Source organism: Oncorhynchus nerka, linkage group LG26, assembly GCF_034236695.1.
Source record: "Oncorhynchus nerka isolate Pitt River linkage group LG26, Oner_Uvic_2.0, whole genome shotgun sequence".
Lineage (NCBI taxonomy): Eukaryota > Metazoa > Chordata > Actinopteri > Salmoniformes > Salmonidae > Oncorhynchus > Oncorhynchus nerka.
In genome coordinates, this window is record NC_088421.1 from 5,767,521 (window position 1) to 6,055,878 (window position 288,358).

The following is a 288,358-nucleotide window of genomic DNA, read 5'->3' on the forward strand; positions in this document are numbered from 1 at the left end:
ATGTAACAGTATAGACTTTAGTCCGTCGCCTCGCCCGTCCCGGGCGTGAACCAGGGACGCTCTTCACATGTCAACAGTCACCCTCGAAGCATCGCTACCCATCGCTCCACAAAAGCCGCGGCTTCAAGGTCTCAGAGCAAGTGACGTCACCGATTGAAACGCTGTTAGCGCGCACCACTGCTAACTAGCTAGTCATTTCACATCCGTTACATTTGGACACTGTGTTAACAAATCTCCAAACAAGCTTCAATGCCATACAACACTCCTTCTGTGACCTCAAACTGCTCTTAAATGCTAGTAAAACTAAACGCATGCTCTTCAACCGATCGCTGCCCACATCCGCCCGCCCGACTAGCATCACTATTCTGGAAGGTTCTGACTTAGAATATGTGGACACCTAAATACCTAGGTGTCTGGCTAGACTGTACACTCTCCTTCCAGACTCGTATTAAGCATCTCCAATCCAAAATGAAATGTAGAATTGGCTTCCTATTTTGCAACAAAGCATCCATCACTCATGCTGCAAAACATATCCTTGACTTCGGCAATGTCATTTACAAAATAGCCTCCAACACTCTACTCAGCAAATTAGATGCAGTCTAAAATCAAATCAAATCAAATCAAATGTATTTGTCACATACACATGGTTAGCAGATGTTAATGCGAGTGTAGCGAAATGCTTGTGCTTCTAGTTCCGACAATGCAGTAATAACCAACGAGTAATCTAACCTAACAATTCAAAAACTACTACCTTATACACACAAGTGTAAAGGGATAAAGAATATGTACATAAAGATATATGAATGAGTGATGGTACAGAACGGCATAGACAAGATGCAGTAGATGGTATCGAGTACAGTATATACATATGAGTTGAGTAATGTAGGGTATGTAAACAAAGTGGCATAGTTTAAAGTGGCTAGTGATACATGTATTACATAAAGATGCAGTAGATGATATAGGGTACAGTATATACATATACATATGAGATGAGTAATGTAGGGTATGTAAACCTTATTATAAGTAGCACTGTTTAAAGTGGCTAGTGATATATTTTACATCAATTTCCATCAATTCCCATTATTAAAGTGGCTGGAGTTGAGTCAGTGTGGGCAGCAGCCTGTTCACCCATCGCAGTCATGGGTGAACAGGGAGTACAGGAGAGGGCTCAGAACGCACCCTTGTGGGGCTCCAGTGTTGAGGATCAGCGGGGTGGAGATGTTGTTACCTACCCTCACCACCTGGGGGGCGGCCCGTCAGGGAGTCCAGTACCCAGTTGCGCTGGGCGGGGTTGAGACCCAGGGTCTCGAGCTTGATGACGAGTTTGGAGGGTACTATGGTGTTAAATGCTGTGCTGTAGTCGATGAACAGCATTATCACATAGGTATTCCTCTTGTCCAGATGGGTTAGGGCAGTGTGCAGTGTGGTTGAGATTGCATCGTCTGTGGACCTATTTGGGCCATAAGCAAATTGGAGTGGGTCTCTAGGGTGTCAGGTAGGGTGGAGGTGATATGGTCCTTGACTAGTCTCTCAAAGCACTTCATGATGACGGAAGTGAGTGCTACTGGGCGGTAGTCGTTTAGCTCAGTTACCTTAGCTTTCTTGGGAACAGGGACAATGGTGGCCCTCTTGAAGCATGTGGGAACAGCAGACTGGGATAGGGATTGATTGAATATGTCCGTAAACACACCAGCCAGCTGGTCTGCGCATGCTCTGAGGATGCGGCAGGGGATGCAGTCTGGGCCTGCAGCCTTGCGAGGGTTAACACGTTTAAATGTTTTCCTCGCGTCGACTGCAGTGAAGGAGAGTCCACAGGTTTTAGTTGCAGGCCGTGTTAGTGGCACTGTATTGTCCTCAAAGCGGGCAAAAAAGTTATTTAGTCTGCCTGGGAGCAAGACTTCCTGGTCCGTGACGGGGCTGGTTTTCTTTTTGTAATCCGTGATTGACTGTAGACCCTGCCACATACCTCTTGTGTCTGAGCCGTTGAATTGTGACTCTACTTCGTCTTTATACTGACGCTTAGCTTGTTTGATTGCCTTGCGGAGGGAATAGCTACACTGTTTGTATTCGGTCATGTTTCCGGTCACCTTTCCCTGGTTAAAAGCAGTGGTTTAGTTTCGCTATTAGTTTCACACTAATGCTGCCATCAATCCACGGTTTCTGGTTTGGGAATGTTTTAATCGTTGCTATGGGAATGACATCATCAATGCACTTTCTAATGAACTTGCTCACAGTGCCTCACCAAAGCCCTATATACTACCCACAACTGCGACCTGTATGCTTTCGTTGGCTGGTCCTCGCTACATATTCGTGTTACGTTTTCCCCTGCCTTAGTTTTTACGGGGGTAAAAACTGTCGGCATTGCAGAAGGCATACTCGGTGCATTGTCTTCTACTTCAACGTTCTCAAAAATGGAAGTAGCCAAATCCACCACATCTCCTAGCTTGTCCTAGCTCGTTAACACACAAGCAGGAAAAACATGTGGAAATGCTTGAACCAATTTCTCATCTGTAGTTCTGATTTCTGGATTGACTACTACCTCTAACACAGAAGTGACATTACCACCAGCAATATCATTCCCTAGTAGCAATTTGACTCCTTTTACTGGCAGTGTAGACACTACACCAACACGGAAACGTTCTGATACCAAGTCTGACACTAAGTGGACCCAGTGTAATGGTACAGGTACGGTTTTTGTCTCTATCCCCTGTAATATGACATGCGAGCCACAATACGTTTCAGGAGACCAGGGTAAAGCATCAGTAACGATTACTGACTGCGCCGCCCCGGTATCTCGTAGGATTTGGATAGGCTTTTGATCAGCTCGTTCTCCTGTTAAGGAAACATAACCGGCAGAGATAAACGGAGCATAGACAGGATCCGGTTTCTCAAATGCTGAATCAACAACTTGATCCAATGGACGAGCCAAAGACTTGACTAAACCCAAACTTTTCATTTTTGGGGACGGTGACAGGGACTGTTTCGGTTTATTTTTCAAAACTGGGCAGTCCGCAATCACGTGACCCTTTTGGTGACAGTAAAAACATTCACGGATTTCATGAAAAGGCTTAGGGTTGTCAGCGGTAAAGCGACCTGAACGAGGAACTGATGACGTAATCGTCCGGCCTTCAAAACGAGGTGCACCAAAGACAGTCTTGTGTGTCAAAGCGTACTCATCTGCCAACACTGCTGCTTGGGCCAATGTCACCACTTTCTGTTCATTTAAATGAACTACAATTCTATCTGGGAGGTTGCTTTTAATGTCCTCCAACAGCATCAACTCCCGAATATCAGCAAAGGTGTTAGCTTTGCTGGCTGAACACCAGCGACTAAACAGAGACTCTTTGTCCCTTGCAAATTCAACAAATGTACGGTGAGATGTTTTTTTTGTGGTTCCTGAAGCGCTGCCTATAAGCTTCAGGCACCAACTCATAAGCCCGCAACACTGTAGTTTTAACTGTATTGTAGTGTAAACTGTCTTCCAGGGAGAGAGCAGCTACTACTTCCTGGGCTTTCCCAGACAATTTACATTGTAACAGGAGCGGCCAAACCTCAAGTGGCCAATGCAGCGCAGCGGCCACACGCTCAAACGCAGAGAAATAAGAATCAACTTCCGACTCTCGGAATGGAGGGACTAAAGCTATGTTTTTACTCACATCGAAGTGGGCTTGATGATGAGCTGCTTGTGGAGTTGCACTGGAGGCAGCGTTTAGTTCCAGTTGTCGGATCCTCACCTCCTTGTCAGCTTCTATTTTCCTAATTTCAAGTTCAAAATTCATCTGTCTCTCTTTATCTTTTTTCTCCATTTCTAACCGAGCCAGCCTCACCTTCAGCCTAGCAGTCCCATCTGAACGACCCGAAGCAGAAGATAAAGGATCGAATCGGGGCAATGTAAAAGAGGTACGAGGAACCCCTTCCTCCGCCCTGTAAATAGACCATCCAACTACCTACAGTTGAAGTCGGAAGTTTACATACACTTAGGTTCGAGTCATTAAAACTAATTTGTCAACCACTCCACAAATTTCCTGTTGACAAACTATAGTTTTGGCAAGTCGGTTAGGACATTTACTTTGTGCATGACACAATTGATTTTTCCAACAATTGTTTACAGTGTCACGATCGTACGAACTGGAAATATACTCAGACCAACGTGCAGCGTGATTTTGGTTCCACATGTTTAATAAAGGAAACTCACAAAACAATAAACAGAAAATGAAACGTGTAGTAAATGCAGTGCTCCCAGGCAACTACACAAAAACAAGATACCACAAAACACAGTGGGGTAAATGGCTGCCTAAATATGATCCCCAATCAGAGACAACGATAAACAGCTGCCTCTGATTCGGAACCTTACCAGGCCAACATAGTCATACAACAACCTAGATAACCCATCCTAGTCACACCCCGACCTAACCAACATAGAGAATAAAAGGCTCTCTATGGTCAGAGCATTACATACAGACAGATTATTTCACTTATAATTCACTGTATCACAATTCCAATGGGTCATAAGTTTACATACACTAAGTTGACAGTGCCTTTAAACAGCTTATACAATTCCAGAAAATGATCTCATAGCTTTAGAAGCTTCTGATAGGCTAATTAACATAATTTGAGTCAATTGGATGTGTACCTGTGGATGTATTTCAAGGCCGACCTTAAAATTCAGTGCATCTTTGCTTGACATCATTGGAAAATCAAAAGAAATTAGCCAATACCTCAGAAAAAATATCGTAGACCTCCACAAGTCTGGTTCATCCTTGGGAGCAATTTTCAAATGCCCGAAGGTACCATCTGTACAAACAATAGTACGCAAGTCTAAACACCATGGGACCACGCAGCTATCATACCACTCAGGAAGGAGACGCCTTCTGGCTCCTAGAGGTGAAAGTGCGAAAAGTGCAAATCAATCCCAGAACAACAACAAAGGACCTTGTGATGATGCTGGATGATTCCGGTACAGAAGTATCTATATCCACAGTAAAACAGTATATCAACATAACCTGAAAGGCCGCTCAGCAAGGAAGAGGCCACTGCTCTAAAACCGCCATAAAAAAGCCAGACTACGGTTTGCAACTGCACATATGGACAAAGATCGTACTTTCTGGAGAAATGTCCTCTAGTCTGATAAAACAAGGGGGGGGGGGGGAGTTTGCAAGCCGAAGAACACCATCCCAACCGTGAAGCATGGGGGTGGCAGCATCATGTTGTGGGGGTATTTTGCTGCAGGAGGGACAGGTGCACTTCACAAAATAGATGGCATATGTATATATTGAAGCAACATTTCAAGACATCAGTCAGGAAGTTAAAGCTTGGGCGCAAATGGGTCTTCCAAATGGACAATGACCCCAAGCATACTTCCAAAGTTGTGGCAAAATGGCTTAAGGACAACAAAGTCAAGATATTGGAATGGCCATCACAAAGCCCTGACCACAATCCTATAGAACATTAGTGGGGCAGAACTGAAAAAGTGTGTTCGAGCAAGGAGGCCTACCAACCTGACTCAGTTACACCAGCTCTGTCAGGAGGAATTGGCCAAAATTCACCCAACAGCTTGTGGAAGGCCACCCGAAACGTCTGACCCACTGGGGATGTGGTGAAAGAAATAAAAGCTGAAAGAAATAATTCTCTCAACTGTTATTCTGACATTACGCATTCTTAAAATAAAGTGGTGATCCTAACTGACCTAGGACAGGGAATTTTTTACGAGGATTAAATTTCAGGAATTGTGAAAACTGAGTTCAAATGTATTTGGCTACGGTGTATGTAAACTTCCGACTTCAACTGTAGCTAAGTCTGACTGTCCTTTAGCCATGTCGTTATGTTTTTTTTGTGAGTGTGCGATAGGTGGTGCAGTTATGTGTGTCTGATGGCAGTGGTTTCCAGACACGGGAAGCTCCCACAGTGAAGGCAGTCTGACTAAATGTGTTTTTCCTTAATTACGGGAATTATTCATTCACTTCTCATGGCAGTCTAGTCAAGCAGTATTTTAAGTAAGGCTATCATAGCATTTAAGTACAGTTTGGCTGCCTCTGTAGTCAAACAATTTCATATGTATCGGAAATTAGCTTGGTTCAATTTGGATATTTTAGTTACCTTCTTCAGCTGCTTTTGTTTCTGGGGGTACTTTTACCACCTTTTTCTCCCCAATTGGTAGTTACAGTCTTGTCCCATTGTCCCAGAGCCATGCGTCCATCCGAAACACGACCCCGCCAGGCCGCACTGCTTCTTGACACACTGCTCGCTTAACCCGGAAGCCAGCCGCACCAATGTGTCGAGGGAGACACCGTACTGTACAGCTGTTGACCAAAGTCAGCATGCATGCACCCGGCCACCACAAGGAGTTGCTAGAGTGGGACAAGGACATCCCTGTCAGCCAAGCGCTCCCCTAACCCGGATGACGCTGGGTCAATTGTGCGCTGCCTCATGGGTCTCCCGGTTGGCAACGTCACAACTCAGGATCGAACCCGGATCTGTAGTGACGCCTCCAGCACTGCGATGCAGTACCTTAGACCGCTACGCCAATCGGGAGGCCCTTTCACCTTCTTTTTGAAAGAGAGGTTGGAATCAAGTATGATGTCAAGGTACTTAAAAACGGATACCACCTGGAGCTTCTCCCTTGACACAGACCTCTGGCTCAGTAGCATCATTTGCCCTCTTTGTGAAGAACATGCTAACTGTTGTTCTATTTCTCACATTTAAATGCAAACTTGAGTCACTGAGCCACTTTGTAACATGGACCATTGAAGTGGTGAGTTCTTCTGCAGCCTGTTGTTTGCTCTTTGCATGCACACCATTTTATGATTGACAGGGGGGTCATTTCAAACTGTAACCCATTGAGCAACAGGTTATTACTTTGGGATATCAGGGGATATTGGACAAGAGAAGGCTACTCGTAGGTAAACATACATTCATTGTCCGAGATATGAAACAGAAACAAATCTTTGTATCTCAGCAAAAGTCTTTCTCAAGTTTGATGAATGCCACAACCATATGAACTACTGCATTGATGTCCATGTTTCAGTAGACACTCCAAAGAACAAACACACAGACATAAGATCAAATAACGTTTTCCACCTCATAAAAAGGAATGAGTTCTGACTGGTGGAACACTGACTATGTCCCAAATGGCACCCTATTCCATATATAGTGCACTACATTTGGGATGCAGCCCCTACCTTCTGGTTATTGGTGGGCAATTCAGTTGAGCAGAGACAAGGAACGAGTATAGAGAGGGTTATGGAGGTTCTTATGAGATGAGAAAATGAGAGGTCAACTAGGGGTTAGTGGTTAAGGCCTAGGTGTTTCAGAACAAACGGTATAAAGGTCAATGATATGACTGAAGAGGCTCATGCTGAAGATTTTCATTTGCAATCTCACCATCCCCAAATATAAATAATTTATTGTACATCTGGTGTTTTTGTATTATTTATTCTTGTAGGCCTGGAATAAATCCGTATAGTCAATGAAACAAAAATAATATTGAGGTAGTTTAAAACATGGTTTGATATGTGATTGATCAGTTATCCTCCCTTCAACACATTACATTTGTGGAACAATTATGTTTTCACAGCTGAATGTCTTTGGAAAGTTGCAGTTTCCTCTATTAAGATTAGGAGTAGTGTTGACAAAGAAAGATACAGAGAAAGAGATGGTGATGGTTGAGTAGCTTGCAGTTGAAAGGTCAATCAATAGTCTGAATGAAAGCATATAGAGCTACAAATAATATTTGTCTTTAAAATTTTGATTTTTCTTGGCACTTAAAAATTGAAAGAGGGAAAGAAAGAGGGGCAGACGACATGTGAAGCATGAGCCTTCCTTCCTTCCTTCCTTCCTTCCTTCCTTCCTTCCTTCCTTCCTTCCTTCCTTCCTTCCTAGATAGACATACCGGTACTATAGACACTGGTAGTTCAAGGGAGGACAGTCAATGTCTTAGAGTCAATAAAACCTGGGTCAGATGTGTCCGTTAATGGCATGGAGATGGAAGGAGAAAAACACCCTTGACATAATTACATAACAGTCTGTGGAGTCTCTTTCAATCCTGGACCCCTAGGCGGTAATGCACTCCAGATGTGTAACACGTGTACACCAATCTGAAAGCAACTTCCGCTCTCACAGCAATGAAAATGACAGTTCATCCAAAAACTTGCGGAAGGTAAATAAAAATAGGCCTATTCATTCTCACTGTGTAGTGCAGGTAGACCGTTGTGCCAACATGGTTATGTTGTATCTGCACCAACAGGGATGGTAAGAAAGTGTAAAAGACCCATTTCACGTGCCTGTATAAATGTCTGTGTCTATTCTAATTGCCTTCAAAAATGACAATCCTAAATGTGGTCTACGTTTCAGTGAGTCAGACATTCCATTTAAAAACAGTAGTCCCAAGGGAACATGGAACAACATCTGTCTGATTCAGCTAACTAAAACCATTGGGCCCCATAAATAGTCAAACATATACTGTCTCTGCTAAAAGTTCATCTCTGTGTGCGCGTGTGTGTGTGTACGTGCCTGCCTGCCTGCACATGGGCATGTGTGTGTTACTGTCCCTCTCCGAAGGTTTCTGCCACCAATTTCTCCCCAGCTCCATGGTCCTCCCTTCCAATCCTTTCCTTCCCTCAAGCTAGCCTACCTCTCCCCTCTGCCCCCCTCACCTCCCGTCTCCACCCCAACAATAACACTACCCCACCCTGTCTGTCCCTGACTCCATGTGTAAAACCCTGTGCCCCCTTTCTCCTCAGAGTGCTAGCTCCCCTCCAGGCCCTCCACATACTAACATCTGCCTCCTCCTCTCCTTTGTGGCTTGAGCTTTCACAGATGTGAAGCAGCAGAAAAAAGAGCAGGGGGAAGGAATTCACCACAGCAGAAATACAGGACTGGACTGGAAGGATGGCAGACAGTACTTGCAAAGGCAATGGGGTTTGTTCTCTTGAGTCTCCCACAACTATTATACAGATGTAGGCAATGTAGTGTAGGGTTTGGGTAGGGTAGTGTGTGTGTGCGTGTGCGTGTGTGTGTGTGTGTGCGTGCGTGTGTGTCCACTGTTTGATTGTTTTTTGGGTATCAATAAAAGGTTCCTGTATCTGTTCTAATTAATTTATTTAACAGAATGTAATAAATGAGTGTTCTTAACCAAACAAAGATGTTCGATAATGAATCCTACAAATGAGGGTCTGGTATAAATAGTGGAACTCAACAAAGGGAAAGAAAAATGATCTGACAACATTTAGCCTATTTGTTTGAATTTAATGTGATGCTAATAAAACTATTATTACTGCTCTTGATTGAGAAATACAAAAATAGTGTTGTGTTTATATATATATATATATATATATATATGTTTGAACATATGATAAAGCCTAACAAATCTTTAGACATTCAGGATGAATGTCTAAAGATTTGTTAGGCTTTATCATATGTTCAAACAGAACCTCCAAGACATAGACAATACATTCCATCCGCTCTGTTATTGTCAGAGCCCTTAAACATTCCCATCTCTTTTCATGAGTTATCGACGTTGAATGATTACGGTCATGTCATAGCCTTACTTCTCACAAGCTATGCATGTCATTTTACATTGCATTGGAAAGACATTCATGGAGTAACAGCAGTCATTCAGACAGAGTAAACAACGTGAATATGGGCAAAGTAGCCTTCTTACTGGAACGGTTGAGAGTCAATGTTGCTATTGTGTCCAAAAGAGAGAGAGAGAGAGAGAGAGAGAGAGACCTTCCATAACAAAGACATCCCCTACAGAGAGGTGAACCTGGAGAAGAGTCCCCTAAGCAAGCTGGTCCTGGGGCTATGTTCACAAACAGACCCCACAGAGCCCCAGCACAGCAACACAATTAGACCCAATTGTAACAATAATTACTTGACGCATGGGAAAGAATTAACAAAACAAACAGAGCAAACTAGTATGCTATTTGCCCCTAAACAGAGAGGACACCGTGGCAGAATACCTGACCACTGTGATTGACCAAAACATAAGGAAAGCTTTGACTACTGTATGTACAGACTCAATGAGCATAGCCTTGCTATTGAGCCGTAGGCAGACCTGGCTCTCAAGAGAAGACAGGCACACTGCCCACAAAATGAGGTGGAAACTGAGTTGCACTTCATAACATCCTGCCAAATGTATGACCATATTAGAGACACATATTTCCCTCAGATTACACAGACCTACAAAGAATTTAAAAAGAAACCCAATTTTTATAAACTCCCATATGTATTGGGTGAAATACCACAGTGTGCCATCACAGCAGCAAGATTTGTGACCTGTTGCTACAAGAAAAGGGCAACCAGTGAAGAACAAACACCAATGTAAATACAGAACATATTTATGTTTATTAATTTTCCTTCTTGTACTTTAACTATTTGCACAACATGACATTTGAAATGTCTTTTTTCTTTTGGAACTTTTGTGAGTGCAATGTTTAATGTTCATTTTTAAAAATTGTTTTTCACTTTTGTCTCTTATCTATTTCACTTGCTTAGGCAATGTAAAAATATGTTTCCCATGCCAATAAAGCCCCTTAAATTGAATTGAATTAAATTAAATTGAGAGAGCGAGAAAGAGAGTCATTTTCAATTTTCTTTGTGGAATTAGATTCTGGATATTTATTTGTTTTATTTGTTATACTGTACATACGGCTATAGGATCTTAGTTTGATCACTCTTTTGCTTCTGAGAATATGCAAACTTGAGGTGTATTTGAGTTTTAAAAAGGCTTCTAAAGTTTGTAATTTCCACTTTGAAATGTAAGACTTGATTTGCATCAACGAGAAATGTATCAGCCCCTACATAAATGTCCATTCATTACAATCCACATAATAATTCACATTTCCAGGTGCTGCATGATTATTTTCGTGCTGTAACAAACTGGCTCAAATTAAGATCGGTTTACCAGTTTTTGATTAGTAGCTATTCTTATTGTTGTCGATGTTGTTTTCATTGTTTTATGTGTATCACTTTGCTTTGGCAACATTGCATTTGAATTTTAGAGAGAGAGAGGCTGACTCAGGATTTTCCCCCTCCCCTTTCCTCCCCTCTCTCTCTCTCCTTTCTCTCCTCTCTCTCCTCAGCTGATCAACACCACTTGAAGAGACTTCTACAAGAGGTAAGTTACTGCATGCTTTACTATCAATCACATGATCTGTCATTCTGCGGTAGCTTCTGCACAATGCCAAGAGTGCACGTCTCACGCAGTTCCGCATCTTTAATTTGGCTACATTAAATGTAATGTCTAACTGATGGGCGTCGTCAGAACTTGCAGAGAGGAGGATAGAGCAGCACCAGAGGGCTGGTGAAGTTGCATATCAGCAGCCGCAGCTAGTTTCAATAGTTGGCTGCCTCTCAACAGGACCATACAGGCATGGCCGTAATTACACATGAGGACACGGTGTTGCTGACTGTTTTTTCAGGATCTCAAATTCTGGTGAGAGTTAGAATAGTGAATGGACAAGGTACAATTTCGAAACTTAGTCGTGCATCAGCAGTTTTCCTCTTGCTATATGTCACTCACTGACAGTCACTCAATTAGCCCGTCATAAAACATTTTTGGATTAGTCTAGGGTATAATTACAATCTCAATTGCATACTCCTTGCATCTTCTCTCCTCGCCTCCTTCTCAAAACCCATTGGAGGAGAAGGTCAGAGAGGAGGTATCTCTGCCTTTCTCAGTCAATGGGTTTCGGGAAGGAGAGAGGACGCGAGGAGTGTGCAATTGAGAATCTACCTAGTTAGTCTAGCTATCTATCTAAATTTGTAGTAATCGAGGCCGAATTACTGACAGGTAACGCTGGGCACGAGCCCAGGGGCCCTGACCTCCAATTGGCCCCCATTGATTTTGTTTGTCACTCTCACTCAGATATCATATTAACATGACATAAGTCATGGCAAAATAGGTAGAATTGCATGGAATTAGCTTTAAAAAGGCAAAAATGTATCCCACCCCATGGTAAAACATGTAGAATACCACCGTCTGTATGTATTAAACTATAGTTTGTTATCCAGGTGCTGAGTTAATGTGTAGCGGCTAATTGTATAGCTAATAGGCTATGTGTTTGTAGGTCAACTGAGGTACATGAAGCTACAGGATGGTTGGGGTCCTTTTTGCTTGTTTTTGCTGTTTTCTAAATAGCATTTTAGACTTTTTAAATAGTATAGAAATGCAGTAAATGAGCTTCAACGGCTTAATATTTTCAAAATTTCACAGTATTTTTCCAACAGCATTATATATATATAAAAAACTAAAAAAATGCACTTATGCAGAAACCGCTCCGCCATTTCCTGGTTGCTAAAATTTGAATAGTTCGCCTAATTTCAGTTTATGTGACAAAACAAGCAAGTATAGAGTAGAGAATCATTGTACCATTTAAACCACTGTGAAATACACTATATACACAAAAGTATGTGGACATCCCTTCAAATTAGTGGTTTCGGCTATATCAGCCACACCCGTTAATGACAGGTGTATAAAATTGAGCACACAGCCATGCAATCTTCATAGACAAACATTTGCAGTAGAATGGCTTTACTGAAGAGCTCAGTGACTTTCAACATGGCACCATCATAGGATGCCACCTTTCCAAACAAGTTCCAAACTGCGTCTGGAAGCAATGTCAGCACAAGAACTGTTCGACGGGAGCTTCATGAAATGGGTTTCCATGTCCTAGCAGTATCACACAAGCCTAAGATCACCATGCGTAATGCCATGCATCAGCTGGAGTGATGTAAAGATCGCCGCCATTGGACTCTGGAGCAGCGGAAACGTGTTCTCTGGAGTGACGAATCACGCTTCACCATCTGGCAGTCCGACAGACAAATCTGGGTTTGGCGGATGCCAGGAAAAGTCTTCCTACCCCAATGCATGGTGCCAACTGTAAAGTTTGGTGGAGGAGGAATAATGGTCTGGGGGTGTTGTTCATGGTTCGGGCTAGGCCCCTTCGTTCCAATGAAGGGAAATATTAACGCTACAGCATACAATGACATTCTAGATGATTCTGTGCTTCCAACTTTGTGGCAACAGTTTGGGGAAGGCCCTTTCCTGTTTCAGCCTGACAATGCCCCCGTGCACAAAGCGAAGTCCATACAGAAATGGTTTGTCGAGATTGGTGTGGAAGAATTTCACAGGCCTGCAAAGAACCCTGAACTCAACCCCATTGACCACCTTTGGGATGAATTGGAACTCCAACTGCGAGCCAGGCCTAATCGCCCAACATCAGTGCCCGATCAGACTAATGCTCTTGTGGCTGAATGGAAGCAAGTCCCTGCAGCAATGTTCCAACATCTAGTGGAAAACCTTCCCAGAAGAGTGGAGGCTGTTATAGCAGCAAAGGGGATACCAACTCCATATTAATGCCCATGATTTTGGAATGAGATATCCAATTAATTTAGGTAATGTAAGGTAAGGCCATATATGGCCATATTACTTTTCCGTATGGGGCATCTTGCTCCGAGATGCTAATGTACATGATTTATCTAATGCAGATTTGTCTACTGATGCATTCCATTGGCTTTATTAACATGTTCTCAAGTCTAGCACACCACCAGATCATATAGCTTTAAACCCAGACTGTACCATGTCATATGTCAAGTCAAACTTGATTAACCATGCTTGTGTTACCATCCCCTTGGTCCAGGACTGCAGGCCAGCTTTGCTGTAGTGTATGGATATTAACTCAAACAATGTGTGCTGGATCAGCTGAATCCTGATTCATGAAGTCAGCCTTTACGCTCTGTTTGCTCTAGAGCTCTACCCAGTGTGCATCCCAAATGGCACCCTTTTCCCATAGAGCACAACTTTTTTGACCAGGGCCGGAAGCACTGCACTATGTACGGTATAGGGTGCAATTTGGGATGGCGTCCAAATGTCTATCTTCTAAACTGTACAATTTAACTCTGTGGCACAACTGTCAAATAAAGAGGCTGAACGATTTAAAGCACTCCTTACTATCAAATTAATGTAGTTATTTCTTACCCTTCGGTAGTAACAAAACCTTTGGCACATATAATCCATATGTATAATCCAAAAATGATCAAGATACTTGTAACGCTTGTCTTCTGGGGAAGGAGAGGAGGACCAAGGTGCAGCTTGGTAAGTGTTCATATTTTAAATATTTTAATGAACACTGAAAACAAAACAATACACAACCAACGAACAGTCCTGTAAGATGCACCACAACACTAAACAGAAAATAACCACCCACAAAACACAATGGAAAACAGGCTACCTAAATATGGTTCTCAATCAGGGACAACGATTGACAGCTGCCTCTGATTGAGAACCATACCAGGCCAAACACAGAAATAGAAAATCATAGAAAAACTAACATAGACAACCCACCCAACTCACGCCCTGACCATACTAAAACAAAAGACAAAACAAAGGAACTAAGGTCAGAGCGTGACAATACTGTACCTCGTTACACTTCACAAGTTTACATGGTTCACATATTTTGCAGAGATGAAGCATTCCTTTCTACAGACAACTATGCTGTATCCCGTGCATATGACACTCAACTTTGATTCGATTTGGAATTGACAATCCCAGAAAAAGACCTTCAAGATCCCTCAGATGTCTGCAGATCATGGACATTTATTCCAGGGACATTATGGAAGAAGATATAGCATTGCTATACTTTTGGTTTGTGGATGAGAGCCACACTAGTGTTTCTTCTGTGGATTTTCATTGGGCCAATGTTCTGTCACTGCAATGAGCTATGGATCTAAAATGGCACCTTAGTATAACAGCTGTGTTGCACTGTCTGTCTGAGACTAAAGGGCTGGCATCATTGAAAATGACCAATAATGGTCATGGTTTGAAACGAAGCTCCTGACAACAACAGTGGTTGCTGTCTCATGGATAGTTCATAGCTGGCTCGTGTTCACCATTCCTAAACTTTCCCTGCTCCCCTGCTCCCCCCTGCTTTCCCTGCTCCCCTGCTCCCCCCAGCTTTCCCTGCTCCCCTATGCAAATATATGGTATGTTTTCTCTGGATCCAAAATCCTCTTTTTCCCACTCTCCTGGAACAGCAGTGGGACACGTAATAATTCAGTTACTAAGCAGACTGATATTTCAGGAATGTTTCCCCCCATCTTATTCATGTGGATATTCATTAAACCACTATAGCAGGGGGTTTCCCAAACTTTTTTTTGGCCCACGACCACATTTTGATATCTGAAAATGATTGCTACCCCAAACATGTGAAAAAAAAATGCATGTAATTAACAGCCGATGATCACTTTGTTAATTGGGGCTATGGCAGTCCATTGTAAAACATTCTAACTGTATTTCTGATTGTGTTCTCAAATCACCATCACATACTTTTAATGTGGGGCTATGAAAGTCAATTGCAAATTAGTCTGACATAATTACTCTTATCTCACCACCCCTAATTAGATGGGTGTGCTTGATCCATGTCGTGTCGGAGCTTCTCAAAGTCAGGGGGTGTGGTGTGCTGTGCGCACCTCATCTCTCCTGTCACGTCCAACCTGGATCAAATGTATTTTCTTCTAATACAGAGGAGAGCAGTTTTAATATTCGGAGTGAGACGGCACAGTATTCCCTTTGAGTCATAAACCAAAACTCCTCCATAGTGACCCGTGAATGCCTTGTCTTCAGCATTCAGTCACATGGCATGTCAACTAAGCCAGGGTCACAGTCAAATCAGCTAAATCGGATTGGTCACTCATCTGTAGAAATGTTTTGTATTTCCCCTTCATGCTTGCGTTCAGTTCGTTCAGTTTCACTAATATGTCTGTTACATAGGCAAGGAGAGAAATTTTATTTTCATTACACAGAAAGATTGACTTCCATTGCGAATGACAACAGTTCCTCTCTCAATTCCAATAATCTTTCCAACACTCCCCCTCGATAACCAACAAGCCTCGTTGTGAAATAGAACCTTGTCATGCTCTGATCCCATATCTCCACAAAGTTTTGCAAACAGGCGTGTGCAATGTAGTTTGCACCTGAAGTTACCTGCTGCTTAAATCTCAGAGTTCTGCGCTCAGCTCTTTTGCCACAAGTTGCTCTCGGTGTACCCATTATAGCCCAGTGGGTGTATCATACAATGCATCCATATGGCAGAGGGAGAAACATGTATAACTAGAGTGCAGAGGCCTGCCCACCATCCCGTGATAGATGGAGCCCCATCTGTGCAAAAATCCCACTATTCAATCCCATGGAATCTCTTTTTTTTGTCAATATAGCCACGCAGCACACTCATCATCCCCTCTGCCGTTTCATGCTCGGGAATACTGAGACAGAACAATATGTCCTCATGAAAAGCATCCGAACAAAAGTCGAATGGGCATCTCGGCCCTCACAGTTAACATCCATTTGGAGAGGATAAAGTTGTTCAGTCAGTTTGCTTTTGATTGCTAGCTATAGCGTCAATTCTTAGTTTCACTGTGTTATCTGACAAAGGTATTGTTTTCACCATATCAATTGAGGCCGGCAATGTCAAAGTCTCTGCAATAGTGTGTGGTTTCACAGGTTAGCAGGCTTAGCCAATGATTCAAGTGCAATGGATGGTCAAGTGTGGCCTTTTCCCACAATCTAAGGGCGCTCTCTGGTTGACTTGTAACTTTTAGATTTGAATCATTTTCATTTAGATTTTTAAGGTTAACCCCATTACAATGATTTTGAGAGACAAAAACTATATAATATATTTACAGTACCAGTCAAAAGTTTGGACATACATACTCATTCAAGGGTTTTTCTATATTTTTACTATTTTCTCCATTGTAAAATAATAGTGAAGACATCAAAACTATTAAATAACACATATGGCATCATGTAGGAACCAAAAAAGTGTTGAATACATTCAAATATTTTTAATATTTGAGATTCTTCAAAGTAGCCACCCTTTGCCTTGATGACAGCTTTGCACACTCTTGACATTCAACCAGCTTCATGAGGTAGTCACCTGGAATGCATTTAAATTAAAAGGTGTCTGTTGTTAAAAGTTCATTTGTGGAATTTCTTTCCTTCTTAATGTGTTTGAGCCAATCAGTGATGTTGTGACAAGGTAGGGATGGTTTACAGAAGATAGCCCTATTTGGTAACAGACCAAGTCCATATTATGGCAAGAACAGCTCAAATAAGCAAAGCAAAATGACAGTCCATCATTACTTTAAGACATGAAGGTCAGTCAATCTGGAAAATTTCAAGATCTTTGAAACTTTCTTCAAGTGCAGAAGCAAAAACCATCAAGCGCTATGATGAAACTGGCTCTCATGAGGACCGCCACAGGAACGGAAGACCCAGAGTTACCTCTGCTGCAGAGGATACGTTCATTAGAGTTACTCAGAAATTGCAGCCCAAATAAACGCTTCACAGAGTTCAAGTAGCAGACACATCTCAAAATCAACTGTTCAGAGGAGACTGCGTGAATCAGGCCTTCATGGTCGAATTGCTGCAAAGAAACCACTACTAAAGGACACCAATAATAAGAGACTTGTTTGAGCCAAGAAACACGAGTAACGGACATTAGACCTGTGGAAATCTGTCCTTTGGTCTGATGAGTCCATAGTTGAGATTTGGAGTTCCAACCGCCGTGTCTTTGTGAGACACAGAGTAGGTGAAAGGATCATCTCTGCATGTGTGGTTCCCACCATGAAGGTGGAGCTACAAAGTATTAACTTAAGGGGGCTGAATAATTTTGCACGCCCAATTTTTCAGTTTTTGATTTGTTAAAGAAGTTTGAAATATCCAATAAATGTCGTTCCACTTCATGATTGTGTCCCACTTGTTGTTGATTCTTCACAAAAAAATACAGTTTTATATCTTTATGTTTGAAGCCTGAAATGTGGCAAAAGGTCGCAAAGTTCAAGGGGGCCGAATACTTTCGCAAGGCACTGTATATATATTTTTTTACCAGATTTTGGAGATTCTCCCTTGACCCCATGCTCATATTAGGCGACCACACATGGGGTCGTTACCCCTAGTTTGGGAACAGCTGCATTATAGTATAATTTACCCTACTCATAGGATAACATAAATACCTCTTTGTCTTACTTGTTTTTTCTTCATGCTCGAGTCAATCTGTATCGCCAAAGTTCAGCACTATAGCCTGAATTACATTTAAAAGTCGTTTCCGATTGAGCCCAGATATGCAGTGTTTACGTGCTGCAGTCTCCACTCATGTGGGAACATTGCTTTTAAGTTTCTATTGCGTTACGCATTGAATCAAGCCTTTACTATTTGAGTTATGTAACAGACAACGATGTAGAATCTCATATGATACTGGAATGAAATGGTATTTCTCTCCTCTACGAGTGCTTTATTTATTCTGTCAGCAGGACCAATTTACAACTGTACCTTCATGTTTATAATAGCAAACACCACTGTCAATTGGACTTCAGTATAAGCCCATCTTGGATATAATACCCTCAAATAACTCTCCTTGTTCAAAGATTTACAGCATTTACAGCACAAAGGTTGTGTCTAAATCTGCCTGTTGTCCTTCCTTGTCCTCTCAGGTGCAGCAACCATGTTTGACCACCTCCTCCTCCTGAGCCCCATCCTCCTGTTCCTCCCTCTGGTCATCACTGTCCCGTCCCCCGGAGGTGCCCCTCCTACCCCCTGCCGCCGCTGCTGTGACGACCTGGAGCTACAGAAGGGCCCCCCAGCCCCTCAGACGGGGGACCAAAAGAGTGGCCTGAACCAGATGCCTGAAGTCCGCACCTACATCAACATGACTATCCTCAAAGGTGCGCCTGGATTGTGCCTTTACACCTGCAATACACATAGCTTGATCCCAGGTCTCTTTGTGTTGTTTTGCCAACTCCTATGGTGGTTGTCATTCCAAAGACTAAACAGTTTGCCAAACATCACAAAAAGATCCGGGACCAGGCTATACTGTACCCACTGACTGAATTCAATTTGATTGGATTATGATTATGTGTATTCCAATCCAAGGCTTCCTTTCATTGAAGGAATGCTGTAAAAAATGTTCTCCAGTCAGTGGACTAGAGGCTAAAATGTCTGCTGCTATTTCAGAACATTAACCTGGCACTGAACTTGCTTATGTGGCTGAAAACATGTCCAAAAACGTAACAGTTTGTGTGTGTGTGTGTGTGTGTGCTCACCAGAGAGTATGACCTGGCTTGGAAAAACATACTGTGGCCTTCCAAAAATAAAGTAGCAGAAAAAAACATCCTGTGAAAGATATAACTCCGGAACCCTAAATTCTCATATACTGAATGGGCTACAATTATGAGAAGTCTGGAGTGACTCTAAGTTTACGTAACATTGCTATCTGGAGAAAATCATAAACAATCTATCTACACATAGTCTTCTATGATCCATGTTGTACTGACTTTAATCTCAACATTACCCCATTTGGACCTTTAGTCTACATTACTGTGTCATAGCTCTCTAAGGACTCATGTGCTGTATATTTTCCATCTTGCCTCACAGGGGACAAGGGAAACCGCGGGGACAGGGGGACACCTGGGAAGTCTGGTGAGGAAGGCGCTACTGGATCCCAAGGGCCAATGGGCCCCAAAGGAACCAAGGGCCAGGTGGGCCCCCCAGGGGACCCCTGCAAGACCCAGGAAGCAGCCTTCTCGGTGGGGCGTCGCAAATCCCTCCACAGTGTGGACTACTACCAGGCCCTGGTGTTCGACACAGAGTTCGTCAACCTCCACGGCCACTTCGACATGTTCAAAGGAAAGTTCAACTGCTATGTCCCTGGGATCTACTTCTTCAATGTCAACATCCACACCTGGAACTTTAAGGAGACCTACCTGCACATAATGAGGAATGACAAGGAGCAGGCCATCGTGTACGCCCAGCCCAGCGAGAGGTCCATCATGCAGAGCCAGAGCCTTATGTTGCCCCTTGAGCTCAATGACGAGGTGTGGGTCCGGCTGTACAAGAGGGAGAGGGAGAACGCTGTGTATAGTGACGATGTGGATGTCTACATCACCTTCAACGGATACCTCATCAAGCCCACCCTGGAGTGAGATGACCTGCTGGGTCGTGTTCAGTAGGCACAAAACAGGAAGAAAACGCTCTAAGCAGTGCCAAACGGGGAGGTATTATATGGACTTGTCCAAGAAGAAATGCTTGTTTTCTTTTCCCGTTACAAAATGTTTACAATGTTTTGGTACGGTGTGCCCTAATGAACACGATCCCCAACTGACACGAAGGGAGGGGGCTAGAGGTCAGAGTTCAGGAGGTTCCGATTGGAAGAGGGGCCTCTTTATGCAGGGTTACTCATTGATGCACACACCTACGTTTAAGTGCCTTTATACGCTGCAAAGGGATACTGGGGGCTTGTAAGGTAATGACTCCATGTACATATCCATAGACTCCTTGTCCCCTGTATTGAAAAATAAATATTATTAGATGTATATGCTCACAAGGATGCTGGGAGGGAAAAGACCTATGACACAAGGAAAGAGATGTCCCCTTAAAGACACAAACCCCTTTATAAACATCTGGCTGTAATGGATTTCACTGTTGGTTGTTAGCTTTATTAGGAGTTGTCACAGTGAACTGACACACATTGAAGTGCTTTGAAACCATTAGTGATGCAAGAAAGCCTGGTTGTCTTCCCAAACTCCCAGATTGGTGCTATGCCTTAATACTGTCATTTGTCTCAGATGTTTTGTCTGGACACTATTCTAGTTTGTATGCTGTTTTTTTTGTGTTCAGTTTCTAAGCTCTTGATCAATTTTGTCTGGTAAATCTGTTCATAAGGTCCTGATATGTTCCAGCTGGATATCAGTTGCACAGTGGGTATAAATGAAAAAGACTACAGTAGTCATTACAGTAGGCAAATTTGATCTCACAAGTCCAAATAAGAATAATATGATAATAGTTCAACAGGGATCCCTTGGTAACAGGATACAGAAATGTTATTTACAGTTTGGTGCTGTTTTTGTTTGGTCTTATCAGAACCTGATGTGGCAAACTAACAGTGCCAGCTGGAATAGGGTACCATTGCACCATTCAAATAGGGTTGACATGGATCAAGTATTCAATTGCACAAAGAAGTCCTCTGAAGTAGAAAGATGAATTGATTGATTCCAACAGTTCTCTTGGCAGTATTTCCTTCAATGACAGCAGCTAGGATAAGTCTTGTGAGATTTGGCGCCTTGCCAAATTCGCCTTGCTGAATTTGAATTTTACGGAAATATCAGAGGTTCCTTGTGTGATACTATTTTGCCAGGTACTCTGAAAAGTGTTGGCGTGAAACCCAGTAAGACTCCAACAGTAACATTTCTTCAGGAAATTTCTGAGGCTAAAGTCAACATACCGATCCTGTTGCCAGGAGTAGCCTTTTGCTGAAATAACCTACATAATACACGGTGCTAAAACATCCTTCAGTCGTTTTAAAATCACACTGTAATGTGTGGTTATACTGCAGGTTGATGAATGTCTGTGTGAGAGTTGGAGTTGGGCTTTACAGGTATGCAAAAATCTTTTTGTAAAGATTCAAAACAGGATGTCAGAGGGTGCAGGTGAGTTTCCTCTAGTCAGTCATCCAGACACAGCTCAACCCTCATATCACATGCAGAAGGGAGTCCAGAGATCAAACAAAGATAAACGGTTGATCAAAGGGCTGATTAAGTGCAAAGACACAGAGAGTGAATGAAGGACTAAGCAAGACTTTTATATTTGGAACTGAATTGCAAATATAATTCTACATGTGTTTAATGGTGTGACAGACGGTTGCTTTTCAATGGAATGGAAAAAAAGTGCAAGCTATCCAAAACCCTTCCAAGTTCTTACAGTACTGTGGCCCTCATAAACCAATTCCTGACCATGCAGGTCAACGCTTTTAACAACAGGTGGCATCCTTCAGCCAAGTTCAAACCTCTTCTCACAGCACTTCGTTGAATGTTGTTTTTGTGTCAGAATGGGGAATGATTTGATAGGAAGTTAGCTTTGAGAAGCTGGCCATTCAGGGGTGAACTTTTCATTTAGAAAGTTAGCTAGTAGACACAGGTGTAGAGATGTCACAATTCGAGAACTATTCTTCCTTTATTCATGACAAAATGCTCCAATGAATTCAACGCTGTTTTGCTGTTCAAGTTACTTGATTGTTTGTTTCCTTATGGTGCTAAATAATGTACAAAAAGGTGCTACATTATATTTAGTTTTATAATTCAAATAAATGTACATATTCTGCTTGAACATGGATGACATATGACCAATACATATTTCACATGAACTTTGCAAACCTTTGTTAATAAAGATATTGACACATCTTTGTCTCAACCTCAAGCTTGATTGTTCCACAGATCTGTCAAACAGTTGCAGTCGAGCAAGGAAAGGTACACAAGAGAAGAGGTCAACGCCCACTGTACATATCTTCATAATTCAACAACCTCCATTGTTATATGACCTATCATCTGTTCTTATGAGTGTTGAGGGATTATTGTATCCTTCTGCCAAAGGCAATAAAAATATCATGGTTGGATGGTCCGGTTAGTACGCTAGAGTGGAGTTCATGTCGGCAACCTCCCAAATCTCTATGTCACAAGAACGCCCTTGAAATAACTAGGGCTTCCTTTGGACATAGACAACACAGCAATAACAACATATTTCATGATAGTTTTGATGACGCATTATGGAGCATTCCTATCCTTCTCTATAGTTGAGTTGACTGAGACATTAGTGGTTGAAATGACACCCGACCACACTGGGCAGGCGTTCCCTCTTTGGTCTGGTTTTCTATGTGTTGTCCCAAGGGGCATATACTTTCCTCTTGCCTTAATACAAGTCTTCCACCACACCACAACACTCACTCAGCCAAGACACACACAATAAGCATTTCAGGGGTTTTTCTGCAGTGGTTCAATCTGCAGTGGTGGCCAGCTACACCCTGTCCTCAAACCACAGCCCATTCCACTGCTGTTGTAATGGGGGCTATAAATTTGCCTAATATGTACAAACTCACTGCTTGGCAATGGCATGCTATGGTGTCCATCTGCCACACAGACTCCTCTCAAGCAGGACTCCACCTGACTTGATCTGCTGTAGTATAGTTGGTAGAGCATGGTGTTTGCAATGCCAGGATAGCGGGTTTGATTCCCGGGACCACATACTTGAAAGGTCTTGGCCATAGTACTGTAATCTAAGTGCATGTGATAGTCAAATGTATGCTGTAAATCCCGTGTCTACGGTAACCACAAGTAGGGCTCATAAACGGGTGCCAGACAGCAATTGTAGTAAGGCGACATCCCAAATGGCAGTGGTGTAATGTACTTAAGTAAAAATACTTTAAAGTAGTTTTTGGGGGTATCTGTACTGTACTTTACTATTGACATATTTTTAAATAATAATAATAATTAGAGTTTACACTACCTGGTATTCCCAGGCGGTCTCGCATCCAAGTACTAACTAGGCCCGACGGTACAGTCACAAGCGTATTATTTTTTCCACCATTTTCTCCCCAAATTACAAGCTTGGCTCATCGCTGCAACTCCCCAATCGGCTCGGGATAGGCGAAAGTTGAGTCATACAACTGGCGGCGCTACATCTTGTCACACTGCTCGCTTCACCCGGAAGTAAGCCGCAACAAATGTGTTGGAGGACTGAGGTCAGCTTGCAGGAACCTGGCCCTGCCACAAGGAGTCGCTAGAGTGCAATGAGCCAAAGAAAGCCCCCCGGTCAAACCCTCCCCTAACCCAGATGGCACTTGTCCAGTTGTGCACTGTCCCACAGGGTTCCCAGTCTGACCGGCTGTGACACAGCCTGGGAATGAACTGCTGCGCTACTCAGGATCCTACTTTACTATCTAGATTGACAACTTTTACTTCACTACATTCCTAATGAGAATATGTACTTTCCCTGACACCCAAAAGGAGTTGTTACATTTTGAACGCTCAAGCAGGACAGCAATATGCTCCGATTCATACACCTATTAATATAACGCTGGGGTTCACAAAATGTTTTGGCCCACGACCACATTTTGATATCTGAACATTTGTGCGACCCCAACCATGCGGGAAAAAACGATGTAATTAACATCCAATGTGTATTTTTTAATGTGGGGCTATGACAGTCAATTGAAAATGAGTCTGAAATCATTTCTCTTATCTCACCAACACTAATGAGATGGGTGTGCTTGATGCATGTTGCATCAGAGCTTCTCAAAGTCAGGAGGCATGGTCGACAGTGCACACCTCATCTCTCCTGTCACATCCAACCTGGATTGATATTTGTTTTTATTGCAGACAAGAGTACTGAATCAGCCTACCATGAGTTTCAATGCTCGGAGGGAGACAGCACAGTATTTCCTTTGAGTCATAAACCAAAACTCCTCCATAGTGACCCATGAATGCGTTGTCTTCAGCATTCGGTCACATGACAGCTCAATCAGCTGTTTGATTTCACTTACCGGCATGTCAATTGAGCCAGGATCACAGTGAAACGGATTTCGCTGATTCAGTCACTCATTTGTAGATGTTTTTCAGTATTTCACCTTCATGCTTGCTTTCCATTTTCTCAGTCTCCCAAAATATGTCTTTTACTTAGGTAAGGAGACACATTTTCTTTTCATCACACAGAAAGTCAAGTCTCAATTCAAAAAAATCTTTCCAACACTCGCCTTCCATAACCAACAAGCCTCGTTGTGAAATAAAACATTGTTATGCTTTGATCCCATATCTCCACATAGTTTTACGAACAGGCATGTCGAATGTAGTTTACAATCGAAGTTACCTGCTGCATATCTCAGAGTTCTGCGTTCAGCTCTTTTGCTGCTAGTTGCTCTCGGTGTACCCAATACAAACATTGCCAGTAGGATGGCTTTATTGACGAGCTCAGTAACTTTCAATGTGGCACCGTCATAAGATACCACCTTTCCAACAAGTCGGTTCGGCATATTTCTGCCCTGCTATAGCTTCCCCGGTGAACTGTAAGTGCTGTTATTGTGAAGTGGGACCTTTAGGAGCAACAACGGGTTAAGGGATACAGCGCTAAGGGATACAGCCTGGATTCTAACCAAAGTGTCTGTAGTGATGTCTCTAGCACTGAGATGCAGTGCCTTAGACTACTGTGCCACTCGGGAGCCCCAACGTGTGTGTAGAGTGTGTGTCTTATGTGTATATCTGTCTGTGCCTGTGGGTGTCTCTTCACAGTCCCAGTTGTTCCGTAAGGTGTATTTTTTATGTGTTTCTTTAAAAAAATATTTTTTAATCCGATGCTACTGCTTGCTTCAGTTACCTGACGTGGAATAGATTTCCATGTAGCCATGGCTCTATGTTTTTATTTCACCTTTATTTAACCAGGTAGGCTAGTTGAGAACAAGTTGTCATTTACAACTGCGACCTGGCCAAGATAAAGCATAGCAGTTCGACACATACAGCAACACAGAGTTACACATGGTATAAACAAAACATACAGTCAATAATACAGTAGAAAAAAAGGAAACAAAATGTCTATATACAGTGAGTGCAAATGAGGTAAGACAAGGGAGGTAAGGCAATAAATAGGCCATGGTGGCGAAGTAAATTGCAATATAGCAATTAAACACTGGAATGGTAGATGTGCAGAAGATGAATGTGCAAGTAGAGATACTGGGGTGCAAAGGAGCAAGATAAATCAATATATACAGTATGGGGATGAGGTAGTTGGATGGGCTGTTTACAGATGGGCTATGTATAGGTGCAGTGATCTGTGAGCTGCTATGACAGCTGGTGCTTAAAGCTAGTGAGGGAGATATGAATCTCCAGCTTCAGTGATTTTTGCAGTTCGTTCCAATCATTGGCAGCAGAGAACTGGAAGGAAAGGCGGCCAAAGGAGGAATTGGCTTTGGGGGTGACCATTGAGATATACCTGCTGGAGCGCGTGCTACGAGTGGGTGCTGTTATGGTGACCAGTGAGCTGAGATAAGGTGGGGCTTTACCTAGCAGAGACTTGTAGATGACTTGGAGCCAATGGGTCGGCGACGAGTATGAAGAGAGGGCCAGCCACCAAAAGTGTACAGGTCACAGTGGTGGGTACAATATGGGGCTTTGGTGACAAAACGGATGGCACTGTGATAGACTGCATCCAATTTGTTGAGTAGAGTGTTGGAGGCTATTTTATAAATGACATCGCCGAAGTCGAGGATCGGTAGGATGGTCAGTTTTACGAGGGTATGTTTGGCAGCATTCTTTGTGGTGAAATAGGAAGCCGATTATAGATTTAATTTTGGATTGGAGATGCTTAATGTGAGTCTGGAAGGAGAGTTTACAATCTAACCAGACACCTAGGTATTTGTAGCTGTACACATACTCTAAGTCAGAACCCTCCAGAGTAGTGATGCTGGATGGGTGGGCAGGTGCGGGCAGTGATCGGTTGAAGAGCAGGGATTTCGTTTTACTTGCATTTAAGAGCAGTTGGAGGCCACAGAAGGAGAGTTGTATGGCATTGAAACTCCTCTGGAGGTTTGTTAACACAGTGTCCAAAGAAGGGCCAGAGGTATACAGAATGGTGTCGTCTGCGTAGAGGTGGATCGGAGAATCCCCAGCAGCAAGAGCGACATCATTGATGTATACAGAGAAGAGAGTCGGCCCGAGAATTGAACCCTGTGGCACCCCCATAGAGACTGCCAGAGGTCCGGACAACAGAGAAGTAGTTGGTGAACCAGGCGAGTCAATCATTTGAGAAACCAAGTCTGTTGAGTCTGCCAATACGAATGTGGTGATTGACGGAGTCGGAAGCCTTGGCCAGGTCGATGAATATGGCTGCACAGTAATGTCTCTTATCAATGGCGGTTATGATATCGTTTAGAACCTTGAGCGTGGCTGAGGTACTTTGCACTTCCCATAGTCTGTTCTTGACTTGGAGATTGTGAAGAGATCTTTGGTGGCATGTCTTGTGGGGTATGTATGGGTGTCCAAGCTGTGTGCTCGTAGTTTAAACAGACACTTCGGTGCATTTAGCATGTCAACACTTCTTACAAAATGATGAAGTCAATCTCTCCTCCACTTTGAGCCGTGAGAGAGTTACATGCATATTACTAATGCTAGCTCTCCGTGCACATTTTAAGGAAAGCCGTGCTGCGCTGTTCTGAACCAATTGTAAGGTTGGGGTCCCCCGCAACAAAACTAGAGCCTGTAGGACCTACCTTGTTGATAATTTTGTTAAAAAGGCAGGGTAGTGCTTTAGGATGGACAGACTTCTCCCAATCTTAGCTACCATTGTATCCATATATTTTGACCATGACACTTTACAATTCAGGGTTACTTCAAGCAGTTTAGTCACCTCAACTTGCTCAATATCCACATGATTTATTACAAGATTTTGTTGAGGTTTATGGTTTAGTGAACGAATTGTCCCAAATACAATGCTTTTAGTTTTTGAAATATTTAGGACTAACTTATTCCTTGCTACCCATTAAGAAACTAACTTCAGCTCTTTGTTAAGTCTTACAGTGATTTCATTCACTGTGGTAGCTGATGTGTATAGTGTTGAGTCAAGGCTATACACGTCAAGGCCAGTGGCACGTCATTAGTAAAGATTGAAAAAAGTAAGGAGCCTAAACTGCTGCCCTGGGGAAATCCTGAATCTACCTGGATTATGTTGGAGATGATTCCATTAAAGAACACCCTTTGTGTTCTGTTAGACAGGTAACTCTTTATCCACAATATAGCAGGGGATGCAAAGCATAACACGTACGTTTTTCCATCAGCAGACTATGATCGATAATGTCAAAAGCAGCACTGAAGTCTAACAAAACAACCCCCACAATCTTTTTATCATGAATTTCTCTCAGCCAATCATAAGTCATTTGTGCAAGTGCTGTGCTTGTTGAATGTCCTTCCCTATAAGTGTGCTGAAAGTCTGTTGTCAATTTCTTTACAGTAAAACAGCACTGTATCTGGTCAAACACAATTTTTCTCAAAAAGTCTACTACAGGTTGGTAACATTCTGATTGGTCAGCTATTTGAGCCAGTAAAGGGGGCTTTACTAGTCTTAGGTAGGTGAATTACTTTTGCTTCCTTCGAAGCCTTAGGGCACACACTTTCTAGTAGGCTTAGATTGAAGATATGGCAAATTGGAGTGGCAATATCGTCCACTATTATCCTCAGTAATTTTCCATCCAAGTTGTCAGAACCCGGTGGCTTATCATTTTTGATAGACAACAATCATTTTTTCACTTCTTCCATACTAACTTTACGGAATTCAAAATGACAATACTTTGATCAGTTATTCTTGGATGTGTAGTGTCAGCGTTTGTTGCTGGCATGTCATGCCTAAGTTTGCTAATTTTGCCAATGGTAAAAATATTGAAGTAGTTGGCAATATCAGTGGGTTTTGTGATGAATGTTTTGAATTTTGAATCTGATTCAATGAATGATGGAGCTGAGTTTGCCTTTTTGGCCGAAATTTCATTTAAGGTGCTCCAAAGCTTTTTACTGTCATTCTTTATGTCTTTTACCTTTGTTTCATAGTAGTTTCTTCTTCTTTTTATTCTGTTTAGTCACATGATTTCTCAATTTGCAGTATGTTTGCCAATCGGTTATGCAGCCAGACTTATTTGCCATTCCTTTTGCATCATCCCTCTCAACCATAAAATGTTTAAATACCCCATCAATCCACGGGGATGTAACAGTTTGTCAATGGGTGCATGTTTTTTACAAACTGTGATAAGTAATTTCATAAATGTGTCAAGTGCAGCGTCTGGTTGCTCCTCAGTACACAGCGCAGACCAACAAATAGTCTTTATCAAGTATTTCACACATGTTATCCAGATACATACTGTTAGCACTTGGTTGTCAATAGCAGCTTCTCATCAGAATGGGCTTTAGGTGAGGCAGATTAACCTATAGCCATATTACTTCAACAGTATTTAACATGAGATCCCCTCTAAGCTTTACAGGAATGTGGTTCTCAACATAAATGGCAACACGTCCACCTTTGGCATTTCTGTATTTTATGTAGATGTTATAGCCATGTATTGCTACCACTGTTCATCAAAGCTATTATCTAAGTGAGTTTTCAGAAATTGTCAGAATATAAATGTCATATGTTACTAGCAAATGATTGATTTCATGATCCTTGTTTCCTAAGTTACAATTGTTAACGTGGGCTATTTTTAGCACTTTTCTGTGATGCTTGATTGTTTTCATTGTTTTTACTGGGAAGCTTAGCAGAAGTAGACATGCTCATGTTAGTTATGTAAGTGCAGGGTGAGCTACACACAGTGGACTTTCTACTAGGGCACACCGCCTCAGCACTAACAGTATAATTCTGGTTCATAGGCACTTGATTACTGCATACAATAGCTGTGGGGTCAGCAGAGGCATTCAGGACAGTAAGAGGGACATACATTAGGTTACTTACATTGTGTCTTCCAGCGCCCCTGGGATAATGTACATGTGCTTTGGCATTATGACAACTCAGCAACACAATGGTAGGGATTAACTGAGCTGGGATTGGGTCATTGATAAATCATTGTCTTAACGCAGCCTTACATTCCCTGTGAAAGGATCCAGGAACCAAAATGACTTGGCTGCATCCCATCCTCCTTAAAAAAAACAAGCTTTGTTTCCAGGAGGTATCAACATTGTCAATAAATGTTACACCCACAGAGTTGCAATAGTCTCGTAGACAGTTAGAGGGATAAAAGTCTGCTGAAACATTCAATACCACGATTTAGGGAGTGTTTGAGGGGTGTTTGTGCTACAGAATAAATACCTCCTCACCATAAATCAACAATGACACACATAATTGAAAAGTTTCACCGAAGACCTATAAGACATCAAATGTTTTGTTCAAACAGAAAAGACTGTACAGTAAATGGGATAAGGCTATGAGTAACTTGTTTTTTCTTCATTATTTTATTGTTCATCCTTTGTTAGGAATAATGGAGTATCAATTCAGGGTGCTTTGGATATTGGGTCTTATGCAATTGATACTCCATTATTCCTAACAAAGGATGAACAATAAAAATAAGACCCAATATCCAAAGCACCCTGATAGAAATGGCATTTTAAGAATTAACATTTGTCTTTCTTCCTCAAATAATCCACCAGAAGTATTTCTTCAAATTCAGATTTTGCTTCTAGACTGCCATCTAGAGTTCAGGCATGGTATCCAGTCTTGCTCTACAATATTTTATTAAAGAAAGACCTAACCTAAAGTCACTGGCAGCGTGGTATTTCTGTCTAGACTCTAAATGTAACTTAATAATGCCTTTCCTGATAATCACTTGTTGACGTGAAACAAGTTGATGAAACAGAAAGTGTCATTCATTAATACCTGTGTCTTTACATGGTCGTTAGGCAGGCACAGTTATAGTGTAGTGAAAAAAAGTGCATTGAAATGTGTTGTTTTACAGGGTCAGCCATAACAGTACGACACCCCCGGAGAAAATTGGTGTTAAGTGCATTGCGGCAGTTACCTCTATATATCAACATGTTTTACATAGTGGCAGTTACCTCTATATATCAACATGTTTTACATAGTGGCAGTAATGTCTACTATCAACAACATGTTTTACATAGCGGCAGTTACCTCTATATATCAACATGTTTTACATAGTGGCAGTTACCTCTACTATCAACATGTTTTACATAGTGGCAGTTACCTCTATATATCAACATGACAGATTCTTCAGTGGTCAGCTCTGGTATTCAAACCAGCAACCTGTAAAGACTGATGCTGGAGATGAGAAGCAGGTACTAGGAGTCAACATTTATTCAGGAACAGACAGGTAACAAAACAGGAACAGCGTCAGCACACCGGTAAACAACAAACGACAATGCTGAAGCGGGGAACAGAGTGGGGCAACAGACAGATATAGGGGAGGTAATGACAGAGGTGATTGAGTCCAGGTGATTCCAATAATCGATGTTGTGTGCGACGGGGGGAAGGCAGGTGTGCGTAATGATGGTTGCAGGAGTGCGTAATGCTGGGGAGCCTGGTGCCCTCGAGTGCCAGGGGGGGGGGGGGGGGGGGGGGAAGAGCGAGAGCAGGCGCGACACAACCTTTCTGTTACTGGCCCAACAATCTAACATCCAGGCTATCTGCCACTCTAGTAGGTAGGTAATAAACACATTCACTTTCATTATGGCTGTTAATCGACTAATTTTTTTCAGTCAACTGTACAGCTATTTCTTACAATAAAATATGTAGCGGAATGATTGATAAAGGAAGAGGAAAGATTCAAAATGAAGTCACCTTAGTTCTTGATTTATTTAAACAATCTGTTAATGAAGTTAGAACACAGGAGCTATACCTCATAGTTGCACAAAAATTATTGGACACCATCCAGAAATGATAAATGACAAAAGACCATGCAGATGTCTAAATCCCCCTAAAAACATAAAGTCAACAACATCCAAGGCTTTTTTTTGTTAATGTGAACATGCTGACTCATTAAACAGTTCAGATGCCATTCTTTAAGATTCCTGAGATTCTGGTCTTTAAAATGTAGACACGGTGGCAGAGAATGTGTGCAAACTGCAAGTCAGAGCATCAATTCACAAGTATCAGATTCCCAAGAGAAACATTGTCAATACACCAATCAATTATTATTATCTCCTTATTCCCAAAGTCATTCTCCCAAGACAAGGAAGTGCTAAAGCTAATTTTGAACAAAGGTGTCCAAATCAAATCAAATCAAATGTATTTATATAGCCCTTCGTACATCAGCTGATATCTCAAAGTGCTGTACAGAAACCCAGCCTAAAACCCCAAACAGCAAGCAATGCAGGTGTAGAAGCACATCCACATTGACATGACATGATTTAACAACAGTAAACAGCAGTCTTAAACTTATTAATATTGTATATTTATCTGGGGATAAATAGATAGTACTTGACTTTAACTGAAATAGGTTCCAGTACTCATTTTGGGTGCTGGCACTGTTTGTATTCAGGTGCAGGAGCTTCACAATACTTTTGAGCTAATATTCTATCAAAGGAATAGGAGCTCAAGCAGTAGAACATTTGAGGTGCCAGTACTCAGCTCAGCTGAGCTCCTGCCCAAGCCAAGCACGGTAAATAGAGGCATGATTAAAAAATAAATACATTTAATAAATGACCAAAAATGTAACTAAAAATATACTAATAATTATGTAATAAAAGTAATAAATAACGTGTGCACTTTTGTCTGTCTTTATGTCGTCCTGTTACTGTTTTTACTGCCAATAGGTTTGGATTCATGTACTGTAGCTATTCAACAAAACAATGTCTACAGTGCAAAACAAGAATGAACTAAGACATTCATTGCATCACTCATTTGTGTTTGTTTTGTTGATCACCAATTTCCACTGAATAGGCCTCTCAGTGTACTCTATTGTTATTCAGGCCGAAACCAATGACTTGCAGTCTATCAAAGGTTGATCTGATTGATGGCACAATGCGATAAACTCTGTTACATTCATCGGTGTCATTGGTATACATCCTATTCACAGTGGACATGTCCCTATGAGCTGTAGGAATAGTATTCTCATGGTGAAGGGTTTTAAATTGGGAAGAATTGCAATGCATTTTTAAGGACAAAACCAAGGAAACCATTATGTTTACTTATAAATGTAAAGCTGACTGTCTAGAACAGATTGAAATACCAGACGTGATGTGAATCACTAGACCATAGCAGAAGAACGATTTTGTTTCTCAAGAAATGTCTCTCTCGATGAACAATGCATACAGATGACAAAAATGCCTAAAAGCATTGTGACAACTGTTTGGCAGGATCACATGGTTCTAATTGCATATGCTTTTTGGCCTCAAATTCATTCATCTGTACACCATAAATGATCTGTTTACAAGAAGGCTATGAGATAGTTATGTAGTCAAGCAAGTGACGGCTAAGATAAACCCATAGTGCATTAGTGAGGGATACCAGAGTTTGTATTTAACAATATAAAACTGACTTTCCCTTTCTCGCTATATTTCCCTGTGTTGTTCGAACAACCATTTCAGCACAGTAACACAGTTTTACTACCACAGAAAGGTGCACGGATCGTTTTTCAGGTCTCTTTCTTCACAAAGGTCTCTGGAAACTCAGAACTGGTGGCACTAGAAGCACATTGTTGATCTGACTGAGGGAAAACTACAGTATCACTGGCCATCATCAGATAGACTTTCTATACATATATACCTGTCTGCCATCACGTCTACAGTTAGGAGCTGTACAAAAGTCAACCGTCATCATGTCCCAACTGGAATCCAGTCTTTGAATGATCTGGAGCAGAAGAGGCCTTTGTCTTTGAGGAATGTTTAACTACTAATATTGTGATCGAAAAGGGACAGAGTTGAATAGAATGAGTCTAATAAAATACGTGCAAAAACCCCCCACAAGATCAACAGCAGTTAAATTACCCTCAGATGTCCTTCATCATCCCTCCTCTCGCCTGCTAGTTACTTCATCTTTAGACAGGAAGTAGACAGCCTGAACCTTCAATTAGAGGGGAAGGTGGGGGTTTCATAGATCCAAATTCAGAGAGATGTTGTGTTCAGGAAACATCCCTTGAAATTAAAAATCCTTCCATTGAAATCAACAATGAGAATATAAATCCTCACCAGTTTTCTACAAGATTCAGGCATATGGGTTATCAAGTATGTAACGATACAGCGGAAAGTACTTTAATAGATATTTGGGTGCGTACATAGGCTCTTTAGGGTCTGTGGGTGGGTACTCCCCCACCGAGCCATCGAACCATCCCCCAGTCCGGATCAAGCCCTTGATGTAATTCAGGTCTCGTTTTTCCACGTAGTCACCCCAGCGGGGGAAGTCTCCATTCTGGGCAGAGATGAGCTTTTGGGAGATTCCCTCTGGTCTGAAGCACCAGGAACAGTGCCAGCCTGCGTAGTGGACAGGGCTCCCAATGGACCACTGCACCAGGATGTGTCCACTCTCCCTCTGATAGTTCCGGAAACCCGGCATGGAGTAGTATTCCCTGCGTCTCAGTAATATCCCGTCTCCATTGTAGACAGTGAAGAGCATGGCGACGGTGCAGACGGAGAGGACTTCCAGTGTCCCAGGCTGCCTCCAGAAGAAACCATAAAGGGACTTTCTCATGTGGATGGACACCGGTTCCGTCCAGCCGTCGTAGAGTTTGAGGAAGAGGATGCCCTCGCGGGCAGGGATCTCGTCTGCATCGTTGATGAGGAAGACATCATCTGGCCTGGCGCCTTGCACCCTGGACATCCCGTCACGGCTTAGAAATGTTCGCAGGTAGTCGTCAGCAATCCACCCGTTCTGCTGGCCACCTTTAGGGAAGTGATCGAGGAATACATAGAGGATCTTGTGGTGCACATAGTTGTAGGTTCCGTTAAGCAGAAGGCGCAGGAAGTGCAGTGGCTTGGAATTTCCATAGGCCGTGAAGTTTGACTCACACACCAGGAAGAGGTCAACAGTGTCGGCCAGCTCGTGAAAGCGGGCGTGGAGGAGGTCAAACTCGTGGTTGATATTAATGGCATTGATGACCCTTCGAGGAACCTTTCTCAGTGTCAGACGAGCCTTAGTGGGCAGGTTGGAGTGTTGCACCGTGGTGGGGATGCCACAGTGAGGGCCGTGCCAACCTGGGCGACACATACACTTCACCAGCCTTTTCCCCCAGGCTGTTTTCTCCTGGGCTGACTTGGGTTCCTCTTGGTGTGCATGCAGGATCTTGCGCTGGCCCTCTCCGGGTTCCTGGACCTTTTGTCCTAAATGGTCTTTGAGATAAGTCATTTCCGTCCCCTCTCTGAAGCAGTATGCTCCAGACTTGGTGCGCACAAAGAACTGGGTGGGGTCATCGCTAAGATGGAAGCTCCGTTTGTGAAGTTCCCCCAATGGTCCTTTGGGGTCTGGGAGAGTCACCGTCATTCTGTTTACATTCCCTGAGTCAGGCTGCTCCTTCCGCCACGGCTCCTGAGTGGGAGAACAATAGGAGTCAAATTAAATATAATGACAATGTCATACAACACCCAAAACAATGTATGGGGAAAGTCATGTCATCTGCCACCTCACCGCCACATTCAATCTTTCTCCCCACCTCTGCGTTTCCCTGGTCCTCCCGGTATGCCTCTGGTTCCCACAGGCCAGTGTCGGAGGGTACAGGCCCAGGCAGAGGCCTCCTCTCTGGGTGAGCATTGTTTGAAGGGTTCCCCTTCCCTCTCCAGAGGAAGCTCAGGGCATTGACAGAGGAGGCATACAGCTCACTCAGTATAGGCATGTGGTGGAGAGGCTTGTAGTTGTGAAGCTGGGAGAAGACACACAGAGCCAATGCGCAGAAGAAAAAAAACTTGTGCCTTTGCATCTTCATCCTGAAAAACAAACACGCACATATACAACTCTTTACCTAAACTGAAGTTTACCAACTCCTTACTTAACTGTAACTCAGGCATGTGCACATATATGGTTCTATCTGTGCCCCTTACAGTCTCCAAAGTTCCCTTTTAGGCGGTGGTATAATTTCCCACCAAAATATATTTTTTTGTATACATTTTATGTCATTGTTATTCGCCACCCCTCAACCCATCCGTTGGTTCCCTGTTCTTTGTAGCTATCTACCTTGCCAGAAGATTCTACCGTTACACTTGTTTAAACTGAGCTGCACTGGGGTCAGAACGCAATCATTTTTACATTAACCCTTTCTAACCCATAGCGGCCATCAACGGCCTTTCTTTAAATTACTATAGCTGACGCGAATGGCCTTGTTTTTCTAACAATAATATGTGTCAATGTCGCAAAATTAACTTGTTAAACACCTGTTGTTGACAACAACCAGGAACCAGAAATAGGATATGCTGTCATTTTACTTTTCAAAGTTTTTTTAAACTTCATTACTCAAAATGACAGTGTCGAAGCAGACATTACTTTTAACTGTGAAAGAGGCTTTATCTATTTTGGTTGCAGATACGGATGTGATACGGATTTGCACATGTCCTTGCACTTGATGCGATGATGTTGAGGTGAGTGAAATAAGTAAACAGCAGATATATGTTTGATGTTGTCGATGTTTGATGCTGTGAAATTTGGGGAATAGCTCACAGATTAGCAAGTCATGTCATGATACTTGGTTGGTACAGGCAAGCACATCAGCGGTGGAGCGCGAGTGATTGGCTAGAGTGATTGGCTAGAGTAATTTCTGTTTATGTTTGGGCTTAGGTTATGGTTTGTCGTGTTTGCTAGGTTTGACAGCTTAGTTGTCCTGTTTGGGTAGTAGATGCCCGCGCAGAGGAGTGCAAATGGTTAGTTGGATATTTGTTTACATAGCAAGATGGCGCAAGATGGCGCCGACAAACATGACAGCTCTTCTTCTAGCCCCTAAGCAACTTTGCAGTATTTGGTTATTTTCTATGTTATTTCTTACATTAATAGCCCAGAATGTTTGTGTTATTACATACAGCCAGAAATAACTTTTGGATATCAGAGCAGTGGTAACTCACCAGCATTATGACCAGGAATATGACTTTCCCAAATTGGATCCTTTGTTTGCACCCCCACGGCAATTGAACTTATCCCAAAGGCTGTTTTAAAACTCAGGAGGCGGAGAAGAGGTACTTGCAGTGGACTTTTAGTCAGACTCAGGAGGCGAGCACACCATCCACCGCTTCTGAGTATATTACTCACAAATGTTCAGTCTCTGGACAATAAAGTAGACGAGCTCAGGGCGAGGGTCTCCTCCCAGAGAGACATCAGGGACTGTAACACATCATGGCTCTCTCCAGATATACTGTCCCCGTCTGTACAGCCAGCTGTACCACTATTATTCTTTTTCACTTTTAGGATAACACAGTGCCATCAAAGCGACCCACTATCCAGGACTGTGGGCTCTCATCTACTTCCGGGTTGGAGCGAGCGGTCGCATTCGCACTTCGGTCCGCAGGAGACACTGCTAGCTAGCCAACAGCTAGCCAACGTCTACCGAATAGAACTTCCTCACTCAACAACCCGGTCGCATTCCGCTTCGCTCCACAGGTAGTATCACATTTTCATTTCATTTCATTACAGTACAACGGTTTGATTTGTTTGATCGTAGCTAGCTACATAGCTAGCTACATAGCAGTCTTTGTATCAAAGATAATTGTGTAGTCTAGAGCGATTTTCTAGGTTAGCTAGCCAGCTATTGTCGTTCTTTTAACGCAACGTAACGTAATCAACACTGCTAGCTAGCCAGCTAGCCCCCGAATAGCAGCAGTGTAGAAACTATCACACTCAACGGAACGACTTGATTAGTGTAGTGTCAACAACGCAGCCACTGCCAGCTAGCCTACAAAGTCAACAATGCAGCCACTGCCAGCTAGCCTACTTCAGCAGTACTGTATCATTTTAATCATTTTAGTCAATAAGATTCTTGCTACGTAAGCCTAACTTTCTGAACATTCGAGACGTGTAGTCCACTTGTCATTCCAATCTCCTTTGCATTAGCGTAGCCTCTTCTGTAGCCTGTCAACTATGTGTCTGTCTATCCCTGTTCTCTCCTCTCTGCACAGACCATACAAACGCTCCACACCGCGTGGCCGCGGCCACCCTAATCTGGTGGTCCCAGCGCGCACGACCCACGTGGAGTTCCAGGTCTCCGGTAGCCTCTGGAACTGCCGATCTGCAGCCAACAAGGCAGAGTTCATCTCAGCCTATGCCTCCCTCCAGTCCCTCGACTTCTTGGCACTGACGGAAACATGGATCACCACAGATAACACTGCTACTCCTACTGCTCTCTCTTCGTCCGCCCACGTGTTCTCACACACCCCGAGAGCTTCTGGTCAGCGGGGTGGTGGCACCGGGATCCTCATCTCTCCCAAGTGGTCATTCTCTCTTTCTCCCCTTACCCATCTGTCTATTGCCTCCTTTGAATTCCATGCTGTCACAGTTACCAGCCCTTTCAAGCTTAACATCCTTATCATTTATCGCCCTCCAGGTTCCCTCGGAGAGTTCATCAATGAGCTTGATGCCTTGATAAGCTCCTTTCCTGAGGACGGCTCACCTCTCACAGTTCTGGGCGACTTTAACCTCCCCACGTCTACCTTTGACTCATTCCTCTCTGCCTCCTTTCCACTCCTCTCCTCTTTTGACCTCACCCTCTCACCTTCCCCCCCTACTCACAAGGCAGGCAATACGCTCGACCTCATCTTTACTAGATGCTGTTCTTCCACTAACCTCATTGCAACTCCCCTCCAAGTCTCCGACCACTACCTTGTATCCTTTTCCCTCTCGCTCTCATCCAACACTTCCCACACTGCCCCTACTCGGATGGTATCGCGCCGTCCCAACCTTCGCTCTCTCTCCCCGCTACTCTCTCCTCTTCCATCCTATCATCTCTTCCCTCTGCTCAAACCTTCTCCAACCTATCTCCTGATTCTGCCTCCTCAACCCTCCTCTCCTCCCTTTCTGCATCCTTTGACTCTCTATGTCCCCTATCCTCCAGGCCGGCTCGGTCCTCCCCTCCCGCTCCGTGGCTCGACGACTCATTGCGAGCTCACAGAACAGGGCTCCGGGCAGCCGAGCGGAAATGGAGGAAAACTCGCCTCCCTGCGGACCTGGCATCCTTTCACTCCCTCCTCTCTACATTTTCCTCTTCTGTCTCTGCTGCTAAAGCCACTTTCTACCACTCTAAATTCCAAGCATCTGCCTCTAACCCTAGGAAGCTCTTTGCCACCTTCTCCTCCCTCCTGAATCCTCCTCCCCCTCCCCCTCCCTCTCTGCAGATGACTTCGTCAACCATTTTGAAAAGAAGGTCGACGACATCCGATCCTCGTTTGCTAAGTCAAACGACACCGCTGGTTCTGCTCACACTGCCCTACCCTGTGCTCTGACCTCTTTCTCCCCTCTCTCCAGATGAAATCTCGCGTCTTGTGACGGCCGGCCGCCCAACAACCTGCCCGCTTGACCCTATCCCCTCCTCTCTTCTCCAGACCATTTCCGGAGACCTTCTCCCTTAACTCACCTCGCTCATCAACTCATCCCTGACCGCTGGCTACGTCCCTTCCGTCTTCAAGAGAGCGAGAGTTGCACCCCTTCTGAAAAAACCTACACTCGATCCCTCCGATGTCAACAACTACAGACCAGTATCCCTTCTTTCTTTTCTCTCCAAAACTCTTGAACGTGCCGTCCTTGGCCAGCTCTCCCGCTATCTCTCTCAGAATGACCTTCTTGATCCAAATCAGTCAGGTTTCAAGACTAGTCATTCAACTGAGACTGCTCTTCTCTGTATCACGGAGGCGCTCCGCACTGCTAAAGCTAACTCTCTCTCCTCTGCTCTCATCCTTCTAGACCTATCGGCTGCCTTCGATACTGTGAACCATCAGATCCTCCTCTCCACCCTCTCCGAGTTGGGCATCTCCGGCGCGGCCCACGCTTGGATTGCGTCCTACCTGACAGGTCGCTCCTACCAGGTGGCGTGGCGAGAATCTGTCTCCTCACCACGCGCTCTCACCACTGGCGTCCCCCAGGGCTCTGTTCTAGGCCCTCTCCTATTCTCGCTATACACCAAGTCACTTGGCTCTGTCATAACCTCACATGGTCTCTCCTATCATTGCTATGCAGACGACACACAATTAATCTTCTCCTTTCCCCCTTCTGATGACCAGGTGGCGAATCGCATCTCTGCATGTCTGGCAGACATATGAGTGTGGATGACGGATCACCACCTCAAGCTGAACCTCGGCAAGACGGAACTGCTCTTCCTCCCGGGGAAGGACTGCCCGTTCCATGATCTCGCCATCACGGTTGACAACTCCATTGTGTCCTCCTCCCAGAGCGCTAAGAACCTTGGCGTGATCCTGGACAACACCCTGTCGTTCTCAACTAACATCAAGGCGGTGGCCCGTTCCTGTAGGTTCATGCTCTACAACATCCGCAGAGTACGACCCTGCCTCACACAGGAAGCGGCGCAGGTCCTAATCCAGGCACTTGTCATCTCCCGTCTGGATTACTGCAACTCACTGTTGGCTGGGCTCCCTGTCTGTGCCATTAAACCCCTACAACTCATCCAGAACGCCGCAGCCCGTCTGGTGTTCAACCTTCCCAAGTTCTCTCACGTCACCCCGCTCCTCCGCTCCCTCCACTGGCTTCCAGTTGAAGCTCGCATCCGCTACAAGACCATGGTGCTTGCCTACGGAGCTGTGAGGGGAACGGCACCTCAGTACCTCCAGGCTCTGATCAGGCCCTACACCCAAACAAGGGCACTGCGTTCATCCACCTCTGGCCTGCTCGCCTCCCTACCACTGAGGAAGTACAGTTCCCGCTCAGCCCAGTCAAAACTGTTCGCTGCTCTGGCCCCCCCAATGGTGGAACAAACTCCCTCACGACGCATGGACAGCGGAGTCAATCACCACCTTCCGGAGACACCTGAAACCCCACCTCTTTAAGGAATACCTAGGATAGGATAAAGTAATCCTTCTCACCCCCTTAAAAGATTTAGATGACTATTGTAAAGTGGCTGTTCCACTGGATGTCATAAGGTGAACGCACCAATTTGTAAGTCGCTCTGGATAAGAGCGTCTGCTAAATGACTTAAATGTAATATAAATGTCATTCTCTGTGGCCGAAGTAAGTAAGACATTAAAGATGTTGTCATTGTAACCCCCCAAACTGTGCCCCCTGAGCTTTGTATGACCACATACAGTACCAGTCAAATGTTTGGACACACCTACTCATTTCAGGGTTTTATAGAATAGTGAATATGTCAAAACTATGAAGTAACACATATGGAATCATGTAGTAACCAAACTGTGTTAAACAAATAAAAATATATTATATATTTGAGATTCCTCAAAGTAGCCACCCTTTGGCTCGATGACAACTTTGCACACTCTTGGCACTCTCTCAACCAGCTTCATGAAGTAGTCACCTGGAATACATTTCAATTAACAGGTGTGCATTGTTAAAAGTTAATTTGTGGAATTTCCTTCCTTAATACATTTGAGCCAATCAGTTGTGTTGTGACAAATAGCCCTATTTGGTAAAAGACAAAGTCCATATTATGGCAAGAACAGCTCTAGGACAGGTTAACAACATTCCACTGAAAAGGCAGCGCGGGAAATTGAAAGATATTTTTCAGAAATATTTAACTTTCACACATTAACAAGTCCAATACAGCAAATGAAAGATAAACATCTTGTTAATCTACCCATCGTGTCAGATTTCTAAAATGTTTTACAGTGAAAACAACATACAGTGGGGCAAAAAAGTATTTAGTCAGCCACCAATTGTGCAAGTTCTCCCACTTAAAAAGATGAGAGAGGCCTGTAATTTTCATCATAGGTACACTTCAACTATGACAGACAAAATGCATCTTTTGTGAGATGCAGAGAAGGTGAACGGATGATCTCCGCATGTGTGTTTCCTACCGTGAAGCATGGAGGAGGAGGTGTGATGCTGTGGGGGTGCTTTGCTGGTGACACAGTCAGGGATTTATTTAAAATTCATGGCACACTTAACCAGCATGGTCATCTGGTTTGCGCTTAGTGGGACTGTAATTTGTTTTTCAACAGGACAATAACCCAACACACCTCCAGGCTGTGTACGGGCTATTTGACCAAGAAGGAGAGTGATGGAGTGCTGCATCAGATGACCTGGCCTCCACAATCACCCGACCTCAACCTAATTGAGATGGTTTGGGATGAGTTGGAACGCAGAGTGAAGGAAAAGCAGCCAACAAGTGCTCAATGTGGGAACTCCGTCATTCCAGGTGAAGCTAGCTGAGAGGCTGCCAAGAGTGTGCAAAGCTGTCAAGGCAAAGGGTGGCTATACTTTGAAAAATCTCAAATCTTTTCACACTTTTCTGTTTACTACATGATTTTATTTATATTATTTCATAGTTATTCTACAATGTAGAATATAGTAAAAATAAAGAAAAACCCTTGAATGAGTAGGTGTGTCCAAACATTTTACTTTTACTGTATACTCATAACGAACCAAATTCATAAACTCATAATGAACTCCGTAATTAAGCATCAGAAGAAAAACAAATCAATAGAAGTAAAACCGGTTACAACCTTTAAAAACCTACCTAGATTTGAATTTAGTTCAACTACCATCAAGCTACTGAAAAATGTTGTAGTTCATATAGTTCCCAACTTCCCAACACTGGTACTCTTCCTGCATCGTGAATACATTTTGAAGTTCATAACTGTGCACTCTCCTCAAACAATAGAATCGCATTCTTTCACTGTAGTACCTACTGTAAATTGGACAGTGCAGTTAGATTAACAAGAATTTAAGCTTTCTGCCCATATCAGATATGTCTATGTCCTGGCAAATTGTCTTGATACTTAGAACCTTGTGCTAATCACATTAGTGCACGTAAGCTCAACCGTCGTGTGTGTGTGTGGGGGGGAGGGGGGGGGTACACCGATCCCGTAGAGGTTTGAATGGTGTGTGGTTGGAGGTGCCAGGCTCACCGCTTTGAATGTGTCAAGAACTGCAACGCTGCTGGGTTTTTGACGCTCAAAAGTTTGTGTGTATTAAGAATGGTCCACTCAGTGTATACTGTACACAGCATGTAAACGGTCATGGATATCAGTGCAATGTATCACTCTCACAAACTCTTCTTGGGGTAGCATGCGTATACTGTCACATACATTTGTTGACCCATTCCACCGTTATTGGCCTGGTTCCATTTCTGCCTTCCATGGAAACTTCTGTTGTTGACAGTTGCTGTTAGACAAATACCTAAGAACATGTCAGAGCAAATTGACTTATTTCCATTGCTCAACACTGAAACCTCTAATGTTTTGTGTGTATGTGGGTGGAGATGATATCAATTAAGATAGTTTCTCAGACACAATACGAGCACTGTGGGACTGCGGAGATAGCCTATCCCTACATAAGAATTTGTTCTTAACTGACTTGCCTAGTTAAATAAAGGTAAAATAAAACAAATAAAAAATAAAAACTTTATAATGAAGCAGGGTGGCAGGTAGCCTAGCGGTTAGAGCATTGGGCCAGTAACTGAAAGGCAGATTGTTCAAATCCCCAAGCCAACAAAGTAAACATGTGTCAGTCAGCAAGGCACTTAACCCAAATTGCTTCAGGGTTGCTGTTGATAATGGCTGATCATGGCCATGATCCCACTCTCCTAGGGTGTCTTTGGGATATGCAAAAAAAACATTTCCAATTAATACACACTTGTACATGTGTGAAATAGGACAAATAAATATAGACAAATAAATATAGACACCCACTTAACCCACTGTGCACACTTTGCAACTTCCTACCTTTTATTTATAGCTTATAAGAAATCATGCTATGCCTTCCAATGAACCATCAAACAAGCAGAGCGTCAATACAGGACTAAGACGCTCATCGGATGTGTCAGGGCCTGCAAACCATTAGACTACAAAGGGAAGCACAGCCGAGAGCTACCCAGTGGCACGAGCCTACCGACAAGCTAAACTACTTCTATGCACTCTTCGAGGCAAATAACAATGAAACAGGCATGAGAGCACCAGTTGTACCGTAAGACTGTGTAATCACGCTCTCCGTAGCCGTCGTGAGTAAGACCTTTAGAAAGGTCAACATTCACAAGGTCGCAGGGCCAGACAGATTACCAGGATGTGTACTGCGAGCATGCACTGACCAACTAGCAAGTGTCATCTGACATTTTCAACCTCTCTCTGTCCGAGTCTGTAATATCAACATGTTTTAAACAGACCACCACCGTGCCCAAGAACACTAAGGGCCTTCCTAAATGACTACCGACCCGTAGCACTCACGTCTGTAGCCATGAAGTCCTTCGAAAGGCTGGTATTGGCTCACATCAACACCATCATCCCAGAAACCCTAGACACACTCCACTTTGCATACTGCCCCAACAAATCCACAGATGATACAGTCTCTATTGCACTCCACACTACCCTTTCCCACCTGGACAAAAGGAACACCAATGTGAGAATGCTATTCTTTGATTACAGCTCAGCGTTCAACACCATAGTGCCATCAAAGCTCGTCAATAAGCTAAGGACCCTGGGACTAAACACCTCCCTCTGCAACTGGATCCTGGACTTCCTGATGGGCCGCCCCCAGGTGGTAAGGGTAGGTAACAACAACACGCTGACAACTACCTCTCCCTCAAAGTGATCAAGACAAAGGAGACGATTGTGGACTACAGGAAAAAGAGGACAGAGCATGCTCCCATTCTCATCGAAGGGGCTGCAGTGGAGCAGTTTGAGAGCTTCAAGTTCCTTGGTGTCCACATCACCAACAAACTAACATGATCCAAGCACACCATGACAGTCATGAAGCGGGCACGACAAAACCTATTCCCCCTTGAGACTGAAAATATTTGGCATGGGTCCTCAGACCCTCAAAAGATTCTACAGCTGCACCATCGAGAGCATCCTGCCTGACTGGTTGAGTCACTGCCTGGAATGGCAACTGCTCAGCCTCCGTCCGCAAGGCACTACAGAGGGTAGTGCGAACGGCCCAATACATCCCTGGGGCCAAGCTTCCTGCCCTCCAGGACCTCTATACCAGGCGGTGTCAAGAGGAAGGCCCTAAAAATGGTCAAATTTTTACCCTAGTCATAGACTGTTCTCCCTGCTACCACAGGGTAAGCGGTACCGGAGCACCAAGTCTAGGTCCAAGAGGCTTCTAAACAGCTTCTACCCCCAAGCCATAAGACCCCTGAACATCTGGTCAAATGGCTACCCAGACTATTCGCATTGCACCCCCCCCTCTCCCCTCCTTACCACTGCTCTCTGTTTTTTCTATGCATAGTCACTTTAATTAACTCTACCTACCTGTACATACTACCTAAACTAACCGGTGCCCTCACACATTGACTCTGTACTGGCACCCCTTTGTAGATATATATATTTTTTTACCTCTGCTCTTTAATTACTTGTTACTTTTATCTCTTATTCTTATCCATATTTTATTAACTACATTGTCGGTTAGGGGCTCGTAAGTATGCATTTCACTGTAAGGTCTGTTGTATTTGGTGCAAGTGACTAATACAATTTGATTTACTACCTACGAACACACGTCTTATCTAAAACCTGAAAGCATGATCTGACAGTTTACATTGTAGTAGTGTTAGGTTTAACAGTACCTATAACCATTCTGGAATTTTATTTGACCATATAAAGAGAAAAAGAACTATTGCAAGTTATTGCAAGTTCAACTCAATTGCAACTGAATGTTTTGTAAACAAACGGAGAAAACATGTAGGCAAAACTGGTCCATGCGATTACAGAATGGAAGAACAGCGTGATAAGTTGGGTTGGCACCCCCCCTTGGGCGGAAATCTTTGTGGGCTATACTCTGCCTTTTCTCAGGATGGTAAGTTGGTGGTTGAAGATATCCCTCTAGTGGTGTGGGGGCTGTGCTTTGGCAAAGTGGGTGGGGTTATATCCTTCCTGTTTGGCCCTGTCCGGGGGATGTCATCGGATGGGGCCACAGTGTCTCCTGACCCCTCCTGTCTCAGCCTCCAGTATTTATGCTGCAGTAGTTTGTGTCGGGGGGCTAGGGTCATTTTGTTATATCTGGAGTACTTCTCCTGTCCGGTGTCCTGTGTGAATTTAAGTATGCTCTCTAATTCTCTCTCTCGGAGGACCTGAGCCCTAGGACCATGCCTCAGGACTACCTGACATGATGACTCCTTGCTGTCCCCAGTCCACCTGGCCGTGCTGCTGCTCCAGTTTCAACTGTTCTGCCTGTGATTATTATTATTTGACCATGCTGGTCATTTATGAACATTTGAACATCTTGGCCATGTTCTGTTATAATCTCCACCCGGCACAGCCAGAAGACGACTGCCACCCCACATAGCCTGGTTCCTCTCTAGGTTTCTTGCTAGGTTTTGGCCTTTCTAGGGAGTTTTTCCTAGCCACCGTGCTTCTACACCTGCATTGCTTGCTGTTTGGGGTTTTAGGCTGTGTTTCTGTACAGCACTTTGAGATATCAGCTGATGTACGAAGGGCTATATAAATAAATGTGATTTGATTTGATGATAAGTTGACCTGAAGAAACCTTTAGCCCTGCTGCATGGGAGCCCTTACTAGAGAAGGGCAGGCAGAACTGCGTACACACAATTGATCCTCCGGTGAGCTGCTTTGTTAAAACGGGTGGGGACAGGCTACTTCTGCAGTCTCACAGTGCTCATATTGTGTCTGAGAAAAACTATCATTGAAGACATCCACAACCACACGCAGAGGCTGCAGTGTGTTGAGCAATGGAAATAAGTCAGTTTGCTCTGACACGTTCTTAGGTTTTTAGGAACAAAAGGTTCGGTGGAAATCAGAAATGCAACCATGCCAATTATGGTGGAACGTTACCAAAGGGAACAGACTTCATATGGGCCCTGGTCAAAAGTAGAGCACTATAAAGGGAATAAGGTGCCATTTGGGATGCAACCTTAAAGGAAGGTCACAGCTACATAGTTCACATAAAAACAGATCATGAACCCCACCTCCTAGTCCACAATATACTGTGAGACTGAATGACCCGCAGTATCAGTTCACGGACCATGTTCATTTCCTGACCAATGGCTTTTTGCTCTCGTCAATACACCTGCCGTAAGCAACATGATCCTAAATATCCCCATGACAAATCCAAATCAGAAATCATGGTCTCACAGTATAATGGGAATTTTCATGTGGACCAAAAGGAGAGCAGTTGTTGATAATATCCAAGTATATTACAAGAATTCAGCAAGAACACCTCCAGAGCAGAAGCAAAGAACATTTGTAACGAGGCCGCCCTTGTACATTAATCACACAGCATATTCAATGTTCTGTAAACATCAACCCGAGAGCCTTGTAGGAAGTCACAACATCAGCTGCTACATAATCACAGTGTCATAGATAAACTATCAGTGTGTCCTCGAATCCAGTCTGGCGTCAAGCCTTAACCATAACATTCATCACTGTCACACTTTGATACTGACAGTTAAACAGGTAAGAAAATCAGTACTCAGTTACAACAGAAAACTAACAAGTGACAACTACTGAATTAAATATGGTACTTAAGCATATATGGTTAACCCCTGTTTCCCTTCCCCCCAAGGGAATATGTATCTGTCTGTGTCTTCACATGTTTTTCTTTTACATATCAATTCATAAACACAGTAAATCAAATATAGGAAAAATACGAATCAAATAATGTCCTACTGCCCACAGCCTTTGAGTAATTGCGACAGATGAAATGTGGAAATGTGACAATGCCTATTCAGGGGTTGACATTAAGGGTTGCCCTAATACCCAGAGCAAGGGAACGGAAGTTGAACTCAGCAGTCAGGCAAGTTGAGTTCTCTGTGGGTGACATTTTTGTCTGAAAACAACTGCAGAAAATAACAGAAGCCTAAAACTGAAAAAATGAAAATAGTATTTTTGCGTGTAAATAGATTCATAATTTCGAGGAAAGTTATTTTAATATTCCAGCAACCACAAAATACTCCTGACTTTCCTGATTGGCAAGTGCATTTCTATCCCTGCCTATGAACATGAAATATAGATGTTATAACAGAGGAATTGACTGAAAAGTTGACTCACTTATATCTTAAGTATACTACGTACCAATATCAAACTTCCCCACAACACTTCCCCATGATACTGTAATAGCTGTCATCATTGACTCTATAGAATGAGTGCCAGTCTGTTTGTGCCACCATGCCAACTCATTGTCACACATTGTCATGACAAATGTGTAAGTAAGTGAACTATGTAGCTTGCGGAAGGCTACCCGAAACGTTTGACCCAAGTTAAACCATTTAAAGGCAATGCTACCAAATACTAATTCAGTGTATGTAAACTTCTGACCCATTGGGAATGTGATGAAAGAAATAAAAGCTGAAATAAATCATTCTGTCTACTATTATTGTGACATTTCACATTCTTAAAATAAAGTGGTGATCTTAACTGACCTAAGACAGGGAATTTTTACTTGAATTAAATGTCAGGAAATGTGAAAAATGAAGTTTAAATGTATTTGGCAAAGGTGTATGCAAACGTCCGACTTCAACTGTAAGTACATGAAAGTGAAATTGAATTGCAACAAATCTAGAGAGGTATCTTATTAATAATTAACTCCAGACAGAACAAAATCCATTGAAACGTTCCCAAATACTGTAAAAAGAGAGAGGGAGAAAAAAAAACACTAAAGGTGATTAAACATACCTCCCATGCAGGAAAAGTCTAGCCATGCTGGTTTGTTGGCAAGTGGAGCCCAATTGTTATTTCAGATTTCTTTTACGTTGTACGGTAGGTATCCAAAACTTCCTTAGTTACTCTATTTGAACTAGTCGGTAGAGCTTCCATGCAGCAACATGTGGTAGGTGGCATCATTCATTCAGGCCATCAAACTGGATTTACAACAGCGCAGAGAAAGAAAGAAAGCGTGAAATAGAAAAGCAGGGTGGAGCCCATTGTGGAACAGTTACACAGCTTTCCTGTACTCTGCCTCTGGGGTCTTCATGTCCGTCACAAGTAAGTGCACGCACATGCACAGTACTCACACAAACAAGGGCACACACACCTACACTCACACAAAAACACACAGGTACGTGTGCACACACACACAGATGCAGGCACGCAAGCATAGAAACACAAGCATGCACACAAAAAAACACGCACACACAGGTGGCCATTCCAAAACAAATAAGGAACAGCTTTACATATCACTCCACATTCACTCTTACCAATCTGCAGCACAATGAATGAAGACTGTCTGTTCACTGTGCTGCATAAGATTTGTGAGAATGGGGAAATATGACAAGAATGCAATGGGCTGACAAAGTATCCAGGCTTCATTCCACCATACATGCATGTGGTAATGTTGTGCAACACTAAATAAGGAACAATTAACTTATGAATAACCTACTCTACACTTCCTCTCCTCTTACCTTCTACTAGATGTTCTCAGGAGTGCTTGGCAGTTACCAGGGCAGAACCAGAGGACCATGTAAGCATAGGCCCATCGGACTGAAGGGGCATCTGTAATCTCCTCAATGCCCACTGAGCAAATATGTTAGCTGGGATTTGTTAGGAATGAACTAGGTTGGAACCTCACACACACACACACACACGCAAGCACAGACACACAAGCTTCCACACAAACACGCACGTACACACACATGCTCAACTTCTCCCTCATGCAGCCTACCTTGTGCTCTGCAGTATTCTAACTGTGGTAGAGAAAGCGGACGGGAACACAGATGGATATGAAAGCACACATTTTGTACCTCCACATGTAACACGCATGGACATCAGTGGAAGCTGGTGGGAGGAGCTATGGGAGGATGGGCTCATTGGAATGGTTGAAAAGGAATTAATGGAACGGTGTCAAACACATACATCATATGGAAACCACATATGTTTGACTCAATCTCCTTTTATTCCATTCCAGCCATTACAATGAGCCCATCCTCCTATAGCTCCACCCACCAGCCTCCACTGATGAACATGCATCAAGCCAAACTCTGGATTAAAAAATATATCCCAAGTGTTTTAATTATTTGATAATCCTATGAAAAACACCAACAATAAAGCCTGTAATACTAGTGTACTACTACTACTACTACATTATAAACCAATTATTTAATAATGGGAGAGAAATGCATGTTTGACACCCATGCTTGACACTGCTGAGTTGCCTGAGTGACTTCATTGATAAGTAACAATTGCCAAAATGTAGATATTCTCTTCAGAGCACAAGCACTCATGGCATGTGTCGCCACTTCCCAGGGCAATTACAATTAAAACAATTAGCCCTTCAGAAAATATATGCACAAAAGACCATGCATTACTATCGACCTCCAGTGACTGCTCCTTGTTCTTGTAAGGAGATGTGATACAGTATTTAAAAAATAAAGTGATAACCATGTTAGTCTGTAACAGGAATTTCCAGCAGAACGAAAGGAGAGCAGTCGTTGATCATATGAATCAAAGATGAATTCTTGTATTAAACTGTATTGAACGATACACCTCCAGAACAGAGACATAGAAAATGTCTAACATGCGTCACAGGACCTTTAGTCAGATAGAGAACATAGGGTACTAATCATCAGCCAGAGAGGGTTGCATGAAGTCAAAACAAAATACAGTGAATTTGCCAGCTGCTACAGAACCACACAGTGTTTATAATGTCATCGACAGGTACAATGTCAATTGGTAAAAATCTTGTAAGCATACACTTACACAATCTTAAAACAAATACCAACACAACAGCATGTGTAAAATAAGGAATATTAAGTTACAAATGCACATAATAAAACTGCACATTAAAGTCTTGGACAACAGCAGTGCGTGGGTAAAATGAAAAGCCAAGCCAGAAATAAAAGACATATTACAAGCTATGTGTTGTGATATTTTCATTGTTTGCTCTATAACCTGTTCGTTAATATGCCTTGACAACGTGATATAAAGGCCTAAGGCTGAGACAAAAAGACACAGTGGCAGAATAAATTCAACCACACCTTTGTTTCATCACAAAACCGGAGAGTCCACAAAAGATATTGCAAGTAACAAACAGTTAGATAAACCTACAGCCTGGTCAAGCAAGTTAATGTTTCCGACATTTTCAGACTTATAAACAACTATTGATTTAGGACCACGGAGAGTTAAAGTAAGTCGCAAAGAAAACAGACCCTGCTTAGTCAGACAAATGTTCTCTAAACATCAGCCAGAGAGGGTTGTAGAAGTCAAAACAAAATACAGTGAATTTGACAGCTGCTACAGAATCACACAATGTTCATAATTTGTTTTATTCAACTAGGCAAGTCAGTTATAAACAAATTCTTCTTTACAATGACAGCCTAGGAACAATGGGTTCAGAGGCAGAACGACAGATTTACCTTGTCAGCTCAGAGATTTTGATCTAGCACTCTAACCACTAGGCTACAATAATAATTAGTGTGTCCTTTGGTGAAAATCATGTAAGCATGAACTTACAACAAATACCAATACAACAACATATGTAACATATTAAGTTAAAAAAATTCACATAATAAAACTGCACACTCAAGTCTATTCCGGAGCGGGGAAGCCAAGCCAGGGAAAAAACAAACATAACAATCGATGTGTTGTGGTATTTGCATTGTTTGCTCTATAACCTGTGAGTTCGGAGAAAGGCAGCGAAAGAGAGGCCGGAGGGAGGGCTGCCTTTTGAGGAGTCGGAGGCGATCGAATAAACCCCCACTCCTTCAATTCTGCTAGCAAACATGCAATCTTTGGACAATAAAATGGACACGGTATTGGGAAGTTTAAACTACCAATGTGACATTAAACACTAACATCTTAGGCTTCACTGAGTCGTGGCTGAACGACGACAATATCAACATACTGCTGGCTGGTTTATACGATGAACCGGCAGGATAGAACTGCGGCGCCTGGTAAGACAAGTGGTGGCGGTCTATGTATTTTTGTAAACAACAGCTGGTGCACGATATCTAAGGAAGTCTCGAGCTATTGCTCGCCTGAGGTAGAGTTTCTCATGGTAAGCCGCAGACCACATTACCTATCGAGAGAGTTTTCATCTATATTCTTTGTAGCTGTTTACATAGACACCACAGTCAGAGGCTGGCACTAAGATACCATTGAATGAGCTGTATTCCGCCATAAGTAAACAAGAAAATGCTAACCCAGAGGTGGCGCTCCTAGTAGCCGGGGACTTTAATGCAGGGAAACTTAATCAGTTTTGCCAAATTTCTATCAGCATGTTAAATGTGCAACCAGAGGGAAAAGAACTCTGGAACACCTACACTCCACACACAGAGATGCATACAAAGCTCTACCTCGCCCTCCATTTGGCAAATCTGACCATAATTCCATCCTCCTGATTTCAGCAAAACTTAAAGCAGGAAGCACCAGTGACTAGATCAATAAAAAAGTCAGATTAAGTAGATGCTAAGCTACAGAAATGTTTTGCTAGCACAGACTGGAATATGTTCTGGGATTCCTCCGATGGCATTGAGGAGTACACCACATCTGTCCTTGGCTTCATCAATAAGTGCATCGATGACGTCGTCCCCACAGTGACCGTACATACCCCAACCAGAAGCCATGGATTACAGGCAGCATCCGCACAGAGCTAAAGGCTAGTTGCCGCTTTCAAGGAGCGGGACTCTAACCCGGAAGTTTATTAGAAATCCCGCTATGCCCCCGACGAACCATCAAACAGGTAAAGTGTCAATACAGGACTAAGATAGTCATACTTCACTGGCTCTGACGCTTGTCGGATATGACAGAGCCTGCAAACCATTACAGACTACAAAGGGAAGCACAGCTGAAAGCTGCCCAGTGACGAGCTAAACTACTTCTACAGTGGTTCCTCCTTTAAAAATTGTGTCATATTGCAGCACACCCTGAGTGCTGCTGCAGCATTCTGTGGCACGTCATTTAATTCTCAGCCATTTATTCTGTTACTGCAAGTTATTGCTAGTTTGACCACCAGAGGCATCTTTGAGAAGCATTTGATAGTATTCCGTATTGGCATTACCAGAGAATTTAAAACCTTTTTTGTAATAACATAGTACAAGGGATAGATTTGAGAAAATTTGTGTTAATTAATTTGATTAATATTATGGTGTTATTATTCAGAGAAAAATTGTCCGTAGGTAAATTCAGACCGTTTCGCTCTCGGAGTGCACACTGGACTTTCCGGCGAGGAGTAGGGTTGGCTAGCTACGTCCAGACACAATTGAGACCCCGCTGACCATTTTATTCTCCCTAGCAGAGCTGGTAAGGCAGTTTTAGTGTTAACCAGAGAGTTGGTGACTGTAAATGTGCTGCTGGAAACAATTTAATTACGCTTTTTTTTACCAACGTTTACTGACACCGGCCATATTCAAAGGGTGTTGAGCGCTAGTAAAGAAATTATTTTGCACTCAGACGAGCGTGCTCTGAAATCCGTGTAGATATTAGGCTTTTGTGGAGCGATGGGTAATGATGCTTCGAGGGTGTCTGTTGTCTGTTTTCAGAGGGTTCGATGAAAGCCTGGGCAGCGAGCTCGTTTGTCATCAATCGCTAGACCAGAAATAGTCTAAGTTTAAAAGAAATCCCCACTTTTCCATTACGCAGACATAAGCACAGTTGACACCATCGAGGTGCGGATATTTACTTTCTACACAAGTAGTTTTTTCCAGTTTCGTCCGACGAACAGATTGTAGTGGTAAAATAAAAAGATATACACTTTATGGAATTCTAAGCATCACTGCAGTCAAAACAGGCTTTGCGAACGTTCGATTCCATTAATTTGCTATGAGCACTTGCTAGTGTTCCAGTTTAGCCAACGTTCTTAAGCTGTTTTTCAGCCTTGGGGTGAATTTTGACTTGTTCTATTGTCCAGACTGTAGATAGCCAGAGTGAATTTACGAAAGCACCCGAATGTCCATTGAGAAATCGCAGCGACTATACCATTTAGCTAAGCTAAGAATGACCAGAATAATAAATAATGGGTAGTTAGATAGCCTATAGTTAATATACTGGCAAGTTTGATGTATAATAGGGTAGCACTGTAATTCATTAATCATATACTGTCTCAAATCAAATAAAATGTATTTGTCACATGCGATGAATACAACAGGTGAACAGATGAATACAACCTTACAGTGAAATGCTTACTTACAGGCTCTAACCAATAGTGCAAAAAAAGTTTAGGTGAACAATAGGTAGGTAAAGAAATAAAGCAAAGGTAAAAAGACAGGCTATATACAGTAGCGAGGCTATAGAAGTAGCGAGGCTGATTGAGGTAGTATGTACATGTAGATATGGTTAAAGTGACTGCTGTTGTTCTTACCCCACCTCGTCTTTCTTCCTCGTTTTATAATGCACACCATATGTGCATTGAAGTACAGATTGAACTTGTATTTATAATATTACAATTATTGTAACAATGTGCTGGGTTCGCTGTCTGAGTCAGGCGCAGGACACAGGTTTGAGGAAAAACACAAAAGTCTTTACTCAAAATCTTAGTACAAAAAAAACGGAATATCTCCAACAAGGAAACATCACATAATGAGAAAACCCTCCAACAGACACACCCAAAACAATCACGGACAAAACAGAAAGGTAGACGAGAGGTTAAATAAGGAGCATAATAAGGGAATAGAAATCAGGTGTGCGTAATCAAGACAAAACAAAAGGAAAAAGGAAACATGGATCGGTGATGACTAGAAAGCCGGTGACTTGACCTCCGAACGCCGCCCGAACAAGGAGAGGAGCCGACCTCAGCCGTGACAATTATCATATTTATAATGCATTTATGTATTTATAACACCTGGATAATGAACTTCTTTCAATAAAGCGTTTCACATTCTCCACCGGTTGAAATTTAGTATATCATTGAAATACTATCCTGTGTCCTCAGATTAATGCAGATGAAGGGAGTTAGATATGCATAGTTTTGTTCTGTATATATGAATTACAAATAAATAATGTTTCTAGTCTATTGCATAGCTACAATGTGTAATCACTGATGTCCCAGGAGCAGGAGTGGTAAACACTGTTGAAGTGTCTAACTGTAATACATACATGCAGACACAGCATCATTCACATAATGAAGATTGATATGACTGAAAAAGAATGTCTCAGAGATTCATACCTGAACCCCACTTTTATTTGCCAAGGAAGAGTACATGATCTCCTCTCCACACCACTGCCACTCTCTGTTGTTATTTATGCTAGTCACTTTAACTCTACCTACATGTACATACTACCTCAACTAACCGGTGCCCCCGCACATTGACTCTATACTGACACCCCCCTGTATATATTGTTATTTTTTTTACCTCTGCTCTTTAATTACTTGTTACTTTTATCCTTATCCATATTTTTTGAAAATGCACTGTCGGTTAGGGGCTCGTAAGTCAGCATTTCACTGTAAGGTCTATACCTGTTGTATTTGGCGCAAGTGACGAATAAAATTAGATTTGATTTGATATGCCTTGACACTGTGATATATAGGCCTAAGGCTGAGACAATAAGAAGACACAGTGGCAGAATAAATTCAACCACACCTTTGTTTCATCCCAAAACTGGAGAGCAACATCTGTCCGGTGAAGTCCACAAACTATGTCGCATGGAACAAACAGTTACATAACCTACCCCATGATCAAGTTTCCGACATTTTCGGACTACTAAATAACCACTGATTTAGAACCACGGACTGTTACTGTAAGTCACAAAGAAAACAGATGCTGCCTCCAGCTTCAAAATTTCAACATCATCTAATCTCCTATGTTTAGTCTAATACATTGACAATTAAAAGATACCAAAAATGATTTAGTCCAATCAACGTAAGCTAAATAGGATCTGGCTATTACATGTTGAACTTTCATCCTCTCAGGCTAGGGATACAATATATTAATTTGTGGTTGGATCAGAATCGCCATTTTAATCATTGGCCAGTACGGAGAAATATGTCCAAATCCCTATCCCCATGGCTAATTTAGGAAAGGGACCATTTTAGCTAGCTAGCCACCGGAGGACAACGATACAACGAAATGTAACAATTCAAGTTGTTTTTGTCGATGACATTTAGCTTCTTAAGTGATGTTATTGGTGTGAAGCCAAATCCAAACAGGCTTCCCTTGACACTTTTTTTGGTGCTCCAGGACCATTCACAGCTGAGCTCACTTAGTTTAGGTCAATGCTGATTGGCTATTATTTTATAACAATCAATGCTATGGGCGGCAACAAAGTCATACTCTTTTTGACCAGACATCTATACTGAGAAGCAATGTTCCCTCTAAACTCAGAGAAGCATGAGATTGTACTTCAAACAACTTTCTAGAGTTTTACCCGTTAGTTAACACTATCAACGTTTCCCTTTTCTGTGGGCATTGTGATCGAATCAATGCAATAGTAGTCACTTTCAATGCAACATACTGAAACAAAGCTAACCATACAAGAGATTTTGTTGAAGACAGAACGCATTGGAGTAGGATTCTACTGCATCGACAGGCACATGCTCTACATGTTCTCACATAACCAATCAGAGCTGCTATATGCAAATAGACCATTGCCATATACGGATCTGTGCCATTCACTTTGAACTGGACTGTTTTTACAGCATCAGCAGTTGTGGGTAAATGTGCTTGTTTTGAGATCAAGAGAACTACATGTAGCGACGTGTGCACATTTGTACATTTGTTCATATCCTTTGCTAGTTAGTGGGTTATTAGCCCAGTTATATATAATTTGTAGTCAGCAATGATGATTGTGATTGCTTCCTACAAGAGCACAAAACGTGTACATTTCTAGACATCTTTGAAAAGCGAGTCAGGTAAAGAGTTTTTTTTTTGTCTTACAGGGGCAGTGATGTATTTTGAGACAGGCTTGAATAAGCTGTTTGCACTCAGCAGACCTGAAATTTGCTCAGTGATGAAAAACATTACAGGGAACATTGCTGAGAAGGCATCATCGAATGCGCAATCACGCTTGTTCCCCACCATGAATGGAACTTAAGGATTTTGGGCACTGGCTAGTCGGGCTAGTCGACCATCATTTTTTACTAGCCCAGCTGCCCTGGTGTAAAATCTGTGCCCTGAGATATTAGAAAATACGAAATGTCACTAGCACGCGGGCTAGTTGGGCCCATTTTCAACTAGCCCGGCCTGAACAGGACTAGCCACTAGCTTAATTTCAATCTCTGTTCCCCACGATTCGTTCATTTTTGTAGAGAACGTCACCTGTTTTCGAACAAACGTGGTTTTGAACAAATGTTTCTCTTCTTCAATAGTTTGCAAGGAATTCTGCTAGAAATTAGTATGACATTCGGGCATTAAAAGTCTTGATTTTCCTAATGTCACATACTATATAACTACATTTTTTTTGCCTACTTAAAAGGCCTCCTATTTCGGACACAAGTATGGGTATTCGAACATGGCCTGTATGTTGGGTCAACTATATGCCCAAATGTTAAGCCAATTTACAATCCTATTGCGCTGATTGCCTTACAATTGTATGTTGATTCAACAAACTCTCCTCGAAGGGAGCTGAATTCAAACAAACTTGTTGAGTCAAATTACAAATGTATGTTTGTTGAAAAGCACTCCCATCATCGTAATATTTCCCAGCATGCTCTATTTCAGAATATTTATTTTGCAATATGTTTTTACATGTACATTGATTGGTTGATTCCACACAAACATAAATAACATACATTTTTCTAAACTATTCCAACCTGTTAGGAGTTGAACTTTTTGAGATGGCTGTTCCAGTTTATATAATTTAGGAAGTCTCAAAAATAATTATTACTACCATGGCAGTCATTCTCAAAGTTTCAATTGTTGGTTTCCCCACTCTTGGTGGATTCCAATAGGAAACGTACACTTCCCTTTGCAAGCAGTGAGGTTGATTCAATGTACAATTTTAAGGCAACCAGCTGCAATAGGATTGTGAGTTTGCTCAACAAAATGGCATTGAGGTTGATTCGACGTACAAATAAAAGGCAGCCAGCTGCAATAGCATTCTTCCAAAGGCTTTGAGGAGTACGCCACATAAGTCAGGGGCTTCATCAATAATTGCATCAATAACATATCCCAACCTGCCACTTTCAAGGAGCGGGACTCTAAGTTTAGCTTATAAGAAATCCTGCTATGGCCTCCGACTAACCATCAAACAGGCAAAGCGTCAATATAGGATTAAGATTGAATCATAGTACACCGTGCTCTAATGCTCATCGGATGTGGCAGGGCTTGCAAACTATTACAGACTACCCCCAAGCCATAAGACTCCTGAATGGCTAATCAAATGTCTACCCAGACTATTTGCATTGTCCTGTTGCCCCCCACCCCACCCCCAACAAAAATAGTTGTTTAACGAAAGTTGAGCAAACTTACAGCCCGCTGCAATAGGATTGTGAGTTTGCTAAAAATTTGATTAACAAAAGTTGAGCAAACTCACAATCCTATTGCAGTTTGGTTGCCTTACAATTGTACGTTGAAATCATATCTTTTCAAAAAGAAATTACAGCGCAGGTAATTCAAATGAAGTCAAATAAATTCAAATTGTTATTCAAAACAGTCAGCAGAAGTAGGCCTACCACTGTGCAATTTTGTGTGTGTGTGTTTGCTCGCAAACTGTAACACAGAAAATATTTATATCTATTTTTTTTACGCTGAATTATGTAATTATTCAGATTGGCAGAACTTGTGATTTCAGTGTAGTCTGTACGCCACTGGAAAATTCACCTCAAAGCTCTGCTACCATCTAGTAGAGATAAGGGAATATTTCTGTTGTGAATCATCAGAAACTAAACTGAGAAACCGTGAAGATTTTGTGACTTTAAGGCAAGGCTGCCCAACCCTCTTCCTGGAGATCTACCCTCCTGTGGGTTTTCAGTCCAATCCTAATTTAAACACACCCGATTCTACTAATTAGCTGCTCAACAAGACCTTAGCTAGCTGAATCAGATACGCTAAATTAGGGTTGGACCTACAGGACAGTAGATCTCCAGGAAGAGGGTTGGGCAGCCCTGCTTTAAGGTGATTGATTTCCCTAATGGGTTCACACCTTCTTATTATAGCTCATTGTCTGTGTTATGGCGAGCAGTCTAAACATAACATCAATGCAAACGTACAGGACCAACACTTAGGTTTTGAATATTGAAGTCACAAAGGCAATATCGCCATATAAATAGAATTCTAGATCGAGTGACATGAACTGCATTCTTATAGGTTTATCAATCCATTTTCTCACATCCGCATATTTTGTTTTCTGTTGTGGTTTCATATATTTTAAGTACCTTTTTTAAAGGTGGATTTCACCCTGGGGGAATCTGTGCTTGTTTTCATCATGTCCAAGGCATTCCTAGGACAGTGACGTGTTTCACGCATAATTGCCCAGGAGGAAGGCAGGTCAGGCTTTTGTGCTAAATGATACACCCTGCTTCCTTTTCTTGTTCTTCTTTGGAGTTTAATGGCGGTTGGCATCCAATATGTTGCATTATCAACTGGACTATAATATATATCCATTATACTTGATACAAAATGGGAAAAAGGGAAAAAGAAAAACTACAAAAATAAAAAACGGAACCCCCCCCCAAAATATACAAAAAAACACGCTTGCAACTAACCCTACACCCATTAAAAACCCAATAAACCATTCCACTACTTTGACCCTATCTGCTCCTACACCATGCTTTAGTGGAAAACTCAATCCAAAAAATAGGCAGAGACTAATTTAAAGTATAATAGTGATAGGAAATGTTATACCCACTGTGACTATTAAAACCTACCCTAACCAGAAACCGTGGATAGATGGCGGCATTCGCACAAAACTGACTGCGCGAACCATCGCATTTAACCATGGAAAGATGACCGGGATTATGGCAGAATACAAACAGTGTAGTTATTCCCTCCACAAGGCAACAAAACAAGCGAAATGTCAGTATGGTGGTGAAGGTAGGAAACAACATCTCCACTTCACTGATCCTCAACACTCGGGCCCCACAAGGGTGCATGCTCAGCCCCCTCCTGTACTCCCTGTTCACCCATGACTGCGTGGCCAGGCGCAATAGCGCCTTCTTGTCTATGCCGCTCAGTCACTGCTCATCCGTATATTTATATTCCATCCCTTTACTTAGATTTGTGTGTATTAGGTAGTTGTTGTGGAATTGTTAGATTAGTTGTTGATATTGCTGCACTGTCAGAACTAGATGCTAGATGCTAACCATGTGTATGTGACCAATACAATTAGATTTGATTTGATTTGAAGAGTAAATGATTATATGTCCCTTATATAGTGGGAGGTGATATTACAATCATATTGTTTACGCAACAGTTATTATATACAAGCAAAAGTTCCAGAACAGAATGGCCTTGTGTTAGGGTGCAGACATAACATCTAGTCTACGAAATGCATAGCATCACAGTTCAATACAGAACAGAGCATAAACCTTGAGCAGCTTCAACAGTTCAGGACGGGACACTACCACTCAATACACCCTTTCATTCTTCCAAAGTCAAATCTCATACACCCAAATATTTCTCTGCAGCTGCCACCACAACATTTATTGTCAGTGATTTATGTCCCATTTCTGAGGTACAGTTGATGACCATTGCTATGAACGCTAAGAAGCCAAACTTACTGAAGCATATATCACTCTTTGGCCTATGCCTCTGTGCTGAAACAGAATTACTACTCACAGGGATCCTCACCCTTGACCCATCCTCCTCTACTTCCTTTACTGCCTCAGCATACGACACCTTCTGCACTACTCTGACTCTAGCCACCTCAACCTGTCTTTCTTACACCTGACACTTCCGATCCCCAGATAAATGGTCACCCCTACAGTTTACACACATCTTTATTCACCGAATCTACACAAATCGCATCCTGCACATTTACCACATATTGGAATCTCCCTCCTACAAACTGCTGCAACATGACCATAAACGTTGCACCTGAAACAGGGGAGTTTATTCGGCACAAAAGCTCTAACAGGATGACCTAACATGGCTTCATCTGGAAAAGACTCCAAACTCAAAATGACTGACAGTGGCTCCTCTGTTTCACCACGCTCAACCACCGGGTCTGCGTCTCACCAAACGGCAGGCATCGCAAACACCAAGAATCTTCAACTTCAATTTCTCCACACTTAACGCTACACCCAAAAATCCCTACTTTCAATGGTGCCCTGTTCCTAAGAGCAAAGCAAGAAACAGATCTTGACCCAAGTTGCATGACACGGAGCACTCGCTCCCTCTGGTCAGAAGAAACACAAACAAATATCAACAAGTCCACTACAGGTTACCTTCACTGATTCAATTGCACCCAACTCCTGAATTACTTCATGGAGCAAAAAAAAGTGTTTATTTTAATAAAGGACAAAAATTCTGCTAAAATCTTTGGGTAAATCACATTATCTGGTGAAATAATCTGTAGTTACAGTTCTCTGTACGTGTGTGTCTCTACACTTGAGACACAATTGGACACACTGAACTGTACTACACTGTTCATACAATTTTTTGGTATGTTACTTTTACCATATAACATTATTGTTGAATACCCAGTTCTCTATTTTGAGTTAGCATTAAATAGTGTACACTCCTCTGTATTTTAGATTTTGACAAATAAACATTTGTTGTACATATCTGAATGTCTAGCATCTGTATGAAGCTAGAGATCCCTGTACAGGTTATATAAATATCTTCTGTGAATCCATAAAGGCAGACAATTTTAGAAGATTGATAGAAAATATCAGTATTTATGTTATGGTGGTTCTACATGGTCTTATTCAGATATTTTTTCTAGTAATTGCTTTTAATCACATCAGATATTTTCATACCAGATATTTTGCAGAACCAATTAGTGAAAAAAAGACTAGAATTGGACTGCCTGTGTAAACGCAGCCATAGTCCTTTATCCGGCTTCGGTACACTGGTAATGGTGTTCGGCATGGTGGGCTGGGGAAGCTGAAACTCTTTGTGCCTATGGTGAATGGTCTTGTTCTCTCTGCGGTGAACGGCCAGCTAAATTAGACTCTGACAAAAGTGTGGTAGGGCTTCTTAACCAGCAACTGTTTGGTCCTCTTGCAGAAGATTTGTTGGTACTGCACATGTCCTGGAAAGACATGGTTGTGGTGTTAGCATTTTACACTTTTTGTGGAAGGGACTTAGGGCAACATACCTTTGTTGGTAAAGATGTCCACTGTATGGGAACGGCTAGCATATTGTTTAGGGACAATGAGGGACACTGGGAGCTGCTTTTGAGAGGAAAGATCAGTCAACAAAGTGAATGGGCTGGAGGGCTAAAGAAGATGTGAAAAGTCTTAGGAGGACCGTTCTTACACAGTAGGAATGAGTTTGTATGGGAGATTAAAGAGAAATGGGACCTCTTAATCACTCTCATACTCAACAATACATTTACTGTCTCTAAGCACAACCCTGCACAACCAAAACTCCCTTCCTCATCTCAAAGATCTGTCTGTAAACCTCCCCCATCCCCTTTGTCTTTGACAGATCATTCTTGTCAATAGTAGACCTTTGCAGGGGATTTTGCATTTAGTTTTACTTGCATTTAAGAGCAGTTGGAGGCCACGGAAGGGGAGATGTATGACATTGAAGCTCATCTGGAGTTTAGTTAGCACAGTGTGCTGTTGAGTCTGCCGATAAGAATGTGGTGATTGACAGAGTCAAAAGCCTTGGCCAGGTTGATGAAGACGGCTGCACAGTACTATTAGGCCTATTTATTGCCTTACCTCCCTAATCTTACTACATCTTATTACATTTGCACACACTGTGCATATATTTTTCTATTATGTTATTGACTGTATGTTTGTTTATCCTACGTGTAACTCTGTGTTGTTGTTTTTGTCGACTGCTTTGCTTTATCTTGGCCAGGTCCCAGTTGTAAATGAGAGCTTGTTCTCAACTGGCCTACCTGGGTAAATAAAGGTGAAATAAAAATAAATAAATAAAAATGTGTAGGATGCCATTTTATGGATGGGACATTAAATGGTTGTCCAGACTCTATGGTCACTGAAGATCCCATGGCACTTACTGTAAGAGTAGAGGTGTTAACCCCGGTGTCCTGGCAAAATTCCCAATCTGGCCCTCATACCATCATGGCCACCTAATCATCCCCAGCTTCCAATTGGCTCATTCACCCCCCTCCCCTCCCCCTGTAACTATTACCCAGGTTGTTGCTGTGAGTGAGAATGTGTTCTCGGTCAATTTACCAAGTAAAATTAGGGTTCATTAAATAAAATTGTATTGAATAAAAAGTCCCATGTTACAGTAAAGAGAGCCCTGTCAATTCTGCCGCAATAATCTCCCAGAATTATTTCCTTCAAATTCATATTTTTCTTATAGACGGCCATCTAGAGTTCAGGCATGGAGAAGGCATCTAGTCTCGTTATACATTGCTTTAGGAAAGACAGACCTAACCGGAGTCACTGGCAGTGTGGTATTCCTGTCTAGACTCAAGAGGTCGTGCCATAATGCGTTTTCTGATAATCACTTTTGGATTTGAAACAAGTTGGTGAAACAAAACGTGTCCTTATTAATTAATACCTGTGTCTTTACATGGTCGTTGGGCTGGCATCAGTGTAATTACAGTGTAGTATAGTATGTAGGTAATGCTAGGTAATAAACAGATTCACTTTGACTCTTGTCAACTGAACAGCTATTTCTGAAAAATGTACCACATTGGGACGTACTACTTCAATACAAATATATAGTGGAATGATTGATGAAGGAAAAGATTCAGGACTTGCACAAGATTCAAAATAAGTCACATAAGATTAGTTATTGATTTTTACTTCAACAAATTAATTTTTTTAGTTAGAACACAGGAGTAGTACCTCATAGTTGTACAAAGAAATATTGGACACCATCCAGAAATTACAAAATAAATCCCCCTAAAAAAGCAAAGTCAACAACATCGAAGGCATTTTTTTGCTGTAAACATGCTGTGGACCTTAAACAACAGTGCAGTTTGTATAGTTGCCATTCATGCCATTCACATGCCATTCTCTAATATTCCTGAGATTCTGGCCTTTAAATGTAGCCACTGTGGAAGTCCCACTTTTCATCATGTGGACTCCAGATAGAAAGATATTGAAAAGTGGCACCTTACAAATAATTTCTAACAAGATAGATAAAATACATATTCACACAGACATGCACGCACACGCACGCACACACACACACGCACGCACACACGCACGCACGCACACAATAAGGCAGAGGGAGTTTAAAAGTTGAGTGCACGAATAATCAAAACATGGATTGAGGAACGAGAGGTGTTGAGAAACAAGAGGTGTATCAGAGTTCAGAGTAAGTCGTTTTAAAGGCTGTGAGAGAATGTGTGCAAACTGCAAGTCAGAGCATCAATTGACGAAGCATCAGATTCCCAAGAGAAACATTGTCAATACACCAATCAATTATTATTATCTCCTTATTCCCAAAGTCATTCTCCCAAGACAAGGAAGTGCTAAAGCTAATTCTGAACAAAAGTGTCCACATTGACATGACAACAGTAAACAGCAGTCTTAACCTTCCTAACATTGTAAGTTTATCTGGAAATAAAGGTGCATGATTAAGTAATACATGTAATAAATGACTCAAAATTTAAGTTAAAGTATACTAATAAATGACTCCTTTTGATGCACTTTTGTCTGTATTCATGTCATCCTGTTACTGTTTTTACTGCCAGTAGGTTTGGGTTCATATAGCTACTCAACAAAACATAGTCTGCAGTGCGAAACAAGAACAAACTAAGATATTCACAACATAAACATTTTGCTTTTGTTTTGTTGACGCACTGGTTTCTGTTGAATAGGCCTCTCAGTGACTCTATTGTAATTCAGGTAGGAACAAATGGCTTGCAGCGTATCGAAGGCTGATCCGATTGATGGCAGACAGTCTGTTGTTTCTTAACTAAGCATGAATACATGAATAATTGTCATTGCTATGCATCCTATTCACAGGGGATATGTCCCTAAGATCTGTAGGAATATTATTATCACGTTCGTTATTTGGTTGTTGAAGAATTGGAATCCATTTTTTTAAGGACGAAACCAAGGAAACCATTGCGTTGGCTTATATACATGCCAAATTGAGTGTCTAGAACAGATTGAATTACCAGACGTGATGTGAATCACGAGACCATAGCAGAAGAAATTGATTTTGTTTCTCAAGAATTTTCTCTCTCAATGAACAATGAACACAAATGACAGAAATGTCTAAAAGCAATGTGACAATTGTTTGGCCTGATTCCATGGTTCTAATGACATATTCTTTTTGGCCTCACATTTATTCACCTGTAAACCATACACAATCTGTTTACAAGAAGGCTATGAGAAAGTTGTGTAGTCAAATGAAGCAACGTTTAAGACAAGCCCACATTAGTGAGGGAAACCTGAATTTGTATTATTTAACAATATAAAACAGACTTTCCCTTTCCCGCTATATTTCTCTGTGTTGTTTGAACAACCATTTCAGCACAGTAACACAGTTTTACCACCACCAGTTTTACCACCACCACAGAAAAGTGCACGGATCGTTTTTCAGGTCTCTTTCTTCACAGAGGTCTCTGGAAACTCAGAACTGGTGGCACTAGAAGCACATTGTTGATCTGACTGAGGGAAAACTACAGTATCACTGGCCATCATCAGATAGACTTTCTATACATATATACCTGTCTGCCATCACGTCTACAGTTAGGAACTGTACAAAAGTCAATGTCCCAAACGTAAACCGGTCCTTGAATGCTCTGGAGTAGAAGGGGCCTTTGTCATTGAGGATTGTTTAACTATCATTTAAATATTGTGATTGAAAAGGGATAGAATCGGATAGAATGAGTCTCAGATGTCACTCATTACACTCCCTCTCAACCACTAGCTACTTCTTCTTCAGACAGGAAGTGGAGGGCCTGCCCTTCAATCAGAGGCATAGGTGGAGGTTTCATAGTTGTGTTCAGACAACACCCCTTGAAGTTAAAAATCCTTCCATTGAAATCAACAATGAGAAAATAATCCTTACCGGTTTTCTACCAGATTCAGACATATGGGTTCTCAAGTATGTAGCGGTACAGCGGAAAGTTCTTTAATAGATATTTGGGTGCGTACATAGGCTCTTTAGGGTCTGTGGATGGGTACTCCCCCACCGAGCCATCAAACCATCCCCCAGTCTGGATCAAGCTCTTGATGTAGTTCAGGTCTCGTTTTTCCACGTAGTCGCCCCAGCGGGGGAAGTCTCCATTCTGGGCAGATATTAGTTTGTGGGAGATTCCCTCTGGTCTGAAGCACCAGGAACAGTGCCAGCCTGCGTAGTGGACGGGGCTCCCAATGGACCACTGCACCAGGATGTGTCCACTCTCCCTCTGATAGTTCCGGAAACCCGGCATGAAGTAGTAATCCCTGCGCCTCAGTGATATCCCGTCTCCATTGTAGACGGCAAAAAGCATGGCAACAGTGCAGGCGGAGTGGACTTCCAGTGTCCCAGGCTGCCTCCAGAAGAAACCATAAAGGGACTTTCTCATGTGGATGGACACCGGTTCCGTCCAGCCGTCGTAGAGTTTGAGGAAGAGGATGCCCTCGCGGGCAGGGATCTCGTCTGCATCGTTGATGAGGAAGACATCATCTGGCCTGGCGCCTTGCACCCTGGACATCCCGTCATAGCTTAAAAACGTCCGCAGGTAGTCGTCAGCAATCCACCCGTTCTGCTGGCCACCTTTAGGAAAGTGATTAAGGAAGACATAGAGGATCTTGTGGCGAATGTAGTTGTAGGTCCCGTTAAGCAGAAGGCGCAGGAAGTGCAGTGGCTTGGAATTTCCATAGGCCGTGAAGTTTGACTCACACACCAGGAAGAGGTCAACAGTGTCGGCCAGCTCGTGAAAGCGGGCGTGGAGGAGGTCAAACTCGTGGTTGATGTTAATGGCGTTGATGACCCTCCGTGGAACCATCCTGGGCATCAGACTTCCCTTAGTGGGCAGGTTGGAGTGTTGCACCATGGTGGGGATGCCACAGTGAGGGCCGTGCCAGCCTTGGCGACACATACACTTCACCAGCCTTTTCCCCCGGGCGTATTTCCCCTGGGCTGACTTGGGTTCCTCTTGCTGTGCATGCAGTATCTTACGCTGGCCCTCTCGTGCTGCTTGTACCGTTTGTCCTGAGTCGTCTTTGAGAAAAGCCATTTCCGTCCCCTCTCGGAAGCAATATGCTCCAGACTTGGTGCGCGCAAAGAATGGGGTGGGGTCATCGCGAAGACGGAAGCTCCGTTTGTGAAGTTCCCCCCATGGTCCTTTGGGGTCTGGGAGAGTGACCGTCATTCTGTTTACATTCCCTGAGTCAGGCTGCTCCTTACCCCATGGGTCCTGAGTGGGAGAACAACAGGAGGAAAATCAAACATATCAATGACAATGTCATATAGACCCAAAACAATGTATAGGGAAAGTCATGTCATCTGGCCCCTCACCTCACCGCCATGCCCAATCCATCTCTCCACCTCCGCATTCCCCTGGTCATCCCCTGGTTCCCACAGGCCCGTGTTGGAGGGTCGAGACCCAGGGAGAGGCTTCATCCCTGAGCGAACATTCCCTCTCCAGAGGAAGCCCAGGGCCTCGAGGTTGACAGAGGAGGTATACAGCTCTCTCAGCATAAGCATGTGGTGGAGGGCCTTGCAGTATTGCAGCAGGGAGAGGACACACAAGGCCAATGTGCCGAAGAGAAAGACCTTGTGTCGTCGCATCTTTGTCCTGAAAAACAGATACATTAACAAAACTCTTTAGCTAAATGGAAGTTTAAACTCCTTGGTTACTTAACAGGCCCACATAATAACTCTGGTTGTTTTGGCATTGTATGCATGCTCATCAGTAACTATTTACATAAAGTAAAACAACAACTTGGCATAAAGAAACTAAAGAGCGTGACCTATAATAGATGTGAACCCTTTTATCTCATCACCCATTGTTAATAAATGACACTGGTAAAAAAAAAAGTATCTGGAAACTAAACAGGAAATCAGAAGAACCTAACCAAGAAAAAAAAAGAAACCACCCGCTACACTATCTGGTCAACAGAGTGTTGTGTATGTGAGCCCTGAACAAAAGTAGTAGAACTACATAGAAAATGACGCTCCACCGCTGCATTTGCATAAAGTATGTAGCACCCTTAACAGTCCAGGAATAGCATACAAAACACAAAGGGGGTTCAGTTACCAATTTCTTATTCTTTGAGATCTCGTCCTGTATTGTTAACCTGTTTGGGTTTTCAATTAAAAGCCACCACTCACTGAAAGACTAGTACTCCAACTGCCTTTTTGCTTGTGGTTTTCCTACATGGACTGCAGGCACTCTGGCTACGTTAGCTTTAACCCCATTTTGCATGCTGGGCATGGCGGTGTAGGGTTAATCTTGGGCATAGGCAAATCAGGTCTGAAGCTGGGATGGTTATTTTCTGCTTTTTCAGCAAACTTAACATGTGTAAATATTTGTATGAACATAACAAGATTCCGAGACATAAACTGAACAAGTCCCACAGACATGTGACTAACAAAGGGGGGGTGGGTAACAGTAACAGTCAGTATCTGGTGTGGCCACCAGGTGCATTAAGTACTGCGGTGCATCTCCTCCTCATGGACTGCACCAGATTTGTCAGTTCTTGCTGTGAGATGTTACCCCACTCTTCCACCAAGGCACCTGCAAATTCCCTGACATTTCTGGGAGGAATGGCCCTAGCCCTCACCCTCTGATCCAACAGGTCCCAGTTGTGCTCAATGGGATTGAGATCCAGGCTCTTCACTGGCCATGGCAGGACACTGACATTCCTGTCTTGCGGGAAATCACGCACAGAACGAGCAGTATGGCTGGTGGCATTTTCATGCTGGAGGGTCATGTCAGGATGAGCCTACAGGAAGGGTACCACATGAGGGAGGAGGATGCCTTTCCTGTAATGCACAGCATTGAGATTACCTGCAACAACAACAAGCTCAGTCTGATGATGCTGTGACACACCGCCCCAGAAAATGATGTTTCCACCTCCAAATCAGTCCCGCTCCAGAGTACAGGCCTCGGTGTAACGCTCATTCCTTCGACGAGAAACGCGAATCCGACCATCACCCCTGGTGAGACAAAACCGCGACTCGTCCTTGAAGAGCACTTTCTGCCAGTCCTGTCTGGTTAAGCGACAGTGGGTTTGTGCTCATAGACAACGTTGTTGCCGTTGATGTCTGGTGAGGTTCTGTCTTACAACAGGCCTACAAGCCCTCAGTCCAGCCTCTCTCAGCCTATTGTGGACAGTCTGAGCACTGATGTAGGGATTATGCGTTCCTGGTGTAACTCGGGCAGTTGTTGTTGCCATCCTGTACCTGTCAGGTGTGATGTTCGGATGTGTCGATCCTGTGCAGGTGTTGTTACACAGGGTCTGCCACTGCAAGGACGATCAGCTGTCCATCCTGTCTCCCTGTAACGCTGTCTTAGGCGTCTCAGAGTACGGACTTTGCAATTTATTGCCCTGGTCACATCTGCAGTCCTCATGCCTCCTTGCAGCATGCCTAAGGCACTTTCACGCAGATGAGCAGGGACCCGGGACATTTTTCTTTTGGTGTTTTTCAGAGTCAGTAGAAAGGCCTCTTTAGTGTCCTAAATTTTCATATCTGTTAGCTTAATTGCCTACCTTCTGTAAGCTGTTAGTGTCTTAATGTCACGAATCCCGCTTCCTGAGTCTGTGTTTGCCTGTGTTTCTGTCCTGGAGTGTGTTTCCGGTGTCCTGGAATGCACCCTGTCTGGTTGCCGGGCGAATTAGCTTGTTGGGAGATCGATGTTCACCCGCATCTGTATCCCATCAGTAATCTGCACACCTGTCCTGATCATCACCTCTCCCCTTCAAAAGCTCTGACCTGACATCCATTCCCTGCCGGATCGTTAGCCATGAACAGTATGTTGTGCCATAGTATCAGCCTCAAGTTGGATAGAATTTGTTTTGTTGTTTTTTACGTATTGCGTGCCTTAAACTTACCTCCGTTTGTTCTGTCTTCAGTTACTCACCCGGATCATTTACCCCATTCCCGCCTGGTCGTCGGAGGATCCCGCTACCCCAGTGGATCCACCTATTTACTCCCATCAACTCACCACCGCTGCCCGCTACGCCACCTGGATATATCTACCCATTCACATTCACTTGTAAATAAATACTCACCTTCTTCCTACTCTCCTTGTCCTGGTCTGCTTCTGGGTTCGATTTTGAAAGAACGTGACACTTAATGACCATTCCACAGGTGCATGTTCATTAATAGTTTAAGATTCATTGAACAAGCATGGGAAACAGTGTTAAAACCCTTTACAATGAAGATCTGTGAAGTTATTTGGATTTTTATGAATTATCTTTGAAAGACAGGGTCCTGAAAAAGGGACGTTTCTTTTTTTTTGCTGAGTTTAAATACCATGACGTTATTTTTAATCCAAGAAGAAATGGTCTATCAGAATGGAGACCTCTCCATTCCATTGTGAACCAAATCTCATAACGAAATATGTCCTCACTGCAGTCTCTTAAGCGAGAGAAATATGAGCAGTGGACTGCTATGTCTGCAGCTTTGCTCACACACTAGTTAATCCAATCCCTCCAGCTCTTACTGTTTCCCCCTATTTCCCCCTCTATCCTGAAAATCTGAAAGGATGAGTGACAGTTTTGTACGATGTATGAATATTTACTAGTAGCCTACAGTAGATGTTTTATTGTCTACATTTCATGACATTACACTGTAGGCGAAACCCAAAGGTGACCAATGAATCTGTCCATTGAAATGAATCATCTCACGTTTCTTTAGTACTGTTGTTATATTGTTACATCATAATGCCTTTGGTGCTGGAGTATAATGCGGTTTCATCCACCAGCTAATGCCAGCAGTGCTGCTGGTCAGTGAAAGGTGAGTATGAAGACATTGAGGTTCTTCCAAGTCGTGGGAAGTACTGTCTTTGTAAGAGCTGACACCTAATGATTGACATGGCTCCTGACACTACTTGTGCATAATCAGAAGTCGGTTTGAAGGACAGCCATTCTAAGCTGTGTTTGTGAAAAGGACTGTACACTGTACGGACGACTTATTATTGTTTTGGCTTTATCAAAGATACAGTTGAAGTCGGATGTTTACGTAACACTTATGTTGGAGTCATTAAAACTCGTTTTTTCAACCACTCCACAAATGTCTTGTTAACAAACTATAGTTTTGGGAAGTCAGTTAGGACATCTACTTTGTGCATGACACAAGTATTTTTTTCCAACAATTGTATATAGACAGATTATTTCACTTATAATTCACGGTATCACAAATCCAGTGGGTCAGAGGTTTACATACACTAAATTGACTGTGCCTTTAAACAGCTTGGAAAAATCCAGAAAATGATGCCATGGCTTTAGAAGCTTCTGATAAGCTAATTGACATCTGGAGTCAATTGGAGGTGTAGCTGTCGATGTATTTCAAGGCCTACCTGAGAATTTTTTTTGTAGACCTCCACAAATCTGGTTCATCCTTGGGAACAATTTCCAAATGCCTGAAGGTACCACGTTCATCTGTACAAACAATAGTATGCAAGTATAAACAACATGGGACCACGCAGCCGTCATATGGCTCAGGAAGGAGACGCGTTCTGTCTCATAGAGATGAATGCACTTTGGTGCAAAAAGTGCAAATCAATCCCAGAACAACAGCAAAGGACCTTGTGAAGATGCTGGAGGAAACAGGTACAAAAGTATCTATATCCACAGTAAAACGAGTCCTACATCGACATAACTTGGAAGGACGCTCAGCAAGGAAAAAGCCACTGCTCCAAAACTGCCATAAAAAAGCCAGACTATGATTTGCAACTGCACATGGGGACAAAGATCGTACTTTTTGGAGAAATGTCCTCTGGTCTGATGAGACAAAAATAGAACTGTTTGGCCATAATGACCATCTTTATGTTTGGGAGGAAAAAGGGGGAGGCTTGCAAGCCGAAGAACACCATCCCAACCGTGAAGCACGGGGGTGGCAGCATCATGTTGTGGGGGTGCTTTGCTGCAGGAGGGACTGGTGCAATTCACAAAATAGACGGCAGCATGAGGAAGGACAAATATGTGGATATATTGAAGCAACATCTCAAGATGTCGCAAATGGGTCTTCCAAATGGACAATGACCCCAAGCATACTTCCGAAGCTGTGGCTAAATGGCTTAAGGACAACAAAGTCAAAGTATTGGAGTGGCCATCACAAAGCCCTGACCTCAACCCTATATAAAATTAATGGGCAGAACTGAACAAGTGTGTGCGAGCAAAGAGGCCTGCAAACCTGACTCAGTTATGTAAACTTCTGACACACTGGGAATGTGATGAAAGAAATACAAGCTGAAATAAATCACTCTCTCTACTATTATTCTGAAATTTCACATTCTTAAAATAAAGTGGTGATCCTAAATGACCTAAAACAGGGAATTTTTACTAGGATTAAATGTCAGGAAAAACTGAGTTTAAATGTAATTGGCTAAGGTGTATGTAAACTTCCGACTTCAGCTGTATACGGTAACACTTTATTTTAAGGGTCCATAAGAAACCATTTAATGGGACTTTATAAGGCATTTACAAACCATTTTCTCGCCATTCATTAATCATTACTCCCACATTTGTACATTTTAGTAAGGTAGTTATTCACAGATGTGTATATATTTCCTTAAACATCCTGTGTTGTGTGCTTATTCTATTACCAGGTACTGCAGGAATGTCTACCAATGGGGTCACCATCTTTTTGCGAGAAATTGCACTTGTAACTCAAAACATTTCTAAAGTATTTCTAAAGTAAAAATAGCATCCACTTTAGATTCGGGAAAATAAATCAAAATCAAATCAAATGTTATTTGTCACATGCTTACGTACAAGCCCTTAACCAACAATGCAGTTTTAAGAAAAAAATAAGTGTTAAGAAAGTATTTACTAAATAAACTGAAGTAAACAATAAACAAATAAAAATACAAATGAAAAAAATAAGAATAAATAAAAATAAAAACATATTTAAAGAGCAACAGTAAAATAACAGTAGCGAGGCTATATACAAGGGGTACCGGTACAGAGTCAATGTGTGGGGACACAGGTTAGTTAAGGTAATTGAGGTAATATGTACATGTAGATAGAGATAAAGTGACTATGCATAGATAATAAACAGAGAGTAGCAGCAGCATAAAACTGGGGGGAGGGGTTCAATGCAAATAACCCAGGTAGCGTTTTGGTTAGCTGTTCAGGAGTCTTATGGCTTGGGGGTAGAAGCTGTTGAGAAGCCTTTTGGACCTAGACATGGCGCTCTGGTAATGCTTGTTGTGCGGTAGCAGACAGAACAGTCTATGACTAGGGTGGCTGGAGTCTTTGGCAATTTTTTGGACTTCCTCTGGTACCACCTGGTTTAGAGGTCCAGGATGGCAGGAAGCTTGGACCTAGTGATGTACTATGGTGGTCTGCTTGAAACATGTTGGCATTACAGACTCGGTCAGGGACAAGTTGAAAATGTCACTGAAGACACTTGCCAGTTGGCCAGTGTATGCTTGGAGTACACATTCTGGTAATCTGTCTGGCCCTGCAGCCTTGTGAATGTTGACCTGTTTAAAGGTCTTACTCACATTGGCTACGGAGAGCGTGATCACACAGTCGTCCGGAACAGCTCGTGGTCTCATATATGCTTCAGTGTTGCTTGCCTCGAAGCGTGCATTGAAGTAATTTAGCTAATCTGGTAGGTCAGGGCTGTGCTTCCCTTTGTAGTCCGTAATAGTTAGCAAGCCCTGCCACATCCGACGAACATCGGAGCTGGTGTATTACGATTCAATCTTGGTCCCGTATTGACACTTTGTCTGTTTGATGATTTGTCGGAGGGCATAGCGGGATTTCTTATAAGCTTCCGGGTTAGAGTCCCGCTCCTTGAAAGTGGCAGCGCTAGCCTTTAGCTCAGTGCGGATGATGCCTGTAATCCATGGCTTCTGGTTGCAGTATGAACAGTCACTCTGGAGATGACATCATCGATGCACTTATTGATGAAGCCAGTGACTGATGTGGTGTACTCCTCAATGCCATCGGAAGAATCACAGAACATATTTCAGTATGTGCTAGCAAAACATTCCCGTAGCTTAGCATTTGCGTCATCTGACCACTTCCGCATTGAGCGAGTCACTGGTACTTCCTGCTTTAGTTTTTGCTTGTAAGCAGCAGGAATCAAGAGGATATAAATGCCAAATGGAGGTCGAGGGAGAGCTTTGTACCCGTCTCTGTGTGTGGAGTAAAGGTGGTCTAGAGTTGTTTTTCTCCTCTGGTTGCACATGTAACATGCTGGTAGAAATGAGGTAAAACAGATTTAAGTTTCCCTGAATTAAAGTCCCCGGCCTCTGGATGATCATTTTCTTGTTTGCTTATGGCCTTATACAGCTCGTTGAGTGCGGTCTTAGTGCCAGCATCGGTTTGGGGTGGTAAATAGACAACAATGAAAAATATAGATGAAAACAGTCACCAACGCTCTGGATGACATGCAAACTGCCTAACCAGCTCTGCTAGGGGAGTAAAATTGTCAGAGTGGGGTGTTCTCTCATTATGTGTCTGGAAGTAGCTAGCCAATGTTAGCCAGTTAGCTTGGTTGCTTGACTGTCGTTGTGAGGTCAGAGCTTTTGAAGAACTCTGACAGACAGGTAATAATGTCAAGAGTCAGGTCCTTTTTGTACAGTTTTTCTCCGATCTGTGTGTACACAGTCTACAATTTCCTGATGTACTTCCTGCTACTATTGTGAAACCTGGAATCAGGATCTGGGAGTCTACTCAACCTCATAGTGCTGCAAAAGTACCTAAAACCATTCCTGGATTTTATTTGACCGTATAAAGGAAAAAAAATAGTTATTGCATGTGAATGCAAGTTCCACTCAATTGCATTCAGATGTTTTGAAGGCGATGGGTCACTTAGTTGGGTTGTTTTCTTTGCAAACTGCTGGGTTATTGATGCTGGGTGCTGGGTTATTGATGCTAGGTTACTGAGATACGACCCAGCGGGTCAGTTCAGAAGAATGGTGTTGCTTAGTAGGGGTGTGGCTTTCAGATAATTTTGGCCACCTGTGAGTGTAAATCTCATTCCGGTGAATCTGTTCTGTTGTATTGTTATCACATTTTAAGGTTGAACACTGAAACTATTGAAGCTTTGATGAGGCTTACACTAGTGTAAGAGTTCATCCAGCCTATGCATATCTCACTGTTGGGGTATGTAAATAATAAATGTTATGAATTTTATATGAGAATATGTAATGTGCAAAAATATTCAAGGAACGTTTTTATTTGCATTGTACATGATGAACAAGTGACAAATAATTTTCCAATAGGCCGCAATTTCTGAAAATAACCGATGGTTTACATGAAAAAAGACCCAGCTGCTGTGTCAACCCAACTGATGGTTAAAAAAACAAAAAACAACTGAAGGTTAAATTAACCCGTGTTTGGTTAATCCAAACAACCCAACATTTGGGTTATTCACGCAACCCAACTGGCTGAGTCAAAATAACCCAGCGTGTGTTCTGTCCAAAATTTACCCAGTGCTGGTTTACCAAATAATCCAAATTGCGTTGTTTTTAGCCAAGACTTTTGTTTGAGCGTAACCCTGCTGCTCTAGGAGCTTACTTAGACGTATAAAGAAATAAGGAAATAAAACAAATATTCGAAAGTCCTTGCACACAGAACACCCAGCTGGTGATGGTGACATAATGGAGCAGAACAATCCTTCTACACTTCTATAAAGAAGGGCATGTGAAACTGGGTACAATCTTCATTGCAGCACACACCTTAGGGTTGGCCACCTATTCAGAGCATTAGTGCTGGTAAATATGACTACGTCTTCCTCCTTACTGATCTCCAGTGAGTGAAATTCTGCTAATTGGTCACACATGGAATTAGTGTACTGTATGTGAGTGACTGATCGTTAAGATATTTGAGGGTGCATGTGGTGGCACATCACATGTTAATTCCTGGGTAATGTGAAAGAGACCTTGGACTGTTTTACAACTCTGCAGAAAGGCAGTGGAGGACATGTGATTGCTATCATAAAAGTCATAGAAGTTACACATTAAACATTAGTCTGTAACAAGGAAGTCTCAGCTTCATCCTCTGGAGAGAGAGCCAGCCCAGTGCCCTTTTGTACAATGAAAGCTATTCTCTCCCACTCACCATGCTCAAATGTCACCCTCTTTTCTCTGTTACTCTGTGCACAGTGCACTACAATACTTTCCTTCTCCAAACCTTCCCCCTCCTCCTGTCCCCCTTCCCTTACCCACATACCCTCCAACCTGCTGCTCTGCTCATTCCTTCTGGTCCTTTAGCTTAGGGTTACACACACACACCTGATCCTCCGGTGTGCTGCTTCCTTACAAAGGTTGGGGATAGGCTACCAGGGCAGTCCCACAGTGCTAGTATTGTGTCTGGGAAAAATTATCATCATTACATAACATCCCTGCCCACACACGAATGCAGAGGCTACAGTGTTGCGCATTGGAAATAAGTACATTTGCTCTGACAATGTATTTGCCTAACAGCAACCATCAACAACACAAGCTTCCGTGAAAGTCAGAATGAATAACAGACCAAACTGGAAAGTCCGGGAAAAATGGGAAAAGGGGAACAGACAATGTGTGCTATGGGCCCGGGTCAAAATGTGTACACTATAAAGGGAATAGGGTGCTATTTGGGATGCACTCTTAGAGGAAGTTCACAGCTACATAGACCTATAGTAGTTTAGTTATTTTAGATCCCCATTAGCTGTTGCTAAAGCAGCAGCTACTCTTTCTGGGGTCCACATGAAACAGAAATCATGACATAATAGAGAACATCAATAGACAAGAGCAGCTCAAGGACAGAACTACATACATTTTAAAATGGCAGACATAGCCTAAATATCCTGACCGGTTGCATCACTGCCTGGTACTGCAATTGCTCGGCCTCCGACCGCGAGGCACTTCAGAGGGTAGTGGGTACAGCCCAGTACATCACTGGGGCAAAGCTGCCTGCCATCAAGGACCTCTACACCAGGCAGTGTCAGAGGAAGGCCCAGTCATAGACAGCCAACCCAGTCATAGACTGTTTGCTCTACTACCGCATGGCAAGCCGTACCAGAGTGCCAAGTCTAGGACTAAAAGGCTTCTCAACAGTTTCTACCCCCAAGCCATAAGACTCCTGAACAGGTAACCAATGGTTACCCGGACAATTTGCATTGTGTGCCCCCCCCAATGCTTAGTCACTTTAACTATACATTCATGTACATACTACCTAAATTGGCCAGACCAACCAGTGCTCCCGCACATTGGCTAACCGGGCTATCTGCATTGTGTCCCACCACCTGCCAACCCCTCTTTTTACGCTTCTGCTACTCTCTGTTCATCATATATGCACAGTCACTTTAACGATACTTACATGTACATACTACCTCAATAAGCCTGACTAACAGGTGTCTGTATATAGCATTGCTACTCTTTTTTCAAATGTCTTTCTACTGTCGTTTTATTTCTTTACTTACCCACACACACACACACACACACACACACACACACACCTTTTTTGGCACCATTGGTTAGAGCCTGTAAGTAAGCATTTCACTGTAAGGCTTTTGTATTTGGCACACGTGACAAATAAACTTTGATTTGATTTATCAAAACATACACACCACATATCTAGGTCAAATAGGGGAGAGGCGTTGTGCTGTGAGGTGGTATCTGTTTTTTTTTAGCAGGTTTGCTGTTAATTTGAGCAATATGAGATGGAATGGAGTTCCATGCAATAATAGCCCAATAAAGTACAGTACGCTTTCTTTTTCTTTTTTAAAAATTTCACTTCTATTTAACCAGGTAGGCCAGTTGAGAACAAGTTCTCATTTACAACTGCGACCTGGCCAAGATAAAGCAAAGCAGTGCGACAAAAAAACAACACAGAGTTACACATGGGATAAACAAAAGTACAGTCAATAACACAATAGAACAATCTATATACAGTGTGTGCAAATGGAGCAAGGAGGAAATGGCAATAAATTGGCCATAGTAGAGAAGTAATACAAATTTAGCAAATTAACACTGGAGTGATAGATGAGCAGATGATGATGTGCAAGTAGAAATACTGGTGTGCAAAATAGCAAAAAAGTAAATAAAAACAATATGGGGATGAGGTAGTTGGATGGGCTGTTTACAGATGGGCTACGTACAGCTGCAGCGATCGGTAAGCTGCTCAGATAGCTGATGCTCAAAGTTAGTGAGGGAGATATGAGTCTCCAACTTCAGTGATTTTTGCAATTCGTTCCAGTCATTGGCAACAGAGAACTGGAAGGAAAGAGGAGGAGTTGGCTTTTGGGATGACCAGTGAGATATACCTGCTGGAGCGAGTGCTATGGGTGGGTGTTGTTATGGTGACATGTGAGATGAGATAAGGCGGAGCTTTAACTAGCAAAGACTTATAGACAACCTGGAACCAGTGGGTCTGGCGACGAATATCTAGAGAGGGCCAGCCGACGAGAGCATACAGGTCACAGTGGTGGGTAGTATATGGGGCTTTGGTGACAAAACGGATGCCACTGTGATAGACCATCCAGCTTCCTGAGTAGAGTGTTGGAGTCTATTTTGTAAATTACAATGCCTAGGTTGAGGATCGGTAGGATAGTCAGTTTTACAAGGGTATGTTTGGTAGCGTGAGTGAAGGAGGCTTTGTTGCGAAATAGGAAGCCGATTCTAGATTTAATTTTGGATTGGAGATGCTTAATATGAGTATGGAAGGAGAATTTACAGTCTAGCCAGACACCTAGGTATTTGTAGTTGTCCACATATTATAAGTCAGAACCGTCCAGAGTAGTGATGCTAGTTGGGCGGGCGGGTGGGTAGGGGCAGCGATCGGTTGAAGAGCATGCATTTAGTTTTCCTAGCATTTAAGAGCATTTGGAGGCCACGGAAGGAGTGTTGTATGGCACTGAAGCTCGTTTGGAGGTTTGTTAGCACAGCTGAGATGAGAAATCAATTTTCGATGATGATGATGAAGATTATCATCCACCTTCAGAGGTGGATGTTCCAGCACAAGTGGCAGCTGAGCCTATGGACACAACTCCAGACAACCTATCAAACAAGAAATCCAAGATTTCACCAATGGGTAAGCCATGTGGTCCCAAATACAAGAGCCAACGTACTCAGAATATTTCAGAGGGTAGGCAAAAGGAAATATGGGAAAAGTATTGGGAGATGAAGTATAAGGAGAAGAGGACATAGATCTTCCACATGGTGGCACAGCAATCTAAGAAAGATATCACTGTTGACGCTGACAGTCGACGCAGCAGGTCGTTTCTGTACCATCTACCAAACCAGAGCGGTTCTGCACAACAGGTGTGCAAAGTGTTTTTTCTGACAACATTGGGCTACCACCCCAAAAATGACAGACTGATTGTCACAATGATGAGCAAGTCAATCACCACCAAACTGATTCCACCAAAGGATCAGAGGAGAAAGAAAGCTTCAGCGAGCAAATTGAACATGAATACAATTCTGCAACACATTGCGTCCTTCCATCCCCAAATCAACCAGTACAGACAAGAGCATTCCCCACATCGCCTCTACCTCCCTAGTGACGTCAATATTCGGTTCATGCATAATGACTACATGGAGAAGAACAAAGATGCCAGCTGTGGTTACGAAACCTATCGCAAGGGGGTAAAGGGAAGAAACATCAGCTTTGTGAAGCTTGAAGAGGAGGACTGCGAGCTCTGTTTGGTGCAGGGTCATCATCTGTAGATGGAGCACAGGGAGAATGAGGCCATGGAAACCCAAGCCTGCCAAGACAACAGCCATGCAGCACCTGAATTCACCTTCACCAACCCCGACTGCATGCAATGTATGAAATATGAGGAACATAAGTCTGCAAGGCAGAGCAGAAGCCATTACCAGGCTGATGTACAGAAAGATTGGCCTGAGGACTGGTCTGTGAGGAGCGTTGATATACAAAAAGTCATCATGCTCCCTCGCATGCCAGTTGTGAAAACAGGCAACGATTCTTCTTGTGAACAATGCTATCACGAGACATTCGCCACCATTGAAAAGAAGTCTCAAAAGAAGAAGAAAACCATCTCAGTGGTATGGCATGAAGGAACAGCTGGTTGGAAGGCAGAGGACATTACTTCATCTTACGTAACAGCACTGGAGAGGGAGAGAGATGTCAAGCATGCAGTGTATTGGGTGGATAACTGCACTTCTCAAAACAAAAACTGGTGCCTACTAACATCACTGGTGAGTGTTGTTAATGCTGACTCAACTTTGATGGAGGAGATCACCCTCAAGTTCTTCGAGCCAGAGCACACCTTCATGAGTGCAGACAGTTTCCACCATGGCGTGGAACAATAAATGAAAGAACGACCAGGAAGTGTGGTGTACGACTTCGGGGACTGCCTCCATGTGGTCGCCACTTCCAATGCAGGCAAAGTGGAGGTGGTCGAAGTGAAAAAGGAAAACATCCTGGCATGGAAAGCTGGCTATTCCATCGTCAAGCTGAAGAAGGCAGCAGCACCAAAGCTGGCGGAGATGGCTGAGATCCAGTTGAGGTGTGGATCCAGGAGCCTCTTCTACAAAGTCTCCCATGAAGAAAAGGACTTCACAGAGCTTGACTTTATCATGAAGAAAGTCACTCTAGAGACAAGTTCGACACTATGTACACAGGATAGAGGGATAGAAGAGTCCAAGAAGATGGACATAATCACCAAGATGTGTCCTCTGATGCCTGCAAATCGAAGGCAGTTCTGGAATGCCTCGGTTGTGAACAGCATTGCTGAGGATGAGGAGTGATATGGAAAAGCACTGAAGAAGTTTTACTTAAAAATGAATGTAACTATTCAGCATTTTATCAATTGTAGCTAAATGTAATTTGTATCCTCTTATGAATATGAACATGTAAATATTTTTAAAATGTATTCTTAAAGCTGTTATTTATTTATTCATTCAAAAGTGTAATTTGAAAAAATATGAATAAAATGTTTCTATTAGCAATCACATGGTCATTTTTATCATTTATATTTCCCTATGTCATACTTCTATCATATTCCATAATTTTATATTACAAGACATGCAACCATTTCATGTAATTCAAACAATTGCAGTGCTGCTTTTCACATTTATTCTTATAACAAGACATGGGCTACTTGTCAAACACAGTATGTAATGTGACTGATGCAGAACCTACATTTCTACGTAAATGCAACTGGTATCTTAGTGGAAGACACAAAGGATGCAATGAGAAGTATAGTAAACTAACAAATGAAAATGGCAGATACTGCTCTTTGCTTTGGTATTACTATGCAATTTATAACATATCATGCCACGGAAGAAGGCAGTAACTGCCGTTTAAGGGTCAAAGGTCATGTCAGAGGTCAGGGTCAACATGAATAAAAGCAATTACTCATACTAAGGCAAGAGATCTCCAATGATCTCCCTAGAATTAATTTGGCTGGACAATTAAAAAACTTTGAAGCCATTTTTCTCAGTTCCACGCTATGAGCAGTTACTGCCTTTTTGCTTGGGAGGGCAGTACAGACAGGGGTATGGTAGGGTGCGGATACAGTGGAGGTAAACCTAGGCATTGAGTGACAATAAGAGAGGTTGCATCTCTGGCGGCACTAGTTATGCTAGGTGAGGTCACCCCATTTGTGGGAGGTGGGACAAAAGAGGCATGTTGAGAGGGGCTAGGGGCTCCGCAGTAAAATGAATCAATTATAGGGTACCCTATTGGTTAGAGTGTTGGACTAGTAACCGAAAGGTTGCAAGTTCAAATCCCCGAGCTGACAAGGTCACAAATCTGTCGTTCTGCCCCTGAACAGGCAGTTAACCCACTGTTCTTAGACCGTCATTGAAAATAAGAATTTGTTCTTAACTGACTTGCCTAGTTAAATAAAAGTTAAATAAATAACTACTAACAGTATACAAGGCATATTGACATAAAGCGAGGCATAAAGCAATCACAGGTGTTGATTGGGAGAGCTAGCTAAGACAGCAACAGCTAAATCAGCTAAGACAACAACAACAGGTAAAATAGCGATGAATGGGCAGAGAGGGTCAGTTAACTACACACAGGGCTAGATGAAACAGGGAAGCTGTTACTACACTAGCAAGTGGGAGACATGGTGTTCATAAAGTTAGCAGGACGGGGCTAGCAGAAGTGTCTTCACCAATGTCCGAAAGAGGTTGGTTGAGGGGACATCGGCAGACCAGTCGTGATGGATTGGCGGGGCTCTGTTACGGAGTCTCGTTGATAGGTAATCGACTAGCCGGACTGTTCCCCGGACTCCAGTTGTAGGGATTTGTACAATGCACAAACAAGGCTATTGAACCTGACATTGGTGTCTGTCATTATTCCTTTATCCAACATATCATACTGAAACAGGCTCCGTGTTGACAAAGGGTCCAGGCCAATTGGCAAAAGAGGTATTGTAGCTGGAGTAATTTATTTTGCTAGCCGGGAGATGCGCCTGGCTCAATGTGCTAGCTTCGGGACAAGGGGCTAGCTAGTTGCGATGATCCGATGCAAAGGGCCAGAGCTTACGGCAGGAATCCGGCGATGTAGTGGCTTCTAGTAGTGGTAGTGAAGAGTCCGGGAGGCATCAGCTGTGTAGCCGAGTGATCATAGGGTCCACTGAGCAGGCCGGGAGATGGGCCTGGCTCAAAGGCTAGCTTCGGGGCTGGGCCAATCGGTAGCAGCTAGCTAGCTGCGATGATCTGGAGTAATGGTCCAGTAATGGAGTAATCTGGAGTAATGGTGGAGAAAAGCAGTCAGAAAAGCAGTCAAAGCTCAAGGTGGATATCGCGTTGTGCAGACTGGCTGGTATTATCCAGGGTAAAAGCGGCTGGTGTCTTGGCTAGAGGTAAAGGCAGTGGCTAACAATGACTAAATAGCTAGTAGCTAATTAGCTGGTTAGCATCTGACAGCTCGCGTCTGATGGAGGTTCTAGCTATAACGTCTAAAAATAGCAGATCCGTAAAACATTGGGTGAGGCAGGTTGCCGGAAGGTATATTTAATTTAAAAATGTAAAAAGAGATTGAAATATATACAAAAAAAGATGAAAAAGACCAAATTTACATGGGACAACAACAAACACATCCGCACTGCTACTCCATCTTGGTATAGGTTGGTTCTTGAATTTGTTCTGTTCTGGATTAGGGGACTGTTAAAAGACGCCTGGTAGCATGTCTGGTGGGGTAAGTGTGTGTGTGTCAGAGATGTGTGTAAGTTGACTTGCAAACAACTTGGAACTTTCAACACATTAACGTTTCTTATAAAAAAGAAGAAGTGATGTGGTCAGTCTGTCCTCAACTCTTAGCCAAGATAGACTGGCATGTAATAGTTTTTATATTAGCCCTTTGAATACAATGAAGAGCAAGCACCTGACCACGTGACTGGACAACAATCAAGATAAGACAAAACTAGAGCCTGCAGGACTTGATTATTGGAGCGTGGTGCCAAAAAAGCAGAGCATCTCTCTATTATGGACAGACCTCTCCCCATCTTTACAACCATATGTTTTGATCATGACAGTTTATAATTTAAGGTAACACCAAGTAATTTGGTCTCCTCAACTTAGTACATAAAAACAGATCATATATATATGAACCCCACCTCCTGGACCACAATATACTGAGAGAATGACCCACAGACCCCATGACATATCAAATTAAATGAAATGGTATTTGTCACATAAACATGGTTAGCAGATGTTAATGCGAGTGTAGCGAAATGCTTGTGCTTCTAATTCCGACCATGCAGTAATATCTAACAAGTATTCTAACCTAACAATTTCACAACAACTACCTTATACACACAAGTGTAAAGGAATGAATAAGAATATGTACATAAATATATATGAATGAGCGATGGCCGAATGGCCATGCAGTGGATGGTATAGAGTACAGTGTATACATATGAGATGAGTAATGTAGGGTATGTAAACATTATATAAAGTGGCATTGTTTAGCTAGCTAACCACACGTAGCTAGCCAAAAAATATCCCCATGACAAATCACAAATCATGGTCTCACGGTTAATGGGGAAATGTGACAGAGTGCCTATCAGGGCTTGACTGTAAGGCTTTCCTTAAGAAAAGGGAAGTTGAACTGAGCAGTAGGGCCAGTTCAATCACCCACAACTCAATTTCCCCATGAGTACAGCTGTCATCATAGGGAGTCTATAGACTGTGCAGGTCTGTTTGTGAACTCTAAAAAATGCTGGGCTACAAACAACCCAATTTGGTTATTTGGTAACCCAGCTCTGGGTAAATATTGGACAGAACACATGCTGGGTCATTTTGAGCAAGTTAGTTGAGTTAATTTAACCGTCAGTTGTTTTTTTATTGAAATTGTCAGTTGGGTTGACACAGCAGCAGTTCGGGTTGACCGCAATGGAGTTGACATGATAGAACAAACAGATGTGAGACCAGGAAGTCTAGGCTTTACACACCAATAGAAGATTGTACAACCTGTAACAAAGATGTCTATGATGTGATAAGGGAACCTGAATGCTAGATAAAACTGTTATGTTTTACTGTGTTAACACTGAAATATGCTGTTGTAATAAAGCGTATGTTGAAATAACCTTTAGCAAATGCAGCTTAAAGCAGTTGCACATGAGCACATGAAAGTAAAATATGAGAAAGGGAGAGAAAAACAGAAAGTGTGAGACAGAGGGAGAGAAAGAGCAGGAGAGAAAGAGAGAATGTCATTAAACATACAGTACCTCCCTTGCCGGTAAAGTCTAGCCATGCTGGTTTGTTGGCAAGTGTTATTTCCAATTTAGAACTCCCTCTTCTCTTTTCAACATCTCCAATACTTGCACTACTCTGTTACGCTACATTGTTTGAACTATTTGGTAGAGCTTCCATACAGCGGCAGGTGGCCTCAACAATGAATGATATGACAACAACCACCAGGCTACCAAACTGAATTTACAACAATGCACAGAGAGAGAGAGAGAGAGAGAGAGAGAGAGAGAGAGAGAGAGAGAGAGAGAGAGAGAGAGAGAGAGAGAGAGAGAGAGAGAGAGAGAGAGAGAGAGAGAGAGAGAGAGAGAGAGAGAGAGAGAGAGAGAGAGAGAGAGAGAGAGTGAAAAGCAGGGGAGGCTCATGACACAAAACGGTTGCTTGACCCAGATTATTATTATTTGTTTTTTAGGAACTCAGTCGGGTTTTCAACTTACTGTTGAGAGTTAGTATAGCAGAATACGTATGTAAATAATTTATTTGTGTTTTTATTTTTAATACATTTGCTAAAAAAAAATCTAAAAACCTGTTTTTGCTTTGTCATTATAGGGTATTGTGTGTGGATTGATGAGGAAAAACATTTTTTTTTTAAATACATTTTTTAATAAGGCTGTAATGTAACAAAATGTGGAAAAAGTGAAGGGGTCCGAATGCTTTCTGAATGCAGTGTATATTTAATTATGGAATCAACGCTAGACACTGGCCAATTTGCTGTGGAGGCAGGCAATCACACACACATACGCACACGCGCACATGCTCAACTTCTCCCTTATGCAGCACACTGAGCTTGGACCTGTAACGATGTGCGCTAAGAGTCGGGAAGCACGTTTAGGGAGTGAGTGTTTTAATAAATAAACACAACATAATACAAAATAAGAAACACGGACAACGCAGATATGTCACAGGAATAGAAACAATGACGCATGGGGAAGGAACCAAAGGGAACGACGTATATAGGGAAGGTAATCAGGGAAGTGGTGGAGTCCAGTTGAGTCTGACGACACGCAGGTGCGTGTAACGATGGTGACAGGTGTGCGCCATAATGAGCACACGTGACAGGACCCAGCTCCACAAGGAGGCAAAATGGGGCTTAGGCCCCTCAGTTGAAACTTGTGCCCCCTCAGTTTTAGTTTTATGTCCCTATATAAAAATAGCAAATGGGTTAAAATAATTGAGTGACAGGTTTTCGCAATATCTGTATCTCCGCTGCGCTGTGTCAGCACAATGGACAGAGCGCACCGTAGTGTGTGTAGAGGGGCTATGGAAAGCCACTGTGGCGGTTAGGTATGACTCCTTGAGTTTCCATAAAAAGCGGGGAAAAACAAGCTTCACTTAGTAGTAGTTCGCGCAGTGTTCTGCTGTGTACACTGCAGAAACCTTAAAAAGGTGGACCGGACACCTGGCTACTGTGTCAATGGGTGTTAAAAGTTTTGTGATGTGATGATGTCAAAGAAGTTCCTCTGACATCATATTACAACACATAAGTAAGATTAGAGGCTACAGGGCTGTTGAAGACGGTGACAGACCCCAATGTAGGTTTACAGCCCCCATGGTGCACAGAATCCTCAGTCTTTTCGATCCTCCATAGAAATGACTCCAGGCAAAAGCAACATATCTTTACACTAGAGTCAAAGTGGTCCACAGTGCGTTGGAGTGCATCGAGAAGCTGAGGTGTAACATCGAGTTCAAAGCCATTTGGGCATAGTGCAGTGCCTGTGGTACTGACGCACAACCAGCCCCAAGCAAATGACAACATTATGTAAGTATAATATCCAGCAATACGTGGTGGACAGTACAGTAGGCCGACACAGACAGAGGAGTAAAGACTGAGTGTAATACACTGTTCTTCAGCACGTTGGATGCTGTCATTGGTGAAATGTCAGAACGATTCAGTGAACGCAACAGCCAACTGGTAGAGGCCCAGAGAGCCGACTTTCTAGATGTGAAAAAGATTAAAACCATTCGTCTTTTATTTACTGCATTCGTTTACTGTTAATGTAACTAGCCTAAATATAGATTGTGCCATGACTTTATCGATCTGATATTTTGTTTACCTGGCCTACTACGAGATACCACTGTTTTGTTCGTATTCGTTCGCATTTGCAGTTGTGTTGGTATTGTAAGCCAAAGTGCTATTCAGTATTCTTGTTTGCATGCATGAATAACTAGGCTACTACTTTCAACATTTAGTTTGCAATATTTTGGTAAGACAGCTGTGTGCATGCCTACATTCACATAGGGTAATTCACCTATTACAAGCAGCCTATCTATCTTATAGCCTATATTCATTACCAAAATGGCCTTACGCTGTTCATTGTGCTGATACAGCGCAGCGGAAATAGGCAACGGATTTCACACCAACCTGTCACTTCAAAAGCGCTCAATGATCTCGGAGTCTCCGCATTTGAACTTTATGTTTATTGTGGTATAGCGTGATATAAGCCGAATTCAATATAATTCCAAAGCAAGAACCCAACAAAAATTGTGCCCCCTCTTCAATTCCAACTGCCCCCTTAGTCACTCCAGGTCTGATTGTGCTCTGTTGTATTCTAACTGTGGTAGAGAAAGTAGACGGGAACCCAGATGGACATGAAAGCACACATTCTGTACATTCACATGTATCATACATGAACATCCATCAAGCTGAAATCTATCTTAAATAATCTATCCCAAGGGTTATAATCCTATGATCATCCTATCAACAACACCAACAACACCAACAACGAAGCATGAATGGCACGAATGTTTGACACCTCTGAGTAGCTTAAATGACTTGCCTGACCAGTAACAATTGCTGAAATTTAAGAGCACAAGCACTCATGGCAATGTGTTGCCACTTGCCAGGTCAGGTGTTAGCCAGTAGGGGGCCCAGGACACATTTAAACAAGGGGCTTAGCCCTTCTAAAAAAATATGTACAACAGACCACACATTTATATCAACCTTAAATGACTGGTGTATGGTTTGGTCACATTACTTGGTTAAGTCTAATGTGCTTGTGAGTGTTCATTGTCTGTTTGCAAGCACACTCTCCAACTTCATAGATGACCTTTACCCTACCTTACCCAACCCTTTATGAGCTGAGTGAGTCTTGACATGCTTAGGCACAGACAAACAGACCAAAATCACACTATAAAACATTTGCTATATTTTTTTACAGTAAATTACTGACAGTACAGTAGCCAGTAGGTATCTGCAAATGTACAGTAAAATAATGGCAGCACAGAAGCCAGTAAATGACTGTAGATTTACAGGACCTTTACTGACACACAAATTTAAGCGATATATTACTGTAACACCTGACTACAGCAACATGTTGTATTTCTAGAATTGACAGTGCATTAGTGGAAGCACAGTGGTTAATAAAGTGTTGTAGATTTACAGTGTAACTAGTGCCAACTACATGCACTATTTCTGTTAAAAACATTTGATATAGGTATGTCAATACCTATTTTGTCATTTGTATTTCACTGGCCTGCCGTACAATTAATCTATTTTGTGACAGTTTTTTAAAAATATATATGTATTTTGTGTTTTCTAACACAAAAATAAACTTGCAAATAGACCACTTAACTTTAACATTCTCAGTAATGGTAAAAAAAAAAGTTTACTTGCTATGACTGTGATATGTTCTTGTTTATCATTGGTCTTCGAAGTATTTTGTATATGTGTCAAGATACCTTTTGATGTATTTTTTGCCCATCTCTGACTAGTGCAAAGTATGACACGGTAATATTCACAGTAACTTACCACTAACTTTCTCTAATTTACTGTAATATCATAGCAACAATACAGAACAATACTGTAAAATTAGCTTACTATACTTTAAGTAATTGCTACTGTTATTGTAGTATTGGTATATTACTGTAATTTACATGGGATTGGTGCAAGCAGGTTGGCTGCTAGGTGTTTGTATATTACAGCATATTTATGAATATTTGGTATTTTATATCACTTGCACTTCCAGGACTAACACAAAGGCTTCCAAACTGGTCGTGATTACAGGGAAAAACATACAAAAATGGCTTGGCAAAACACTTGCTGCCACTCTGATCTGTCCCCTATACACATTAACTTGACAGGGAGCTACTACCACATTTCAGTTAAATTGGTACAGCACTCTTTAAAACAATTTTTTTGTCACCTTTATTTAACCATGTAGGACAGTTGAGAACAAATTCTCATTTACAACTGCGACCTGGCCAAGATAAAGCAAAGCAGTGCGACACAAAAATCAACACCGAGGAATGGAATAAACAAACATACAGTCAATAACATAAAAATAAAAGTCTATATACAGTGTGTGTAAATGAGGCGAAGTAAGGCAATAAATAGGCCATAGTAGCGAAATACAATTTAGCAATTAAACACTGGAGTGACAGATGTGCAGAAGATGAATGTGCAAGTAGGGATACTGGGGTGAAAAGGAGAAAAATAAAATAACAGTATGGGGATGAGGTAGTTGGATGGGTTATTTACAGATAGGCTATGTACAGGTGCAGTGATCTGACAGCTGGTGCTTAAAGTTAGAGGGGGAGAGATGAGTCTTCAGCTTCAGTGATTTTTGCAATTCGTTCCAGTCATTGGCAGCAGGGAACTGGAGGGAAAGGCGGCCAAAGGAGGAATTGGCTTTGGGGGTGACCAGTGAAATATACCTGCTGGAGCGAGTGCTATGGGTGAGTGCTGCTATGGTGACCAGTGAGCTGAGATAAGGCGGGGCTTTACCTAGCAAAGACTTATAGATGACCTGAAGCCAGTGGGATTGGCGACGAATATGAAGCGAGGGCCAGCCAACGAGAGCATACAGGTCGCAGTGGTAAGTAGTTTATTGGGCTTTGGTGACAAAATGGATGGCACTGTGATAGACCCGCATCCAATTTGCTGATTAGAGTGTTGGAGACTATTTTGTAAATGACATCGCCGAAGTCAAGGATCGGTAGGATAGTCAGTTTGACGAGGGTATGTTTGACAGCATGAGGGAAGGATGTTTTGTTGCAAAATAGGAAGCCAATTCTAGATTTAATTGTGGATTGGAGATGCTTAATGTGAGTCTGGAAGGAGAGTTTACAATCTAACCAGAAAACTAGGTATTTTAGTTGTCCACATATTCTAAGTCAGAACCATCCAGAGTACTGATGTTGGACGGGCGGGCAGGTGCGGGTAGCGAACGGTTGAAGAGCATGTATTTAGTTTTACTTGCATTTAAGAGCAGTTGGAGGCCACGGAAGGAGAGTTGTATGGCATTGAAGCTCGTCTGGAGGTTAGTTAACACAGTGTCCAAAGAAGGGCCAGAAGTATACAGAATGGTGTCGTCTGCGTAGAGGTGGATCAGGGAATCACCAGCAGCAAGAGCGACATCATTGATGTATACAGTGAAAATAGTCAGCCCGAGAATTGAACTCTGTGGCACCCACATAGAGACTGCCAGAGGTCTGGACAACAGGCCCTCCGATTTGACACACTGAACTCTATCAGAGAAGTAGTTGGTGAACCAGGCGAGGCAATCATTTGAGAAACCAAGGCTATCGAGTCTGCCAATGAGAATGTGGTGATTGACAGAGTCGAAAGCCTTAGCCAGGTCAATGAGTACGGCTGCACAGTATTGTTTCTTATCGATGTCGGTTAAGATATCGTTCAGGACCTTGAGCGTGGCTGAGGTGCACCAATGACCAGCTCTGAAACCAGATTGCATAGCGGAGAAGGTGGGATTCGAAATGGTCAGTAATCGGTTTGTTGACTTGGCTTTCGAAGACCTTAGAAATGCAGGGTAGGATAGATATAGGTCTGTAGCAGTTTGGGTCAAGAGTGTCCCCCGTCTTTGAAGAGGGGGATGACCGCGGGTGCTTTCCAATCTTTGGGAATCTCAGATGACACGAAAGAGAGGTTGAATAGGCTAGTAATAGAGGTTGCAACAATTTCGGCAGATCATTTTAGAAAGAGAGGGTCCAGATTGCCTAGCCCGGCTGATTTGTTGACTGGATTTGGGAGAAGGAGAAATGGGGAAGGCTTGGGCGAGTTGCTGTGGGGGGTACAGTTCAGTTGACCGGGGTAGTGGTAGCCAGGTGGAAAGCATGGCCAGTCGTAGAAAAATGCTTATTGAAATTCTCAATTATAGTGGATTTATTGGAGGTGACAGCGTTTCCTATCCCCAGTGCAGTGGGCAGCTGGGAGGAGGTGTTCTTATTCTCCATGGACTTTACAGTGTCCCAGAACTTGTTTGAGTCTGTGTTGCAGGAAGCAAATTTCTGTTTGAAAAAGCTAGCCTTGGCTTTTCTAACTGCCTGTGTATATTGGTTTCTCTCTTCCCTGAAAAGTTGCATATCACAGGCGCTGTTCGATGCTAATGTCAGGTCTGGAGAGAACCAAGGGCTATATCTGTTCCTGGTTCTAAATTTCTTGAATGGGGCATGCTTATTTAAGATGGTGAGGAAGGCATTTAAAAAAAAACAGGCATCCTCTACTGACGGAATGAGATCAATATCCTTCCAGGATACCCGGGCCAGGTCGATTAGAAGTGTTTCAAGGACCGTTTGATAGTGGTGAGTGGAGGTCGCTTGACCGCTGACCCATTACGGATGCAGGCAATGAGGCAGTGATCGCTGAGATCTTGGTTGAAAACAGCAGAGTTGTATTTGGATGGCAGGTTGGTTAGGATGATATCTATGAGGGTGCCCGTGTTTACGGATTTGGAGTTGTACCTGGTAGGTTCATTGATAATTTGTGTGAGATTGGGGGCATCTAGCTTAGATTTTAGTCCCAGTTTAGGTCACCTAACAGTACGAACTCTGACGATAGATGGGGGGCAATCAATTCGCATTTGGTGTCCAGGGCACTGTCAGAGCATCTTACAGATTACTGCACCTGTACATAGCCCACCTATAATTTAGCCCAAACAACTACCTCTTTCCCAACTGTATTTAATTTATTTATTTATTTTGCTCCTTTGCACCCCATTATTTTTATTTCTACTTTGCACATTCTTCCATTGCAATACTACCATTCCAGTGTTTTACTTGCTATATTGTATTTACTTTGCCACCATGGCCTTTTTTGCCTTTACCTCCCTTCTCACCTAATTTGCTCACATTGTATATAGACTTGTTTTTTTTTTTTTTTTTTTTTTACTGTATTATTGACTGTATGTTTGTTTTACTCCATGTGTAACTCTGTGTCGTTGTAGTGGAACTGCTTTGCATCTTGGGGTCGCAGTAAATGAGAACTTGTTCTCAACTTGCTTACCTGGTTAAATAAAGGTGAAATAAATAAAAAATAAATAAACATCTGGGGGCAGAAGGTGGTCTATAGCAAGCGGCAACGGTGAGAGACTTATTTCTGGAACGGTGAATTCTTAAAAGTAGAAGCTCAAATTGTTTGGGCACAGAGCTGGATAGTAATGACAGAACTCTGCAGGCTATCTCTGCAGTAGATTTCAACTCCGCCCCCTTTGGCAGTTCTATCTTGTCGGAAAATGTTATATTTGGGGATGGACATTTTAGTGGTTTTGGTGGCCTTCCTAAGCCAGGATTCAGACACGGTTAGGACACCAGGGTTGGCAGAGTGTGCTAAAGCAGTGAATAAAACAAACTTAGGGAGGAGGCTTCGAATGTTAACATGCATGAAACCAAGGCTTTTACGGTTGCAGAAGTCAACTGTTACAGAAGTCACTAACGTGTGCAACAAATATAGCCACTTACAAGGCACGTCTCAAAATATGTTAATGAGCCCGAAACAACAATAGCATGCACCCACTAGTGTTTAAAAGGATTTTTGCACTCCCCCTAAAATAAATCTGGTACTGTATTTTGTGGGGTGGTACTGAATTACAGTAAATTACTGGCAGCATAGTAGCCAGTAAATTACTTTAGATTTACAGGAAAAAAATATTTTAGACTAAAAATATATGGTATGGTACTGTATTCTGTGGGGTACAGCATTCTCACTAAGGGGTGCAACAAATATAGCCATTTACAAAGCCCCCCTCAAAATATGTTAATGATCCAGAGATTCTTTCCTCGCTCACAACATTTTCCCACAATGCACCATAATCCACAGAATTATACTACTTTACTGTAAAATGTTATTGTAAATTGGAATGCCAGTGAGCCAACATAATGCATTGCTCTTTACAGTACTGTACTGTAATATAGAATTACAGTAGCTAACTGTAAAAAATGCTTTAAATGTACAGCAATTTGTTACAGTGTAAGGTCCATACAGTCAGAAAGGAGAACAAGAGACTACAAGCTACTTTGTCAGCCTTGGCTGGTTCTTTCCTAAGCAACCAGCGTGGTAACAAGGCACTGTTTCTGTAACACAAGCAATGGGCAAGATAGGGTCTATGAAAACTGTATATTGATGCAAATTACACCACTACATACTTGTCATCTACAAAACCCCTTTTCTCAGGAAGAGAGATGGAAATACTTACTTGTTCTTGTAAGGAAATGTGATACAGTATTTTAAAATGATGTCACAGGTGTTTAAAGTTCAGATGAAGCATGTTCTTGAGCTGGTGGTCAATTTGAAATTAGTGGGAACTCAGTGGACTATGAGATAGCCTTTGATGAAAATCATGTAGACAATCTTACACATAATCTTACAACAAATAGGCTGAGCAAAACAACAATCAAGGTATATTAAGGAATATTAAGTGTAAAGTGCACATAATAACTGCATATTCAAGTATATTCCTGGATTGATCATTTGACCATAAACTATCATATTGACGAATGTTATATTTCCAATTTCCCTCTTACATTAGCATTGTATTTAGGGCTACTAAACAACTGTGGACAGAGAATAAGCTTCAATGGGTGATGGAAGGTGTAAGGTTCTGTATTTATTTTCTTAGTCAACATTGTGTTCTGTTTCGTTGTGTGCCTTCGTGAGGTATTGTTCGTGTTGACTCTACTAAGCATTTTCCTAGCTCGTTTGTGAGAACCAGTTATAGTTTTCAGTCCTCGTTTGGATTCACCTGCCTATTTGCCTACCTGTGTATGACCAGTGCCTGCCTGTGACCACGATTCCTGACTTCTGAGAAAGGCGAAATAAACACCTGCCACGCTCTGTGCGTGGATCTACACCTTTTTCTCCTCGAGTATTCATTACAGAAGGAGGATTTCTCTAAATGCGAGTCTAGTTTTCACGCAAAAGTTGGCATTTATAAAAACTGAACTTGATTTGAGAATGTGCTTATTCACCAAAAAACTTTAGACCATGCGTAGACTACACACAATTTCTAGTGGTTGAAGTATTGCATTGCAAGAAGGAAAAAGTAGCCTAGTAGTCTTGTGCAGGAATATAAAATAACTCTTATTCATAACAACAAAACATAGGTAGCTAAATGTAATAACAAGATGCAATCATTTGCTGTTATCCGAAGCACAGTTTAATGGCCTAAAAACAGACGGTTAACATGGTAAAAACAGAGGGTTATAACCTTTTCCATTGACGTTTTTAGGCTAGTGCATCTGACTACTGTAACGTCGAATTCTCGAGTAAACACTTTAATGTATAAACATAATGCATACACACTATCATAAGCATTACAAAATAAATTCCTCACCTTTTCTGGCCATGATGAGTTAGTATTCCCAAAGTAGACGTACAACAAATTACCATGCGCATCTTTAATTGTGCCTACTAGATATTATAATGTTATGTTTTGCAACGAAAGGGAGCGCGGTTTATAGGCAAACATACAGTAGAATTTAACAGGTGAACGGACAGTTGATATTTTACATTGAAGTGTGTAGGCTACAGCTGTAAGTGGGCCTACTGTAGACTAGTCTTTTTTTTTTATCGAGTAGACAAGGTTATGTACTCACCTATGGTTATAACTGGTTATAACTAGGTATGACCTTGTACAAAATAAAAGTTACCTTAGATATATTTACATTTTTACATTTAAGTCATTTAGCAGACGCTCTTATCCAGAGCGACTTACAAATTGGTGCGTTCACCTTAAGACATCCAGTGGAACAGCCACTTTACAATAGTGCATCTAAATCTTTTAAGGGGGTGAGAAGGATTACTTTATCCTATCCTAGGTATTCCTGAAAGAGGTGGGGTTTCAGGTGTCTCCGGAAGGTGGTGATTGACTCCGCTGTCCTATATATACTTAGTTGAAGTCAAAACAGCTCATAAAAGTCTGTCAGTGGAATGTATACTTGGTAGGAGTGTAAATACAGAAATAAACTACCCTCTGAATGTACATATAGAGCTGTATTGGTGTGTATTCTCCAAAAAATAGATATTCTATGGAAAATGGTATATAAATACAATAATTCCAATAATATCCCAGAATATTCTATATGTACATCTTGTTATGGTATTTTGGTTGCTATAACATTTGGTTTGAAGTGACTTTGAGGATTTGGGCATGCTTTTTGACGCATCCTGCTATAGGCCCTAACACTCCCATTGTTTCACTAGCAGCTACAGTTGGCTGTGGGGTAAGTAAATAAAGACAATTAAGCCATAGTTTTGGTCATTGTCTCTCAGGATCAATGGATGAATCACTTGTTTTCAATAAAATTAAGTATATTTTAAATGATGGTGTACTGCCCCTTTAAATGGCAGTTGTTTTTACCACAAAAATATGACAAAATGTATATTTTCTTCAAACTCCTAAAAACTAAACGATACTGCAATCAAATGATAGTAAATCAGCTTTTCAGTACTAATGTGGATTGTACTTTGGAAAAAAGCTGCACATTATATAAGGGAACTTTATATTTTCATTTGACAGAATATGCTAACTTACTGTAGGATTCATTTTGCAAAAAGAACAGTCTTTTTGTGATCTATTTCTTTCAGGTAAAAATTATTTAAAATGTCAAATTATGTTTTGATAAGAATAAAGTGGATATTTTGTCAAAATACACGCAACACATTGTTTCCCTCAACTTAAACTTTGCGCATCGGTTAGACAGCCATATGCTAGTGTACTAATCACAATCACATGGGATAATAATAGTGACTGGGCTGACAGATGGTTGATTGAGTCGCTGCAACTACACTGTAAAACAGACAACTTAACCAATTGCTTAATCAGCTCTATTCTGTGAGTTGGGTGGACTTTAGAAGGACAATAAATGTAGCTAATGTGTTCATGTTTGTTCACTCAACAAACTTTGCTAACAGTGAGCTGAATGTATAAAAACTTGAGTCAAAATACAAATTCATGTTTGCCTTCACTGTAAAATAAACAACATAAGCATGGTTTGATTAGTGTTATTCTTGTGAGTGGGGTGGACTTTAGAAAGACAAGAAATGTAGCTATAGTATGAATGTTTGTTCACTCAACAAACTTTGCCGGAAGTGAGCTGAATTTGAAAAAGCTTGTTCAATAAAATTACAAATTCATGTTTGGCTTTAGAAGGCAACACTGTGGCCTTGTCCAAAATCTGCCTTGCCTACTATTGACTTAAACTGCATACTGCGTACTAATCGTACTATATACTATTTAGAATGTACTGTTTAGTAAACACTTATAAAGTAAGCAACAAATATCAACATACTACTCATCCAAGCTGAGAAGGCATCATCCAATGTGCAATCACGCTTGTTCCCCACTTGGAACGGAACATAAGGATTTTGTGCACTGGCCAGTTGAGCTAGTAGACCATTATTTTTACTAGCCCAGCTGCCCTGGTGCAAAGTCTGTGCCCTGAGATATTAGATAAGACAAAATGTCACTAGCCAGCAGGCTAGTTAAACACATTTTCAACTAGCCCGGGCTGGAAACTAATATCCTCAGTAAAAATGTTGTCCACCCGCTAATACAGGACTACTAAAAGGTCCAGTGCACTACTTTTGAGAATAAACCATTAACAAATGAATTTTTAAATAATTATAATAATTTTGACAAATATATATTTTCTTTTGATATTTTCAAGGGGTGCTGCAATACCTTCAGCACCCCTGCTTCCCGCGGCTATGATTGGGTGAACTCGTAGCACATTTTTATAATGGTCCTAATAGTAAAGATGTAATTTAATGGATGAATTAGCTTTTATTATCTGATTGTCAAACAAACCACTTCAAAAAGTAGGGTGCCTGTATATTCATCCACTCCAAAATAATGCCAACATCCGAACTTGAACTTCAAATAGGCCTACTGGTAGCCAGTGATGTAGCCTAGTGTGGTAAAATAAATAGGTGTGTAAACTCCGAATAAATTTAAAAAAAAATGTATTTAACTAGGCAAGTCAGTTATGAACAAATACTTATTTACAATAACGGCCTAGGAACAGTGGGTTAACTGCCTTGTTCTGGGGCAGAACGACAGATTCTTACCTTGTCAGCCCTAAGAACAATGTCTAATTGCTGACACAAAAAGCAAAGTTTGGAAAAAAATTGGTATGTGGATGATGCTCATGCTTAACGCGCTCTCTACTTTCAATGCATTTTTCTGAAAAAGGTGGGTTTACTGCGTTTACCCTCCACTAGGCTTACACCACTGCTAGCAGCCTACACTCACAGCCGAGGCAATTTTACACACATGAACACACACAGGTTTCAGATAAAGCTGCTGAGGCCAGGTTCAAAGCAACTGGGAATTCGGAAATCCCAACTTCAGCGTGTTTAAGACAAAAAAAAAAAAAAAACAGCTCATACTGGGAACATTTTTTGAATGGTAATCCAACTCTGAATGTCAGAAACACAGGCATCTTTCTAGAACTCCGACTTTCCGACCTGAAGATCATCGACGTCATGATTTGACCTGGTTTTCTTCAGTTGTTGTCTTGAAAGCACTATTAAGATATCACACGGTTTTAGCAGTTATATCTTGTCATCACACAATCACCATTTAGAAACATAGACAATTAATTGATAAAGGCATTGTAAACAGTAAAATATGCTTGGAGTCTTCACAGACAGTGTGTTGGTGGCACATTAATTGGAGAGGACGGGCTCGTGGTAATGGCTGGAGTGAAATTGGTGAAATGGTATCAAATACAGCAAACATGGTTTCCGGCTATTATTATGAGCCGTCCTCCCCTCAGCAGCCTCCTGTGTGTGTCATAAAACACTACCTTTCCTTCCTTACATTAGTGACATTTATGGCCATATTATTTATCATTATTAGGCATTTAACAATAGAATTAGAGCATTGAACTTAAACCCAATAGGAATGCTGGATCATGGAGATCTGGATCATGGATCATGGAGAAATGCACTGTAAGTGTAACTATGCCTACTTAACATTTAATTATGTTTCGCAGCCCAGTAAACACCGTTCTCTCGTCACACAAATCTGCCATTGCAAAATCGAATGCTTCTAACCGAAAGAGTCAACTATATAAAGGCCTCGGCTACTGTCATGGCTCATAGCCTACTTGTTGGATGGATTAGATGTGTATTGGTGTCTAGCTGAAGGCTAGTTGTCTAGTGATATTGTCGATCATCATCAGCTGATCCAGGAAAGAACACAAATATTGATAAAAAATAATAAAGCTAAATAAATGGTCTACTTCTTGTGGCCATGGACGACACGGAGAATATCAATGCCAGTGCACACCTGAAAAACCAAGCAATGAGGACTCTAAACAGCTGACAGACCAAAGCAGCATACTGCCCATATGTTTTTGGTCACTGGGAAATAGCTTAAAAAATAAACTCTGCAAATAGCACTTCTGAGTGACTTGAAAAGCCATAGTCATTCATAGCTAGCCAGCTAGGTGTGTCAACACACACTATGAGTAACGTGAGTTCCTTTTCAATGTAGCTAAACACTAATTTATTAGTGTTAGTGCAGATAGAACAATCAACCAATCAAATGTATTTATAAAGCCCTTCTTACATCAGCTGATGTCACAAAGTGCTGTACAGAAACCCAGCCTAAAATCCCAAACAGCAAGCAATGCAGGTGTAGAAGCATGGTGGCAGGAAAAACTCCCTAGAAAGGCCAGAACCTTGGAAGAAACCTAGAGAGGAACCAGGCTATGAGGGGTGGCCAGTCCTCTTCTGGCTGTGTCGGGTGGAGATTATAACAGAACATGGCCAAGATGTTCAAATGTTCATAGATGACCAGCAGGGTCAAATAATAATAATCACAGTGGTTGTAGAGGGTGCAACAGGTCAGCACCTCAGGAGTAAATGTCATTTTGCTTTTCATAGCCGATCATTCAGAGTATCTCTACCGCTCCTGCTCTCTCAGTCTAGAGAGTTGAAAACAGCAGGTCTGGGACAAGTAGCACGTCCGGTGAACAGGTCAGGGTTCAGTAGGAGCAGTCAGAACAGTTGACACTGGAACAGCAGCACAACCAGGTGGACTATAGACAGCAAGGAGTCATCAGGCCAGGTTGTCCTGAGGCATGGTCCTAGGGCTCAGATCCTCCAAGAGAGGGCAAGAAAGAAAGAAAGAAAGAAAGAAAGAAAGAAAGAAAGAAAGAAAGAAAGAAAGAAAGAAAGAAAGAAAAAGAGAGCATACTTAAATTCACACAGGAAACCGCATAAGACAGGAGAAATACTCCAGATATAACAGACTGACCCTAGCCCCCCGACACATGAACTATTGCAGCATACATACTGGAGGCTGAGACAGGAGGGGTCAGGAGACACGGTGGCCCCATTCGACGATACCCCCAGACAGGGCCAAACAGGCAGGATATAACCCCACCCACTTTGCCACTAGAGGGATATCTTCAACCACCAACTTACCATCCTGAGACAAGGCCGAGTATAGCCCACGAAGATCTCCTCCATGGCACAAACCCAAAGGGTGGCGCCAACCCGGACAGGAAGATCACGTCAGTGACTCAACCCACTCGAGTGACGCACCCCTCCTAGGGACGGCATGGAAGAGCACCAGTAAGCCACAATGGCCCAGCTGTTTCACCGGAAGTGTAAATGTGAAGCATCCGGTTGGAGTTTCCTCTCCCAGACAAATATGGTGGGGATAGGAAGCTCAGTAGCTGGCAATGGGAGATAAGGAGCGAGATGGAACTGGACATTCTGCTGATTAAACAGTCAATCTCAATACAGTTTTCTGTTCCCAAGACTACAATATGTTACAAACAGACTCAGTGGACTAAGTTTAGTAGACTTTACGCTTTGCCAAAGTTTTAAAAAATTGTGTTGTTTAGAAGGGAAAAATGAGTTATTGTCCACGCACACTACACAGAGTAGTAGCACCCTAACATAATATGCAGGATAACACAAGAACTAGCTAGGTAGCTTGATAGGCCTCTCTAGCTATAGGTCTAAACTATTGAACACATGATGATGATAACTAGCATAGGGCAACGTAGTGTCTAATGCTAAATTGTCATACATTCTTCTTCTCTACCGCAGATTTTCACATGGTCGCAGACTCTATGACAAGAAAGAAACAAAGGAAGACAGAGACAGAGTTGTTGATTTCCATTGTTACTTGTAATATTAAAGAGGAGAAAAAGACAATCCAATTTTTCTAAATTAGCTATCTGGCTACTCACGATTCTATAGGCTACATATTTGATTCACCACTAGAATAGCTATTTTGATGTTATATCTTGGTTTAATCTAATTAATCAAATCATTAATCTAACAATAAAAATGTAACAAACAATAAAACGACATTTTTTTGCAAGAAATGTTAGGTATTTTGTTTCAATAAAGTTGACTAAAGAAGAAGCTCATCTATTGTTTGTATGTATTTTCACTTGGTAATGAGTAGTAGGCCTAAGTAATTATAGAAAAGGCCAAATCCTGTGTAACTCATAGTAATTACATTGTACTTATGCAGATATTACATGTACTCTGTGGTGTACTAGTGTTTTTAAAGGAAGTGTTACCGTAAATGTATTCAGTTGTTGTTGTTTTTTTCGCTGAAGTATGTAATTATTTAGATCAGACAGAACATGTGATATAAATCTAGTATGAGCGCCACTTGCAAATTCACTTCAAAGCTTTGCCTCCATCTAGTGGAGATAAGGGAATATTTGAGTCGTGAATTATGAGAAACTAAACTGAGAAACCGAACGTGTTGTGACTTGATGGTAGGTGATTGATTTCCATAATGGGCTCACACCGATAAAGCTACTCACATCAATGCGAACGCACGCGACCTCCACTTGGGTTTTGATCAGTGACGTCACAAAGGCAATTGCCATAGAAATATAATTCTAGTGAAATACAATTCTAAAGTTCTAGTGACATGAACTGTATTCTAAAATAGGTTTATCGATCACTTTTCTCACATACACAGATCTTGTTATCTGTAGGCTGTTGTGGATTCGTATAGTTTAAGTATATTTTTAGGTCCTTGGATCAACAACTGGAGAAATTCAAGAGATCCCATGAGTAATAATGATAAATTATGAGATTAAGATGATGTTCTCTTGTTTTTAGCTTTTCTCGCAAATTACTTTACAGTTGCCTATATGACTGATACAAACCCTCAAGTCCCAGGGCTGGAGGACCAGCATAGAACTGTAAGTAGCACACAATGTTTCATTGTTGTAACAGCAGATGCATGGTTTTGTAATCTGCCTATCTATCAGGTAATTGACAGCACTTGATCTCTCTTATCACTTTACTCAAGTACAACTGGCAGTTTTCTGACATTTTGCCCATTAATGTATGGTTTGGGCTGCTTGACTGGAGTGAGAAATGTAATTTATATACACTGCAAATAGTTTTTTCACAAGTCACACGTTTTGTCTAAAATGGCAAGCTATCCACTATGTAGTACACTGCTTTTGACTAGGGCCTGACTATTTTTGAACAGGCCTAGTCAAAAGGAGTGCACTATATAGTGAATAGGGTGCCACTTGGAATGCACCCATGAATGATGATACTGTCCACCTCCAGTCTTCGTCCAGTTCCTCTGGCTGTAGGGAGACAAGTCAGGCTGCAGTGGCCTCTGGATCCAGAGTAAGTGGAGAGCATCGTCCTCAGAAACCAAGCAAACAGCGCTCCCAACAGGGCTTCAGTGTACTACAGAAACTGTCTGCGGAGTAAGTTCAGTTACAGTGTATGTAAAACTGTTGTTTTTATATGTGTAGTTTTTTATTGTGTATAACCACTCCACAAAATAAGTTCCCTAAAAAAATAAAAAAAATGTTTTATTTTAATTAAATGTAATATAATAAGAAGCCTAATGTGAAATATGTTACAAATGAACGAAGTGCAGGTAATTATAACTACATAATCTCCCTGTTGACAATCTCAGAGAACAGAGGATCGCGAATGAATGTCTACATGGTGTGGTGAGTCTAACCATTGTGTAGAGTTTAAAGGGGCAATCAGTTGGTGCGATATCTATTTTTGAACTTATAAATGAAGTATATATTCTTCAAGAATCAATGGGTACATAAGTTATAAATGCTTCATGAGCTTAGTTTGACTGCCGTACCCCATCAGAACCCAAAATATCATATTGTTTACTCTAATATTTGTAAGCAAAGTAAATGTAAACAAAACAGGCCCAAAACATGGCTCAAAACATGATCAAAACAATAGTCTTGATATCATGGATGGTCAATCCTTGGCATCCTCTATTTATGAATTTGAAAGTGGTTACATTTCTCCAAACCAATACCTCAGCTTTTTTTTGAAACAGGGGCATTCTGTTTTGTTAATGTTTCTACTGCCCCTTTAAGGTATTAGTTATTAATATAAAATATTAGTTCAGAGATTTCAGTAACTATCCTTTCAGTCACATTGAAAAAGGTTCCCATGTATCTCATTGCCGACTAAAGCGTTATGAATTGATTCAACGTCTCAACAACACATTGGTTAAAAAGGAACCTCCACTGAAATGTTTTTGTTTGCTCCTTTCTTCAAAATTCAGATTAGTTTGGAGGACCTGAATCACGCCTCGGATGGCATCATCGACTGGGTGTTGACCGTCACCACTGAAGTTCTCCTCCCTTCCATCTCCCTGTGCAAAGCTCTGAGAAGCAGAGCCACCTCCAGATCCTCTAGGACCTCCTCCAGCACTAAGCAGGATCCACAGAGAAGGACCCCATCAGAGGCCTCGCTGCTACAGGCCCCATCAACATCAACATCATCAACACCTCCGCACTCTGGTGCCTCCCCAGAGAGACTGAGTATCATCCGCAAAATGTCCAGCTTCCTCACAGGCCAGGGTGAAGCTACTGGTCGCCTTCTGGGGAGACAGCCCCTTGGATCCCTTTTAGGTGGAGAGGTGAGGACGGATGCTGAGTTAGAACACATGGCCAGCAGGGTATTGGCTGTGGTTCTACAGGGGGTCTGGACTATGACATCAGAAGACACCAGCGACCCTGAGATGGGGGCTCTTCTCTCAGGCATTCTTAAGAACATCCCCATGGTGTTGAATTCTGCTGTAGCTGCAGCTAGAGAAAGCTCTGAAAGTCAGAGTCTCTTGGCTATGGTTGACATTGGACAGAAAATCAACCCAGGGTCTTTCCTCTCAGATGAGCACATCAGCCGTATTTGCTCAGACATGGTGACCAGCGCGTACAGCACCGCCAGGTTCTCTGTGTTGGAGGACAAATCTCTAGGCTTCACTGATGACAGAACCCTGTCTCCTCCATCACCGCCTTGTCAGAAGTCCCAGTGCTGCCTGGCGGCTGGGGAAGAGACAGGCAGGGCTCCCTCTCTCTCATGTTCCTCACATTGCAGCCAGACGTCAGGGCAAAGTACTGCCTTCTCCTCCTCTGGTCGTCAGAGTCCAGACGAGTTCTTCACTCCTGAGGTGAAGCAGAGGATTATCATGGCTGTGGAGGGGATCATCACAGAGGGCAGTGAGGACGAAGCCTCTGGATCCACTGAGCTGTGTGAAGCTGTGTCACTAGGCTCTCGCTGCACCACTCCCACTACCAGCCTGGCAGCCAGCAACATTTTGTCTGTTGTTCTGCACAGCCTAAAGGACACTATTGGTGCTGTTCTGTCCAAAGAGGTCGCCAGGCCAGAGTTGGAAAAGGCTATCAGCCAAAGCCTGGTCAACTCTGTGATGGTGACCCTGAAAAGTCTGCTGATGCTAGATGCCCAGTTTCCTGTGGTGCAGGGGGACAACTCAACCCTGAAGACCACAGAGCAGATCCCACATGGAACCATGGAGACCCCAGAGCTGATCCCAGCTATAACCATGGAGAGCTCAGAGCTGATCCCAGCTGTAACCAGGGAGACCTCAGAGCTGATCCCAGACAGAACAATGGAGACTCCAGGGTGTTCCTCAGACATAGCTGTGGATAAGAACCACATCTCCCTCCAAGATGAAGACATGGCTTATGAGGCCAACATCACCGCCAACTCTATATTTTCCTCCATGGTGGATCTGGTGAATCCCAAAATGGACAGAAGGTCCACCTCATCCAGTGGGGGCTCTCAGTATACATGCCCCATGCGTGCCTTCCTGGACTCCAAGGACCTAGCAGGGTTCCTTCTGAGTCCTAACCTCCGCCGCTTCTCTCAGCAACTGATCTGGCACGTGGCGCAACTGATCCTGGAGTCTAAAATGGCGAAGACGAAGTCTGTGAGAAAGTGTTTTTCATACACGACAGTTGACAACCGGAGTGGAGGCCTTGACTTGTCCACAGAGTTCTCTAATGAGCTCCTCTACAGCTTTGTGGAGGGGGCGGTCAAGAACCTTCTGGAGACCTTCCTGAGTGTTCCACACAGCCCTCCTGTGGAATCCTTCATGGAGGATTACAGCTGCATGGAAGAGAGGAACTGGGTGGTCTCTCCCACCCTCTCTCGAAGCAGTAGTGCATGCCTGGAGAATGATAATGACTCCACAATCACACAACAGTTAGGCGAAGTGGGCATCATCAAGCCCAGCTCTAGGAAAACCCTCAATGCTCTTCTATCTGACATGCTCATTGACAGTGTCAGAGAACTTCTCCAAGAGGGTCGTGATGAGGGTGAGCTTGATCAGACTGCTGCCAGAGTGGACGAACGTCTCCAAGAGGCGTGTGATGATGACGAGGTTGAACGTACTTCAAACAACGGTAAGGTATCTGTACAAGCATATTTGGTTTGATCAACATAGGCCTGTCCATAAAGTGTCCATACAATGCTAAGATGATTAGTAAGTCAGATATTTCTGTACTGGAGAAAAAAAATCTGACTTTAACAACATGGTATTTATATGGTGCACAACCATAGCACTGTCACATTTCTTTAAGATATGTGCATGTATAGAGTATTGATGGTATCAACATGACATAAGGACACAATTGTCTTTGTGATGTAACTGTTGTGCATCTCCAGCTTGCATGATGCCGGCCATGATGTCAGAGACTTTGTCTAAGTATTGTCTTGAAGCTGAGGCCACTAATAGTGATGTCACTGGCTGTGAGAAGAACCCTGACTCCCTTTGGATGACAGGGGAACTGGACGAGTGCAGAGCTGAATCAGTGGACTCAGCTGACACAGAGCACAGCACCTCATCCTTCAGGCAGTCAATTCCCAGCCAGGCTTCCTTCAAGGCATCAGATGCCTCCTCACTGGCCTCACTGGAGACGGTGGTAAACCTCAGCTCTGCTAACAATGCTGCATTAACAGCTAACCGTCAGAACATGGCCGTAACTAAGAGCAGGACAGGGGCAGCAGGTCACAAAGGCTGGTACTGCATCCCCTGCTGCCACACTGCTGAGGGGACTCCCATTGAGGTAACAACACTGTTATCACTATATCTCACAGACTATTATACATTCAAATACATTGAAATGAAGTGTCTTCATTTCAATGAATTGATTAGAAAACTACAGTATAGCAAACAAATGAATGTCAGGTCAATGTCACGTTGTACTTCTGCTGTTAACAGCAGCCTAAGGTGCCTACAACTCTATCGAAGACAGCAAAGTTTCAGAACAAACGCCAGAAGAAATCATCCAAGCCTTGTAAAGGAAAGAAATTCAATAATTCAGTGACACCCCTGCATGGTAATTTTTCCTAACATAACAAATGCTCACATTGCAGGTTACCTTTTAATTTTGTGTGGAAATCAGCTAAATCCATTGTGGGGAATTGTGTTAATCTGTTTACTATTTAAATACAGGTGACAGCAGCTATTACAGGCCTGTCAGAGTACTGATCTCTTGTTGATCTGTAGTTTCAGCTGCTGCAGAGAAACCCAAGAAACCCTCGTTTGGCTCCCGCTTGTCTGCTGCCTTGGTCAGGTTCTTTTTTGGATGCTGTGGTAGCAAGAAGAAGATCAGACAGTAGAGAATCATATCAGCCACAAAGGTTAACACCAGACATATTTCAATGCTGGGTTTAAATAGTAAAACCCACATAAATAAACAAACATAATTATTGCACTCAAGTTCAAACATACCACAGCTTTTCCTTTATTTGATCGTCTCCCGACAAAGTCCACCACATCTACATCAGATCTTTCACAAACAAGCAACAAACAGGAAATAATTATGTACATTTATCCCTAATTAATTATCTGATTAATTTAATCAAAAATCATTACATCAAAAGCATTACAACATTTTTTTTTTCAACTCTGTAGTAGCACACAAAGACCACATAATTTTTTACACAATGTCTATATAAATTGGTAGTTTTGTCCCGTTAGCCCAGTTTATCTTTATAATTGTTGGTCACACTTTATTTTTATAGCCCCATATAGATGAACTACAGATGGTTATAGTATCAACTAAGTAGCTGTTGATAAGCAAATGTCTGCTAATGTTACGGTTAGGATTATGGTTAATGTTAGGGTTGGTGAATAGTTAGTTGAAATGTTGTTGACAGTTACTGAACATCTAGTGACCATCTACAACCCATCTACTTCGGACAATCCAAAGAAAGTTTTACCTAAATGTTTCGCCTCAGAAAGGTTTGCAACAGTAAAACAGTAAGACAAAGAAAATGTTTCCTGATTCAGAAAACAATGCCGTACCTCACAAAGTGAAAGCCGAAGATGTCAGTTATTTTGAAACACACACACTTTAAATGCATTAATACATATAGACATATGCTATTTTATTAATAGGTACAATATATTATCTAAGTTTATAACATAGTAATATCTGGTTAATAATAATGTATTAAAAATGTTATTTCATACATATATAATTACACATTTGCTATGTATGCCACAAAATACAAATGTCCTGTTTTTTCATAATATCTGTAGTATATGCATTACCAGTCAAATGTTTGGACACGCCTACTCATTCAAGGGTTTTTCTTCATTTTTTTACTATTTTCTACATTGTAGAGTAATAATGAAGACATCAAAACTATGAAATAACACAATCATGTAGTAAGACATGAAGGTCAGTTAATCCGGAACATTTGAAGAACTTTGAAACTTTTTTCAAAGTGCAGTCACAAAAACTATCAAGCGATATGATGAAACTTGCTCTCATGAGGACCGCCACAGGAAGGGAAGACCCAGAGTTACCTCTGCTGCAAAGGATAAGTTTAATACAGTTACCAGCCTCAGAAATTGCAGCCCAAATAAATGCTTCACAGAGTTCAAGTAACAGACACATCTTAACATCAACTGTTTAGAGGAGACTTCTTGAATCAGGCCTTCGGGGTCAAATTGCTGCAAAGAAACCACTACTAAAGGACAGCAATAAGAAGAAGAGACTTGCTTTTGCCAAGAAACATGAACAATGGAAATTAGACTGGTGGAAATCTGTCCTTTGGTCTGATGAGTCCGAGTTTGACATTTTTGGTTCCAACCGCCATGTATTTGTGAGATGCAGAATAGGTGAACGGATGATCTCCACGTGTGGTTCCCATGAATCATGGAGGAGGAGGTGTGATGGTGTGGGAGTGCTTGCTAATGACACTCTCAGTTATTTATTTAGAAATCCAGCATGGCTACCACAGCATTCTGCAGCAATACTCCATTCCACCTGGTTTGCGCTTAGTGGGACTATAATTTGTTTTTCAACAAGACAATGACCCAAACACACCTCCAGGCTGTGTAAGGGTTATTTGACCAAGAAGGAGAGTGATGGAGTGCTGCATCAGATGATCTGGCCTCCATAATCACCCAACCTCAACACACATGAGATGGTTTGGGATTAGTTGGACTGCAGAGTGAAGGAAAAGGAGCCACAAGTGCTCAGCATATGTGGGAACTCCAAGACTGTTGGAAAAGCATTCCAGGTGACTATCTCACAAAGCTGGTTGAGAGAATGCCAAGAGAGTGCAAAGCTGTCATCAAGGCAAAGGGTGGCTACTTTGAAGAATCTCAAATATAAATATATTTTGATTTGTTTAACACTTTTTTGGTTATTACATAATTCCATGTGATATTTCATAGTTTTGATGTCTTCATTATTATTCCACGATGTAGAAAATAGTAAAGAATAAAAAGAAAACGCTTGAATGAGTAGGTGTGTTCAAAATTTGGACTGGTACTGTATATATACTTAAAAATCTCAAACTATTTTTTTAATGTATATACAATTCTTGAGCATGTTTTGCCTTGAAAAAAATTCTCAGTCAAACATACATGGATCATTACGAACAATTGGAAACAGAAATCACTAAGGTCTTCAGCTGTTGGCATGAAAGAAGAGATAACAAGCACTGGTCTGTCTGAAATCAACTGCTGGTATTCTAGTGCTAAGTCAAATGAGAGATCCCACCCCACCCCTCTGACTTTCTCCTCCAATAGGTTTTGAGAAGGTGAGGAGAGAGGACAGGAGTATGCAATTTTTTATTCTCACTTTGATTTTAAGGACATATTCTATGTCAGTTACTAGTGTCAAGCCAGTGTTGGTCACATTTTGGTTGGCTGTCAACATTGGTGCATGGCGGAAAAGGACTTGGCTTTTAAGTTGGTTATGTACGTCTGTCTTCTTTATTGGTGCTTTACACGTCATCGTTATAGAGTTTGGTTACACATCTGTAACAGCTCAATATGTGTAATTGTGGCTTGTCTATAGTTGTGCTTTACTGTTAGTTATTCGGTTCCTGTATGTCATACCCTGTCCTTTGGCCTGTATGATGGGATAACCTTTCAGATTTAGCACTGTTAACAGTAGGTTTGGCTTGGGTGTTAACTTGGCATAGATAGGCAGAAAACACTAAACAATGCAGTCCTCCATGACCACGAGTAGACACCAAACAAAGAAAGCTAAACTGGCAGAAAAGATATGGCAAGCAGGTCCTAGGTCATTGTGCAATGACTGGGCCACAGTGTTGAGGCCCACAAAACACAGTGGTGTTACGTAGGACTTGTGTTGTTCTGGTCTCATCACCTATATAATCAGGTAGTTATGCACATCAATTGTATTCCTACGGTTCCTTCTTTAATTTGTGTTGATATATGTGGGAGTATAGGTGTGTATGAGTTCCAAGACTGCATCCTGATTCTCCACCTTTCTCTCAAAGTGAGCACTTGCGCACTCCCCATCAAGGGTTGGTGGAAACTCCTTCCAGCCAATGCTTACACCAATCTCATGTTATCCATGATGGGGAGTATGCAAGTGCACACTTTGGGAGAAGTGTGGACAATTGGGAGACACAGAAGTGAAGTAAGGCTGCAGAAAATAACCCCTCTTCTGGTTAGAACTCTGTCTGATCCCATGGAAGTGGCCAACCAAAACTGCACCCCCCCCCACCCCACACTAAAGGCAAACTGCTTCCAGACACCGACACATACACCGACCATGGTCTCTAAGAAGTCCCTCGCTTTCCCCCCATACCCTGCCTCCACCTCCCCTGGCAATGTTGTAGCACTCACTTACACACACAGTGATTGCCAACCCGTGATCCTGTTCCACCCTGTTAGCCACCCAAAGTCCCTGTCAGGTACTCAAGTCTCAGATCTGTTAGTGCCATCTTGCCAACTCCTACAGTGCCTTCAGAAAGTATTCATAGCACTCGATTTATTCCACATTTCGTTGTTACAGCCTGAATTCAAAATTGATTAAATAATGTACCTTATACTGACAAAGTTAAAACATGTTTTTAAAAAGTTTAGGAAATGTATTGAAAATTAAATACAGAAATACCTTATTTACATACGTATTTACTCCCCTGAGTCAATACATGTTAGATCCTTTGGCAGCGATTACAGCTATTAGTCTTTCTGGGTAAGTCTTTAAGAGCTTAGCACACCTTAAATTGTACAATATTTGCACATGATTCTTTTTTAAATTCTTCAAGTTCTGTCCAGTTAGTTGTTGATCATTGCTAGACAGCCTTTTCAAGTCTTGTCATAGATTTTCAAATTGATTTAAGTCAAAATTGTAACTAGGCCATTAAGGAACATTCAATGCCATCTTGGTAAGCAACACCAGTGTATATTTGCCCTTGTGATTTAGGTTATTGTCCTGCTGAAAGGTGAATTTGTCTCCCAGTGTATGTTGGAAAGCAGACAACCAGGTTTTCCTCTAATATTTTGCCTGTGCTTAGCTCTATTCCATTTATTTTTATTTAAAAACAATAAAGAAAATCCCTAGTCCTTGCCGATGACAAGCATACCCATAACATGTTGCAGACACCACCATGCTTGAAAATACTAATAATGTGGTGGTCAGTGCTATTTTGTGTTGGATTTACCCCAAACATAGCATTTTGTATTCAGGACATAAAGTTAATTTCTTGGCCACATTTTTTGCAGGTTTTACTTTGGTGCCTTATTGCAAACAGGAATATTTTAATTATGTACAGGCCTCCTTTTCACTCTATCATTTAGGTTAGTATTATAGAGTGACTACAATGTTGTTGATCCATTCTCTGTTCTCCCCTATCACTGCCATTAAACTCTGTTTTAAAGTCACCATTGGCCTCGTGGTGAAATCTCTGAGATGATTCCTTGAGTTAGGAGGATGCCTGTCTTTGAAGTGACTGGGTGTATTGATACAGCATGAAAATTCTAATTAATATATGCCCCATGCTCAAACCAAGCACATTTTTACACCTGAACTTATTTGGGCTTTGCCATAAAATAAATAATGGTTGCCATAAAATAAATAATGGTTGAATACATATTGACTCAAGACATTTCAGCTTTAAATTATTATTATTCTTTAAAAAAAATTAATGTCAACATTTCTAATAACATAATTCTACTTTGACATTATGGGCTATTGTGTGTTGGCCAGTGATAAAATCAATTTGAAATTTAGGCTGTAACACAACAAAATGTGTAAAAAGTCAAAGGGTTTGAATACTTTGAAGGCTCTGTATTTCATTATCACACCTACCACAAACAGATCTGGGACATGGCTACCTTTAAGCCACCCCATGTCCCATAAACCACAAACATTTCCCTTAAACCACCCCTGATGCTAAATACCCCTCCCTGGGCCTTCTCCTCCTCCCTTGGCCCTCTGGCTCAGTACTCCTGGCCCTGGTAGCCAGTGGAGCCATCAAAGGCTAGCTCTGTGCTGGCCGCGGGGTCAATGTCGGCGGTGTAGCCCGTGTAGTCAGTGCCCATGGGGGCCGCAGCGTTGGGGTCGGCGGTAGGGTCAACATACTCCTGGGAGAAGAGGGCCGAGTCAGCCCCCAGCTTGTACTTCTGAAAGCCCAGGAAGGCCTGCACCGCCTTCAGAGCAGAGAAGGTGTTATGGGGCGGGCGAGCAATTGAAAAGGGAATGGGCAATAGTATAGAGGCGATGGCAAAATAATGTATGCGTGGAGAAGGGAAGAGGGAGCACAGACCATAAGGGGCAGCGAGCGATTGGAAAGGGGATGGGCAACAACATGAAAGCAATAGCAAAACAATATGTAGGGGGGGATAAACAGGAAAGGTAGAGACATGGGGTTGTGTGGGTGGGATTTGAATATGACAGATGGGCAGAATGAGATGACACGATCGACTCAACCAATGATAGTTGGGGGGGTAATATCAGGTAGCATGCCATTGATTAAAAAGGTATGAAGTAAGATTAGGAGGATGAATGGTAGTTCGATGATAAGAATGGTGGGATAACGAGAGAGAAAAAGGAAGGAAGGAAGGAAGAGAGAATGTTAGAGCGGGAGGATTAAATCCGTTAGTCGGCTTTAAGTGGGGTGTGTCAAAACAGATTACAGTGAGTGGTCTTGGAATGAAGCGAGTAACCTTTCACCTGATCAGACACCGTCTTTGTTTTGTCTTTTCAACACAACAACAACGATTTAATAATAAACATTCACAAATTATCCCAGTGTCATATTCAAAGCAAAAATATCCAAACAAAATTTAAAAAATCTGATTTTAATCCTAACTCATAATACAAAATAACAGAGGAAGATTCACAGTGGTTGCAGCCAGCTGGACCAGGTAACACTAAAGGCACGTCATTAAGCTGTAGTAGTTAGCTACAGTTGTGGCATGTGTGTATGGGGGAGCATAAGGCTAGATTAGGGAAAGGAGGTCAACAGAGTTCATAGCTAGGCTTTTACTTCACAGATTTGCAGTTTTGGCATTGAAATACAATGTGAAAAATTAACAATTACTACATATCTAAGAGACAATTTATCAAGGTCTGGGGTCAAACTGGTATGAACGCTGTAAATATTTGTCACTATCTAATAATTTCCAGAATTGACCCCAACCATGCAAAGTGGCTCTACAGAAAATGTTCAATCTAATTTGAATGGTACCATGAAATCAAATGATTTCACCAAAAAGTTCTTAACAAAAGAATACTTTCCATAAAAATATATGGAGACAACCAGCAAAGGTAAACATAGATCAAGTGGATTACTATGCCAGGCAATGAGAACCTAATATGTCAACAGTACCACTGTTTTAACACCACAAAGACACTAATTTCCGGCAATGTTTTAATATCAAGGCACTTTGGAAGGGCAATCTGAATCCAGCAAGCATATCCTAGCTAGTAAACAAATACAAGGTACTCCTTCACTGTGTTTGGCCATCTAAGGAAGATATCATTCAGACAGCCTGGATGGGAAGTTGGTGTGAGGGAAATAATGTTAAGGATGAGGGTCAGGATATCTATCATTAGGCTAGTGGTGGTGTGGGCTGTGGAATGAACAGTTTGTTGTACTCTTCTTCGAACGACACCCTCTTTATCCTCTCCAGGGACAGCAGTGTCAGAGCACCCTAGAGAGAAACAGGTCAGGGACTGGGTCAGTTATGGTAGAAAGGGTGGTGAGGATGACCCCAATATTCACCAGATACAATCCTTCCATAAAGTACAATTTTATAACAAAAACCTTAAGCTTTTTCTTAAAAGACAGAAGCAAAGATTACATTGGCAAAGAGGGAGAAATTTAGTTCAGATCTAGCTAAAACAGAGATTAGACGTTACTGTGGACAACAATATAGCATAGACAAAGATTGCAATGGAGAAAAAGAGAAATCAAAACAGACCCAAAAGGAGAAGAGAAAATAAGGAGAGAAAGTTGAGATCCAGGTTTCAAAACTGCAGAAAAACAGAGACAGTAGACACTTCTAAAGATGAAGAAAATCAGTGTTAAACAGAGGTAAGTTAAGACTGACAAAGAGGAGCAGAATGTTAGGACCAAGCATCAGACAGAGCAGAATTAGAGCCTGATGAAGAAGGCAGAGGCGCTATGTAACCAATTTATTTGAAGGGCACTGATGGAAAAATGTGATATGAATACATTTTGTGTAATATACATAATCATTTCTATATTGTAGATGCACAAATGGCCATTACTCCAGACAGGAAGGTTAATTAAATGGTGGGCTGTTGTACTGGACGTACCCAGGTGAAGATGGAGAAGAAGGCGAAGGTAATGGCGGCTCGGGCTGCGTCCGCGCCCTCCCTTAACGGGTTGTCCTCCTCTTTGGCAACCTGCCACTGGTTGGCCAGGAAACAGAACCCCACAAACCAGACAAATGACCAGAATGCTACAGGAAGGAAGGAATTATAGATAGAGATAGAGAAAGGGAGAATTACAAACAGAAACCATTAATACTATGGGTGGTAAAACTAAAGAAAGAAATCTGCTCTTAATATGTAACATACTCAGTAATACCAGATTACAAATGTCATGCCAATAACAGACTGGTCATGCAACAATATAAAAACATTAGATCAACTACTGATAGACAACATATTTTGCAACCATTTTACAAGCCTCACAGTAATCAAAACCGAGCCTCTAAGTTCAAAACGAGTATATTAGGGTATATCAGTCACACCACAACTAACCAGAGGGGGGAACCTATGCACATACAAAATGGCACCTACAGTACTCAAGTCTGCCAATGTCCTAGAGCGGTGATTCAAATTCCAGGGCTCTGTTCCAATACTATTAATATGCATCCTTCTTTAATATTTTCCTTGATATAATATAATTTGTGAGAGCAATGCAGTGAAGAGCTTGCTTCTACACCAATCCAGTCACGTAGGAGTGATTGCATCAAGGAAAGGAGGGAGGGATTATACAGACAGGGCCCCAGCACACCTAATGGCTATTGAAGAAACAAGACCTTTATCAATGTCCATGTATTGATCAGTGTTTCCTAAGAGTTTAGAAAGGCTAAAGACAAAGGCCACATCCACCTCTGAACCGAATCTCCACAGAGCCCCCAGAAAAACCACGTGCCTCCAAACACACAAACTCTTATCATGACCAACTTCAACTAAAACAACCCGTCTTTGCTGTTAACGAACACACAATAACCTCCACCAACCCCCAGTCAAAGATAGTGTAGACCCACATCAACAAGCCAAAACAACATCCTTCCTGTGTCGGGTAAAGTTGTCCCTAGACAGTGATCTGTGTTCAGTTTTGAATTGACCATAGTTATGGTTAAGGTTAGGCTTGGGGGAGGAGAAGCTGTTCCTAGATCGGTGCCTAGGGGAAACTACACTCCAGAGCTTACCAGACACTCCGATGTCAGCAAGCACAGCCTTCTTGCGGTCCTTGACGCTGCTGATCTGGGGAAGTAGACATCCAGGGCCAGGAAGGCAGCACAACTTAGGAAAGCTAGGGTGCCCATCCCCACAGCGTAGTTACAGGCATTCTGGTTCCTGTTGAAGATGCAGAACTCCTCAATCTCGTCAGGCCGGTTCACATAGCCCTCGTTGGCTATACAGCCAAAGATCACGATGGAGAAGAGCTGGGGGAAGAAGAGAGGAAGGGAATATAGAAAGGGTGTGAGAAAGAAGTGGATTAAGGAGAGAGAGGGTAGAGTAGGGAGAAAAGGAGAAATGCAGAGGAGAAGAACCCGGCAAAATCAGTAGCTCCAGTATTAAATGAAAGTTTTTCCTAAAATCTACACACAATACCCCATAACGACAAAGTAAAACGTTTTTTTTTTCAATATCTAATTTACATAAGTATTCAGACACTTTACTCAGTACTTTGTTGAAGCACCTTTGGCAGTGATTACAGCCTCGAGTCTTCTTGGGTATGACACTACAAGCTTGGCACACCTGTATTTGGGGACTTTCTCCTATTCTTCTCTGTAGATCCTCTCAAGCTCTCTCAGATTGGGAGCGTCGCTGCACAGCTATTTACAGGTCTCCAGAGATGTTTGAACTCTGGCTGAAGGACATGACTCAAGGACATTCGGAGACCCGTCCCAAAGCCACTCCTGCGTTGACGTCCTGTTGGAAGGTGAACATCCGTCCCAGTCGGAGGTCCTGAGCGCCCTGGAGCAGGTTTCAATCAAGGATCTCTGTACTTTGCTCCGTTCATATTTCCCTCGATCCTGACTAGTCTCCCGGTCCCTGCAAAAATTCCCCACAGCAGGATGCTGCCACCACCATGCTTCACCGTAGGGATGGGGCAAGATTTCCTCCAGACGTGACACTTGGCATTCAAACCAAAGGGTTTAATCTTGGTTTCAGACCAGAGAACCTTGTTTTTCATGGTCAGATTCCAAGCTTGCGGTCATGTGATTTTTACTGAAGAGTGGCTTTTGTCTGGCCACTCTACCATAAAGGCCTGATTGTTAAAGTGCTGCAGAGATTGTTGTCCTTCTGGAAGGTTCTCCCATCTCCACAGAGGAAGTCTGGAGCTCTGTCAGAGGGACCATCAGATTCTTGGTAACCTCCCTGACCAAGGCCCTTCTCCCCCAATTGCTCAATTTGGCCAGGTGGCCAGCTCTAGGAAGAGTCTAGGTGATTCCAAACTTCTTCCATTTAAGAATGATGGAGGCCACTGTGTCCTTGGGGACCTTCAATGCTGCAGCCATTTTTTTGGTACCCTTCCCCAGATCTGTGCCTCGACACAATCCGGTCTTTGAGCTCAACAAACAATTCCTTCGACCTCATGGCTTTGGTTTGGCTCTAACATGCACTGTCAACTGTGGGATCTTATATAGACAGGTGTGTGCCTTTCCAAATCATGTCCAATCAATTGAATTTACCACAGGTATACTCCAACAAGATGTAGAAACATATCAAGGATGATCAATGGAAACAGGATGCACCAGAGTTCAATTGAGTCTCATAGCAAAAGGTCTGAATACTTATGCAAATAAGGTATGTTTTCTGTTTTCACTGTCTTTATAGGGTATTGTGTGTAAATTAAATACATGTTTTTCCTCATCAATCAAGGCTGTAACGTAACAAAATGTTGAAAAAGTCTAGGGCTCTGAATACTTTCCAAATACACTGTAATAATGTATGGCGTAATGCAGAGAAGACACAACATGATCATATCATGGCACCACCCACCTCAATTAGGCTAACTGACACTTTGGGGTAAGGTGAATCCAAAAACCTACACATCCACATTTGTACCCAGTTGTCTACATTCAGATACATGCATGACAGGACCTGATCTGACACGAGTGTAGATGAAGGAAGATCCTAATGACACAATGTGAAACAGTAAGCAAAGTCAAAACTGGCCCCTCTTGCACCAATGCCAGTAACTACATCATAAAACCACCTAGCATTATAGCAGCATTCAAAACCTCTACTCATTTAATTCACATACAAAAATGACTCATATACTGGAGTAGTCCCAACTGCTTTAATCTAGGTTCAGGTCAGGGTTGATGTTTGTTTTGTTGATGATGAGACGGAATGATATTAGGGGGCTTGTGTATACTACTGCATCTATTACGCTCAGGCACGTGCACAGATAGTCAACCTGTGCCCAGCATATGCCCCTTTGAACTCCCACTCGCCAAGTGCCCTTTTGCGTGGTGGTATAATTAATTATTTTATGTATACGTTTTTGTCGTTGTTTTCCTGAACCCATTGCCCACAAGTCGTTGTGATGTTGTCAAGTGCGCCACCTCCAAACCGGTCCGTTGGTTGCACCGGATGGTCTGCCCTGTACTGAGATTGGATATCGGGCGTGCAAAAATGCATGGCTTAAAATGAGGTCACCGGTCAAGTGTGTGTAGCAAGCCAACTAGTTTAAACAGTGCTGCCTCAACTGCATAACGTTTGATAAACATTATTATTAATATTCAGTCTGGTTACACGCAGCAGAGAAAGGCTGAAAGAGAGGAGCAGCTGCATCAACGACCCTCGCTCCGACCTAACTCCATCCCTTCCTCAATCGGCAGCACAGGTAGTCTAGACTAGTTTAACCACCATATACTAAACTATACACACAAGCCACTAGCCATATCATGAGTTAGAAGACTATGAATATTATGAAGTTCTTTGAAAGCATAAGACATAGATCACAAACTGTAATATATATATATATTTCCATCAATCATCAACGATCAGATGATAGCCCTCTCTTTTTCCAATGTCAGTTTGAGCACCTGCTCGCTGAAGGAGCTGTGCAAAGTGCTGACCTCACTCGGGGTGTGTATATTGTGTTATATACCACATGCATACCCATCCGTCCGTCCGTGTGACTGTATATAGAGTTCCCCATCCAGCACTAGGTGTGTGAGGGGTTAGCGTGGGAGCCGTCCTGACAAAGCCCTGCGCTTTTAAAAAGGGACACACGATATAGCGGTAAGTATAGTGGAAAAATCGGCCGAGATTAGCTAAAAATGCCAACATCCGCCTACAAAACCGTTGTCAAAGCTGACGTGCATACCTATATGAACGTAGATGACGCAATGACGCCACGAAAAATACAGCGCTACACAGTATTCATAACCTAGCCCACAATGTCTGCTCTGTGGATCTATTTTGAAGTTTAAAAACAAGATAACATATGCAACGTTTGTGCTGCTATTATTTCCAGAGGGGAGAGTGAAATATTTCAATACCATAAACCTAATTACTAATTTAAAAGTGCATCACCCCCAGACGTTCAGCTACTTCTTAGAACAAAAGCAGAAAAAAAATAAGTGCACACTAAGTCGAGCAGTCATTTGAAAGAGTAAGAACATTTCAGCGAGGCAACTGAAATTACAAGATAATGGCATTCATTGCCCTTGTTCCGCCTTTCTTAAAAGTATGGGTAGCGACCCAAAGTGGGTCGCGGACCTGTTAATGGTGGGTCGCGATGTGTCAGTCTACATTTATAATTGTTTCATTAATTACTGGAATTGATTTGGCCATGTGCATCTGCGCTCTCTGTTCAGATCGCTTTCTGCTTAAACAGCGACCTCTGCTCAGTTTGGCAGCTGCGAGAGTGAGGCAGATGCCCGTGTACTTCGCGGTTTACCGGATCTTTTTTTATGCAGTCTTCTTGAAGATCACTCCGCAACACACACGATGTAGCGCAGTCGTTCAGGCAGCAGATGTGCTGTCAGCCACTGACTTGTCATTTCCACTCACCGCTAGCATCAAAAGTACTCATACTAGCCACAAGTTTCGACTGAGTTCAATTGTCATGAAAGGCATATACAGCGATTAGTTTCGGTCTCTTTCATACACACTTATAACGAGGAGCGCCCACAATGTGTATTGTGTGTAGAATTGCTTAGTAATGAGACTCGCATAATAGAAAAAATTAATAAAACGACACGTCCTGACCAAACATCCACACGGAGTTATTTCAGAACAGGGCATAATGCGTCAGGAAACAGTGCTTCGACAGTGGAAAAGTCAGCTAGCAAGGCGTTGTTGTCATTTTATAACAGGTGATGATACGCAGTAATATGGGAGTACTAACTAACTCATAGTACTCATATGTGAGTTTCTCTTTCAAACAATCCCCTGGCCTTGTACACAGCTAAAAGCTAACATTCGCCAAAGCAAGCTAGCTACTTACTTAGTGCAACCCTAAGTAAACAGTACAGCTGAAGATGAACAATCAGGCCTACTATACATCTTACTGTAGAAATTATTGTTGAAAACAAGTCTAGGTTGGAACTGTTGCTGTTAAAATACAATAATAAATTGATTGATGCAAAATGCTTTTTGAGGCAAACACACGCAGTTCTGGGTTGTTCATCGACAGCAGGAAGTAGTCTCCCGCCTGACCGGGAAACAGTAATGTTCTGATCCAGTTTGGTACCACATACCTATGCGGTTCAGGGTTCTCAACTCTAACATACTTAAGAACAAGTACAGAAACAGTCTGAGTATGACCTCAATGTTGCACTGTCAAAACGGAGCCCAGAATAGACATGCTTGTTGAAAACTTCAACCAGCCACACACCTCTCATTAGGTCTGTGTGTTTATTTTCTGGATGTGATCAATCAGTTTATTCAGTTCAGAATAAAAAAAACATGTATTGAATTTTAACAGCAACAGTTCCAACCTAGACTTTCTTTCAACAATAATTTCTACAATAAGAAGTACAGTAGGCCTGATCATTTTTCATCTGTACTGTTACTTAGGGTCGCACTATCAAAAAGCTTGTGTGTGTTGTTATTCATCTGTGTGATGTGATCAATCCATTTATTCCAGTTCAGAATGAAAATTAATGGTGTTTTTAATGGGGGAAAATAAACATGAATACATATTTAATTTCATTGTTATTTGTTTTTGTCTATATTGCATTTGTTTTAGGCATAAGGACAATTAAATGTACTGATATTTATGTACAGTTGCAAATTTTCCTAAGCTTGGGTCCCAGAAAAACAGAATTTCTCATTTGGGTCCCAGACTGATATAGTTTAAGAACCCCTGCCCTTGACAATCAACCATTCTCTTTCGTGGATGATGTTGGCTTTCGCCGACTGGTCGAGCACCTCGAGCCCCGGTACACACTACCAAGTAGGCGCTATTTTTCAGATGTTGCCCTACTGGAGTTACACAGTAGTGTTGAAACGCACATCCATGAGCTACTTGCTATGGGCGTCACTGCTATTAGCTTCACAACTGACATTTGGACCAGCAATGTCAGCCCCATGAGCATGCGGAGTCCGAGCACAGTGGGTCGGCGAGGATTTCGTACTGAGGAAAGCCGTATTGCATGCTCAAGTATGTGCTAGTTTTCATACCGCTGCTGCCATTTCAATGGCATTTGAGAACATGAACACACTCCAAGCTCCATTCGAACAATTGACTCGAGAAATAAACTCATCAACTGAATCTGCAGCAGATGTGACGACAGAAGAGGCCATGGACAGAGAGCTGAAACTTCACTGCTTGACATGTATGATGAAATCCTGGTTGAGAATGAAAAGACTGAACAACGAAACAGCACAGCAAGTAAGTGAAAGAGATTTTACTGGTAATGGGGACATACGTAAATGCCAACAAAATAACTTTTTGGTCTTTAACTGTACTAGAATGCTTAAAAAGTCTGCTACAATTTTAAACATCTGTATTGGAATTTTTTGTCAAGGAAAATATCAGATATCGGTATAGGCCAAAAATGTCATATCGGTGCATCCCTAGTTTTAACAGCTGGCCTCTTCATCAGACAGCACTGTGTGTGTGTGTGTGTGTGTGTGTGTTGAAGACAGAGAGAGAGCATGCACGAGGGGGTGGGGTGGTATAATAGAGCATCTCTGATGTAATACTGTGTGTTTGGTGAGCCGCAAGTGTGTGTGTTTGATCAGAAAATACACACTGTAGTGCCTTTACAGAATAGATTGTAATTCGTTTTTTTCCCATTTGCTGTCAATCAATTCCCTATACACAGTGTGAGTGTGTGTGATGGTTACCCAGCCATCTGTCAAGTGAAGCGTGGGAATCTGATGGATCGTGGCTGGTAAGCATCCAGATGAGTGGATAAAAACACCATATGTACGAGAGGAAGGAGAGAGTGAGAGGAAGGAGAGCGAGAGAGGAAAGAGAGCGAGAGAGGAAAAGAAAGCGAGAGAGGAAAAGAAAGCTAGAGAGTAATGGCCTTTAGCCTGCTTTCAATGTGCATCTTTCCCATTGAACCATTATTAGCTGTGCTGAAGCTGGCCCACCCTTGTTGCCAGGAACTCCCAACACCTCAGGCTCATAACCAATTGAGTGTTGTACGCTCACTGCTCTTTGACTAAACTGATACTCATTCAATGTGAATATGCTACCTTCGAAACATACACTATATAGTGTGTATACAGACTGTATATATACAATATGTCGAAGGTACAAGGCAAACTGAAAGCTGAATACTAAAGACTACTGTATATAACCAGATCCCTTGACAGAAGAGAAAGCAAGGGGGCACTTCATGTTATTACATTCTCAAGGGTACAAGGTGAACTGACAGCCGAAAACTATAAAGACTATATAACCAGATCCTTTGACAGAAGAGGTATTACATTCTCAATACTTTAAGTGCTCACGTGCTTGTTAGCATCTCTTCACAATGCCTAGTTTCAACTGTCCAGTATTTATATCCAGAACGCCGCAGCCCGTCTGGTGTTCAACCTTCCCAAGTTCTCTCACGTCACCCCGCTCCTCCGCTCTCTCCACTGGCTTCCAGTTGAAGCTCGCATCCGCTACAAGACCATGGTGCTTGCCTACGGAGCTGTGAGGGGAACGGCACCTCAGTACCTCCAGGCTCTGATCAGGCCCTACACCCAAACAAGGGCACTGCGTTCATCCACCTCTGGCCTGCTCGCCTCCCTACCACTGAGGAAGTACAGTTCCCGCTCAGCCCAGTCAAAACTGTTCGCTGCTCTGGCCCCCCAATGGTGGAACAAACTCCCTCACGACGCCAGGACAGCGGAGTCAATCACCACCTTCCGGAGACACCTGAAACCCCACCTCTTTAAGGAATACCTAGGACAGGATAAAGTAATCCCTCTCACCCCCCTTAAAAGATTTAGATGCACTACTGTTCCACTGGATGTCATAAGGTGAATGCACCAATTTGTAAGTCGCTCTGGATAAGAGCGTCTGCTAAATGACTTAAATGTAAATGTATATGAAGATTGTAATCGTTGCCTCCTTTCTTCCATGTTCTGAAAATTAAAATAAATAAATAAAGAGTACTGACCCATGGCTGCTATTTTGGGATCCCGAGTGGCGTAGCAGTCTAAGGCACTGCATCTCAGTGCAAGAGGCATCACTACAGACCCTGGTTCGATTCCAGGCTGTATCACAATCAGCTGTGATTGGGAGACCCATAGGGCGGCGCACAATTGACCCAGCGTCGTCCGGGTTAGGGTTTGGCCGGGGTAGGCCATCATTGTAAATAAGAATTTGTTCTTAACTGATTTGCCTAGTTAAATAAAAATCTGCTCCATAATTTCCTGCTTTATTTGATCGCAATAGTGACAGTCTTCCTTTGCCCTCGTTTCTCATCCCAAACTCCTCTTAACCATGCTTTATAGTTCCTAATGTAAGCATTTCATTGCACCGTTTACACTGTAGCCTGTGCATATGACAAACTTTGATAATGCAAAGAGGATAGCGGTTCTGCTTGTGGACATGATCTTTGGTCAGGATTTCATAAATCTGTGAATTCCGTACTCTCTAGTTTTGTCTGCTGGTGTGGTCTCCCTCCTGGTCCATTCACCTACTCCGATCTATAATTACCAGGCTAGCAGCACCGCTCTCAGTCCTGTCTGGAACACAAGGCCCCAGCACCTCACAGACATATGAAGGCAGGCATTGTGGCTGGCACCACGTGGGATCCTGATCCTGTGATCATTAGCAGTAGGCCTTTTATGCTCCTGATGGGATTTAGTGTGTGTATCATGTGATCAAAAAAAGAATACAACTTTGCTTATGCATGACTTTCTCAAGTTGAGCAGCACTGGCTGTCTGTTACAATTTCACTGCTGTACCACTATAACTTAAATACATCTCATACATCCTGTTGGATTACAGTCTGAGTTCCAGGTTGTGCAGGGTGTCTTTTAGGCAGGCCTACCAGTCAATCAGGCTATGCACACCATCACAGCTAGAGCCCCTTAGCTTTGCTGCAAGCTACAACAGAGCCCTACAGAGGCCATTCACTCTTGCTGTCATAGCAATACTGTGAGCAGACTGCACTGGATGCCCTCTCTCCCCTCAATTAATCTGCTTGTGCTAGTCTCCTTCAGTCGTCAGTGTGGTCTCCTCCATCATGGAGTACCATTGATACAGAAGTACACAAAGGAGTCCTTGACAAACAAACATGGACACGCGCACACACACACTATCACACAGACCACTTGCTGGCCAGGCACCACATTTCTGCCCTCCCCCACAATCATTCCATTTTAATCTCCGTGACCTTGTGTTCACACACAGAGATGGAGAGAGCGAGAGAGAGCGAGCCGGAGCAACCAAGACTGTCAGATTCTTTGAGTCACAAGACTGGAAGTCTTTCTCCATCCTAATGCCCACATAAGTACTACCAGGAAACCAGAAAAGCCAACTCCCTACATAGAGTTGACTAGCTGAATATAGGCCTACCATGAGGTTACAGGTTTACACTTGAACGCATAGCTAGCATACAGCTCAACAAAAACAGGAGGAAAAGGCACCTCCATCCTAGACAAACCAACCTTCAAACCCAATGTTTGCTATGGAAATATCAACAGAACAATGTTAACTAGTTACAGTAAAAACAACGAAAACCAGTTACAAAATGAAAACCGATTGCTAGAGCAAGGTTGGCACTTGCAACTTCAAAACAAAAGGCTAAACAGTGTTTTTGAACACACCACTACCTACTACAACCATGTCCCTGGAAAGCTAAGTGATGTCCATATTCTCCACTAGTCTTCTCGGAGCAGATTGGCCTCAGCTACTTACATCATAAGTCCTTATAACATGTCCCAGTCCATCTGCACCTAAAAGGCTGTGGCGAAAACCCTGTGCCCAGTAGAGCGTCTAGTTCCAGATGCTGGTTTTGGCAGGACAACTAATATCTAAAAACAAGTGTGAAAACCACACCCAATGACACGGTCATTGTTGTTTTGGGTAACTGTATTAGAGCTCTGCTCCAACGAGCTGCACACACACAGACTCCGAGGTCCTCTCCACATCGCAGCGAATCATCGTCACACAAAGCACAAGGAGAGAGGGAAGGGAAAGACACGGCTAGTCGAGAACGTAGTGCTCGTAATAGAGAAGAGAAAGATAGCATTGGTATTGTGGTGGTGAAGTGTAGCTTTAGAATTATATTTAGCTGCTGTACCATAGTGTGTGTGTATATATATATATATATATACACACACACACACACACTCATGGCACACACACACTTATTCAATTTGAACTGTCAAAAAGAAACAGACCACATTTTATTCATTTGCTAGCTGAAAAATAACAGAGAGCATCCAAAACATGAACACTAGATCACATTTCACCGGGTCCCAGCAGAGTCTTCTGGCTTATTACCTCAACCGCTGCTGGGAATTAATATATATCCTACCAACACAAGACTAAAATTCACTTCAGACTTCCATTCAAAAATCGACACATTTTAAGGTATGCCTGGCTTCTAGTTAATATGTGAAAAAGGAACTCCTGCACACTAGGGCTCCTGGTAACGCCAACAAGTTTTAACGAGGGTCAACCAACGTTTCGGATCAATCAGGGTCATGTTGAAATTAAAAAAAATTGAATCAAATTTATTTGTCATGTTTTGTAAAGAACATGTGTATACTAACAATGAAATGCATACTTACAGGTCATTCTCCAACAAGATTAAATAGTGACACGTGGTATAAATACACAGTGAATAACGAATAACAATAAAGATAAAAAAAAAAATAACATGGCTACATAGTACCAGTACCGAGTCGATGTGTAGGGGTACGAGGTAATTGAGGTGGCCATGTACATATAGGTAGGGGTAAAGTGACTAGGCAAGAGGATGGATAATAAAACAGTAGCAGCAACGTATGTGGTGAGTGTGAAAGTTGGTGTGTGTGTCAGTGTAAAAGAGTTAGTGAAACAACAACAAAAAGGAAACCTAGGTAGTCCGGGTAGCCATTTGATTAGCTATTTAGCAGTCTTGTTAAGTTGTCTTATGGCTTGGGGGTAGAAGCTGTTCAGGGTCATTGTTGGTTCCAGACTTTGTGCAGTGGTACCGCTTGCCATGTGGCATAAGAAAGAACAGTCTGTGGCTTTCAGCAGGACACACCGTAGCAAAACGTTCTGCAACGTAAAACAAAACAAGTTTCAGGTGGCAACTCCACATTTTCTTTTACAATTCTCCCTACTGAACATGGTTTGGAAAGCAAGCAAGAGTCAAAGGACCAGGACTAGCAACATTCTGCAGAGGTAAAAAAGCTCAACATCCAAACCTGGTCACCTTTTAATCTTACATACCAAACAAACAAACATTCCTCTTTGGCTGGAGAACATTTCAAATCTGTCCCAAGGTCCCCAGCATTACTGCCAAACACAGGTGCAAAGCCTGACTGTGGAAATGAACTAATAGTGCTCTGGCTATAGTGACTCAGACATCTGAATGAACATGCCATCCACCCACACAGTCTTGTCTAATACAGTTCCATCAACTATGGTGGATGCGTCATCAGGCCAGTGCAGTAGAGTCTGGCTCAGCTCTGCTCAGTATTGTGAATAGGGTATAAGTGTCTATTTTTTAAATATTTTTTTATGTGAGCCTGTGCCTAATTGGTTAATTAAACACATTGACTAAATAGAGACTACACTCCCTTGATTTACCAAACCTAAGCATCAGTTGTTAATTACAAGGTAACAACATTGACAAAGTAGCAGACATTGCAGCCTTCCAGGACCGGAGATCCACCCAAAGAAAATGCTTCTCTATTTCCAGGTCCCCTTCATCAATTAGCTCAATAAAGCTTGTACTGATCTGGTGACAGGCATTTCCCAATTGGACACCATCATGCATCACCCAATATCACTCGACAGATCCCAGTGACAACATTAACAGGAGTAGCAGAGAAAAATAACCATGTTATTCAGAGACTGCTTCCATGGAATGAAGAAAAACAGACAACTCATTCCACATTCCCTCATGACCCGCAAGCACGACTATTCTATTTGCTCAGACAAAGGCTTCACACTGAAAAGGCAGCACTTGATCGGACAAGGAAAAGAAAGCTGAACTAAAAAGGGGATGATTGGTCATGTAACGTGACAGTTTAGTACATCTTATAACACCCCTAGTTACAAGGTTGCCATGATATAAAAGATCCAGCCATTCTGAAGACCGTCCCTATCCCCTTCCTCTGGTGAATAACATACTTGTGTCGTGAGCAAGTCTCCTCTTATTTGTCCCCATTCCTCCCTCCCTGCATCCCTTTCATGAGTGTGCTTGCCGGTGACATCTTGCCGGTGGTCTCTGACAGTCGTCATGCCAACGCAGCAGATCTCAATCAGCCAATCAGGATCTCGGTCAGGGGGGGCACGCCTCCCTCTCATCCTGGAGAGAGAGCTGTGGGCCAACAAGTTAATACTAACCTATCATCATCACCACAGCACGCAGGGCTACAATGGCAGACTTTAAAATGGGAGTGGCTGAGCTTACATTCCCTTTCTCGATATACAATGGCAGATCTCTCCAAGACAAATGTGTTGGTGTCCATCTTTGTTTTGCCTTAGTATTCGTGAAAGCAGGTTCTGATCACACATTTCTGGATCGTAGCAGAATGAGGAATAAAACCTCCATGATCATTGGAGTTCCCACCCCAATCTGATGAACATCAAATATGCTGCAGTCCTATATAGTGTTGTACACCTTTTCTCTAATCACTATGCTTGACAGACAAATAGACATACACAGTATTTGTTACATGTATTTAAATGATTTCTGAGTATTTTGTAATTTGTATTGCACTGGGTTACACTACAATGTATTTTGTAACAAAATACTTCCAAGAGTTGGAATTTGTATTTTCAAAATGCAAAATACTTTTCTACACCGGCGCACCATTTTGTGGCTCCCCTTTCACCCTGCATTGGTATCAGAAGTCTGATGGTACTATGGTATGATAAGAGCATCTGCTAAATGAGCTAAATATACATGTAGATGTAAAAATGAACAATTGCAAAGCATGCTAGGTATTATTCTAACGTCCTCCTTCCCCCTCCCCAAAAAGGCTAATAATAATAATAATAATAATACCCAGTGTGCTCTGCAGTTAATTTAAGTATGCTCATTTTCACGTATACATTTAGGTCATTTAGCAGACACACTCTTATCCAGTGACTTACAGTCCCTGCAATCAACTAGATACACCACAAATCACAGTCATAGCAAGTAAAATGTTTCTGTAACCATTACTGAGAATGTTGTTGTTGTTGTTGTTGTTGTTGTTTGGGCTGGCTACTTGCAAATTTATTTCTGTATTTAAAAATACCAAATGAATGTTTTTAATTAAATACATTTCAAACTACAAGCATTTTTTATTTTATTTTATTATTGATCGTTTGTCAATTTTTTCCATCCCTGCACTCACACATCACAGAGACACACACTCTTGAGAGATGCTGTATTTTAGGCTTGGCTATTGATTACTACAGTTATTGATTAGGACTATTTGGAAACATCATTCATTATGCAAGTCATTTCTCAGATCTAAATGAAACACCAGAACAAGAGAAAATGTATTATTTTTGTCTCTCTAGTTAGTTTAGATAAAATAATAGCCTTCATGCCATTTACATCTGTTTGCAACATTAAGGGCCTGAGAACCTGAACATTTTTTAAAAACCTTTATTTAACTAGGCTAGTCAGTTAAGAACAAATTCTTATTTTCAATGGCAGTGGGTTAACTTTCTTGCTCAGGGGCAGAACGACAGATTTTTACATTGTCAGCTCGGGGATTCGATCATGCAACCTTCCGGTTACTAGTCCAACGCTCTAAACAACTAGGCTACCTGCCACCCCTGTAATTGAACCTAGCCTATAGCAGACAGGAATCTTTGGCTCCAGTGATTGAACCTGACGGTCCACAGACACTGACGAGGCACCAGGCTCGTGCCGCCACTGTACCTGAGCTTGTAATCACAGCCTACAAATCCTTGTCCTTACTAACTCTTTAAATCCTAAGCTTGCTGATCATTGTCTTTGTAAATACTAGGCTACAAAGGCCTCGTCACTACTAATTGTGCACAAAGAGTCCCATAATAACAATAACATTAAAGGGATAGTTTGGGATTTTGGCAATGAAGCCAAAATTGGTCAAAAGACCTATTAGTGAGAAAAAAATAATATCAGAATTGAGCTGCCTGTGCAGGTTGGTCTCAGACTAGACGTAACATAGTAAACGAAAATCAGGGCCTCTCAAATTAGTTTTATAGGTTACATTTGGTATGGTTACCAGGGCTCAGATTCCCTGGTGGCATTGATGGCCCGTCAATGCTCCCTTGTATGACAATAATGCCCCCTAAAAAAATCCATTAATTGTGGCCAAAGTGGACATTTAATATATATATATATATTTTTACCAGGTAGGCTAGTTGAGAACAAGTTCTCATTTGCAACTACTACCTGGACAAAATAAAGCAAAGCAGTTTGACACATACAACAACAGTTACACATGGAATAAACAAACATACAATCAATAATACAGTAGAAAATCTATAAACAGCATGTGCAAATGAGGTAGGATAAGAGAGTTAAGGCAATACATAGGTCATGGTGGCGAAGTAATTACAATATAGCAATTAAACACTGGAATGGTAGGTTGTGCAAAAGATGACTGTGCAAGTAGAGATACTTGGGTGCAAAGGAGCAAGATAAATAAATAAATCAATACAGTTTGGGGATGAGGTAGATTGGATGGGCTATTTACAGATGAGCTAGGTGCAGTGATCTGTGAGCTGCTCTGACAGCTGGTGCTTAAAGCTAGTGAGGGAGGTCAGTAATCTGTTAACTTCTTAGTGATCCCTTCCCGCTCAGATCCCGGTAACGGGATTGATTTGACAACATCAAGTGAAATTGCAGTGCGCCAAATTCAAAAACAGAAATACTCATAATAAAAATTCACAAAACATACATGTATAATACATCAAAATAAAGCTTAACTTCTTGTTAACCAAGCTGCAGTGTCAAATTTCAAAAAGGCGAAAGCATACCATGCGATTATCTGAGGACAGCACCCCGCATACAAACACATGAAAATTACATTTCAACCAGCCAGGTGCGACACAAAACTCAGAAATAACGATATAATTCATACCTTACCTTTGAAGGTCATCTTCTGTTGGCACTCCAAAATGTTCCAGAAACATCACAAATGGTCATTTTGTTTGATTTAATTCCTTCTTTATATCCCCACAATGTCAATTTATTTGGCCCGCTTGATTCAGAAAATACACCGGTTCCAACTCACCCAACATGACTACAAAGTATCTAATAAGTTACCTGTAAACTTGGTCCAAACATTTCAAACAACGTTCCTAATCCAAACTTCGGTATCGTAAAACTTAAATAATCGATACAATTTAAGACGGGATAAACGGTGTTCAATACCGGACGCAAACAAAGTGAAGCGCGTTCCAGGTCGCACGCACCAAAATACTAGAGTCCACCTGGAGTGACACATGGAAATAACAGGGCTACTTCTTCATTTCTCAAAAGAAAAACATAAACCAATTTCTAAAGACTGTTGACATCTAGTGGAAGCCATAGGAACTGCAACCAGATTCCTATTTAAAAGGGCTTACCATAGAAAAAATATGGAAAACAGATTGACCTCAAAGAAAATAACCCTGGATGGATTGTGCTCGGGGTTTCACTTGCCAAATCAGTTCTGTTATACTCACAGACATTATTCAAACAGTTTTAGAAACTTCAGAGTGTTTTCTATCCAAATCCATCTGATAATATGCATATCCTAGCTTCAGCACCCGAGTAGCAGGCAGTTTACATTGGGCACGCTTCTCATCCGGACGTGAAAATACTGCCACCTAATTAACTTGGCTTTTAAAGACCTTAGAATGGCAGGGTAGAATAGATATAGGGCTCCGCGCAGCCGAGCGGAAATGGAGGAAAACTCGCCTCCCTGCGGACCTGGCATCCTTTCACTCCCTCTCTACATTTTCCTCTTTTGTCTCTGCTGCTAAAGCCACTTTCTACCACTCTAAATTCCAAGCATCTGCCTCTAACCCTAGGAAGCTCTTTGCCACCTTCTCCTCCCTCCTGAATCCTCCTCCCCCTCCTCCCTCTCTGCAGATGACTTCGTCAACCATTTTGAAAAGAAGGTCGACGACATCCGATCCTCGTTTGCTAAGTCAAACGACACCGCTGGTTCTGCTCACACTGCCCTACCCTGTGCTCTGACCTCTTTCTCCCCTCTCTCTCCAGATGAAACCTCGCGGCCGCCCAACAACCTGCCCGCTTGACCCTATCCCCTCCTCTCTTCTCCAGACCATTTCCGGAGACCTTCTCCCTTACCTCACCTCGCTCAGCAACTCATCCCTGACCGCTGGCCCTTCCGTCTTCAAGAGAGCGAGAGTTGCACCCCTTCTGAAAAAACCTACACTCGATCCCTCCGATGTCAACAACTACAGACCCTTCTTTCTTTTCTCTCCAAAACTCTTGAACGTGCCGTCCTTGGCCAGCTCTCCCGCTATCTCTCTCAGAATGACCTTCTTGATCCAAATCAGTCAGGTTTCAAGACTAGTCATTCAACTGAGACTGCTCTTCTCTGTATCACGGAGGCGCTCCGCACTGCTAAAGCTAACTCTCTCTCCTCTGCTCTCATCCTTCTAGACCTATCGGCTGCCTTCGATACTGTGAACCATCAGATCCTCCTCTCCACCCTCTCCGAGTTGGGCATCTCCGGCGCGGCCCACGCTTGGATTGCGTCCTACCTGACAGGTCGCTCCTACCAGGTGGCGTGGCGAGAATCTGTCTCCTCACCACGCGCTCTCACCACTGGCGTCCCCCAGGGCTCTGTTCTAGGCCCTCTCCTATTCTCGCTATACACCAAGTCACTTGGCTCTGTCATAACCTCACATGGTCTCTCCTATCATTGCTATGCAGACGACACACAATTAATCTTCTCCTTTCCCCCTTCTGATGACCAGGTGGCGAATCGCATCTCTGCATGTCTGGCAGACATATCAGTGTGGATGACGGATCACCACCTCAAGCTGAACCTCGGCAAGACGGAGCTGCTCTTCCTCCCGGGGAAGGACTGCCCGTTCCATGATCTCGCCATCACGGTTGACAACTCCATTGTGTCCTCCTCCCAGAGCGCTAAGAACCTTGGCGTGATCCTGGACAACACCCTGTCGTTCTCAACTAACATCAAGGCGGTGGCCCGTTCCTGTAGGTTCATGCTCTACAACATCCGCAGAGTACGACCCTGCCTCACACAGGAAGCGGCGCAGGTCCTAATCCAGGCACTTGTCATCTCCCGTCTGGATTACTGCAACTCGCTGTTGGCTGGGCTCCCTGCCTGTGCCATTAAACCCCTACAACTCATCCAGAACGCCGCAGCCCGTCTGGTGTTCAACCTTCCCAAGTTCTCTCACGTCACCCCGCTCCTCCGCTCTCTCCACTGGCTTCCAGTTGAAGCTCGCATCCGCTACAAGACCATGGTGCTTGCCTACGGAGCTGTGAGGGGAACGGCACCTCAGTACCTCCAGGCTCTGATCAGGCCCTACACCCAAACAAGGGCACTGCGTTCATCCACCTCTGGCCTACTCGCCTCCCTACCACTGAGGAAGTACAGTTCCCGCTCAGCCCAGTCAAAACTGTTCGCTGCTCTGGCCCCCCAATGGTGGAACAAACTCCCTCACGACGCCAGGACAGCGGAGTCAATCACCACCTTCCGGAGACACCTGAAACCCCACCTCTTTAAGGAATACCTAGGATAGGATAAAGTAATCCTTCTCACCCCCCTTAAAAGATTTAGATGCACTATTGTAAAGTGGCTGTTCCACTGGATGTCATAAGGTGAATGCACCAATTTGTAAGTCGCTCTGGATAAGAGCGTCTGCTAAATGACTTAAATGTAAATGTAAATGATATAGGTCTGTAGCAGTTTGGGTCTAGATTGTCTCCACCCTTGAAGAGGGGGATGACCGCGGAAGCTTTCCAATCTTTAGACGATACAAAAAAAGACGTTGAAGAGGCTAGTAATAGGGGTTGCAACAATTTCGGGTAGATACTTTTAGAAAGAGAGGGTCCAGATTGTCTAGCCCGGCTGATTTGTAGGGGTCCAGATTTTGCAGCTCTTTCAGAACATCAGCTATCTGGATTTGGGTGAAGGAGAAGTGGGGGATGTTTGGGCGAGTTGCTGTGGGGAGCGCAGGGCTGTTGACCGGGGTAGGGGTAGCCAGGTGGAAAGCATGGTCAGCTGTAGAAAAATGCTTTTTGAAATGCTCAATTATTGTGGATTTATCGGTAGTGACAGTATTTCCTAGCCTCAGTGCAGCGGGCAGCTGGGAGGTGCTCTTATTCTCCATGGACTTTACAGTGTCCCAGAACTTTTTTGAGTTTGTACTACAGGATGCAAATTTATGCTTGAAAACACTAGCCTTAGCTTTCCTAACTGCCTGTGTATATTGGATCCGAACTTCCCTGAAAAGTTGCATATCACAAGGGCTATTCGATGTGAATGCAGAACGCCACAGGATATTTTTGTGCTGGTCAAGGGCAGACAGGTCTGGAGTGAACCAAGGGCTATATCTATTTCTGGTTCTAAATTTTTTTGAATGGAGCATGCTTATTTAAGGAAGGCACTTTTGAAGAATAACCAGGCATCCTTTACTGACGGGGTGAGGTCAATGTCATTCCAGGATGCCAGGTCGATTAGAAAGGCCTGTTCGCTGAAGTGTTTAGGGAGCGTTTGACAGTGAAGATGGGTGGTCGTTTGACCGCAGAACCATTACGGATGCAGGCAATGATCGCTGAGATCTTGGTTGAAAACAGCAGAGGTGTATTTGGAGGGCGAGTTAGTTACGATGATATCTATGAGGGTGTCCATGTTTATGGATTTGGGGTTGTACCTGGTAGGTTCATTGATAATTTGTGAGATATTGAGGGCATCAAGCTTAGATTGTAGGATGGCCGGGGTGTTAAGCATGTCCCAGTTTAGGTCACCTAGCAGCACAAGCTCAGAAGATAGATGGGGGGCAATCAATTCACATCTGGGGGCAGAGGGTGGTCTATAGCAAGCGGCAACGGTGAGTGTCGTGGTAATTTCCTGTATTACTAAACATTGAGAGAGCAAACCACACACAAGTCAGAGTTATATTATAAAGTCCATCTTTAATTATATATGAGCTTCACCATAGCCCGGTGACTCTCAGATCAATTCAGTGTCTATAAATGAATTCTCTGAGAGTGCTTTCAAAACAATTCTTAGTATAATTTATAGCCAAGACACACATATCTCAACTCACATGACGAACCACAGATCTCAGGAACAGTTCACAAAGAATATTTTACTTGAAAGGTGAGTATCCCATAGCTAGATAGCTATAGCTAGAAATTATCGTTCAGTTTGGTCTCTTTAGACGTGATTCTAATCTCGTTCTTGGTACCACTTAGGACCAAAACATTACCTCATCCAATGGCATATATCAATTGTCAATTCTAGATACTCCCATCTCAAATACAAACCCTCCTGGACAAGCTCACGGAGACAGTGAGCCTCTTAGGTCATATACTAGGTCAAGATAAGTATTGTTGTAATTGTCATTTTTATAAATAAATAAAAACATGTTTAATAATAAAAATAAAATAAAAAAATTATTAAAAAGAATGCAAAGAAAAAGAAAACCTGAGGAAAATCCATCCAGTAAGTGGGATATTTTTGATGTGGGTGGTTTTCAAATGAATGCCTGCGTATCTAATGGGTTAGGACCCAGATTGCAGTTCCTATGGCTTCCACTAGATGTCAAAAGTCTTTAGACATTGTTTCAAGCTTGTTTTCTGAGAAATGAAGAAGAATGAGACCTTTCTGTGAGGGGATTGAGGAAGCGTGTAGTGCTGGTTTGCACGCCCTTCGTTCTTTTTCCTTTCTATTGAATACACTATTGTCCGGGGGAAATATTATCGATTATTTAGACAATTGACAACCTGAGGATTAATTATAAACATCGTTTGACATGTTTTGACTAACTTTACCGGTACTATTAGGATGTATTTGTCTGATTGTTTTGACCGCCTTTGAGCCAGTAGATTACTGAACAAAACGCGCCAACAAAACTGAGTTTTTGTGACTGCAACCAGATGAAGATCTTCAAAGGTAAGTGATTCATTTTATCTTTATTTCTGACTTTCTGGACTCCTCTACTTGGTTGGAAAATGTTTGTATGCTTTTGTAAGCGGGCGCTGTCCCGCTTACAACCCCCCCCTTTGTTTAGGGACACATTATTTAATTTCTGTTAAATGTCTGTGGAACTTGTTCAGTTTATGTCTCAGTTGTTGAATCTTGTTATGCTCATACACATATTTACATGTTTACACATGTTAAGTTTGCTGAAAATAAATGCAGTTGACAGTGAGAGGACATTTCTCTTTTGCTAAGTTTATTTAGCATGTTAGCTAACCCAACTCCAATCCTTAACCCCATCCTTATGTAACAGTGCTGATTCTATCCCTCTCCTCTCCCCAACCTGGGCTCGAATCCGGGACCCTGTGAACACATCAACAACTGCCTCCCACAAAGCATTGTTACCTATTGCTCCCCAAAAGCCGCAGCCCTTGCAGAGCAAGGAAACAACTTCTTCAAGGTCTCAGAGAGAGTGATGTCACCGATTGAAACGCTATTAGCGCGCACCACTAACTAGCTAGTCATTTCACACCAGTTACACTTACTCCTCCCCCTTTGACAACCTCCTTTTCCACTGCAACCAGTGATCCGGCACCAACATAACAGTGTTGCTTACATCCCTCTCCTCACTCCAACGGGCTCGAACAAAGGACCCTCTGAAGACATCAACAACTGCCTCCCACAAAGCATTGTTACCTATTGCACCACAAAAGATGTGGCCCTTGCAGAGCAAGGGAAACAACTCCTTAAAGGTCTTAGAGTGAGTGATGTCACCGATTAAAATGCGTGCACCGCTAATTAGCTAGCCATTTCACACAGGTTACACTTAAACCAATCCTTAACGTTAGCCACCTAGCTAGCTACCTAGCTAATATTAGCCACAACAAATTGGAATTGGTAACATATCATAAAAATTGCAAATTCGTAACACATTGTATTAATTGCAATTCATAAAATATCACACGAATTGTAATTTGTAACATATCATTCGAAATAGATGACATCGACAAATTAGTAACAAATCATGCTTATTTCAATGTCCCGGATTTTGTTTTACTATGTTACGTCTACCACCTGATTCCAGGTTGGCCTGTGTAAACGCAGCCTGTTAAAAGGGGCAATCTGCAGTTGCTACATCCATTTTTGGACAAACAAATTATTGATATGTACCCATTGATTCTTGAACAGTATAACTTATAAATACCATATGAGCTTAGTTCAACTGTCTTACCCCAAAATATATGCTTTTTTTTACTCCAATGTTTGTAAACAAAGTACATGTAAACAAACACTCAATACCCTCAAAACATGGTTAAAACTAGAATGTTAATATTATGGATGGTCAGTCCTTGGATCCATAGCTCTGTCTATGAATTTGAGAGTGGTTACATTACTTCCGCTCCATTCCTCAGCTTTTTGGGGTAATAGTGGCTGGGTGTGTGGCTTTGAACTACTGATTGCCACTTTAACTGACATTTAGTAGTCTATAAAATAGGGGTCTTTTTTTCAATGGTAGCCATAACATTTTAATTGAAGACAAATGGTTTTCAAGACAAGGTAGCTTTAGTCAGTAGTCAAATATTATGATAGTCTGAAAACAATATTTATTCTGTGCGCCCCATTAACGCCCTTCCACTCAATTGTGTGCGTAAACAGGGTATATAGCCTTACCTATGGGGTTAACAGATTGCCTAGGAATCAATCGGTTTGCTTTTAAATCCTACACATTTCTTGAATGTTTGTAGATATTTTGCTGTACACACACAGATGCCCGAATTATTATTAAAACGACATGCTCAAATAAACAACACAAAACATGACCACTCACCCAGCACACAAGCCGAAGGATAGTTTGAGGCTGTTGAAAGAACGTCAAAGGGTCGAAGGCTCCTCCAGCCTTCCCCGCTCCGTATGCTTGCATCCCCTGCATCACCCCCTCCATCTTCAGCTTCTGGTGGTGATTTCCCCGTCTCCGAATTCAGTACCCAGCCTAATACGTTCAATTACGTGGGTTTGTGCGCTCGTTCGGTGTATTGACCTTGGTATGATTGACTCGGGTTTAATGTATTCTAGTATCTGCTCTGCCCCTTTGCCAATCCAAAGCCTTCCACCCGTGTCTGGTTTCTGTGGTTTTGAAGCTAATTTATTTCCCTAAAACAACCTCTTCCCCTTCTCCCTATATAGCCCTTTCTCATCTGAAAGGTGGAGAGAAATAAGCCGAGCAGACAAGCATTTCTTGTGAGTAGCGCGCGCATACGGCGCGGTCAAGTTTTTTGACGCGCACTCACTCTCGACAATCACAGGCGCGCTCCTGACAGAAAACATGATCTTATTCAATAACACACACAAACAAAAATCACTATTTAAAAAGAAACGTACACGCTAGAACTTGAAGTGTGGAGAAACACAAGCCCACTTACTACAGGCTCACATATTCAATATATGCATGGATAATCAGCGATCTCTTCCTGATTTACAAATGGGATCAACTGCTTTGCTCAATCTGTTCGTCTCCCCAGTCTACGGTGTAGGAGAGGCCTATGCCACCTGGCGGATAACTATTCGCAGTGGCTCTCACTGAGGCAAAAATTGTTAATGACTATGCATTGTGTTGGTTATAAATCTAGAATGTATGTTCAAGTAGTTTACAGACTGAGTTTTTAGTCCAGGGCCTAAAGAGCCGCCTACAAATCCCAACGTAAAATTATATTTCATGAGAAATTGTGACATTACCACAAAAAAAGATAGATTTATAAGCCTATTGCTTTTTCTTCAACGCTAACTGAATGACATTAGGACAATAAATGCATAGAAAAACATTTGTAAGTGAGCTGCTGATGCCACACACATGGTACATATTCCAAGCACGCAGATGACTTGTTAAATGCTTTAATTATTGGATTGTATATTAACATTATTAATAACAAGCAATAAAAGTTAGCAAAGATTTGCCTCAGAAATATAGATCTGAGGGGGAAAGGAGGTGGCACCAGTTTACCATAACAGCACATCATCCCTCTGTCTGTTGCCTAGGAGACAACAACTGACCTTGTATAAGCACTCAAACAGTAGGCCTATAGGAATTAAGATTAGCCAGGAATTCACATATATAAAAATAACTGTAAAAAAAAAAGTAAACAAAAATAACTTTCTCAAGTCATATTTAATCAGAACACAACACACCCAATTTACACTGTTTCTAGCAATGACACCATCGTGTGGTAGGCTGTGATTTGTCAGAATTCACAGATGCTGCACTTGCTAATATGGGTAGTTTCATCAGTGGCTTGCCCTGCACTGACAGGGGTGGAGAGACTTGACACACTTTCAAAGCTCTGACTGTCTTGTTTATAGACGTCAAACAACAGTATTATCCTTGTCCTCAGAACCATTTCTGATGTCAATTTCTGATGACGCCACATAGAACACACTATTCAGTAGTGCTTCGTAGGGCCAATATAACTAGTAGTGTTCATGTGCCAACCTCATCCCTTAAAATGACATTGGACATGAACTTTATCCCAAAAACATACCCTGGCCCCCAAAAAAGAAACAAACATAACATCTCTCTCTGAAATAGTCTAAGGAAATTCCATATCAGAGCTGAGCTGGTTAATTCACAGAGACAGGTGGCTCAATTCTGCAAGCTTAAAACATCAAACCATTTTGAAGTTGAGAGAAGCTGGAAAAAGACCACAACTCGACAAATGCTTATGAGAAGAGGAACATGCATGTTCGTTGTAATCTTGAGTCTCAAACCACAGGGAAACCACTTCACATACTTGTATCAACTCAGTAACTCAAAATGTGGAAAGTGTCAAACTTTAAAAATAGATTTTCAAGGGTCATTCACATACTTTTGAATGGAGAAATGGGGGGGGGGGGGAGAGAGAGCAGTGACAGTGTTGTTATCCCCCCCAAAAAACAGTAAGTATAAAACAGGGATTGTGACAATGCAGGTTTGAAATGAAGAGGACCATTGCTGTGCATCTCAAGCAAGGCCCTACACCTGATTTCCTTTAGGCCGTGCTGTTTATTAGTCCACAAGGCAACGTGATAGAACTTCAACTGGACTTCATAAACCTGATAGTGTGTGTATGGCTTGATTGCCTTCAAATGACCCCTGGTCATCAAGGTTGTGTACTGTTTGTTTAAATCAAAGTTGATTAGCTAACGATAGCTTAACATTGTGTATGACTCAATATCGTAACCTGAAAATAATGAGAAAAACCATGTTACAGAGTATGTGTTAAACCTCAGGTTTAGCCAGTTGCTTTCTGAATGGTTGTACAATGGTACAACTGCTGGGTTAACATACCGAGGCCTTGAATCCAAGCCATTATTTTTTATGCTAAAAAAAGGCACTTAAGAGACTAATTGTTTGGTGTGATTTGTTGGACATTAACATTTTTAGGTCTGAGAAAACCTGGATGGATTCCTGTCTTATTGATCTGAAGGCTAATGATGAGATGTTTTGAGAATATGAGCCAGTGGAGATTACTGACAATATAATATGGGACAGTTTATGGGAACATTAGGTCATTGTGATTTCCGCTCAGTCAACTCAGTGTCTTTTACATGTCGGTATCATCCAATCCATGTCTGACTTTAAATTGATATTGCAACAAAAAGGTACAGACTTGCAATGCTAAGCTAACAAAAATGTTCTAGCAAACCTTTCTGTGATGCTCTAATTTGTTTCCAGCTTAATGAACATTTCAAATCATTTTTGTCAGGTACATGCTTCCATAGATTTTAATGTTACAAGTCACCAGGTCAGCAGGTTAGTAAAGGAAGAAAAAAAACATGACTAACATTTTCTGTCAGTAAGGAAAATGGCAACTGCAAAACGGTTTGCATTATTCTCCAGGCTTCAGTGATAGTAACGTGGAGGTGGTTTTCTGCCATTATCTCCAAGGAAAATGTTAGAGTAAAAAATGAAACAACAACATTGTTGTAAACCCTGGGTTCTAGGACTTACTTATTAGGATTTCACAATCACAACAGCAACCTTTTTTCCAATGTTTAATACATTGATCTGACTCCTCAATGACATTAAGTACCACTCAGTCATAAAAAGAAGGCCATCTAATCTGTTAAAAAAAAAACAAGATTAAAGAGTTGAAAAAAAATATACTAATTCATTCCAATTCTGGCCGACAGTCTTGGTTTTCCATAGGAATCAAAAGTTTCTGTTTGGCCAGCTGACACCTCCCAAAAGGTCTGTAAAAATGACTTGAGGTTAATGCTAAGGTAACAGCAAAATCAGATAGGTAACATTTCCAAGGAATTCTACAAACAGCATAGTGGAGAAAAACATTGTTGAGCATTTCTCAAGAATCACAGAATACCAACCAATCAGAGGAACTCTCCCATTTGTTCCCTCTCCCATTTGTTCCCATCCACATGCTTAGGGATCATGATTTTAAAAATAAATAAATCCACAGCCATGTGAAATTTCTAGAGATACGGATATAGCTACCGATCTCAGTGATGTTTTTAGAGATGCAGATATAGCTACTGATCTCTGTGATGACTACAAGCAAATGTGGGTCTTCAAAACACCTGGTCCTTTCTCGACTCATGTGACAATTGTGCTTCTTTGTTTGATTTCCATTCTCACTTCATAATCTCTTTCACACACGTCTTTCTCTTGGTTCTCCAAGACAAACTCTCATATTCTCTGCTCTTTTTTTCTGTAGAGAATCTACAAGGGACACAGTTAAAAATTAGGCGTTCATTGACACAGTGGTTTTTCTCCCCCTGTTCTCTTGTAGCTCAATGTTCCCTGAGAGCCCTAGGTATATCTTACTTCCATACCATGAGGGGTCTCTCCTCGCGCTTCTGCCAGGGACTCTTCTTGTTCCCCTCCTCGTCTTTATCATCGGCATCATCCCCATCCTCGGGGCTGGTGGCTGAGTCCCTGCATGTCACCTCGCTGGTGGTAGTGGTGGTACTGGTCCGGGCGCTGTTATCCTGGCTACGGCTCTTCCGGGGGAACGTGCCCCCACGGGGGGTCGTCTCCGGGGCCTCATCCAGCAGCGGTGCCAGAGAATTGTCCTCTGGAGAGTACATGGCAGCCTGGCTCTCGCTGCTGCTGGGGGGGTCTGTGGTGTCGATGCAGGGGAGTTTAGTATAGGTCTTCCCTGCGTGACCCTTCCTCTCAACCGCAGCTGCAGCCTCCTTTGCTTCCTTGGCCTTCCTCTCCTCCTTTCCCTTCCGCTGCTTCATGTTGGCTTCGCGAGCGACGTCTACTCGGTTGTCATGATGACTCCCCATGGCTCCTCCGCCCCCCCCTCCTCCAGGGATGCTGAGAGTGTCTCCCCCCAGCTCGATGTAGGAGTGGCGAACCAGGGAGTTGGAGCGACCGTCCAGGGAGACGAACCAGGCCCGGGGGTGCGGTTTCACCCCCAGCTCCAGAAGCTTCTTCTCCGTCAGCGCCTGCAGCTCTCCGTTCATCTGAGATATGGTGTTGTCATTGAACAGGACCGGGATGTGGACTGGAGCCGCGTTAGGGTCCGAGGCCCAGTTGGAGTGTCCTTCTGAGTCCTCCCTCTGCTGGCCTGGTTCTTCCCCTTCCCCGTCTTCCTGTTGATGATTCTGTTGTTGCTGGTTCTGTGGTTTCTGCTGCTGATTGTGGTGTACCTGTCCCTGCTGCCTGGGCAGAGTCATGCTAACCTGGATTCCCTCCATGTCATGCTGCATCTGTTGCTGCCTCTCCAAGGCCTGCTCCACAGCCGACAGGTCCGACGACAGGCGCATGTAGTGGGCCGGGATGACCAGCGTGGGCACCACACTCCGGTACATGCTTTCCTTCATCTGGTCCATGGAGTGGCAGAAGATGAGCTGGCCGGGCTGGGTGTTTAGAGAGTTGGGCCTGGCTAAGAGGTCCCCGGTCTGGGACGCTGAGTACTCCGGGGGCAGGCCAGAGTACTCCTGGTAGTGCCCGGCGAAGGGAGGCAGTAAAGGTGGTGGAGATGGTGGATCTGAGGAGTAAGCCTGGTTGTCATTGGCGTTGTGATTATGGCGACGTCGAGGATCATGGGTATTATCCTCCGTTGAGCTGAAGCTGCGGGTGTCGTTGTGGAGCAGCAGCTGAGGGTCCATGTTGTTAGTGTTAGTAGAGCGTGTTGTCACCTTCATGGGAAAACTCTCCCCACCGCCACGTCTGGTGATACTGTCCGTGTTCACCTTGGAGTGGCGCTGGGCCTTTCCTGGGGGCGTGTGCCGGAAGAAATCCTCCCTGGAGCTGTGGAGATCCCGGGTGGAGGACAGGTCTGATTTGAGGGCGTCTGGGTCACCCCCGGTGGAGGAAGCTGTGTCGATGTGGATGTGGCCTGAGCTGATGAGGTTGAGGTGGGACATGGAGGTGCATTGATCTCTTTTGGAGCCGTCCATGCCGGAGGAGACATGCATCTTGCCGTGACGGTACTGCTGCCGTGGTTTCAGACATCTCCGCCTAAAACAAAACAGGGAAGGATTACAGGGAGAATGCAACCAAACACACGCATCCATGTATCAAATTTGACTCCCTGTAAACAGGAAATTAAACAACAAATAGAGTCCCGGATTGGTTATATTTTTATTTTACACTTTGGACCCAGGCCAGTAATAACGCCACTGATTCAACTAAGCAAGTGCCTGACAGGGTTGGGGTCAATTCCATTTCAATTCAGAAAGTAGTTCCAAATGTTCCTTGTTGAAAAGCATTGAAGAGAATTGGCATTGTAATTTCAGTGTATTTCCTGAAGTGACTGGAATTTAAATGGAATTTACCCTAAACCTGGTGCTTGATGACTCAGAGTAGCTAGTTCAAAACCAGTGCTGGGTTGGAACAAAAATGTGCCACACTGGGACTGACTACTCCAGGACCTGAGTTGAGACACGTTGGGCCCGATACCAACCTGCAGTAATAGAGCAGCAGACAGAGCAGCACCAGCACCAGCAGAGCCATGGAGCCCAGGATGGTTAGGAGGAAGATGGTGTGGTAGGTGGTGATGTCTCGCAGGCCCATGGGGTTCAAAGCTGAGCCTGCAACATAGGGGTGCATTGTAAAACATTTCCTGTAATTTTTATAGTAAATTACTGGCAGCACAGTAGCCTGTAGCTTATTGTAAATCTACAGTAAAATACTGTCAGCACAGATTTACAGGACCTTTACTGAAACACAAATGTACAAAATATTACTGTTACACCTGACTACAGCTACATGCGGTCTTTCCCAAATTTACAGTGCATTACTGGAAGTGTAGTGGTTGGTAAACTGTTGCAGATTTACAGTGCAGGCAGCTAGCGCCAATGATGGGCAGTATATCTGTTAGGTATTTCAATACCAATCATTTGTATTTCACTGGCCTGAAGTACAATTCATGTATTTTGTAACAGTTTAATTATAATACATGTATTTGTTTTTTCTAATACAAAAATAAACCTGCAAGTAGCCCACTTAATTACAACAACATTCTTGTTTCATGCACTCACTGTAAGTCACTCTGGATGAGTGAATTACCAAAATGTAAATGTAAAAATGAACAATTGCAACACACACTGCTGGGTATTATTCTAATGAGCTCCACCCCCAAACAAATAGTTTGAGTGTCGAACTCACTAGAATAATACCCAGCAGTTTGCTTTGCATGTGTTCCTTTTTAAAATTGACATTTGGGTCATTAGCAGACTTTTCTGTCCAGAGCAACTTACAGTCATTAAAAAAAACACATATCACAGTCATTGCAAGTAAAATGTTTCTGTAACTGTTACTGAGAATGGTGTTGTAGTTAAGGATACATTGGTCTTCCAGGTATTTTCTATTTGTAACAAGATACCTTTTGATATATCTTTGCCCAGATCTGGCTAGTGCCAAGTACATTACTGTAATATTCACAGTAACTTGCTACTAGGTTCCTGTAAGTTACTGTAATATCAGAGCAACGATACAGTACAGTAAGAAAGTACTGCTACTGTAAACGTAATATTGGTATTTTACTGCAATTACATGGGATTGGTGCAAGCAGGTTGGCTGCTAGGTATGTGTATATTACAGCATATTTATGAATATTTGGTGTTTTATATCACTTGCACTTCTAGAGGTCTAAACAAAGGCTTCCAAACCGTCCGTGATTACAGTAGTGGGCGGGAAACGAAGCTTCTTGTAGCATTGAGGCTTTTCCAGCCAATTGTGTCAAAAACAGGTTCATTACTCAAGGCTTTGATCAACACAGTGTACACCAGTGGCACCTGCTGGTCAAAATCATTTAGAACAGACAACTTATATAGATGACGTCTTCTACCAAAACCAATCAGGAGGTTGTTCGACAAAAAAATGAAGTTTCGGACGTCATTGATCATGTGCTTCTGATAAAGTGATACATCTCGGAACGCCGGTATCAAACATAACATCGATAGATTACAGGGCAAAACAGACTTGGCAAAACACTCAAACAGTAAAGGTTTAAGACTTGCTGCCACTCTGACCTGTCCCTATACACATTCAATTGTTAGGGCACTACTACCACATATTAGTTCAGATGGTACAGTATTCTTACTAACGGGTGCAAAAAATATAGCTACTTACAAGGCATGCCTCGGAATATGTTAATGAGCCAAATATTGTTCATTTACTGTAGATTACCGGAACAGGTTTTAGATTCCAAAAATACAATCTAGTATCAAATCAAATTTTATTTGTCACATACACATGGTTAGCAGATGTTAATGCGAGTGTAGCGAAAAGTACTGTACTACAGTAAATTCCTGGCAGCACATTAGTCAGTAAATTACTGTCAATTTACAGGTCAAGGTTTTTAGTTTCCAAAAATACGGTATGGTAGTGTATTCTATGGTGTACAGCATTCTCACTAATGGGTGCAACAAATATAGCGTATTACAAGGAATGCTTTTAAATATTTTAAATAGACCGAGATTCTTTCCCCGCCCACAACATTTTCCCACAATATACCATCATTCACATTATGCTGCTGTAAATATACAGCAAAACAGGTAATACAGTACTCTACTTAATTTTACCGCAGTGTAGCGGAATGCCATTGAGCCCCCATAATGCATTGCTCTTTAGAGTACTGTACATTAATATAGAATTACAATAGCTAACAAAATGTTTAGCAGTAAATTCACAGAAATTTGTTACAGTGATAAATAAGATACTAGGATGGGCCAAGTCTGCAACAGGACTCCCTATAAAAAGCTTTGTAATGGACAGACCACAACCCCTAGCTACACAGTTTCTTCGCAAGAGTGCACAAACAAGTGTTCATTATTCAATTTCTATCTCATATTGACATAGTCTAAATAGATTCAGCCGCGGGACGTTAATTAGATTTTTTTTGCAGATGGTCAGGGGGCTTTAACATAATTAGAAATAATCAGTAGACTGCAAATTGACCTCAAAAGGTTCAAACAGACTAAAGCATAATCATTTCAAACCTTGCATACATTTGTATACAATCATATATGTCTCTCTATTATGCATGGGAATACTTCGGAACAGATTTCCAAAATGAAAAACAATTTATTTTTGCTTAGAAAACTTAGGGGGCCAAATAAAATCACCCAAGGGCCGCCAGTAGGGGGCCTACAGTGGGGCTGTAGAAAAAAAATGTCAGACTGACGCAAACCTGAGCTATGTCAACATTGTTGACATCGTAAAAAAAAATCACAAAATACCATTACAAAATACCATAAAAATCTATGTATCAAAAATAAATGACGAAATACTTGTATTTTGAAATATATTTCATTAAAATGCATGTATTATGTATTTTAAAACAAGAAAATACATTTGCAAGTAGTTGGCCCGTGCAGCAACAACATTCTCAGTAATGGTTACAGAATCGTTTTACTTGCTATGACTATGCTGTTTATCTAGATTAGTTGAATGCAGGGACTGTAAGTCACTGGATAAGAATGTCTGCTAAATTACCAAAATGTATATGTGAAAATGAACATAGCAAAATTATAGTGCCATAAGACTTCTGATACCAATGCAGGGTGAAAGGGAGACAAAAAAATTGAAAATACAAATTACAGCTCTCGAAAGTATCTTGTTCCAAAATACACGGGACTGTATTTCAGCCCATTGTAATACAAATAGCAAAATACTCAGATGTCATTTAACTACATATTTCAAATACATGTAACGGAAATACTGCCCATCTCTGGACATAGTTACTGTACCTGTGGTTGAGGGAAAGGCAGCCAGCCAATATCCTAGCTGGTTGGCCACAAAACTCCATGTAAGCTGTGCTCCTTCTTTCTTGATGTATCCGGTACCTTTCCTGACCCAGAGTCCTGTTGAAGTCAGCATGAGGGCAGAATTAGTTAGTAGTAGAGTAGGAATTACATTAAACATTGTACGTCAACTTCCTTAACAATTTAAGAGATGTGTGTGTAGATTTCCATTAAGATACTTATCACTCCAAAATATATTCCCAAAACTGAAAATATATACAAATAAAGGGAACACAACACTTAAACAACAGAATATAACTCCAAGTCAATCACATTTCTGTGAAATCAAACTGTCCACTTAGGAAGCAACACTGATTGACAATACATTTCACATGCTGTTGTGCAAATGGAATAGACAACAGGTGGATATTATAGGCAATTAGCAAGAAACCCCCAATAAAGGAGTGGTTCTGCAGGTGGGGACCACAGACCACTTCTCAGTTCCTATGCTTCCTGGCTGATGTTTTGGTCACTTTTGAATGCTGGCGGTGCTTTCACTCTAGTGGTAGCATGAGACGGAGTCCACAACCCACACAAGTGGCTCAGGTAGTGCAGCTCATCCAGGATGCCACATCAATGCGAGCTGTGGCAAGAAGGTTTGCTGTGTCTGTCAGCGTAGTGTCCAGAGCATGGAGGCGCTACCAGGAGACAGGCCAGTACATCAGGAGACGTGGAGGAGGCCGTAGGAGGGCAACAACCCAGCAGCAGGACCGCTACCTCCGCCTTTGTGCAAGGAGGAGCAGGAGGAGCACTGCCAGAGCCCTGCAAAATGACCTCCAGCAGGCCACAAATGTGCATGTGTCTGCTCAAAGGTCAGAAACAGACTCCATGAGGGTGGTATGAGGGCCCGACGTCCACAGGTGGGGGTTGTGCTTACAGCCCAACACCGTGCAGGACATTTGGCATTTGCCAGAGAACACCAAGACTTGCAAATTCGCCACTGGCGCCCTGTGCTCTTCACAGATGAAAGCAGGTTCACACTGAGCACATGTGACAGACGTGACCGAGTCTGGAGACACCGTGGAGAACATTGTGCTGCCTGCAACATCCTCCAGCATGACCGGTTTGGCGGTGGGTCAGTCATGGTGTGGGGTGGCATTTCTTTGGGGGGCCGCACAGCCCTCCATGTGCCTGCCAGAGGTAGCCTGACTGCCATTAGGTACCGAGATGAGATCCTCAGACCCCTTGTGAGACCATATATGCCACGTTGCACCACAGACTGTCTGAAGTGTACATATGATAAAAAATGTACAGACCTCTACGTGCTTTGTAAGTAGGAAAACCTGCAAAATCGTTAGTGTATCAAATACTTGTTCTCCCCACTGTACACAGTATATTATTTGTAATCCTGGAGTGAGCAGATGGAACAGCTCCACAGTTACTGTACTGAACGTGTGCTGTGAATCTATTACTTCACATTATAAGGCCAGCGGTGTTATGCATTCATATCCAGTGATGCGTAGCTCGTCTGTACAGAACATACACAAATGATGAGCGAATAACGTGATCCAGGGAAGGAAGACAGCTTTGAGTCCAGGGAGATGCTTTCCGACCATAACCACAATAACAAAAGAGGGGCGAGGGGGGAAAGCTAATATAAAAAAAAGAAGAAAAAAGAGAAAAGAAATAAAAACTTGGTCACAAAAAAAAGAGAAAAGAAGAAGAGAAGAACCATTTCCCATGATGCCAGGCGCCCTGAGGAGAGGGTCAGGATTCAGTAGCTTAATGCGTCTTGACAGGGAGACCTCTGCCCACAGTACACCCAAGGTCCCCTTCTACATCATCCTCCCGCTCCTAAAATATTTTTAATTTCTGTCATTCTCATTAGCATTTTCACTTTGCAGAAAACAAACACAGAAGCAGGTTATGATTAGGTCTACATGTTAGGTTACCCGATGTTACAGGAAGGCCATAAAGATCATCAAGGACAACAACCACCCGAGCCACTGCCTGTTCACCCCGCTATCATCCAGAAGGCGAGGTCAGTACAGGTGCATCAAAGCTGGGACCGAGAGACTGAAAAACAGCTTCAATCTCAAGGCCATCAGACTGTTAAACAGCCACCACTAACATTGAGTGGCTGCTGCCAACACACTGACTCAACTCCAGCCACTTTAATAATGGGAAATGATGCAAAATATATCACTAGCCACTTTAAACAATGCTACCTAATATAATGTTTACATACCCTACATTATTCATCTCATATGTATACGTATATACTGTACTCTATATCATCTACTGCATCTTTATGTAATACATGTATCACTAGCCACTTTAACTATGCCACTTTGTTTACATACTCATCTCATATGTATATACTTTACTCGATACCATCTACTGTATCTTGCCTATGCCGCTCTGTACCATCACTCATTCATATATCTTTATGTACATATTCTTTATCCCTTTACACTTGTGTGTATAAGACAGTAGTTTTGGAATTGTTAGTTAGATTACTTGTTGGTTATTACTGCATTGTCGGAACTAGAAGCACAAGCATTTCGCTACACTCGCACTAACATCTGCATGTGACAAATAACATTTGATTTGATTTGATTTACTTATGCAAGTGTCCTGAATGATTTTAACACATTGTAGGGGAGAATGCAAACAGTGGTCTAAAATAAAAATGTCAAGTTTAAAGTAAGATATAGCTTATGATTAATAACATATTTGAAAAAAATAAACATAACATTGCCTTTCAATTCGAATAAGCAATACAACTATTAGCTTAAATAACTATTAGATCAATATCATCTGTTTAGACTACAAACATTTGTTGGACTCTTTTAGTGCTAATACCCCAGGCAAGGGAAGTCTGTGAATATATTGCCTTTGTCATCACAGCAGCAATACAACCAGGGCCTGTATTAATTAAAAGTGCTCATCTAAGATCAGGTCATCTTATTCATTATGATCTAAAAGTCAAAACTGATCCTAGATCAGCACTTCTACTGACGCTTTGTGAATACAGACGGAGGCCTGAAAATCCATTCGGCCAGCTTTACTGCCCATTGGCTACAGCACATCTATTTTTAGACATTAATAGACGATCTGGCATCCACAACCTCAAACATTGAACCACCTGAGAAGTCAACATAGGACATATTGAGCCAAGCTCTAATTAACACAACCTAAGTGGTGTGAATAGAAACACACTCAACAATCCTCTAAAGTAGGGTAAAAGGGAGGTGAGAGTGAATTGAAGTGTGAATGCGTGTCATGCCAGATCACTTATCTAGGAAGTGCTCGACCATGGATGTAGTTATGTATTTCGACCACTAGGGGTCGCCATGCACACTGATGAACAGTAGTAGGGGCTTTTGTTTATCTCCTCAGCATAAGGCAGGGGGATTTCCAAGCCACCCCCCACAACCCCCTGACAGAGTGTGTGCATGCATGTGATCCGTCTCCAAAACAAACACAGACACACAGCTGAGTCTGGAGAGATAATGGCGCCTCTGATTTAGAGACTCCTGGGCTATATGGAACAAGAAACACTGTGTCGTCCTTCTTCCTCCTCCTTTCCCTTTTAAAGACGCCTTGAAGGAGGAGGATGGGAGGAGATCACATGGGAGGGGTCATCATGGACAGAGAGAGAGAGAGAGAGAGAGAGTTTTCCTCCCGCCTGACGAAAGGGTCATGTTCAACTTTGATTAAACTTTTTTGACTCATCATCACACTGCATTTTCTCTTGTACTCAAGTGTCATGCATATGTTCAAATGGATATGCACAGACTGCACGCACGCACACCCACATACACACAAACGTGTGATTCAGTCCGAAACAAATCCATTTCTCTCTTCAGCGGCAGCACACTCTGGCCATCCACCCACGTCCAATGAATATTAATCTTCTCCATGTTTCACTCTAAAATCTCATTTCCTCTCAGTCTCAATGTAGACTGACAGTCAGCAGCCTGGCATTACAGCCCATTTAGCTCTTCCTTGATAGATCTGTCACAGTGCCACAGTACACTACAGTACCCACCAACTAAAGGCTTCCATGGCAGCACCTGATTCTATTTGCTAGAGTATTCCGAGTGCTCCTGGCAGGTTTCCCAAACCTCCCCTTCTGCCCCAAACATCTACAAAACACATTGTGGATTTAAAGCCTTAGCACAAAGTCTTGCAAGTGTAACCTGGCACACTGTAGGAGTGGAGTGTGTGTGTGAGAGAGAGAAATCTGGTGTAAAACCTAACTCTGGAAGAGAGGCCCAGGCATCCAGACTTACAGTAACTCATAAATCTAGAGGACCCCCTGGGCATACTAGACTAGAGGCCCATTTCTCTACTCAACACTGATCTTAAAGCTCCACGGGAGTTTATTTTATTGCTCTGTGTGGGATTCAGTGTGGGATTCTACCTGCGATGTTACTTGATTTATTTTGAGTAGAAACTTTCAGGTTTACTGCTTCTGCATAGGTCAGGGAAAACTCAGGATAACTCAGGGAAAGAACGTGACTTCGTTGGACGTAAACTAAACCATGACGGAAACAAAGAATTCCTTATTCCTCCGCGCTGTTCTCCAGAAGTGAACCCGCTTTTATGTATACAATATATAGTGAAATACTGTATCGAGCACTCGAGACATAATGTAGGACACCACTTGCTGCAGTACTACATGAGGGTCAGTGGGGGGCACTCTCCCCTCTTAAGCAAACAAAAGCCCACATCCCCAGAGCAGGGTGTGTGCATGGTGGAATTAGAGGTGACCCCTTTAGAGATGACATGGTTAAACAACACATCCACCCTGGTGTCCACATTATAATCAGTAAGCCTCTCACCACCTAGCTAACTGTTCGTTCGTCACTGCAGATAATGAGATATGAGCTCTGGGCCTCCCACTTAGTGGACGGTTGAATAAAAACCCATACAGTTAAATAATGCATGAACCTAACGCTGCAACGCTCTGTTTGACTAATCAGTTTGCTTAAATCCTGTGCTATATTGTTCTTTTGGGTTTTACTGTAAAGATTTGATTTCCATTTTACTCTCAGCTACGGTACAGAGTAAAACATTTGCACGCATCGAATTTGAGCAAACTACTAAATTCAACACCCACAAATACCCACAATATAAGCCACTTAATGGAGCTCGAGAGTGAGAGATTGTTGTTAGTGGGGGGTGCCTAGTCAATTGGCAGTAACCTGTTTTGTCCCAACACTGAACGTTAGGGTCAGCACTCACAACCATTCATCCTCAGTCATCTTAGCCACCCTGGCAGGATGTGAGAAATAGCCTACAGCTAACTCCAACAGACCAGCTCATCCCACTATCCAAAATCTCTCCTTCCACCACAGCTTTGTTGTCCCCTTTCTCCTCTACTCAAAAACAATAACCCTTCAAACCTCTCCTCCCTCCCTCCTCCGTCCATCTGTGTCTCTGTTTGCATCTCATAACATGTCACCATGGCAACATAGGACCGGAGAGGTGGGGAACATTGCCTCCTCTGTCCCAGGCCTCCTGGAGCTACATAACAGGCCTAATCACATCATCAGGCTTCAGGACAACAACACTCTTCAGCTGCAGTTTTCCCACAGGGGTGTTAAAAAGGGATGTTCACACAAAGTCTGTTTTCGTGTTTGCTGCACATTGAACCCACAACTATGGTATCGGAGTGACACACCCATCTGTTGTGCATCATTGGGATCTGCCGATCAATGCATGTCCATGATTTCTAAATGCGATAGTTCCGAGTTGTGCAGGCACATTGCTCTCTGTATTGAAGATACGATCATGGAAGGACCCCGGGAATCCAAAATGGAGCCTGCCAGATAGGTGCTTCATCATCTACCCTTGGGAAGACATATCCAGACAGGGCAAGTGTCTGGTTGGTTATTACTTTTTATTCATTAGACTTGCTCTTCTCAGTCCATTGTGTACTGTCCCATCCTTGACATCCAACTTCAAGAAGTTGAGGTTATCATGGAGATCTGTAGAAATAGGCCCATGGCTTTGGTAACACTTCCGATGAATACCCTCTTCATAATGCATTATAAGCACATTTGGCTAGCTGTCTAGCTGGCTGTCTAAATCGCTAGCTAAATAGCTAGCTGTCCTGGCTAGCTGTCTAAATCGCCGTGACCCCCAAACCAACCTCTCCACTCCCTGGACCCTTTTGATCACTCGACTAAGGATGCCTCTCCTTAATGTCAATATGTCTTGTCCATTGCTGTTCTGGTTAGTGTTTATTGGCTTATTTCACTGTAGAGCCTCTAGTCCTGCTCACTATACCTTATCCAACTTATTAGTTCCACCACCCACACATGCAATGACATCTCCTGGTTTCAATGATGTTTCTAGAGACAATATCTCTCTCTTCATCACTCAATACCTAGGTTTACCTCCACTGTATTCACATCCTACCATACCTTTGTCTGTACATTATACCTTGATGCTATTTTATCGCCCCCAGAAACCTCCTTTTACTCTCTGTTCCAGACGACCAATTCTTATTGCTTTTAGCCGTACCCTTATTCTTCTCCTCCTATGTTCCTCTGGCGATGTAGAGGTGAATCCAGGCCCTGCAGTGCCTAGCTCCACTCCTATTCCCCAGGCGCTCTCTTTTGATGACTTCTGTAACCGTAATAGCCTTGGTTTCATGCATGTTAACATTAGAAGCCTCCTCCCTAAGTTTGTTCTTTTCACTGCTTTAGCACACTCTGCCAACCCGGATGTTCTAGCTGTGTCTGAATCCTGGCTTAGGAAGACCACCAAAAATTCAGAAATTTTAATTCCAAACTACAACATTTTCAGACAAGATAGAACTGCCAAAGGGGGCGGTGTTGCAATCTACTGCAAAGATAGCCTGCAGAGTTCTGTCCTACTATCCAGGTCTGTACCCAAACAATTTGAACTTCTACTTTTAAAAATCCACCTCTCTAAAAACAAGTCTCTCACCGTTGCCGCCTGCTATAGACCACCCTCTGCCCCCAGCTGTGCTCTGGACACCATATGTGAACTGATTGCCCCCATCTATCTTCAGAGCTCGTGCTGCTAGGCGACCTAAACTGGAACATGCTTAACACCCCAGCCATCCTACAATCTAAACTTGATGCCTCAATCTCACACAAATTATCAATGAACCTACCAGGTACCCCCCAAAGCCTTAAACACGGGCACCCTCATAGATATCATCCTAACCAACTTCCCCTCTAAATACACCTCTGCTGTCTTCAACCAAGATCTCAGCGATCACTGCCTCATTGCCTGCATCCGTAATGGGTCAGCGGTCAAACGACCTCCACTCATCACTGTAAAACGCTCCCTGAAACACTTCAGCGAGCAGGCCTTTCTAATCGACCTGGCCGGGTGTCTTGGAAGGATATTGATCTCATCCCGTCAGTAGAGGATGCCTGGATATTTTAAAAATGCCTTCCTAACAATCTTAAATAAACATGCCCCATTCAAGAAAATTAGAACCAGGAACAGATATAGTCCTTGGTTCTCCCCAGACCTGACTGCCCTTAACCAACACAAAAACATCCTATGGCATTCTGCATTAGCATCGAACAGCCCCGTGATATGCAGCTGTTCAGGGAAGCTAGAAACCGTTATACACAGGCAGTTAGAAAAGCCAAGGCTAGCTTTTTCAAGCAGAAATTTGCTTCCTGCAACACTAACTCTAAAAAGTTCTGGGACACTGTAAAGTCCATGGAGAATAAGAACACCTCCTCCCAGCTGCCCACTGCACTGAAGATAGGAAACACTGTCACCACTGATAAATCCACCATAATTGAGAATTTCAATAAGCATTTTCTACGGCTGGCCATGCTTTCCACCTGGCAACTCCTACCCGGTCAACAGCACTGCACCCCCAACAGCAACTCGCCCAAGCCTTCCCCATTTCTCCTTCTCCCAAATCCATTCAGCTGAAGTTCTGAAAGAGCTGAAAAATCTGGACCCCTACAAATCAGCCGGGCTAGACAATCTGGACCATTTCTTTCTAAAATTATCTGCCGAAATTGTTGCCACCCCTATTACTAGCCTGTTCAACCTCTCTTTTCGTGTCATCTGAGATTCCCAAAGATTGGAAAGCAGCTGCGGTCATCCCCCTCTTCAAAGGGGGGACACTCTTGACCCAAACTGCTACAGACCTATATCTATCCTACCATGCCTTTCTAAGGTCTTCGAAAGCCAAGTCAACAAACAGATTACTGACCATTTCGAATCTCACCATACCTTCTCTGCTATGCAATCTGGTTTCAGAGCTGGTCATGGGTGCACCTCAGCCACGCTCAAGGTCCTAAACGATATCTTAACCGCCATCGATAAGAAACATTACTGTGCAGCCGTATTCATTGATCTGGCCAAGGCTTTCGACTCTGTCAACCACCACATCCTCATCGGCAGACTCGACAGCCTTGGTTTCTCAAATGATTGCCTCGCCTGGTTCACCAACTACTTCTCTGATAGAGTTCAGTGTGTCAAATCGGAGGGTCTGCTGTCCGGACCTCTGGCAGTCTCCATGGGGGTGCCACAGGGTTCAATTCTTGGACCGACTCTCTTCTCTGTATACATCAATGAGGTCGCTCTTGCTGCTGGTGAGTCTCTGATCCACCTCTACGCAGACGACACCATTCTGTATACTTCCGGCCCTTCTTTGGACACTGTGTTAACAACCCTCCAGGCAAGCTTCAATGCCATACAACTCTCCTTCCGTGGCCTCCAATTGCTCTTAAATACAAGTCAAACTAAATGCATGCTCTTCAACCGATCGCTACCTGCACCTACCCGCCTGTCCAACATCACTACTCTGGACGGCTCTGACTTAGAATACGTGGACAACTACAAATACTTAGGTGTCTGGTTAGACTGTAAACTCTCCTTCCAGACCCATATCAAACATCTCAATCCAAAGTTAAATCTAGAATTGGCTTCCTATTTCGCAACAAAGCATCCTTCACTCATGCTGCCAAACATACCCTTGTAAAATTGACCATCCTACCAATCCTCGACTTTGGCGATGTCATTTACAAAATAGCCTCCAATACCCTACTCAACAAATTGGATGCAGTCTATCACAGTGCAATCCGTTTTGTCACCAAAGCCCCATATACTACCCACCATTGCGACCTGTACGCTCTCGTTGGCTGGCCTCGCTTCATACTCGTCGCCAAACCCACTGGCTCCATGTCATCTACAAGACCCTGCTAGGTAAAGTCCCCCTTATCTCAGCTCGCTGGTCACCATAGCATCTCCCACCTGTAGCACACGCTCCAGCAGGTATATCTCTCTAGTCACCCCCAAAACCAATTCTTTCTTTGGCCGCCTCTCCTTCCAGTTCTCTGCTGCCAATGACTGGAACGAACTACAAAAATCTCTTAAATTGGAAACACTTATCTCCCTCACTAGCTTTAAGCACCAACTGTCAGAGCATCTTACAGATTACTGCACCTGTACATAGCCCACCTATAATTTAGCCCAAACAACTACCTCTTTCCCAACTGTATTTAATTTATTTATTTATTTTGCTCCTTTGCACCCCATTATTTTTATTTCTACTTTGCACATTCTTCCATTGCAAAACTACCATTCCAGTGTTTTACTTGCTATATTGTATTTACTTTGCCACCATGGCCTTTTTTGCCTTTACCTCCCTTCTCACCTAATTTGCTCACATTGTATATAGACTTGTTTTTTTTACTGTATTATTGACTGTATGTTTGTTTTACTCCATGTGTAACTCTGTGTCGTTGTATGTGTCGAACTGCTTTGCTTTATCTTGGCCAGCTCGCAATTGTAAATGAGAACTTGTTCTCAACTTGCTTACCTGGTTAAATAAAGGTGAAATAAAAAAAATAAACATTTAGAACGCCTGAGCTACGAATCATGCATAATAATGCACAACATAGGCACTAATAACTGCTCATAAACATCTATGACTAAATCCATACTGCGTAATGAAGAGGACATTCATAGGAAGTGTTTACCAGGGTTTCTTCAGCATAGTTATGGTAATGTGAATCTCGGTCGGGAAATGCCAGGCATGTCAATGAGATCTGCAGTGATCTGCATGTTCCGGTTCAGACACACTGGAACAATGGCTGCCATGGGAAGTCCGGACCGGTTGTCAGGACAAGAAACAACCCTGGTCTGGAGTTTTTAGGCATCGGTTCCATAAAGCCAGTGGTGGAAAAAGTACCCAACTATTATACTTGAGTAAAAGTAAAGATACCTTAATAGAAAATAACTCAAGTAAAAGTAAAAGTCACCCAGTAAAATTCTACTTGAATAAAAGTCTAAAAGTACTTGGTTTAAAATATACTTAAGTATCAAAAGTAAAAGTATCAATCATTTCAAATTCCTTATATTAAGCAGAGAAGATGGAACCATTTTCTTGTTTTTTTTTAAATTACGGAAGGCCACAGGCACACTCCAACATTCAAACATCATTTACAAACGAAGCATGTGTGTTTAGTGAGTCCGCCAGATCAGAGGCAGTAGGGACGACCAGGGATGTTCGGTTGATAAGTGTGTGAATTTGACTATTTTCCTGTCCTGCTAAGCATTCAAAATGTAACCAGTACTTTTGGGTGTCAGGGAAAATGTATGGAGTAAAAAGTACAATATTGTAATGAAGTAAAAGTAAAAGTAGTAAAACAAATATATATAAAAGTAAAGTACAGATACCCCAAAAAACTACTTAAGTAGTACTTGAAAGTATTTTTTACTTAAGTACTTTACACCACTGCATAAAGCAACGGAGGAAAGTGAGTGTATGAGAGAGAGAGAAAGAGAGAGAGGCAGAGAGATTGTGTGCGTGAGAGAGAAAAAGGGGGCTCCTGAGTGAAGCAGCGGTCTAAGGCACTGCATCTCAGTGCAAGAGGCGTCACTACAGTCCCTGGTTTGATTCCAGGCTGTATCACATCCGGACGTGATTGGGAGTCCCATAGGGCAGCGCACAACGTTGGCTGGGGTAGGACGTCATTGTAAATAAGAATTTGTTCTTAACTGACTTGCCTAGTTAAATAAAATAAATTTCAAAAGAGAGAGAAAGCAAGAGGGAGAGAGAGGGAGGCAGATGCAGAGCAAGAGAGAGGCAGAGAGAGTGTGTATGTGAGAGAAAGAGAGAGTGAGAAACAGAATGAACGGGAGAAAGAGTGTGTTTGCGTGTGTGAGAGAGAGAGACAGAAAGAGAGAGATGTGTAAGAGAGAGAGAAAGAGATGGAGAGTGTTGTGTGGCTCCCTCCCTATGAAAGCATGCACAGCAGTTGTATAACAGTACTGTCAGCCAAGTGAACTGCGATATTTTAGACACTGAGAAGCAGCGCGGAAGAGGATTAACCCATGTGAGACAGGATCAGCTAGCCTGGGTAAACCACACTGAACTGAGGAAAACACTGCTGGGCACAGCGTTCAGTCTGGTTGAACCAGGCTACCTGTGACCAGCTGGGAGTCCAGGCAGCCATAGTTAGTGCAGATGGACTGGAGGTTCCTCTTATTCGCCCCGTTCCAAGCTCAGACCACTGCCATTTATATGCCTTAGATTTGTGGTCCGACGGACGGTGGCTTACTATCAATGGCAGTTTTTTTTATTGACAGGCATTTTTATGTATGTATTTGAGTATAGCAGTAAGCCCAATGTTGATGAACAAATGAAACTGGCTAAAGTATGTACGAGGATGTTTCTGTACACAAGGACGTTTTTTTTAGGGAAACCATTTTCAACTGACAGCACTCAAGAGTCGGCACTCTATCAAACAAATTGATGACACTTGGACATGGAGGGCTCTCAGTATTGGTCAGCTACGATGGTGGGCGGTTCCCTTTACCTGTCTTGTCGTCGAACCTCCACACGGGGACACTGGTGGCTGTCTGCAGGGGTGTGTCTAAGGGCAGGGGGATGCAGATATGGACGGGGTCCCACACCTGAACACTGGTCCCGTTACGACTGAAGAGCTGGGCATTGACCGCCGCCACCGCAGTCAGGCCCACCCAGCTACTGTTCGCCCCTGGAGAGAGACGACACAAAAGGTCTTTAGACCAAACACCAGTGTGGTGTGGAACCCGACAGTAGAAAATCCCAAACAAGGCTCGCTACCACGCCTCTCAACACAAATAACGCCAACGCTACCATCACCATGCAAACATCACAATATTCACCCTCAGCATTTTACAGTTTGTTCACCATTCTAAGGCATCATCATCATCATCATGGTTGATCTGGTTTACACTTGTCAGAAGAGTCTTTCCAACAGACACTATGCATTGGCTTCTCATCATTCATGACACTCAGACATAATACTATGTAATCATACTTCTCCCATGGTTTCCTGCCATCATTTCTCATAATTTGGGAGTTTTTGACAGAAATCTATTTTGGTCAAAATCTCTGGATTTTCCACTTGAGCAATTCTGCATTTTCAGCCTGTCTTTTACCCATTTATTCCCCTCCATTCATCCTTCTCTTCCCATCTCATCTCCTGTTTCCCACCTTCCTTCTCCTTTTCAACCCCCCCCCCCCTCCCTCTCTTCTTCCACCGTCCCAAACCACCCTCCACCCCCTCCCTCTATTTCTCACCGGTGGCATTGCTCTCCAGGCCCAATGGGTAGGGGAAACCTCCTATCTCATACTGACTCTGTGCGGAGGTCAGCACAGCAGAGAGCTCTGGGTTGGTAGAGTTGAGGGCCAGAGTCACTGCTTTCCTCTGGAGCTGTATCCATGGCTGGTTTTTGACTCCTGGAGGGGGAAGGGGTGAGAGAGGAGAGAAAGTGGGGGAAGGAGGGGAGAGAGAGAGAAGGAGTCTGTGAGATTGGGGGTGCAACTGAACAAGCAGCATAACGTTTACGGCATTGGTGTGGCAATCATATGGCCTATGAAATGGGATAATACAAAGTGAAGACAGTTTTCATGGAATATAGATAGTACTGTTTATAAAACTAGTAATAATAGACTAACAATATTTCCTCCCCACAAAACAGTTTTAGAGAGACACTAAATTATTTATGTTTAATTTATTCAGATTATACAGAACCTAACCACGGGATCAATCCAACCCTCAAATTGAAATGACAACCAGCACACATACAGTAGCAGCATCCAGGGATTGTGACAGCTAGCAGGATTTGCTGGTCTATAGTAAGACAATAGAGACTAACCCTGCAAGTTGGACAACAGTCTACCTGCCTGTCATACTATAATCCCATTCTCCCCGTTTGATTCGGCTTGCCACAAGGGGAAAAAAAGAGGCCTAAAAATACACTGGCCCCTCGTAACGGTGCCACTTGTCTAATATGATTAGTATTTGGTGACCATGGGGCCTGATCTGTGCAGACAGCCAGGCGAGCATGTCCATGCAGAGGGTCTATACTATACTGAACACCCCAGGCCGGCTGTATTGTAGTATCTCCCTCCCTCCCTCTCTCTCTCTCCCTCCCTTTCTCTCCCTCTTTCCCTCTCCCTCCCTCCCTCTCCCTCTCTCTCCCTCCCTTTCTCCTCTTTCCCTCTCTCTCCCTCCCTTTCTCTCCCTCTCCCTCCCTCCCTCCCTCTCCCTCCTCTCCCCCTCCCTCCCCCTCCCTCCCTTTCTCTCCCCCTCCCCTCTCTCCTCCCCCCTCTCTCCCTCCCTCCCTCCCCCTCCCTCCCTCCCTTTCTCTCTCTCCCCTCCCTCTCTCTCTCCCCCCCTCCCCTCTCTCCCCTCCCTCCCCTTTCTCCCCCTCCCTCTCTCTCTCCCCCCCCTCTCTCCCTCCCCCCCTCTCTCCCTCCCTTTCTCTCTCCCTCCTTTTCTCCCCCTCCCTCCCTCTCCCCTCCTCCCTCCCTCTCCCTCCCTCCCCCCTCTCTCCCCCCTCCCTCCCTTTCTCTCCCCTCCCTCTCTCTCTCACTCCCTGCCCTTTCTCTCCCTCCCTCCCTCCCCTCTCCCTCCCTTTCTCTCCCTCCCCTTCCCTCCCTCTCTCCCCCCTCCCTCTCCTTTCTCTCCCTCCCTCTCTTTCTCTCCCCCTCCCTCCCTTTCTCCCCCTCCCTCTCTCTCCTCCCCCTCTCTCTCTCCCCTCCCTCTCCCCTCCCCCTCTCTCTCTCCCCCTCCCTCCCTCCCTCCCCCTCTCCCTCCCTCCCTCCCTCTCTCTCCCTTTCTCTCCCTCCCTCGCTCTCCCCCTCCCTCTCTCGCTCTCCCCCTCCCTCCCTTTCTCTCCCCTCCCCTCTCCCCTCCCTCCCTCCCTCTCTCCCTCCCTTTCTCCCCCTCCCTCCCTTTCCCCTCCCCTCTCTCTCTCCCCCTCCCTCCCTTTCTCTCCCTCCCTCCCTTTTCTCTCCCTCCCTCTCTCTCTCTCTCTCTCTCTCTCTCTCTCCCCTCCCTCCCTTTCTCTCCCTCCCTCTCTCTCTCTCCCCCCTCCCTCCCTTTCTCTCCCTCCCTCTCTCTCTCCCTCCCTCCCTCCCTCTCTCTCCCTCCCTCTCTCTCTCTCCCTCTCTCTCTCTCTCCCCTCCCTCTCTCGCTCTCCCCCTCCCTCCCCTTCTCTCTCTCCCCCTCCCTCCCTTTGTATATAGTGTGTATAGTGTCGAGTCATCCTCATACATAGATACTCTGGCTTTACTCAAAGTCAGTGGCATGTCGTTAGTAAACATTTTAAAAGGCAAGGGGCCTAAAGAGCTATCCTGGGGAATTCCTGATTCTACCTCGATTACGTTTGAGAGTCTTCCAATTAAAGAACACCGCCTGTGTTCTGTTAGACAAGTAACTATTTGTCCACATTAAAGCCATAACACATACGTTTTCCAGCAACAAACTATGATCGATAATGTCATAAGCTGCACTGAAGTCCAACAAGACAGCCCCTACAAATAATTTTATCATCAATTTCTCTCAGCCAATCATCAGTCATTTGTGTAAGTGCTGTGCTTGTTGAGTGTCCTTCCCTATATAAGCATGCTGAAAGTCTGTTTTCAATTTGTTTACTGTGAAATAGCATTGTATCTGGTCCAATTTTTTCCCAGAAGATTACTAATGGTTGGTAACCGGCTGTTTGATCGGCTATTTGAGTCAGTAAAGGGGGCTTTACCATTCTTGGGTAGCGGAATGACTTTAGCTTCTCTCCAGTCTTCTTCCACACTTTCTAGTAGGCTTAAATTGAAGATGTGGCAAGATCATCTGCTATTATCCTCAGTAATTTCCCATCCAGATTGTCAGAGCCTGTGGCCTGTGTCATTGTTGATAGGCAACAATAATTATTTCACCTCTTCCACACTGACTTTATGGAATTCAAAAGTACAATTCTTGTCTTTCATAATTTGGTCCGATATACTTGGATGTGTAGCGTCAGCTGCAGAGTTTGCTTATCTTGCCAATGAAAATGTCATTAAAGCAGTTGGCAATATCAGTGGGCTTTGTGATGAGCCATCTGATTCAATGAATGATGGAGCCGAGTTGGCTTTCCCCCCCCCAAAATGTAATTTAAGGTGCCCCAAAGCTTTTTACTATCATTCTTTATATAATTTATCTGTTTCAAAGTATAGTTTATTTAGTCACATGATTTTTTAATTTGCAGTGTTTGCCAATCAGTTGGGCTTCCAGACTTATTTGCCATACCTTTTGCCTCATCCCTCAACCATATTATTAGTCAATTCCTCATCAAGCCAAGGGTATTTAACAATTTTAATAGTCATTTTCTTAAATGGTTGCATGCTTATTAGTAACTGGAATAAGCAATTTCATAAATGTGTCAAGTGCCGCATTTGGTTGCTCCTCATTTCACACCACAGACCAGCAAATATTCTTTACATCATCAACGTATGAATCACTACAAAACTTATTGTGTGACCTCTTATATTTGACCCAGCCTTTGGAACTTTGGTTTTCCTAGATATGGCTATTATATTGTGAATACTACATTCTATGGATTTGGATACCATTTTAAAGCAAATTTCTTCAGCATTAGTAAAGATGTGATCAATACATGTTGATGATTTAATTCCTGTGCTGTTTGTAACTACCCTGGTAGGTTGACTGACAACATGAACCAGGTTGCAGGCACTGGTTACAGTTTGAAGTTTTTTCTTGAGTGGGCAGCTTGATGATAGCCAGTCAACATTTAAATCACCCAGAAAATATACTTCTCTTTTGATATCACATTTCACACATATTATCCAGATACTGACTGTTAGCACTTGGTCTATAGCAGCTTCCCACAAGAATGGGCTTTAGGTGAGGCAGATGAACCTGTAGCCATATTACTTCAACAGTATTTAACATTAGATTGTCTCTAAGCTAAACAGGAATGTGGATTTGAATATAGACCGCAACACCGCCTCTGTTGGCATTTCTGTCTTTTCGGTAGATGTTATAACCATGTATTGCTACCACTGTATCATCAAAGGTATTATCTAAGTGAGTCTCAAAGATAGTCAGAATATCAATGTCATCTGTTACAAGCAAGTTCTTGACTTCATGGGCCTTGTTTCTCAGGCTGCTTATGTTAATATGGGCTATTTTTAGCACTTTTCTGGGTTGCTTGATTGTTTTCGATGCTTTACTGGTAAGTTTATCAGAAGTAGACTTGCTCATGTTATTTACATTGGAGCTGGTAGTGCAGGGGAGCTGCACAAAGTGGTCTTCCTACGAGGGCACACCACCTCAGTGCTAACAGTGTTACTCTGGTTCATAGGCACATGATTACTGCATACAATAGCTGTAGGATAAAACAGAAGTATTCGGTGCAATTAGGGGCACATAAATGAAGTTACTTATATTGTGTTTGAGAGTGCCCCTAGGATCATGTACATTTGATGCAGCATTATGACGACTCATTGTCACAATGGTAGGGATTAACTGAGCTGGTCTTGGATCATTGAACAGTCATTGTATGTAGGCGTCTTTCCTCATGCTGAACAAATTTGCCTCAAAGACCCATTAGGTCTTTCAGGATAGATTTTCCTCCATCGTGGAACTTCTTCTCATGAACCATAAGTGCAAATAACACAACATTCAGGTATGTAGGCCCATGGTACATCTTTTAACATAATTTGAGAAAAGCTTGGTTAAGATATGGCTGAGTTATTGATAAATCAGGAAATCTGATTTTGTGTGTCCATTTATAGTGAACAAAAATATTAATGCAACATGTAAAGTGTTGGTCCCAGCTGAAATAAAATATACCAGAAATGTTCCATACGCACAAAAAATGTATTTCTCTAAAATGTTGTGCACAAATTTATTTACATCCCTGTTAGTGAGCATATGAACTTTGCCCAGATAATCCATCCACCTGACAGGTGTGGCATATCAAGAATCTGATTAAACAGCATGATCATTACACCGGTGCACCTTGTGCTGGGACAATAAAAGGCCACTCTAAAATGTCCAGTTGTCACACAACACAATGCCACAGATGTCTCAAGTTGAGAGCGCGTGCAATTGGCATACTGACTGCAGGAATGTCCACCAGAGCTGTTGCCAGAGAATTTAAATGTTAATTTCTCTACCATAAGCTACATCCAACTGAGTTTTCGAGAATTTACCAGTATGTCCAACTAGCCTCACAACCGCAGAACACCTGGGAAGCTCATCTGCGTGCTCGTTGTCCACACCAGGGTCTTGACCTGACTGCAGTTCGGCTACGTAACCGACTTCAGTTGGCAAATTCTGACCTTCGATGGTCAATGGCACGCTGGAGAAATGTGCTCTTCACGGATTAATCCCAGTTTAAACTGTTCCGGGCAGATGGCAGACCGCGTGTATGGCGTTGTGTGGGCGAGTGGTTTGCTGATGTCAACGTTGTGAACAGAGTGCCCCATTGTGGCGGTGGCAGGCATAAGCTGCGGACAACAAACACGGTTGCATTTTATTAATGGCAATTTGAATGCGCAGAGTTACTGTGACGAGGTCCCGAGGCGTACTTTTGTGCAATTCAGCCGCCATCGCTTCATGTTTCAGCATGATAACGGACGCCCACGTCGCAAGGATCTGTACACAATTCCTCGAAACTGAAAATATCCCAGTTCTTACTCACCAGAGTATGCCACTCATTGAACATGTTTGGGATGCTCTGGATCAACGCGTATGACAGCGTGTTAGGGCTTAATGAATTTATTTCAATTGACTGATATCTTATATGAACTGTAACTCAGTAAAATCTTAGAAATGGTTGCATGTTGCATTTATATTTGTGTTCAGTGTAAATCCTTTGTAAATCCACTTCAACCTGAGAGTTTTTACGTGATCAAAGACATTAACATGATGAACAATTAAGTTTGGCATTGATATCTTTAAAAAAAACGTTTGGGACTATGTAGCGCTAATGCTTCAAATAATCAGAAAACATTTGTCTTCTCATAGAGTAAAAGTCAGATTCACTCCAAAGTTGGTCTTTGGACTCATCACAATAGTCCCTAAAGAGATTGAGAAAATAATGCTGATGCATTCAAAGATGGCCACACTATACCATTAGATACTTATTAGCGCATACACTAGCAAAAATATGATTTAAAAAAATCTTCCTCTCATGAACCATATGACCAAATGAGTCTAAATCGTACACGGCTTAACATAGTTTGAGAAAAAAAGCTAAGGAATTGGCCAAAAGAGTTACAGACAAATAAAAATAATCTGATTTTACGTGTCCATTTAAACCACTGTAAATCCACCCCATAGTGGTCTACGAACTTGAAACTTGTCATTGCTATCATGGACATCCCTATGGTAGAGAAATTAACATTACATTATCTGTGTTGTGTGACAAAACTGCACATGTTAGAGTGGCCTTTTATTGTCCCCAGCACAAGGTGCACCAGAGTAATGATCATGCTGTTTCATCAGCTTCTTGATATGCCACACCTGTCAGGTGTGTTTATATTTGTGTTCAGTATAATTATATGGACCTGTAAAGTGCGGACTTCCTCATAGAAGCCAGACCACTCCTTGGTGGAGCTGTGCTTTAAATTCTTATTCTTCACCATCCCTTTCCTGCCTCTGTGCTCCTTCCTTTCTGTAGCCCCCCTCCATCAGAGGGGCCAAGCTGCTGCCTTTCCTTCACTGAAGCTAGCCCAGGGCAGGGACGTGATCTGGGGCATGGCTCTAGAAAACACAGAGCTGATTGGTTGGTACAGGTGGTCCTCTCTGGGTCCTCTTGCCATGAGGAGCTCTGAACAGTGCCCGTCTGTTAAGCAGAGCAGGATCCCAGCCAGACTGAGGAGGAAGCAATGGCATAAAGGAAAGCTGGAGAGAGAAGAGGACTGAGGAGAGGGGAGTTTGAAGACTCACACAAACAAACCTCAAAAGGACTCTGCAATGGCCCTGAGAGGCAGGCAGACTGGGTCACTTCTTGGGTTCTGCTCTGAGAGGAGGGAAGGGCCAAGGAGGGAGTGGTGGGGTGGTTGCAGGGGTCAAAGGAATCAAGGGGGAGAGTGGCAGTAGGGGTCCCAAGAGAGAACATGGGTCATCCATCAACGAAATGTCTGCTGAAAGCCTGGTTGAGTAAGATTAAGAAGAGACCCCCAGAGGGAATAGGACACTGATTCATTCCACCCAGCCATTCATCAGTTAAAAGTACTGCACTCCATTTCACAAAGCGTGTTGGAGTTTCATTGGGCCATATAATGTAATTACTCATTCACTCACAAAAAGTAAGGCCATGCATAGAAGATAGAAGACGCATTGCCTTCTGCAATAAAGGTGCAGGCATACAACTGAGTGCTTTTGACCTTGAGGGGGTACCACCATTAGAGGTGACTAATGAATGGCGGTGCCCTGCATTGTGTGATCTAGTCTTATTGATGCTGCCCAGAGCCAGGGTTTGGCTGGGGGTGAAAGCTCAGCGTGCCATCTGTCAACAAGACTGGAAAACACACAGGAGTGAGGACTAGAGAGCAACTCTGTGTACTGCGCTGTAGAGCCAATGCTAACGCTAACCGCATTGAGTTTAGAGTTCAGTGGCTGGCTGAGGGGGCAGAGGTGCCTGTGGTCTGGGATGGTTTGACAGCTTTCCAATGGCTTTCTGGAGGCACTCTCTAGGTATTTTATCATGCTGGACACACCATGTCCAAACTCCCATGGGTGGAGTGGCAGTCTGGCAATTATCAGAAGGGCCAGACCATCTTCTATTAGAGTGGGCTGGTTTAAATCCCCCCCCAAAAAATACAATAATAGTAATAATACATATACAGTACCAGTCAAAAGTTTGGACACACCTACTCATTAACGGATGTTTCTTTATTTTACTTTTTTTTTACATTGTAGAATGATAGCCACGCTGAAGGTACTAAACGATATCATAACCGCCATCGATAAAAGACAGTACTGTGCAGCCGTCTTCATCGACCTCGCCAAGGCTTTCGACTCTGTCAATCACCATATTCTTATCGGCAGACTCAATAGCCTCGGTTTCTCGGATGACTGCCTTGCCTGGTTCACCAATTACTTTGCAGACAGAGTTTAGTGTGTCAAATCGGAGGGCATGCTGTCCGGTCCTCTGGCAGTCTCTATGGGGGTGCCACAGGGTTCAATTCTCGGGCCGACTCTTTTCTCTGTATATATCAATGATGTTGCTCTTGCTGCGGGCGATTCCCTGATCCACCTCTACGCAGACGACACCATTCTATATACTTTCGGCCCGTCATTGGACACTGTGCTATCTAACCTCAAACGAGCTTCAATGCCATACAGCACTCCTTCCGTGGCCTCCAACTGCTCTTAAACGCGAGTAAAACCAAATGCATGCTTTTCAACCGATCGCTGCCTGCACCCGCATGCCCGACTAGCATCACCACCCTGGATGGTTCCGACCTTGAATATGTGGACATCTATAAGTACCTAGGTGTCTGGCTAGACTGCAAACTCTCCTTCCAGACTCACATCAAACATCTCCAATCGAAAATCAAATCAAGAGTCGGCTTTCTATTCCGCAACAAAGCCTCCTTCACTCACGCCGCCAAGCTTACCCTAGTAAAACTGACTATCCTACCGATCCTCGATTTCGGCGATGTCATCTACAAAATGGCTTCCAACACTCTACTCAGCAAACTGGATGCAGTCTATCATAGTGCCATCCGTTTTGTCACCAAAGCACCTTATACCACCCACCACTGCGACTTGTATGCTCTAGTCGGCTGGCCCTCGCTACATATTCGTCGCCAGACCCACTGGCTCAGGTCATCTACAAGTCCATGCTAGGTAAAGCTCCGCCTTATCTCAGTTCACTGGTCACGATGGCAACACCCATCCGTAGCACACGCTCCAGCAGATGTATCTCACTGATCATCCCTAAAGCCAACACCTCATTTGGCCGCCTTTCGTTCCAGTACTCTGCTGCCTGTGACTGGAATGAACTGCAAAAATCGCTGAAGTTGGAGACTTTTATCTCCCTCACCAACTTCAAACATCAGCTATCCGAGCAGCTAACCGATCGCTGCAGCTGTACATAGTCTATTGGTAAATAGCCCACCCATTTTCACCTACCTCATCCCCATACTGTTTTTATACTGTTTTTTTTATTTATTTATTTACTTTTCTGCTCTTTTGCACACCAATATCTCTACCTGTACATGACCATCTGATCATTTATCACCCCAGTGTTAATCTGCAAAATTGTATTATTCGCCTACCTCCTCATGCCTTTTGCACACATTGTATATAGACTGCCCATTTTTTTTCTACTGTGTTATTGACTTGTTAATTGCTTACTCCATGTGTAACTCTGTGTTGTCTGTTCACACTGCTATGCTTTATCTTGGCCAGGTCGCAGTTGCAAATGAGAACTTGTTCTCAACTAGCCTACCTGGTTAAATAAAGGTGAAATAAAAAAAAAATAAAAAAAATAGTGATCACATCAAAACTATGAACATAAATAACATATGGAATTATGTAGTAACCAAAAGCGTTTAAAAAAAATCAAAATATATGTTATATTTGAGATTCTTCAAAGTAACCACCCATTCTTTCAAACAACTTCATGAGGTAGTCACCTGGAATGCATTTCGATTAACAGGTGTGCCTTCTTAAAAGTTCATTTGTGGAATTTCTTTCCTTCTTAATGCATTTGTGTTGTAACAAGGTAGGGGTGGTATACACAAGATAGCTCTATTTGGTAAAAGACCAAGTCCATATCATGGCAAGAAAAGGTCAAATAAGCAAAGAGAAATGACAGTCCATCATTACTTTAAGGCATGAAGGTCAGTCAAACCTTAACATTTCTAGAACTTTGAAAGTTTCTTCAGGTGCAGTCTCAAAAACCACCAAGATCTATGATGAAAATGGCTCTCATGAGGATCACCACAGGAAAGGACCGACTTGCCAAAACTATAGTTTGTTTAACAGGAAATTTGTGAAGTGGTTGAAAAACAAGTTTTAATGACTCCAACCTAAGTGTATGTAAACTTCCGACATCAACTGTATATATACACACACTGAATTGTAATATAAACGCCACATGTAAAGTGTTGGTCCCATGTTTTATGAGCTGAAATAAAAGATCCCAGAAATGTTCCATACTCACAGAAATGTATGCCCCTACCCCTACCTAGACTCAAAGACAGGGCTTCGTACTAAATGGGTGCTGCTGAATACTTGTGCTATATGACACAGCACTAATCAACATATAAAATGGCTTGATGCTGCGACATGGCTAGGCTTAGAGACAGCGGAATGAGATAGAACAAGTTGTGATTTTAGTGAACCCTTTGTTCCCTTGTTTCCATACCAACGGACAAGGCCCAGGTGTTCGGTAAGACATCACAGAGCATCGAGAAAAACAAATGGACAAGGCAGAGCATATGGAGGGAGGCATGATGGGAAAGTGTGATCACCGAGCGTAGCCACCACAGAGCAGCATATGCCAGACGCGGAGGCCGCTCTAAACTTACATTATGTTGTGTGTGTGTTGTAAAGGCATGACATTTGAGTTAAAAGTGCAGCTGGGATGCAGTGATTGATTGAATCACAGCATGATTTGTGTTAGTTACGTTATAGTCACTTACTGCTGACACTATATGTGTTTGCCCATTTTTTACCAATTCACTTCCCTGGAGGTTTTTCTGTCGATGTGGACACATCAGGCTCAATGCCATAGCTGAGAAATAGCCTCGTTGATATCCCTGCTATGGTTCCTATCATGAAGCACACAGATAAGACACACAACCAGATGAGTAAAGTTTTAGACACACTTCTAGGGCCTATGACTGGCTAACAACCACTCGCAGCATAATACCTTCAGAGCCTGCATATGCCTCCACCAAAAGACTGGTCGAGGGGATAACTTTGCCTTCTGTGATGCTCCAATGAATTGTGTGTAACACTGCTTTATCGCCAGTAATGCATTATCATGACGTCTGGCCCATGAGACTTTTATGGGCAAAGATAGTGTTAAGTGGGTAACGTTGTAAAGATGATTCAATATACAATGTAAGAAAAGAGGTAAAAAGATCAAGGTTGTACAATGATGCATTCATTGCAGGCCGTCCTTGAATGATATACATTAGCTGCTACTACTTGCGCAATGATGTTTCAACCATAATGGCAATAACACAGAATGCACTAACACTCAAACAGGCTACAATGTTTACTAAATAGCTAACATACCTTGTGATTACACAGCTTAATTACGCCAATCGCGTGCTGCATGCTTTCAAGTACACAGTCACACCAACAATCTCATTCTACCAAACACAGCATTTTGGGTTTTTGTCAAACACAGCTTAAAAGTACCCCCCCCCACTGGCACTCCTCCACCTCTTCAAAACACTTTAGTTTCCTGCCACCGGGTCGTCTCCATGGTGACTAGCCTCAGCACTGAGAGCTGCACTTTCAGATGGCCTCTCATCAGTTCCTATCCGTCAGCACAGGGATCTACTGTCTGTCTTCTCCCTGATACTAGAGCCCTCGTCGCGACACACTACCGTGCTTGGTCGTCCTGAGAGACTCGTCTCTACCGCTTAGAGATACAGCAGAGGAAACGTACTAAACTGCTCCTCGCTTAACTGACTGAGCGAGCCTACCCTGGAGGCATTGAGAGAGAGAGAGAGAGTGGGAGAGTGTGTGTGTAAGTGTATGTGTGTGTAAGTGTATGTGTGTCAGCAAAACGACCACATCCTCCATTCATGTCCCTCTATAAAAGTTGCCAGATGCTCCAACGTGTTAACAAGAGAGTTGTGTAACTGTATCTCATCCTGATTCAATTAAAGTATTATTCAAACCTGACTAACTAACTAAGGACACAGGGGTAATCTGGTCATTGGAACTGGTTAGGTATTTTTTTCTTCAATTTTATTAGAATCCCCATTAGCTTTTGCGAAAGCAGCAGCTACTATTTCTGGGGTCCACACAAAACATGAAACATATCACAGAACATTAATAGACAAGAACGGCTCAAGGACAGAACTACATAAATACAAATAAATGGCACACACAGCCTACAGTTCAATACATACAGTACTAAAATAAAATATCTAGGTAAAATGGGGGAGAGGCATTGTGAGGCTGTTGATTTGAGCAAGATGAGACGGAAGGGAGTTTTTTTCTGAATTTGGGGACAGTGAAAAGACATGTCTGGTGGGTTAAGTCTGTACAACAGTTGTACCTCAGGTAGACCCAAATCAATTGAACAAGTAAAGGATGCCTCTCCTCGCCACATAAATCACCAACACACTACTAAAACCCCACAGGGGGGGTGGAGTAATATGTAGTCAATTATGGCATGAAAGGCCCTTTTGACAGAGGGAATAGCAAAGGAATAAAGAAAACTGTCTGGGGCATAAATAAAGTGGACAGACAGGGCTCTCATTGAGGCCGTTGCTACCAAAAATCAATGTGCTGCAGTCACAATAAATGCCTCTCATCCTGTCACGCACGCGCACAAATACAGTCACGTCAGTCCCGGATTCTGGGATCGTTAAGGAGACAAGGGAAAACCGCTGCATTAGGGGCCCTGGGCTTGACAGTTCAGAGAGGAGGGGGAAGAGAGAGAGAGATTTAGGAGGTATGGAGATTCAGTTGATCGACAGTAAAGAGAATGTGTGTTGTGTGGGTCTGAGAGAGAAAGCGAGAGAGAAAGGAAGAGAGAGAGCATGATCTACAGAGAAAGTGGGAGCATGTCGCATGTACAGCTTTCTTAAGGGGCCTTGGTTGGAGCGGATTACATCATTCTGGCTCACTCATTGGACTGGACAGGTGACAGGACGTTGAGGGCTGTGGCACCACGTACAGCACTGTACTGGCAGCGTAAGCAGAGAAACTGACAGAGATGACGAGAATGAGGAAGAAGGATGGCGAGAAGACAGGGAGGTGTACACTGTGCCTACACCTCGTACTGTATATTTAAGAGGAGTACAGAGGGAAAGATGGAACATTTTCTACAATTATTGTGTATTGTTCCTACCCAGCATTCCCCGCAACACACACACCCCCAACTGCATGTCATGATTGTTTTCCTAGCCACTGTGCGTCTAACTCTGCATCGCTTGCTCTTTTGGATTTGAGGCCGGGTATCTGTAAAGTACTTTGTAACAACTGCTGATGTAAAAAGGGGTTTTAAAAATACATATGATTAAATGAGATGTTCACACCCAGAGGGTATCAGACAGTATCTATCACGTTTATCACATCCCATAATGTGGGCTATAACAACACAACAATAGTACGTACTGCTGCCGCTGTGAAAGCAATTATTAAAATCATATGGAACAACGACCAGTGAATCTATAGGTCTTTCTTGAATTGATTTAATAGAGATGAACAAAGCATGGACTTCACACCCAGCATATTCATAAACCGGTGTAAATTCTGGAAGACATTTACAGCCTGTTTGGTTTGCCTAGAAATGCCTTGAGGCAGATAAGAGTGCTGTATATCTAGGTCGATTTCGTTTGGATGCTTCATTTTCTGTATTGATTTACCGGTGGGGTAATAAACACAACACACACCATCTGCACACGCACGCGTACACACAAAATTTAGAGCTGTGATTAGCTGATTAGACAATAAAAGCCTGTTTCTCTTTTGCTGTAGTGTAGCGGCCGAGTGATGTATTAGTGATGTAACTGACTTTGAATACAGAGAGGCCCGCGTTGTCAGAGGACAGCACCCTCCATTTGTTCTGCCAATTACTCTTCAGCTCCACTACAAGGGTTGTGTTGTGTTTTACCTGCTACACCGAGCGTTGTTTTAGAGATCGGAGAAGAGCAGAGAGGGAGAGCATCTTTATTCTATACGATTATGCGTAAGTACAATAGCTTTGGTCCAGTTTTTCGCAGGTACTCATTAAATCTGCAATATGTCACTTTTTGGGCGACCTGACCAAATTCTCAAGAGTTATAGATCTGTCAGTATCATTGAAAGCAAGTCTAAGAAGTGGTAGATTTCTGTGCCTCCTGTTCTTAAAATGTGTTTTGTAAACCAGCTTCAAAAAGCTGGGTTATTGAAATAATATATAGTATAGATGGTACAAAGATTCTCTGTTTGTTTTGTCACAAACTGAAATGGCAGAGTATTTTCTGCATAATGAACCTTTAAATTGTTGCTAGTGGTTGTTCTAAATGATCCTGTAATTTCACACGTTGTTTTTGTTTACATTGTGAACCTAGCTAGTCAATGTAGCTAGTAGTAGTAGCGTCATGTGATGTCATTATGTCAGCCATCAACATTTTTACTTTTGTAATTTTTAACCCCCCCCCCATTTTCCCCTAATTTCATGATTACGATCTTGTCTAATCGCTGCAACTCCCCAATGAGCTCGGGTAGGCGAAGGTCGAGTCATGCGTCCCCTGCGCCAACATGACCCACCAAACCACACTTCTTAACACTGCCGCGTGACGCTGAACCAGGCAGAAGCACCAATGATTTCAAAGAAACACCTCAAATGACAACCAGTCATTCTGTCTGTGCTAGGGTGTACTGAACCCAATGCTAAAGCCCCCCAACCCTAATGCTAGGCCAAATGTTTGCGCCCTCAACCATGTGAGACTCCAAGTCACGGCCGGTTGTGTGACACAGTTTGGGATCGAACCCCAGGCTGTAGTGACACCGCAACATTTTGTAATGGAGATTTGCCTTTGGAAGAAGAGGAGAGATACGTGACAGTATAATGTAAGTATAATGTGGAGACAGGTATATATTTTTCATATTTTTGTATATGCCATTTAGAAGACGCTTCTATTCAAAGTGACTGACAGTCATGCGTGCATACATACATTTCACAAATGGGTGGGCCCCGAGAAACAAACCTACAATCCCGGTGCTGCAAGTGTCACGCTCTACCAACTGAGCCATACAGAACCACATACAGGACCAGGCACGTATAGTATGTAGAGACTCACCTGGGGATCCTAGCAGCACCTGGACGACATCATCATACAGGATCAGGGTGGCAGGCCGCTGGGGGAGCAGGTAGAGGCTGACTGTAGCATACACTGAGAGAGAGAGAGAGAGAGAGTTAGGTATGACAGATCTGTCATCAATCAGACAGACACCGGTCTCTGTTGACTGCTGTCGTTTTGCCCCCCACTCCCAGTCATAACAAAACAATGTTTATCAAACACAGAGAGACAGTCATGACCTATTTTGCTCCCTTCAAAGTGTTTCCAGCCTTGCAGCAAGACAAAAATACAGCCAGCGTGGGGTTATATAAAGAAACCAGGCCACCTCATTCATCAGCGGTCCATAGAGGATACTATAAACGTGTGGTGAGGAAATCCTAGTGCATCCCACCTGAGAGTTCCCTCCCTGACAGGCAGACTGAGAGGTGTGTGTGTGTGTGTGTCTGCAACCCGAGTCCACTAGGGGAGGAGACACTGGCAATGAGCAATAACAGTTGTGACGAGGCATTGAAATCCACCCAGAGGGAAAGCGCTCAGGATAGATTCAAAACACTCCTGACATTGACAAGCATCTCTATCCGTTCGCGTTTGTGTTCAGGGGGCGTGGAAGGATGTGTGCTGTCTTTAAACTCGTGACAGGTGTATGCTTTGCTGGTCAAGAGAGTTACATGTATTGGATTATAAATCTCGAAAGGGTGTGTAGACTAAACAACCAGCACTATTTGGTGAAACCTAGGACCCATCTTAGTTTGTTGTCAGGTATCAGCATTAGGTATAAGTGGGGTATTACAGAGAGCATGGTTCCTGCCATTCAAACGTTTTCCCTCAGGCCCCCCTTCCAGCATTGGGAACATCCCACACCGGGTATATATATTTCTATGGGTACAAGCACTATTCATGACACAAACTGTTCACACCCCTCTTGTTGGTGGAGAAAACATTCTGCAGGTTTAAAGCTTATTTCCTGCCATTCTACACATTTTTCCACAGGATGGCGGCTTTTTTGTTGTTGCCATTTTAACAGTAGAAAAGCCGTCATTTTGGACTGCTCATGAAAGAAAAATAAATATTACTCTTCCACTTGTTAAGTCGTGTCCCCCTCTGTCCTTGCCTTTTCCTAACACATCTACATAACACACTGTCGTTGTTAGAATCTTAATACCACAAACAGAACTGAAGTTATGATCAGTTTTAAGAGGGCATGTCATTTTATGAATGATTTTCCACTATTGCCTCTCCGTCTCCCGACAGTAGTGCTTGCTCCGCTCCTTCTCACGACACTTGAAAGTGCCGTGTCGAGTATAATTTCACACGTATTACAACAGATGAAATAAATAAAGTAGTATAAATGGGGGGAGAATAGGTGAGTTGATTAGAGAGAGGAAGCGAATGATGCATAATCATGTAATCACCAATTGTGAATGAAGAACAGCAGTCCAAACAGTCTATTCTGGCCTACTTGGAATACACAGTGAGTGTGTGTGTACATTTTCAAAAATCTGAATGAAAACAACTGAAATGGTGTGGAAGAAATTAACCATGACACCTCCGAAGCTGACCGGGCTACCACAAAATGAAACCGTGAGACAAGAGTGAGGAAGGAACAGCCACCGTTTGGATAGAACAAGCCGGTGACAATGCTACGGGACGATTATCAGGCCAAAAATGTATTGGATACCTTTCTTTGGAGATAGCATGTCACGGGATTGCTACAGAGAGATCATGCGCTACCTCCATTTCGATGACTAAGAAACTAGAACGCGACATCTGGTAACAGATTGATTGAACACTTGAATGCTGGTGTTTTTAGTTGTTTTTGTTTTTACATATAGTCTACAGTAACAAACTCATGAAAATCCTATTTTTATTTTAAATTTAAAAAATAAAAAATTCTAATCTTAACCAAGACCTTCATAAACACAACAATTATTTTAGCGATAGCATATATGAAATGTATTAATTACACTGTTAGAACGTTGCAGTCAGAATTACTGCTCATTACCTTAAAAGCCTAGCGGTTGTAGTGTTAAAGCTAATTTCCTGCAATTCGATACACTTTCTCATGGGGTGCAGAGAAAACATTTTCAGTTTTATGGCTCATTTTCTACAAGTCTACACGTTTCCCCATATCTTACGTGTTCATTTGATATTTGAGCGACTCAAACATTAGAAAAAAAAATCAATGGGCTAAAAAAACCTTGCTAAAATGAATGATCTTAGCTGATCTGGACATTTCTAAGTTACAAATAGCACTCTGTAATAACTGACTTGACAAGAGGAAAACTGCTGATGCACTACCCAATTTCAAAATTGCACCTTGCGCACTATACTATCACAACTTTCAGGAGTAAGTTGAAAGTAGGACTGAGTTTTTGGGGGCCATTCCCACCCCACAGTTTGGGAACCACTGAAGTAGAGTAAGGTTATTGAATGGCATTGTTTACTTGGCTTTTAGCATCAGCAGAAATGACAACTCAACTGTGTGGTATTTGGGCATTGTTTTCTCCAGAACATTTTATCCCCCCATCTGTCTCTAGGGATCTGACTATACCCACTGACCAGTGTAGCCTTGGGCTGTCTGGACTCTCTGAAGTTGCAGCAGGTGCTGGCTACTCTCTAGGACACATTAGCATGGTGGCTGGAGTAAGCTGCAGTGCCCAGGGCCTACCTAGCCTGGTTTAACCAGACTGAACCATGAATGAATTAACCAGTGTTCAGTCTGGTTAACCAGGTTAATGCCCATTGGGGAAGCAAGTAGCCTAGTGGTTAGAGCGTTGGACTTGTAACCCTAAAGGTTGCAAGATCAAATCCCCAAGCTGACAAGGTAAAAATCTGTCGTTCTGCCCCTCAACAAGGCAGTTAACCCACTGTTCCTAGGCCGTCATTGAAAATAAGAATTTGTTCTGAACTGACTTGCCTAGTTAAATAAAGGTCAAATGTATTTTTAAAATCTGTTATTGAGAAGAATCGGGGTGTTGCTGATACTGATGTACCCCCTGAGCTATAAGCCTGTGTGCATAAGGCAGCAGAGACATCAAGACATTTATCAAGCTTTTTGTGAATTTTTTCATTGCACAGATCCTCACAGTAGAAGTGCACACTCATCTGCATACGTCAATTGGTATACAGTTGTCATTTGCTTGATACAATCTGCTAAAAAGACAATAATTAAAATTATTATTATATATTTTATTATACTGGATGCACAATATATCTACAGCTTGGTAAGATATAGACCGTGTATTGCATGTTAAATGCTGATCACTCCATAAAGGGAAAGCTTTGTGTGCAGATGTCTGCATTGAAGTCACTGTTGTTGACAAGGAGAGTTGATGCAGCATGCAGTGTTTACACCGTTCCCTGCAGCTTGAATTATTAGGCTGTATGAGTATGCTCTGTGTGTGGGTGGATGCTTTCCAAGAGCTAAGAGCTACAGTTAGCGTGAGCCAGGCAGGTTACGTCAGCCCAGGTTCATAGACGCTGCTTTAACTGAGAGAACTGGGACATTCGTCCCTTTCTCTCATGCACACACACACACAGACAAGCACGCAAGCACACAGATCGCAAACGCACACACACACACAGGCAGATCCCACAGTGCTTAATATTCTCCACCATGGGAAGCAGAGAAAAGGGAAGGTGACTGCTTGTCAGACCAGAGCATATACAGCACTGGGCCTGAGGCACAGATGGGGGGAGAGACAAGAGCCAGAGCTAGAGCCAGAAAAGACTGTGCAACAGAGGGAGACATTTTTTGTGTGAATTTGACACAGGGGAGAAGGGAAGTGGGATGGGGAGGAAAGACAGATGGAGATGGGAAAAGTGAGAGAGAGTATCCACATTAGGGGAAAGAGAGTCAACATAACAAGAAAGCAACGCAAAAATGCTGCCTCCAAGACACCAGTTTTATCATCCATCCTTCCAGGTTGTGTTCAGTTCGGGTTCGGTCCTCTGACTTAAAAAGAAAACATTTGGTCTCTCTTAGACCAACGATAATAAAATACGAGAAGAATAGAGGAAGAATAGAGAAGAATAGAGGGGCGAACAAAGTCAGTGATAAACAGAACACTACTGACGGAGACTGTTGAAGAGACATCTCTCTAAGGGGGAAAGCATTTTGGGTTTGAAAGCATAAGGGACAAAGGATGCATGGCTGACCCTCTCTCAGATTGTTGAGTCATGGTTATAGTACGTTAACAGTTACCCATAGTTATTCTTTAATATATGGTAGTTATTGTGATGTGGACACAATGGTGTATATCTCCAGCCTCGCCCCAGATCTGTTTGTGCGGTCTTGCCAAATCCTACCCTATGATAAACGACCGTATGAGTTGACTATATAAACAGATCTGGGACCAGGCTAGCATCCCCCTTCAGATTTCTGCAATGTCATAATGGCTTAAAAAGTTTGTGAAGTGCAAACAGACTGAGCGGATTCTCATTATCACAATCATCAAAGACATGATTCTGTTCTGTTGTCAGCACTCTGCAGCCCTCTCGAATTTCCATATAATGCCTTGTTAAAATGGCTCAGGAATTTATATGGATATACTGTAATTAAATAGAAAAGGATTATAGTATAGACCTATAGAGAATACATATATTATGAAATATATTCCAAGTGAAGTTAATTTAATCAATCCAGTTCACTTCAGAATGATTCCAGAATCCATGGAAACTTAATTGGGTTAATAGGCAGGGCCCAGGGGGATAACTTGAGGACAATGAAGTTTGGAATTATGGGTATACAGAAATAGACAATGTTAAGGTCTGCTGACAGTGTGTGTGCTCTGTGGAGAGAACTTGTTGACAGAGACAACAATGGCTAGGGACAAATGCAGGCATGAAATGAAAGAGCAATTAAAAGGGTTTGTGAAAATGAGAAACACAAAAAGAAAACTAAAAAGACAAGAGGTTTACCACTTGGATGAACATTGTTTCTCATTAAATCATTATGACCATATGCCATTGAATGCAGGCTAAAGTATCAGAGAGCGCAGGTTTAAAAAAAAGAAGGTATGCTGCAGTTGATATAATGGAGGAAAGAGCTACAGTAATGCTCCATCCCATCTGAAGCAGGCAAACTAAAGAGCCAAGTAGACTACTATCTATGGTGGTGAAATGGACAGAGCTCTCCAAGGTGCTGATTAATTTAAAGCATTTTAGATGTCACTGCAGAACACCCCACATACTCGAGTATACAGTGCCTTGCAAAAGTATTCATCCCCCTTGGAGTTTTTCCTATTTTGTTGCATTACAACCTGTAATTTACATTTACATTACATTTAAGTCATTTAGCAGACGCTCTTATCCAGAGCGACTTACAAATTGGTGCGTTCACCTTAAGACATCCAGTGGAACAGCCACTTTACAATAGTGCATCTAAATCTTTTAAGGGGGGGTGAGAAGGATTACTTTATCCTATCCTAGGTATTCCTGAAAGAGGTGGGGTTTCAGGTGTCTCCGGAAGGTGGTGATTGACTCCGCTGTCCTGGCGTCGTGAGGGAGTTTGTTCCACCATTGGGGGCCAGAGCAGCGAACAGTTTTGACTGGGCTGCGCGGGAACTGTACTTCCTCAGTGGTAGGGAGGCGAGCAGGCCAGAGGTGGATGAACGCAGTGCCCTTGTTTGGGTGTAGGGCCTGATCAGAGCCTGGAGGTACTGAGGTGCCGTTCCCCTCACAGCTCCGTAGGCAAGCACCATGGTCTTGTAGCGGATGCGAGCTTCAACTGGAAGCCAGTGGAGAGAGCGGAGGAGCGGGGTGACGTGAGAGAACTTGGGAAGGTTGAACACCAGACGGGCTGCGGCGTTCTGGATGAGTTGTAGGGGTTTAATGGCACAGGCAGGGAGCCCAGCCAACAGCGAGTTGCAGTAATCCAGACGGGAGATGACAAGTGCCTGGATTAGGACCTGCGCTGCTTCCTGTGTGAGGCAGGGTCGTACTCTGGGATGTTGTAGAGCATGAACCTACAAGAACGGGCCACCGCCTGATGTTAGTTGAGAACGAAAGGGTGTTGTCCAGGATCACGCCAAGGTTCTTAGCGCTCTGGGAGGAGGACACAATGGAGTTGTCAACCGTGATGGCGAGATCATGGAATGGGCAGTCCTTCCCCGGGAGGAAGAGCAGCTCCGATTTACATGGATTTTTATTTGGATTTCATGTCATGTACATACACAAATAGTCCAAATTGGTGAAGTGACAAAAAAAAAACTTCTTTCGAAAAATTCTAAAAAATAAAAAACAGAAAAGTGGTGCATGCATACACATTCACCCCCTTTGCTATGAAGCCCCTAAATAAGATCGGGTGCAACCAATTACCTTCAGAATATATAATTAGTTAGATAAAGTCCACCTGTGTGCAATCTAAGTGTCACATGATCTCAGTATATACAGTGCCTTGCGAAAGTATTCGGCCCCCTTGAACTTTGTGACCATTTGCCACATTTCAGGCTTCAAACATAAAGATATAAAACTGTATTTTTTTGTGAAGAATCAACAACAAGTGGGACACAATCATGAAGTGGAACGACATTTATTGGATATTTCAAACTTTTTTAACAAATCAAAAACTGAAAAATTTGGTGTGCAAATATTATTCAGCCCCTTTACTTTCAGTGCAGCAAACTCTCTCCAGAAGTTCAGTGAGGATCTCTGAATGATCCAATGTTGACCTAAATGACTAATGATGATAAATACAATCCACCTGTGTGTAATCAAGTCTCCGTATAAATGCACCTGCACTGTGATAGTCTCAGAGGTCCGTTAAAAGCGCAGAGAGCATCATGAAGAACAAGGAACACACCAGGCAGGTCCGAGATACTGTTGTGAAGAAGTTTAAAGCCGGATTTGGATACAAAAAGATTTCCCAAGCTTTAAACATCCCAAGGAGCACTGTGCAAGCGATAATATTGAAATGGAAGGAGTATCAGACCACTGCAAATCTACCAAGACCTGGCCGTCCCTCTAAACTTTCAGCTCATACAAGGAGAAGACTGATGGTTCAAAAATAAACATATCCAGGTGTTAGAATGGCCAAGTCAAAGTCCAGACCTGAATCCAATCGAGAATCTGTGGAAAGAACTGAAAACTGCTGTTCACAAATGCTCTCCATCCAACCTCACTGAGCTCGAGCTGTTTTGCAAGGAGGAATGGGAAAAAATGTCAGTCTCTCGATGTGCAAAACTGATAGAGACATACCCCAAGCGACTTACAGCTGTAATCGCAGCAAAAGGTGGCGCTACAAAGTATTAACTTAAGGGGGCTGAATAATTTTGCACGCCCAATTTTTCAGTTTTTGATATGTTAAAAAAGTTTGAAATATCCAATAAATGTCGTTCCACTGCATGATTGTGTCCCACTTGTTGTTGATTCTTTAAAGAAATAGTTTTATATCTTTATGTTTGAAGCCTGAAATGTGGCAAAAGGTCGCAAAGTTCAAGGGGGCCGAATACTTTCGCAAGGCACTGTATATACACCTGTTCTGAAAGGCCCCAGAGTGTGCAACACCACTAAGCAAGGGGTACCACCAAGCAAGCGGCACCACCAAGCAAGCGGCACCATGAATACCAAGGAGCTCTCCAAACAGGTCAGGGAAAAAGTTGTGGAGAAGTATAGATCAGGGTTGGGTTATAAAAAAATATCCCAAACTTTGAATATCCCACAGAGCACCATTAAATCCGCTATAATTATTTTTGAAAGAATATGGCACCACAACAAACCTGCCAAGAGAGGGCCGCCCACCAAAACTCACGGTCCAGGCAGGGAGGGCATTCATCAGAGAGGCAACAAAGAGACCAAAGATAACCCTGAAGGAGCTGCAAAGCTCCACAGCGGAGATTGGAGCATCTGTCCATAGGACCACTTTAAGCCGTACACTCCACAGAGCTGGGCTTTATGGAAGAGTAGCCAGATAAAAGCCATTGCTTAAAGAGAAAAAATGAGAAAACACATTTGGTGTTCACAAAAAGGCATGTGGGAGACTCCCCAAACATATAGAAGTAGGAACTCTGGTCAGATGAGACTAAAATGAGCTTTTTGGCCATCAAGGAAAACGCTATGTCTGGCACAAACCCAACACCTTTCATCACCCCGAGACACCATCCCCACAGTGAAGCATCATGCTGTGGGGATGTTTATCAACGGCAGGGACTGGGAAACAAGTCAGAATTGAAGGAATGACGGAGGCGCTAAATACAGGGAAATTATTGAGGGAAACCTGCTCCAGAGTGCTCAGGACCTCAGACTGGAGTGAAGGTTCAACTTCCAACAGGACAACGACCCTAAGCACAAAGCTAAGGCTTCGGGTCTTCCAGAGATTTGAGACTGGGACAGAGGTTCGCCTTCCAGCAGGACAATGACACTAAGCATATTGCTAAAGCAACACTCAAGTGGTTTAAGGGGAAACATTTAAATGTCTTGGAATGGCCTAGTTTGTAAAGGAAAAATGTATTTCTACCTTAGTTTTCAAAATCTCCCACAATGACTCTCCCCATGTCAAGTCCATTTAACAAGTCCAATACAGCAAATGAAAGAAACATCTTGTTAATCTGCCCATCGTGTCCGATTTTTAAAAATGTTTTACAGCGAAAACACAACATATATTTATGTTAGATCACCACCAAATCCAAAAAAACACACAGCCATTTTTCCCAGCCAAAGATAGTCACAAAAGCAGAATTAGAGATAAAATTAATCACTAACCTTTGATAATCTTCATCAGATGACACTCATATGACATCATTTTACACAATACATTTATGTTTTGTTCGATAATATGCATATTTATATCCACAAATCTCGATTTAAATTGACGCCATGTTCAGAAATGCCTCCAAAATATCTGGAGTAATTACAGAGAGCTACGCCAGATAACAGTAATACTTATCATAAACTTTGACCAAAGATTGGTTCTTAACTCCTGACAGTACGTTATTTCTCAAAGCCATGACGTTTAGTCTCCTTGTAAGGCTGTTTGGAAGACTCTGGCTGTAGTGTCTATTTTTCAATTTTGAATGTTAACTATAACCTGGGCACCCTCTTTAACCTTGTCTACAATGCTTGCTGCCACCAAACGCACCTTGGTTCAGGTATGTTACTGTACATTCCACCTACTCTTTTGCTAATTTAATCCCTCTAGTCTTTTCTAGCCCAAAGCTCCCTAACTTTTTGCATGTTGTACAAGCCCAGCTTTGAATTTTGCATGAAACACCAGGAGTTATACATTTGCTTGTTCTTGAACTGAGCTTCCGTCCAAACTGCACCTGCTCCAAGCAATTCGTCGGTGGATTCACTGTCCCCCAAACCCTCCCCAGTCCCCCTCTCCCACCGAGTCTGACTCACCAGTAGGCCTACTAGTTAGCGGAAATGCCTGTGGTGGTGCTGAACTGGTGGGATTAGCAGCGCTGCTAGCTAAGGCATTGCGATCAGGAGCAATTAGCCCCTCATTCCTCTCCTCCGGCACTGACCGTTCTCCGGCTTGTTTCGGGTTCGATTCATCATCTTTCTCTTTATTTTTGGGCTTGAAAATGTCAAAAAACTCGATTGTCTTTCTTTATCCATTTTTAATTTGGCTTTCCCACGTTTCAAATTCAGTAGGAAGATGACTAACCTAGGCTAAGTGACAAGATTACATAGGGACCTCTTCATTAGCTGATCACCACTCCCAAGACCTGTGTCAAGATCAGCTACTTACCCCACCGACCTTCCCCATAACCTCTATGTAAAAATGAGAGAGCAGGTCTGTAATCAGTGAAGGATCGCTGCGCTTTGACAAGATGGTTTTTCTGAGTGGGCGGTAGAAATATCGAGGAGGCAACTTGACTTAACTCTGATCACTTTTATCAGAATGTTTATGCGAACTGTGAAACAATTAATAAATCATGCCGTGAGAGGTACCGGATCTGTGCAAATAGGTGCCGGAACAAACTAAGTCAAATCTGTCCCGGCAGGATCCGGGTCAAATTAAGCACTGATTATAAGTTATGTATAACTATAACAAATCTAATGTGTCAAATAAATTATATCCAGCTCAGGGGTCCAGCTATACATGAGTTTTTTTCTCATTTGTTAGCTAAGTGGCTAGAGGTCAAGATCAAGCTTCTTGGTTACAGCAGAGACATTCAATCCCCTCCTGGATCAAGAGCCCTGTTGCCTAAATGGTTTTGTGCGTCCAAAAAATATATCATAAAAAAAATAACAGTTATGACGATTATTTTCTTTTCATGACCGGTCTTCATCCATAATTGTCGATTACACGGTTATTTAAAAAAAATTGTCACAGCCCTATCCATGGCATGACGGCATCCATGCAATTCTACCCTCAAGAACCAGTGCCATGTCAGAGAGGAGATGCTCTAAAAACACCACAGCCATTGTCTGCATCCCAAATGGCACCCTATTCCCTATGTAGTGTACTACTTTTGACCAGGGCCCATGATGCAACCATGGGATTGCTTAACTCTTAAGGGTGGATGGTGGAAGACAACATACAGTTCATACAGGCCCGGGCTCCTGTCACTTTTTGGCTCTAATGCTAAAAGTAAACCAGCACTAACAGCTAAGTGGCTTCCAGCCGCTAGTGCCGACAGGACAGCTCTTTCCCTTACCGCTGAATTTGCAGCTCCGAGGGTGGGATATAACTACAGCAACAACTGGGTGAGATGGGGTGGGCGGGTGGACACAGAGATACTGCAGACTGTGTTACATGGATAACTCCCTGGCAGTGGACCCAGAGAGGAGAAGGCAATGGAGGGGAAATGGGGCGGGGATTTGAGGTTAAACAACAACAACTGGGTAGGACTGTCCCCACCCCACAGAGGATAGATTGGCAGAGACGGCTTGTTGGATTCCATCAAACGTCCCAAAGGATTCTGGTAATTCTTCAATTACTTGCATAGTTTAACCATCAGTATTTAAAACATAGCTTTGTGAGGAGTAAGTTCTCATAACGTGATCGCACAAAGTAGCATGAATAAGACTTTGATGGAATGGTGGTAAACCACAACAACACAACATTCTTTTAGTTTCTGAGGTGAAAGAGTGATATGTTAGGGATTAAACGCAATACTTACAGGGGATGCGGCTGGCATGCCAGGGGGCGGAGTTAGTGACAAAGCCCTGTTTTGTTGCCGTGACAATGACCCAGGTGCCAGGGCGGTACAGGAAGGTGACCATGACGACACCATCTTTGGCAGCCTTGCTGGATGCCAAGTTAGACTGGTTCCCATAAACCTCCACTGCAGCCTCTGCCAGAGGTGAAAGGTCACTGTTGTCAAACACCTGGACTCTGATGAGCACCTCTGTGGAGAGACAGGAAATAGAATGATTCAATTATTCAAACTAAATCAGAAAACAACAGGATAATTTGCAGTGAACGCACAAAAGTATTGTTTGGTTTTGATTCAAAGTTGGAGGGCTACACTTGTAGGCCATCGTACAATCTGAGAACATGCAGATTGTTCTGCTTTTTCACATATAGCTGGGTTGTAATTTCTAAGTTCCCTTGCAGCTAACGATAGGAAATGTGTTGCTCTTATTTAAAAAAATGAAAGTGTCATCTTACCCTACATAAAGTAGGTGACTGGGCAAGCTTGTCTCTGTTCAGGTGTTCTAGTTCTCAGCTGACAAGGCATGATGACTCATCGTTGTTTACCATGCATGAGATCAAAAAGCATTTCATGGATTTTAGCGGTACAGTGCCCGACCCTATGAGGACATGCTGGGACTTCTGCCATCAGATTCGATTGATCCTCCAAACCCCAGCCAAACTGTCTGGAGGGGCAGAACTGCTGGCTGATTCCACTGCTATGACCATGTGCTTTCTAGTACCCATGGTGATGACCTGGATCATACAGGCATACTCCTCATAAGCTGTTCAGTACAATTCTAGTTATTCAGTTCAAGAATATATTCCATGGAAAACATCCTCTCTCGTGATCATGAGATCACACACACACACACACACACACACACACACACACACCACACAAGGTCTTTTGACAGGAAGTTAACAGTTGCTTTTATTGGTTGTGATACTCTCTCTCAACATACCGTGATACAGACTCTGTAGGGGATAACACTATGCAGAATTGTGTGTGTACAATTTAAAAAGTGTGTACGGCTAGCCAATTCACAGGACCATTGATTGGCCCAGTTCACATTTTCCAGAGAGTCCTTCAGAAAACTCTTTCGATTCTAAACGGGTCAATGGCTCAATTGATGCAGGCTGCTATGAGGTGTCCCCAGATAAGAATTTTGGGAAAATGGGTCGCTTGCCAGCTCCATCTAGCACGGAGGACAAGGCCCAGTGATTCCATGGTGCCATACCGAGAAGATGATATCATCTCCATAATTAACATACAACATGAATCAACAAACAAAACAACCCACATGAAGCTATGAGGGAAATCACATTGTATGAACCTGTACTCAATCAATAGGGGTACTCAATTCCTATGTGCCCAGATTACAAAAACACTTTCTCTGTGACTTCAGTAGGTTGTTGGTGGTCCACCATATACTGTAGTGCTAGGCAGAATATTATTGTGCCAATGCAGCAAGCTGAGGTTGTTGAGAATGCCTCCTTGATTTTTGAGGATACAGAGCCAAAAGGATGAAATCATGGCAGGAAATACAAGGAGATGCAAATTAAATGTCATATTAAACCTGACACTGAACTGGCTTACAGTACCCCCTCTCTCTCGCTATCTTTCCAACCACACTCTCTGGTACATATCTCTTTGGTTCTTTTTACATTGATGAAAGGTGAAGGAAATTCTCGAGAGGTATCAAACAAAATCCTGAGAATGGATTTATTACTGTAATGTAAACTTGCAAACTTGTCACATCTTGACCACTACGTCCTGAGGTTGTGTACGACACTCGCTCCTCTCCAAGCAGGGCAATATAAACATAATTATCTCGTTGAGCCCAACACTAGTGCTGTGTAAATTGCAATAGCAAAGCAATGTTTTTGAAACAACTGAAATTAATAGACATATATTATATTTGCAAATATTAGACTCTTGAATATTGCAACAATTCACAACCATATGCAAACAATTAAAGGGTTTATTTATTATTCGTACCCACTAGCAAATTTTAACTACACACAATACCAAAGACAAATTCAGAATGTAAAGTAGCTACTTAGTGCAGTTTGTTTAGGTAATTTTACAACTATCAAATTAGGACTCTACAATCTCACCATGTTCAACCTGCAGATCAACATGCCTCTCAAAGTGGAGTCTAACATTCGCCACGGTAGATACACTTTTGAGGAGATCGGAAACGTTGAAAATGATACGCCAATGGTCACGCGTTGCATTCTGGATGATTCTGGGACAAGGAGCGCTCTCCTTCAATGTATGAATGGGAGTCTATTGAGCGCTAGCTCAAAAACCCAACATGTGCATGAATTTCATCAACCTCTTTTCTGAGATGTGAGATAATTAACTTGCTATCTGTAATATCGTATATAGCTTTGGAATCATTCAATTTTGTACTTTCGAGATTAGTTTAGCAACCGCGTGACACAGCATGAACGCGATTGGTCGACCAGTCGGGCGTTATACGATCCTTCATTCATTGGATTCCTATCTCATTTCTATAATATCTCTGGCAACGGCACCATGCAATGCACCCTGGACTAAAGAGGCAGACAAGTAGGAAAAATGTGCTAGACCCTCCATTAAATTACACATTTCTCGAGATAGGAATATCGCAAAAATATGATCAATGGCTTATTCGAGAGAAGACATCCTCTCGAGTTATGATATCAGCCAGTATTGAAATATGAGAAAACGTCTTTCATACATGTCAATCTAAAAATCGTATTCCTATTAACTTCCAGTATAGTGAGAGCGACTTAATCAGTGCTATGTCATACTGGCGTGAAGTTTGCCTGCTTGAATGCCAATATTTCAGATACACATGAAAACAACATGAAATTACCCAGAGAATCAATAGAACATAACTCAGAGATGCACAAACACAATATAACATTCAAAATGGGTGAACCTTTCATGTAATACGCTGAAGTGGTAATGTAGGCCTAAGCGCTATCTAGCTATGGTTCAGCTAATGTCCCCTAATGTCAGCATTCCGCTAACTAGCTGATGTAGCAAAGGAGAATGCAGAAATAATTTAGTTTAGTTTGCTACCAAGCAAGCTCTGTAGCTATTATACTATGAACGACACTGTATGATAGTTACTGTACCTTTATATTCGTATGAGGGGTCAACATTCATGTTTGATATGTAAACATTACTAGCTAGCCAGCTATGCAAGCTCATTTAATGCATGTACGAACAAGAAATAAACCCTTTAATTGTTTGCATATGGTTGTGAATTGTTGCAATATTCAAGAGTGTAATATGGGTTGGTTGTATTATTTAAGAGTGTAAAAGTGTTGTTTTAGATGAAAAGTTGCTTGCAGGGATCAGTGTGCTTAGCTTCCTCCACTGTCCAATTGCCCCATACTGGGCTCAAACCAGTGATCCTCTGCTTTGCAACACACGTTACCGCACTCCTTGACAACATACCAACAGTTTGGTACACCTCAAAGTTACTGATTGGATGGCTCCATCTGCAACATTTCAAGCTAGCTCTGAAGTGAGCTTATGGCACATTCTTAACTTCATATGGCTGCAGGGGCAGTATTGAGTAGCTTGGATGAAAAGGTGCCCATTGTAAACGGCCAGCTCCTCAGTCTCAGTTGCTAATATATGCATATTATTATTAGTATTTGATAGAAAACTCTAAAGTTTCCAAAACTGTCAAAATATTGTCTGAGTATAACATAACTGATATTGCAGGCGAAAACTCCATATTCCATAGCCTCCCTTTGCTGGATTTAAAGGGATATGAACCAGATTCAACAGTCTTCAGACATAGTTTCAGGCTTTTGTTTTGAAAAATGAGCCAGAACGATAACATTGCGTCAAGTGGTCACATGAGTTTTGCTCACGCAACAGAATTCGGACAGCCATTTCCTATCCCTCTCCTATTGGGGAAAGAAATTTGCGGTTGATATATTATCGATGATATATTTTAAAAACAACCTGAGGATTGATTATAAAAAACATTAGACATGTTTCTGTGGACATAATGGAAACTATTTGGAATTTTCGTCTGCGTTGTCGTGATCACTCTTTCCTGTGGATTTCTGAACATAACGTGACAAACAAACTGAGGTATTTTGGATATGAAAATCATCTTTATGGAACAAACGGAACATTTGTTGTGTAACTGGGAGTCGTGAGTGAAAACATCCGAAGATCATCAAAGGTAAACGATTAATTTGATTGCTTTTCTGATTTTCGTGACCGAGCTACCTGATGCTAAGTGTACTTAATGTTTTATCGTGCGATCGATAAACTTACGCAAACGCTTGGATTTCTTTCGCTGTAAAGCAACATTTCTAAATCTGACACAACAGGTGGATTAACAAAAGGCTAAGCTGTGTTTTCCTATATTGCACTTGTGATTTCATGAATATAAATATTTATAGTAATATTTATTGTATGTAGCGCTATGCTATTCAGCGGTTGTTGATGACACGTATCCCGATAGGGGGATTGCAGCCATAACAGGTTTTTAACTCCGTTACACTTGTTTATCGGCTAGTGGCTACTCTGATGTTTAAGGCAAATTGGAGCTGCAGAGCAAGAATGTCATGTTGCCAGCTGCAACAAAAGGTAAGGCAAAGATGTGATGTAAATTGAAGAGTGTATGTACATATGTCAATTAAAATCTTGTTGCAGTGTGCTCCTTCAACTTTCGTCAATGAGAATAGGCTCCCCCACCCTCGCTCACTCCTCTTTCTCTCTCCCCCTCCCTCCCTCTGGTACCTCTTTTTTTCCCCACCTCCCTCTCTCCCTCCTTCCCTTCCTCCCTCTGCAGATGGGTTTTCAGAAAAGGCTGAGGGAAGCTGAGCAGCAGGGTGGCCTTGGAATAGGAAGGTAAGTATTCCTGCAATCCAACAACGTCCCATTTCCATGTTTTCTCACAGCCAGCTCTTCCTGTATGTGCAGTAGGCTCATTTCCATTCCATTGTTTAACACACACATTACCCACCACGATCTGATCTGAGCCATCTCATTCTGGCTACGGGCCAAATCTCATCTAGTCACTTCACACCTCGCTCACACTACACAACTCAATATAAATTGGTGATTTTGCTGATTGAGGTACTGTAGGCTATTTGAATAGAAATCATCTGTTATTCAACGTTCACACACTTTCTTTCTTTAGCCTCCCCAGACATGACGCACAAACCTATTCAAGCATACGTGAGGGTTACTAACAATGAGGTTTAGGGGGTGAACGAGGACAGTGCCGGTCGGTGACTGTTTAAGATGAGGGAGAAGTTTTTTTATTTTATTATGAGCATGGCCTTATTTCTATTACAGAATATGACTGTCATTCATATTCCATTCACCCAGCTCAATGTAACGTCAATAGGTTTAGGCTAGAAATTTTCCCTATACCCATCATGAGGTTGCAACAATCTAACTTAGCCTATGAATTAAAGTTTATAACGTAGGTACACAGGTCGAGGGAATTCATTTGAGTAATCAAGGTGACAGACAGTGACACAATTCAATACCGCCTTGCACACTCTTGCCTGCATCAAGTTGATCTAGGGTGTAATCATTAGTTAATCATTTATAGGTTAATCATTAGTCCAACAATTGCAAAATTGTTTATATTGTAATCCCAGTTTGGTTCAGTTTGCTTCAATTTAAGAAATGTTTTTTAACAGAATCGGCGGAATGAATACACACTTGATAACACGTAAACACAGTTTACTTTCATAGCAGCCACATACAAACAGCATGATCATTTCTGCTCGTTGTATAACTCCTACTCGAATCTACGCACTCCCTTAACTTTTCCCTTAGCTGATGTGTTGTGCACTGAAGTCCACAAGCGATCTCAGATCAGGAAAGAAAGAAAAAAAATCCAAGCCAAAGCATAACTGTTACACACAGCCTATATCGTTGTCACCATATTAGCTAAAGTCATAGTCAACATAACTACTATAACTAACATGTTTGTAAACCCACTAGAATCATGCAGTACAGTGTAGTCAGCTAGCAGTTTAGTAATTACACCGGTGGGCCCCGGGTTGCAATAATGAATAAAACCAAAAGCTTACCTTAACTTGGAAGAGTTCCAGTGTTGGATAGCCATAAGCAGCTATCTAACATTGCATCCCTCGCCATTAGAGCCTGGTGTTTGAGTAGGCTGAACAAGCTAGCTGCATTCACTAGCTACAGTGAGGGAAAAAAGTATTTGATCCCCTGCTGATTTTGTACTTTTGCCCACTGACAAAGAAATGAGCAGTCTATAATTTTAATGCTAGGTTTATTTGAACAGTGAGAGACAGAATAACAACAACAAAAAGCGCATGTCAAAAATGTTATATATTGATTTGCATTTTAATGAGGGAAATATGTATTTGACCCCTCTGCAAAACATGACTTAGTACTTGGTGGCAAAACCTTGTTGGCAATCAGAGGTCAGACATTTCTTGTAGTTGGCCACCAGGTTTGCACACATCTCAGGAGGGATTTTGTCCCACGCCTCTTTGCAGATCTTCTCTAAGTCATTAAGGTTGAGGCTGACGTTTGGCAACTCGAACCTTCAGCTCCCTCCATCGTCCCTTTGATGCGGTGAAGTTGTCCTGTCCCCTTAGCAGAAAAACACCCCCAAAGCATAATGTTTCCACCTCCATGTTTGACGGTGGGGATGGTGTTCTTGGGGTCATAGGCAGCATTTCTCCTCCTCCAAACACGTTGAGTTGATGCCAAAGAGCTACATTTTGGTCTCATCTGACCACAACACTTTCACCCAATTATCTGAATCATTCAGATGTTCATTGGCAAACTTCAGACGGGCATGTATATGTGCATTCTTGAGCAGGGGGACCTTGCGGGCGTTGCAGGATTTCAGTCCTTCACGGCATAGTGTGTTACCAATTGTTTTCTTAGTGACTATGGTCCCAGCTGCCTTGAGATCATTGACAAGATCCTCCCGTGTAGTTCTGGGCTGATTCCTCACCGTTCTCATGATCATTGCAACTCCACGAGGTGATCTTGCATGGAGCCCCGGGCCGAGGGAGATTGACAGTTCTTTTGTGTTTCTTCCATTTGCGAATAATCGCACCAACTGTTGTCACCTTCTCACCAAGCTGCTCGGTGATGGTCTTGTAGCCCATTCCAGCCTCGTGTAGGTCCCTGACATCCTTGGAGAGCTCTTTGTTCTTGGCCATGGTGGAGAGTTTGGAATCTGATTGATTGCTTCTGTGAACATGCGTTTAGGAGCACTCCCTTTAAGAGTGTGCTCGTAATCTCAGCTCGTTACCTGTATAAAATATACCTGGGAGCCAGAAATCTTTCTGATTGAGAGGGGGTCAAATACTTATTTCCCCCATTAAAATGCAAATCAATTCATAACATTTTTGACATGCGTTTTTCTGGATTTTTGTGTTGTTATTCTGTCTCTCACTGTTCAAATAAACCTAGCATTAAAATTATAGACTTATCATTTTTTTTTGTCAGTGGGCAAACATACAAAATCAGCAGGGGATCAAATACTGTAAGTGAAAGTGAGAAAAAAGATATATAGCTGGCTCTTTCTCTCTCTTGCTTCTTCGTTTTATGCACTGCTGTGCAAATTAGCTAGATTCATTATCTGATCCTTTGATTGGGTGTACAACATGTCAGTTCATGCTGCAAGAGCTCTGATAGGTTGGAGGATGTTCTCTGGAAGTTGTCATAATTACTGTGCATGTCTTTGGAAGTGGGTGAGAATCATAAGCCTCCTAGATTTTCTATTGAAGTCAATGTACCCAGAGGAGGACGGAAACTATCTGTCCTCCGGCTATACCATGGTGCTACCCTATAGAGTTCCAGCAGCTACTGTAGGCCTTGATTGCAAAACAGTGTGTTTTAATTTGAGGTCGACCAATTAATCGGAATGGCTGATTAATTAGGGCCGATTTCAAGTTTTTTTTACACCTTTATTTAATCTTTATTTAACTAGGCAAGTCAGTTAAGAACACATTCTTAATTTCAATGACGGCCTAGGAACGGTGGGTTTACTGCCTTGTTCAGGGGCAGAACGACAGATTTTTACGTAGTCAGCTCGGGGATTCAATCTTGCAACCTTACAGTTAACTAGTCCAACGCACTAACCACCTGCCTCTCATTGCACTCCGAGGAGCCCGCCTGTTACACAAATGCAGTACGCCACGGTAAGTTTCTAGCTAGCATTAAACTTATCTTATAAAAAAATCAATCAATCATAATCACTAGTTAACTACACATGGTTGATGATATTACTAGTTTATCTAGCGTGTTCTGCGTTGCATATAATTGATGCAGTGCGTATTCGCGAAAAAGGACTGTCCTTGCTCTAATGTGTACCTAACCATAAACATCAATGCCTTTCTTAAAATCAATACACAGATGTATATATTTTTAAACCTGCATATTTAGCTAAAATAAATCCAGGTTAGCAGGCAATATTAACCAGGTGAAATTGTCACTTCTCTTGCGTTCATTGCACGCAGAGTCAGTGTATATGCAACAGATTGGGCTGCCTAATTTGCCAGAATTGTACGTAATTATGACAACATTGAAGGTTGTGCAATGTAACAGGAATATTTAGACTTATGGATGCCACCCGTTAGATAAAATACGGAACGGTTCCGTATTTCACTGAAAGAATAAACGTCTTGTTTTCGAGATGATAGTTTACGGATTCGACCATATTAATGTAGTTCGTATTTCTATGTGTTACGTTATAATTAAGTCTATGATTTGATAAAGCAGTCTGACTGAGCGATGGTAGGACCCAGCAGGCTCATTCGCATTCATTCAAACAGCACTTTCGTGCTTTTTGCCAGCAGCTCTTTGCTGTGCTTCAAGGATTGCGCTGTTTATGACTTCAAGCCCATCAACTCAGGAGATTAGGCTGGTGTAACCGATGTGAAATGGTTAGCGGGGTACGCGCTAATCGCGTTTCAAACGTCACTTGCTCTGAGACTTGGAGTAGTTATTCCCCTTGCTCTGCATGGGTAACGCTGCTTCGAGGGTGGCTGTTGTCAATGTGTTCCTGGTTCGAGCCCAGGTAGGGGCAAGGAGTGGGACGGAAGCTATACTGTTACACTGGCAATACTAAAGTGCCTATAAGAACATCCAATAGTCAAAGGTATATGAAATACAAATGGTATAGAGAGAAATAGTCCTATAATAACTACAACCTAAAACTTTTTACCTGGGAATATTGAAGACTCATGTTAAAAAGAACCACCAGCTTCCATATGTTCTCATGTCCTGAGCAAGGAACTTAAACGTTAGCTTTCTTACATGGCACATATTGCACTTTTACTTTCTTCTCCAACACTTTGTTTTTACATTATTTAAACCAAATTCAACATGTTTCATTATTTATTTGAGGCTACATTTATTTTATTGATGTATTAGTCATTATTACAAATACATTTATTTTTAAATCGTATCGGCTTTTTTTTGTTCTCCTATAATCTGTATCGGTATTGAAAACATCATAATCGGTCGACCTCTAGTTTTAATCAATTATTTGGTGATGTGAATATATTCAGTATAGTTGAATCTAAAAATGATAACTTTAATGTTTCACTATTTTTATGAAATTCACAGAGGAGGATGCCTCCACTGAACGAGGGTGTAAAATGGAGATCATCTTCATTGTGCGTCTTTAGCTCCACTGTCCCGATGCCTATACACACTGCTGCGGTCTCTTCTTGTTCAAATGTGCCATCGATTACACACTCACTATCAGGTGGTCTCAGTGCAAGCAGTAATTGTTCCAGAATGCAATTCAGTAACAAGGGCTCCGTCACAGAGAGATAGCAGTCTTGTTTGTTAAAGGAGAGAGAGGTGGGGGGAGCAGGAGCATACAGACCACAGCCATGCAGGAATGTCTGTCCTTGCCTGTGACCCTCATCAGTAGCCAGCAGACTCTGGGCCCTCCATCCAGTCAGTCAGACAGACAGACAGCTCTCCTGAGACTGCTTGATATGGTGGAGCACTTTGACTGATGAATAGCTCCGTAAAACTTGTATCTGACGTGGGGTAAGAACTTCCCTTATGGAAAAACCACATGAATTTCACGTGATCTTATGTGAAGTTAATGTGATAATGTGACAAAATGTAAAAGCAACATGCGATATCAAGAAACTACACATGTGAAAACATTTGAGCACATGTGAAAACATGATTTAATGTGAAATAAATGGGGATGCAACATTTCAACATGTGATACCACGAAACTACACATGACAACATTTGAATGTTTAACTTATAAAAACATTATATAACTTTTAAATGCCTCATCAGCTTAGTTCAACCCAAAATACAAGCTTTTTTTACTACAATGTTTGTAAACAACAAATGCTAATTTCTTGTAAAACTGCAATTCACATGTGAGGTGAAAAATGGTATTCTCCTCATATGTGAAAAGGTGGTGGTATCATGTGAACTCTACATTGAATACAAGTGAACAATGTACATCACACGTGTCTTATGTTTTCACGCGAACATTTCAGCTCAACGTGTGAACATATGTGAAAATATGATTTCACACGTTGTTTTGGTAAGGTAGGTAATGAAATGGTATGGCTTTTTTTTAAAGCTGGAATCCTTAGTTGCTATATCCATTTTTGGACTTAATGATACAGTTGAAGTTGTAAGTTTACATACACTTAGGTTGGAGTCAGTAAAACTTGTTTTTGAACCACTCCACAAATTTCTTATTAACAAACTATAGTTTTGACAAGTCGGTTAGGATATCTACTTTGTGCATGACACAAGTCATTTTTCCAACAATTGTTTACAGACAGATTATTTCACTTATAATTCACTGTATCACAATTCCAGTGGATCAGAAGTTTACAGACAGATTATTTCACTTATAATTCACTGTATCACAATTCCAGTGGATCAGAAGTTTACATACACTAAATTGACTGTGCCTTTTAAACGGCTTGGAAAATTTCAGAAATTATGTCATGGCTTTATAAGCTTCTGATATTGAAAAAATTGTAGACCTCCACAAGTCTGGTTCATCCATGGGAGCAATTTCCAAAAGTCTGAAGGTACCACGTTCATCTGTTCAAACAATAGTACGCAAGTATAAACACCATGGGACCACGCAGCCGTCATACCGCTCAGGAAGGAGACGCGCGCGGTCTCCTAGAGATTTTATTTTATTTATTTTACCTTTATTTAACCAGGTATGCAAGTTGAGAACAAGTTCTCATTGACAATTGCGACCTGGCAAAAGATTAACGTACTTCGGTGCGAAAAGTGCAAGCACCTTGTGAAGATGCTGGAGGAACAGGTAGAAAAGTATCTATATCCACAGTAAAATGAGTGCTATATCGACATAACCTGAAAGGCCGCCCAGCAAGTAAGAAAACACTGCTCTAAAACCGCCATAAAAAAAGCCAGACTACGGTTTGCAACTTCACATGGGGACAAAGATCGTAGTTTTTGGAGAAATGTCCTCTGGTCTGATGAAACAAAAATAGAACTGTTTGGCCATAATGACCATCGTTATGTTTGGAGGAAAAAGGGGGCTTGCAGACTGAAGATCACCATCCCAAACATGAAGCACGGGGATGGCAGCATCATGTTTTGGGGGAAATTTGCTGCAGGAGGGACTGGTGCACTTCACAAAATAGATGGCATCATGAGGGAGGAAAATGATGTGGATATATTGAAGCAACATCTCAAGACATCAGGAAGTTAAAGCTTGGTCGCAAATGGGTCTTCCAAATGGACAATGACCCCAAGCATACTTCCAAAGTTGTGGCAAAATGGCTTAAGGACAACAAAGTTGAGGTATTGGCCATCACAAAACTCTGACCTCAATCCTATAGAAAATGTGGGCAGAACTGAAAAAGAGTGTGCGAGCAAGGAGGCCTACAAACCTGACTCAGTTACACCAGTTCTGTCAGGAGGAATGGGCCAAAATTCACCCAAGGTATTGTGGGAAGCTTGTGGAAGGCTACCTGAAACGTTCGAACCCAGTTAAGCAATTTAAAAACAATGCTACCAAATATTAATTGAATGTAGGTAAACTTCTGACCCACTGGGAATGTTAGTTAATAAAGACTTAAAAGCTTAAATAATTATCTCTACTATTCTGACATTTCACATTCTTAAAATAAAGTGGTGATCCTAACCTCATTTTTACTAGGATTAAATGTCAGGAATGGTGAAAAACTGAGTTTAAATATATTTGGCTAAGCTGTATGTAAACTTCCGACTTCAACTGTATATACCCATTGATTCTTGAAGAATATAACTTATAAATGCCTCATCGGCTTAGTTCAACCCAAAATACAAGCTTGTTTTACTACAATGTTTGTAAACAGCAAATGTAAACAAACACTGTATAGCCAGAAAACATGGCTAAAAATATAATTTTGCTCTGTCTACGAATTTGAAAGTGGGTTACATTTCTCCAGGCCCATCGCTCAGCTTTTCGCCAAAACACAGGTGGAGTGACAGCTTTGGTATTGTTTCAATGAAGGATTTTAGCTTCAAGCTAAATGGCACACTGTTGAGCTAAACTGTGTACCGGTAATACTTTTTGTTGTTGTAGAATTCTCAAAGTCCCCTACACATTCATTACCTATAATACAGTACATCTCTGCACGTAGCAAATGAGTGCTGTCTGCACTGCTATTTTAGTTATTTGTTCATCTGACAATTTTCTCATCATTGATCAATTGTACTTCTCTCAGCAATTTGAAAACCCTCAGATTAAAAAAATGTAATCAATGATGAGAGAGTACATAGTCAGATTTCACGTGAAGTTTTCCAAAACCACATGGTTTTACATTATTTATAATAATAACAATAATAACATTACAAAATAAATTGTTGCATGTGCAAAATATGTGAAATCTGGTGGGGGGGTTTTCCCCCATAAGGGCTTCCTCAGTCTGGACAGCCTTGTAAAACTGTTTGGGTGAGTTTCCTGAGAGGGCAGATAGGATGGAAAGCTGGCGTGTCACAATCACAGTCTGTCCTTCTGCTGTGAGCAAAAGGTCAAACCTCCTTGGAAACTCTTTGATCTAAGAAGACTGACTCACTCTTAACCCAAATGAAACACAAAGGGTTTGAGGTAGAGGTACCAAGGGCGAGGAGAGAGTTAAGAGGAGATAAATCAAACCAAATCACCTCCTCCCTACTCGCATTGACCTGCTGGAAGTCATCATGATGGACTTCCTCAGGCTGCACAGAGAGGGGGAGAGGAGAGAGAGAGAGCAAAGAGAGAGACATGGTGGGTGGGGGGGGGTCCATGGTTAGGTCCACAGCTGGAGTACATCAGTAGAGAGGATCTCTCTCAGGCCTCAACACCATTATCTACCAGGGCCCAGGGGGATAGATATATGGTGTGTGAAGGTTGTTAGGGGTCCTTAAAGTTGGGTTACAGCTTTGGATGAGACTTTCAGCTTGAACCCTACCACCTACATGCTAAAAATGCTATCTTTGGTTACACACAAGAAGGGCCCCAAAAGCACTTCATCTTTAGCAAGACATTTCAGAATAATTACAGCTCCTCTCCAGCATAAGATAAGCTTAGAAAGTGAATGGTTTGCTGCTTTTGTCGTAACATGCGTGGAGGTTTCTGACTAACTCTGCAAGCGATGATAGCTTAGCTTGTCATTACATGAGTAAAAGTTTCGATGAAATGAAAAGTACACACAGGTTGATATGGCTGATTTCCAAGTGTCATAAACTACTGCTTAGTATCCCCAGAGAGGAAACCCATCCACCGGTCAGACAGTGTTGGCCCTGGTGCAAGACATTGTTCCATGTGGAAGCACAGCCTCACAGGACACATCAAGGCTGTTCTAGTACAGGAAAACACAGTTCCAAGCCAAAGTCCACAAACAGTTCCCCCTACTGTGCTCTCCCTGAGAGCCAGGATCCCAGTGACAAGAGGCTAGTCCCCTTGATTACCACAGAGGAAAAAGGAGAGGACACAAAATACTCTTGATATGAGAAAACAGGATAATACACACCAATCAAACAGATGGCACCATTTCTGACTGATGAAGTAGAAACATAACTGTTTCAATCAACTCAGAGTTAAATGCATCGTCCCTGCTTTTTCTTTACCGGTGCCATCCTGCTCCACATGAAACCAATAGTCATTTCTGATCTGTAATTATGAACACTGATTCATATCATTAAGGGGGTCACTACTTTTCATTGCTGGGTAACAGTAATTGTTTCTGCTCATTTGCACAAGAAGGAAGTGGTGAATAATCCAATAAAAAAATCACATGATTTCACCACATGAATGAGTGGCGTGCAAATGAACGATACTTCCATAGTTAACAGTCACAATTCCACAGCACCTGATGTCTACACAACAGGCCTAATGCGGCAATTTGTTACCATGGCAATCATCGAAGAACACGCTCGCCCTCGCCCACACAAAACCCCAGCTAGTACATATTAATGGTATCGAAAGCTTTTGTGTTGGATAGTAATACATAACTCACAGAAGAGTTGAATCTACAGTGTTTAGGGCACTCGTAGCACTCTGAGCAAAAAGAGTGGTATCTGAATCAAACAGCTGCTGGAAGGGGGGGAAAAAAAACACAATTGCACGATCTGGTTACACTCGGAATAATCTGTGGTCAGAGTGAGGCCACGGCAGCTTGCTGGGATGCAGTAATACAACTTGGTCATCATGTCCAGATGTTTTGGATCTCTGCAGCCTAGCCCAGATGTTTAAAGCTGGCCTGGGACATCACATTGGCTTGTACCTGCATGTGGTCAGTGAGAAGATTAAGAGGAGTAGCTAGAGAGAAACTTGCATGTGGAGGTGAATTACATACACAGAGCCTTTCATACTGTATCTCCATACAGTATATGGCACCGACATACATACAACAACCGTGTACAGTGTCAGTATCTCACAATTGAATTATGGCTGATCATGCCTTAACCTAACATAATAAATCAAGGAAAGATATGACGGTTATGCGACGATGTAGCTCACTCACCCTCACACCGAGAAAGGGTTGTTGCGAAACTGACCACATTGTTGTGTCCATAATTTCCTGGAACTGTTTTGCATTTTCTTTGCAATTTCATAAAGCGGCAGGTAAGAGTATTGAGCCAATAACTGAAAGGTCGCTGTTTCGAATCCCTGAGCCGACTAGGTGAAAAACCTTTCGATGTGCCCTTGAGCAAGGCACTTAACCCTCATTGCTCCTGTAAATCGCTTTGGATAAGAGCGTTGAAAAAAAAGTTATTTTCTTACCAGTCTTTTTGAGTCATTCTTTCTTTACAAAATACGTTGTGTGCTGTATTTTGGGAATATGGAAGCAAATTCTCCTTGGACATTTTTATAAAACGGGTATGTGTGGCAAATAAGCTTACATGCCAAATGAGTCAACTGTTCTCAAACATAATCCATATTAAAATGTGGAAGCCTACTTAACACAAGTGAGATAATAGAAACAGAAAATAATGAGGGGACTTAGTTTTAAATGCCAATCCACAGAGGATTTGATATGGTTTCTTACTGGAAGCCTTTCCAAATATCACATTTTCCAAGGAGCAGAAATTCATCCATTACTAAGGGCAGGAAAGTTGGATATGAACTGTGAGTATCCTAGCCAAACTGAAAACTATATAGCAAGTCAAACGATATACACTGCTCAAAAAAATAAAGGGAACACTAAAATAACACATCCTAGATCTGAATGAATGAAATATTCTTATTAAATACCTTTTTCTTTACATAGTTGAATGTGCTGACAACAAAACCACACAAAAATTATCAATGGAAATCAAATTTATCAACCCATGGAGGTCTGGATTTGGAGTCACACTCAAAATTAAAGTGGAAAACCACACTACAGGCTGATCCAACTTTGATGTAATGTCCTTAAAACAAGTCAAAATGAGGCTCAGTAGTGTGTGTGGCCTCCACGTACCTGTATGACCTCCCTACAACGCCTGGGCATGCTCCTGATGAGGTGGCGGATGGTCTCCTGAGGGATCTCATCCCAGACCTGGACTAAAGCATCCGCCAACTCCTGGATAGTCTGTGGTGCAACGTGGCGTTGGTGGATGGAGCGAGACATGATGTCCCAGATGTACTCAATTGGATTCAGGTCTGGGGAACAGGCGGGCCAGTCCATAGCATCAATGCATTCCTTTTGCAGGAACTGCTGACACACTCCAGCCACATGAGGTCTAGCATTGTCTTGCATTAAGAGGAACCCAGGGCCAACTGCACCAGAATATGGTCTCACAAGGGGTCTGAGGATCTCATCTCGGTACCTAATGGCAGTCAGGCTACCTCTGGCGAGCACATGGAGGACTATGCGGCCCCTCAAAGAAATGCCACCCCCACACCATGACTGACCCACCGCCAAACCGGTCATGCTGGAGGATGTTGCAGGCAGCAGAACGTTCTCCACGGTGTCTCCAAACTCGGTCACGTCTGTCACATGTGCTCAGTGTGAACCTGCTTTCATCTGTGAAGAGCACAGGGTGCCAGTGGCGAATTTGCCAATCTTGGTGTTCTCTGGCAAATGCCAAACGTCCTGCACAGTATTGGGCTGTAAGCACAACCCCCACCTGTGGACGTCGGGCCCTCATACCACCCTCATGGAGTCTGTTTCTGACCGTTTGAGCAGACACATGCACATTTGTGGCCTGCCGGAGGTCATTTTGCAGGGCTCTGGCAGTGCTCCTCCTGCTCCTCCTTGCACAAAGGCGGAGGTAGCGGTCCTGCTGCTGGGTTGTTGCCCTCCTACGGCCTCCTCCACATCTCCTGATGTACTGGCCTGTCTCCTGGTAGCGCCTCCATGCTCTGGACACTACGCTGACAGACACAGCAAACCTTCTTGCCACAGCTCGCATTGATGTGCCATCATGGATGAGCTGCACTACCTGAGCCACTTGTGTGGGTTGTAGACTCCGTCTCATGCTACCACTAGAGTGAAAGCACCACCAGCATTCAAAAGTGACCAAAACATCAGCCTGGAAGCATAGGAACTGAGAAGTGGTCTGTGGTCCCCACCTGCAGAACCACTCCTTTATTGGGGGGTGTCTTGCTAATTGCCTATAATTTCCACTTGTTGTCTATTCCATTTGCACAACAGCATGTGAAATTGATTGTCAATCAGTGTTGCTTCCTAAGTAGACAGTTTGATTTCACAGAAGTGTGATTGACTTGGAGTTACATTGTGTTGTTTAAGTCTTCCCTTTATTTTTTTGAGCAGTGTATTTAGGTATTGCTTGCTGGCAGTCCTTGTTTCGAGACAAGGCAGGTTGTTTAGATTTCATCAGGCTCACTTGTGGAGTAAATTAATCTCATTCCAGAATAAACTTGTCATTAGGAGGAAAATAAAAACACAAGGCAAGAATTCGAGGAAAGAGCCACGGTTCAGGGATCCACCCATTGTGCGGAAACAAGAAACAGTTGTTGGTCTTAAAAGACTTCAACAACAAAAAAAATGCGACCTGTGTCAACAAAATGTCCAGTACGAATGCTATTTGTTCAAATATGCTATCATCAGCCTAGGAAGAATAAGTGCATGTGTGTATAACTTGAATGACGGTCCACCTATATATATACACAGTACTGTATGGTCTAAAAAAACAAGAAGCACCATTAACCTGTGTCCTGCACACAAAGACCATGGAAAACTTTTGCTGTGAAGTAATCCATGTACGGACATGACTTTTGTTGTGCTTTAAGAACAACCAATAAAGACATTCTATAGAAAAAAAGAAAAGATTGAGTACTCAATGAGTAGGGCGTGTCTCTGTCGTAGCCAGACTGCGCCGGGTGTGTTAGGCTGTCTATATTTCCAAAGGGGTGCTATGCTGTGCTACTATGCTATGTCCAGACAGCTCTACTAGTCTCCTCTGAGAGGAGAGAGGGTGTTAGGTGTCAACAGTCGGATTCCTCCCACTGTACAGCTGCCTGGGCAAAAATTCCTCAGCAGACAGCCAGCCCCCCTTCATAGGCTACCGCTACAGCAAAACAGCCTGGCTGGTCCTGGTCCATGGTGCTCTGAATCCTAATACAGGATGTCAGTCAGAGCAAAAGTCTGTGAGTCAGATAGACCCACTCTTTCTAGCCTGGTCCTAGATCATTATTGTACTGTCTTGCCAACTCCTATGGTCATTGTGACCATATGATTTGGCAAGACAGCACAAACTGATCATGGACCAGGCTACGACTCTTCAGTAGAAACCAACTCATTTGCCCGTGTCTCAGCTCCACTCCCAGCAGTAGAATGTATAATTAAAAAGAAACGATTGAATTGCTAATTACAACTGACCCCTTCTTGACATTGCTTCCATATTTGACATAAGTGTATGTCGACTCTACACTGCCTGCTATTTCCCCCAGACGGATTAGTGAGACAGCATTTTCACATCACAATTTAACCAGATGTTACATTTAGAGATTTTCAAAAGATCCGCAAGATTTTTTTTTGTGGCTAAACATCAAATAATATGACCTGGAGAGTTTGTCTCCCTAAGCCATCAGAAAAAAGGGGTCCCCAATGACCACAATGAAGGAAAAACTCCGTAAAGACTATATGGATGCTGGAGGTATAAAAAGATAAAACACCAACCGACAATTTTTGTTGGAGCGTATGGTCCGGGGGCCGGAAACATAATTATAATAATTTGTACACTGCAAATCGACCACAATTTAGCCCAAAAATGGATTGTATTTTAAAATAACTATCCATTTATACCTTGATCACGTGTCTTTAAAATGTTTTATTCATGTGAATAGTTGTCCTAAATTAAACAGGCTCAAAGTGCAGCAGTGTATAGATATGGACAGACTACCCCTGAAGTGTAGCTATGCAGAACAACCACCCTGTCACTAAATTACCCCATGACATCGATAGAAAACAAACAAGAAAATGTATAATTTTGCTCAATAAAAACACAATAAAACCTAGATCTCAGGGCGCAGAAGGGACTGTTCTGCCAAACAATTACAAATCTGAACAATTATGAAATTGAGCCTGTATGGTTCACCTGCCCAGCGGCAGTGAGGAGAAAGATGGGGGGGGGGGGGGGGTACAGACAACACAAATCCATGGCAGTCAGCTCACATATGACCCCTGCCTGGCCAGGCATCAGCCGGCTATTGACCGCAGACCGGGGCAGGCTGCAAAGGTTGTCAGACCGATTAGAACATTAGGTGTTGGTCATGCAGAAACAGCCCAAGAATAACACACATTTTTCATGCTTTGGTTGTTGCTCTGGGCAGTGGGCACAGTCAGTCTGCAAGTATACACAGCTGATGCTTTTACATAAACCCTGAACTCAACAATAGCAACACTGCCTCCGTCCTCGCAAAAAAAAAATCAACCTCAGGCGCTAAGTAGCTAGCAATACGCCGCAGACGTTTGAAAAATCAAGGATTCGTACCATAGAAGCATCAACAACCGTATGAGTATCTCTGTCTGAATGACAGACAGCACCTGGCTCTTGTAAGACAGATAAACACGAACTTCAAAAGAAAGCCACAAATGGACTTGTGACAAACTGCCTCAACTGGGTAGGAGACAACATAGAGGTCACTGAGAGGGGAAGGGGCAGGACTCACCATGGACAGATTACAATGGCAACAACATCAAGTGACGAAGAGAGGACAAAGAGAAGACACGTTCCACTCAGTCACTCTGATCTCAGAATTCAGCATGGAATAATGTTAAGACAAACCAAGATCACGGTTAACATCATACTGAAGATGACCTGGAATCAAAAGTTCCTTTTCAGGACAATAATTCAGATATGAGGATTTCTAATGTCAGTGAAAAGTCAAATTAGTTTGAAAGAAAAATGCAACCATTTTCATATATAGTATTTCTAAGTATCCTTAACTCTTCTACCATACAAACCTGCTCTCTGGGGACATCAGGCTTACATTGAATATTGCGCTATTAGACTAAATGATGAATAGAGAACATCCCCATGACTAGGTTTAATCCCTACATAATACGTTTCAACAGTATATGCATTAATATGTATGCCTTGATTACTGATGCTGCAGAGAGTGTGCACCGGAAAACGTGCGTCCCAAATGGCACCCTATTCCCTATGAAGTGCACTACTTTTAACCCGGGAATATTGGACATAGGGTGCCATTTGGGACGTATCCAAACACCTACCCATAACTAAATATGAATCTTCAGGAGGAGCTGAGCTGACGACAGTCGGTCACGATTAGACTTTGTCCACAGCATCACCCTCCACTGATCTCTGAAATAATTTCCTTTTAATTCCTAGACCAAGCATTTCGTTGGTAATATGATACTTTTTTTAATAGGCTGTGGTGATTCATCTCATTCTTGCTGAGCTACTGAGCTGTTAAAAGAAAGGAACTTCTACTGCGATAAAAAAAGAAAGACACTCCAGCTTTTTCCCATCGGCCTCAGTTCAATCCACAAAAGCCTAATTCTTTCAGCGACTCAACTTCGCTTCGGATGGGAAACTCTCCGACTGCTTCAAAGGGACCTCTACTTCTGAGGGGAGATGGAGGTCATGAGCTCCATGATAAAGTAATGAAAGAACATCGTCTGACAAATCAATATGGTTGACGACAACACCTTCAAATGAACGAATCAACATTTCCTGTCTCTCCAGTTGGGATCCTTTCCATCAACCCACAGTGTAATAGCATGGTATAACAACAAGGTGCTAGAGACTTTGATGTGATTTCCCATTTGAAAGTGTTTCAAGAAAGTTGAATCTATATAGCTATACTGCAAGGACAAACTATTAGACCAACCACAACCAGTTTGCTCAGTCTGTGAAACTAGTGGTCTTCACATGGATAATCTATGGTTATTCATAGATAAGATTAGAGAAGCTAAACTATTAAATGACACTGAATTTGACCTGTATGGGTTAAGAAGCTCTACCCATCTTGACAGTCTTGTCCAAAGCAATAAGCACATCTTCCAGAAATAGGCTTCTTTGGTGGGAAACAGCTCAGCTAATGAAATATAGATAGCGGACACGACTTCTTAAAAGCCTGCTTAGCTATAAAAAGAGGCATCTACAAGGAATTGCAACATATTGAAAGTATCTGAACTAAACCGTGCTTGGACCAGTTGAAGGATAGGGAACTGTATGGGAGAGGGGGTCTAAAATCACTACCAAGCATTGACATTAGCATCCACTTCAAGCACCTTGAAAGTCCCCCTTTTCTCCTGTTCAGTTACAATGACAGGCAGTAGGCCTATATCAGTTTGTTTAATTGCAAACCATAGTCTACTGACTCAGGACAGCCTATTTAATAATAATAATATTAATAATAATATCAAATGGTGAAATGATTCCTGCTGAGAAACTGATTTGAAACAGGATAAATGAAATGTGTCAAAAGTCCTGTGAACCCAAAACAAACATGGTTGAAATTATAAAATGTCCTTTGGTCATTCATGAGGCCTCTTGGGACATAACAACAACCAGAAGAACAATGTCAACAATGGGTGCGTGCAAATGACAGTAGCCAAAACAAGCTTGTCGACCATCTCGCATTCACAAATGCACAATATATTATAGGCCTATTTTTCTCGCATGGAATGATTTTATTGATTTAGATTTTTTTTTAAAGAGTTCTACTAACCATTGGTGTCTGACAATTGACCGTTTGCTAATTGAAAAGATCTAGTTGGGATCTTCCAAAGTTACATAAAGTTAACGGGCAGGGATAGAAGTTTGAACTAAGCTGACGCCTCATCATAGCCTAATTGCTATTGGACATCGTAACGGAATAATGCAACTGCTATTGATCGGATATATTGCCTAGCGTTAAATGAGATTGATTTACAGATTTAACCTACAGATGGCCCATCAGGGGAGGGTGCTGCACTTCAGTATCCTTTGTTTCCTATTCTGCAATGAAGTAGCCACAAGACCAGAGCATGCGGCGACTACATTGTATTCATTCGTGCGTAGACTGTTATAGCTGAATAAATGCGACGGTTACATAATAACACAACCTCATCACTGAGAGGGGCACAAATAATAACAACATCCAATGCGTTAGCTATAGCAGCTTAACATACTCGCCATCACAGACTTTCCCCTCAACTCGAACCTTGACGAATCTCTACGAATAACTCACCAAGTGCTCCCTGGTCCGGAATGGATTTAGCAAGTCCTTCCCAGAGATTGCCGAGAAAAAGAAAGAGAAAAAGAAGACGTGATATGTGCGGTGGTGGCATTCTCACTGCGACATCACCAATTCCACTTAGGTGGCCATTCATCCATATTGCTTTTGAGGTTGGCATTGACTGCTCCCTTTTCACGCTGCCTCGGATGCCTACTCCTTGCTCGGCTCGCGCTCCTGAGTGGCTTCACAATTCCATTGTCCTACGTGGGAGGGGACGCTTGCTCTGCTTAGTGGGTGGTCGTGATCGCCCCCTAATGGTACCAAAGTAGAGTGTGTTCACAGATGGACCCCTATGAAGGTCTATGGGCCCTTATAAGTCCATCTCGAACCCTATTAGGAGGACGGTGTAATTACAAATGTAAGAACACAGTGTTCCATATCACTTAAAAGTAGGCTATCTATCTGTTTGCATGCACAACAGCCGCTATTCATTTGCAGTTGTTTTGAAATGCATATAAAATGTCAATGTAACAAAAAAACAAGCATGTGTAATAAGTATTGTACTTTTCTTGCCATATCTGGGTATTTATTTATTATTCTTTTTAATTATAAACACGTGATTGCCGGTCCGAGTGTTATTATCACTAGGGTCTCCCCTCTACAACAACAGGAAGCTGGCTCAGCCTTCAGTGAGTCATGATGGTCTCCCCAACACAATGGTTGCTTAGAGAGCAGGCCGGTGCCATCACACTAACAAGGATATCCCCTCTGTGAACATTGGAATGCCAGTTTGGCTTCAAAAGGACACAAAGTGTTTAATCGCGATTATATGATTATTTTAATACAAAATGCAACAGCTATAAGTTACCCTTTAAAAAAAAACATCTCCAGGGTGCATCTTTAGAAAATGTGCAGTTATAGGGAGTAAAACGAGAAGCCCACAGCAACATTTACAAACCATGTGAAACAGTTCAACACTCGGAAAACGTGTGGGTCAAACCAAATAAATACATAAAACACCAGGGTGATACAGCAGTTGTTTATGCTTGCTTGTCCTCTGTGTTTGTGGGCATCTCAGCGTATTCTGACTGTCCAGCCCCAGCTAGGTGTTCTGCATCGTCGTCATCATCACACGGGGGACGGTTACGATTAAAGAACCCCACCTGAAGCATAAACACAAAACATTTACATTTACACATATTGTTTCCCGATTCCGGTTTAAATCGTGTGTCATTGAGGACATTCTCCTTTATGTCCCTTCTAAATTGTCTCCATTTTAAGAAAACATATCATTAAAAAAGACTGAGTGATCGATACTTAGATGATAGCTGAGTAGCACCTTCTAAATGCTACCCAGTTATAGGGCCCAATCTTGCGCCACCTGCTGTTTTAACGATGTCAGTACATTACCTTCCAGAAGATCAGAGCTAGCAGAGCAAGGAGGAAGAGGCCAGAGACCACAGCCACAACAATCCACCACACCGGCACTTCCTTCTCTCCATCAGGAGCCCTCCACACCACACTGGTCTGGGTCTACACACATACACACATGGTCAACTGGCTCCAATGAAATCTGTCCAATGACTACTGAAGAAATGGTTACTTTGTGAGATACGGTTGTGTATGTGCCTCAAGTCCGTCGTTTATGTCATTAGTAAATAAGTGTTGTCTTCACACTAGTGGAAAGGGTCAACTTTTTTTTTTTTTTTTTTTTACCTCAGCCTGTCCACTTGGCAGCTCTTCAGGCTGGATCTTGGAGGGCATATCTATAACATCAAAGCGTGCTGTAGAGTGGAGAACATAATTCTCATAGGGCCTCTAGGGGAAACAGAATGAGGGTTCCATAATCATTACGGAATAATGTCAAAGAAGTAAGATCTTACAAAATGCTCTCTCAAAATTATGCAGAGCTGTCTTTGAGCGCTTTTCCTTTACACCTATGAATGCAGATATAGTGAAAAATGTTGTGGAAAATATGTCACTGTGATTCTCTCTTTCCCTATCTCTCCCTCCCTCTTCTTGCCTCCCTCCCTCTCACCTCCAGGAAGGTCTGTACCCAGAGTCGAGACATCACCTTCACCACAGCGCTCCAGCCTCTCTCCAGACCTGTGGCCTCACACACAAACCTCAGACAGGTATCTCCACTGGTGCAGTTCTGTAGAGAAATAGAGAGAGGAACAGACCTAACTGAGTCAACCTGTTTCCCCCATTACACATCAATGGAATGTACCCATCCACGTGAGATGTAATATTTTGTTGTTTAGCCCCCTCTTGTGGCACATATAGAATATTGCAAGTTGTCCCTGAAATTGCAGCAAAAAGGAACTAGCCTATCGTACAGTATCAAGTAAAGACAAGACAGTTTGATTGTATTGCTGTCAGAAGTACACTGATGCATGTCATTATGTTAATCGAGTGAGGCGACACTTGTTTACCACGTGAACGGTCTCTTTGCGCTGAGGCTCCTGCTGTGCCACCTCATTCTGTTTGACCTTATACACTTTACCAACAGTAGCATTCCCGGTCTTCACCAACTGCCAAAACAAAAGAGTGTACTCCAATTTCATATGACCAAAACATCATCAAAAGAACAATAGAAAATCTGGTTTTGCTTCTATTTAAGGCAAATATAAAATAAAATAGTGATTTCCTTTGAAATGAAACATAATTCATGGAAAAACAACATCGTTATTTCCCGCTATAGAAAGAATTGGTGTCTGGCACACTGCAGGGCCACATCATGCTACCTCTCTCACCTGATATGGGTCGATGTCAGGGGAGTCAGTGTGGCAGGTGAGGAAATCCTCAGAAGCATTGGCGAACACATAGAGCAGGACGTCTCCATGGTGATGGGTAGGGAACTCTACCTGCACCCTGGCGTTGACCGTGCTCGGACCCAGGTTTCTCAACTGAGTGTTTCAACAACAACAACAACAAAAAGACATGCTTTCAGATTTCGCTCACTAAGTTGGATCTCATTGTCTTTGCTTATATATGACATGACATATACAAAACATACTCTATAAGGGCCTTATGGACTCTTCAAATAGATGTTACGCATTTTGACCTTAAAACTGCACCAACCTCAGAGAGACAAATGTCTAAAATGCTCTGTTTCTTTTCCGGAGTGAACCATAAAAAAGGTTACCTCATAGACGTGTTCCACTAGCGGGCCAACCTCCTCTAGGTCAGCAGGATGCTCCTTCTGTTCCCACTTGGCAATGGGCAGGACACACTCAGGTGGAGAGGAGCCCCTGTCCAAAAAACAACAGGCTACAAGGGTGGACCAAACGCACAGGACAACACTGATAACGCTAGCCTGGTCCTAGTGATAATTAGTAACTACGTGTCCTGGGAAAGCCAATAACTACAAGGACAAGAGGAAACCGTGGTGTTACTGTACTGTATTACGCTCTTATTAGGACAACATCTTCCAATTGGCAAACATCACTCATCCCTTTTGGATATTAGATATTCAGTCTGCTACTTGTCTGGATTGGCAGCTCTGAAGGCAGGAGTCAGGAGGAGTGCTCATTTCCATGGTAGCACAAAACAGCACAGTTTATGGCTCTGATGATAATTGGAGGATATAATTGGAGGACAATGAAGGAAGGCCCACCCACCCCCGCATCTCCAGAGCTGCCTCAGCGCTGACATCAATCCTCAGATGGGTCACGTTACTTTCAGGGTTCTGGCTGTTCTTGCTAGAGATTATAAAGGAAGGAAGAAGCTTGAATGAATGTTGACCATTTCCCTTGTGTCATTAGAGAGGCCATGAACCTTCAGCTGACACCTTGAATGTCTACAATACAGACAACTTGATTAACAAGCATGTAAACCATGTGTATCTCAAAGACCCTAAATATGCCTTACATTGTGCTGATCACTCTACACTAAACATTAACTTTAGTGATCTTGAATTTCCCCATTAAAATGTTGTATTAAAAATACAAAAACAAAGCCTTGGTAGCATCGAAGGCATTAAAACCACAAGACGGGATGAAAGTGTTGTTCTTGCCTTTTGATCTGTAATGTGAATGACACGTGACTCTCCACCTCCTCCAGGTTCCCCACGCTGAAGAACAGACCGGCCAGGAGCTACGACAGACAGAGAGAAGAACATACTGTACTGTATCATTCAGACTGACAGAGCTGTTGCAAACACAGTCACATGTCATCCACATCCGTTGACAGTGAAGATCCAGAACGGCACTATTACTCTATGTGTAATTCCATGCCAACTCAGTGTGTCCGGCCAGAGTTTGGAAGGTTGGGAGTTCGATCCCCGGCCAAGTTATACTACAGACTGTAAAAAAGGTACCCAATGAGTCTCTGCTTGGCACTCAGACAGCATTAAGGAGATTAAGGTGATAGATTAGTGTCCTGTCCATCAAGCTGCCTCATGCTACAGAAACAGGAGATAGGCTCCTGCTCCAATGACCCGTTCTGACTCATGCAAGACACTTGCGAGGATATTTACTTACACTATATTTAATAACATGGTGGTTACCTTCTGGCCCTGCTTCATAGGGTTCCCCAGCTCACAGACCATCACCACCGTCTGGTTCTCCTTCTTCTGAGCACAAATCAACTTGCTGAAGCCCTGGGAGAGATGGCACACTCAGACATGAGGCTCTGGTCAAAAGTAGTGCACAATATAGGGAGTAGGGTGCCATTTCAGACGCAGACAGTGTGTTTTACGTAGGGCCGGTAGGCTATGCTGACCAAATAACCTAACCAGCAAAACTCTGGGCTCATAGTTTTTCCTGCAGGTGTGGGACAGTTGATGCCACTCTGTTAACAATTCCCTTTTATTATGAGCAGGAGAGTCACAGTCACCTTTCTGTCAGTCACCATACTCTGGTAGTGTGTGTTGGCTGGTGGGCGTATCTCCAGCTCGGTCTCGTAGGCCCCCTCTCCTCTGTTCTCTGCTGTGATGACCAGCAGGGCAGGGTGGTCATCCCCTATCAGAAGACGGTCAGTACCTCTGAGGATGGGTCAAAAGGTTGTATTAGTAGACCGGAATAACATGCTAAACCCTATTTTCTCCGCACACTGATCCCACGAGACCTTACTTGGTCAAAATCCTGAACATGTAGAATGACCAAGAAAACAGATGACACTACTGAGTGATGAGGAACTCAGGGGAGTTTGACACTCACGCTTCAGCAGTCAGCCTCAGGTCAGGGACACAGACGTTGTCCTCTCCGCAGTCCAGAATGATCCTGGTCTGCACAACACACAGACACATACACACATTTTTATACCCAAGGAAACAAACACCTACGCTAATTCATAGGTTTCGACTGTGTAATTACCACGTATAAATGTTATTCCTTTGCAAATGGAAATGTTTTAATACATTTAGAATGTAATGCGTGATGTCACCTGTGCGACCACAGCTCTCTGGCCATGCAGCATGGCCTCCTGGGAGTTGGACAGGCTGTAGTTCAAGGATATGAAGATGGGGCTGAGCTTGTCCTTGAACTCGGACTCATGCTGGAAAGAGAGACAGGACGCAGTACTGACATTGATGCAATTAACCCTCAATTCAGTTGAAATTCAGTAAAGATCTACTGCAGCTTAGTGGATCACGTAGTGTTAAGACAATATAAATCTATTCCCCTTTCAGGTTTGTCTGTTGCCACTGACAATGGCAGTGTTCACAACCTTTTTGTGAGGTTACTAATGGTATTGTGATTGGAGCCTGTTGTAGTGTCACTTCAGTGAATGGCCACTTGGGGGCATCAGCCTGATAAGAAAACTGCTGCACCATTATGGTTTTATTTCAGGTTTTGAGCACTGACCATTGTAAACCAAAATACAGGTCTATAAATTGGCTAAACTGGCACAAGCAACCCACCCGTAGGTAAGCGGTTTGGTTCCTGCAGACCACTCCCACATCTCTCTGAATGGTTAGCTGAAAATACTCTTGGGGCAGATTGGTCTGCAGCAATAGGGTCCTCCTGGCCATTGTCTGTTTCATCTTGTCCAGCTGAAGCTCTGCATCTAGAACTACAAGAGTGGATTTAGTGTCTTGAACAAACAGAAAACTCAAACTCGAGGAGAATGTGTATGTTTCCACAGGAATAAATGACTTCAGTATGCGTCTCCTACCTATCTCCTCTGGAATGCTGTGGCCAGACACACTAATGCACATCATGACTGTGAAGCTGTAAGGAGAGAGACAGACCGCATCAGTCATAATGCCATTCTGAATTTACAAGAACAAATTCACACATCATCACGGGAAAGATCAGTCTAACACAACCAGGAACTGTCCAGACATGTCACACATCTTAATCAAATGTTTGGCACTTAGGATACTACAGCAATTCTGCATAGTGACAACACGTGCATGTTTGCCGTGCCCACCAACATTTGTCCATCATAAATGTTCTTCCCAGTTGGGTGCTGCAGCACCCCCTGAAAATTGTAATAAAAAATCATATTGATTTAAAAGAAATTTTGTCACAAAAGTATTGCACTGGACCTTTAATAGTGCTGTATTAGCGGACCGATATAGTGTTTGTAGGGCAGGCAAAATGTTTTTTCAGCACCCCCACCCCTTGAAAATACAAAAATATCAAATATACATCATAATTAACACAGCACCCGCACCCCCAAACAACTCCCCACGGCTATGGATAATGCCCACACTAATGGTATGATACTCTGGTATGAGAATAATCTTTACCAGGCCACAGGCTCGTTGGTGGTGGGGCGCTGACACTCCTTCACATCTGGGTTCAGGAAGTCAGGGTAGAGGGAAAGTTGGGTCTTTGCCATCACCACGGCTTGAGCCCTGGTACCACCCCACACAAACAGAGAATAGACGGTGTGGGTACATTGTGAATGCAAATGTTAATCTTGCTCCAGATAACATTTCTCAAGTTAATTTAAAGTAACAAATAAACTGTTTGTTTGTCTCACACTACTGTACCTGTACACAGCAATCTTATTGACTCCCCATGCACCAACAATTAGATCTGTGAGGCAACAAAGATTGACAATAACAAGTTGCAAGCTCTTATTTTTCTAGTCTTGAAACATAAGAAATATAAAGTCATGAAACAGCTTTTTTTTTAAATGACATGATTGACACCCTTTCATGAGAAAGTGCTATCAAAAAAATAGTCCGTGGGATTGATTGCCCTTTGGTAACAGCCACGACCTCTGCTTTCATATCACAGTGACTCCTAAGAAACTTAAAGTCGGAAACTAAACTATTTTCAGGGAAAGAGGTCAGCTGAAGTTTTCACAGTGACCAATTTGTCTTAAAGAGTTGAACTGTAACAGGCTCACTGGGGGAACAAGAGACAAAGAGCGCCGTGAGTGTCTTTAAAAGCCAGAGGTGTTGCACATCAAAAAGCATTGCTGTGTTGAGAGTAGTTCACTAGTCTCCAAGGGACACTAAATGTATCTCCATTTTAGTGCTCTCCCCCGACAAACGTTGGTCACTCTACTGGATGAGTGACCTTTCTGTTTCTCTCTCGCGTGTCCGAGAAACTTTGCCTTCGTTTCCAGGGGGACAGGAGACAAACAACACGTCAGAGGACGTTTTTACTGGGACTGAAAGGACTTTGTTAAGTAGTGGCCTTGGGTAGTAGTCAACTACAATGAAAAAGACAACAGAAATCGTTGCTGCTGCTGTTGTTGAACTGCGCCAGAGGCTGATTGTGGAGTTGTAAGGGAAGAGAGTGACCTCCACCTGATCTTACAGGTTGACATCTCCAAGTGGTCTTGGCAGGATTGACATTGTGGCTTAACAAGAGAGGTAGGGACATTGTTGGGAATTGTTGGCCGGGGTAAGGTTTGTTGTTCCATAACTTCTCAAATCTTGATGAGATTATTATTTCACGTTTTTTGGGGGCTAGAATCAAATACTTCAAGTCAAAACACAAAGTCAAAACACAACACCCAATATAATCAAATCCACATCTATTCTAAATCAAGGTAAACAAGTCTACAGTTTCCAGAAGAGTTCGTTTTCAGACTAACCTGGGTAGCCATTTGAATCAATGTCAGTGGCCCCTCTCAGGGTGAAGCCAAAATGTGCTGGAGAGCCTAGGGACCGGAAGGGACTCTCGATGACCTGGGTATACTGGGGAGACAGTCCATCACTAGTCCCCATGTAGACGAAAACCCTCCCTTCAACGCCCGAGGATGGGGCTCCCACGGCAACATCTGAGAGAGACAGAAACACTTTATAGTGATGAGTGATCCACGGACGGAGTGCATTGAAACACTGCTATGACAAAAGCATTCCTCACCATTAGAAAATGTAGCATTTCAAGAGGGAATCATGAACTAAAAGATTAATCTCCTTTCGGAAACAAAGTGTTTTGAAGAGGATATTTTCACATTTAATATCATTCCTTGTTTAAGTTACCCAGAAAATCAGATACTACTGATTCTGCTGCCCCTGAGGCAGTTACTATATTAGAAGGGAAGATATGTATATTGTAAGTCAAATGATTGTATATCAGAGCCTCACCGTTAAAACCGTCCTTGTCTAGGTCACCGAGGGGGGCGATGGTGCTGCCAAAGCGTCCGTACAACTGGGAACCTGTCAGCTTCTGGTCTGGCTTGGAGTGGAAGGTGGAGCGCTCTCTCTGCAGGTACACACTCACCTGGGAAAGGATTACACACATCCATTGTCTCAGAGCTGGGTATAAAAAAAGGTGAATGGAGACTGCACACTATGCTCCCATGTGCTAGACTGCACACTATGCTCCCATGTGCTAGACTGCACACTATGCTCCCATGTGCTAGACTGCATACTATGCTCCCATGTGCTAGACTGCACACTATGCTCCCATGTGCTAGACTGCACACTATGCTCCCATGTGCTAGACTGCATACTATGCTCCCATGTGCTAGACTGCACACTATGCTCCCATGTGCTAGACTGCACACTATGCTCCCATGTGCTAGACTGCACACTATGCTCCCATGTGCTAGACTGCACCCTATGCTCCCATGTGCTAGACTGCACACTATGCTCCCATGTGCTAGACTGCACACTATGCTCCCATGTGCTAGACTGCACACTATGCTCCCATGTGCTAGACTGCACACTATGCTCCTATGTGCTAGTACACACAGGACTCATCAGGTTTTCACTCACCTGTCCCACCTCCTGCAACTGCTGGCCCGACACACGCTCCATGAAGAGGGGCGCCCCGATTAGGATGTCGTCTATTCTGTAGTGGACAGAGGACAGAGCAAGAATGGCTGGACATTTGAGCTCTCTTTCATGGTTCCTTGAAACCAAGCCAACAACCAGTGGCTTAGATGTTATCAGGTGGTTAATTCATGTTTAATTACTTCCATGATCAAGGACAAAAAAAAAGTAAGTGTGAGAGTTCTGACATACCCATCATTGTTAATATCAGTCACTGCAACACTGTGGCCGAAGTAAGAGGCCACCTGCAAGATGAAATTTGCATGTGGTTTTGAGTGGACTTACGTTGCTCATGACTCAGATGTCAACACAAAGGCATATCTGTACAGACACTTCTTCATCACTCTCCTGTAAACAAGTCAATCAAAATCAAATGTGATGGAAATGATGGAAATGCAGTCTCACCTGAGAGCCTAAGAATGTGCGTTTAACTCCCAAAAAGCCAGGTGTGTGTCCATTATAGATTTTGACCTGGATACAAAGCCACAACATTAGCTTAGATCACTCTCTAATAAATGAATATGAAAAGTAAACGATCATAACGCCATTGGGAGCCCTTACTGAGCCTGCTGTGTTGCGATCATTAGGCACTCCAACCACATAATCTGAAACAGAAAAGAAATACTTGTACTGGATTTAAAACACAGTAAAACAGACTTAATGAATTCATTATTGAGAAATGTTTCAACCTTTTGTATCTTACTGACAAATGTTTGAAGGTTTTGTACAGCTGTTACAATCACCACCAGGCACATAAAACGTAGGAAGACTTATTCTCTAGTCTGGGCACCGCTCTATGTGCTAATATTCCATTTTCTTGCCATTCTTTGTCATGCAAAACATGAATAAATGTTTGGCATGACAATGAGTCGGAATGATAGTACAAACTGGGACCGGGCTAGTAATTATCTGGTTGTGTGGACACTTTTGACGGGAACTTTCTCACCTGGTATTGAGTCTCCAGTGAACTCGCCAGTGGCCACAGAATACCCTGTTGGCGAAACCTTTCGGGTTTATTGAACTGAGAAGAATGTCACTGAATATCTTTGTACTGAATATTTTAGGCCAGTGGTTCTCAAACCTCTCTTCGGGGTAGAACACCTGATACAACTAATCATCAAGCACTTAATTAGGTGAATTTGGTTTGCTAGTTCAGGGTTGCAACAGAATTGTGAAACATCTTGGCCTCTCTGAGAAGAGGCTTGAAAACCATTGCATTAGACCACAAGTCTTGCGTGTCACCCTCTTACCATGGTAATGATCGTATCCACCAGTCTCAGGGGAATGGGTTTGTCCTGCCACATAAGGTTTGGCATTCTGGCTCTTGGCACTGTCGACGATGTCAGGCAGTCCTGCACTGATGATCTGACCTGCAACAGAAAGGTTAAACACCGCAACCATTATTTGGAGAAGACACTTTAGTAATGTTTATACATATTTATTTCATAATATTTTCAGTAACATTAGTAAAATTAAGCAGGCAGGTTGCCTCCCACTTTAACAATGTTCTGACATGTTGTTGCCCTAGGTCTGGCGAGACTATATGACAATATGATAATTAATCATGCTCAGTCATCATCAACCTTCCCAGAGACGTTCCAACAACAGGGCTATTAGTGGATACATTTATCCTAGGAGTGTTGAACAATGAAATAATGGAAGCCACCATAATTACGGAAGCCACCAGCCTAAGAACCATGTATGGTGACATTTTATATTTCTTGTTCTTAGTATTTTAGCGTTTGTCCACCCCATTTTTGTTCAATGCCCCAGCAGCAGAAGCAACCAACTCCCCATCCCCCAGCAGCCTCAGAAAGTGTGGCATCCAGCTCCAATGCCCCAGCAGCAGAAGCAACCAACTCCCCATCCCCCAGCAGCCTCAGAAAGTGTGGCATCCAGCTCCAATGCCCCAGCAGCAGAAGCAACCAACTCCCCATCCCCCAGCAGCCTCAGAAAGTGTGGCATCCAGCTCCAATGCCCCGGCAGCAGAAGCAACCAACTCCCCATCCCCCAGCAGCCTCAGAAAGTGTGGCATCCAGCTCTAATGCCCCGGCAGCAGAAGCAACCAACTCCCCATCCCCCAGCAGCCTCAGAAAGTGTGGCATCCAGCTCCAATGCCCCGGCAGCAGAAGCAACCAACTCCCCATCCCCCAGCAGCCTCAGAAAGTGTGGCATCCAGCTCCAATGCCCCAGCAGCAGAAGCAACCAACTCCCCATCCACCAGCAGCCTCAGAAAGTGTGGCATCCAGCTCCAATGCCCCAGCAGCAGAAGCAACCAACTCCCCATCCACCAGCAGCCTCAGAAAGTGTGGCATCCAGCTCCAATGCCCCGGCAGCAGAAGCAACCAACTCCCCATCCCCCAGCAGCCTCAGAAAGTGTGGCATCCAGCTCCAATGCCCCAGCAACAGAAGCAACCAACTCCCCATCCTCCAGCAGCCTCAGAAAGTGTGGCATCCAGCTCCAATGCCCCAGCAGCAGAAGCAACCAACTCCCCATCCCCCAGCAGCCTCAGAAAGTGTGGCATCCAGCTCCAATGCCCCAGCAGCAGAAGCAACCAACTCCCCATCCTCCAGCAGCCTCAGAAAGTGTGGCATCCAGCTCCAATGCCCCAGCAGCAGAAGCAACCAACTCCCCATCCCCCAGCAGCCTCAGAAAGTGTGGCATCCAGCTCCAATGTCCCAGCAGCAGAAGCAACCAACTCCCCATCCCCCAGCAGCCTCAGAAAGTGTGGCATCCAGCTCCAATGCCCCAGCAGCAGAAGCAACCAACTCCCCATCCCCCAGCAGCCTCAGAAAGTGTGGCATCCAGCTCCAATGCCCCAGCAGCAGAAGCAACCAACTCCCCATCCCCCAGCAGCCTCAGAAAGTGTGGCATCCAGCTCCAATGCCCCAGCAGCAGAAGCAACCAACTCCCCATCCTCCAGCAGCCTCAGAAAGTGTGGCATCCAGCTCCAATGCCCCAGCAGCAGAAGCAACCAACTCCCCATCCCCCAGCAGCCTCAGAAAGTGTGGCATCCAGCTCCAATGCCCCAGCAGCAGAAGCAACCAACTCCCCATCCCCCAGCAGCCTCCCCCAGAAAGTGTGGCATCCAGCTCCAATGTCCCAGCAGCAGAAGCAACCAACTCCCCATCCCCCAGCAGCCTCAGAAAGTGTGGCATCCAGCTCCAATGCCCCAGCAGCAGAAGCAACCAACTCCCCATCCCCAGCAGCCTCAGAAAGTGTGGCATCCAGCTCCAATGCCCCAGCAGCAGAAGCAACCAACTCCCCATCCCCAGCAGCCTCAGAAAGTGTGGCATCCAGCTCCAATGCCCCAGCAGCAGAAGCAACCAACTCCCCATCCCCCAGCAGCCTCAGAAAGTGTGGCATCCAGCTCCAATGCCCCAGCAGCAGAAGCAACCAACTCCCCATCCCCCAGCAGCCTCAGAAAGTGTGGCATCCAGCTCCAATGCCCCAGCAGCAGAAGCAACCAACTCCCCATCCCCAGCAGCCTCAGAAAGTGTGGCATCCAGCTCCAATGCCCCAGCAGCAGAAGCAACCAACTCCCCATCCACCAGCAGCCTCAGAAAGTGTGGCATCCAGCTCCAATGCCCCAGCAGCAGAAGCAACCAACTCCCCATCCCCAGCAGCCTCAGAAAGTGTGGCATCCAGCTCCAATGCCCCGGCAGCAAATGTTATGCCCCAGCAATTTTATGCCCAGGTAGATTTACCTCAGGTGTAGCGTGAAATCTAGTTTAACCAGGCTAATAATGGCACCAGATGGCACATGTTACCTTGAAAATAGTAGCCTCCAGGAGCACCGATAAGGAGCCTTCCCTCCTAGAATAGTACACCAAGAAACAAATCAAATTATTGTTATAGATGGTATCATAACACTGTTGGTGTAATTACTACCTTACAGTATCATAAACTATGTGGATCTAACTTATCTATTCTGCTACTGTACATTGCTGTGTAGTATATAACATTATATGAGTCAAAAAGAAAAAGTTTGATGAGAAATGTTTGGAGGGCGGGCACCTTTGTTATGTCAGAGCTAAATCCCACTTCACAGTATCGTCTGTCGGTAGCTGAGAATCAAGATTAGGATCAAAGATGAAAACATGCAGAGTAGAAAGAATGACCAGCAGGCAAACGTTTGAACATGAAGTCAACTGCTATTTTAAGAAGGAATACCCAAGGTGTTTTGTGGCATAGCAGTGAGAATGATACTCAATTACTAAAAGAGTTCTGACAAGATGCTTGTTTGGCTGTGTTTACACAGGCAGCCCAATTCTGTTATTTTGCCCAATCTGATTGGTCAAAATAACATTTAGTGGCAAAAGATCAAAATTGGATTGCATGTATAAATGCAGCCTTTAAGTTTTGAGTGGACAACAGAGGAACCTGTTACTGTACAGGTACTACTGGCATGACTAATATCTCTTACTGTACTGTACATGTACTACTGGCATGACTAATATCTCTTACTGTACTGTACAGGTACTACTGGCATGACTAATATCTCTTACTGTACTGTACAGGTACTACTGGCATGACTAATATCTCTTACTGTACTGTACAGGTACTACTGGCATGACTAATATCTCTTACTGTACTGTACAGGTACTACTGGCATGACTAATATCTCTTACTGTACTGTACAGGTACTACTGGCATGACTAATATCTCTTACTGTACTGTACAGGTACTACTGGCATGACTAATATCTCTTACTGTACTGTACATGTACTACTGGCATGACTAATATCTCTTACTGTACTGTACAGGTACTACTGGCATGACTAATATCTCTTACTGTACTGTACAGGTACTACTGGCATGACTAATATCTCTTACTGTACTGTACAGATACTACTGGCATGACTAATATCTCTTACTGTACTGTACAGGTACTACTGGCATGACTAATATCTCTTACTGTACTGTACAGGTACTACTGGCATGACTAATATCTCTTACTGTACTTCAGGGCTTTGTAATTTTTCTCAGTCATGACGTCTCTGCAGGGGGAGAAGTTGACTGTTTCCCCCGTCAGTGTATTCAACACTAGGCAGGTCCCCACTGGAGTGTTCTGGGCCTCCTCACGTTCCCCCACGTCTATTACGTTCCAGTGGAACAGGGGGGCACAGGCCTGGTGTAGGGGGAGGGAGGGAGAGAGAGAAAGGAGGAGAGAAAGAGAAAGAGGGGGAGAAGGAACGTGATATAGAGAAGGGTAACACAAAGTGATGAAGAGAATGACCGCGAGAGAAAGAAAGTCAAATTAAGAAGGAGCAGAGGCATACACACATTGGTAGAAAGAGAGAGGGGATCGGTGGTTGGGAGAGGAAGGAAAATAAATTGAGGGAGGGAGAGGGGTTCTGTAAAAGATTTAGAGGATCGATATCTGATGCATTCTATACTGCACAGTGACTGTATACAGCAGCCTTCAGACTCACAGCAAAATGAGTGACTGGTTTATGAGAATTCAAATAGTGAGAGAGTGGTAACAGTATTGTGCCACAACGGCTGGGAAAACTCACCACAATGTAGTTTCCGGAGGATCGCACAGTAGCACCAAACCACTGGTGGGACTTTGAAGAGCTTATCACTAAGTTCTGGTGAGGATAAACCTCATCACCTGTAGTTACATCAGACAGCTCAGTTTGTCAACCTTTTTTGTAATTGAGCCCAGAATAAATAAATATCTTCTTTACTTACTTACTGATCTACAGTATGATAATATATTCACAGCTTTAGAAAACATTGAGAAATGCATGAATAGGACTTATCATAAGTAAAGGTTGACCTTTTGTGTCAAAGGTCATGGTAGTACAGGCCCCTCCTGTCTGTGCCCAGGGACAGAGATACACAGCCCCGGCCTCAGTGACTCTTGGCTGACTGGTGTTGGCTCTAGGGGCCCCAACCACAACACTGATGCTGTGGGACAGAAAATACTATGGTTCAAATATTCTCTTTGGGATTTCAGACAAGAATCTAATGAAAAGCCATTCAAATTCCATATACCTTGCCCAATTTAATATGAGAGTAATACCAGCATATACAGTTCATGACCCAAAGTATGTGGACACCTGCTGGTCAAACATCTCATTTCAAAACCATGGGCATTAAGACGGAGTTGTTCTCCCCTTTGCTGCTGTAACAGCCTCCACTCTTCTGGGAAGGCTTTCCACTAGATGCTGGATCATTGCTGCGGGGACTTGCTCCCATTCATCCACAAGAACATTAGTGAGGTTGGGCACTGATGTTGGGCGATTAGGCCGGGCTTGCAGTCGGCGTTCCAATTCATCAGAAAGGTGATTGATGGGGTTGAGGTCAGGGCTCTGTGCAGGAGAGTCAAGTTCTTCAACACTGGTTTCGAGTTACCATTTCTGTACGGACCTCGCTTTGTCAATTTTTGTTGTTGTTGTTGTTGACATGTTTACATGTAACCTTTATTTAACTAGTCAAGTCAGTTAAGAACAAATTCTTAATTACAATGACGGCCGACACCAGCCAAACCCGGACGACGCTGGGCCTCTCAATAACCGCCGGTTCTGATACAGCCTGGATGTCAATAGGGGCATTGTCATGCTGAAACAGGAAAGGGCCTTCTTCAAACTTTTGCCACAAAGATGGAAGCGCAGGATCGTCTAGAATGTCATTGTATGCTGTAGTGTTGAGATTTCCCTTCACTGGAACTAAGGGGCCTAACCCAAACCATAAAAAACAGCCCCAGACCATTATTCCTCCTCCACCGAACTTTACAGTTGGCACAATGCATTGGGCAGGTAGCGTTCTCCTGGTATTCGCAAAACACAAATTAATCTGTCGGTCTGCAGATGGTGAAGCGTGATTGATCACTCCAAAGAACGCGTTTCCACTGCTCCAGAGTCCAATGGAGGCGAGCTTTACACCACTCCAGCCGACGTTTGGCATTCCTTATGGTGATCTTAGGCTTGTGTGCGGCTGCTTGGCCATGGAAACCCATTTCATGAAGCTCCCAACAAAGACTTCCTGAGCTGATGTTGCTCCCAGAGGCAGTAGTGAGTGTTGCAACCGCGAACAGACAATTTTTGCGCGCTGTGCGCTTCAGCACTCGACAGTCCCGTTCTGCGAGTTTCTGTGGTCTAGCACTACGCGACTGGGCCATTGTTGCTCCTAAATGTTTCCACTTCACAATAACAGCACTTACAGTTGACCAGAGCAGCTCTTGTAGGACGGAAGTTTGACAAACTGACTTGTTGGAAAGGTGGCATCCTATGACAGTGCCACGTTGAACGTCACTGAGCTCTTCAGTAAGGCCATTTTACTGCAATTGTTTGGCTATGGAGATTGCATGGCTGTGTGCTCAATTTTATACACCTGTCAGCAACGGGTGTTGCTGAAATGGCCGAATCCACTAAATTGAAGGGGTGTCCACATACTTTTAACTATACAGTGTAGTTTAACAGATACCATAAAAATGATGCAAAGCCTACTGAATGAAGCAAAGCCAAAACTTACCAAATAGTATATTGCAATACTCACGTTTTGTTGCTAAACTGATAGAAATCTGCAGAGAAGCCAAAGAAGCTTCCCTCGGGGCCAGAGAACTCAGTGAAGTTAACCAGGTTTAGATTTAAGGTGTCAGAGTAATGTGGGAGAGCAAATAGCAGGAGACCCATCATTTGTATTGATCTATGAATCCGGTGTTCCTCCATCTTTTTCATAGCTCTTCTATGTCTCCCTCACTGCAAATGAAACTGGAATCCAAATGTCTTCGTCCTATGTGAGTAATTCTTATCTTCAGTTGTTTCTCGCAAGTCAGGGAACTTACACAGTAATGCCGAGAGGGCTGTCATAGATAGGGCAGAGTTGTTGATGTGAGTTGAAGGATTTTTTTCTTGCTAGGCAAAATGTATTTGCGGCTCTCATTGCATTGTGTTGAGTGGAGTGTAACTAACTGTTTCCTGCAGATAGGACTTTTTGTTTTGTGACATGAAGGGAAGAGATGTCAGTCTGTCAGAACAGAACTGCAGCTCTCAGACACATTGGCACATATATTTATAGTGTTATATTAACCCGTAAACAATGTCTCATAGTACATAAATGAAACAAATAAGTACACGATTCAAGAGTGTGCATTACCAAGGTATAAAACTATCGTGACGTGGATCCAAATACACATTTTTCTATTTTTTTTTCAGCGTTGGCAGAGAGAAAGAGAGAGACACAGACACACACAGACACACAGAAACACGCACAGGGCAGGGTTGTTGGGTTTGAGAGATTATGGAGACACTGGTCAATTCCACCCAAGGCCTTCCTTCCTAGATGAGTCCTCCCCAGGGCATGACTTTTCATGGAAACAGATGGAACATGTAAGTGGACCGGACACAAAATGACTCCTGTAGCTTCACACCCACTTTACACCCCCCCCCCCCCCATGTAAACATGTAAACCTGCCTGTGCCATTAAACCCCTACAACTCATCCAGAACGCCGCAGCCCGTCTGGTGTTCAACCTTCCCAAGTTCTCTCACGTCACCCCGCTCCTCCGCTCTCTCCACTGGCTTCCAGTTGAAGCTCGCATCCGCTACAAGACCATGGTGCTTGCCTACGGAGCTGTGAGGGGAACGGCACCTCAGTACCTCCAGGCTCTGATCAGGCCCTACACCCAAACAAGGGCACTGCGTTCATCCACCTCTGGCCTGCTCGCCTCCCTACCACTGAGGAAGTACAGTTCCCGCGCAGCCCAGTCAAAACTGTTCGCTGCTCTGGCCCCCCAATGGTGGAACAAACTCCCTCACGACGCCAGGACAGTGGAGTCAATCACCACCTTCCGGAGACACCTGAAACCCCACCTCTTTCAGGAATACCTAGGATAGGATAAAGTAATCCTTCTCACCCCCCTTAAAAGATTTAGATGCACTATTGTAAAGTGGCTGTTCCACTGGATGTCTTAAGGTGAACGCACCAATTTGTAAGTCGCTCTGGATAAGAGTGTCTGCTAAATGACTTAAATGTAAATGTAAACACCGTATGACAACTCAGTTCGGTTTTCAGCTTTAATAAACTCTTGCACAGAGGACATGAAAAACATTACGTTCCGTTTCAATATAGTGAAAAACAAATGTAAAATTCATGATATAATAAGGAACATTTTACCGAGTCATACAGCCGTTATTTAAATATGTATAACAAGACAAACACCATGATAGTGGTATATAAAAACACATATTATAGTGATCTGTCGCATACTGTGAATGATTATACAGCTGGTACCCGTACTTTCACTGACCTGAATGAAATCGCCTTGGACACTCATTGACATGTCCAGGCTTTGGTCTGAACATACATGATCTGCTTCTATAGATGGTTTAACATCTCAGAGAGGTACAAAGATGCACAAAGTGAAGTCAAACTGACAAACAACTTCATGATTGTGAAGAACCTGAGATGGTGGATTAGTGTTTTGTTCAGTTCTGAAATATCAGATAACTGGCCAGAAAGGGTACTATCCAGTACACTCAGGAAAAGAGAGGAGAAAGCAGTCTCCCAGAGAATACAGCAGAGTATATTATCATAGCTACATTGTAGATGTGCATGAATACTGTAGATGTGTACAAATGTTGAGTTTCTTCACTCAGTGGTACTCAACGATGGACCCAGCTAGCATGACCACTTGTGTACACCAGTGGCAAATGGTCAGATATCAGAGAATGGTGTGTGTGGTCCCCTTTGGTCAATGGTCAGACAATGGTAAGACAACTGCCTCCATTTCTACTCCACTGTGTGTTCCAAGGTGGTGGGCTGTTTGAGTGGATCCTTGGGAAACAGTTCCTTAAACTCAGCCAACCAGTCGCCAGGGCTACCCCACCGTGGGTAGAGCACCAAGTCATGTAGTAGGCCAGCTAGTAATGCCCCGGCACACGGCCCCACCCAATACACCTGCAGAGGAGAGAGAAACTTTTTTTGTAAGTAGATTTGTATGTGTGAACTGTGGTGTGATGTCAGTAAATAGTGTCAATATACTTTTGTAATTTCATGGAGTCAACTTGTGTTTGGCCAGACTCACCCAATGGTTTTGAAATTTTAAAGTGACCACAGCTGGACCAAAAGACCTAGCAGGATTCATCCCACAGCCAGTGTACCCAATCTGGTCAAAGGTTGAAGGTAAAGAGAGAGAGGGGGAGAAAAAGAGAGAGGGGGGGATGAAATCAAAAGATAAGTCATAGGAAAAATGTAAAGATCTACAAAATGTTTTAATAGACAAAATCCATCAAATTACCCATAGAAACTCTATTATGGTCAGACAGAATTTAAACAAACACAAATAGGATCTGGCATCTTCCTTACTGCCACGAGATTCCCCAGAATGACAGACAAGCCGACCACTACAGGACCCAGGAGGTGGAAGGCTGATGTGGGTCGAGACGTGGCGAGGACACAGACCACCAGCTGAAAGGTGATGGCTGTCTCCACTGTGAAGGCTTGGCATGGGTGGACACCCAAGCCTACCTGGAAAAATACACATTTTTACAGATATCAGACCTGGATTCATTAAGTTAAAATGTTTATAAACACCCATAATCAATTAAGGCCATACAAAAATAAAAAATACGTTTTTGGCAAAACATTTCTAATAATGACTTTTCGGAAGCTACAATACTACAGAAAAACAATACTTCACTACAACCTAGAATCAAATAAAAATGTATTAGACGTGACTCGTGACCTCGTTCAGCCCCAGATGCCCTCTGAGCGGGGCAGGCACCATTCCCATGAGAAGTGCACAAGCACAGAGTGCACCGAGGAGCTGTGCCCCCACGTAGAGGATAGCTCTCCAGGGGCTCACCCTCAGTCCTGCAGCCAGAGCCAGGGTCACAGCCGGGTTCAGGTGGACCCCTCCTCCAGAGGTAGCAGGACCCAGGCACACAGACACCACAGCCACTGAGGCCCCGAATGCCAAGGCCACATGCAGGGGGTCAGGGTGGCACTCGGAGAGGGGCTGGGAGTCAGAGAGAAGGGATGGGTCGGACTCTGAGGACAAGTCATGGAGATGATAATCACTGGTGGGACTGGAGAGGCTCCCATCCCAGGCTGGAAGCTGGGGCCATAGCACCAGTGAGGCCAGACTGGTGAAGAGGAAGATGGCAGTGCCCACAAATTCACACAGGAGATCCCGGAGGAAGGAAAGTGTCCAAATGTTCTTCAGAACCAACGCCAGGCTGGAAAGGACTTGCATGATGGATGAATGAATCTCTGTCTCTCTGTTGTCCTGTTTCTCTGTTTGTTTGTTGCTCTGCCATGAAACACATCCAGGAGTCAGCAGCAGCAGAACCAAACAACCACAAGGGACTGCAATGGGAACCTATATAGGGGGGGCATCTACCGCTGTGTGACGCATATATCAGGAAGGTGGCCTCTTTCTTTCCCCGCTGCGATTATTTACCTGTCCCCTCAGTATACTGCTTGTATTGTGATGTGTTCTGAAGGTGGGTAAGGGTGGAGGTGAGGTGAGGTGAGGTGGGGAGGCTTAGCTTAGCCAATGCATGTTTTGGCTTTCTGCTTTCCTGTACTCTCAGATGGCTGCCGGTAAATGTCGAGTGGTGTCTTCTTTCCGGGGGGCCACAGATTTACCCATAGGTAATGAGCGGCCACTAGCGAGGGGGCGCTAACTTCTGGTCTCTCTTTGCAGCTGGGGAGTCTCCCCTCTTCCAACCCACTCACATTCCCCCTTGCCTCTGTTTCTCAAAGAAAAGTGCTACACCAGAGAGGATTATATGGTTACCTGAAGCTTTCCATCTTCCTGGTAGAAGAGGAGTGTGGCTGAGGATTGAGCTGAACAAGCCAAAGCCAACTAACTGATTTGCAATTAGTGGTGCCCTGGGATTAATCAAAAAGCTGTACTTTCCTGACCTGGGGTCAACCAGAGTTTAGGATCCTTTTAAATAAACTGATCAAGATACTGTCCACCCAAAAAACAATCCAGATACAGCATTTTAAGACAGCGTAGCAGGTAAAGCATGCCAAGAGAGAGGCATTTTTAATCCCCTCAAAGGGAGCTCTCTCATCACAGAGAGTGGCCAGGGAAGCTTTAGTGTAACAGGGTGACTAAGAGAGGGTGGGGGAACTAAACACGACCACAGTAAAGCATGTGAAGGTCAGTTAGGAACAATGGCAGTACAGTTATACTGAGATTCCCCTGCAGAGATCGTTTCCTACCAAGGTCATGGAAATTGATACAGTACCTGAGGCTGGTTGAGTCAGGACAGGGATAACTGTGTAAAATATGATATGGAGAGATGGTGTTTCAACATGTGGAGATAGGGATGAATGTAGATGACAGGGAATGTCATAGTAGGACATTATACATCAAATGGAAAACAGGGAGACTACTGTCACGGCTTTCTTCTGTTGAAGGAGAGGCGGACCAAAACGCAGCGTGGTTATTTTTGATACATCTTTAATAAAGATGAAAATAGAACAATAGAACAAAAAACCAAGAACCGTGAAAAACCAAAAACAGCCCTATCTGGTGTAACAAACACAAAGACAGGAACAATCACCCACAAAACCCAACACCAAACAGGCTACCTAAATATGGTTCCCAATCAGAGACAATGACTAACACCTGCCTCTGATTGAGAACCATATCAGGCCAAACACAGAAACAGACAAACAAGTCATCCAACATAGAATGTCCACTCAGATCACACCCTGACCAAACAAAACATAGAACATACAAAGCAAACTATGGTCAGGGTGTGACAACTACAGTATGTGTGTGTGTGTGTGTGTGTGTGTGTGTGTGTGTGTGTGTGTGTGTGTGTGTGTGTGTGTGTGTGTGTGTGTGTGTGTGTGTGTGTGTGTGTGTTAACAAGGGGAGACTATTGAGGCCTGCATTTGTGAAATGTTTGTCATGTAAAAACACGAGGTGGGTATCTTCAAAAAGCAGACTATAGTCTTTTTTTTCTTATAACTAGAGCAAAAGTTAAGAATGGTTAGCTGCAGATGCTGTGCAATTAAATACGGTATATCGATTAATTCAGTTAGTGTAGAATCTGCTGTCCTCCAGTTATTAATCATCGATCCATTGTCATATCCTCCATCATCTCTACTGATTCCTGCCTCCTTGTCTCCTCGTTCTCCTGCTTTCCTGTCTTCCTTACTGACAAAGAATTCCTTTATGCACCCCCTCCCCTGATGAAAACAGCTTTGAGTGGCCCTCAGTACTTACCACTAATGGATAAATGGGTATAGGGGATTTGGACTGTGACAGTCACGTGTGCCATGGCACCATCACAGGGAATTGGCGGCAACAGAATCTAAGGTGTTGTGCACTTGTTCCTATTACTTTTCCCTCCTCCTTTGCTTTTCTGCAAAGGTCGAGCAACTTGTTTTTCTTCTATGGGACCGATTCTCTCAGATGGCTACGTGTGCCTAATCTGTTTCCCATGCCTGGCCCATTCCCCATGTATCCGATGATGACCCACTTATTTGTGAGTCCCTCTCCTCTCCACTCCCCAGAAACGTTAAGAGGACTCTGTCTCAGTTTGTAGCTAACAGAGATTAAATTATGAGATTGGGTTCTGAACTTTCAATGGCCTGCCAATACTCCCCATGCAGTGGTCACACTAACACAATCGACTCTAGACTCACTTTTGACATTTGCATGGCCATGGGACACACTGGAATATATATGCACCGTGACATCACTTTTCAGACCGGGAACGATTGGATCTGCACAGCGGGAGAACTGAATGGGAGTAATGATGTTTTTTTCCTGCAGCCGCTCCAACTCATCCTCAATGTCACGCCCTGGCCTTAGTTATCTTTGTTTTCTTTATTATTTTGGTTTGGTCAGGGTGTGACATGGGGGATTTATGTGTTTTGACTGGTCTAGGGGTTTTTGTATGTTTATGGGGTGTTTCTAGTCTAGGTTTTTATGGAAGTCTATGGTTGCCTAGATTGGTTCTCAATTAGAGGCAGGTGTTTATCCTTGTCTCTGATTGGGAACCATATTTAGGCAGCCATGTTCTTTGGATATTTTGTGTGTGATTGTCTTCTGTCTTTGTGTCATTGCAACAGATAGGACTGTTTCGGTTTTCACATTTGTTGTTTTGTTATTTTGTAGTGTTCTCGTGTTCGGTCTTGATTGAACATGTTGAACACTAACCACGCTGCATTTTGGTCCTCCTCTCCTTCAACGGAAGAAAACCGTTACACTCCACTTTCTTTTTCATGGTGTATGGCACTGTCCTGGGCTTGAAAAAGCAAGGCTCGGCCTGAGGATCCACGAACAGCTTATCTGCAGTGTGCCCAGTTCATCTTTGACAATCTCACTCGTGTGTGTGTGTGTGTGTGTGTGTGTGTTTTCTCACCCCAGTTCAGTTGTATTTTGGTGAGCCAGTCACACCCTAGTAAACTAAGGCCATTACATTTTACCACCAGGAGCCGTGCTCTCGCTTCCTGGCTGTTGTATGCAATGTCCACCTCCAGAGCCCCCAGCAATGGTATGGTCTCCCCGGTGTATGGACACAGTCTGATTCCTGCCGGTGTGAGGGCAGAAGCCTGTTTCGAGCCCCACATTTGTTTGTAGGTCTCCTCACTGACAGCAGAGGTAGAGGCCCCCTGTGTCAACCTCCATCCTCATCTACCTCCGCTGTAGCATCGATAGGCTCTGCACGCGGCTCACTCACATTAAACATGTTGTAGGAACAATGCTCTTCCTCCCCTGCGTTCTCTAGGTGGTGCGCTGCGGACTGTTGCTTCGACACTGGGGAACATGATCTGCCCACCATCTGGCTTGCTCCTAGGACCCAATGCATTGTTTTGCTAATTATCCCTTTCTGTTGCAATTGTGATCGAGCGTATCCTTGAACTTACAGTTGTTCGCTTAATTGTGTTCCCCCACATCTGGAACTTTCCATTGCTTTTCCCCTTTTTCCTGCCGCCTCTTGTCACCTGATGTACTGCACAACCGACACTGTTTGGTCTTTTGAATATTTTACTAGCGGCCATTTCTATCCGTTGAGCTAGTTCCAATGCTCTCTTGAAAGTCAGTGTTCCTCCCAGCAAACGGCGCTGTGTGCTGTCCTCAGTAATGCCACAGACTAATCAGTCACGGAGCATGTCCTCTATAACATAGCCCCAAACTCACAATGTTCAGAGAGCTCACATAATTCAGCAACAAAGTTAGCAACAGACTGACCTGATTTCTGTTAAAGTTAAATTTGAACCTCTGGACAATCACTGAAGGCTTTGATTTGGGGTGAGTCTGAACGAGAGCAACTAGTTCCACAAAAGGAATTTCTTACTGGACTTATTTAGGCTTGCCATAACAAAGGGGTTGAATACGTATTGGCTCAAGACATTTCAGCTTTAAAATGTTTGATTATTTTGTAAATATTTAGACAAATATAGGCTGTAACATAACAACATGTGGAAAAAGTCCAGGGGTGTGAATACTTTCTGAAGGAACTGGTAAACATCAAATAGGCTTATATTTATTCCTGACCAGCAGATGTCACTAGTGTATGGATGCCCATTCCCACCACCCATTGTTTAAAATATAAACGTAAATACCAGCTCAACATTTTGAGGCGTGAGGTTATTTTCATGGGGCCCAGAGTTTTTCCTGATCTGGTAGGCTAACCTAACCAGATACAACTGCGGACCCTTGTAATAAATCAGCTGTGAAATTGTTTTATACGGGCTATGATGGGCCTGGATTTTTTGTAATCACATATGGTGTTTAACCCTTACAAAACCGGACCCAGTTTTCCTTGCATGACAATTAAGCAGTGATTTGGTACGTCAAAGGAGACCCCAAATAACATATTTCTGTTTTTGTTTGTATAATTCAACACTCAGCAATAGTTATAAATCCAGTTGAGCTGACATGCATTTATCTATGGCTTTAGTCATCAATCTAGCAAGAGGCCAATATTGTATTAATCCTAACTCAGTTGCTAGAGAGAAAGGAAACAACTCAGGGATTTCACCATGAGGCCAATGGGAACTTTAAAGGCCATGATAGAAGAAAACCGAGGATGGATCAACAACACTGTAGTTACTCCAAAATACTAACCTAAATGACAGAGTGTAAAGAATGAAGCCTGTTTGAAAACATGCATCCTGTTTGCAATAAGGCACTAAAGTAAAACTGCAAAACAATTGGCAAAGAAATTAACTTTGTCCTGAATACAATGCTTTATGTTTGGGGCAAGTCCAACACAACATATCACTGAGTACTACTTTTTATATTTTCAAACATGGTGGTGGCTGCATCATGTTATGGGTATGCTTGTCATCGGCAAGGACTAGGGAGTTAAGCACAGGCAAAATCCAAGAGGAAAAGCTGGTTTAGTCTGCTTGTTCAGACACGGAAACAAATTCACCTTTTATCAGGACAATAACCTAAAATGCAAGACCAAATACACACTGGAGTTGATTACCAAGATGACAGTGAATATTCCTGAGTGGCTTAGTTACAGTTTTGACTTAATTCGTCTTGAAAATGTATGGCAAGCTGTCTAGCAATGATCAACAACCAACTTGACTCACAGCTGTACAACCGACTCACAGCTGTAATTGCTGCCAAAAGGGAACATATTTACCCTGTGAACTAAAAAACAGGAGGATTGTAAAATTCGAACGATATTCCAACATCTCTCAACGGTAGGCCTACACTGCTTCTTTTATATATATTTTGCTAAAGGACGGGGACATTGCATCTCGTTGGCCTACTTTAGAGAGAAGAGGTGTCTGGTAGGCTACACTCTGGCGCCATGCGTTTGCCTGGGCTATCAGTTTTTCTCCAGCGCCAAAAATCTGTGCCCACAAACAACCCAGTGTTCCCTCTATGCCCATGTGAAACTCTTTAGTGCCAATTCATCATAGAAAATCATTCAGAAAGAGCCATGGGTGAGATGAGCTATCATGTCCAGTCTTGTTCAGGGCCCCAAACCCTGAGACTGTGCAAATGTCTTGACCTTCATGATAGAGCAAATAGGCTGAATTTATGTACAGTATTAATATGTTTGCTGTTAATCATTCATAACTCAGTTGTAAGAGCTGATTGGCAGTGGCACCTAAAGCCATCAGTCATTATTTTGACTGATGGAGTGAGAACCAGCGAGCTCCATAAGTTTCTGACAGGCCTCCCATCTATGAAGCACCACAGGCCCTATAAAGGTGTGTGTGTATATGTCCAATCAAGTCAAATTGTATTTGTCACATGCGCATAATACAACAGGTGTAAACATTATCGTGAAATGTATTTATTTATTTCACCTTTGTTTAACCAGGTAGGCAAGTTGAGAACAAGTTCTCATTTACAACTGCGACCTGGCCAAGATAAAGCAAAGCAGTTCGACACATACAACAACACAGAGTTGCACATGGAGTAAATCAAACATACAGTCAATAATACAACACAAAACAAGTGTATATACAATGTGAGCAAATGAGGTGAGATAAGGGAGATAAAGGCAATTAAAAGGCCACGGTGGCGAAGTAAATACAATATAGCAATTAAAATCACTCGAATTGTAGATTTGCAGTAGGTGAATGTGCAAAGTAGAAATACTGGGGTGCAAGGGAGCAAAATAAATAAATAAATGCAGTAGGGGATGAGGTAATTGTTTGGGATATTTATAGATGGGCTATGTACAGGGGCAGTGATATGTGAGCTGCTCTGACAGCTGGTGCTTTAAGCAGGTGAGGGAGATAAGTGTTTCCAGTTTCAGAGAATTTTGTAGTTTGTTCCAGTCTTTGGCAGCAGAGAACTGGAAGGAGAGGTGGCCAAAGGAGGAATTGGCCCTGGGGGTGACCAGTGAAATACACCTGCTGGAGCGCGTGCTATGGGTGGGTGCTGCTATGGTGACCAGCGAGCTGAGATAAGGCGGGACTTTACCTAGCAGGGTCTTGTAAATGCCTACTTACAAGCCCTTAACCAACAATGCAGTTCAATAAATAATAGGGTGGACTTTAGCTCTTCTATGAATAGAATTTCCACTGATATTTGCATGCTCTCACAATTGATTGACCTTAATTGATTGCTGATTGTCCTTAATTGATTGCATGTGTGTGCTGTGACTTGCTGTGCCTAAAGGTCTGAACTTTTTAACCACCCTCCTGATTGGAGCATCCCCTAAACTACTGTCTCTTTCACTGCAGTTAACACCCTCTGCCTCCTATATAAACTGTGGTGCACATCTGTTAGGGCAGTGCGGGGAGCAGGAGCGTGGCCATGGTGCTGGAGTACAAGATGGCAGGCAAAACTACAATGGTCTGAGCTGCGGAGCTCTGGCTGGAGCTAACTCATACTGGCATCCGTCCTAAACGTAGTTCACGCCGTGTTCAGGGTTGTAGGCTATCGTTTGTAGTTCTTGCTCCAAGCACCACTCCCTGTGCTCCTCTATACTTTTTATGAAGGTGGCTTCACCAGGTAGATTTGTTATGATAATGAATATATGACATTTGCTTTAAAAGTGACAGTAATGTGATTGTAGTCCTAAGTATTTATTGTAATGACATTTTATATATATTTTTTTAAAGTTTTGCCTGGTCTATTGTATTGCTCATGACCCAATCCAATGGGTGGCCTGTCACAAACCTGTGTCTTATACCGATTAAGGTGTTCCCCCTCATTAACCTTTTACTGCAGTGGGCTAAATCAGGGTCACGCAACCATCTCTGCAGCGGTGAAGCATGGTGGTGGCAGCATCATGCTGTGGGTATGTTATTCAGTGGCAGAGACTGGTCAGGATCGAGGCAAAGATGAACGGAGCAAAGTACAGAGAGATCCTTAATAAAAACTTGCTCCAGACTATTCAGGATCTCAGTCTTGGGTGAAGGTTTATCTTCCAACAGGACAACGACCCAAAGCACACAGCCAAGACAACCCAGGAGTGGCTTCGGGACAAGTCTCTGAATCTCTGTTCTTGAGTGGCCCAGTCGGAGCCCGGACTTGAACCCGATCAAACATCTTTGGAGAGACTTAAAAATAGCTGTACAGTTGTGCCAAGCTTGTAGCGGCATACCCAAGAAGATTTTGTGTAGATTGATGAGGGATTTTTTTTTGTTAATACATTTTAGAATAAGGCTGTAAACTAACAAAATGTGGAAAAAGTCAAGGGGTCTGAATACTTTCCGAAGTCACTGTAGCTGTGTAGGAGTCTACCTTGGGGACCTTCAAACAAAACACAATGATCTCATTGATATAGGTCCTGTTCGGGGCCCCTGGCCTGGCCTGTCCTGGGTTGGGTTACGCCAAATGCAAACGGCTTGTAAATCGTGATTAGTTCCGATGACACCTGTTCCAATGTGCTGTTCATGGTCTGATTGTCTCATTATGTCTTTCTACTGGGCTGGAAACACTGAGTCACAGCCTACGTCTCAAATGACACCCTACATAGTGCACTTATTTTGTCCAGTGTCCATAGAGCACTCCTACTTTTGACCAAGGGCTATGGGTGCCATTTGCGACGCAGCCAACATCATTTAGCAGCTAAGTTTTATTTTGTTGATGGCTATATGACCTTGGCAGCCGAGTCAGAAGTCGTAATGCACACTGCCAGCACCATTTGAGGATGGAAATGGTCAGACGTTAATGAAAAAGAGTGTTTTCTGAAGCAGGGAATTTATTATCGAGCTTCTCTGTTTTTTTTAATGTTTTATTGCAGTTAAACTAATCTAATGAAGGAATCATAAACACTTTCTTATTGCACGACTGGAAAGGCTTGTGTGCTGTAGTAAGCCCATCATAAATGTGGCAAAATGTCAATGTTAGCTTGTTTTCATGCTATGTTTGGTACGCTAAATAACCATTCAGCGGCGTTATGGTTTAAGTTGTGTTTGTGAAATCATTAGCTATGCGTCAGTCAAACACCCTTAATATTATTAATGGAAATGAGGGATAAGGAGAAAAGGGTTTAAGAGCATAGTGTGGGGAGATGGATGACTGCTTAAAATGTGTGTGTGCACGCACTTGTGCGTACATGTCTGCATGTGTTCTTAAACCTTCGTTTTTTTAATGGCTTTCAGAAAGCCAGTAAACAAGCTCAAAAGGACAAGTTGAACAGCATGCTTTTAAAGACTATTTTCACTAGAGGGCAACGTTGCTTCTTTGAAAAATCACCAACTCAGTCAGATATACTGTAGTAGTACTCACCGAACCTTGTTCTGGTGACCTTCAGTAAGCAGGCTTTTACTCCAGCCCAGCACTACAACACTTAACTGAACTGATCATCCACTCGTCAGGTCCTCCCTCAAAATACAATGTAGTTCATTAACCTCTTTTGTCCATTGATGTAGTGCTCCAGATTTGTTTTGCAAATAAACTGTGCTAAAAACATGATTTTGAGAGTTCCTCCACCCTTCATCCCCAAAAGACGGCAAATCCCTCTCCTACAGTAAGTCTGCACGTAATTGACAGCACCTTGGTAACATCTGCACTCGTTTAAAACAGAGCTCCATTGCTCCCCACCGACACAAAGCAGTGAGCCTAATCAAAACAACTCAGAGTATCCATGATCTTTTTTTAAAGGGTACATGTGAATCTATAAAGATGAAATGAAAAGCTAAGTAATTGTACAATGCGTTAGTTCATATTTCTTATATGTGACTTACTATGCAAGAGCGAGAGAAAGAGACACTGAGACAGGAAGAATCCAAGAGAGGCAAGGCTGCTGGATAGAGAAAAAGCAGTGATCCAGCGGAACACAAACAATCCTATGGCGCCTCGCTCAGTATTGTATTCGGACATTACAGTGAAATAAGAGCTGACGTGGAGAGAAGTTTATGTTGGCAGGCAAGTCGCATGCCTCAGAAAACGATCAAGGTTGAGGCTCCCGGCCTTCAAGGTCTCCCGTTCTCGGTCCTCCAGCTCTGGACAGATTAGTGATAGCCAGGAGTGTTCACGTCGCATCACGATGACACTGGACCAGGATCTAATTGCTGAATAAATGGTAGTGTCGCCAATGGGTGTTGTTCAACTGGTCAATTGTTTGAGAGTGTTTCCTATGGCTAAATGGTCGACGGTGATCATCAGCAGAAGCCTAGAGAGGGTTTACAGTGAACTGTGACAGAATATTAGGGCTTCTATCGGTCACTCCTCTCCATTCAGTTGCTTCAGTTTGAGGAGCTGTGCTTGTCTATATCTATAAAGCCACTGATTGGAACAGAGTGCTCAATTGTTCTTGATCTGTCCTTTTTTCCAAACTGTTCAAAACGTTTTACGTGCAATTTTCATCAACTTACCGTCTTAAATGGCCACTTTCAGCACATGGAGAACCATCATGTCCGTATTTGTCAAATGTTATATTCATCATTAAGAGAAAAGCAGATACATTTGCACAATTATTCACAATATTCTGGTAGCCTTTATCATGCTACATATTACATGTAGTCACTTTTGACAAAGTGGTTACAAAACAAACGCTATCCTCTGTGGTCAAACTACATGCTCGACATAGTGGGAATACTGCAAAGTACACAAACCCCAGAGATGTCACTGGAACAGCCATGGGAGCTTACACATCCCATTAACCAATCACAATGAGCTCGATGAGAGACATTGGCTCTTTGGAACCACTTTACGGTGATACTTGGGATCCTTCCTGAAGCTTCATATCACTGTGAAGAGTTCAAGTTGAAATACAACACATACTCATTGTCTCATGGTGTTGGATAGACTTGCTAAAATGTCATATTTAGCTAGACCTCTCTGCCCGTCATATACTGTACCTGCTGAGTTCCAGGTATGTGTTGTAGGCATACTATGCAATGACACTCCACTCACATACATAATGTGTTTTCATTATTATTTCAAGAATGAGGATCTTCTATAATGGGGAACCAACAAATTTAGCAGGCACTCAATAAATCCCTCAGCTTGTTTATACTGGAGAGAGACTTGTTATCTTCACCCTGTTTTGACAGGAAAACAGGTTTGTGTTGGACGCTGGACAGAGAGGATACTCCAGTCCAGACCAGTCTTCTAGTCCATTCTTCATCATCAACTGGCTCTTTATGACCAGAAGGACATTAAATCAGTAGGGATATTCAGGGATTATTTCCAAAATGTCCTCCCGAGAGGCTACCTCAAAGAGTGAGTGCTGGAAATTTCAGTCAACCATGTTTATGTGGAAAAACAGGGAGGGGGGACCCTTTAAACCTGGAAGTCACAAATACATCCAAGCTATAGACTTAAACGTTTATTACAGTTTTCTCAATTGCTTTGGCTCAATTCTTGAATTAGAATATTTTTTTTCAAAGCAATATGTTAAAATCTCTGAACAATAAGTTTCTTGTTCAAACCAGATTTTTTTATTTTATTCATTTAAGCAAATTTCACGTGTTTTGGCACGTGTGCAAAAGAGTAAGTAAATTGTTTACAATTTGCACAATTACTACGTGCACATGGCTAGCTGATCAAAACGGATTAATTGATTCTCAGTGAAAATGTCATACTCTTCACAACTTCTAAACATTCTTTAATCATGTGAACAATCACATGCAACATGATCCATTAAATTATCAAAATCTGTCAGACATCAAATCAAAGTTTATACCTTATAGTGAAATGCTTACTTACAGGCTCTAACCAATAGAGCAAAAAAAGGTATTAGGTGAACAATAGGTTGGTAAAGAAATAAAAACAACAGTGAAAAATAACAATAGCGAGGCTACATACAGTAGCGGGGCTATAAAAGTAGCGAGGCTACATACAGACACCTGTTAGTCAGTCTGATTGAGGTAGTATGTACATGTAGATATGGTTAAATTGACTATGCGTATATGATGAACAGAGAGTAGCAGTAGCGTAAAAGAAGAGTTGGCGGGTGGTGGGTGGCAGGACACAATGCAGACAGCCTGGTTAGCCAATGTGTGGGAGCACTGGTTGGTCGGCCCAATTGAGGTAGTATGTACATGAATGTATAGTTAAAGTGACTATGGATATATGATAAACAGAGAGTAGCAGCAGCGTAAAAGAGGGTTGGGGGCGGCACACAATGCAAATAGTCCGGGTAGCCATTTGATTACCTGTTCAGGAGTCTTATGGCTTGGGGGTAAAAACTGTTGAGAAGCCTTTTGTCCTAGACTTGGCACTTCGGTACCGCTTGCCATGCGGTAGTAGAGAGAACAGGCTTTGTCGTGCCCTCTTCACGACTGTCTTGGTGTGTTTGGACCATTCTCGTTTGTTGGGGATGTGGACACCAAGGAACTTGAATCTCTCAACCTGCTCCACTACAGCCCTGTCGATGAGAATGGGGGCATGCTCGGTCCTCATTTTCCTGTAGTCCACAATCCTCTCATTAGTCTTAGTTACTTTGAGGGACAGGTTGTTATTCTGGCACCACCCAGCCAGGTCTCTGACCTCCTCCCTAAAGGCTGTTTCGTCGTTATCGGTGATCAGGCTTACCACTGTTGTGTCGTCTGTAAACTTAATGATGGTGTTGGAGTCGTGCCTGGCTGTGCAGTCGTGGGTGAACAGGGAATACAGGAGGGGACTGAGCCCCTGGGGGGCTCCAGTGTTGAGGATCAGCATGGCGGATGTGTTGCTACCTACCCTTACCATCTGGGGGCGGCCCATCAGGAAGCCCAGGATCCAGTTGCAGAGGGAGGTGTTTATTCCCAGGGTCCTTAGCTTATTGATGAGCTTTGAGGGTACTATGGTGTTGAACGCTGAGCTGTAGTCAATGAATCGCATTCTCACATAGGTGTTCCTTTTGTCCAGGTGGGAAAGGGCAATGTGGACTGAAATAGAGATTGCATCATCTGTGGATCAGTTTGGGTGGTATGCAAAATTGGATTAGGTCTAGGGTTTCTGGGATAATGGTGTTGATGTGAGCCATTACCAGCCTTTCAAAGCACTTAATGGCTACGGACGTGAGTGCTACAGGTCTATAGTAGGCAGGTTTAGGCAGGTTGCCTTCGTGTTCTTGGGCACAGGGACTATGGTGGTCTGCTTGAAACATGTTGGTATTACAGACTCAATCAAGGACATGTTGAAAATGTCAGTGAAGACATCTGTCAGTTGGTCAGCACATGCCCGGAGCACACGTCCTGGTAATCCCTCTGGCCCCGCAGCTTTGTGAACGTTGACCTGTTTATAGGTCTTACTCACGTCGGCTACGGAGAGCGTGATCACACAGTCGTCCGGAACAGCTGATGCTTTCATGCATGCCTCAGTGTTGGTTGCCTCGAAGCGAGCATAGGGTCGTGTCATTGGGCAGCTCGCCGCTGTGCTTCCCTTTGTAGTCTGTAATAGTTTGCAAGCCCTGCCACATAAGACGGGCATCGCAGCCGGTGTAGTATGATTCGATCTTAGCCCTGTATTGATGCTCCGCCTGTTTGATGGTTCGTCAGAGGGCATAGCAGGATTTCTTATAAGCTTCCGGGATAGAGTCCCACAACTTGAAAGCGGCAGCTCTACCGTTTAGCTCAGTGCGAATGTTGCCTGTAATCCATGAATTCTGGTTGGGGTATGTACGCACAGTCACTGTGGGGACAACGTCCTCGATGCACTTACAGGTATTTTCTATAATTATCTATGACATGGAATGTTTGTGATGTCTGCTAAATTGGTGCCAGGTGACATAGTAATGAAATAGGAATCACAATCTTACCAATCAAGTTTGGAAGCATATATATGGAGCTTGCCCACGGCACAAACACTACCATTTTTGAACACGGAGGAACATCACAACCCTGAACAGCAGCTACATGCTACATGCTAAATATATATATATATATTTTTTTAAACTTTTGTTACATAATTTAATTCACAACAATACAGCCACTATTGTAAAGGTAAATGCAAGTCTGAAAATCACAATGTACTGTAAGATATGTATGAGGAATATACAGCAATACAGCACAAATTGAATACAATATACTTCTGTAACATGATCTATTTGTGAATTCTACGTGTCATATATAGGACTGCACAACGACCTGCTGCTCTGCTGGTGGCAGAGCAGCAGTATTCAGCCATCAACAAGAACAAGAAATGTGCAACATGGTCATAGCCAACCAGAGAGATCCAAAGTGCAATCATAAATGACAACAATATCTTCGCAAATATCAACAGAGTTGTGAAAAAAAATCTAATGACTAGGAGGGAGTTCTGTACTTCAATGATGCCTGTATATACTTCTTGAAGTTGTAGATACCCATAAGAACAGAAAACATTGCTACTTTACTAAACTGTCTGATTCTAGAATAGGCTGTACAAAACTCAATTTATATTTTGTGTCTGTGTTACTATATAGAGAATAATGTAGTTGGAAGGACATGAAATGGCCCACATTCTTGTTTTTGTGGACGAGGCTGGGTTCAATCTGGGCAAAGGCAGGAGATTTGGCACACCAGGCCAACGTGGGGGCAATATTACAATGTGTGCTACCATTTCTGAGAATGGTGTGAGCACACATATTCCACACATTGGGCCCTATAACACTCAACTTCACCTGGTACCAGAACACAAAAGAGATTACGTTAGACCAGATTTGCCAAATTATGTGACTGGGGAGGATGGTGGCCATAATTTGATTTGATTTGATTTGATAATGTCAGCTTCCCCAGAACCAACATTGTTGGGGAAGTTTTTTTCTGCGCATGAAAGGATAACAATGGAGTTCCTTCCACCATCCTCCCCGTTCCTGAATCCGATAGAGTTTTTTTCAGCATGGAGGTGGAATATATGACTATCGGACACGAGATCAGATGTCCCTGTTAGATGCCATGAATACTGCTTGTGAGGACATCACAGGTGATCATTGCAGGGGATGGTTGCGCCACGCAAGGAGATTTCAGATGTGAAAACATCCGATGTGACGTTGACAAATCTCTGGCCAGACCAACAATAGCGACAGGATGTCCACCAAGAAGATGGGAACTTGTAGTGTTACGTACTGTGAGGAAGTACAATTCATTGTTTTTTTACAGAACTATAGCAGGTTTTTTCATTGTTGCGGGTATTTGTTTTTGCGTGGATGCCATGTTGTGGCCAGTTTTCTGTTCACTATATATGACTTGACATGTAAGAAATATGTAAAAATGGACATGCAAATGTGAATTTTCTGTTTACATGTAGTTTTCTGTGTACTACAGTATTGTACAGTATTGACTTTTCCCAGTAAACTTTGACCTACTGTTGAAATTGGTATCTAAAAAGCTGTATATAACAAACATTTCCAGGGTTGACTGCCATGGTGAAAAAACATCTAAACCTTTTAAACCAGTACGACTCACACGATGACAGAAAAAAAATCATTTTGGCGGCATTGGCCAATTTACTGACACAATAACTAGGTTTTGAAGCATGAATTCAATGTTTTGGGTGAGTTACCACATTTTGCAGACATGCAATAGAGTTGTGAAATCCCATAAAACAGTTGTGACAATTGCACTTACAGTTTAGAGAATGTTATTAAGAGTGCTTTAAAAAAAAATGAGCCAAAGCGATTGAGAAACTGTCAAAAAAAAAATCATTAAAAAACGTTATTTTTGTGACCAAATGCTTTCAGGACTGGATTGGTGGTAGCGGTACATTAACTTCCTATGCACAGTGGTGCTCAAGGGAAATGAAGATGTCTTTAATCACCGAGTTTGACCTTTTTGACCTGGAAGTCACAAATGTGTCCAAGCTATATACTTAAATGTTTACTCAAGGATAAGAAAAAAAAAATCATAAAATTACATGTGAATTCACAATGCAGATATGGCCCCACGCATGACTGCTAGGGAGCACTGCAGTTCCATCTACTGCAGTCATGGCTACCAGATGGCACTCACCTTCCTGCTGTCCTCTACCCACTCAGCAATGATGGACGTTTATACAATTTCTCCATCCGGGCAATCACTGTTTTTAGACATGGCATCTTGTAGTCAGTCTGGTTCTAGATATGCCATCAGGTTATGGAACTTCGTTTGGGTCTTTGCGGGACAATAAATATTCACTACTTGACATGTAAAATGCTTCTGCCTGCCAGCCACATCCCAAACAGTTGCACCTGATTCATTCTAGCTAGTCAAAGTACAGAAAAAATTATCAATCAATCATTTTGCCAACATTGTCCCTAGTACATTGACTTCGGTTTGCAGCATAACAAAGTGACTCACAAATATAGTTTATACAGATGTAATTAGCAACTTCTGGGGTAGCTAGAGTGCCTCCAGAAAGTATTCATACCCATTGACTTATTACACATTTTGCTGTGTTACAGCCTGATTTCAAAGTTGATTAAAATGATTTATTTTCTCACCCATCTACATACAATACCCCATAATGACAAATGTGAAGACATGTTTTTAGAAATCTTTGCACATTTGTTAAATTAAATACAGAAATCTCATTTATACTGAATAAAAATATAAACACAACATGTAAAGTGTTGGTCCCATGTTTCATGAGCTGAAATAAAAGATCCTACATTTTCTATAATCACATCACAAAATGTTTGGACACATTTGTTTACATGTTAGTGAGCATTTCTCCTTTGCCATCGACCAGACAGGTGTGGCATATAGAGAAAATGATTAAACAGCATGATCATTACACCGGTGCACCTTGGACAATAAAAGGCCACTTTAAATGTGCAGTTTTGTCACACAACACAAATCCACAGATGTCTCAAGTTTTGAGGGAGGGTGCAATTTGCATACTGACTGCAGGAATGTCCACCAGAGCTGTTGCCAGAGAATTGAATGTTCATTTCTCTACCATAAGCCCCCTCAGCTTTTTTAGAGAATTTGGCAGTACGTCCCACTGGACTCACAACCACAGACCACGTGTAACCACACCAGCCCAGGACCTCCACATCCAGCTTCTTCACCTGCGGGATAGTCTGAGACCAGCCACCAGGACAGCTGATGAAACTGAGGGTTTGCACAACCAAAGAATTTCTCCACAAACTGTCCCGTAACAGGAAAGCTCATCTGCATGCTCGTCTTCCTCACAGACTTCAGTGGGCAAATACTCACCTTCAATGGCCATTAGTATGCATGCTGGAGAAGTGTTATTTAAGGATGAATCCCTGTTTCAACTGTCCCGGGAAGATGGTGTGTATGGCGTGTGTGGGTGAGAGGTTTGCTGATGTCAATGTTGTGAACAGAGTGTCCCATGATGGAGGTGGGGTTATGGTACGGGCAGGTATAAGCTACAGACAACGATCACAATTGTATTTTATAGATTGCAATTTCAAGGGCCCTGCCATTCATCCGGTGTCATCTACCTTATGTTTCATAATGATAATGCACGATCCCATGTTGCAAGGATCTGTACACAATTCCTGGAAGGTGAAAAATGTCCCAGTTCTTCGATGTCCTGCATACTCACGAGACATGTCACCCATTGAGCATGTTTGGGGTGGTATGGATTGAAGTGTACAACAGCGTTTTCCAGTTCCCGTCAATATCCAGCAACCTGGCATAGCAATTGAAGAGTGGGACACCATTCCACAGGTCACAATCAATAGCCTGATCAACTCTGCAAATGAGATGTCTCACTGCATGAGGCAAATGGTGGTTACACCAGATACTGACTGGTTTTCAGATCCACGCCCCTACCTTTTTTTTTAATAAAGGTATTTGTGATCAACAGATGCATATCTGTATTCCCAGTCATGTGAAATCCATAGGTTAGGGCCTAATTACTTCAATTGACTGATTTTCGTATATGAACTGTAACTCAGTAAAATATTCAGTTGTTGCATGTTGCATTTATATTTTTGTTGAGCATATGTATCCACACCCCTGAGTCAATACTTTGCAGAAGCACCTTTGGCAGTGATTACAGCTGTGAGTCTTTCTGGGTAAGTCTCTAAGAACTTTCCACACTTGGATTGTGCAACATTTGCCCATTATTCTTTCCGCAATTCTACAAGCTCTGTCAAATTTGCTGTTGATTATTGCTACACAACCATTTTCAGGTATTGCCATAGACTTTCATGTAGATTTAAGTCAAAACTGTAACTCGGCCACTCAGGAACATTCACTGTCTTCTTAGTCAGCAACTCTAGTGTAGATTTGGCCTTGTGTTTTAGGTTATTGTCCTCCTGAAAGGTAAATTCATGTCTGTCTGGTGGAAAGCAGACTGAACCAGGTTTTCCACTAGGATTTTGCCTGTGCTTAGCTCCATTCCGTTTCTCTTTTTTTATCCTGAAAAACTCCCCAGTCCTTAATGATTACAAGCGTACCCATATCATAATGCAGACACCCCTATGCTCGAAAATATGGAGCGTGGTATTATGGAAGGTGTTGTATTGGATTTTCCCCAAACATAACACTTGGTATTCAGGACAAGGGAAAAAAATGGTTTTGCCACATTTTTTACTTTAGCGCCTTTTTGCAAACAGGATGCAAGTTTTAGAATCTGTTTTATTCTGTACTGGCTTCCTTTTCACTCTGTGAATTATGTTAGTATTGTGGAGTAACTACCATGTTGTTGATCCATCCCCGGTTTCTCCTATCGCAGCCATTTAAATCTTACTGTTTTAAAAAGTCACTTACCATTGGCCTTATGGGGAAATCCCTGAGCAGTTTCCTTCCTCTGAGAAAGGAAGGACGCCTGTATCTTTGCAGTGACTGGGTGTATTGACACACCATCCAAAGTGTAATTCATAACTTCACCATGCTCAAAGGATATTTTCAATGTCTGCTTTTTTTTTTTTTACCCATCTACCAATATGTGACCTTCTTTGTGAGGCATTGGAAAACCTCCCTGGTCTTTGTGTTTGAAATTCACTGCTCGGTTGAGGGACCTTACAGGTAATTGTAAGTGTGGGGTACAGAGATAATTTAGTCATTCAAAAATCACATTGAACACTACTATTGCACACAGAGTGAGTCCATTCAACGTATGACTTGTTAAGCAAAAGTTTAATCCTGTACTTATTTAGACTTGCCATAACAAAGGGGTTGAATACTTAGTAAATCAGAACATTTCAGCTTTACATTTATAAAAAAAAAATTAATGTTGAAAAACAATTTCACTGACATTATGGGGTATTGCCAGTGACAAAGAAAAAACAGGTGTGAATACTTTCAGAAAGGATTGTAAGCTAGCTAGCTTTAGCTTGGTTCCCACGTAGCACTAGCACCAATGTAACCAATCTGAAAACTGCAATAATGTTACATTTTCTTAGCAATGGTTTAGGAATCCATGTGACTGGGCAGCCACTTGTTGTTCCTTTAATGAAATTGAACTTCAGTTTATGAAATAAACTAGCTAGGTGGTGGGCTGAAGCCTTTAAACGTGACATTGAACAATCGCGTCGAGGGAGAAGATTGTTTTTTGAACAACGACAGTAAAACATTATGACTATAACTTTTGTTGGCTCCTTCAATTCTTGCAGATTAACCATAAAGTATATTTCAACACTCGAACACTCAGGCAAATTTGCCCAACGACTACACTTGGAACCAATCAGAACTCCCACACGCACCCCTCGTGATAAAGGCAAGCCAGTACAATGTAAACACAGCATGTTGTGAAAACGTGAGCTGCTGTCTGATGAAGATGAACAGAGATAGCTAGCTATCTCCTAGAATGAAATAAGATATATCTGTGCGCTTGAAATATGCAGCTTTCAATACAAATTGTCGAGGTAACTCCATTGACCATTTATCCAATTTATTGAAAGCTAGCCAACGTTAGAGACTAGACTAGCCAGCTACTGTACACGTCAATTTGTGTTTCATTAGCTCTCTCTGTCAGTGAATTCAATAGTTGAGTAATGTTTTGTCAAGATTCTACAGTGTGTCTCATTTCAAGTAACTAACTGCAGGCTTCAAGAAACATTTTTCTCTTCATGAAATTGAACTTCAGTTTATGAAAATAACTAGCCAGCTAGGTGGTGGGCCGAAGCCTTTAAACGAAGTTGATCGATCCCGTCGAGGGAGTAGCTGATTTTTGAGCGTCTTATTTCAAGTAACTAACTGCAGGCTTCAAGAAACATTCAATCATACACTGAGTGTAGAAAACATTAGGAACATTTTCCTAATATTGAGTCGCACACTTTTGCCCTCAGAACAGCCTCAATTCTAAAAGACAACCACCAAATTTGCCCACAAAGAGGCAACAAAAAATCCCACAGCAAACTTAAAGACAGGAAGCAAAAAAAAGTTAAGCAAAATGAAAACAGGGAAGATCAAAGGAATGTTTTTCTAGAAATCAAATAGGGAAAGCCAACTAAAGGTGTAGACTCCACATCTCTCAAGACAATTGGAGAACTAGGCCAGCCACTCTTAAATATCACCTGAGCCAGCACAGGTAAAACACCTTCCGTCTAACAGGATGGACAAGCCAGCACAGGTGCAACACATACTGATTAACGAGGTGACACCAATCGGTGTGCTTTACACGCTAAAAGTCCAACCTCAAAACAGAAATGGAAAAGCCAAAACCTGTAACACATAGCCTACACATATAGCATACCTTACAATACAATCTTCTCTAAAAACAGTTGTACAATGTGGTCTGCAATAAGAGAACAAGAGTTTGATTTCTAAACCAGATGAGTTCTCAAATAGCAGTTCCAAATACAATGGTGGGCATGCATAATGATGGATGCATTGGAATATCTGGTATTGAGAATGATCAAGAGCCTTTAGTATTATATAAAAAGCAGTTGGGAAATGAATGTTTGAGTTTCAAATACTACATTTTCAGTGAATGTGTATATATTTAGGTGGATTAAATTATTAACTTTCTAACTAAAAGTGAACTGTGCTAAAATCTTGCCAATCTTTTCATTATTCTACTAACTATGACTGAGTGAGACATGTTTTACATAATGTACATTTCATGCATATACACATGAACAAAGAACACCATCACAAGGTGTTTTATGTATTGAGTACCGAGACAAACAGCAAAGGTGTCTCTGACTGTATTTGAAGTATCTATACTGATAAAAAATATAAACACAACATGCAACAATTTCAACAATTTTACAGTTCACATAAAGAAATCAGTCAATTGGAATAAATTCACATTAAACCCTAATCTATGGATTTCACATTCTGACTGGCTGGAAGATATCAGTCAATTGAAATAAATTAATTTAGGCCCTAATCTATGGATTTCTCATTCTTGCTGGCTGTGCTCCCAGTGGGTGGGCCTATGCCCTCCCAGGCCCACCCATGGCTGTGCCCCTGCCCAGTCCTGGCTGGGCAGGGGCACAGAATATGTTCTTCCTCACATTACCAAAATAAATAATCCTCAGTATCATCAGCTGTTCAGGTGGCTGGTCTGAGATGATCCCGCAGGTGAAGAACCTGGATGTGGAGGTACTGGGCTGGCACGGTTACACGTGGTTTGCTGTTGTGAGGCCGGTTGGACGTACTGCCAAATCTAAAATTATGTTGTAGGAAACTTATGGTAGAACAATTTACATTCAATTCTCTGGCAAATGCTCTGGTGGACATTCCTGCAGTCAGCATGCAAATTGCGTCCTCCTTCAAAACTTGAGACATCTGTGTGTGTGTGTTGTGACAAAACTGAGTGGCCTTTTATTGCCCACAGCAGAAGGTGAACCTGTGTTATGATCATGCTGTTTAATGAACGTCTTGATATGCCACACCTGTCAGGTGGATGGATTATCTTGGCAAAGGAGAAATGCTCACTAACATAGACGTCGACAAATTTGTGCACAAAATTGGAGATAAATAAACTTTTTGTGGATATGGAAAATTATATTTTATTTCAACTTATGAAACATGGGATCATAAACGTGCTGCGTTTACATTTTTTTGTTCAGTAGTGTAACCTACCAATCAATGTATATCAAGTGCTATGGAAGGCACAATCTTATATTGCAGAAATGAGAGCTTTACCAACTATGCCAAAAGCCTGGGCCTCTAATGGAGCCTGTAGAACTGTCATCAACACATGCTTCTCTCTAGGAAAATGTGTGAGCCCAGGCCTCATAGGCATATCAAAAGGATCCCTGGTCACCAATGTAGCTGATTGATGTAGAGAGCGACATTTTACATGACATTTTAGTAATTTAGCAGACACTATTATCCAGAGCGATTTACAGGAGGAACTAAGTACAAGTGCCTTCCTCATGGGCATATGAACAGATTTTTTGACCTAGTCGGCTCAGCGATTCAAACCAGCAACCTTTCAGTTACTAGGCCCAACACTCTTAACTGCTAGGCAAATGCACATGTGGTCTCAATGTCTACATTTACATTACATTTACATACATTTACATTTAAGTCATTTAGCAGACGCTCTTATCCAGAGCGACTTACAAATTGGTGCGTTCACCTTATGACATCCAGTGGAACAGCCACTTTACAATAGTGCATCTAAATCTTTTAAGGGGGGGTGAGAAGGATTACTTTATCCTATCCTAGGTATTCCTTAAAGAGGTGGGGTTTCAGGTGTCTCCGGAAGGTGGTGATTGACTCCGCTGTCCTGGCGTCGTGAGGGAGTTTGTTCCACCATTGGGGGGCCAGAGCAGCGAACAGTTTTGACTGGGCTGAGCGGGAACTGTACTTCCTCAGTGGTAGGGAGGCGAGCAGGCCAGAGGTGGATGAACGCAGTGCCCTTGTTTGGGTGTAGGGCCTGATCAGAGCCTGGAGGTACTGAGGTGCCGTTCCCCTCACAGCTCCGTAGGCAAGCACCATGGTCTTGTAGCGGATGCGAGCTTCAACTGGAAGCCAGTGGAGGGAGCGGAGGAGCGGGGTGACATGAGAGAACTTGGGAAGGTTGAAAAACCAGACGGGCTGCGGCGTTCTGGATGAGTTGTAGGGGTTTAATGGCACAGGCAGGGAGCCCAGCCAACAGCGAGTTGCAGTAGTCCAGACGGGAGATGACAAGTGCCTGGATTAGGACCTGCGCCGCTTCCTGTGTGAGGCAGGGTCGTACTCTGCGGATGTTGTAGAGCATGAACCTACAGGAACGGGCCACCGCCTTGATGTTAGTTGAGAACGACAGGGTGTTGTCCAGGATCACGCCAAGGTTCTTAGCGCTCTGGGAGGAGGACACAATGGAGTTGTCAACCGTGATGGCGAGATCATGGAACGGGCAGTCCTTCCCCGGGAGGAAGAGCAGCTCCGTCTTGCCGAGGTTCAGCTTGAGGTGGTGATCCGTCATCCACACTGATATGTCTGCCAGACATGCAGAGATGCGATTCGCCACCTGGTCATCAGAAGGGGGAAAGGAGAAGATTAATTGTGTGTCGTCTGCATAGCAATGATAGGAGAGACCATGTGAGGTTATGACAGAGCCAAGTGACTTGGTGTATAGCGAGAATAGGCGTGGTCTAAATAGTGACGATGAGTCAACAAGCTGATGAGTCAACAAGCTTATTTGATGCAGAAAATAGTGTTATTTGATGCTTCAAATAGTGATCTTTGAATTTGTTACTCATAGACCCCATTTCCTTTGCCAATACACCTCATCCCTGTTTCTTTCCTATCTCAGCCCTGTTACCCACTTTACTTAGGCCTGTATTTCCAAAGTCACCAAGCATAACCCATATCCAGCTATTTGCTGCACATCCCAACCTTGTTATTTGCATATACGATGCCCTACGACTTCTGAACTGTATACGCTAATAATTTCAGAGATAAACTCATAGTAAAGGGGTAAAACACATGTGCCCCAGCCCCATTCACTTTTTGTTACTAACACAAACTTGCTGCCAGAAAGGATTTGAATGGGAAATAGATTACCTGTATGAGCTTTGTGTATCCCTACACCCTATTACCATGTAAATCCATGCGCATACTCATATAAAACAGGTCTACCCCAGCGACAAAGCCTCAAAATTCATACAAACCACGTCTACACTTGTATTTCAGCCCATAGCCATAGGACCTAGGGGTACTATTTTTAAAACAGCACCCCCAAACTACTTCCCACGGCTATGTTTCAGACCCAATATTCTTACAGACCAGGTTTACACCTGCACGTCTAACCCAATATTGATAACCCCCCTAAAAACACATCTCTTGTACTTCAGCTCCAATTTAAATACCTACAAAGTCTCCACCTGTGCTTGAACCAAATTAGTCAACTAAACCAGGTTTTAATATGTGCAGAAGCCTGAATACTCATGAAGTGTAAACCAGGGCTACACCTTTGACCATCTACCTTCCTCCCACCACCCCCTCCAACTTCTCACAGTCACACATCATATAGGTGACAGAGGGGAGCAGCCCACTCATAATATTGTCAGGACCCAGTTACGAACTCGGGTCTCCGGTGTGAGGAACAGTCACTTAGCAAACTGAGCCACTAATAGTCGGCAGAACCCAGAAGATGAGGCAGACACAGCAGTACTTGAGACGGTGTTTTAATAAAGTAAAAAAGGAAGGTTCTTCAGGCAAAAATATAAATCCACAACGTCAAAAGTAATTCCAAGAGATAAAGGTCATGAAGTCAAAAGGAAAATCCACAAGGTGGTAGGTACAGCATGGAAAAGCCTCAAAAGATAATAAAAAATAAGTAAACGAGAACAAAAACAGAGTACCACAAGAGAGTCCAACTGGAGTAACAAATGTTCACAGCATCGCTGGGGCTGGGTGCTAACATTCAAACACAGAGCAAAGAACTGAGGAAAGCTAAGGGTTTAAATATATTCAAGGGCAACGAGGCACAGGTGTAAATAATAACTGGAAACGAGAGAAAACAAAAGGGTCAAAAGGCACAATGGGGGCATCTAGTGGCCAAAACCGGAACAATCCTGGCCAAATATCACCCGTAATCACGACTGAAAGGAGGTGACATGGACTATAGAAGCCTATAGTACCAAGAGAGAAATACTTTTTAAGTGACATATCCAATGTGCATTCTCCATGAGATCCCCTTGACAGAGCTGAGACAGTACTTCAGGTCTGGTGTGTTGTGGATACAGAGAGTAGGGAATATAAGCCATTTAACAATTTAATGCATGCGGGAGGTTTACTGTACGATCCTCCTGCCTTAGAAATTAATGCTATAATATGGAAGGGTTTATCCATCAGTTCTAGCCCGATGCTTTAGGGGCAATTGTGTGTTCGTTTCGATTTTGCTGATTCCATTTCCACTGCAACAACAACCGCCGCAACAAAGAAAAAAAAGCCCCAGAACAGACAGTGTATTTCTTTCAAAAGCTATTAATGTACTTCTATAGACTATCCTATTGGTTAATTGTTCTGAGGAATAAAACATTTGGATTATGTCCCAAATGGCACCCTATGCCCTACATAGTGCGTTACTTTTAACAAGAGCCCTATGTGCCAGGGATTAACTAATCTGCATGGTGTCTTCCTTCCTCAGGGAAGTCATTGAGAAAAAATCTGTAACAACTCAGAGAAGAAATTCCAAGAGGACTGCTCTAAAAATAAACATACAGCACTGAATTAACATAGCCCAGGAAGCTGCAACATAACACTGTTATACAGACTGACTGTCACCGTGTACATCACAGTTTGTAGCCTAGGCCTAAATGTTTTCTAGCAATGAATTGCAGGTTGTTGAAGGACTCCCTGGTTTCTATTATGTTCCTCTGGTTACCCTGTTTAGAGGTCTTACCTGACAAAAGGGATAAGTAAGCAAATTAATTTGAGACAAGCATTGTCATGAAGGCGATTTACATAAAATATTTCATAAGACACCAAACGTCTTCCATCGTCTTGCTAGAATTCCATTTGGAGATAATACAGTGAAGATCAAACTTTTTCACTTATGGTTTGTAACAGTTACTAAACATATGTATTTTCCTTTCAGGTTTTAGTATTACCGGCCACACCAACACAGACACCAGAGAGTCAGAGGTAAATTCCAAATTACAGTTAAATTTTTGTTTTTGAAATGACAAGGTGAAATCTATTTTTAAAATGGTACCGAACAGTACACAAACCACAACAAACAATATGATACAATGTTCAGGATGTTCTAGGGTACATTTTTCCTGTTCCACAAAACTCCAAACAATGTGCAAGTTAGTCCAATTATGTGTGCTCTGTTTTTAAAAAAAAAGTTCTACAGTTTCACCCTCCTGAACAGACCTCAGGCCTCTGTGCTTGGTTGGTGGGCTGTACCCTCAGAGGGCGCAGGCTGTGCCGATCCATCCATGTGCTTAGTGACATATGGCCACCTCACTGGCAAGCAGCCACTGTGATAAAGATGAACACCTACGGTGACGTTGGCAGGTCACCACTCATCATGTGCGTCATCATCCATATTAGCTTCAGAAAGCTGGAGTCAATAATGATGTCCCCACCCCACTCTCATCCACCCCCCCGAGGCAACCCTGATGCACCCTCTCCACTGTCATCTACCTCTTCCTTAATTTAGCACTCAGCAGCCACCAACCCCTCATGATCCACCTCTTACTCTCAAACACAATGGTCTTTAACTACCCGAGTCATACATCTGATGGAAGGAGCTCAGCATGCCTAATCAATTCATTGCGGATGCTTCAAATCGGCTTGATTTATATTACCTGGTGCAACTGGTGCAATAGTCCCAAAAGTGCAAATCCCACCCATCTGGCACTCTAGGTCTGGTGTAGATCTATCCAGTCCTATGACTTCTCAGTGGTAATGACAGAAAGGAGATGGTGCGAGGAAACTATTTAGGAGTCAGTCTCTGACTCAACAGGACACATCATGTTTTTTTGCAATCAGGCTGATGAGCGGCCATTTCCACGGACTCTGATTTATTTAATGACAACAATATGAGATTGCTTGAACAACTCAGAAATGAATTCAATTGACCTAATAAAGACTTCCTACTCTACTTACAAATAAGGTCACTTTTTTTTCAAAACATGTGGGAGAGTAGAGTAGTTTTTGTCCAAAAGACACATACTGTAGCTAGTCAACTTTATAAACTCCTTAATAACTCCAGATCATCTGTATGCCACGGTGTAGCACTGTGTTGGGAGAATCATTTGAGTGTCCACCTTTCTCCTGAAACATGGGAAATATCTGGAAAAACATGCAAAGAGTCCAACTCTGTTCGGAATAAAATAATCAATTTAATATATCTGTGTAGAGCATATCTTACTCCTAGGAAACTGAAAGTCATTGAATGTGAAAGTGTCTGACAAATGTTAGCTCTGTAGTGGTGGAAATGGACGATTTATACATATGATCTGGAAATACCCTAAATGAATCCGATACTGGTCCATGGTATTGAAATCATTTTCAGCCCTTATCGGAATGGAACATCGGAATATAGATCCCTTTGGATATGTCTATTGAACCATCTTGGAAACAAGTTGAATGTCCTTTTCGTGTATGTGTGCTAAACGTCACTGAATTGGAAGAATAGTGATGTTGTGTCAGAGGAAATGTGGATCAGAACTGATCTTGACACACTTATTTTGGAAAAACTGTCCTGAATTTTGAATTACGTCGTAACAAGATGTGGGATGCAATTACAGGCCTGATTTCTGATGCCCATCTCTACCAATAACTGAGAGGATGGATATGTGGATGCCTGAGGGCCGGGTTTTCCAGACATGGACTGGTCCTGGTCTGTGTCCAGGGGCACCGGATATTTACGTATTTATATGGGTAGGCTATATGCATTCATGTATGTGTCTACTCTTGAAGATGCTTGAACGTTGACCTCAATCTTAAGAAATGCACACCTTAACCCCTTCCTTCCCTTAATCTAGGATGTTAACATCATATAATGATCTATGAGAATGATTGAACTGCTTTGTTTTGTAATGTGCCATATTTAATGAATTTATTGAATTGGTTGACTATAGAGCTACTATATGTACACATATTACAGTATATTCCTTTAAAAAAAAGGCTGATGAGTGGCCATCAGGCCGAAAGACCTACCTGATTGATTGGCGTGTTATGGAATCTCATCCAGTACACTTCATATTCAGCATTTATAGGACAAAACAATGTTTTTGGGGAAGGAATTACTGAAATAGGTTTTGAGCAGTCATTACAATTCCTCAGGCATTCGGAGGGTATCACCTGAGCATAGGGACTCATTTGTGGTGATTTCTTTCCTTCCCAGGTAGAGGAATATCACAACGTGTCAGCATTTAAAAATTCAATTACTACACCTATTTTCAGTAGCCTAACTTCAAACCTTTAAATAAGATACAGATGCAATTCGATGGCTTTGTGTGCGCTATTGTGCGAGATGAGAGACAAATTACATTTAATGAAAGGGGATTGAGGATTAGGGTTCAATAGGGCTGTTTTCTCCTGAAAACAAGATTATATTTTCAGGGCAGGGGCTCACCCAAGCTGAGTACCGACACCTCGAATAGAAGCTTCGAATATTGTGGATCTCCTGCACCCAGATGTAAACAGTACCGGTACATACTGTATCTCAGTCCAAGTCAAGCACTGGATGGTTTTATAAAAGAGTTGTTTACAGGTCTTAAACACAAGATATGTTTATGTTTTTGCTGAGGCCTCCATGATCTCACTGAGAGAGGGGGAGCTACAGAATAACAATGTTGACAATGTTCTTATGTTCCTAAATATGTATAATTGTCACATCCTGACCTTAGTTCCTTTTTTATCTCTCTATTTTAGTTTGGTCAGGGCGTGAGTTGGGGTGGGCATTCTATGTTTTTGTTCTATGTTTTGTATTTCTGGTTTTGGCCTGGTATGGTTCCCAATCAGAGGCAGCTGTCAATTGTTGTCTCTGATTGAGAACCATACTTAGGCAACCTGTTTTCCCACTATGGGTTGTGGGTAGTTATTTTCTGTTTAGTGTGTTTTGCACCTGACGGAGCTGTTTCGGTTGTTTCTTTTGTTCCTTGATGTATTTAGTGTTCAGTTTATTAAAATAATGATGAACACTTCCCACGCTGCATCTTGGTCCTCACCTTCTTCCACCAACGGTCGTTACAATAATATTTCACATGTGTATCAAATCAGCCTAGTACAATATATTGTGGTGTATCTAATGGGACACTTAAATGTTGTTTTTGTCACAATATAAATCTGAGAGTATATAAATGAAAATATATAGTAAGCTGTCAATAGTTACAGAGATTTTCTCCCTCCACCTCAAAAGCCCCTCCATCACGTAGTTTGTCTCAAGGATACCAAGAAAAAAGAAAGAACATAAAGAAATGTGGTCAAGCGTTTAAACAACAATCACTGTCTACGAGACCCTCTGAGTTGGCAGACGTCTGACATTTTTTGTGGATGAGACCTATTAAAAAATAGGTCCCATGTCTGCTTTGCTAATCATTGTAGAAAAGCACTCTTCAGTTACAAGGAAGATGGAACACCGGTAAATCTTCATACCCTGCCTAACATAAACAGACGGGGGAGCATACCACCGCATTTAAGACAAGCGGGAAAACATATTGATTTAAAGCGGTTCTGTTATAACAGCAAAACTATCGGTTTATCACACTGATACATTTTTATGTGTGTATGGGCCTTGGACTTAGACAGGGGTTGAGCCATCTATCTTGGAAAATAAACAGTATTATAAGAAAGCAATTGTTGATGTAATGCTGGCAAGATGAAGGGGTTCTCACATGACACCACATTGACATATGAATTTGCTCAGACACTCCCAAAAAATACCACCAACTGACTTTGTACTTTGGTTTTGGTACATACCGTATGAAGTCAATTGGATGTTTATTCTTCTAAGGGATACAGGTTACATCTCTAGCTTTGAGGCCTAAAACCATCAGTCATTTCTGACCTTTCAAGCAAGACAAACAATGAAAAAGAACATGCTGCATCTTAGAGGATAGAGAAGGAACATTTTGTCTGAAAGACAACTGGCAATAGTTCAGTGTCAATATCATATCAGAAGAAGAATTTGAGCAAACACATTCCTCTTTGTCTACCTTGGTTTCTCAAATGACTGCCTCGCCTGGTTCACCAACTACTTCTCAGATTGAGTTCAGTGTGTCAAATCGGAGGGCCTGTTGTCCGGGAACTTTGGCAGTCTCTATGGGGGTACCACATGGTTCAATTTCCGGGCCATCTCTTTTCTCTGTATATATCAACGCTCTTGATGCGGGTGATTCCCTGATCCACCTCTATGCAGACAACACCATTCTGTATACATATGGCCCTTCTTTGGACACTGTGTTAACAAACCTCCAAACAAGCTTCAATGCCATACAACATTCCTTTCATGGCCTCCAACTGCTCTTAAACGCTAGTAAAACTAAATGTATGCTCTTCAACCGATCCCTGCCCGCACCCGCCCACCTGACTAGCATCACTACTCTGTACGGTTCTGACTTACAAATACCTAGGTGTTTGGCTAGACTGTAAACTCTCCTTCCAGACTCATATTAAACATCTCCAATCCAAAATTAAATCTAGAATCGGCTTCCTATTTCGCAACAAAGCCTCCTTCACTCATGCCACCAAACATACCCTTGTAAAACTGACCATGCTTCCGATCCTCGAATATGGCGATATCATTTACAAAATAGCCTCCAACACTCTACTCAGCAAACTGGATGCAGTCTATCACAGGCCATCCGTTTTGCCACCAGAGCCCCATTTACCATCCACCACTGCGACCTGTATTCTCTTGTCGGCTGATCCTCACTACATGTTCGTCGCCAGACCCACTGGCTCCAGGTCGTCTATACGGCTTTCCTAGGTAAACCTCTTCCTTATCTCAGCTCACTGGTCATGATAACAACACCCACCGTAGCTCACGCTCCGGCAGGTATATCTCACTGATTATCCCCAAAGCCAACACCCCCTTTGGCTGCCTTTCCTTCCAGTTCTCTGCTGCCAATGACTGGAACTAATTGCAAAAATTGCTGAAGTTGGAGACTTATATCTCCCTCACTAACTTTAAACATCAGCTCTCTGAGCAGCTTACCGATCGCTGCAGCTGTACACAGCCCATCTGTAAATAGCGCATCCAATCTACTCAAATCATCCCCATATTGTTTTTATTAACTTTTTTGCTCTTTTGCACATCAGTATTTCAACTTGCACATCATCATCTGCACATCTATCACACCAGTGTTAATTTGCTAAATTGTAATTACTTCGCTCCTATGGCCTATTTATTGCCTTACCTCCTCACGCCATTTGCACACACTGTATATAGACTTTTTTGTATTGTGTTATTGACTGTACATTTGTTTATTCCATGTGTAACTCTGTGTTGTTGTTTGTGTTGCAATGCTTTACTTTATCTTGGCCAGGTCGCAGTTGTAAATGAGAACTTGTTCTCAACTGGCCTACCTGGTTAAATAAAGGTTCATTTAAAAAAGGGGGGGCCTTGCCCAAACCTTGAAAAACAGCCCCAGACCATTAATCCTCATCCACCAAACTTTACAGTAGGTACTATGCATTCGGGCAGGTAGCATTCTCCTGACATTCACCAAACCCAGATTTTTCCGTCAGACTATGGCGGCGTGCTTTACACCACTCCAGCTGACGCTTGGCATTGTGCATGGCAATCGTTGGCTTCTGTTCGGCTGCTCGGGCCATGGAAACCCATTTCATGAAGCTCCTGACAAACAGTTATTGTGCTGACATTGCTTCCAGAGGCAGTTTGTACAGTGTATTTTCCCCATTCTATGCTTGACAAGTAGTTCCCTTATTCCACCGCTTGGCACTCTGTGTAGGCCTGTGCGTAAATTTACGCACACTTTCAAGCGAACATTCATATTGGTAAATCTCACACTTTGCGTGGAAATGATCCTATGAGCAATTCACGCACAGATTGTGCCTACACATGATTGAAAAATAAGGCCCCTGAACTATAAAGACGGAAATTGTATGTTGTATAATCCACCCTGAAGTCTAGGCTCCCTTTGTGGTGAAACACGTTGATATGCATGAGGATTAATATTGAATGGGAAGGAGAGAGACAAATGGAGAAAAATGTGTTGATATCAAATTTGCAATAAGGCGATATTGTGAGAGCTAGCCAGTTTAAGGGCTTTATACCAATTCCATGGAGTAGATCTCTGATCAAAGGAAATCAGTCATTTGTAGCCTAGAGGTTAAAAACGTTGGGTTTGAATCCCTTAGCCAGCAAGGTGGAAAATTCTGCTATCCCCCCCCCCCAATTAACCCACGAACCCACGGGCACTGATGATATTGATTAAGGACCTAGAAGTGCTCAAATATAATGTTGCACATGAAAATAATATCACTTTATATACGCATCATTTGAAGACAGGTTTTCAGTGGCATTGCGAGTTGCGAAACAAGTTTGACAGGTTCTTTCCTACTCTGATCTAAAATGTTGACTGACAGAACGAACAATGTCCTATACGATGTGCTGTAGTCTAGCCTGGTTACAACAGGATGTTAGTACCTTGACCTCACACCTCACTGTCAGTTATTACTAGTATCTATACGTTTGATGATGTGTCTAGATCTCCCATTTTAATTTCCTCCAAGGGAAATGTGTTTCCAGATATCCAGAACAGATGTTTCCTAAACCAAAGCCGTGTCCTGATTTCATTAGCGTGCTCTGCCCTTCTCTGAACCCTAGATAGGGATGCAGTCAGAAGGCAGTAGTGAATCACTTGGTACATGATATCTCCCTTTGTTGCTAAGACAACCAAAGAAGCCAAAGTGTGAGATCAAACTTTGGATGTAATAAGTCATATCTAATATGGAGTGATATTAGTGTCAACAGAAATGTAATCTTTTAAATATGTTTTCCAAATGTGTGTAAATGGATAGAGAACACATCTTCAGGAATTGAATAATTGAGTATGATTTCAGTTGAAGCTAAGCTCACTTCTGAATCTCAGATCTCAGCAGATCTTGTGCAGTGTACTTGACTCAGCTCTGTGGAGACTTCTGCTAAGGGGACAGGCAGGGTGAAACCCGTTTCAAGGGAAAATGCTGACATTGTCAAAATAACACCTGCCCACAGAATGAGCTCACCCCAGTCTACTCCTCTAAAGTAGAAACTTGCTTGCTGTTTACAAAGAAAAGTCAAACATTGCCAATTAATGACCCTCAACGTTAGACGCTGAGGTAACAAACTCGATAGTCCAGCTGTTTTCCCCAGTGGCTCAATGTGTTTGTAACACGTTATGTTACTTTTCCTGGGTAAATATAGTTATTTATGAAATATTACCAACACTTATTTCATTATGTATAAACCTTTCTAAGCATGTATATGCGTTTACAATGGCTTGTTCATTAACGTTATTGTAATATGATACCTTGGCATTGTATTTGCATGTTATTGCAATGATAAATATAGTCACATATTTGGTACTACATTTTAAATTATAATTCATAATAATTTATTTTTATTTATTTCACCTATAGGTAACTAGGCAAGTCTGCTAGGAACAAATTCTTAATTACAATGATAGCCTACTGGGGAACAGTGGGATAACTGCATTGTTCATTTGCAGAATGACAGATTTTTCTCTTGTCAGCTCAGGGTTTTGATCCAGCAACCTTTTGGCTACTGGCCCAACTCTCTAACCACTAGGCTACCTGCCGCCCCAATCTAGTGAAGGGAAATCTTAACGCTACAGCATACAATGACATTCCAGATGAGTCTGTGCTTCCAAATTTATGGGAACAGCTTTGAGAAGGCCCTTTCCTGTTTCAGCATGACAATGCCCCCCATGCACAAAGCGAGGTCCATACAGAAATGTTTTGTCGAGATCGGTGTTGAAGAACTTGGCTGGCCTGCACAAAGCCCGGACCTCAACCCCATCAAACACCTTTCTGATGAATTGGAACACTGACTGTAAGTCAGGCCTACTGGCCCAACATCAGTGCCCTCATCAATGTCCGCAGCAATGTTCCAACATTTAGTGGAAAGCAGTCCCATGAGAGTGGAAGCTGTTATAGCAGAAAAGGGGGATTAAACTACATATTAATACCCATGATTTTGTAATGAGATGTTCGAAGAGCAGGTGTTAATACTTTTGGTCATGTAGTGATTCTTGACAGCCTATTTCATATAGTCAAATCAAGTCAAATGTTATTTGTCACATGCGCCGAATAGGTGTAGGTAGACCTTAGAGTGAAATGCTTACTTACAAGCCCTTAACCAACAATGCAGTTAAGAAAAAATACCTTCCAAAGAATAATAAGAAAGAAAAGTAACAAATAATTAGAGAGCAGCAGTAAAATTGGACCACATCAGTGCATTAGTTAAGAAAATAATCCATATACAGTGGTTTAGGAAAGTACTCAGACCCCTTGACTTTTTCCACATTTTGTTATGTTACAGCCTTATTATAAAATTGATTAAATTAAAACAAAATCCTCAGAAATCTACACACAATACCCCAAATGACAAAGTGAAAATAGGTTTTTAGCTATGTTTGCGAATTTATATGAAAACATCCCAGAAATGGCTTATTTACAAAAGTATTCAGACCCTTTACTATGAGATTCTAAATTGAGCTCAGGTGGATCCAGTTTGCCTTGATTATCATTGAGATGGTTCTACAACTTGGAGGCCACCTGTGGTACATTCAATTGATTTGACATGATTTGGAAAGGAACACACCTGTCTATATAAGGTGCACGTCAGACAGTGCACGTCAGAGCAAAAACCAAGCCATGAGGTCAAAGGAATTGTCGGTAGAGCTCTGAGAAATGCTTTGTCTCGAGGCACAGATCTGGGGAAGGTCACAAAAACATTTCTGCAGCATTGAAAATCCCAAGAGACAGTGGCCTCCATCATTTTTAAATAGAAGAAGTTTGGAACCAGCAAGACTCCTGGCCGCCCAGCCACACTAAGCAATGGGGGGAGAAGGGCCTTACTCAGGGTGGTGACCAAGAACCAGATGTTCACTCTGATAGATGTCTAGAGTTCCTCTGTGGAGATGGGAGAACCTTCCAGAAGGACAACCATCTCTGCAGCACTCCACCAATCAGGCCATTTTGGAAGAGTGGCCAGACGGAACTCAATCCTCAGTAAAAGTCACATGACAGCCCGCTTGGAGTTTGCCAAAAGGCACCTAAAGACTCTCAGACCATGAGAAAGAAGACTATCTGGTCTGATGAAACCAAGATGGAACTCCTTGGCCAGAATGCCAAGCGTCACATCTGGAGTAAACCTGGCACCATCCCTACGGTGAAGCATGGGGGTGGTAGCATCATGCTGTGGGATGTTTTTCAGCGTCAGGGACTGGGAGACTAGTCAGGATCAAGGAAAAGATGAATGAAGCAAAGTACAGAGAGATCCTTGATGAAAACCTGCTCCAAAGTGCTCAGGTCTTCAGACGGGGTCAAAGGTTTACCTTCCAACAGGACAACGACCCTAAGCACACAGCCAAGAAAATGCAGGAGTGGCTCCGGGACAAGTCTCTGAATGTCCAGCCCAGCCTGTCACGAATCCCGCTTCCTGAGTCTGTGTTTGGCTGTGTTTCTGTCCTGGAGAATGTTTCCGGTGTCCTGGAACGCACCCTGTCTGGTTGCCGGGCGAATTAGCTTGTTGGGAGATCGATGTTCACCCGCACCTGTATCCCATCAGTAATCTGCACACCTGTCCTGATCATCACCTCTCCCCTTCAAAAGCTCTGACCTGACATCCATTCCCTGCCGGATCGTTAGCCATGAACAGTATGTTGTGCCATAGTATCAGCCTCAAGTTGGATAGAATTTGTTTTGTTGTTTTTTACGTATTGCGTGCCTTAAACGTACCTCCGTTTGTTCTGTCTTCAGTTACTCACCCGGATCATTTACCCCATTCCCGCCTGGTCGTCGGAGGATTCCGCTACCCCATTGGATCCACCTATTTACTCCCATCAACTCACCACCGCTGCCCGCTACGCCACCTGGATATATCTACCCATTCACATTCACTTGTAAATAAATACTCACCTTCTTCCTACTCTCCTTGTCCTGGTCTGCTTCTGGGTTCGATTTTGAAAGAACGTGACACAGCCAGAGCCTGTACTTGAATCTGAATGTCTCTGGAGAGAACTGAAAATAGCTGTGCAGCAACGCTCCCCATTCAACCTGACAGAGCTTGAGAGGATCTGCAGAGTGGAAGAAGAATGGGAGAATCTCTCTAAATACAGGTGCCAAGCTTTTAGTGTCATATCCAACAAGAATTGCATCAATCACTGCCAAAGATGCTTCAACGAAGTACTTTTTTCCTCAAATTAGCAAAATAAATTAAAAACCTCTTTTGACTTTGTCATTATTGGGTAATGTGTTTAGATTGATGGTGTTTTTTTTGTTAAATCAATTTTAGAATAAGACTATTGTAACAAAATGTGGAAAAAGTCAAAGGGTCTGAATACTTTTTTAGGTTGAACCATTGTATTCCATAGTATGTGTCACAAACATGTGTATAGGTGGCGGGGAAGTCAGGTGCAGGAGAATAGACTCGGTAAATGGAGTAATTTAATAAAACAAAACATAACTCCAAAACCATAAATACAAATGAAACAAATTGGGTACGAGGACCCGTCGCGCACCAAATACAAACAACATGAAACTGAAACAAGAAAGAATCTCTGACAAAGACATGATGGGAAACAGATGGTTAAATACACAACAGGTAACGAATGGGATTGAAATCAGGTGTGTAGGAAGACAAGACAAAACCAATGGAAACTGAAAAATGGCTCAATGATGGCTAGAAGACCGGTGACGTCAAGGAGAGGCATCGACTTCAGCAGAAGTCGTGACAGTATGGTGTTGTATATTCCCAACATGCTTTAAACCAGTTAAATATAACCTCATATAGTTATAACTTGCTGAGATGTAGTCACTTTTGAGGACACAAGCTCAAGTACACAGTACAAATATTAGAAACATTTGAAAATATTAAATATTTTATAATGTTCTATATTTCTTATTCAACAAAACTTTCACCATTGTCTTGCGCACCTGCGCCTCATGACCATCCTGGACTCCATCACCGCCTTGATTATATCCCCTTAGTTCTTTCCTCAGCTGTTATTGACTCTATTTTCATATCAGTGTGTTGTTTGTGTTTTGTGTTCATTGTTTCTTTTATTTATTAAAAAACTCACTCCCTGAACTTGCTTCCCGACTCTCAGCGCACTCGTTACAATATAGTATAATTAAATGATAAAACATCTAACTATAAGATTTCACCTTCCTTATAACTGTAAAATACACATTTGTATATTTATTGTTAGAGAAAATGTGCATATTGTTTTAAAGGTCTCTCTTGATAAAAATGTCTGCCCTCATCCTGAACTCATTAGGAACTCACCTTTCATCTTATATTAATATTGTCCGTCTGTGACAAACAGAAAGTGCATTTTAGATGAATGGCCATAAATCAATTCCTGAATATGCTACAGTGATGGAACTCCTGCTACACTACAGAGGAAGGAGGAGCAGGAACGTACTTTGTCAGTGGCTGTGACATACTGTTCCGCCAGGAGTTGATGGACAGTCAAAAGAACGAATGAAAGATCTTGGGGGATGATAAAGCAAACCAGTGCGACAACAACACAGAGTTGCACACGGGATAAACAAACGTACAGTCAATAACACAATAGAAAAAAAGTCTATATACAGTGTGTGCAAATGTCGAAGATTGGGGAGGTTAGGCAATAAATAGGCTATAGAGGCAAAATAATTACAATTTAGCATTAACAGTGGAGTGATAAGTGTGCAGATGATGATGTGCAAGTAGAGGTACTGGGGTGCAAAAGAGCAAAAGATAAATCAAAATATGGGGATAAGGTAGATGGGTGTGCTATTTACAGATTGGCTGTGTACAGTTACAGAGATCTGTAAGATGCTCTGACAGCTGATGCTTGAAGTTAGAGAGGGAGATATAAGTCTCCAGCTTCAGTGATTGTTGCAGTTCGTTCCAGTCATTGACAGCAGAGAACTGGAAGGAAAGGCAGCCAAAGTAGGTGTTGACTTTGGGGATGACCAGTGAAATAAACCTCCTGGAGTGTGTGCTACGGGTGGGTGTTGCTATGGTGACCAGTGAGCTGAGATGTGGGGCTTTAACCTAGCAAAGACTTATAGATGACCTGGATCCAGTGGGTTTGGTGACGAATATTAAGCGAGGGCCAGCCAACGAGAGCATACAGGTTGCAGTGGTGGGTAGTATATGGGGCTTCGGTGACAAAGCGGATGGCGCTGTGATAGACTTCATCCAGTTTGCTGAGTAGAGTGTGGGAAGCTATTTTGTAAATGACATCGCCAAAGTCAAGGATCGGTAGGATGGTCAGTTTTCCGAGGGTATGTTTGGCAGCATGATTGAAGGATGCTTTGCTGCAAAATAGGAAGCCGATTCGATATTTCATTTTGGATTGGAGACGCTTAATGTGAGTCTGGAAGGAGAGTTTACAGTATAACCAGACACCTAGTTATTTGTAGTTGTACACATGTCAGAACCGTTCAGAGCAGTGATGCTAGTCGGGCGGGCAGGTGAGGGCAGCAATCGGTGGAAGAGCATGCATTTAGTTTTACTACCAATTAAAAGGAGTGATGTATGGCATTGAAGATCATTTGGAGGTTTGTTAACACAGTGTCAAAAGAAGGGCCAGAAGTATACAGAATGGTGTCATCTGCGTAGAGGTGGATCAGAGAATCACCAGCAGCAAGAGCGACATCATTGATATTTACAGAGAAAGAGTCGGCCCGAGAATTGAACCATGTGGCACCCCCATAGAGACTGCCAGAGGTCCGGACAACAGGCCCTCCGATTTGACACATTGAACTCTATCTGAGGTATAGTTGTTGAACCAGGCGAGGCAGTCATTTGAGAAACCAAGGCTATTGATTCTGCCGATAAGAATGAGGTGATTGACAGAGTCGAAAGTCTTCGCCAGGTCGATGAAGACGGCTGCACAGTATTGTCTTTTATCGATGGCGGTTATGATATCGTTTAGGACCTTGAGCGTGGCTGAGTGGAGAAGGTATGGTGGGATTCAAAAGTTGCTGCATGGGTGCAGAGCTGTTGGCCGGGGTAGGGGTAGCCAGGTAGAAAGCATGGCCAGCCGTGGCTTATTGAAATGATCGATTATCGTAGATTTATCGGTGGTTACAGTGTTTCCCAGCCTCAGTGCAGTGGGCAGCTGGGAGGTGGTGCTCTTGTTCTCCATGGACTTTACAGTGTCCCCAACATTTTGGGAATTAGTGCTACAGGATGCAAATTTCTGTTTTAAAAGCTAACCTTAGCTTTCCTAACTGACTGTGTATATTGGTTCCTGACTTCCCTGAAAAGTTGCATATCGCGGGGGCTATTCAATGCTAATGCAGAACGCCATTGGATGTTTTTGTGCTGGTCAAGGGCAGTCAAGACTGTGGTGAACCAAGGGCTGTATCTGTTCTTAGTTCTACATTATTTGAGTGGGGCATGCTTATTTATCACCTCTACGCATGCGACACCATTCTGTATATCTCTGGCCCTTCTTTGGACACTGTGTTAACCTCTGCGCACCGAACCCGTTAGCGGGATTAAATTAGACAACATACGGTGATTGCTACATAAATAGTCATATTAAACATTCATGAAAATACAAGTGTCTCAAGCTTCGAAAGCCTAGAATCTTGCTAATCCAACTGCGTTGTCAGATTTGAAAAAGGATTTACTGCAAAAGAATACGATGCGATTATCTGAGGACAGAGCCCCAAAAAAAAATATTTTTCAACCAGCACAGGCGCAATAAAATAAATCATTTACCTTTGACGATCTTCCTCTGTTTGCAATCCCAATGCTCATTGTTACACAATGAATGCTCTTTTGTTTGATAAAATCCATTTTTATAGCCTAACACGAAACATTTTGTGAACCGCTTGTGTCGTGAATTCCGTCTCATTCAATTTTCGACGACACATTCGATGTAAATACACACACTAAACGTGACTTTATCCAGTCATGTTTGGTTTCATTGCAATCAACTGGTTGTTTGTAACACAACCAAACATGGTGGGTGATTTCGCGGGACATATTGACTGAAAGAAAACGATTTGAAGACAACAAGTAATGACATCATTGTGCACCAATGATATGACCGCTGTGTCGTTGATTGACTGTATTTTAACCCAATGACCACTGATCGTCTTGAAATCTAGCATGGTCGATAGCCAATGAGCTGAGGTAAACGGCAATATGTAATGGTTATGTGTTGGAAGACCAACCCATGTAGTAAACTCCGGCGTAAAGAGGGTCATTCGCCATTGAAGATTGATACTGGAAGGAGCCACTCATGTTACGCACTATTTTCGTAAAGCGCATCTTCAGCTGTTTATATATCCATCAGTATGGCGACTAAGTCAGGGAAAGCTAAATCTAAGTCGAGATATACAGATGTACACACAATTTTAGAAGAAATTGGTCGGGAAAGTGAGACAGAGATTGTTGGAGGACGATTCATTTAGCTAGCATAGCTTTGATTCCCAAATGGAGGATTTTTTTTTTGAACGGAGAGGACATCTTTTTGGACTGGTAAGTTCTTCTCATGTTAATGCTGTTGTTTGAAATTAATAATATAAAATATTATTTGTGATTTTTCACATTTTTAGTAGCAATATATAAAAATGTAATGAAATGTGTAAAGTACACGTTGGCTATATATTGTGGGTGGGGGTATGTTTGTACTATTGGTTAGAGCCTGTAAGTAAGCATTTCACTGTAAGGGCTACACCTGTTGTATTCAGCGCACGTGACAAATACACAAATACACAAATACACAAATACACTGATTTGATTTGAAACAGACGGGACTATACCAGGCTAGGTATTCACCAGATGAGGTACATTACCAAATTAGATTAACTACCACAACTACTAATTATTTCAAGCCAAGCAACAAATACATTTGGCAAGCGTAAATCTCAATCTCATAATTGGCAACACAGTCAGACCCGTGCAATGGCTTTAATAAGTAGGGCTACTCCGCTAAAACAAGATGTGCACCAGGCAGGGTTGGGGTGAACTCCATTTAAATTCCAGTCAATTCAGAAAGAACCAAATTCCAATTCCACATTTTCCTCATTGAAATATGTTGACGAGAATTTTTATTGTAATTTCAGTGTACTTCCTGAATTGACTGGAATTGAAATTCAATTGACCTCAACCCTGGCACTAGGTTGAGTTGCTTGACTGGATAAATGCATCAGCTCTTTGCAAAAGTCGAAGGGGATGTTAACAGTTCACCTGTAAAAACTGCCAGATGGACTTCAGTGGAACCATCGCTCCCACGGGATGTCATATGGCTAGTCCCCTTCCAGTTCGCCTGTGAGAGATAAGCAAGAAGATACACCGTGGAAGCACCGTGCCATATGTATAAATAACTCTGCCATACTACTCCTGAACCCCAAATTAACTTGTATAATGAGAAGCTAGACCTATAAATCTGGCATCCTGCATAAATTAATTATGGGTTTAAATCTCATTCATGTGTGAGCTTTGGGTCTGTGCATCTGATTACCATAATCAATGCCATACTTGTTGTACATTTACATACATTATACTGGATGGGGCATATTTGCTGTAAGCAGATTGAAGCCACCTGCTTTATAAAGGCTCAGGGAAATTGTGGGGACCGGAAGACCTATTCATCATTCTGTCTGATGTACGAGCACATGCACACACACACAAAACTCATCCAACCGTAATGAGACACAACCCAGGCTAGAGCAAAGCTATGTAACACTTTGTTCTGATGAACAACCTGTTGGGAAGGTGCTGTCTTTTGTCTAAAGATAAAAGCAGGAAGAGGCCACTCCGATGTGCTCCTCCACTCTACGCATCCTAATCTCTCCACAGATTAGCTAGGATGTCGCAGTGAAGTGTTTCAGTTGATGACAGGCAGCAATATGTTTGGTATTATATAAAGGCAGACATTGCTAGAGGAGGGGTTCCACTTTAAAACATTTTTTTTATAGAGTGATACATGGGAAAGTGATATAACATCATTTGGAATTTTTAACACCAATGTCATTGACTCATTGTTTGATGAGTCAATTAATGCCATGAATGGTGTAATTTGGTATGTAATTGACACACACACACACCCTTAAACCCCCTACGCTCCTTTGAGACTCGTCCTTCAAACTCACTGAGATCTCTTCTAGCGAAAATAGTGAAAATAACGGGCAACTGGGCATTTTTATACAAGACTATAAGCATTAAAGGCTTAATTAACTCAGGAACCACACCTGTGTGGAAGCCCCTGCTTCAATATACTTTGTATCCCTCATTTACTTAAGTGTTTCTTTTATTTAGACAGTTACCTGTAGATCTACTGTACCAGATGGTAAAGCCACACACATTCTGTAGCTTAGAGATGCTACAGCGGAAAGAATTTAAAGATCAGTTGTTTTCGGCCCGTTGGCTCATGAGTCAATCATTGTTTAATCATTTAACCATGTAATACACATTTGTGAGCCACATGGGGGTTTTCTGACGATTAGAAACTGCTCATTAGCCTGTTTATTTGTGTTTTTTTAAATCATGTATGTATAATTATGCAAACCGTCAGCTGTGGCAGGGCTTGATCTTCATAAAAGGGACTCAAAATGGTATCTAGTGTAGTTATAGAGACACAAACAGCTTCCTAGTATATATGCTACATTGATGGATATGGGTCACCCTTCTAAGGTACAATCTGACTGTCTTGGGGCTGTGCTAGAGTACCAAGCCTATCTCCTCAAAAAAAAATCTGTGCTATTTTCACATCTTTCTCGCTAGTGTTTGCCAACTGTATGTGTGAAGTGCCAGTGCTTTACTATATTCTATCATTACAAGAGGATGGGGGAACATAGAGCAGAGAGAAAAATACTACGTTGTGGTTTCCACAGCTGCATTCAGAGGACAACGGCCTATCAGAGGCCTAGCTGTGAGTTACTGCAGACGACAGACAGAACATTGATGGGCATGGTGAGTGTTTCCACTAAAAGGCCTCTGAACAACGATCAATATGTGAACTTGGAACACCTAGCTTTGAAATGGAAAAAGAAGGATCTAGAAAATAATGGTTCAATTGAAATCCTCTCCAACTTGAACACTTATGAAGTTTATTATAGCTATAATGTATTCAGAATGGATCAGGGTCCCTTTAGTGGAGATGCATCTCAAAGTAGTACAACTTGTTTACTTGAATAGCACTAATATGTCATTGTTCCATTTGGGGATAGATGACAGACAGAAACATCCGTATGCTCCAGGCACCGTATGCTGACTTCCTGCTATAGCTCTTCTTAGAATACATGATCTGTATTCTATGGATCTGCAGGCTTACTCCTTGACTGGTTGTACCATTAGCATGACATAGACAACAATGTAATGATTGGCTCCCATAAAAGTCTTGTGCCTCAATAATCTGTAAACGTCCTACATTTGTATTGATTATCGCGCAATTATACAGTGGAATGATTTCACAGGCTATGGAAATAGGGAGCTATTTTTGATGAAAAAGCAAATAGGCAATTTGCATCTGATGTAGCTGCTATAAAATTGCTGCTTGTGGAAGAATGAAATCATCAGTTTGGCAGTGCTTTGCATCTTTTTAGCTGAAATCAGGTGATGCTGTATTACTTCACTGATAATAACATTATATCATGTGCATTTTGTACAGGTGCAGCCCATCAGTTCCCTGTCCCCTGTGGCAATTAGATGAAGTACAAACAAAACTCATCTGAGTGCAACTATCTGTATCTGGTTCGATATACACTAGTGAATTTAACCCTGTTCCTCCTCTTCTTCTTGGAATGGGACATTTTGGTATTCCGTTGGCCAAAACAATCGAAATGCTTGTGTTTGGCTGGAAGTGGTTTCCTTGCTTGTTTGCTCCTGCCTCCTCTGTTCTATCTTTTATCCCGTTTACTGTGTTGTTGTTGTTATTTTATTTGACCTTATTGCTGCATTATTGTGGAGCATATTTGGCTCTATATCAATCCCATCTAATGGATTATTTGTATTAATACAACTGAAATCACAGCAGAGCTTTTTGACATCCGGTTGGTTGATGTTAGGTGATGAGAGAATGAGATTATTAATACCCTGTGTGTGTGCAGAGGCCTGCCGTGACCAGTCACAACCTCAGACACACACACACGCACGCACGCACGCATGCACGCACGCACGCACGCACGCACACACAAGCATGTATGCATGTACGTACACATACACGCGCACACACACACACACAGCACCCCTGCAAAGCCTCCCCTCACACATACGCCCCTGAAGGGATGATGCAGTCTGAAAGGTTAGCTCTTGATTGCCACTAAGACTAATTCAAATAATTAAAATGGCTTTTGGCCCTCAAAGCCTACAAGCCAATGCTTTTTAATAGTTCTGGAATGGGGGTGATGGTGAGATGAGAGAGGAAACATGCCCGCAGGTGGCTGGTGTTGCTGATGACAAGGAAGACAGAACAGGGACAACCAGACAGTGCCTTGCAAAAGTATTCAGACCCATTGGATTTCTTCACATTTTATTGTGTTACAAAGTGAGATGAAATGGATTTAATTGTAATTTTGTGTGAACAATCTACACAAAATAATGTCAAAGTGGAAGAAAATGTTATGCAATGACTACATTTGATATTATATTAAAACTTCTTAAGGATCTGCCAATTCTTTCAATTTTCGCTGAAATGACATATACCCAAATCTATCTGCCTGTAGCTCAGGCCCTGATGCAAGGATATGCATAGTCTTGGTACCATTTGAAAGGAAACACTTAGAAGTTTGTGGAAATGTGAAAGTAATGTAGGAGAATAACACTCAAAAAATCTGGTAAAAGATAATACAAATATTTTTTTGTACCATCATCTTTGAAATACAAGAGAAAGATGATGTATTATTCCAGCCCAGGTGCAAGATACATTTTGGCCACTCATGGTATCGTCACTGAACAGTTTCATTTCTGTCCTGCAGCTCAGTTTAGAAGGACGACTGTATATTTGATGTGTCTGGGTGGTTTAATACATAATCCACGGCATAATTATTAAATTGACCATGCTTAATTAATCACTGCTCTCTGTAGTTTAATCTCTGCTTGACTAAGGGACCTTACAGATGTATGTATTGGGGTCAGAGGAAGGGTCACAAATCACAAATCATGTCAAATCATGTCAAACCCTATTATTTTACAAAGAGTGAGTCCATGTAACTTATGGATTTGTTCAACCAAATTTGACTCCTGAACTAATTTAGCCTTGCCTAAACAAAGGGGCTGAATACTTATGCAACGACTATATTTTAGTTATTACATTTTTATTAATCAAAAACAAACAAACAAAACAAATCTTCCACTTTGTCATTACAGAGTATTTTCAGTAGATTGTTGACATTTCTGTTTAAAATTAAATCAATTCTAATTCCACTTTGTAACACAATAAAAAAAAAAAGAAATCCAAGGGGTATGAATACTTTTGCAAGGCACTGTAGATATTTTAGTGCTCAGGGAGGGACACACCCACATACAAACACAATCAAAGACAGACAGTTACATGAATAGCAATCATACTGAGTGCATGAATTACCATATTCAATATTACCCTTTTTTTTATCGAAATGTCTTAAAGTAAGTCAAAAAATACACCGGCATATTACAGATTTCCCCAATTGTTAACACACGTTTGCTGAAACTACGTCTCAGGTACACAAAAATCGAAACAAAACAGTTATCCAATTTCCCCAAACTCCACAGACATCTAGCACAATAAAACACAGCAATTAAAATCATGTACTTTCTGCTTAAAATGAAACTCTGCATAAAATGAAACTCTGCATACAAATGACACACACACACACACACACACACACACACACACACACACACACACACACACACACACACTCTAACTTAGTGACAACCGAGATCACACTAATTGTACATATTCAAAACACTACCATCAGAAGTTATTTTAGTGTAAAGACTACGCTGTTTTTATAATGTATTTGTGTCAAACTCAAACAAGAAAGGAACAGAAATGCAGGATGTGGGCTATGGTTGAAAAGCTCACTCTGATGTTGTGGAAGATGGCAGGGTTTTCAATAATCTGTTTTTGGATTTCCCACAGTCTTATGGCATTATTTTCAACTACCATTTGCACAATGGCAGCCGGCTGTTCGTCTGTAAATAGACGCGTTCTACAAAAACAAAATCGCATACAGTACAGTAAACACTACAGTAATACAGTATACAAGACAAAATCTGTTACAAAGTAGTATAGCTCCTAATTTCATACATACAGTAATACATTAAACATTTACTTTGTTTCCCTTTACAGTATGTATTGGAATCTACAGTCTTTTCTGTGCTTTATGCTGTACTACTGTCAAGTAGTAAAAAGTAGTAGATAAGTCCAATGTCTGCAGTACATACCTATTCTCATTTTGTAACGTCCAGATGATGGATGCTACGGTGAAGTTGCTCAGATTGGGCTTCACTCTCTACCCATCCTCTATCAAGGTCAAACTTTGGTTGACCACATGGTACATCAAAGTCGCCGCATTTCATCAGAGATTAGTCTCCTTGTTCTTGGTCTTCCTCTACCTCTACCCCCACCTCCACCTTTACCTTTACTCTCTTTACTCTGCCAAGTTTGCTTCCATTGTTCTCCAAACACCTGTGGTCTTTTTTTAATTCACACAAAAGGTCTGATTGTTCATTTTGCATTCACGAAATTAGTGTTTGCACAAGTGAAGAGTGAAAGTGATCAATTGGTAATTGAGCTTAGCTTGTTGAACAGTGTTTCTTTTTATTTGCACAAAATACATTTCAGTTGTGAAGGTTGTACCAAAAGTAGAGAATAGTGTGTTGTGTTTTGCTAAATGTTTGCTATTGAATTGCAATCTGAGTGTGAAGCAGTATTGTAGTATTGTAGATTTGATGTAGGGTTCTGCTAAATGAATTACAGGTTTGGGTCATTGTGCCTCGCTGTCACGACTTCCTCCGAAGTCGGTCCCTCTCCTTGTTCGGGTTGCGTTCGGCGGTCGACGTCACCGGCCTTCTAGCCACCGTCGATCCACTTTTTATTTTCCATTTGTCTTGTCTTCGTTTTACACACCTGATTTCAATCCCACAATTACTTGTTCATTATTTAACCCTCTGTTCCCCCATATTTTTTTGTGATTGTTTATTGTATTTTCGCGTCTGTCATGGTGTGCGTGTATTTGTTACTTTGTATTTTTGACATTTTGAGTAAAAGCACGTTGATTACTCATATTTGCTGTCCTGCGCCTGACTCTCTACACCAGATACACATACAGTGAGGGAAAAAAGTATTTGATCCCCTGCTGATTTTGTACGTTTGCCCACTGACAAAGAAAGGATCAGTCTATAATTGTGGTGTTAGGTTTATTTGAACAGTGAGAGACAGAATAACAACAAAAAAATCCAGAAAAGCACATGTCAAAAATGTTATAAATTGATTTGCATTTTAATGAGGGAAATAAGTAATTGACCCCCCTGCAAAACATGACTTAGTACTTGGTGGCAAAACCCTTGTTGGCAATCACAGAGGTCAGACGTGTCTTGTAGTTGGCCACCATTTATACACACATCTCAGGAGGGATTTTGTCCCACTCCTCTTTGCAGATCTTCTCCAAGTCATTAAGGTTTCGAGGCTGATGTTTGGTAACTCGAACCTTTAGCTCCCTCCACAGATTTTCTATGGGATTAAGGTCTGGAGACTGGCTAGGCCACTCCAGGACCTTAATATGCTTCTTCTATGCCACTCCTTTGTTGCCTTGACTGTGTGTTTTGGGTCATTGTCATGCTGGAATACCCATCCACGACCCATTTTCAATGCCCTGGCTGAGGGAAGGAGGTTCTCACCCAAGATTTGACGGTACTTTGCCCCGTCCATCGTCCCTTTGATGCGGTGAAGTTGTCCTGTCCCCTTAGCAGAAAAACACCCCCAAAGCATAATGTTTCCACCTCCATGTTTGACGGTGGGGATGGTGTTCTTGGGGTCATAGCCAGCATTCCTCCTCCTCCAAACACGCAGAGTTGAGGTGATGCCAAAGAGCTACATTTTGGTATCATCTGACTACAACACTTTTCCCCCAGTTGTCCTCTGAATCATTCAGATGTTCATTGGCAAACTTCAGACGGGCATGTATATGTGCTTTCTTGAACAGGGGGGACCTTGTGGGCGCTACAGGATTTCAGTCCTTCACGGCGTAGTGTGTTACCAATTGTTTTCTTGGTGACTATGGTCCCAGCTGCCTTGAGATCATTGACAAGATCATCCCGTGTAGTTCTGATCATTGACACTCCACGAGGTGAGATCTTGCATGGAGCCCCAGGCCGAGGGAGATTGACAGTTCTTTTGTGTTTCTTCCATTTGCGAATAATCGCACCAACTGTTGTCACCTTCTCACCAAGCTGCTTGGCGATGGTCTTGTAGCCCATTCCAGCCTTGTGTAGGTCTACAATCTTGTCCCTGACATCATTGGAGAGCTCTTTGGTCTTGAGAGGGGGTCAAATTGCACTCGCGCCAATTTTACCTTTATTTAACTAGGCAAGTCAGTTAAGAACAAATTCTTATTTTCAATGACGGCCTAGGAACAGTGGGTTAACTGCCTGTTCAGGGGCAGAACAACAGATTTGTACCTTGTCAGCTCGGGGGTTTGAACTTGCAACCTTCCGGTTACTAGTCCAACGCTCTAACCACTAGGCTACCCTGCCACCCCATATCTGCCTTAAGATAAATGAAGGATAGAAGAGAATATATATTTTTACAAAATGCTCACTTATGACACAAATAACTGTGCACAAGAAAAATGTTTTTTGAGAATAGGAGCATCAAAAACAGGGGAGACAAATCTGGGTTAGTCGAAAGGCAGCAGCAGTAATAGTAATGTGTTGGAGAGACAGATGGTATGAAGCTTGGATCAATAGCACTATAAACCACAAAGGAAGGAGTCCAGAAGAGAGGAGAAGAACTCATCCTTCTCAGCGTTGTCATGACACTGGCGTACCGGACACCCCCGCAGCCAAGGCAGGGGGGCCCATGCGTCTGCCATTGAAGTCAAACATTTTTTTTTTATACATCATTTTGCCAGTAACCCTCCAATAACTTATTCATAAACCTTTTTAATTTCCATATATACTAGAAAGCTAAGTGTTGTTTCTTGGGCTTCAAGAATGTGACTGATTAAAGTGCCTCAGGGCTCGAAAAAATATATAATTGAACTGATTGAAAGTGTGGGGATATCAGTGAACAAATGCCGTGGTCAAATCTGCGACGGGACCAGTGCAATGTGGTCCTTAATCAGGTCTTCAAAGGCACATATCAGACCGATAGTCTAATGCTTCTTAAGTAGTCCTTTATTAGTTTTAGTTTAGAAAACAATCTCTCTGCAGAAGCGACAGTTACAGGGATGGTTAAAAACAGCTTGATTGCCGTAACAAAATCAGGGATACTGGGCAGAAGGGAGTGGTTCTTGAAATAAGCAGTTGCTGGCTGGCTGGGTTGGTTCTGCAACACCTTTACTTGGCTCAACACATTACGGAAAGAGATTAACTGTAAAGGAAGCTCTGTGGACAGATCGTCTGGATAGAGGACAGACAATAAATTGGTAGATGCAAACAGATTATCATCTTTAGTGGACAATGGTTCTCGAGGGCTCAAACAAAAAGTGGTTTGTGATTTCGTTCATACTGGTGAACCGGGTTTTTCAGTTGTGTGGCTGCAATAGCAACAGTCCCTTATCTTGTCATACATCATTCAAGACTAAGTTTAAATTGTGTGCCGCGTAATGTACATATAATACACATCTCAGAAAAGACTGTCTGGGTTGTCAATACTTAGTATAGAAAACAGTCGGGCCCGCAACTTAGGCCTACAGGCCGTCGTAAAAGGCAACACAGTCGCATACTGTAGTTACTATAGCCCTCTACGTAGAAAGAAAGAGTATTGACGCAGAAACCTTTTCCTACGAGAAAGAAAAGTGAAAAGAGACAGAGAGAGATAGAGAGAGAGACAGCAAGGAATACTTCAGGACAATTGCTTGACTGTTTGATGTTACATTTTTATAAAAAAGTGTATAAATTGCAGCTAAATAGCAGCTTAATACTGTATATACTGTACCTATAGATAGTAGGCTATACTGCATAATGAATGAATCCCTAGTAAGCTAGTGTTTTGAGAGTGGACTGACTGTATTATTTAGCATTAAGAGACTGGTTTGACGCACCACAACTTTCTATCCAAGTTGGGAGAGAGCAAGAGGATTGCTTACGTCATGCAGGTTCAGGTACGCTTATACAGGACTGTTGTACTGTATATAAAAATAAAATATTGGTAGCTGATTAGTATGCTGTTACAATCTGCATTGTTTGAAGTAAATGACATTATTGCAGCCGGTCAGCAGTCTAAATGTCAGTATTGCGACACCGTGCATAGTTCCGTGAAATGTTAGGCTTAACATGAGAATGATGACCAAATAGGCCTACCAATAAACCTGTATCCATTAGCTAAAGCAAAACTATAGGCTACATGCCCTGGCACTACAGAAAGCCTATCATCAATTTGATAGGCAGCCGCATAGACATATCGCAATTTCAGCATCATGGGCAGCGATCGGTAATCTATAGTATGTGAGTGGCTGTCTGGCTGACACATTCAATTTTATTTTATTTTAGGGGGAATGGTGGTGGGGGGGGGGGACTCTGACCATGCCGGGATGAACTCATTTGCAGAGATGTCAAGGATATCAATCAATGCAATTCATTATCTTTGACAAATAAGAGGACTAGAGCAACAGCTGCTGTAATGTAGAAATGGAACACACTGTAGCTAGAAAATTAACTTGAATTCCTTTGTTTATTTTCCACCCTGTTAGTTGTCATCCTTTACCCCATACAGTCCTGTACACCAATACCTTCCACTACCCCATACAGTCCTGTACTGTATACCAATACCTTCCATTACCCCATACAGTCCTGTACTGTATACCAATACCTTCCACTACCCCATACAGTCCTGTACACCAATACCTTCCATTACCCCATACAGTCCTGTACTGTATACCAATACCTTCCACTACCCCATACAGTCCTGTACTGTATACCAATACCTTCCATTACCCCATACAGTCCTGTACACCAATACCTTCCATTACCCCATACAGTCCTGTACTGTATACCAATACCTTCCACTACCCCATACAGTCCTGTACTGTATACCAATACCTTCCATTACCCCGTACAGTCCTGTACTGTATACCAATACCTTCCATTACCCTGTACAGTCCTGTACTGTATACCAATACCTTCCATTACCCCATACAGTCCTGTACTGTATACCAATACCTTCCATTACCCCATACAGTCCTGTACTGTATACCAATACCTTCCACTACCCCATACAGTCCTGTACTGTATACCAATACCTTCCATTACCCCATACAGTCCTGTACTGTATACCAATACCTTCCATTACCCCATACAGTCCTGTACTGTATACCAATACCTTCCACTACCCCATACAGTCCTGTCCTGTACTGTATACCAATACCTTCCATTACCCCATACAGTCCTGTACTGTATACCAATACCTTCCCTTACCCCATACAGTCCTGTATACCAATACCTTCCATTACCCCATATAGTCCTGTACTGTATACCAATACTTTCCATTACCCCATATAGTCCTGTACTGTATACCAATACCTTCCATTACCCCGTACAATCCTGTACTGTATACCAATACCTTCCATTACCCCATACAGTCCTGTACTGTATACCAATACCTTCCATTACCCCGTACAGTCCTGTACTGTATACCAATACCTTCCACTACCCCATACAGTCCTGTACTGTATACCAATACCTTCCATTACCCCATACAGTCCTGTAGTGTATGCCAATACCTTCCATTACCTCATACAGTCCTGTACTGTATACCAATACCTTCCATTACCCCGTACAGTCCTGTACTGTATACCAATACCTTCCACTACCCCATACAGTCCTGTACTGTATACCAATACCTTCCATTACCCCATACAGTCCTGTACTGTATACCAATACCTTCCATTACCCTGTACAGTCCTGTACTGTATACCAATACCTTCCACTACCCCATACAGTCCTGTACTGTATACCAATACCTTCCATTACCCCATACAGTCCTGTACTGTATACCAATACCTTCCATTACCCCATACAGTCCTGTACTGTATACCAATACCTTCCATTACCCCATACAGTCCTGTACTGTATACCAATACCTTCCACTACATCCATATACTCCTGCACTGTATATTGTAAGAAAGCGTAAGACGACGAAAAGGAAAAGTATTTGTAGTGTTATCGTGAAAAATTGCGAGTGTTTGTTATGCATTTTCATTAAGTGTTTAAACATTTAAAAAGCTTTGGGCTTACTCATGCGCTCCTGTAAGATAACTAGAAAATAACAAACACAATTCCTTGCGTGTGTGTCTTTCATTTGTTTTGAAAAGCAATTGGCCATAAGCTCTCATTCATTCTGTTTGAATGCATTTACTGTTTGTAAGTATTTAATATTCTTTGAGGAACAAAAAAGTTACAATCAGTTCTCAGAGTTATAAATAAATATCCCAACAGCCTATACCCACCTTTGTTGATGGTCTTCAAAAACACTGGTTAGTTCAACTTTGGTTTTGCATAAGTGCACACACACAAGGACACATTTCATAGCTATTGGTCATATTTTTTAAATTAAATTAAATTAAATGAACAAATTTGAATAAAACATGGGGCTGCCGGTGCCTTCATGGTTTGGACCAGAGGTATTTGAACAGTGTAGGGTTGCATCCCATACAGTATGGCACCCTATTTCATATATAGAGCCCTATTGGCCCTGGTCAAAAGTAGTGCACTATATATGGACTAGGATTCCATTTGGGACACAACCTAGGTGATAACAGTCCAGAGTGGAGAAGTGGAGGCAGACCCAGGCTTCAGAACCAGAAATACCACCAACTGTGAATGGACCTTTGAAGTCAAAATCAGCCCTTAGTTCAGATAAGTGGGGTCTTGTGATCATTCCACTTCCTGTGCCCATGAATGAATATCCACCCTTAATAATGGCATAGGCTCACATCTCTCACTCTTGCCTGGGGTAAGGGATGAAAGCAAGGCCTTTGAACCTAGGTTGCAAAAACCTAACAACACAGTGATACAATTATGTCCAACTTCTGTATCTGAGAATGTAAATGAATAGACTCTTTTGGGTTTCTTTTAGTTCAGAGTTCGAGGTATCTTTGGAATCACCAATGATGCACCATTCTAGTGTGTTAGTCAGGTGGCAAGCTAGGCATACTCTAAAGATATAAGGTTTAGCTAGCCAGTGTGATCTGCCTATTATAGTAGAATGTAGCTCATCTGGGGTGGTTATAGTGTTGGACTAGTAACCGGAAGGTCGCAAGTTCAAACCCCCGAGCTGACAAGGTACAAATCTGTTGTTCTGCCCCTGAACAGGCAGTTAACCCACTGTTCCTAGGCCGTCATTGAAAATAAGAATTTGTTCTTAACTGACTTGCCTAGTTAGATAAAGGTAAAATAAAATAAAAATCTACTGGACAACCATTGTTAACGGCCACAACACCAAGAAATATATGATAAGTGGCAGCAGGTCAATTCCTGGAGTGGCAACCTAAAGTCAACTTACATCCTGAAAAGTATGCAGTAGCCTACTCCCTTTAGAATCAGGTCTTAAAAGAAGATTAAATGCGTCATCTCTCAGAGATCACAGTAGAGGCTCAAAAATATGCAGCTATAGAGAGAAGAGACAGACATCAAGGAGGAAATTGGATGTGAATCATATTAAGCAGCTGATGTCTCTAAATGTCTCTAATTTGCTGTTTAATTTAGCAGTCATTCAGCTGTAATTAGCAGAGAAGAACTCAGCTGCTGCTGAACTTTCAGCCCACTTAAAGGGATAGGGGTTCATTTGCGTGGCTAATCCCTTTTTAAATGATGCTCAACGAATGGGCAGCTAGAACACTTCTGTTGAAACAGTGATGGTGGGCAAACAACTGTTTTCCTCTCTGATGGTAGCTTTGCAACCACCAGTATAATACATTTGACAGTACTGAAATGAAAAGCTTAGAGCAGTGAGAGACAGTGTGCAAGCAGAACATCCCTCATAAATAAGTGGAATTGAGCTTAGTTTAGGCAGGAACAAAGACCGTTTTGGATAGGAAGTAATTGGGGGGACGTAGCTGACAACAGGAGACAGAGCAGTTGTTTTTCCAGCACACGGTCATCTTCCTCTGACTGTCCCTTTTGGATCCTTCCGGACATAACAGTCTAAGAACAATGCACATCAATTGTTAGGAGGTGCTGGGCCAAAGAAAACTTGTAGAAAGAAAGTAGGGCCTGCACACACAACTGCTCCACCACTTAATTGTAACTAGGCTAGTTAGGCCTACACCATGTTTCGATCAAAAAGTGGATCTTGGTCAAGTGGTCTGTAGTGGATATTTTAGAATGAAGGTGTAATAATGAGCATGTTCAAGATCACCTCAATAGCATAGACATAGATGTACTTTGACTAAAAAAAGCACTGGTCCGCAATCATTCTCTTTTCAGGAAACTGTACTGCACTGAACCTATTCACTTCAACATGCTGCAGGCACATACTGTACTTTTCTGTACTCGTGCACACCTTTCTATGATCTGAAAATCAAAGGAAAAACAAGAATTAATACAGCAGAAATGAGAGAAATGACCTAAATCAATTGCAAATAGAATAGCTGTAAAAGTTGGTAGGCCTACAGTAACTACAACCAAAGTTAGTACATGGGTAACTACGAATGGTTGTCACCGTAAAAGTAAAAACACAGCGGTGCCTGAAACAACTCATTACATTTCAGTGGGTAATAGAGATGAGAAGTGTTAATGGGCTAGGTCTAAGGTGTTGCTTCCCCTGGAGCTACCCCCACACATCTTAGCCTGCTCTGCCTCAATCCTGGGGAGTGTTACATATGCATTAGTGTTGACAGTTGGTGCCTCATTCCTCAACAAGGAACTTCTTCGACCCTGTCATGAACCATATCCTTTTAATTAGGATTCAACGGTAGGAGACAGTATGAGCGTGTCACGAGACCATGCTCCCATTTGTGACCAACTCAGATGATCCCTTTAAGTGGATTCATCTACTAAAATTAGACATCAAATATGTTGGGAATGTTTTATTAGTGCAAAGTTAACAAAGTCAAATCCTATAAATTAGAATTATTTGGTGGGAGCGTGTCAAAGGACAATGCTCCCATTTGTAACAAACTCCTCCAATCCCTTTAAGTGGAATGATCTCTAGAAAAACAAGATAGATATAGATTTAGATAGTTAAAGAGTACAAAGTTAACTTAGGGTGTCACAGGACAATGTTGTTTTTGGTGCCCAACTGAACGGATACCTAATGGTTAGGTTTGAACGGATACCTAATGGTTAGGTTTGAACGGATACCTAATGGTTAGGTTTGAAGAGATACCTAATGGTTAGGTTTGAACGGATACCTAATGGTTAGGTTTGAACGGATACCTAATGGTTAGGTTTGAACGGATACCTAATGGTTAGGTTTGAAGAGATACCTAATGGTTAGGTTTGAACGGATACCTAATGGTTAGGTTTGAACGGATACCTAATGGTTAGGTTTGAATGGATACCTAATGGTTAGGTTTGAAGAGATACCTAATGGTTAGGTTTGAAGAGATACCTAATGGTTAGGTTTGAAGAGATACCTAATGGTTAGGTTTGAAGATGCAGCGGGGTGTTTCCATCCTTCTATTTGGAAGAGAAACTTAAAGAACAAAAACAATAACGCGAACAACCGCAACGTGACGCTCAAAGTAGTGCTCACAGGCAACTATACCTAGACAAGATCCCACAAAGCACAATGGGGAAATGGTTACCTTAATACAGTGGGGAGAACAAGTATTTGATACACTGCTGATTTTGCAGGTTTTCCTACTTACAAAACATGTAGAGGTCTGTAATTTCTATCATAGGTACACTTCAACTGTGAGAGGCGGAATCTAAAACAAAAATCCAGAAAATCACATTGTATGATTTTTAAGTAATTCATTTGCATTTTATTGCATGACATAAGTATTTGATACAAAAGAAAAGCAGAACTTAATATTTGGTACAGAAACCTTTGTTTGCAATTACAGAGATCATACGTTTCCTGTAGTTCTTGACCAGGTTTGCACACACTGCAGCAGGGATTTTGGCCCACTCCTCCATACAGACCTTCTCCAGATCCTTCAGGTTTCGGGGCTGTCGCTGGGCAATATGGACTTTCAGCTCCCTCCAAAGAGTTTCTATTGGGTTCAGGTCTGGAGACTGGCTAGGCCACTCCAGGACCTTGAGATGCTTCTTACGGGTGCCACTCCTTAGTTGTCCTGGCTGTGTGTTGCGGGTCGTTGTCATGCTGGAATACCCAGCCACGACCCATCTTCAATGCTCTTACTGAGGGAAGGAAGTTGTTGGCCAAGATCTCACAATACATGGCCCCATCCGACCTTGCGTGCGCTGCAGGATTTTAATCCATGATGGCGTAGTGTATTACTAATGGTTTTCTTTGAGACTGTGGTCCCAGCTCTCTTCAGGTCATTGACCAGGTCCTGCCATGTAGTTCTGGGCTGATCCCTCACCTTCCTCATGATCATTGATTCCCCACGAGGTGAGATCTTGCATGGAGCCGGACCGAGGGTGATTGACCGTCATCTAGAACTTCTTCCATTTTCAAATAATTGCACCAACAGTTGTTGCCTTCTCACCGAGCTGCTTGCCTATTGTCCTGTAGCCCATCCCAGCCTTGTGCAGGTCTACAATTTTATCCCTGATGTCCTTACATAGCTCTCTGGTCTTGGCCATTGTGGAGAGGTTGGAGTCTGTTTGATTGAGTGTGTGGACAGGTTTCTTTTATACAGGTAACCAGTTAAAAGAGATGCTGTTAATATAGGTAATGAATGGAGAACAGGAGGGTTTCTTCAAGAAAAACTAACAGGTCTGCCCGAGAGGCAGCCCCAAAAATGCCGGAATTCTTACTGGTTGGTAGGTGATCAAATACTTGTGTCATGCAATAAAGTGCACATTAATTACTTAAAAATCATACAATGTGATTTTCTGGATTTTTAGATTCAGTCTCTGACAGTTGAAGTGTACCTATGATAAACATTACAGACCTCTACATGCTTTGTAAGTAGGAAAACCTGCAAAATCGGCAGTGTATCAAATGCAGTATCTCCCCACTGTATGATCCCCAATCAGAGACAATGATAAACAGCTGCCTCTGATTGGGAACCATACCAGGCCAACATAGATATATATATATTCACCTAGATAACCAACACTTAGTCACACCCCGACATAGGTAAAACTGTCACGTTCTGACCTTAGTTCCGTTGTTTTGTCTTTGTTTTAGTATGGTCAGGGCGTGAGTTGGGGTGGGCAATCTGTTCTTTTTTCTATGATTTGGAATTTCTTTGATTGGCCTGGTATGGTTCTCAATCAGAGGCAGCTGTCAATCGTTGTCCCTGATTGAGAACCATACTTAGGTAGCCTGTTTGCACCCTTGAGTTGTGGGTGATTTTCTGTTCTGTGTTTTTCTTCACCGTACAGGACTGTTCGTTTGTCATTTTTATTTGTTTTGTTCAGAGTTCATTACGTTGTTAAAAATAAAAACACTTTACCTCGCTGCACATTGGTCCTCCAATCCTTCCTACTACTCCTCCTCAGAAGAGGAGGAAGACGAACGTTACACAAACAGAGAATAAAAAGCTCTCTATGGTCAGGGCGTGACACATACGTTGTCGACATTAACATTGAGACAGACAGTCAGAGGTACATTAGTGAAGCAAACATGGGCCTAATAAGTTACAAAACATATAATACATGTTATGCAAAGACTTGACGATTGAGCCCATGCAGAGTTAGAACATTTACATTAGTATGTTAAGTTCATTCTACTTGAAAATCTTTACATGCTCTTGTAACGGCTTTCTTCCTGGGAAGGAGAGGTGGACCAAAACGCAGCGTGGTTAGAGTTCATGTTAATTTAATAAGGTAACTCAAACATGACTGACTCTCCAAGATGGCGTAGCAGTCGGACGTGTGTTTTGTCTTGTCCCGTCCTGTATAGTGTAAATATAGTTTTTCCTCGTTTTTTTTCTGTATATATTTCGTACATATTTTAATCTCACTTTCCAACTACAGGCTGAATATACTCTCCTGCAACCCGCATCACCCAATGTGGTACGGATCTGCTTTTTCTATACTTTAGAATCGGAACCCTCATCAGAAGCTAGCCGCTAACTAGCTACTAGCTAGCCACTGCTAGCGGTCTTCAACGCTAACTAGGACACCAGCGCGACATCTACCCAAAGCATATCAGACTGCTTTTTCTCTACCACATCTCCGGATTCCTACCGCAAGCTCTGAACCTTTATACCGGATCATCGTAAATAGCTAGCTGCAATCCGAGTGGCTACTCCTGGCTAACGTCTCTGTCCCAGAGCAAGCACCAGTTAGACTGGAGCTAGCCTCGAGCTAAGCCCATCTCCCAACTAGCCGAAGAGGTCCAAAGATACCTAATTTGCCAATTGGCCTGGACCCTCTACTGACCCTCTACTGCCGACACGGAGCCCCGCCGATCCATCACGACTGGTCCGCCGACATAATCGTCCGAGGGGGTTTCAACAGGCTTTTCCGCTGCGACATCGCCAAAGATCCATCTGCTGGCCAAGGCCCGCGAGCTTTCTGAATCGCTGTATCTCCAGCTCACCGCATGAAGAGGAATAAACAGACTCACCCCATCGCGACGTCCCCCAAAGGTTAACTCTCTAGCCCTCGCTATCTCCCTGCTTGCTAATTCGGCCTGCTAACGGCTAGCTTGTCAAGCTCCGGTCCGCTAACTGCTAACTTGTCTAGCTCGGGCCTACGAACTGTTAGCTTGTTAGCACAGGCCTGCTAACCGTCTGAACCACCGCGTCCCAATCACTCTCTGACCCCATTTACTTTCTATCTCTTTTTGATTTTTAATTTGTTTATACCTTCCGGAAACCTGCCTCGCCCAATGTGATACGGAATCGCTATTACTTTTACTCTTATTTTTATTTTTATGACACACTCAAGAACCTCCAGACGCTAACCAGCTAACTAGCTACAAGCTAGTTAGTCATTGTTAGTTTAAAAAAAAAACCTGGATAACACTCGCCAGCCCAGCCCCCCCTGCCCATCCACCGCTGCCCCCTGGACACTGATCTCTTGGCTACATAGCTGACGCACGCTGGACTGTCCATTAATCACGGTACTCCTTTCTGCTTGTTTGTCTTACCTGTCGGCCCCGTTGCCTAGTCAACGCCATTTTACCTGCTGTTTGTTGTGCTAGCGGATTAGCCCCGCCTACTGTTTTTAGCTAGCTTTCCAAATTCAACACCTATGATTACTGTATGCCTCGCTGTATGTCTCTCTCAGATGTCAATATGCCTTGTATACTGTTGTTCAGGTTAGTTATAATTGTTTTAGTTCACAATGGAGCCCCTAGACCCACTCTGCATACCCCTGTTACCTCCTTTGTCCCACCTCCCACACATGCGGTGACCTCACCCATTACAACCAGCATGTCCAGAGATACAACCTGTCTCATCATCACCCAGTGCCTGGGCTTACCTCCGCTGTACCCGCACCCCACCATACCCCTGTCTGCGCATTATGCCCTGAATATATTCTACCATGCCCAGAAACCTGCTCCTCTTATCCTCTGCCCCCAACGCTCTAGGCGACCAGTTTTGATATCCTTTAGCCGCACCCTCATACTACTCCTTCTCTGTTCTCTTCTCTGTGATGTGGAGGTAAACCCAGGCCCTGCATGTCCCCAGGTACCCTCATTTGTTGACTTCTGTGATCGAAAAAGCCTTGGTTTTATGCATGTCAACATCAGAAGCCTCCTCCCTAAGTTTGTTTTACTCACTGCTTTAGCACACTCTGCTAACCCTGATGTCCTTGCCGTGTCTGAATCCTGGCTCAGGAAGGCCACCAAAAATTCAGAGATTTCCATACCCAACTATAACATCTTCCGTCAAGATAGAACTACCAAAGGGGGCGGAGTTGCAGTCTACTGCAGAGATAGCCTGCAAAGTAATGTCATACTTTCCAGGTCCATACCCAAACAGTTCGAACTACTAATTTTGAAAATTACCCTCTCCAGAAATAAGTCTCTCACTGTTGCCGCCTGCTACCGGCCACCCTCAGCTCCCAGCTGTGCCCTGGACACCATTTGTGAATTGATCGCCCCCCATCTAGCTTCAGATTTTTTTCTTTTAGGTGACCTAAACTGGGATATGCTTAACACCCCGGCAGTCCTACAATGTAAGCTAGATGCCCTCAATCTCACTCAAATCATCAAGGAACCCACCAGGTACAACCCTAACTCTGTAAACAAGGGCACCCTCATAGACGTCATCCTGACCAACTGGCCCTCCAAATACACCTCCGCTGTCTTCAACCAGGATCTCAGCGATCACTGCCTCATTGCCTGTATCCGCCACGGAGCCGCAGTCAAACGACCATCCTTCATCACTGTCAAACGCTCCCTAAAACACTTCTGTGAGCAGGCCTTTCTAATCGACCTGGCCCGGGTATCCTGGAAGGACATTGACCTCATCCCGTCAGTTGAGGATGCCTGGTCATTCTTTAAAAGTAACTTCCTCACCATTTTAGATAAGCATGCTCCGTTCAAAAAATGCAGAACCAAGAACAGATACAGCCCTTGGTTCACTCCAGACCTGACTGCCCTCGACCAGCACAAAAACATCCTGTGGCGGACTGCAATAGCATCGAATAGCCCCGTGATATGCAACTGTTCAGGGAAGTCAGGAACCAATACACGCAGTCAGTCAGGAAAGCTAAGGCCAGCTTCTTCAGGCAGAAGTTTGCATCCTGTAGCTCCAACTCCAAAAAGTTCTGGGACACTGTGAAGTCCATGGAGAACAAGAGCACCTCCTCCCAGCTGCCCACTGCACTGAGGCTAGGTAACACGGTCTCCACCGATAAATCCATGATTATCGAAAGCTTCAATAAGCACTTCTCAACGGCTGGCCATGCCTTCCGCCTGGCTACTCCAACCTCGGCCAACAGCTCCGCCCCCGCAGCTCCTCGCCCAAGCCTCTCCAGGTTCTCCTTTACCCAAATCCAGATAGCAGATGTTCTGAAAGAGCTGCAAAACCTAGACCCGTACAAATCAGCTGGGCTTGACAATCTGGACCCTCTATTTCTGAAACTATCTGCCGCCATTGTCGCAACCCCTATTACCAGCCTGTTCAACCTCTCTTTCATATCGTCTGAGATCCCCAAGGATTGAAAGCTGCCGCAGTCATCCCCCTCTTCAAAGGGGAGACACCCTGGACCCAAACTGCTATAGACCTATATCCATCCTGCCCTGCCTATCTAAGGTCTTCGAAAGCCAAGTCAACAAACAGGTCACTGACCATCTCGAATCCCACCATACCTTCTCCGCTGTGCAATCTGGTTTCCGAGCCGGTCACGGGTGCACCTCAGCCACGCTCAAGGTACTAAACGATATCATTACCGCCATCGATAAAAGACAGTACTGTGCAGCCGTCTTCATCGACCTCGCCAAGGCTTTCGACTCTGTCAATCACCATATTCTTATCGGCAGACTCAATAGCCTCGGTTTCTCAGATGACTGCCTTGCCTGGTTCACCAATTACTTTGCAGACAGAGTTCAGTGTGTCAAATCGGAGGGCATGCTGTCCGGTCCTCTGGCAGTCTCTATGGGGGTGCCACAGGGTTCAATTCTCGGGCCGACTCTTTTCTCTGTATATATCAATGATGTTGCTCTTGCTGCGGGCGATTCCCTGATCCACCTCTACGCAGACGACACCATTCTATATACTTTCGGCCCGTCATTGGACACTGTGCTATCTAACCTCCAAACGAGCTTCAATGCCATACAGCACTCCTTCCGTGGCCTCCAACTGCTCTTAAACGCGAGTAAAACCAAATGCATGCTTTTCAACCGATCGCTGCCTGCACCCGCATGCCCGACTAGCATCACCACCCTGGATGGTTCCGACCTTGAATATGTGGACATCTATAAGTACCTAGGTGTCTGGCTAGACTGCAAACTCTCCTTCCAGACTCACATCAAACATCTCCAATCAAAAATCAAATCAAGAGTCGGCTTTCTATTCCGCAACAAAGACTCCTTCACTCACGCCGCCAAGCTTACCCTAGTAAAACTGACTATCCTACCGATCCTCGATTTCGGCGATGTCATCTACAAAATGGCTTCCAACACTCTACTCAGCACACTGGATGCAGTCTATCATAGTGCCATCCGTTTTGTCACCAAAGCACCTTATACCACCCACCACTGCGACTTGTATGCTCTAGTCGGCTGGCCCTCGCTACATATTCGTCGCCAGACCCACTGGCTCCAGGTCATCTACAAGTCCATGCTAGGTAAAGCTCCGCCTTATCTCAGTTCACTGGTCACGATGGCAACACCCATCCGTAGCACACGCTCCAGCAGGTGTATCTCACTGATCATCCCTAAAGCCAACACCTCATTTGGCCGCCTTTCGTTCCAGTACTCTGCTGCATGTGACTGGAACGAACTGCAAAATCGCTGAAGTTGGAGACTTTTATCTCCCTCACCAACTTCAAACATCAGCTATCCGAGTAGCTAACCGATCGCTGCAGCTGTACATAGTCTATTGGTAAATAGCCCACCCATTTTCACCTACCTCATTCCCATACTGTTTTTATACTGTTTTTTTATTTATTTATTTACTTTTCTGCTCTTTTGCACACCAATATCTCTACCTGTACATGACCATCTGATCATTTATCACCCCAGTGTTAATCTGCAAAATTGTATTATTCGCCTACCTCCTCATGCCTTTTGCACACATTGTATATAGACTGCCCATTTTTTTTTCTACTGTGTTATTGACTTGTTAATTGTTTATTCCATGTGTAACTCTGTGTTGTCTGTTCACACTGCTATGCTTTATCTTGGCCAGGTCGCAGTTGCAAATGAGAACTTGTTCTCAACTAGCCTACCTGGTTAAATAAAGGTGAAATAAAAATAAATAAAAAAACATGAACAGGATACAAAACAATAAATGTGAAAACCGAAACAGTCCTAACTATGGTTCCCAATCAGAGACAATGACTAACACCTGCCTCTGATTGAGAACCATATCAGGCCAAACATAGAAATAGACAAACCAGACACACAACATAGAATGCCCACCCAGCTCACGTCCTGACCAACCCTAAAACAAGGAAAACCCACAAGAACTATGGTCAGAACGTGACAGCTCTTCCATTTCTAACTCAT

General features: G+C 42.7%; 6 protein-coding genes and 1 pseudogene across 8 annotated transcripts; 1 reads left to right on the forward strand and 6 right to left on the reverse strand.

The window, feature by feature from the left end:
* Positions 1–11,043: 11,043 nt before the first annotated feature.
* LOC115110122 (complement C1q tumor necrosis factor-related protein 1-like) lies at positions 11,044–22,226 on the forward strand. Its single transcript, XM_029635507.1, has 3 exons — positions 11,044–11,116; positions 18,487–18,717; positions 19,427–22,226. Exons 2-3 carry the CDS (start codon positions 18,498–18,500, stop codon positions 19,972–19,974), a joined length of 768 nt encoding a protein of 255 aa, XP_029491367.1. The 5' UTR covers positions 11,044–11,116; positions 18,487–18,497; the 3' UTR covers positions 19,975–22,226.
* Positions 22,227–31,131: 8,905 nt separating this feature from the next.
* On the reverse strand, positions 31,132–48,299 carry LOC115110123 (beta-1,4-mannosyl-glycoprotein 4-beta-N-acetylglucosaminyltransferase-like). Of its 2 annotated transcripts, XM_029635509.2 has the most exons (3): positions 48,007–48,299; positions 34,941–35,211; positions 31,132–34,816 (listed from the first exon to the last, which is right to left on the reverse strand). In XM_029635509.2, exons 1-3 carry the CDS (start codon positions 48,030–48,032, stop codon positions 33,500–33,502), a joined length of 1,614 nt encoding a protein of 537 aa, XP_029491369.1. In that variant the 5' UTR covers positions 48,033–48,299; the 3' UTR covers positions 31,132–33,499. The 2 variants fall into 2 exon arrangements, with proteins under 2 accessions (XP_029491369.1, XP_029491370.1); XM_029635510.2 differs by lacking the exon at positions 48,007–48,299 and having other exon boundaries at positions 34,916–35,125.
* A 14,774-nt stretch (positions 48,300–63,073) lies between these two features.
* LOC115110124 (beta-1,4-mannosyl-glycoprotein 4-beta-N-acetylglucosaminyltransferase-like) lies at positions 63,074–84,241 on the reverse strand. The gene is made up of 3 exons (XM_029635511.2): positions 84,045–84,241; positions 66,750–67,029; positions 63,074–66,648 (listed from the first exon to the last, which is right to left on the reverse strand). Exons 1-3 carry the CDS (start codon positions 84,068–84,070, stop codon positions 65,332–65,334), a joined length of 1,623 nt encoding a protein of 540 aa, XP_029491371.1. The 5' UTR covers positions 84,071–84,241; the 3' UTR covers positions 63,074–65,331.
* Positions 84,242–104,128: 19,887 nt separating this feature from the next.
* Positions 104,129–135,757, reverse strand: LOC115110125 (synaptogyrin-1-like; annotated as a pseudogene).
* A 444-nt stretch (positions 135,758–136,201) lies between these two features.
* LOC115110127 (protein FAM171A2-like) lies at positions 136,202–205,473 on the reverse strand. The gene is made up of 8 exons (XM_029635515.2): positions 205,010–205,473; positions 182,875–183,102; positions 171,806–171,898; positions 157,103–157,261; positions 156,354–156,533; positions 144,520–144,633; positions 141,231–141,357; positions 136,202–140,785 (listed from the first exon to the last, which is right to left on the reverse strand). The coding sequence occupies exons 1-8, from the start codon at positions 205,173–205,175 to the stop codon at positions 139,135–139,137; spliced, it is 2,718 nt and encodes a 905-aa protein (XP_029491375.1). The 5' UTR covers positions 205,176–205,473; the 3' UTR covers positions 136,202–139,134.
* Positions 205,474–205,811: 338 nt separating this feature from the next.
* On the reverse strand, positions 205,812–221,983 carry itga2b (integrin, alpha 2b). The gene is made up of 31 exons (XM_065010029.1): positions 221,692–221,983; positions 219,971–220,101; positions 219,705–219,802; positions 219,145–219,316; positions 218,203–218,252; positions 217,956–218,001; positions 215,435–215,554; positions 215,131–215,175; positions 214,746–214,789; positions 214,590–214,655; positions 214,377–214,429; positions 214,128–214,203; positions 213,495–213,630; positions 212,999–213,184; positions 211,941–211,986; positions 211,695–211,802; positions 211,115–211,170; positions 210,861–211,012; positions 210,386–210,496; positions 210,160–210,227; positions 209,837–209,984; positions 209,508–209,600; positions 209,016–209,095; positions 208,621–208,701; positions 208,146–208,251; positions 207,754–207,906; positions 207,433–207,531; positions 207,036–207,152; positions 206,714–206,815; positions 206,408–206,530; positions 205,812–206,160 (listed from the first exon to the last, which is right to left on the reverse strand). Exons 1-31 carry the CDS (start codon positions 221,871–221,873, stop codon positions 206,038–206,040), a joined length of 3,171 nt encoding a protein of 1,056 aa, XP_064866101.1. The 5' UTR covers positions 221,874–221,983; the 3' UTR covers positions 205,812–206,037.
* Positions 221,984–223,196: 1,213 nt separating this feature from the next.
* LOC115109847 (aquaporin-5) lies at positions 223,197–225,619 on the reverse strand. Of its 2 annotated transcripts, none has more exons than XM_029635094.2 (4): positions 225,001–225,619; positions 224,502–224,663; positions 224,221–224,301; positions 223,197–224,093 (listed from the first exon to the last, which is right to left on the reverse strand). In XM_029635094.2, exons 1-4 carry the CDS (start codon positions 225,388–225,390, stop codon positions 223,926–223,928), a joined length of 801 nt encoding a protein of 266 aa, XP_029490954.1. In that variant the 5' UTR covers positions 225,391–225,619; the 3' UTR covers positions 223,197–223,925. The 2 variants fall into 2 exon arrangements, with proteins under 2 accessions (XP_029490954.1, XP_029490953.1); XM_029635093.2 differs by having other exon boundaries at positions 224,881–225,618.
* Positions 225,620–288,358: the final 62,739 nt, after the last annotated feature.

Bases quoted from the DNA above. Each gene is read 5' to 3' on its own strand.
- LOC115110123 (XM_029635509.2), bottom strand. From the start codon at position 48,032: ATGGCTAGACTTTTCCTGCATGGGAG. The intron at 35,212-48,006 runs GTATGTTTAATC...TTTGTTTTTCAG, and splicing joins AGACTTTTCCTGCATGGGAG to GATGAAGATGCAAAGGCACA. The intron at 34,817-34,940 runs GTGGGGAGAAAG...TCTCCCACTCAG, and splicing joins AGGACCAGGGAAACGCAGAG to GAGCCGTGGCGGAAGGAGCA.
- itga2b (XM_065010029.1), bottom strand. From the start codon at position 221,873: ATGAAAAAGATGGAGGAACACCGGATTCATAGATCAATACAAATGATG. The intron at 214,204-214,376 runs GTATGTCAGAAC...TGTCCACTACAG, and splicing joins ACTGATATTAACAATGATGG to AATAGACGACATCCTAATCG. The intron at 209,601-209,836 runs GTGACTGTGACT...CATCTCTCCCAG, and splicing joins GTATGGTGACTGACAGAAAG to GGCTTCAGCAAGTTGATTTG.
- LOC115110124 (XM_029635511.2), bottom strand. From the start codon at position 84,070: ATGGCTAGACTTTACCGGCAAGGGAG. The intron at 67,030-84,044 runs GTACTGTATGTT...TCTGTTTTTCAG, and splicing joins AGACTTTACCGGCAAGGGAG to GACAAAGATGCGACGACACA. The intron at 66,649-66,749 runs GTGAGGGGCCAG...TCTCCCACTCAG, and splicing joins GGATTGGGCATGGCGGTGAG to GACCCATGGGGTAAGGAGCA.
- LOC115110122 (XM_029635507.1), top strand. From the start codon at position 18,498: ATGTTTGACCACCTCCTCCTCCTGAGCCCCATCCTCCTGTTCCTCCCT. The intron at 18,718-19,426 runs GTGCGCCTGGAT...CTTGCCTCACAG, and splicing joins CAACATGACTATCCTCAAAG to GGGACAAGGGAAACCGCGGG.
- LOC115110127 (XM_029635515.2), bottom strand. From the start codon at position 205,175: ATGCCAACCTCAAAAGCAATATGGATGAATGGCCACCTAAGTGGAATT. The intron at 157,262-171,805 runs GTGAGTCTCTAC...TTCCCCCTCCAG, and splicing joins GGTGCTGCTAGGATCCCCAG to GAGTCAAAAACCAGCCATGG. The intron at 141,358-144,519 runs GTACAGTAACTA...CCTATGTTGCAG, and splicing joins TGCCTTTCCCTCAACCACAG to GCTCAGCTTTGAACCCCATG.
- LOC115109847 (XM_029635093.2), bottom strand. From the start codon at position 225,390: ATGCAAGTCCTTTCCAGCCTGGCGTTGGTTCTGAAGAACATTTGGACA. The intron at 224,302-224,501 runs GTAAGGAAGATG...ACCTTTGACCAG, and splicing joins TTCTGGGGAATCTCGTGGCA to ATTGGGTACACTGGCTGTGG. The intron at 224,094-224,220 runs GTGAGTCTGGCC...TCTCCTCTGCAG, and splicing joins TAAAATTTCAAAACCATTGG to GTGTATTGGGTGGGGCCGTG.